The following is a 288,358-nucleotide window of genomic DNA, read 5'->3' on the forward strand; positions in this document are numbered from 1 at the left end:
AAGAACTAAATCTTATTTATCTTTGTGTTCCCATGCCCCAGTTGAGGAATCATATAGCAGGGGTTCAGTAAATATGCACTAAATGGCTACCTTGTGCTAGAAGTCCTTACTTTCCAGAAGATGGAATCATATTTAATTAGATGAACTAAACTGAAGGACATAGATACCCTCAGAACAAATGTTAAGCATTAAATATAAATTTTTATTATTATTCACAGTTTATATTGGGAGAAACATTCACAAGAAACCATAAGTGGTCCCATGTTCTAAGACCTTTTGTGGCCTTATGGGGAGAGCCTCCTACCTTCTGCCATATCTCTGTTTTCCTACCTGAGGTTCTCCAGAATGTTTAGAACTGCTTAGTTCTCAAGGATTACATCTGTTCTCTTCTTAGCTACCAGATACCAGGCCTATGTCTTTGGCTTTAGAGTAAGATCATAATGGAATGACTATGAATAAAATCTGATCAGCAATCTCATCAGAAAGTACTTGCTTGCATCGTATCTACTTTGGATGATAAAACACCTAAGAATATACTTTTCATACAAACAGAAACCGTGAAAGAATTCTCCTACATTTTACTGATTCCTCCTTCTCCAAAATATAGTTTCAGAGCAGGTTAACTTTTCTTAATTTAATCAAGACAGTGAAAATAAATTGAAAAGAGGCTTTTTAAAGTAGGATAGAAAAGGGAACAGTTATTCAAATAATGCTATATACAACACTAAAGACATAAAGCCTTCAACTGAGGGAATTTGAAAATATATACACACATATGAATAGAAATATTATAACATACATTTGAAATGTATAAGAAAACATGAAATTTTGTAAGTAAGACATTATGGCTTGCATTTGTAGTTTATGGAATCTTAAATAATTGGCAGTGCCTTGGGATTCATCTACTACAGTTTTTTTATGTTGTTGTTGTTGCGTTTCTCAGAAAACTGGGTCTTCTAATCAAACCAGAAATTGTGAGAAAAAGAAAGAAGAGGAGAAAGGACCTAATAAAACATGTGTTGACCCTAAACTTGACAACAGCTTAAGCCTGGTGAACTCTTACTTGCTGTTCTTGATGCTGGGCTTCCTCCTAAGATAAAATATAAACATCTTTCAGGGCCTGGAAGACCTGGAAAGATCTATTCCATATCTATTACTACAACATAATCCATCTCCATTCTCCTCCCTTCCTGCAGTACATACATCCAACCCCTTCCTGCCGCAGACATTCCCCTTGTTTATTCTGCCTAGATCATTCTTCCCTCAGAGCTGCACAACGCTGACTCATTGTCATCATTACATTTCAGCCTATGTGCCATCACCTCAGAAAGAGACCATCCCTTAGGTAAAAGGTGTCCCTTGGTTTCTGTCTGTATTATTCCCAGTTCTTACCCTTGCTCTAGGTTGTGTCTTTTGGACAAGAAGAATCTAGACCTCCCTCTAAGATCAACAGCTGTTAGTGTGGGAACCAGGGCTAGAATTTTGGTTAACTGAAATTACTTCACCTGTTTTGGATTCTGTAGAGGTTACTGAGGAAATTTTTTAAAAGGAAGGCACATAGAATGGTTTAAGAAGAAAGCGTGCATTTGGAATCAACATTTATGTGGAGTCATAAGAAGAGAAAAAATATGAAAACTTGAGGAAAAATATCTTTTTCTTAAAGGGCCTCAAAACATTTTCATTTTCTATGCAATGTCTTTTGACCAAAACAAGCCGGTAGATGAAAACAGTGCAGTTTCTGATTCCCAATCACAATATGACCTCCTATAGATGAACAACCCAGGCAATCCAAGAGCAGTTTAAAAATAGCTTGGTATGGTCAGATTTGTGATAAATGCTAGATGGGATACAAACACTTCTTTATTCAAAAAATGCTTACTATGGGCCGAACATGTGCTGTGTCTTGATGATATTGAATATTAATCACAGCCCTCCTGAAGCTTTTAGTTCAGAACAGTTATAAGAAAAAATCTCATCCCAGAAGTCAGTTCGTAGGCAAAACAAGGCAAATATATGTAATGTTACCAGAAAAATCTGAATTGAATCTAAAGATTGTACTACATGAGCCAGAATAATTGAGCATTTTAACACAGAAAAGTATTTCAAAGAGCTCAAAGATGAAGCCAAGGTTTGATACCTGGCTACCAGGTGAATGATAGTGCCCCTGACAGAAAAGAACATACAGGGAAAATCCAAGCTAATATCTAAAAAAAGATACGGAGGTCTTTTCTAAGCATCTTGAATTTGGGTGATGGCTGACAGCTGAGTGGAAATGGACCATGAAATGGTCATCCAAGCAGCCCTGGATCTGGGGAGCTTTGGGGTTGGAGTTAGAACTTTTAAAATGCATTAATGTTAGGTAAGCAACATAGGATGGTATCTGGAACTTAACAGGAGTCCATAATTGCTGTCAGAATTATTAGCATAGAATTCGGTTTTAAACATTGACTAAATTGAATGGGCGAGGTGGGGGAGGCATGGCGCCAGTTAAATAGCCAGGAGAGGCTGGACTGGGGACAGAAAAGTGTGCTTGACTGCACAAGAAATCAGAGATAATGGTACGGACAAGCCTAAGCCCATGTAACTGGTATCCGAAGAATTACTGCTAAGGTTAAGTAAGAATAAGTGCGTAAGAGAAAGAGGACACTTTCCATTGGTAGAGTGAGAAAAATGAAAGGAAGGTAGTTGGAAATGATCTCTTCCCCCTCCTAACCCCTATGACAGAACACCCAGTCATCAGATTAAAGCGAGCACCAGAGCAGGGGAAAACAAAGCGTGCTCAACTCCAGGGGCTGCACCGCGCTCTAAAGAAAAGACCAGATCCTCTTCCTTCCTTCTTTCCTTCCTTCCACACCTTGCAAGGGTCCTCTGTCCCGCACTGCGAGTAAATCATACACTTTGGAAGTTTAGCATTAGAGAGCCCAGCAGGGGAGAAAATTGTCTGCAAGTTAAAAAAAAAAAAAAAAAAAAAGTAGAACTAGGGCAGTCCGAGGAGATTGAAAGGGCAAAACTATCAAGCAAGAAAACTGTAAGTTCTGATTAGTTTTATGACTTTGCCTTCATGCCTCAGGAGCTCAACTGATCACGGCTTTCACGACAGGCTAAGGTGGGTGTTGGAGGGGCAGCTTGAAAATACCCTCAAAACTCTCCTCCAGCTCCGTGCTTTCAGATGCAAATGCCTCACGGAGAGATGGATGGGCTGCAGCCCCTCCTACTTTCACCCCTCTTCTTTATTTTCCTGCGAAGGAATCCATCTGTACAGATCCGCCAGGCGGGAGGTGGAGGAGGGTGCGCGAGGGTGCGCGCGTGTGTGTGTGCGCGCGTGGCGGCCGAGCGGCTCCGTCTTCGCGTTCTTTTCCAGTAGCCCCCACCGGGTCTCTGGGAGGCGCCGAAGTCTCAGTGGCTCCCTGGGCCGGCCTCCGACAGCGCTGACAGCAGGCGCCCGCCGCCCACCATCGTCGCCCTCTTCCCCTCCCTCTTCGGCCCCGGCTCCGGCGCGCTCTCTCCTCCTCTCCTGCGCGCCCTCTCGCCCTCTCTCTGGCCGCGCGCTCCCGCTGGCTCCGGACCCTGCGTCTCAGCTGCCCGGGCGAGCCGGAGGGGCCCCTCGCAGTGAGCAGACGCAGCGGGCCCCCGGCGCCCGAGGCCGGGGCAGGGTCCCCGCGCACCGCGGAGTGGGCTGTGATTGGAGGAGGAGCCCGTGCCGGGCGGGCCCGAGCGGGTGTCGAGCCGGTTCCTCCAGTCTGCCCCGCGCGCGGAGCTGCGCGCACTGGGTCCCCAAGAGCCCGCGGGCGTCCGGCAGCCGAGCGCACGTTCTTTCGGATGCACACGCCCGGGTCCCTGGCGTCTGACGCCGTGGGGAGGGCAGCGAGGCCCCAGGTGAGTGTGTCTGCCTGCGCGGGGCTGGGGAGGCGCCGCTGGGCAGATGTGCGCCCTTGCTGTGCGCCTTTGGAAGCAGGACTAATCAGTGAGCGGAGAGCGGGCGGGGATGTCCGTGTGGAGTTTCCCTTGGCGTCCCCAAGTTACTGCGTGTTGCAGTGAGATGTGGCTCTGCAAGGCAGGACAGGCTTGTGGACGGAGGCGGGGGCGTTTGGCCCGGAAAGCCGGTGTTGACAGACACCAGGTGCGACACGAGGAGTAGTAGTTGAGGGTAAGAGCAAATCCCGGCACTCTCCAGGTGCAGCGGCAAACATGGGCAGGCTGGAGCACTCTCCTCAAAGAGGACCACAAGCAGGCTCCTCCCTCAACCTCGGACTGATGGGGGCACAACTCCGCGCCGGCTGTGCCGCCGGGTTCTGCAGAGGTCTGAGGCTGGAAGGGGGTATGCGCCGCTTTGGGCAGGAGTCCTTTGAACCATTCGCTCTGGACACCTTTTACCTTTCGTGAAGGTGGAGCTCACTTCAGGGTGCTTTGCTTTTTTCCCCTGTAATTAGTATTCTGCTGATCTGGTTCATCTGCATCCTGCGTCCCCTCCGCCTGGCAGTACCTTAAGTGTGCGCTGGGAAAAGGGCGCCCTGCTTCTCTGAATGCATGGTGGACTTCTTCATGGGTGCACATGGTACACTGCTACTTGCCGGTATTCAACCTTCCAGTGTGGATTAATGAGAAAAGACCCGTTATTCTGTACCGCTTCACGTTTTAGATCGTTAACCCTACGGATTTCTTAAATGTCATAGTTCAGGTGAGTAAAGATTGGCAATGAGTTCACCCAGCACTGGGCAAATGGCAAACTATTGAGAAACCATCAAGGATTGGGTGTATCAAGGCTTTGGAGATCTGCAAATTGAACGAGGAATGTACTTATAACATCTTTTGCTTTGCAATAAATATCTTGTCTCTATTAGATCGTTTATTAAGTGAGACCTTTACGTAAGACTTGTCCTCATAATTTCTGTAGCTACTAGACAGGTGTTCAGATCATTTTTCATAGAGAAGTAGATAAACATAACTTTATACAAAAAATAAGAGAAAAATGTAAGTGACTTGTTAATATATGGCCCTTGCCAAGTGACAAGTATGTATTTTTAAAAGCAGATAACACCTCACACAAAAAATGTGTATTTTAAGAGTTTAAGAGCAGTAGCAGTCTTTTTTTCTAAAGGAAAGTTTGCATAGACACAATATCTAAATAGTTTTAAGAGAGTCTTTATAAAGGCAAATTGTTATGGGAGAAAAGAGCTAAGAAAAAAAATTAATTACATTTGAAGCGTTCAGTAACTCACCAAGAATTACTTCTTTCCTAAAGAACTAGTTAGACTTTGGTTTACCTAGGATATTTTCTTGTTCTATATGTCAAGGGGAAATGCATGAAGAATCCTTTTCTTTATTTTTAAGGCTATTTTGAACAGTATGAATTAAAATGCAAAAGAATTGAGACAGGTAGGAAGACTGGCAACTTTGTGGAAGTCTTGCTTCTGTGTTAGTGTTTAATATGGAGTGGGATAGCAGAGCAATTAGGTAACATCCAACGTCAATAGTCTTATCTGGGAAAGCTAGCCGAGTCTGTCTGAGGAAAGAAAAATAAAGAAAACAATAATCAGTAGCACAGACCATCACCCTGCTAAAAGCTATTAAGGTTTGCAGCTTTAATAAAAGGGCATTGTGCACTTACAACGTGAGATATTATTGTAATTAAGGGCTGCAAGAGGTCATTAGAATTGTGTTAATCACTTTACAGACTCACAAGTCTTCTTAAGTCTACTTTTATTGATTTAATAGCACAGAGCTTTTTCCTTTCTTATAAAAGGATAATTGTAAAGCATCTATATTACTGCAATTTACCCTTGAATTGACTCTAGTGTTTAGTGTCCAATGAAGAAGAGAGGGTGGAGAGCACGCGGAGTTGGCCACTGTTCAGCCTTCCTTGGCCTAAAAATCAAATGACTGTCTCTCCTGGGCACTAGTGTCTTTACTGGTTTCCCTGTTATTCAGCATTTTGCTTTTTTGATGGCAAAGCTGATATAAACTCCTCAGAGTGTATACTGATATAAGGAAGTGAATATATTTTTGTGTTGAGCAAATACTTTTTTGTCAGATCTTTCAGAAATAATTTATAAAATACTAAACTCACAAATTGTTCTGTGCTGTGGATATTTATTGCTGAATGGTTACAATCTTCCTGGATTTCATAAGGTTTTACATTTATTGCATTAATAGCTTGTATCACATCACAGTTCTCTCTCTCTTACACACACACAAATGTCTTTTACTTGATTGGAAGTCTTCAAAGCCTTAGCTTAAATTGGAAGTTTCAGGAACTTCTAAAATAACTAACATGCATTAGTTGATTGCAAAGGGTTTGAGATGGAAGCTTTTTCTTCCTTGGATGAAGGAATCAGATGCTACTTGGTGGGGTGATAAAGGGGAGCTGAGGACAAGGAAAGAAGACATGTGATCAGAGTCTTGTGTGTGACCATCTCCCCAGCGTCTGACAAGCAGAGCAGATCTAGCTGTAACCAGCAATACACGAGTGCCTCCTCTGGGGATTTGCTGGTTCTGCAGAAAGATACCCCTGCAAGCACTTCCCCCTTGTTTTTCTGCAAGTCTCACAGATAAAATTACCAGTTCAAATGAATATGCAGACATCTGTCCATATCTTCATTTCAGATTATAGTATAGATTTTCATTCTGGTAGAATCTCTTTTCTGCTATTTTGCAAAGTGTTTATTGAAACCTGCTGACTTTTATTGAAGTCACATAAATCACACGTGGCCCAAGGTAAATACAAGGGCAAATTAAAAATTATAGTTGATACAGCTAAGATTTCTTGTAAGAATAAATTATAAAAAACTCTCTGAATATAATTTTACCATTTTATTACATAAATAACTCAGAAAGATTGTGCCTTGTTACTTTGTTTACTTTTTAATTTACGAATGTTTCTTCTAGTTAATTATAAACTCTTGTTTCCCCTTTTAAAAAATTCATTTCACCCATGGCAGAAGTTGTGCTTAGTTGAAATTGAGTCTGTAATCCACTTTGAGAAGTTTTCTTTCTGTGTTTGATAACCAGATGCACACTACAGGCTGTGTGATTCATTTCCAGGGCCCCTGCCTGCATATTTAGGCCAGTTAACAGTAGGAGGTTGTGGTCTGTGGTTGTAATGTTATCTGGCCCAGGGAGCTAATGGATTTGATCGCAGTTTCTTTACGTGAGAAGTCACATATCACAGAGAGTCCCTAGCCTCACTAATTAAAATGTAAAAAATTATACCTTTTAAGTACAAAAGAGAGAGCTCTTTCATCAGAATTAAAATTATCGAATGTGATGTTAAACTTTAAATGGTATACAGATGAAACAAATTAATGTTAGTATATTACTATACTAGAAACTGAAGATAGCAACATTAAGTTTAGGATGATTATAATGCGAATATCAGCAGCAAGCAGTCATCTCAAAATATAGGACTTATGTCACCAACCAAAAGGGTACAATAGGAATGATACTTATTTTGCCAAACAAAATGGCCCCATATATAGAGTTTATATCCTAATATACTGTCCTGAGTTGGTACCCTATTTCTACAATGTTCACTGGGCTGTTGTTTAAATTTCAGTGGAAATAGTTAGCTACCTTGTGTCATAGTGTAGTAGGAAATTATTTTTGGATTCCAGAGTTGTTTAGAAGGGAAAAAGCAATTTTAAATTTGGATAGAGCTCACTCTTCATTTTTTTGTAAGATAGAAACATACAACCCTAGACAATAGGTTCCTTCACCCTTTCTTCTTAGTCTGCATTTTCTGCCCTTCTGAATGATAATGATGGTTACCATTACCTACTTAGAAAATTAAAACTTATGGTCGTATAAAAATTTAAGTACAGCCAAATCTACTTTGTTTCACTTTTAGGAAAGATGATAAGTTCCAAAGATCACACATTGCAAAAGCACTTATTACCAGAATGAGCAATTTTTAACAAATACTTTAAAATACTCATTACATACAGTTATGCAATGGATATTGGATCAGTACCTAGCTGTGTGACCTTGGGCATTTCACTGGGAATCTGTAGATTTCCATTTTGTTCAAAGTAAAGCAAGGGCTACCTTGGTTTTTCTAACATCTATTGCAGCTCAAACATGTCATCAATCTGTGGTTCCACCACTTTGGGAATCTTCAAACTTAAGGAGCAGCAGAATTTGAAGATTTTAAAATGTTTTTCCTCTAACATGAACCCTAATGAAAACCAAACTATTACATTTTTCAGTATTGAAATGGCATCCTCTTTATTTATCTCTTAGACATTGTCCTGAATAGTGTGGCTGGTAATGTTGTGGTTCGAAATGAAGTGTGGCTTCAGCTCTGAAAACATTCTGTCCAGGACTGTTTTCTCTCTAGTGTTGTATTATGGCATCTGCTCAGTCATGAATAGGAGGGGATTAGAATATATTTTCCCCCTTTGGCATTCCCAAAAATGTATTAAGGGATTCTACAATAAAAATAGGCAAAAGCAACAATGAATAAGTACTATCCTTTACACAAAGCAGACTACTCTAACTCTGTGGACTGGGATAAATCACAGGGAGGACCTCAGTGGTAACAGGTGACAGTGGCAGCTGTACTGGGGACACAAGAGCAAATGAAAGTCTTCAGAGAAGACAGTGGATGAATCAGCAGGCAGTCTCTTCATGGAATTTAAATAAAACCATTAAATATCCAAGGAATTCCTAAAAAGAAACAGACTTCTCCTAGACTATACAAAACAAACAAAAAAACAAAAACAAAAACAAAAAACAAAACAAAACAAAAACTAGTAAATAGAAGGTTCATCTTAAAACAATGGTAATATGTTTCATAGTTCCCTTGCTGTGGAATGGTGTCATTTCCACTTTTAAACATGTACATCTTTCACCCTACTTAAAGATTCATTAAAAACATGCTGCTGCCTAAATGTAGTTCAACCTTAAAGCAATCTTGGAAATGACAGTTTCCCCCCAATAGCTCAACAATATTTTTTCTATTTTGGTGCTATTATTCCAACTGTGATGTCTTGTACTATTATGTTTCATAGGTCAGCCAACAAAATGTCTCAGGGAATATCAGTTAGATTCTGGAGGTGTTTGTCAGACAACCATTATGGATTTTTCTGATTCTCTATTAAGTACACTGACAGTCCTCAAATGTCATTCCTACACTTGTTTTTCTAGAAAATGCAAATAATTGAATTTAGTCTTGGACTATCATTCTCCATCTAGTCATAAACTATACCAGTTTTTAAAAGAGAGGCATAACTTCTTTAAATCAGCATTACCAATTGATAATAAGCTGTGTGTTAGTGTGTTATATATTAAGTCTATTTCAAAACAGTTTCAGAAGACCTGCATCTGAGGCAGACTCCAGACAGCAGAGAGCATGAGCAGCTGCTCCTTGCCTAGAATTTAGAGAAAGTTTGGTGGAATGTGGTCTTTAATTGTGATAAGCCATTGCTTATTTATATTGGACTGCAACAAACACATTCCAGTTCAACATTAAGTGCCACAAAACCAAAAATAGTCCTATATTTCCTTTTAGTATAGCTGATAGTTATATATCATAGCACATATTATTTCTAGAAAGCATACAGCACTGTGTACTTTTTAAAAAAGCAGTCTAGAACATATGAATTAATTGGCAGTTAGCCATGTTTTAAAAACTACTCTTGTGGTGATATGTTAGTGTGCAGTGGCTGAATATGATGTATACTTGTTATGTTTTTAGCATGTTGACTTTGAATGGAACAGGTTTTGGAAGACTCGCAATTTTGCTGATTAGTAATTGATATGCTAATGCATAACAGTTTTTTTTTTTTTTGCATGAAAGGACCTTTAGTCATTGTTTGTAAGTTTGAAAACACCATTTGATTAAGAGCACGATAGTCACTTGATCTGTTAAAAGTGGTTTCCTAGAGATGTCAAGTGGAGGAGAAATTCCAAGAAAACGTTATAGTAATGAATTTGTTTTGGTAAAATAACATTAGCTGTTAAAGTTAAGTGGATAATAAACAGTCTACTTGAAACTAATACACTGCCACTTAGTTTAACAAAAATAATTGGAACAAAATGGTAGCATGATCAAGTGATTTCATATCAAATGACGTTGATTTAGTAAATACTGCTTAAGGGATTTTTACCTCTTGTTTTTTCTTTTTGCTTCAGTCCGTTCAAAATATATTTTTCAGTGTTTTATTTTATATTCTGATGATTAAGATCTGTTATGCTTATCACAGTACTACTTGTGATTTTCATGTATTTCAGTTTGTAAAACATGGAAAAATATTATAAATTGTTTTTCAAAATACAAGTTTTAGCCTTAAAATATCAAACAAAAACATTTTAAATCTTCCTCAATTTTTTTTCCGTTTCAGATTAATCATTTATCCAGTAACCATCACTACTACTCCCTGAGACATCTGTGATTTACCTCTGTGCCCTTCTCTCCTCAGATATAACCTGTTCTTGTTTTTCTCTTCAGAAATGTTCCAGTGTCCAAAAGTTTGTAAAGATCTGTAGACATTCCTTCAACTGTATATCCATATATATATATATTTTTTTTTTCTGCACTTTTTAAAGAACTAGTAATAGTGAAGAGGTCAGCTCTCCAAACCACATGCATGGATGCAGAGTACTCATTTTTTTCTGACATGAATCTTGTTTTTAACTCCTGTATATGAAACTCAGATAGGAAAGGAGGTGGAAGATAGAAGATAAACAACATAGACTTCTAAAGAGGGATGCAGTGTTTTTGCTTTAGGCACAGATTTGTGAGGCAATATTTAATCCATTGTGAAAAGTCAACAATTTGTTACTGACTCTGTACTCAAGTTCATTTAAATGTAATAAAAGTTATTGTGGTATCTTTCTACATGTTGATATTTGTAAGAAGATAAAAAGCCTTATAAAGAGGTTATACAGTGTGTGAGAAAAATCTCAAGTTTAAGTTTGGATTACTTCTGGTTGACAACCACAAAGAACTACAGGCTTTTTAAAATAATGCTTCAGAGCCCTTATTTCTTTCATGATACCCAGCTCAGGACAGAATGAAACCAGTTGAACTGCTATACTCGCCTTTCTCTTGAAAATGAGATTTGATTGAAAAAGAAGGCAAACATTTGTGAAAGACTGATAAGGAAAGGTGGCACCTGACCTGAGGCCATGCGACTCTTCCCCTGCTATAGAGGGCATATGTTCCTGGGAGAGTTGGTTACTGCCAAAAATACTGGGGAACACGTGAAACATCCTCACTTCAGATCACAATGGTTCACACACTGTTTTCTGATTTTCCAAGTGCATTCCACAAAGAGTATGACAGAGACACTTATCTCAAAAAAGAAAATTTCGTCCTCTGATAATATACACAATGCCAGTTAAATATCCTTGTGCACTCTGATAGAACTTGGATCAAGGTAAAGACAATTTAGCTCAAGAGGTTGGCAAATACTTCAAATACTGCAGAGAAATATAATGGAATTTTCTTGAAAGTGATTGTGACTTATAAACATGGTTGACTTACCAAGGAATTTGTATCTTGACTTGTTATACGGTTAACTTTTCATATCAAAAAATGAGGTTGATCATAATGAAAATGAGCATTATGTAAATGGTTTCCGAATGTCAATTATGTGCCTACTTCAGTCGTAGATACTACAGATACGATAGGGTAGATCTCCTTCTTCATCAAGGTTTATGTTTATACTAGCTGCTTTTAAAAACCCTTGATTAAAATGAGTTGCTCAATTATCAAGTATCTTCCCTTCACAGACATTATTTCAATGACTTTAATGTAACCCATGCCATGTTCTGTAACTCCCTTCTTTGATATGTTCTAGCTAATTTGATAAATCTCCAGTCTTGTTGAATGGAAGAGAAATAATCTTCAAGAGCAAGAAGAGTACATTAAACAGCTCTTCTTAAAGTGAATGTTGCATTTTATAAGCAAGTCAAATGTTTATTTTACATTCCTATAACTTCCTTAAATTTCTCTGCCCATTATCTTTTTTTTTTTTTTCTTTTTTCTTTTGGAGACAGAATCTCGCTGTCACCCAGGCTAGAGTGCAGTGGTGCCGTCTCGGCTCCCTGAAACCTCCACCTCCCGAGTTTAAGCGATTCTCCTGCCTCAGCCCCCCAAGTAGCTGGGATTATAGGTGTGTGGCACCATGCCCGGCTAATTTTTTTTTTTTTTTAATTTTTAGTAGAGACAGGGTTTCACCATGTTAGCCAGGATGGTCTCGATCTCCTGACCTTGTGATTTTCCTGACTTGGCCTCCCGAAGTGCTGGGATTACAGGCATGAGCCACCACACCCGGCCCCCATTATCTTTTATTATTAACAATGTGTATTTTATCACAGCTTTAAAAGAGCTAACAAAATCAATTTTATATAATTGTCAAAAAGTAGAAAAGTAAGACCTGAAAAAAGAAATAGACTTTATAAGATAATTGAGTTCAGCTCCTTCATTTTGCAACTGTGGAAAATAAAATCCCGGAGCAATCCAAGGTCGTACAAAGTGGTGGAGCTTGTAGGACAATGAGTCCTGTGCTCTTATCCCTAGTCCAGACTGTGTGCTTCGTTCCTCATCAGTAAACACCTAGTGAACTAAAATAAATTTCTCCAGCTCTGATATTTGTGTTTGATTTCTAAAAAATTACAGAAGGCATGCCTTTAAGAAATAAAGAATTATACATATATATATAGTACTTTGGCGCCTTTGTATTCATCTTGATTTTTTGATTTATGACCATATGGTTCTCTGGAACCAACTACAACTATCAAAATGCTTTCACTTGGTGTAAGAGTTGTCTAAAACATTTGAATATAGATAACATTCCAATGAAAACTAACATCAACCCATAAACTAATTTTAACATAGCCAGTTTCAAACTAAAAAATATGATAATAATCCCAAGAACTTTTTAAAAATACATTTTTGATTGCCAGGCACTATTTTTATCATCTCATGATTTGCTCATTTAATCCTATGAAGTAGATGCCATTATTATCATCTTTGTTTTATAGATGAGAGACTTAAGGTTTTATCTCTGGAACGTCTTAGAATTTAACTTATTCAAGATTACGTAGTTAAGACATGACTGACCCAGAATTTGAATATTTATCCGATGCAGACACCAACAGTCTTTACTGGTAACTAACTCCTCAAGTATTGAATTCCAAAAGCTCATTTGCTATTTAGGTTTTTAGAAGTTGGATGTATTGTCACTCTCTGAAACAATGTTACCACATCCCCTCAATCCATAAAGTAGCCTAAATGGTATAATTTTGCTCTATTGCATCTAAAAACTATATTATCAGGAGCCAAAGTGTTTATGTCATTGTCTTTAAGAGAGAATTCATTCTCTTGAGAAGGGAGAGTGGTGAAACTGGAACTGTTCTATGGCCACAGACCTCACATGCTTGTCTCAGCCACCTGACCAGATCTCTAAACCATCCCTCCCCATCCCCAGGAGACTGGTTTACCACTATATGAAGGAAGAAGCTACATGACTTTGCCCCTTCCCATACTGTCAGCCATTCCTACTGAAGACCACTCTTCACGATTCTCATCTCATCACTGGACTAATCCCTACACTAGTGCACCATGTCCAGATCAAGTTTAAGCACGTCCCTGCCTTTTTAAACTGTAGGAAGCACGCCTTTCAGGTGGGTTAGTCAGACCTACCTACAATAAACTTCCAACTTAATTAAGGGGCCTACATTGGAACATCAAGGCATGATCCCAAGTTACTTGTTCTTTATAAGTCAAAAGCTAGAACAACTGGCCCTCTAGGGTGGTTTCTAAATGGAATAAATTTATTTTTGATCCTTGGATAGGGTATCTGGATTTGGGTAGATTGTGTTCTCTGCACAGGGTGCAGTTAAGAGTTACCATTCTGGTGGCTCTCAGGTACAGTAATTAGATGAACATTGGCTTTTCCTTAAATGCCCTCTGGAATATCAAAACTTTATAGATATATATTTTTAAATGTATGCATTCATTTTAACAGTTCATTGCCCAAAGTCATTGGAACCTGTTTTTTCTAGTCATGTGAACGATTTAAAAATTTGATAAATTTGTATGTATGTATATATTTGTTTCACATTTCTTTTACTACATATAGTATTTTCTTAAGAAATTTGACTATCAAAAATATTTTTTTATTGTATAACAGACACTCTTCTTACAGAAGGGACAGGTAGAAAGACTGAAAAGCTTATGAGGATAGTGCATTTTCTGCCTTAATAGGAGACATCTTTTGGCTTTATGTTCTCAACACTATATTTTTCTCCTCTTCCTCAAAAAAAAAAAAAAAACAGAAATAGGCAAATGATACTTCTTTGCCTTAATTGTTCTATTGTTGATTTATTTATAGGAAGTAAAATGAATTCATAAACCAAAGTGCAACATGGTGATTTAAGTGAGGACTTTGTCATAAATTCTCATTTCTTTGTGTTTTAGGGGTATGTTCGAAAGTTTGTTTTGTAACTGATTTTATATCTCTTGCATAATCAGAATTCTGTAACTGAAATAAATAGACATTAGAATAAAAGGGCTTTTCCATGCTTCTGCTAAAGCACCTCCTGGATGCATGCCAGCAATGAATGGGCCTCACAAATACAGCTGTTTTCTCACTCTTCTGTTGATCAACATAATTCAATTCTATAAATGTTTATGTAGGGAGGCCCTACTATGCACAACTCATGCTGCAAGATGCTCAATAAATAATTGTAAAATAGCAAATAACCGCAATGCAATAGCATAACCTAACATGCTACACAGCATACATGACAATAAGTTCAAAGAGTGGAAAATGGAAACTACTGAGCTTTTCAGCTGACCACAATCAAATCAGAACACATCAAAACAGCTGGTGTTCTGTGACTCAGAATCAATCAACCAGTTTTGCATCACCTCATACTTCTTTATTTCTCTTTACAGTTTCACAGAAGAGATTTAAACCAGCATGTGTCCTTCCCATTTGGTTAAATTTCTGCTTTGAGTTGCTTTGCTTTCACATTCTAATACCAACGAATGAAAATCACTGTAATATAAAAGAAAAAAAATAAAGGCTAACATTAAAATGATTTTTAAAATGATGCCGCTACATTTGTGTAAAATAAACCATATGCTCAAATAAAATGCCCTAGAAGAAAAGTGATATTTTAAAGTAGTGTTATGAAATGAAGATAGTTCTGCATCAGCTGTATTTATGTAATTCACAAATATATCAATGTATATTATAATTTTCTAAGTATATAATTAATATTTTAATTACACAAATTATGATATTTGTATAATCTTGGAAATTTGTATAGTCTTAAGAAAATCAATAGTAGATTAGTCAATGAATGCTAAATATTATTATGTGTTTTGGTTCCTGACACCAGCTCTTCTCTTTGTTCTGATAGGTACTTACTACACCATTCTTTGGCGAAGGCTATTCAGCAGTGGTGACCTCTTCCAATCCAACACTCTACAGATTATTATCTCTGGACTCCCAGCTGACACCCTGCCGGAGGCAAGAGCTACTAAGCCAACTGGAACTGTGCCTTTTCTCTTGTCAAGGTTTTTTTCTTACACAGGAAAAAGAAAGAAAAAAAAAAGATGAAGTTGGGCAAAGTGGAGTTCTGCCATTTTCTGCAGCTAATAGCTCTTTTCCTGTGTTTTTCTGGGATGAGTCAAGCAGAACTCTCAAGGTCCAGATCAAAGCCCTATTTCCAATCAGGGAGGTCCCGGACCAAGCGCAGCTGGGTGTGGAATCAGTTCTTTGTGCTGGAGGAATACATGGGTTCAGACCCCCTCTATGTAGGAAAGGTAGGGTATTGTGACCTTTCAAAGTTGTAAATGATTATTGTCCATGTCTATGGTTTGATGAAAAACTGCTATATATATATAAAATTTATTTTTTGCTATGGGGATGGTAAACACAAGACATCATTTCTATGAAAGAGTTTATGAAGGTTTTTGGCGATAGCCACTGCGAAGTTGCAATCAAGGTATAATATTCATTACAGTGAAACTGTATATTAGGGAATGATGCTTCATTCCTAGAAACAGATGAGGATTCTACAGAGGCCTAGTTTACTCTGGTTGTAACACATTGATAAACTGTCGTTACCAAAGTGGAACAAGACTATTCATAAAAAATGAAGAGTAGTGGGTTCTTACAGCCAGTTGGTTTCAGTTGCTGCTTTTGGGGTATTATTAAAATGATGTCCAGACTAACATTAATACTTAGGTGTCCTTCCCTGATACTTGCAGTGGAAAAACTGCAAAATGAAACTATTGACCCTAATGTTTCTAAATTATGAACAATTTAAACCCACTTTTCTTAGCAGTCTTGTTTTGATAGGGGGGTGTGTGTGTGTGTGTGTGTGTGTGTGTGTGTGTGTGTTAGGTTGCTTTAAACATTTTCCTTTGGATTAAAAATGATCATGGACAGAAGTCAGTTAGAAATGATATTAGACAAGTGATGGGCAGTTCATGGTGCATTTATTGGGTGACCAAGTGTTAGCTGGATGGACATTTTGTTTTTCACAGTTTCTTCTGTCTTAATATTTGAGAAGGAGATTTTCACTGGAGAGCTTCCTGAACCAAAAGGTGCTTCTAGAAAGCATAGCCTTCTCTCTGCCATTTGGCATATCATGTTCTCGGTTCCTAGTCTACTTCCGGTTCAATTTTTTTAATATTTGTAAAGGCCTACTGAATTTCTCAATTTGGTACTGAGTCCTGGTGAAGGTTTTCTAAATAGGGTATATTAGCACAAAATCTGTGCCTCTGTATTTTTACACTTCACTCTGTCAGTTTTATATTTGTCTTCCTGGTAAAATGAAGCATAGCTACCTACTGAATTTATCTATAAATCAGTTTTTCAACTTTAAAAGATAGAGGAATAATCCTGGTGATTTACTGCATGGGTCGTTTTTTCGTTTGATCACACCTTAAGTAAGGGCCAAAATTATGTTTATTGATGAGCATCTACATCAATCAAGGTAATTTGTATTATATTTATTATTTTATTTATGTCTCTATATTTTATAAATACTGACTTTTACTACCTTGTAAACAAAAGGACATTAATAAGTTAAAGGTTTCTAGGGATGTGAATTAGGATTTTTCTTTTTTTGGTCCAGTTACAGCATTTTCCTACCTAAGCTTATGTAAATACAGAGGTGTTTTGTGTACTAATATATTTTTATAGCCATTCTACCAGTAACACCGTCATATTTACTGTACATATATATGCTAAATATCTGTCTCACTCTCTTTTTACTTGTTTTCTTATAAAGAAATTGAGAGGAGTAACCGTAATGATTAGGATTTGATTAGGAAACTAGCTCTTAATTTCATTCATTTTTAATGGACATTTAACAAAGTCATCCAATTTTCTTAAATGGACAGAGCTATAATATTCAAGTAATGTATAAAAGGAAGTAATAGTTATTAAGCAAAATCATATTTTGTGACAATGTAAAATTTTCTAAAAGCAGCAAAACTGTTTCCAAAGTAAATGCCATTTAATTTGGTATTAAATAAAGTTGCTTGGGTGAAGTTGACATTTTAAAAATCTATATAGTTTTAAAATTTAAATGGCCTTCTTTTGAATTTCACAAATTTCCCATAATAATTCAGAATGCTTATTCCATAAAACTCCTATAAGTCAATTTAAAATTATGAAGAGGTGTGTCCCTATGTTACTTAAATTCCATATGCAAACAAAGTTGTTGGGCAAAGGTGTTATTTTTCTAAGAGAAATTGTGTAGTTTCTTGATTAGGTAACAAGAAATATTATGTACCTCTCTTCCAACTAATCAAAGAAGGTCACTTATATTTACATGACAGAAGTTAGTTCGTGTTTATCTTTTGCATGCTGTACATTGGGAGTTCAATATCGCCTTTCATAGTAAATTGTCCAGGATGGAAATGGATTTAATTTTTTAAAAAATTGACTAAAATACAGAAAAAGGGCTGTAACATAATTTGAGATGGAAGGAGAATTTGTACACAAGAGAGACAAATGCAAGGCCTTACAGGAACAATTTTCATATATCCTTGGAAAAAAATGGCAGAGAACTTGATTACTATAGATTTTATATTTGAGATGATGAAATGATTCTTTTTATTAATAATTTGGTGGTCTGAATAAGCAGAGATATAACAATAACTTTGACTTAAGTACGTTTTTTATTACTTGGGTAAATAGACACATTTTCCTTTCCTTTTTTCTTTTTTTTTTTTAGTTTTGGGAGGTGATGTCTGTGCCCAGAAATGTTTGTAGGACAGAAAGAAATAAAAATTATAGAAGAAGATGTGAAGAAATGGCTGGGCAGATAATCATAGAAAGAAAAAAAGAACCTAATTAATCAGTGCTTTTCACAGATGTGTATTCAACCTAGGCCACTTAGATGGTCACATTCTTAGTCATCCTAACACAATCTAGCTATTTGGGTAATTTGGAAAATATAAGTGATGACTTTGATACATTTTGTACCTTAACTTGATCACATAATGGATAACTACCGTATGTGTCAAATTGACATCATTTTTATTTTCTTGCTCTACCACTTTCTACTAGTTGTATAACTTGGGGGCAAATTGCCTAATATCATTAAGTTTTAGTTTTCTAATCTATAAAATAGAAAAATGGTATCTACAATTCAATTCTGTTACTCAATAAATCCGATTAGTCTTTATGACCTACATTCAATTACTCTGGACATTATTATATTTTATATTTCATTACATATTAATTATAAATTAACTTAGTTATGGATCATCTATTTTGTTACATGTGAAATGTTATCTGTGTGATTCCTCAGATGAAAGCCGGTATTATTTTATGTTCTAATAGTGTTTATATTTATTCCAGTTAATTATAGGAATGTCTATTTTGGGGGAGCTTAATAATGCAGCTTTTAGAAATTATTTATATACAATTAAACTATGGCAGAGATATAATTAGTGGGTAAAAAATTCACAGAAATTATATCTGTGAGTCTTTTAAGACTTTCAAATTTCGAGTCCATGTTAATGGCAGGTGACCAGCAAGATCAATTAAATGACTCTTCAGTCAATAAAATTTGATCATTAAGACATTGAAGATAATGAGGCTACAATATGGCTTTCAAGCATATTATTTTAGGTAGTTTACTGAGTTGCTTTTTACATATGATAACCAAAGACCAAAGTAGAACATTCTGTTGAAGGGGACCAGGAGTGCTTCTAGAACCCTTACTCAGGAACCACCCGGGCTCAGACTTCTGGGCTATGCTAGACTCCGATGGTGCAACCTTTATCATTAGCTTCCCATCATTTTCTTGTGAAATAAGTTGATAAATGTATAGACTTAAGGAAGGAGTCCTTGGATGTTACTCTGAGTTCTGTTTTAAAAAATAATAGTGCCCCTTTCCTTACATGTATGTTTTAATTACCATCATGCCTGTTTTCTTGTTTTTATATGGGGAGAAGGAAGGGGGGAGGATCCTTTCTTTTCTCCTTTTCACTTTATATCACCCCTCCCGTGGCTATTCACAGTACATAGGAGGTCCCAGTTTCCACCCATTTCATTGGATCGCACTGCATTTCTTCAGCCCAGTCTGTTAATCACCTTGGCATTACTCACTTAACGTCCTGTAACTGTCTGACGTAAAAAAAAAAAAAAAAAAAAAAAAAAAAAAAAAAAAAGTCTACAAAACCACTCAGCCTCTGTTCCAGGTATTAAGTATTTTTCATCTTTCCTAACCGTAATGGGATGCCAGCCGATCGCTGTGCCCCAGGCCATTACTTTCACTGAAATGTGTGCTTCGTGCCTCTTCCACAGTTGCTTCCCTAGCTGTTAACATCACTCTTTCTTTCTTTTTTTTTTTTTTGGCTACTCCTCTTTCTTCCTTACTCATTCAGGGAAAGTTTATACCTATTACCCCAGTAGAAATCAAATACACAGAAATGCAGTTTGCAGGATTGGCTTTGCTTTAAATTTAAGCTTACTTGGAAGCATTGGTGAGCATTTTCAATGCATTTAATTATACCTCAGCAGTATCTCTCACCAAGAAATTATCTACCTCCTGATATCTAAAGATACATTCAGTGTTCCAAAAAAGGAAGTTTCATATTGAAAATAGGTTGTGTTTATTTTTAAAAACTTGAGTTACAAATTAGATTCCTTAACTGGAAAATTTTATGTTAGATACAGAAAAGGTCAATAATGAATGCCAAGTATGAGCGACAAGAAAGAGCATAGTCATCATAGCAAAATCTACAGTTTATAGATTTTATTGAGAAAAGACAAACAGGAAAAGTGTCCTCTGAAAATGTAGATTGCCTAATGCCAGGTCAACTCTTAGAAGAAAACAAAGACAGTTTATTTTTTCTAGGAATGAGTAGAAACCCCATTTTCATAATAACTTTACAACTAGAGTCAATTTGTAAAGGCATTTGTTCTCTGTCAGTTTGCTGATAGATGTGTGGAATTCCTGGTGATTTCAAAAGGAATTTGGACACGGATCAGCTCTATCAGATGCAAATAAGTTCAGATTTTTAGAAATACTTCTTGGCAGTTATATTCAGCTCTTATAATACTGCAATAAGCAAATACATTGTTATTTTGTTTTTTTCTTACCATTTTGTAAATAACATGTTAGATTGTGCCACTAAAATGCAGAAACCCACCATTTATTCGGCTTAATATGGCTAATTAACTTAAAAAGTCACCTCAGTTCAGAAATGAAGGTTATAATTACCAAAGGCTTTAGCTATACAGCTAAAAGTTGGACAGAGTGGAAGACTCTCAGTTATATGCCTGATTATAGCCAAACTAGGTACTCTAGATTGGGCTCCACATTTCCTGATTGTCTGTGTATGTTGATCAAAATCATTTAAAAATTCTGCCTTTTTAACAATGTTTGTGTTTATGTGCAATCTACTTGCGTCCTATTTTGTGATGAAAACAGCAAACATTTTCAACTGCAGTCTATATGCGTTGTTGTTTTTTTTTTTTATTTTTTGGTTCTTGTTTTGAGATGGAGTCTTGCTTTCTTACCCAGACTGGCACGTAGTGACGCAATCTCAGCTCACTGCAGCCTCCGCCTCCCGGTTCAAGCAATTCTCCTGCCTCAGCCTCCCCAGTATCTGGGACTACAGGCATGTACCACCATACTTGGATGGTTTTTGTATTTTTAGTAGAGACGAGGGTTTCACCATGTAGGCCAGGCTGGTTTCGAACTCCTGACTTCACGTGATCTGCCCGCCTCGGCCTCCCAAAGTGTATATTAGCTGTGTTTTAACATTGTATTTATATTGAGGTTTTAGGTGCAAAGGACAAGATATAAACTGAAACGATGATTGAGTTTTTTTCTCTACAAAGTGCGCTGTAATTGTTTGGACAAGCTTTATGTGCATTGCTCATAGATACAGAGTCACAGGATCTGCAGCCCTCCGTGACTCACCAGGATAAACGACAGAATTAGATAAGCAGCAGGACAGTCACTGAGACTTTGCTGGATTGAGCATATGTAGGCAAGGACTATATTGGGAGAAATTGGGTCCTCATCGTTTTGTATGATTTATATTGATTATATGCCTTAGGCTGATTACCTGAAAGAAACACTAGTTTGTACAAACATGGTTAACATTGTATCCAAGAAAATCTCTTTTGTATGCTGCTAAACCTACCCTCTGTGTTTACTTTCTTCTTTTCTCTCTCCTTTTTTTTTTCAAATATTTATCGCATACTTATACTGTGATTGATAATGTGCTAGATAGAAGCATTAAAAAATAAACTCTTTCATAAAATTCACAGTCTGGTTGATAAGCCAAGCAGGTAATCCCATGGCAGTGGAAAGCAGTAAATTCCAAAACTAACCAACAGCTGTGGAGGTGGTTCCCACAGAGGAAGAACTCACAGATCCAAGAACAAACGCTTGCATGAGGACACCTGGTGCACCTCTGTGATTTTGTATCTTTTTAATACAATCTTCAAATCAAAGCAAAAGCAAATTATCTTCTTAGAAAACAGGGCAGAGTTTTCTAAAACTATACTGAGAGAAGCTTTATATAGTAGAAAGATCAGTAAGCAGAAACTCCAGGTTAAAGTAGCAATTTTCTTGTTATTTTAAACACAGCCCTGAAACAATAAATTTTGATTTTCTCATCTGTAAAATGTGATCAAATTGGTAAAGTTTTAAACTTTTTTATTTTGAACTAATTTCAAACTTATAAATAAGTTGCAAAGTGCTATTCTCTAATCCAGCTTTTGCAAATAGTAATATCTTACGTGACTACAGCAATTATTTAAGCTAGGAAATTAACATTGGTACAATACTATTTACTGATTAACAGCATATATTCAAAATTTGCCAGTTGTTCTAATAAAATATTAAATACTTGTTTCTGGCAGGAACCAGTTCAATATCACACCTTTCATCTGTCCTGTTTCCTTATATTTTCCAGTCTGGGATAGTTCCTTAGTCTTTCGTTGTCATTCTTGACCCATAATTGGGTAGAACATTTTATAATATGGGCCTGTCTCATGTTTCTTCTTAATGCATATGTTTCAGGGAATGTATTTTTGGCAAGTATAAGACAGAAGTGATGCTTTTCCCTTCTCACTGTATCACGTCAGAAGATAGAGGATGTTGACGTGACTCATTCATAATGATGTTGAATTTGATCCCTTGGTTAAGGTGGTGTCTGCCAGGTTCCTTCACGGAATGAACATTATCTGAAAGCTCTAAAATCTTGAAAGAGATATAAAATAACCTAAACTCTCATTACAGATGGGAATAAATACTACTGCTGGTTTGAGGGAGGTGCAAGGGTTGATTCAGTACAATCTGTTGTCCATGTTTAGAATCAGGAGTGTGAGCCAGATTTAAATCTATAAGACAGTTAGGTAATGTTCATAATTTTATGCAGCAATTGACTGTTTCTCAAAAATACATCAATTTAAGATGTCAAAGGGCAATTGATTTTGCTTATTATTTTTTTTCTGAACCATGCAATAGTATTCTTTATAGTCCAAAATTGCAAGAAAGTTTCACTAATATAGAGGTTAAAATAAGAGCTTTCTCCCCACATTGCCTACAAAATCTAAATAATTGTTTTGCATTGTGAGGTTGGGCCCCAAATACTTAGCCATCATAATTACAAATGAAACATTGTTTTGGAATAATAAACACTTAGAATCCTATAAGTTAAAGAACTAACACAAGACATTACAATCTGATGTATTACATGTTAATGTATTTACAGGGTTGAAATCTAAACAACTCATGGAATTACATTCAATGTTGAAATAAATTAGTAATGGCAGTTTCTTCTAATTATTCTTGTTTAAAACTTATATTCCTGTTGCCTAGTCAGTACTTATTAAATCTTTGGAAAGCCTTGTGAATTAGAAAGGTGATGTTCTTATGTTAGAGTTCAAGTAATATATATGTTTGGTAATAAAATAAGTAGAATAATGGAACAGCATTAGAATTATAATTGAGAAGAGCTAGAAGGCATATCAGAAGTCTACATTGAATAATTATCATTTTTTCAAATCTTAAAATTTTAGAAGAGTTAGAACTAAAATGAATACTACTTTGTCATAATACCAACCAATCATATTTTGAAGATAGATATAATTTCAGTATGTATTTGTCTGTTCTGGTTTCCATAACAAAATATCAGATTAGATAACTTAAACAATAGAAATTTCTTTCTCATCGTTCTGGCTGAGAAGTCCACAAAGTGCCAGCAAAGTCAGTTTCTGGTGAGTGCTCTTGGCTTGAGGACAGCACAGCCTTCTCCATGTCCTCACATGGCAGAAGAGAAAAATTTCTTACTCTTTTAATGAGGCTATCAGTATTATGGGATTCAGGTCCCAACCATATAATATCATTTAACCTTAGTTTACTTGCAAAAGACATACCTACAAATCAGTCACATTGGGAGTTAGGGTTTCAGTTTATGAATTCTGAAAGGGGGAGGGTCACGACTCAGTTCATAGCAAATACCTAAATTCATTATAATTCATAAGAAATGAACGAATAACAAGTAATTGTTGACAATAATAATGTAATCTATAGTTTAGTTTTAACAAGTAGAAGTTTACATAGCAATTTCAAAAATGTATTAGAGCCGTAAACAGTGGCTCACGCATGTAATCCCAGCATTTTGAGAGGCTGAGATGTGTGGATCTCTTGAAATCAGGAGTTTGAGACCAGCCTGGCCAACATGGTGAAACCCCATCTCTACTAAAAAAATAAAAATAAAATAAAAATAAAAAACAAACAAACAAAAAATTAGCCGGACGTCATTGCATGTGCCTGTTGTAATCCCAGCTACTTGAGAGGCTGAGGAAGAAGAATCACTTGAGCCCGAGAGATGGAGGCTGCAGTGAGCCAAGATCATGCCACTGCACTCCAGCCTGGTCTAGAAAGTGAGACTCTGCCTCAAAAGAAAAAAAAAAACAGTATTAGAAAAATAGTTTAACTGAAGGTTTAGAAATTTTACCCACGTTTGCTTCAATCAGCTGTAGTTCTCAGGCCAAGAGCCTGAGAATTACCTTCTGTCCTTTTGCCATGCAAACGAAAAAAAAGAGAGAGCCAAATGACATTGGGGGAAAACAAACCAGTATGGGGAGGCCATCTCCATTTCTAGTTAGGCTAGAATCTTTGTCTTTTTTAAGATAAATGCGGAAGAGTAATTTCTCAAGATGGGGCTGTGTTATAGGAATGGTAATTAAAGCACCAGAACCAAAATGATTAACATCATTCTAGCAAGTTGTGTGTGTAAACAGTGCAGAATTATCTGATAAGAATGCTTCCCTTAGAATGTTTGCTTATCTCCTTCGTTAAAATGCTGACATGTTTTAAGGTATTTAACTGAAAACACACAATCAAAATTTGGACAACACATACATAATGTTCAACAGATGTGAGTTTGAAAGATTTGTGATGATCACCAGTGAAATTAGTCAAACCATGCTTAAATTAGATTTTTCTGATTTGTGAGTCATTTAAGGGTCCATATTGGAGTGGAATGTGTATGGAGAAGAAAAGATTACACATTCCGCACTTGATTCTTTGAAATGAAGAAGAAATAAGATAAAAATCGGCATTTTCTTTCCCATAAAATATCTGAGAAACTCAGTTCTGTATTTCTCATCTACTCTATCCCTGACGCAGTTTACATAAATTTCTCAACTGAATCGTAAGAGCTGAATTTAGGTGGTTAACTGATATGTTTTGCTTAATCTGGAGAAGCAGATACTGGGGAGTTCTAGTCATTGCGATTTGATTTAATTATACCTAAGAACATGTAGCCATCAACAGTTAAAAATGATTACCAAAGAAATAGATGAAAATTATCACATTTGTAAAGCTAAAGTCATACATAAGGCTTATAATGAAACATAGAGTCTGTAATATGGTATAAAATAAAAGGAACTGCACTATAGGACATAGACACAACCTTAGAACAGTGATTTTTACAAGTTTAATATCTAATGAGGTACAGTTTAAAGCTTGCTATTAAAATTAAAAACACAAGCTTTATTACAAAGGCTAAGTTATCTTCTAGACTGATGATGGAAAATACATACGAGTGAGTGTGGATTCAGGGTTAGGGTCAGAGGAGGAAGCGCATTCTGTTTACGATCCAATTAAGATTTCACAGTGGATATTTGTGACCAAAACAATATTCGAATGATTAACATCTTATAATATATGTATATTTTTCTCAGTGCTGCTCTCTTCACACTGTCTATGGCTTCCAATTTATGTTTAATTTCTCTGTTAACTCTGGGTACATCGATAAAGTCCAGTTTTTCAGTTTTTTACTTCACTTTTAACTTTGTGCTCAACCAGAGCTAAGGCATGTGTGTAAGGAGTAGAAAGTTTAAGGAGGAAGAAGTTTAAGCTACCTCAGAGGTTCAACAGTCATACAACAGCTCTTTTTATTATTTTTCCAAGCATCATCTTGGAATTCACCAAAAAGTATAAATTGTATAATTTTGGTCCTAAAAGACACATAAATCACAGGTAATGATTTTATCAAATTATATAAATGCCTTAAACTTGAATATAAATATTATATGAATATCACATATTTTCACTAAAAAGAAAGAATATATTGTTCTTATTATTGTATTTTAATATTAGAGTGTCTTGGGCTTTGAAACTCATTTACTTTAGGTTCCTGAATACAGAAATTCTTTGTACAAATCCCTGATGAGTGATCAGGTAGCCTGAGGTCCATCTCTTAGTGGAAGCAGGAATTGTCTTGAAAATACACATTTCAGAGTCACATGATTTGGGTTTGCATACTGGCTCCCTAACTTACAGATGATGCGACTTCAAGCAAACAGCCTATTTCCTCATTTTTTTCATTTATAAAATAGGAACAACAATACTAACCTCACAAGGCTGTTGTACACATAAAAAGAAATACAAATGCACATGAAAGCCTGAAATATGGTATGAAAATGTATTTTTAAAAGTTAGTGAGCTTAATGAGGAAAGGGATTGTGTCCAATCCAAGCGTAATATCTGTATGTTCTCAGTGGATGGTTACTGCATGTATGGGACGCTTATGAAACCATGAGCATTGCTGTGAGAGGATTTTGAGTTTTAGGATGACACTTATTTCTAGGAGGTGAAATTACATTTGGCTATTCAAATATTTGAAGGCAGCATTTTTACACCCCCACACTAATTTTAAATGAACACTTAAAAAAAATGAAATAATTATTGCTCCCAAGCATTTTGTATGACATGACTTCTCAAACTGTCCTTATACTTAGCTGGGCTTGCTTTTCAGCATCCTAAAATATGAAGGTCAGCATTGAACCTCAATAATCTGTGATAATTCATAAGTCAATTCAAAAAATAAAAATCAAGATTTTTATTTCTGTTGATATTGGCATAAATTCTATCCCTCTATTAATACAAGCCATGATCTTATTATTATTATTATTACTGTTATTAATATTATGATCATCTCTTGAGGAAAACAATCTAAGAAAAAATAGGATTTGAGACTCAATATATATGATTAGAAATAACTAGTGAATACCTTGAAGGAAGCTATAATAAAATTAAACATTTTTATGCCAAAATGTCTCTCTTCAAAAATTATTTTTCTTAAAAAATGTTAAATGAGAAACCCAATATCTCTTCTTTCATAGCAAATTCCATTATTTGCTTTTGCTTACCCTTCCCTTCAGATCTTCCACATTCTTATTTGGTTTTACAAATTAAAACGACCTTTTTCAAATGCTCTCTCCTCCAAGCACAATGATAGCCTATTGCAGTGGTAATACATTGCACAGCTGTGGGGGCCTGACACTTCATTTTCCATATGGTACTGAATCTGTTGTACCTGAGTCAGCACGATTTCCTCGGGGCCGTCATTGGGAGTGTCTACAGCTACTCTCATATCTCAGATAATGTTGAGAGCCCTGGGTTCCAGGATAGTCTAGTCCAGTGGAAAGATGTGGGGCCTGGGAGAAAGAGAGGTCTGGATTTGAATGATGGTTATACCCCCCTGATGATGCAGGATCATGAATATCACCATCTCTCTAATTCCCTTGATGGTCCTGGCTTTATTTTAAAATCTTCCATAAAGCAAGCTGAAGGAAATAAATAATAGCAAAAGAGGCGGGGAAGGGAGAAAAGAGCTAGGTTGTTTGTGGGTATCTGGAATGTTCAATGTATGATCCATCCTTCTCTCTCAAAGCGAAGATAGTAAGAAGATTTCAGTTTGTTTCCTGATAAGTAAAGTATTGAAGATCCAGACAGGAAATGAGTGTTGAACCCAGAAAGTAAGGATTTTAGAAAAGTAAGATGGAAAGATGGAAGCTTTTTGTTTTGTTTTCTCATAGAGAATTAGAAGTTATACAGCAATTCCTATGTTGTATGATTGTCTTTGGCTATGTTACCTAACACAGATGGCATAGATAATAATGAATTATGATTATGCCAGTGCATAGAGAGGAAGTTTAGCCTAGTAGTTTTCACTGTGGTGCTGGGTGTGGAAGATATGACTGTGAGTCTCAGCATTGCTATTAACTTTGAAATGGCTCAGCTTTTCTCCGCTTAATTTCTGTAAAATGGGTTTAACAATAGGTCTCATGTAATACAATTGTTATCAAGACTAAATAAGTTAATATATGTAAAGAACTTCTTGTTTTATATACAGCAAACATTCATTAAGTATTAGTTGTTAATAATAGTGGTACATATTTTTATTTTGCATTCAATTGCTACTTTCTATAACTGGCCTAATTCAGGTGTTTTATTTTCAAGCATATTTTTAAAACAACCTAAAGGATAAGGCAGGGATGTCCAATCTTTTGTCTTCCTTGGACCACGTTGAAAGAAGAAGAATTGTCTTGGACCAAACATAAAATACAGTAACACTAATGATAGCTGATGAACTAAAGAAAAAAAATACACAGTGTTTTAAGAAAGTTTATTCATTTGTGCTGGGCTGCATTCAGAGCCATCCTGGGCTGCATGTAGCCTGTGGGCCTTGAGTTGGACAAGTATGGTCTAAGGAAAAAACAAGGAAGAACTCAAGCAAGAGTTATCACATTGGCCACTTGGTGACAACAGCCAAGTCCTTTAAATTACCTTTCCTTGTTCTCTCGTCTATCAAAAAGGGACTGTTATGCCAGGTATCCCTCCTCCTCAAAGTTGGAGTCAGCTTTGAATCAGATAACTCCTGCTAAAATGCTTTGAAATATAGAAAGTATTAAATGTTAAATAAGAGTTATTTCTGATGGAAAGAGCAGATGTTAGTTATATTTATAAATTATTAGAGTAAGAACAGAACTGGCAACACATACATCCCTTTTGGTAACTGTTTTTGAGTAATACTTGGGAAATATCTTTTGGCAATTATTGAAGAGTGATACATGTTATTTTATACTTTATTTTATTTTTGTTTAGAGATGGAATCTTGCCATTACCTGGGACCACAGGTGCACCCCACTGTGCCCAGCAAATAATATTTTATATATACCAGAAACACTTCCAGGATTTGGCTGCTGTTTTAATAGTTTACATATTCAGAATCAAATCAGAATTAAAATTACATGGGACAGCTTTTCAAATCACACATTTGAAGAAAGTACAGAACACACACACACACACACACACACACACACACACACACACAGAGAGAGAGAGAGGGAAGAGAGAGAAAGAGAGAGGGAGAGAGGATTGTTCTATTCTCAAATACTTTTCAAATCCTGAAAGCTAATGAAATCCTTGAGAGTTTCCCAGGAGGCAAGAGATTCTAGTGTCATTAGGATTCTACTGAAGAAAAGTGATGCTTAATGGAACTAGATAAATGAGATTGCTTGTTAATCTCTCAGTTAATTTTCTCTCACTCTCTCTCCTTCTTTCTCTCTCTTTTTCTTGACCATGCCTTAGGTCAGAACTTCATTGAATCATCGAATTCATTGAAGTTTGGCTCCAACCTATCATATCGCCGAGGTTTACCAATCCTATACTTCATAAAGTTCTAAATTCAGAATGTGAGGTTGACAAATTCATTTCAGTTCCACAAGTGGTAGCATTTAAATATCAGCAGCTTAAGTATTCAAAATTAATAGATTGCATTTTTAGAATGGTGAAATTCTGACAGTTTGCAGGGAAAAGGTGCTGAATATCTTGATATAATTTACATACTTCTATAAACAGGCATTTTTATACCTTTGGAAAGATAAATGAGTAGAAACCAAGTATTTTACAATTCTAATAGTTTTACTGACATGTAGAGGGAGGGGCATAGACTGTCCAAAAGGGGAACTATTGCCAGGCTTTTAGGAGCTGCCGTTGCTAACAAATCAGTTTGGGTAGGCAGGTGTTCTAGAAAAACCAGAAGAAAAATGAAGATCAGAGATGATTTTTCTCTTCTTTTCACAAATTAAATAAAATGAAAGACCTGATGCTGAAAGTAATTATCCACAGGGGCTTCCTGCAGTGTAATTCTGCAATATAAAGCTGAAGGAAATGTGAAGACGAGTATTTCTTCATAAACAAAAATAATTATGTTGGTTGACTATATCCAGATGAAAAGTACATGAGTTTTAGGGCAAACTCTCTACATTTGAGTATGCAAATACTCAAAGTTTCTTGATAAAATGCATGTTAAACGTACCAAAAGCTCCAGAGTCTCCAAAAGGAGATTTATTATATGATCTCCGCAGTGGGACTAGCCTACAGGTGAAAAGTAAAACTCTCCAAACGCGAAGCAAATTTATCCACTCAAATGGATATATTTATGTTTTATCCATCCAAGCAGAAGCATCTGGTTAAGTGGAAAGCATACTTGTATTTGCATGACAAATTCATCACTGCATAGGGTAACATGCTTCCTCCTTACTCCCTGCCATTTATGAAATGAAAAGTCTAGTAGGAATGCATGCTCTCCTCCCACCCACCACCAGAGTATAATTACTACTCACCAAATTATAACTATTATGTAATTTTTAAATTTTAAAGAGTATATAAGAATATGGCCATTACAAGTGCCACCTTTGTTGGTTTGTTGCAGTGTCTCCTTAGAAAAGCTAAATTCTAGATTCACATTTGTCAGAGCTTGATTGTATCTCTTTGAGAAGTGTTATCAGCCATTTAGCAATTTTGGTCTGTATTTTTCAGGGGCTAAATGAGTTTTCCTTTATATTTTATGCTGATCTACAAGAAAATGCTAAGGATACCTGTGTCTATCATTACTATTTTTATTTAGAACTAGTGCCAGCCGGGCGTGGTGGCTCACGCCTATAATCCCAGCACTTTGGAAAGCCGAGGCGGGTGGATCATGAGGTTCAGGAGTTTGAGACCAGCCTGGCCAATATGGTGAAACCCCCTCTCTACTAAAAATACAAAAATTAGCTGGGCGTGGTGACACGCACCTGTAATCCCAGCTACTCAGGAGGCTGAGGCAGGAGAATCCCTTGAACCCAGGAGGGAGAGGTTGCAGTGAGCCGAGATCATGCTACTGCACTCCAGCATGGGTGACAGCATGAGACTCTGTCTCAAAAAAAAAAAAAAAAAAAAAAAAAAAAAACCTAGTGCCATGCTGACTCAAAAGCATGTAACCCTGAATTCCTACAGAATTGTAGAACATGATGGGCTAAATTACAAAACCAAACCAGGAAAAACTGCACAGAGGAAACTGGTTTCTTTTTATTCCCAGGATATCCACCATCCTTCAATTCTCCTCTTCTGCAATCAGCACTTAAAGGACTCTGAGAGTGAGCACCTTTTAAAATTTTTTGCCCCAGGCGTCTCACTCTTTTTTTTTTTTTTTTTTTTACATAAAAATGGTTTAATAAGTTTTGGAAAATTCAAATGAATATTAGATATACAAAGGGTAATTTTATCATATTAAGAAAAATGGATAATGAAAGTTTGCATATAGAGTTTATTTTCTTTTTTTTTGTTTGTTTTTCAATGAGACGTCAACAGTTTATTTCATAATAAATAAATACACTTTGATTGAACTAAAGATTCAGGGTCTTTAAAAGCTGTCAGGCATAATTGAATGGTTTTCTGAAATTTTACAGTAATGTTCATAGCAGCACGTCCCCACAAAACACACTCATTTAATGTTTCTGGTTCAACTAATGGTTTTTATTTCACATTTGGCATCTTTTTCTTCTACAAACTAATAGATTCTCCAGAAACTATTCACCTGAGATTTCTTTTTCTACCATGCCTGTCCTTTGCAGGATTGTTTGAATTTTCAAGAGAATTTGAAACACTTAGTCTCTAGACAGTTTCTTTCAATGTAGCCCTTTGCTCTTCAGACATATGTGACAGGAGTCAAATCACTGTTTGTTTGTTTGTTTTTTTTAATGGAAAAAATGAGTTTATTTTTTAGTAAATTTTGTAGATGCAAAGGACATATCTGGTGGCAACTGGAATCACAGAATGAGCATTCAGAAGCCACAACAGAAAATGTAGATTTAGAAATCTTTCATACAGAATTGGAAGCTGGAGCCATAAGAATAGAAAACATTCTTTTTTTTTTTTTTTTTTCAGTCATTATTTGTACAGCTGTGTGAATTTTTTTTTTTTTATTATACTCTAAGTTTTAGGGTACATGTGCACATTGTGCAGGTTAGTTACATATGTATACATGTGCCATGCTGGTGCGCTGCACCCACTAATGTGTCATCTAGCATTAGGTATATCTCCCAATGCTATCCCTCCCCCCTCCCCCGACCCCACCACAGTCCCCAGAGTGTGATATTCCCCTTCCTGTGTCCATGTGATCTCATTGTTCAATTCCCACCTATGAGTGAGAATATGCGGTGTTTGGTTTTTTGTTCTTGCGATAGTTTACTGAGAATGATGGTTTCCAATTTCATCCATGTCCCTACAAAGGATATGAACTCATCATTTTTTATGGCTGCATAGTATTCCATGGTGTATATGTGCCACATTTTCTTAATCCAGTCTATCATTGTTGGACATTTGGGTTGGTTCCAAGTCTTTGCTATTGTGAATAGTGCCGCAATAAACATACGTGTGCATGTGTCTTTATAGCAGCATGATTTATAGTCATTTGGGTATATACCCAGTAATGGGTTGGCTGGGTCAAATGGTATTTCTAGTTCTAGATCCCTGAGGAATCGCCACACTGACTTCCACAATGGTTGAACTAGTTTACAGTCCCACCAACAGTGTAAAAGTGTTCCTATTTCTCCACATCCTCTCCAGCACCTGTTGTTTCCTGACTTTTTAATGATTGCCATTCTAACTGGTGTGAGATTATATCTCATAGTGGTTTTGATTTGCATCTCTCTGATGGCCAGTGATGATGAGCATTTCTTCATGTGTTTTTTGGCTGCATAAATGTCTTCTTTTGAGAAGTGTCTGTTCATGTCCTTCGCCCACTTTTTGATGGGGTTGTTTGTTTTTTTCTTGTAAATTTGTTTGAGTTCATTGTAGATTCTGGATATTAGCCCTTTGTCAGATGAGTAGGTTGCTAAAATTTTCTCCCATTCTGTAGGTTGCCTGTTCACTCTGATGGTAGTTTCTTTTGCTGTGCAGAAGCTCTTTAGTTTAATTAGATCCCATTTGTCAATTTTGGCTTTTGTTGCCATTGCTTTTGGTGTTTTGGACATGAAGTCCTTGCCCACGCCTATGTCCTGAATGGTAATGCCTAGGTTTTCTTCTGGGGTTTTTATGGTTTTAGGTCTAATGTTTAAATCTTTAATCCATCTTGAATTGATTTTTGTATAAGGTGTAAGGAAGGGATCCAGTTTCAGCTTTCTACATATGGCTAGCCAGTTTTCCCAGCACCATTTATTAAATAGGGAATCCTTTCCCCATTGCTTGTTTTTCTCAGGTTTGTCAAAGATCAGATAGTTGTAGATATGCGGCATTATTTCTCAGGGCTCTGTTCTGTTCCATTGATCTATATCTCTGTTTTGGTACCAGTACCATGCTGTTTTGGTTACTGTAGCCTTGTAGTGTAGTTTGAAGTCAGGTAGTGTGATGCCTCCAGCTTTGTTCTTTTGGCTTAGGATTGACTTGGCAATGCGGGCTCTTTTTTGGTTCCATATGACACTCTCAGGGAAAAACAAGGGTAGGGTTGGCAGTTGCCCACTGCAGAGATAGAATTCCTCCTTCAGTTTTGCACCCTTAACTGCCTTGTTTGCCTCTCTCTATTCCTGTTTTTTTTTTTTTTTTTTTCGGAGAAAATAGGAGGATTTTTCTGTCCAAATCTCTGATGCTCATTTATTTGCACTAGCTATGGTCCCATCTTCACTTGAGTCGCATATGTTCTTCATCAATACTCTTCGGAAGTCAATGCAGCTATAAAACACAAATAAGAATCTTCCCAAGATGGTGTTGGAATAGGAAGAATTGCATCTCTTTCAGTGTTTTAGGAGAAACATCTGGCAGAACTTAAATTCGATTCTGTCTCATAGCTACATCATTGCCAGTTTATCAGAGAACTGACACTGAATCCTCAGATTCGAGAGTGGTGCTTACTGCCCTTTTACATAGATTAGCCTCATTTTACTTTTCTTTGTATATATTTCAAATATATTTAATTTTATGTCAACCACATTTGGCAGGCAGTAAAACATGATTGGGAAAAGCAGCATTAATTTAAATAAGGAATCAGGTTAACATTCAAATTTTATGTTTTAAATAGCATGAAATAATCTGACCATACATATAAATTACATACAAATATATGCAAGCATACATAACCTAACTATTTTTACACAGAATATTTTGTATACTTGAATGTGGCTTTTTTGGTACAAGTTTGGAATTATTTCACATTTTAGACATTTTAAAAGGCTACATTGTTGGAGAGAAGGAAATACAAAACATAATACATGTAATTCAAATCCTTTTTCTTACCTTTTCCACTTTTTTCATTCTATTCCTTTTTTAAAATCATTCTGTCACATCTTAATAGCTGTCTGACTGATACTTAAGAGGAGAACTACAAATAGAGCAAACAACCTTTCTAGCTACCCTATTGGTTGATTTCTTTCTTTCTTTCTTTCCTTCCTTCCTTCCTTCCTTCCTTCCTTCCTTCCTTCCTTCCTTCCTTCCTTCTTTCTTTCTTTCTTTCTTTCTTTCTTTCTTTCTTTCTTTCTTTCTCTCTCTCTCTCTGTCTCTCTCTCTCTTTCTCTCTATCTTTCTCTCTTTCTCTCTTTCTCTCTCTCTCTCTCTCTCTCTTTCTCTCTTTCTCTCTTTCTCTCTCTCTCTCTCTCTCTCTCTTTCTCTCTTTCTCTCTTTCTCTCTTTCTCTCTCTCTTTCTCCCTTCCTTCCTTCCTTCCTTCCTTCCTTCCTTCCTTTCTTTCTTTCTTTCTTTCCTTCCTTCCTTCCTTCCTTCCTTCCTTCTTTCTTTCTTTCTTTCTTTCTTTCTTTCTTTCTTTCTTTCTTTCTTTCTTTCTTCCTTTCTTTCTTTCTTTCTTTCTTGACAGAGTCTCACTCCGTTGCCCAGGCTGTAGCAGTGGCACCGTCTAGGCTCACTGCAACCTCCACCTCCCAGGTTCAAGCAATTCTGCCACTTCAGCCTCCTGAATAGCTGGGATTACAGGCATGCGCCACCACACCTGACAAATTTTTGTATTTTTAGTAGAGACGGGGTTTTGCCAAGCTGGTCTTGAACTCCTAACTTCAAGTGATCCACCTGCCTCGGCCTCCCAAAGTGCTGGGATTACAGGCATGAGGCACCTCACTCAGCCGGATTTCTATTTGTAGATAGAAGTGGAATGTGGGGTTTACAAGTATATTAAAATAGAGCAAAATTTTCTTTTGGATGGGTGATAATTCATGTACAGTTGACTCTCATCTATGATAGTTATTTCTATGCAGACACCATGAACACTGAATTGGTGCATAGGGAACCATTGCTCTTAGGGGAAATACAAGATTAGATTCTTGTGAGACTATGGTCCCAACGTTTTCATGAACTGATCAACTCTTAACTGTGCCTTATGTGTGTTTCTGTGTAATTTAATACATTATTTAATATATACTATTGATTCATTAACATTAAACTCACAGACAACACACTATAACTAATGCCTGGAAAAGCTCATTTAACATACATGTTTCTTCCCTAAGGCACATCACAGCCTTTTTGTGCCTAGGAACACTGGACAGCATTTCAGTGCTATATCTGGGCGTCATTTTAAACAGCAAAACCACAAACAGAAAGTACAAAATAGGAAAAATGTGTCACAAAACAGACTGCAAAAAGGATAACTGTTTACAACATGGAAGCAGAATGAGGATAGATAGGGGTGTTGCTTTCTTCAACCTTAGTTGGGAATGTGTGAATCAGAACACTCAGATGTTATGCTGCTCTGTGTATGTTCAAGAATGACCACAGATAAATACATTTTATTGAGTAGATGAATTGCCAAACACAAATTCCTACAATAATAAATATCAACTCTATCTATTCAGGAAAGAGTAAGCATTTGGACCACAGTGCATGAAAACTTCAACATTCTGTTATTAGATAATGAATCCAACCAAATGAACAATCCAGAGAAAAGAAAATTGACAATAATAAAAGGTAAATTAACAGAAAGATAATTATAAGCAAGAATAGTAATAGTTGACCATTCTGAAAAGCTTATAACATCACTCATCATCCAGCATCCTTTCTGAAAACAAAGGATTTTTAAATCACTTTATGCACATATGCAACATAGGAGGTTGGCAAAATAATGCACTATTTCTTAACAGCCATGTCTCTTGTAGAACTTCAAGTTAATCTACAAATGACCATTGTGTCTTAACTTTAGATTATGAATACCACATTAGTCAGGTATTTGCACTAACCCTTAATAGTATATACAGTTTCTATGGAAAATTCAGTGGTCCAAAAATTTCCGTAGAATTTGAGAGGACGTTGGTGGGCTGAAGATAGCTCCTTGAGGGTCACTGATGTAGGCTGCAATGGGGGTTCACAAGTGCCTGACACCGTATTTTATTAGTCTAACCTTTTTCATGAAAATCCTGACTACAGCTATTTAAGGAGTAGTCTTAATAGCTGAAAATGAAGATAGAGAAAGACACCAAGAATATGACACAGTTTACATTCTAGTGAGGGACACAACAAAATCAAATTTAAAAAAGAGTGTAATAGATGCTGATAAATACTGTAGATAAAGCACATAAGAAAATAGAAATAAAGGCTGTCAATGGAGAAGTCATGATTTTTATTTTATTTATTTATTTATTTATTTGAGACAGAGTCAGGCTCTGTGCAGGCTGGAGTGCAATGGTGTGATCTCGGCTCACAACAACTTCCACCTTCCTGGCTCTAGGGATGCTCCCTCCTCAGCTGCTTGAGTAGCTGGGAACACAGGCATTACCACCCACAGCTATTTTTTTTTTTTTTTTTTTGTAGAGATTGGGTTTTGCCAAGTTGCCCAGTTTGCTCTCAAATCTCTAGGCTCAATCACCCATCTCAGCTTCCCAAAGTGCTGAGATTACAGGCATGAGCCACTGTGCTTAGCTGAAAAGTTGTAATTTTTAAAAGGGTGGTCAGCTTCACCTGAAGTGATATTTTTACAAAGCCCAGAGAGAAATGCAGGAATGAACAAAGTGGACACCTGGGGAAAGTGAATTTCAGGCATTGGAAACAGCAAGAGCACAGACTCTGAAGCAGGAGTGGCCTACTATGCTTGAGGAAGTAGAAAAGGCCAGCGTGGCTAGTTTGGAGTAAGTAGCGTATAAGAAAGGAGAATCAGCTTCTCACAAAGTTGGTGAATTATCTGACCCACCATATAATTCCAGTGGGTGAAGTGCTCTTTGCCATATTGGTGTTGGACTGCAGTTAAAATATACCATTAGGAGAAAAAGTCCTAGAACATCCCTCTTTATGTCTACTGTAGAAATACTGGCCTTAATCTTGTTAATTTCATTCCACAGTATTCTTTTTATGAATTCCTTGAGAAAAGTCATTAAGTGGTCCTTATATCAGGAATCATTCCACTTCATCTCCGTGTTGAATCCTTAAATCGCTAAGCTTTTGATTTTTGCCACAATTCTCGGAACTTGATTTGTGACCTAACAAATATGTCGAGAAGTTCTGCGTAGCATGTTTTCATTCCCTCCTATTACGAATTCTTTTCTGTGTCTCCACATTTTTTACCCTTGTTCATTTATGTGTTACATTATACTTGGAGTCCTTGTAAGCCATTAAAACTCCCTTCCAGAGGAAGATGTTTATAATAGGCAGATGAATAAATAAATAATAATCAGGAAATTGAACTTTTGTTCTTTTATGGTATCTGTGGCAACTGCAGTTCAATTAATGACTTTTGGATTGATTTTTAGTTAACTAGAAGTTTGGTTAACTTATTGCGACAATCCACTTGCAAAGCCGTACATTTAAATTACAATTTGGCTGAATCCAGTATGTTGTATCTGACAAGTTTTATGAAACTGATTATTAGAGAACCATGACTTGTCTAAAACAAGCATATTTGTCATATAATATATGTCATATATATATATATTATTAGGCGATTCTCAAATAATGGGAACAAATATGACATATAGTGTTCTGTAGAGATAGCATGAAAATGGTATCATTTTATTAGAATATGATGACAGTGTTGTAGATAAGGTTATGTACAACATTAAATACAATTTAGTAAAAATATGTCTGGTTAAAGTTGTAGCATGGAATTAATTGAGTCATTTTTGAGGCAAATACTGGTCATTTAAGAATCACATTCTTTAGCGTAGAGCTTTTATTAGTAGAAGGTACATTAACAATAAATTCTTAGCCTGCATTCTAAGACAGCTCTGCCCAATGCAGTAGATATTACTTATATAGGAGAAAACCTCTAAAATCTTTGAAAAAAAAGAAAAAAAAACTAAGTGACAAAACAATGAAAAAATATCTAATGGAGTTTAGGGAAACTTAATATATAATATTTTCCTAATGACATTAGTTTTGAGTTCATTGTATACATTATGGAGGGAGTATTAATTTTATTCTGATTTTGATATTGCCAAATAAAAAGCATGAAAATTATGATTGCAAAATTCTTTCCTTTAGAAGAGTTCCTTTCTCCTTAAGAAAGTAACACAAAAATTAAAACAAAATTAAACTTTTCAACATAAGAAATATAATTTGTAAAAGTACATATAGCAGTAGAATATGTTAACCAGCATATTATACTAGGATACTGGATATTCAGTTTAAAACACATTATAAATACATGTGGTGTTGATTGCACCTGCGTGTTTCCCGTACATTAGCATGCAGCTTTTGGTTCCCTAGGCCCCAAGATATTACCCGGAATAAATAAATGGTAGTGATTGATCTGAGCTAGAGCTGCCCATTAATATGGTTGTAACATGAATGGATAACAATGAAATTTTTACCGTATTATTTAACATATTTTCAAGCTTCTGTCTGTAGACTGAATGTACCTGATTATATCAGGGAGATCAATGAGAAAGTACTTTTTTTTTCAAGCTAAGTTTGATTTCATTGACAAATGACATTAGAAGCATACCTAACATTTAAAGTAATAACCAAGGGTAGATATGAGTTTTGTGGGGTCTCAGGCTGACATAAAATATATGGATTTTAAAGCTTCAAATAACATAAAAATTTATTTTGGACATTTTACAAAATTATCATTACATTCCTAAGCCCACAACCGCCCCCCCAGTTCTTGGACTTTAGAATGACCTATGCAAGTGTGAGGCTCTAAATCTTAGCCTGCATTAGCTTCAGAGTAAATCTACCTCTGCATAGCAAACCATAAATCAGTACTGATAATGTTTAATTGAATATATTAATATAATGTCTGTGATGGGATTCAGCCCTTGTTTAAAATGATGTTGTAAAAGGATAGCTTTAAGAGGTATGATAACGCTGATAACTCTCTGAGTCAGAGATAATTTCCTTGGCTGCTTCTTTTTCTCTCTCTCTCTTTCTCTTTTTTTCTTTGAGATAAGATCTTGCTTTGTTGCCCAGGCCGGAGTGCAGTGGTGCAGTCATAGCTCACTGAAGCCCCAAATTCCTGGTCTCAAACAATCATCCCACCTCAGCCTCTTGAGTAGCTGAGACTACAGGTGTATGTCACTATGCACAGCTAATTAATCAAAATTTATGTTTTTAGAGACAGAGTCTTGGTATGTTGCCCAGGCTGGTCTCGAACTCCTGGCATCAAATGATCCTCTGGCCTCAGCCCCCCAATAGCTGGGATTATAGGTGCAAATCACTAAGCCCACTCTATTTCCTAAGTTTCATGCCCATCAATGAAAACTTTTTTTTTTCCCTGACACAAGACTGTCACATATTTATATGTTTTCACCAAAACAGATTCAAGATCATTATCATTAGCAGCATTTGTTGACACATGCAGCCAAAAAGTCAGGCATGAAACAGAAAGTTTTTATGGAAAATTATTTATTTTAACATTTCAATAGATTTCATATATATGTAGAAAGAGCTTTTCTGACAAAACATTTCATCGTTTTAAATGTATCAAATTATGCAACATACATTCCTTCTACATATAAGAAGGATTATTAGAACTTGATTGAGGGGTGGTTATACACTGTTCCAAATTATTGCTTCTGTTGCTGCCATAGTTGGTGCTGCTCCTGCTAGTGGAAATGATTTTGACATCAGTTCAATTTAATTTAACAAGGATTTATTGAGCGTTTGCCACTTATTCTACAAGATTCAACAGGCGTTTACCTACTAGCAGGAGGATGGAGAGTAGTTACCAAATACAAGTAACATATTTTAAGGAATTCTTCATCTAAATTTCAGGACATTTGGTCTAAGTAATGAGGGTCCAGACAGAAAAAGGACAAATTTAGAGCTGCTTTGATTTTAAATTCTACACAAGGAAAGACTGGATGGGCTTTCCAGATATATAAAGGCAGGAACTGCAAAGTCATAAGGCAGAGCTGTGATTACTCATTTAGTGGTCTGCTCTTCTCTCGGGTGAGAGAGGAGCTGCTCTCAGTTTTGCATTCTCAGCACCTAGCAGATGATCTGATGTGTGTGTTTTTAAAATACATTTCACAGGTGAACATAGCTACAATACTACAATTTTTAAGTAGTCTGAGCCTAACAGGACTATTCAGTCAGTAGATATATGAGTAATATATTTCCTGAAAAAGTTGGTGAAATTTAAGAGAAAGCGAGTAACCAGTTAGTGTGAAGAGTGGAGAAGAGTAAATCCCATTTACTTTTTAACAGATTAAATGATACTAAAATCAAGTGTTGAAATCATGTCTTAAAATATTAGGCAAAGAGAAAAAACATATATTAACTCTAAGGATCTTTTTTTCCCCACTATTTTTACTGAATTCCACCCTTCATTTGAACACACATTGAAAATAAGCTTGTATAATCAGGAATTGATTCAAGTTTATCAGGTGAACAACTTATTAAACTGTTCAGCTCTGGACACAGGACTGGTTGCTTGCAAAGCATGGGCTAAAATGAATATCCTGACTGGATGTACCAAGGACACACCACTAAAATTCATAGCAAATTTTACATTACTGTCTAAAATCATCAATTAAGTTTACAGACAGAAGTCTTGCACACAGGGAAAAATATGTGGTCATCATCACTGAAATAGTTGGCTTCTGAGTGCTTTAATCTACTCATCCTAAGTAACATATAAAAAATATGAAATTCTAAAAGAAAGAAAGAGAGAGGGAATGAGAGAGAAAGAAAAAGAAAGACCCTACATATCACATGGTGTGTAAAGTTCATGTTGGTAGCTGCAAGTCATGCTGTGTAGCGCGAGCAGGTATGTTTATAGATAATCACTTCAGATGCAGAGATCACAGGGGCCATCTGCCGGCTTGCTCAACTAATGCATTTGCTTGAGCCTCTAGCCACCTGCAGCCTTCTGAAAACACCACCTCGTGGACCAGATAGAGCTTTTTGCTGATGCCACTTGCCAGACACTTGTGCAGTTCAAAGAACAGAATAGTGAATGCTATTTTTATATATTTTTAATGGAAAAAAGGAAAGAGTTATACCTGCTTTCGCTTAGATGAAAAAGTTTCCAGTGAGTAAAAGTTTTCAATAAGAATCTATTCTGTACATTTCTGCCCTACCCAAGTTTAGATTTGACCTATAGCTAACACAGTTTGCCTAGTTGAAAATCAAACTTATGGGTTAAGGAAGTGTAAAAAACAAGAAGAAATACGTAGTCTATAATGGTCCTATACAAAGTTATATTATCATGAATATTTTTAAGGATATTTATTAATTTACTCTTTAAACAAATATTTATAGTTTATGTAGTTTGTACACCCATGTGGCCATACTGGGGATTTTAAATATGCAAAGAAATATTCTTGTCCTTCCTGCAGATTGTAATATGAGGAAACATACATATAATATCAGTGTTGTTTGCTGGTGAATTTTATTAATGTGCAGTGGGAGATTAAGGAAAGAGTATCAAAATCAGCCTGGGACATCAGGCAGGTCTTTAAAGAGGAGGTAATATTTCAGCTGAGCCTTGAAGGATGAGAAAGTGACTCCTAAATAAATGGGACTAGAGAAAAAGATAGTGTTGTTCAAAAGAAGCAGCTTATGCAAAGGCGTGGAGACTTGAGAAAATACAATCTGTTTAGGCGTCTGTAATTGATTCACATGGCCAAAGTATAGGACAAATAAAAACCAAGACAACCAGCAACAGCCAGCCACATCATGAAAGTTTAATACATGTGCTATTTTTTTGTTTGTTTTTTTTTGTTTGTTTTTTGATAAGTTTGAGGATGGTTCTGAGCCAATTTGCATTTTAGAAACATCAATTCTGTTACAGTCAAAGTCTGTAACATTTGGGATGGTGGGTAAGACAGGAGACAGAAAACCAAGTCGGTGAGAGTTTATTCCAGGCAGGATATGGTGAGGACTGAAAAATGGTCATGGATGAATTTAAAAGGATCAGATAAATAACAATTATTTGGAAAGTAGAATAGTTGTGAGATGTTTAACAGTTAAGTATGGAGTTGAGGATCTTAGGAGGCATCTAGGCAGAGGGAAAGGAGGTGGGGAGGTGTCTTACTCATTGTTGCATTTACAGCACCAGCAAGGGGACCTCTCACATAGTAGGTACTATTCAATGAATGACAAATCCACTGTTTCTGGCTCTAGGTACAATATATAAGATTAAGTTGCAGTTTGGCCATGTTAAATTTGAAGTTGCCTGAGGGAGGCTGGGCGCGGTGGCTCACACCTGTAATCCCAGCACTTTGGGAGGCCAAGGCAGACGGATCACGAGGTCAGAAGATCGAGAACATCCTGGCTAACATGGTAAAACCCTGCCTCTACTAAAAATACAAAAAAATTAGCCGGGCATGGTAGTGGGCGCCTGTAGTCCCAGGTGCTGAGGCAGGAGAATGGCGTGAACCCAGGAGGCAGAGTTTGCAGTGAGCCAAGATCGCGCCACTGCACTCCAGCCTGGGTGACAGAGTAAGACTCTCTCTCAAAAAAAAAAAAAAAAAAAAAAAGAAGTTGCCTGAGGGATATCTATGTGGAGGTGTGCATGCATGAAATAGTCAAATTCCTAAGTATAGAGGTATATGGGAAAAATAATTGAACCTAGTTGATGGTGAAGCATGCATTATTTAATGTCTCTCGATAAAGAAGAGTAGACTGTAAGCTTGATTGTTAACAGGGCCCCTTGAGAGTGAAGTGTAAGAATAAGTACTCTACAATACACTGATTTTTATATTCTCTTTCTCCTCCTCATTCTCTTTTTCTGTTCACCCAAGTAGTCAGGAATACTATTTTAAAAAATGCTACATTAAGTAGTCTTAGTAGTCTTTATAGGAAAATCATTGTTATAGACTTTGTATAAAAGGTAACTGATTGCCTGCAATCTCAGCACTTTGGGAGGCCAAGGCGGGAGGATCACTTGAGGTCAGGAGTCCAAGACCAGCCTGGCTAACATTGTGAAATCCTGTCTTTAATAAAAATACAAAAATTAGCCTGATGTGGTGTTGCACGCCTGTAATCCCAGCAGCTCAGGAGGCTGAGGCAAGAGAATCACCTGAACCACGGAAGCAGAGGTTGCAGTAAGCCGAGATTGCATCACTGCACTCCAGCTTAGGCAACAGAGTGAAACTCTGTCTCAAAACAAAACAAAATAAAACAAACAAACAAAAGGTAATTGATTAGTTTAAAATGGACCCACTAAAGTATGAAATTCCTATGAACAGTTGCTGTGTTTGTAAGGGTACATTATTTAGACACCTTGAACAGAAAAACAATCTCGTTACTTACAAAAAGGGCTTTCAAAAATGTAAAAAGTGTTTAACTTAAAGATTTCGTGAATATTTTTACTTATGAGGCAACTTTCCTTTACATTTATAAAATATTTGAAGAATGATTTAATCTGAATATTAGAAATGACACCTTTGTCTTTTAGTCTTTGGTTAGCATCTTCATTTGAAACATGAAACATCAGAGAGTACATGTATGTGTGTTTACATATGTGTGCATGTTTGTGTATGTTACAATGTTACACATTTAATCGGTCAGCTCTTTGTGTATATTTTTACATACAAATTAGTAGCACAGTTTGATCTGAAACCCTGTTCTTTCTATGTGATGTTCTTAATCCAGTAGCGCTAACATAATTCCCTTTATTTAATATTATGTGGTTTGTAAGCTATATTGTTTTACATTATTTCACTGGAGTCTTAAAAAAATGAGGTAGAGGAAGCATCGTTATCACTAGTTCATTTGTACATATGGGAAAGTTAAGCCGAGAGAAAGTTTAATAAGCAGTAGAGTCAAACCTCCTTGATCACAGACCATGCTCTCCATTCCACTCTGGGCCATTCTCTATTTAATCCCATGTCAGATGCTGTGAATTCTCAGTGCATGAACTAGTCCAATAATGTTACAGTGTAGCAAGCTTATGTCAAGACTTATTTTCTGTTCTTTAAAGATACAGAGAATGGCTGATAGAATTCTTAGGAGTCTTGTCACATGACGTAATGTATGTAATCCTGCGATGCTCACTCTGGGATTCTGTTCAGTAAACACTGTCCCTAGTTTCATAATTTCTTTAGAATATGGCAGAATTATTGGGGAAACAAATACAACTTGTCTGGTTTAAATTCCTTCTGCTCTAATGGTTGTGTGTATTCTCCAATCATCCTTATCTTTCATCTGTTTCTCTGTGGCCTTTATTTTCAATGGCTATCTCTGGCTTTTAATTAAGTGGCCTTTGACTAAATAAACTTTCTCTGCTTAGTACGCTAATGTGTTTATACTGTACGCAGACATTAAAGTTTGAAAACTACATTAACTATTTATCACATAGGGGCATGTTAGATCTTTTTCTTAAGTGCCCCTGAGGCTGATATTCTCTGCATTTAAAAATGGCTCTTAAAAGTTCTAGCTATACTCCATGGAGCCCCAGAATGTCTGCTGCAGCCAGTCTTTTTTTTTTTTTTTTTTTTTTTTTTAAGACTGACAAAATAGGGAAGACATCTTAGAGAATTTGGGAAAGAGAAGAAGAAAAGGACAAAGGAGGGTTTTCTGATTTCTGTACTCGGGAAGAGTGAATTGATAAGGCCCCTAGGGCTCAAAAGGAGGTCAATGTCTGTTGAATACAAGTGTAAAGAATCAAACAAGTAAACCTTGAAAAGGTTCCCGTGTCATTTCCCTCAGAGAAGCTTGCAGGTGAGGCAGCAGGCAATATTCCACCCTAGGGCTGCGTGTTAGCCATTTTACCTTACAGTGTTTTCACCTTATAATTTAAGAAAGGACAATGCAGATAGAAGAATCTATGTATCTTCCTTCTAAGGTAATATGTGTGTGGATAATACTGTGTTCTGGAATAGTAGGTTTTCAGCTTTTTTGCTTTTTCTTTACATGGCCACAGAGTTGCATTCTAATGTTGTAGCACTGTGCCCTCTAGAGAAGCAAACAAGAAAAAAAAAATCAAAACACTCTTCACTCTATCCGTTGTTACCCAGTCTCCAGAAGCCCTCTTATCCATGCAGGCTGATTCTGTTAGGCCTGCAAGAAAACTCAGCTCTTTGCCAATTTCCACAAAATACCCAATTACATCAAGCATTTTGTAACATTTTAAAAATCATTATTAAAGATAAGGGAGGCAGCGGGCAGTGCAGTACAGCATCCCTCTTAACAAATCCTCATCTGGTATTCTGCCCTTGGCTGTCCCACCTCTGAGACCCTGCCTTGGAGGGTTTAATGTATTTTCCTTGATGCTGTACTCCGTGGAGCATCAGCTACTGGTTTATCTCACTCTTCTTTAGTTGTACTGGGAGATTTAGTAATTATCTCTTACAACTTGAGCATTTGTGTGCAGTGGGTGAGTTTCTCACTCTCCACCCCATGAAGTTTATGAAACATTTTTTTTCTAAATAAATCTAAAAAACATTCTGAGGCCAGGCGCAGAGGCTCACACCTGTAATCTCAGCACTTTGGGAGGCTGAGGTGGCCAGACCACTTGAGCTCAAACGTTTGAGACCAGCCTGGGGCGAAACCCTGTCTCTACAAAAAATATAAAAATTGGCTGGTTGCGGTGTCACGTGTGTGTCATTTCAGCTTCTCCACAGGCTGTGGTGGGAGGATTGCTTGAGTCTGAGAGGTGGAGTCTTGTAGTGCCACTGTACTCCAGCCAGGGTAACAGCGACACCCAGTCTCAAAAAAAAAAAAAAAGAGAGGGAGAGAGAGAAAGTCCAGCAAATTCCAGCAAATACATTTATTTCTATTTTATTACAAAACAGAAATATTTCTCTCTGCATTAAAAGCCTGTAAAACAATATTATCACAGCTAAGTCTGTAGATCGGATCTCAAAAATTAGGTAAAGATTTATTGTTAATGGTGGTGATTATAAGTTGCCTAGAACATCTCATCACACTGTACTAATCACCAAAGTATCCTATCATTCAGTGTGATTGCAAAGGAGACTTGATTTTGTAAAGAAAATAAGAGTAAGATAATCTTAGAAGCTGTGAAGAAAACACATGCAGTAGCAGTAATAAACAAAATGCTGGCATTGACTGAAGCTGTTGTCATCATGTTTCTTTGAACAACACATAATATTCATGACTTCATGTGCTCGTAAGGAGCACATGAAAAGTGTAAGACTTTGATTTGGCTTTTCTTGATTTTTATTTTAGATGAGTGCAGAATATGAATAATTTTGCTATAGAATTTGATGCATTTGATTGTAGGAAAGCTGTGGGTGTTATATTGTTGCTTTGCAAAGCCTGGTGCATTCCCAGGGCAGAAGGGGGAATATAGAAGAATAGAGAATTAGAAGTAGGAAGTAGGAGACAAGAATCAGAAATAGCACATACTATCAATTATAAGATGCATCTTTTTCCACATTTTACCTTGCAAAATCAGGATACTTGTTATGATAAATAACATGTTAAAGTGATAATACACAGTTTTTTTTTCTTTTGTGGTAGTATATAAGATTATGGTGTACATTACAGTCAATGAGACCATACCATTGAACATATTGAATACTAAACTGATCTTTAATGTGGAAAGTTGTAGGGAACTATCGATGATTTTGTTCCAGAGAAGAATAGCGATGTGTTTTAATAAGATTCACATGACAATGATGTAATACTATGGATTAGAGATGTTGAGTAGGTGACCTTTTAAACATCTATAAGTCTTTTCTACTATACAAAGTATAAATTGCTGTGCTGTTAATCTATGTGAGAAATAAAACCATCCTTATTCAGAGCAGTAATGGGTGGAGTGGAGACAAAGAGAAAGGAGGTCATTGAGCTGTGGAGATGGAACATTGTGAATTGACAACCAGTTGGGGGTCGGGAGCAAGGGACAAGGAGGGGTTAGAAAAAAAAAAAAACCTGAAAATTTAGTTGTTTTAAGTTCACGTTTTTGCCTTAATAATGGTTGGATTTTTCGTGTGGGGAAATGAAAGAATCCAAGCTCTTCTAAGTCATCTCTTCCGAGAGGAGATGGGTGGGAGTGGAAATGGGCACACTCAGGGCGGTGTGGGGGGTGAGAATACAGGCTTCGTTGTTGGGGAGACCTGCAGTCAAGTCTGTGAAATTATTGTGTAAACTTGGGCAAAAGCCTGAATCCTCTTAATCATAGTTTTCTCATGTATAAAATTAGGACGGTAATGCCTACCACAAAACTTTGTCAGAAGAATTAAAGGTCCCTTTACCACAGTGTCTGACACGTAATTATGCTCAATAAATATTAGCTGTTAATTATTTGAATAAAAGAGCTATACAACAATTTGTGAAGTGGAGTGAATAAAATTCAGGGTTGCAAATATGAAGTAAAGTAGTATAAGGAACAGAGAAATAGTAGTGATGGGATTTTGAATTAGAATGGATCGAGTGTGCCAGGAAATTTTCCATCATGATTTCATCATTGCTAAAATGTTCCCATTTCACATAGTACTGAAGTTCAGAGTCAGCTCATAACAATGATTACTAATTTTTTTTATATTTGACACATGTCCATTCCGTTGTAGGATATGTTTTTAAAATTATAAGCAATGTAAAAGAAAGATGATTCAGTTGGCACTTTTTTTCCCCAACAGCAAAGGATGTTTTAGTTAATGGAAGCAACATTGATAATAGGGGAGGAAACACCCATCCAAAATTATGCCCTCTAGGAATGTTTCTCTATAATAATATCCCTCAGAAGCAGGTTTCTACCAGGAAATCATTATCATCCCAGTACTGCTGCAAGGAGTTTTGGGTAGTTCAAATTGAAATAGAATAATACATCTAAACTATGTATCTATAATGTGACAGGATGAAGTACAGAGAAAATGTATAACGTTGTAAATCTCAGAGAAATGAAGAGCAAATGAACACTCTTAGTGTGTATATTTGTGATACTAATTGGATTTGTGCATGATATTAGATAAATTATAATTAAGTACCATTCATAATATGTCCTTTCAAATAAATGCACTTGTCCTGAAGATTGCATGTTCAGGTAACATATTATATTGACACACTTGAAATGGTTTGGCTTTGTGTCCTCACCCAGATCTCATCTTGAATTGTAATCTCATGATCTCCTCATATCGTGGGAGGGATCCAGTGGGAGGTAATTGAATCATGGAGGCAGTTCCCCCATGCTGTTCTCATGATAGTGAGTTCTCACAAGATCTGAGTTTTATAAGGGACACTCCCTTTTGCTTAGCCCTCATTCTCTCTCCTGCCCCCCTGTGAAGAGGTACCTTCCACCATGATCGTAAGTTCCCTGAAGCCTACCCAGCCATGCAGAACTGTGAGTCAATTAAACCTTTTTTAAAATAAATAAATAAATAAATTACCCAGTCTCGGGTATTTCTTCATGGCAGTGTGAGAATGGACTAATATAATATCCTTTAAAGATATTTTGTGTATGTTATTGACATAGATTTTTAAATCAAAATTTAGTTTCTTCTGTTGAATTATCTTAATCAAATTGCAAGCTAGTATACACAAGAAAACACAGATCGTCACTCCCAAGCATCTGGAAATAAATAACCCAATGTCCTTTTTTCCACAAGCCATTACTAAATAGACATTTTGAAATTATAGAATAAATTTTTTTTGGATACAATAGTCTGAAAATGTTCTAAAAACACTCCTGACTTTCCCAAGGTGGCATAAGTACAAAATTCCTATGTGTCAAGTTATAAATTATTTTAAAATAAGGCAACATTACACACCCAGAACTCAGTCTCCCATGCCTTGTGCAGTTCCTGGGATGTACAATATACATTAGGTAGCTACTACATATTTATTGACTGTGTTAATTATTGTAGTTTACCCACATTTATTTAGACGAGATGTACAGAGTTTCGGGAATAGAAGAGATCTTTAAGACCCCTTGGTTCAACCTGTTTTGTAGATGAACAAAGTAAAGATCAGACAAAGTACCGATGGCCCCAGGTTGTCCAACATCAGAGCGACACAAGGGCACGAGACCCCGAATCCCATGGCTGTCATGCATGTTGGATAACACAGGCTTGAAGCAGTTTTAATATCATGCTGACTCGCTTGAGCAATTCTAATTATGTTGCTGAAGAGGTTGTTTGATTCATCTTGAATCCCAGTTCTATGGACTAATAAATAATCGAATATACTTCTATATTTGATACTCATTTGGGCAGAAGGAGTGAAGAGTCAAACTGTGAAATAAATGTAGCCGTTAAGAAAATAGGAAACCTATTACAGTTTAAAAATCTAAACAGAAATTAAACAGCTGAAAAGCTAAACAGAATTTTGCAGAAAGTAGTCTTCCTCAAGCAGTGGTGTTACTGATTCTTCCTTGCCTGTTCCTCAGTTCCGTGATGTGGTCCACTCTCTCCAGGTGGTGTTAGTGGTGGCCTCCTGTTAACACCAGAGCAACCAATATGCAAAAACAAAAACAACAACAGCAACAACAACAAAATCATGGCCAGTCTCTCCTAGGAAAACCAATATGCCTTTCCAGAGTCCATGGGATAATGTTAATGGCTATTTGAGAATGTCGTATTCTCCCATCAGCCTAATTATTGACTTTATTGTGGTCTTTGCCTGTTTCTTCCACCTCACTCTCTTTTTTCCCTTTTTCTTCCTATTGATTTCTGCCAATTTTATTACATTTCTTTATGAAAATGTTTATCCTTAGGGATTTAACAACTGCAGTCAAGATGGTTGGTGTGCAGGAAAGCAGGGGATGGAAGTTTCTCTGGTTGCAGAGATGAGTCCCCAAGAGGGCTTAGAAGAGACTTTGTTTTCCTCATCTATTTCTAAATAATATTTTGCTTAGAGAAGAAAACCTCTCTTAGGCGTCCTTAGGTCACCTGGGGCAGAGTATAGTCTTATTATTCTTTATATCTGCTCTATTTTAGAAGAGACAATTACATATCCCATGGAGGGTCTTGTTATGTGAACCAGGTTTGTTTTTCATTTAGAAGCATTAGTGTTCTGAAATTGAAATTATGCCAGAGACTTTTTGAGGTAAGCTTTTAAAAATTTGTAACTTCTCAGCAAATTATTTCAAACGTTCTGCAGACATGCTTATTTTCCCTCTTTTATAGCTAGTTAATAAACCTATTTCTCCTCTGTCTTTCAAAATGATAGTACAATGGAAGAACATTTACCTCAAACTTCCTCTGTATTTCTCTCTTCTTTTTAGGCCAGTGGCTCTTACCTTGGGTATGTAGTAGTTTGACCCAGGAAGATTTTACAAATAAAATAGCCTGGGAGTATGGATGGATATTCTGACTGAATTATTCAGTAGTGTAGTCTGAACATCACAGCACTTGAGCGAACATAAGATACTCAACCCTTGGCATAGAGAACTAAGGAGGAGGGCATGCAAACTGGGTCGCTGGCTTCCCTGAGCTAAGGCAATTTTGCTTCTTTCTCTTCTCAAATAAAGAACACCAGAATGAATTCTTCATGCTCTTGGGATTGGTCCATTCACAGTGTGAAGTTTCCATAAATCAAAGCATTTGAGAGCATGGAAAAATAAGAGTATGTCAGATATCTACTGAAAGAAACGAGTGACACACTGCCTGGGGCTACAACTTTTATGAATTTTGCCATTTGACAGCCTTTGCTTCAGTGGCTTCTTCTTCTGATCAGCAAGTACACATCTCTCAACAAATGACATAAATGTTCCCCTCTGTCACCTGTGCCTCTGAAGGAGAGAGCATGGTATGCATGAGTACCAAGGAGCCAAGCTCTGTGATTCATTAGTTACTGAGTTGGAAATGTGTGTGCATGCTGCAGGTCAGGTTGCATAAGAAACAGACCTGGACCAGGGATTTACCCATAGGGAATTTATTGGTGTGCATTCTTGGAATAAACACTTGTGAGGGAGAAAAGAAGGAAGTAGGATTGGGCAGTAAAAGTTGTTGAGCAAAGCAGCCTAGGACTTGGCTGACCTTGTGGGGAGGTCAGGAGTAGGGAAGGGTCTTCATAGTTGTCTTGAGCTAAAGGGAAAAGGAGGAGCTTTAAAGGCTCACAGCAGCCAATCACTGGATGTGGCCTGTTCTTAAGAAAGATGTGTTATCTTTGGTCAAGGTGGCTCTCTTCAACTGAGGATGATTTTTGGAAAGGCCTTAGCTGAGATGTGTTGGCCACCAGCACACGAATGTTTCATTTGGTGAGGCACGCAGGGGATCTGGGAGGCTTTCGTGACGTGCCCTAGAGTCAGCCCCTTGCACACTCATTTCCACTTGCTTCATGTGGTAAGTTCAGGAAACAGTTCCTGCATACATATGTTAGGCCCTCTTTCCTGCTGGAATTCACAAGAAGATTAGGAATCTCCAGGTTGCAAGTGGTACTCATCACATCCTTCTCATCTACAACTCCTCCTTGGACAGGCTCTTTGACTTGTCCATTTGCCATTAAGATGGACAAGAGAACATCAAGAGACACTCTAGTGCCCAGATACTAACAGAAGCCCCCATTAGGTAAGAGAAGCCCACCTGCTCCTGATGATCAAGATAGGTTACACCTACGAGGATTGTGACACTTGTCCTAGTCTGCTGGTCCCTTGGTGCCAGGAGTCCCAAGAGAATGGGGCAGACATACCTTGTGAACCTGGTAGGATCACCCTGCTGTAGGAAAGAGAAGCATACATCAACCCCCAGTGAGTCAACAGGAGTGAGGTAAGAAGGACAATCCTGGCCGGGTGCGGTGGCTCAAGCCTGTAATCCCAGCACTTTGGGAGGCCGAGGTGGGCGGATCACGAGGTCAGGAGATCGAGACCATCCTGGCTAAAGAGGTGAAACCCCGTCTCTACTAAAAACACAAAAATTAGCCGGGCATGGTGGCGGGTGCCTGTAGTCCCAGCTACTCGGGAGGCTGAGGCAGGAGAATGACGTGAACCCAGGAGGCGGAGCTTGCAGTGAGCTGAGATCTCGCCACTGCAGTGCAGCCTGGGTGACAGAGCGAGACTCTGTGTCAAAAAAAAAAAAAGTACAATCCCACTCTGATCCTTTGGTTCTTGGTCTTCAGTGTTCTACTTACCCCCAGAAGCTGTGTGACATACCCACAGTGAATACTCCCCAAATTAGCTTCTCATTCTTTTGGGTTTCCCTGAAACATGAACTATGGCAAAAAGGAAATTGTTTGCCCTCTCTCTCTCATGAATGATTGAAATAGTTTTCGTGTGATTTAGAATTTAAGTATAGCCACTATAAAAAATATATCAACACATGCTATTTTATGGGTACATAAATATACACTGCATACTTCTTCTTCTGTACTATTTTTAGTTACAGAAAGGACAGTTCCCTTTTGAGTAAAATATATAAAACAAATCAAAACAGATTAAATTTTATGTAACAACTCTAGAAGACATTTTCTTTTTACTTTTTATTTTTTTGAGACGAAGTCTTATTCTGTCGCCCAGGCTGGAGTGAAGTGGTGTGATCTTGGCTCACTGCAACCTCCATCTCCCAGGTTCAAGTGATTCTCCTGCCTCAGCCTCCCGAGTAGCTGGGACTACAGGTGCGTGCCACCTTGCCTGGCTTATTTTTTGTATTTTTAATAGAGACAGGGTTTCACCATGTTAGCCAGGATGGTCTCGATCTCCTGACCTTGTGATCCTCCCGCCTTAGCCTCCCAGAGTGCTGGGATTACAGCCGTCAGCCACAGTGGCCAGCCAACTCTAGAAGGCATTTTAAATTCAATATACTTAAAAGTAATTAACTATTTCCAGCACCAATATTATTGATAAAAACCGGTTTGTGTGCTGGTGGTGTTTCTGACCTGGAGTGCTGGTTGAAAATAGATTTCTGGTCCCAAATCAAAGATTCTAGTTCTGTAGACCTCAGGCAGAGCTCAAAAATTTGCATTTTAACCAACATCCCACTTGATGTTAGAAACTAGAAACCTACATACTAAATTTCACAAAATAATAAAGTGATTAGCAAAATAGTAGGAGAAGATGAATAAACTATTCTATACTCTTTAAAATTTTTTAAATTATTTAAATAGATGTTTATAGAATATAGGTTATAATATATTTATGTGATAAGACCTCTTTTTATAGATCTCATGCCAAAATTAATTATTCTGTATTATACCTTGGTGGATTCTGTGTGTTACTCAGTCAGAGTATCCCTAGAAAGGAATTGATTTCATCTTTTAGTCAAGTCTATTCCTGGAAATCAAGTTCCTCCCCTTCATTGTGAAACTAACTCTTAGGAGCATCCTTTTTGTCCCAACTTAAATATCATTTCTTTAAAAAGCACTTCCCTGAACCCCGGGCTCAGCTTGGTTTTCCTGCCATATGATTTCTTGGTGTTCTTGCTTTTGTGTGGTCACCAAAATTACAATTATTTGTTCAACTTTCTACACTGATAGCATACCCCACTGTAAGCTCATGAAGGCGGGGGTTACTTGATTCAAGACTTTAGGCTCCCTCTTGTTACCCCTTCTGGTTTTCATCCACAAGTCCCAATAAGCCAGACATATAGTAGATAGTCCATAGTTATTTTTAATAGGTGATTAGTATATGTTGAGTGTTTAGATGAAGAAACAAACAGGCTAGATTCAATTTATCAGGACAATCTAGTTTAGGCATCGGGATATGCAAATTGTATCCATCTAGTCCACATAATAGCTACTGTGCACTAGATGATACTAGTTTTAACGTGGTACTTCAAATAACAGCTAAAGGGACACTTTTAATCTGTAATTTTTACAAAGATGCTAGAAAGGATGAACTAGACAAATACTAAACACCCAAGAGAGAATCATTGAGACCAACTTTTCTAAATAAATATTACCGAATAGCAATGTATATGCACACTTTTGATGGATTTAGAGTTAACAGTCAGAGCCTCCTTACCAAGATCTAGTTAGTAAGTTTAAGAGTTGAATGGCTAAGTCACCATCTGTCCTCTTCTTGGCTAGCTCCTTTTCAGTTTGCCCTCCTTGTTCTGTGTTATCGCTGACGTTCTGTGTTTGTCCATATCTTTGTCTAGGCATTGGCTTCCATTAGGCCACATTGAACAAATATTATTCTTATATCAGAATTGAAAAGATACTTTAGAAAATTCTCTCTTTAGATGATACAAGTGTTGACATTTTCTCCCCTTAACCAAATGCAGACTCTAAAATTTTATTTCCATTGCTTTAGCTGTTATTGTTGGTATTTTCTAATGGACAAAGCAGTGTAGTGCAGACAACTCCAAGAAATAGTTTGCAAACACCTTATGCTATTGGTGTCTGCGACACGTACATGCATACCTTCTCCAAAATGCCAGGTACAAAACATTTGTGCAAGTCTTAAGGATGAGCTCTCAGATTGCTCTCTGCCTTCATTGTGGTGAGTTTCTTCCAGTCATCTCTAATGTTATGACAGGGAAGAAGTGTTAGATGGACTTTTGCCTAGAAGCATTCAAAAGAGTTTTCATGTAGGGTTTTTATTCATGGGCCCAGTGCTTCTCAATGGACCTGTGATGAAAGGCTAAGGGGTTTTTTGTTGTTGGTTGTGTTTTTGTGCACACATTTGTTTTTTAAGAACACACTATACTATTGTCACTGGATGCTAGTTTTGTAAAATGCAATAAAAATAAATTTCTTAGATGAAAAAATCAGTTCCCATTATTTTCATTATTGTATTTGGGTTCAACAGACATGAAATTATTTGGTGAGCTGACTATAACAGTTTCTAAGCCATTCCTCTCAAATTCTGTTTTTATCTTAATTCAGAAAAACCAATACCTCACTTTGAGTGGTGATACTTTTGCCTTGGTTATAGACGTTTTCTGCTCAACCAGCCCCATTTTAAAAAGTAAAATTAAAAGTTCTTCTTTTGATAAAGAGCTTAGCCTCTCCAGGGGTTGCTTTTAAGTGCTTCTGGCCTATTTCATGGAGTTTACAACTAAGAGAGCAAGGTACTCTCCTATCCGGCGAGCCCTCAAGTAGAGAACATGAAGCATTCACAATTACACTAAGCGAGGATGAAGCCTCAGCTTCAATTTTGATCATTAAGAATTCGACTGTAGGCAGATTTCTTAAGTTGTGTGAGAGTTGTGGATCTGGTCTGGAGACAGCAATCAGAGATAGGATGAGTGGGGTTTTCTTTAGGGAAGTGAATGTAGCTGTGTGGAATAAAGAATGCTTCTTTGAGTTGCTGTCTTTTGGTCCCTGATGAAAAATCTGTGTCGGTGAACATGAAGCTCTAAGTAACCATGTCATAGGCACAGATCCTTGGAACCTTTTGGTTCCAAGGCAGGACTGTTTTCCCTAAGGAATGCAGATAATTATATTACACCACTATATGGAAATGTATTAATATGGATGGAAATTTTGATTTTACAAAATTACTTCCAAATGCATCTTTTTATTTTATCCTCACGTCAACATTCAAAGCCAATTGTACATTTACAGATATGGATCTATAACAGATGAATAAACTGGGACCCAAGCACCATCAAGACAGCACAACATGGAGCAGAATGGAGATTCAGTAGCCATACCTGGGGCTTCTTTGCATTGACCTTCCAATTGGGCCACTCTGCCTCTAAGAAAATGGACCGTGACCCCCTAGAATGGCTGTTTCTCACAAGTGAATTACTGTGAACTTTTTCTGAGAATAAAAACAATATGAGTAGTATTTTTTCTTTTCATTTGTTACTTAATAAAAGAAATGATATTTAGGGCAATATTACCATTACCTATGCACTTCCTGAATTATGTCTCTTTCCTTTATTCTTGTTTGTAAAACAATTAATATCTTCTTAAACCACACGTCTTCATTAGAGATGCTTTATAAGTGAATTGTGTTCCATTACCTTGAACCACAGTAATAATTATAAATTAGGAATACTTCAACCAGAAAGAAATGACTCATACATTTGTTTTCATCTGTAACATTTATTCAACAGCTTGATAATTGCAATATATACAGTGGTATGTGGAAAATATTTATTAAAAGACATAATAGAAAACTTGTTTATAATATGTATATTCAGGCATTTTTACTTCTGCCAATCATTGTTTAAATCTACCTTCTATACTTAAAATTTTAACCTTGTAAAATTTTAATAAAATTACCCTGTATGGGTTCTAATAATCTGGAATACACTTTTATTCTTTAAAAGTGAGGAATCTAGAATAAGTAAATCAGTGGTTAAAAAAAAAAAAAGAACACACACACTTTTTACTTTGCCATCATTACTTCATTTGTTGACACAAATGCAATAGCAGTATAAGTTTTATTTATATTACAGTGTATTTTTTCTTATTCCAACGTTCATTTTAAGGAAAACTTTAATACAAAGCTGCAATTATTGTCATCCTTATTGTCAATAAGTCAGTGAGCATCACAGAGGTTTTAGTTTCTAGTTTCGTTTATTAGTGTTAAAGCTTTCACAATACATATTATCTCTTTCATAAAATTTCACCTTATGTTTATAGATGGTCTTTTTGTGGCATGAAAATTTAGTATTTTTTTCAAAGGCAAAGACATCAAAAAGTGCAACTCTAACATTATAACAATTTACCTTTATGAATCCCATTCCACTGTATCATCTCAAGTAGTGGTCACAATTATGCAAGTTCAAGTGTGAATATATTTATCTCCATTTTACAGGGCTAAGCTTTAGGTAGTAAAGATAAGATCATCAGTAAGATCAAATAACAAGCAGAGTTTAAGAAGTACTAGAGGAAAGAAAAGTTGGTTAATATATTGAATTGATTGTTTTTACCTTTATCTCTTAAATTGAGGATATTTGCCATTATCAGACTTTTATTTAAGCAGATGGATTGAAAGTGGTAGACCAGGTAGTTCATATCATGCTTAGTCTGGTTATATAGATGTAAAAAGATCACCAGAATAGCAGTGCATTGCTCTTTTAGTTTTGGGCTCTACAATCTTTAATTTAAAAATAAGGAGGGTAAAAATTTAATGAAGGTAATGGAGATTCTGGCACCCAAGGACATGCAAGCACGTTTCAACCCTCCCTTAACACACGTGTGTGTGTGTGTGTGTGTGTGTGTATTTATGAGAGAGAGAAAAAGGGAGAGAGAACTACTGTATAAAAGCTGAGGAAACAGGAGTAAGAAAGATGCCTGTTTCTACCAGGGCTCTGTCTCCTGGGGAACATAAACATGTAAGTGTGAAAGTACAAAATCACACACTAAATGTTACCATGAGCAACAAAGCAAGGCATCTGAACTCCATCTAAGTGGTTCAGAGGATTATGGAGAACAAACCAGAGATACAGGATGTTTTTTGTTTTGTTTTATTTTTTTTTCTTTAAAAAGCTATTAAAACTTAAATGGACAGAAATTGAAATAAAACAAATACTGCTGTTTTTCAAAGTGGATTATAAATTTACCAAATTTAATACAACAGACTTTATTAAGAATGTAGAACATAGTGATAAAAAGAACTTAGTTCTAAAGGAGTTTATAAATTAAAGTTGGATATAAAAATAACTAGATTTTCAATATAAAGCAGAATTAAATGAATTCTGTCATAGAAATTGAAACAAGAAACTACAGAAAATAAACAAGACAGTTGTAAGACTTCAGGAAAAGGGAATTTGCATCGAGCTGAATTGGATGTCTGTGAGTGGGTGTGTTGGGAAGCATGGAAATGCTTGCTATGCTCAGGCAGTGAGAACTAGTCCAGCATGCTTGGACCATAGACTACACTGTGAGATGTGGGAAAACGAGGCCTGGGAGATAGTATGGAGTCAGATTGGGACTCATGCCTAGAATTTTCGGTTAAATCCATAGACTGTGGGAAGCAATTAAATATATTTGGTGAGCATGCTGAAAAGGCCAAAGAAGGAGGATCAAGAGTCAGCCAAGTAAATGTTCCATTCACTTTGAAATAACTTCAAAAGAGTTGAATTCTCAGCAAAGATGTACTTTCCATAGGCTCTAAAATGAGCATGAACATAGCAATAGATGCTTCCTGGAATAAACAGCCACAATTGGCTGGACCATCGGGAAGCTCCGGGCCATGCCCAGGGGCCGATCCATCATGAAAGTCCTTCAGGCTAACATTGTTGTGCAAATATGAGATATTATGATATCTCAGTGTTATCTTTCAGCACTTATTGATAAAGATACTCTTGTAGACAAAAACGTTTAATGAGGGGTGTGATATAATTTAATATATGTTTTAGAGGAAATAATTTGATTATGACAGGCTAGGCAATGTGAGTTATTAAAATTAAAAAAAAAATGAGGTGTTTTGCAATAGCCCAAGTGAAAGGTTTGAAGATTCTAAACTAGGATTATGATTCAGAATGAATGAAAAAGGGCTCAGATACAATAGACTCATGGTGGAGGGTGCTCTATCAAGCAGGGCCTGATGGAACATTAATAGATTATTCAGAAATATATTTTAGGATACATGTAAAATGTGATTTGCATTCATGGTCTATGTAGTTTATGAGAGTCTGATTGATATTTCTTACATATTAATACATGATGCTGACATAATGACACAGGATTTACATAATTGCACCTCCTCCTCAGCTTATTTTTTGCCTTATCATGAGCTAGATTCAGCTAAGGATTCTATGCCTCTCACTTTTTGTGCTCATTTGAAAAAAAAAAAATCTTTAAATAGTTACTTCAAAGTCAAAACAAATACTTTGAAAAGGATTTAGGAACCCAGGCAGTAAAGGTAAGTTTTGTCTGCTTATTAATAGAGATTTTTTTTTTGTTATTGTTTAGGCTAATCTCAGGTTCACATTTGCAAGGGTATCTGTGAGTACAATAGACCTAGGTGATTCCTATTCTGCCCCCAAATAGAGCACAAATACTTGTCTTTGGTTGCGTTTATTTTGTTTATGTACTTATTTACCATTTTATAGGATCATAGTTTGTTTTTTTCTTGGTCAAAGGTTTTCACAGTAGAGAGTAACATTTTTCTGTTCAGGTTGTAATAGTTATTCTCAAAGGTGTCCATGCATGTGTGTGTGTGTGTGTGTCCGTGAGTGTGCACGTGCCTGCAGAGACACTTGTCAACTTAAGAACGTGATTTGCTATTTCTACACTTGGCAACATTTCTCTTCTTTGCTGAGCACTCTTTTTCATCAAGGAGAGAGGAGTTTTTTACTAAGAGTGTGGATTTCACTCCACCTGTTAGGATTAGTATAATGCACAAAGTCTCACAGATTAAATGTCTGAATGCCTCAGATAATTATGTACCTGTTTTAACAATTCAAAGTTGGTCAATTTTAACCACAGATGCTTACAGTAACTTTGCAAAGACACTGAGTTTAGACTCCAAGCAATTTTCTGCTTGTGAATTTTGGCAGTGGTTAGAAGCCTAGTGATGGTACCAGCTGGGAGAAAATTGTCAGCGATGGGAAGAATAGTAAAGTTTAGGACTTCTGAAACAGGATGTGTGCGTGGGGGTGGGGTGGGGCACGGCTGGGGCATGGGTAGGTAATAGAAGAGAAAGAATTTGATTGTTGAATGATTGGAGAAGCAAGCAGTATGAAACTTTTAAGTTCTGATGCTGTCAGTAATGGAGAACAACTGACAACCCCGTAATGTTTAATAAAACGCAGCATCAGAGCTCAGGTTGAAGTTCACAGTCAGGGCTTACTGTGTGATTTTTCTTGAAAATAAATTTATTTTGTCTCTCATACTTGGAATACCACAGGGACATTGTAGCACCATGCCAGGAAAACAGTGATCAGTTGGTGGGAATTAGGTAAATGAATCATAAGAGCTTGTTCTGTAAATGAAAGTCGTTAATGTGATTTCAGTGTAAAAAAGCTTTGATTAAAGACATGACCCATGTATATAATTGATATTTCTTGTGGTCTTCTGGATGTTCTTCTAACATTGCACACCACTGTCAGCAGTAACGTGTAGGTAAGTTGCTACCAGGTGCCGCCCCATAGGAGCACAGATGAGGGTGAGGGAGCATTAGGAGAGCAGCACTGAGCGTTAAGCGGCCCGGGGACTGGAAGCTTAAAAACAACTTATTTTCATCCATCATCTGCATTTGTCTTGGGAGTCAAGTCTTTTGCTATGTGCTGCTGAGTGTAGTGGAGTTTACTGTTATGTAATGGCAAGAAGGAACCCTTCTCATAAGTCATAAAATGCACACATGGAAACCACTGGAAGCACTGAGCTTCTTGAAGATTTGGGGGGGTGATCAGGTGGGGTTGGTTGCATAGTCCCTTCTTTCCTCAAGTTCCCCTTTGCATCAGCTCTTGAAGACCCTAGCACACAGGGCAACAATTCCTATCCTGGAGCCTGGATCTCGTTATAGGGAGTGGGGATGTGGGCTTTAGACCAGCCTGCCAGCTTTTATAATCCTGGATCTGCCAGAGAGTTGGCCAGGCCACTTCAGGCAAAGTTCTTAGCCTTTCTTTACCTCAGTTTCCTCGTCTGTTAGTAGGATTAAGGGCAGATGTGAATATTGAATGAATTACTATGTAAATAATGTTCTACCCATGTAACAAACCTTCACATGTACCTCCAAACCTAAATAAAAGTTTCTGCTTTGTTTTGTTTTTAAAAAAAGAATGTTAAGCATAGTGACTGACATCTAGGAAGTTCTTAATAATTAAAACTATAATAATTCTCATATTTCACCCTTTGTATTATAAATTAGAGGGAGATACATATATAATAGTAACCCTAAAAATGACTTAAGACAGTTAAATAATTCACAATAGTTGAAGAACACACCTTTTCCCTACACTGAATAAACATATGGCTTAGGATCCACTAGATAATTCACACTGAAAAAAGTTAAATTATAACTTGTGCCAGAAATTTACTTTTTGTGTTATTTAGTCCTACAGAAACCAAAAGGTAAATCAGGTATTCAAGTACTTGGAAGCAGAGGATAAACATGGCCGTTACAGTGCAGGGAAAGAATCACTTACAGAAATTCAAGGTACAAAAGGCAATGTCCTCAACAGCTACAGGGAAGGATGAAAATGTACTGTGTCCATACTTTCCTTGGTGTTTTTTTTTCATATGTTATATATCTTTAGCACCTTGTCTTTTAAAAAATGCAAACATAGTTCTTAAGGGCAGTGAAAAGCTTTATTATTTGGTAAATTGAGTTTTTACATTCATATTAACCAAAGTGCAGAATGATGGCAGTTATAGGGGGTGAAAGATTGTTGAAATGACGGATTGAGTAGCGCGTTTGTCAGGTTATGAAGTTCAGGGAAATGTGTAATTACGTGTGAGTTTCCTGAGGTTCCTCTGTTCAACATTATGTTCTGACATACAGCAGGGACAGTTCCAGATGTGAAATGCAAATCGGGAGGTGCTGCCCTGCTGCTGATGCTGTGCTTGATCATGCAAATCTAATGCAGTTCTGGGTATTTCAACAAAGCTTTTAGTTGAAGTCCCATGCATGTATTGATTTAAAATTCCTACTTGAGAGAGCAGTGTCATTTTTTTCAGCTCCAATTTTTAAAATACGGAACAGGACTTGGAGACAGATTTAGAGACTGGACATCCAGCCACACTCGTTAATCACAGAGTGTGAGTGGGGACAGGGCAGGGAGGAGGGAGAGAAGGGCACCCTTAAATAATATGGGGGTTTCTAAGCATATTAAATGGTATATTGGAACCAGATTTACAAATGTTCTATAGAAAGTTTCTTTGCTTAGAATAGATCAAATCAACCCATTATACATGTTTACTGAATGCCTGCTCTGTTCAAAGAAGATGGCTAAAACTGGCAAGGACAGATCAAATACAAAATAACACTACAACCAGTTCCCAACTTTGGGACTGATATAAAATACCTTTGGAAATGAGGCTGTTTACAGGAAGAAATGAAATTGTCTTGCTCACATGTACAAGCTGACACATTCTAATAGCCTTTCTGCTGTGCACAATAAGCGTTCAGCTTATCTTTCCAAGAACAATAAAATTTCATGTACTCCTGCCTGACATAAGAATTATTTTTACATATCTCCATATCACTGACTCTCTTGTAAGTTAATCTCATCTCACATGAATTTTTCACCAGCTTCACTCTGATGTTGATAAAGGAGATGGTTCCATCAAATACATCTTGTCAGGCGAAGGGGCAAGTTCCATTTTCATTATTGATGAGAACACTGGGGATATTCATGCCACCAAGAGACTGGATCGTGAGGAGCAGGCCTACTACACGCTCCGAGCTCAAGCGCTGGATAGGCTCACCAACAAACCCGTGGAGCCCGAGTCGGAGTTTGTCATCAAAATTCAGGATATCAACGACAATGAACCCAAATTTTTGGATGGCCCATACACGGCAGGAGTTCCCGAAATGTCTCCCGTGGGTAAGTAAAGAACACTCTGCTTTTGTAGCTTGTGGCCGATTTGGGGAGATTTGTATTTAAAATTAAATCATCATTAAGTACTGAAAAAAAAAAAAACCTTACTAGTATGTGTGTATTGATTGTCAGTTAGGGTGAGGGGAACATTTGAGACATGTTGGCAGCCAGTATCCATTAACTTAACTTATTAATTTATTTGTATGGAATATTAGGAAATTGTTTTTATACAGCTATTTCAGTGTTTTCAGGAAATTACTTCAATCTTACATTTTTTCAACTTGATATTTATTTATATTTTTAAATGATTACAGTGATGCCTCAGAAGTTAACAAACAGAATTCTTCCAGACACAGGCCAGTGATGATCTTTTACTTTTCTTTCCATGATATTAAGATATTGATTCATTGTTCTAAACATCTCTCTATGGCCAATGTATCAAGAAGGCCATCAATGGCTATCCAGGCTAATATTTGGATTAATATTTGGATTGGCTGTTCTGTTTAATTGTAATGAGTATGCTTGAACCTACAAATGGCCATACACATGCCACCACTAATTATTTTAAAATTTTAAGATCAGGGATACATGTGCAGGATGTGCAGGTTAGATAGGTAAATGTGTGCCATGGTGGTTTGCTGCATAGATTATCCCATCACCTAGTATTAAGCCCAGCATCACTAAGCTACTCTTCCTGATGCTCTTCCTCCTACCCCCAACCCTCCAACAGGCCCCAGTGTGTGTTGTTCCCTGACATGTGTCCATGCCACCGCTAATTTTAAAAAATTTCTCCAAAAACTTAAATGCATGGAAATTTGTAGTGAATTTATAGCAACGGTAAGGAGTTACCCATTTGGAGATATATATTTAAAACATGAAGGCTTTTTTATTCAAGGCCTTTTGTCATCGCGCCATTACTAGAAAGATACCCAGTAAAGCATTTCTAGTGTTTATATCGAATAATCAAAATTCTCTTTTAAATTTCATTTATTCAAGTACTTTTGGAATAGTTTACAGCAAGTATGTAATTTAAGCATAGGAAATCTTATAAAAAATACAAAGTTATTAGACTGGATGAGAGATGGGTTGATTATTATATATTTATTTCCTGCTGTTTTTAATATTGAGAGTTTATTTAAAATAATAATGGAACTTGTATTTTAACACATGGGTATTTTAACCCATGTGATTTATTAAAAAAAAAAAAAAGGTCATTTCATTCATCCAATCATGCAATCAACATACCTACGACACTGAGGAGTGGGGTTGCAAAGATGTGTATCATGTGTGCTCTTAAGGGGATCACAGTTTAGTGAACCTAAATTTCTGTTCCTATTAGAAGAGAGAGGGGAAATTATTTGGGTTACCACCATGGCTCTAGCTGCTAGAGAAATACCAAATGACAAGGAGACAGAAGAATCAATGCTTGTGGCCAGGAAGAATTTGAACCACAGTGGCATGATCTTACTATAATTAGCACATATGTAAGCATTGCTAGCATTTCTGTGACCAAACAGGTGTATTCACACTTCCTCACTACCGTCCACACCTTCCAAGTGCTTCCTGCTGCTCTTGCTTACCAACAAGAGCAGCAGCAACAGTAACTGTTACAAGATTTTAGAAAAAAGAAAGGGCACATTTTCCTCCCCAGATTAGTAACGTTTAGTAAAACAGGAATTTTCGAGATATGTTTGAGCAATTCAATTCAACTTCGTACTCCCAGATCTCATGGACATTTTGGTTGTTCTTCATTGGCTTGCTAAGGTTTTCCTTTCCTGCATAGAATATAGATATGTGAACTTTTTGTTTTAGAAGCTAATAGTGCACTGTTGTTTTGATTTTGATGGTACTCTGACATGAAACAGCATGAATATTATGCACACTTGAATAATGTATAAGTTAAATAAATTATATTATTTAAGTGTGCACAATAGTCATGCTGTTTCATATCACAGTACCTTTTCTTTTCTTTTCTTTTTTTTTTTTTTTTTTTGCGAGATGGAGTCTCACTCTGTTGACAGGCTAGAGTGCAGTGGTGTAATCTTGGCCTACTGCAACCTCCACCTCCCGAGTTCAAGCAATTCTCCTGCCTCAGCCTCCCGAGTAGCTGGGACTACAGGTGCGCACCACCACTCCCAGCTAATTTTTGTATTTTTACTAGAAATGGGGTTTCACCATGTTGGCCAGGATGGTCTCAATCTCTTGACCTTGTGATCTGCCCGACTCAGCCTCCCAAAGTGATGGGATTACAGGTGTGTACCTGGCCCATATCACAGTGCTTCAATAATTTATATTTAAGTTATATACTTGGCTGATTCAAATGGGTTTGGAATTTTCTTAGAGAATTATTTTCTGATGTCTTCAGGGTGTACTTGACACCAATTCAGACCACTAACTTAATATAAAAACTGGAACATAGAACATGGAATACCTAAACTACATAACATACGTTGTATGGGCTTACAGTTTATCAAACACTATAGTTAATCAAAGTGCTTAAGTCTAACCAAGTAAAATAGCCATCAAATAGTATGATATAGACCATGCAAGCTTTCAGTGTTTAATATTCAAGGATCATTTTTTATTGGATGTTAGCTAATCATAAAATTTTAAACACACTAGTAAGCCTTTAGGATACTTTATTTATTGCCAGAAGAACATAGACAGGTGTGGAAAGCTTAAATTTATTTGTGAATATGTGTGTGTATCTGGTGTGTGTGTCTATATGTGTTAAATGAGATAATGAACTTTTCAGAAAAAAATGTGTTATTGTACACAGCCAAACTTACTGAAGTTTAGTTTTTATTATTTGGTTTAAAATTGTTTGCTTTCTTTTAAAATGAAGTTGGAAAATAATGCTTAGGCATATTACCAAAATAAATATTGTAAAGATGATACATATAGAGGAAAGAGAGAACATCAATGTAATTTATTACAACTTTTTGAATATTCAAAATTTAATTCTTAAAAAGATTTAAAATATGCATTATTTACCATCTTGTCCCCACCAGACATCCACAGGGCACAATCATCTAAGTCCATAAAATAAAAAACTTCAGGCTGGGTGTGGTGGCTCACGCCTGGAATCCCAGCACTTTGGGAGGCCAAGGTGGGCAGATCATCTGAGGTCAGGAGTTCGAGACCAGCCTGACCAACATGGAGAAACCCTGTCTCTATTAAAAATACAAAATTAGCTGGGCATGGTGGCGCATGCCTGTAATCCCAGCTACTCAGGAGGCTGAGGCAGGAGAATCACTTGAACCTGCAAGGTGGAGGTTACGGTGAGCCAAGATTGTGCCATTGCACTCCAGCCTGGGCAAGAAGAGCAAAACTCCATCTGAAAATATAAAATAAAATAAAATAAAAACTTCAGGATTTAAAGAATAGTGCTGTACACTTAACTTTCATAATTTCCACGTAATTTTAAAGAAAATGGAATTGGCAATGAAATATATATAGAAAATAAAGTGGATTTATAGCAAAATGGGCATTAATGACTTGCTTAAGTCATTTTGAAAGAGATATTTACATAGAAATCAATCTAAAAATATGTTAGCTTTAAAATGTTGTATTCAGGAAATTATTTGTAACAAACTAGGACCTTAAATAACACATAAAGAAAGGGGCTTGTTCCATATTTAAAAGATAGCATATTTACTAAATAATAGTATATAACTAAATATATAAACTAAGTAAACATGAGTCTCTCTAATATTTTAAAGATTACATTCCAAATGGAAAAAAAGGAAAACAGATCAGAAGAAATGCTTTCCATATTGAATGTGTGAATATATAGTAAATGAAGAAAGAATATAACATTTCATCATATAACAAAGAAAAAACTATTGATGCAATTTTTAAAGTTTCCATGGCTTTCCTCTTTTACGAGGGGTTTGGTTTAAATTTTCATTTCCTGTTTTGTTTTTAGATCAATTGGCAGAGAAAATTAAAAACAAAATCCCAAGGAGATAGGGTAGCCACCTAATATACAGTTAGGTGCATCAAATATTCTTTGTCAATTAATGACATTTTGATTTCTATCTGGATCTTCTTAACTATGACAGTTGTATACCTGCAATTACTTGAGTGTCCAAGATGCTGTTGTCTTGCTGCTTTCTAGACAGTGATTGAGTCTTATAGAAGCTGCTCTTGATGAAAATATATTACCTGAGCCCAATGGATGAGACACCTAAAGTTTCAGTCCCATCCAATTCAGAGTATATCCCAGCCTAATGTGCATCATCGATGGTATTTTTTTTTTTGCCAGAATATTTTCTTATCCCTTAAACATTTCAAGAGTTTTATTAATATTTATGATCTCTTTGGGGCTGGTTTACTTAAAAAAATACTGTATCCATTTTTTTATGTGTCTTGAAAAAGATAAATGAAAATTTTCAAATAAGCTTAATGTGGAATCAGTAACATTTTGTACGTTTTTTGTTTTGTGGTATTTGGAAGTTTTTAATTCAGTGGTTTTGGGATTGGCATCTAGGGACCTCAGTGGTACAAGTGACAGCGACGGATGCTGATGATCCTACATATGGCAACAGTGCCAGAGTGGTCTACAGTATTCTGCAAGGACAGCCGTACTTCTCAGTGGAGCCAAAGACAGGTAAAAATTGAAATGTGACATTCTTGTAAAGTCATCATTTGTTTGCTGCTTAGAATTAATATTATTTCTAAATATAGTTGACACTAATAACATACCATTTTATTATGCTTCTCTCAATATGTCTACTTTGGTAAGCATGATATTATTGAGGATTTATCACCTTTTAAAAATATTTTATTTTATTCATCAGTATCTTAACAAAGTTAAAAATAATGCTATATATTCAAAAGTATTTCAGCTTCTATCTCCTGAATGCTTAAGAAAATTTCGATTCTTTACCTCAGAGCTTTACCTGTGTTTTGTTTTGTGTTTTCATTCACATGGGAAATTATACATGGTAATATTTATATCTCAAGTAGAAACCTCTCTGCCATGTAATATAATAGGTAGTACTTTCAGTTTATTCTTCCAGATGTTATTTTTCTCAGGGAAATTAGTTGAAACATAACAATTAGGGTGATGATCTGCCAAATCAAAAACTAAACTAAATATATATATTTTTTTAATTTGGGGGAACAATTTTTACTGAGTTGAAAAGTGGTATGGATAGAATATGTAGTTGGTTTGTTCTGTTTTGCTTTTATGTAAGCTGAAACTGTTTACATTAAGACTATAACATGGGACATTGTTATCTTGGTTATTAATTGATATTTTAATGTATTCAGTTTTTCTGGTCCTGTGTGTGTAGGGAAGGGCAGGTGGGTGCGAATATTAGCGGGTGTGTGTCACTGATTTTTTAAATCACTGTGAAAATCCACGTTTTCTCTTTTTAAAAATAATTTTGCCTTTATCATGGAGTTAGAATTATTCAAATATATACATTTATGATTATGAATAGTCATCAGTACCTGTAATCCTAAATGAATATTTTAATGCCATTGATCCTGTTTTCCATGTTTACCAAAAGGGCAATATTAATTTATTCTCAAATCACTGTGGGGATAAATGTTTTGAACACCTTTTGAGAATGACCGTTGTAATGTGCATGAACAGAGAAGTAAATTCAACCTTAGCTCATTCATTACAGCTTTCATAGAGATGGAATGCATATTTTACACCAGTGTAGTGATAGGGCTTGGAAACCACATGGAAATCTACAAAGGAAGAAGCAGTCATGATTAAGCAAGTATTAAAGGAGAAGTAAATGAAAGTATTTGATTTATGATATGAATCCTGTGAATGTGGAAAGCGTGCTTCTGTTTGACTGAATGATAGATCTGAGAAACCTAAATTCAAACACCCACCTCTTCCCTTCTATGCCTACTCTTGGCAACCTAAAAAGACATTGACAAGTTTCTGACAATATGCTCACAATCATACACTCCTGCCTTATATAACTTGTCCAAAAATAGCATGTATTAAGTCCAAGGATAAAATATTTTGCTGCTACTAATGATTGGCTTATGATTTTGGCTTTGCTGCAAAATAACAGGATTTCCCTATAACCCTATGGAGATAAAGCCATACCGGTTGATCAACTAGACAATGGTATATGTCTTAGGATTAGATTATTAATACTTCAAACCTGATTTTAATTTCAGAGTTGAAAGGATTGTGTGTTACAAGAGAAGAGGAAAGTTTAGTTTAGTTTTTTTTTTAATGCTGTAATTATGGTAATCGCTGGAACTTCTTTTTACATGGTCATGAATGCAGAGACATTCTGAGCATCTTTGTCCTCTCTGCTAATTTATAATATGTAGAGTACATTTCTTGTGAGAAAAAATAAATTGCATGTTTTTCTGACTGAAATGGAAAGTTTTCAGACCTAAAGGGCATGGGGAATTATAAATCAAGGTTCAGTTAGTCTTGTTAGTCTTCCTTTCCTGATGTCTGTCTGATTCATTTATATGTGAGAAATAACATTATTTCTCCTTTAAATCTAAGGGTTTTTTGGGAAGAAAGTAAAATTTTGACAGGAAAAATATTGAAATTATGCTAAATAAAAATTGCATAACCATAGGCACAGGCCATCACTGTTAGGTGCATTTTTATAAATTTCTTCTCAATTTCTAAGAAAATAACATGACTAAAATCTCAGAGCACAAATTTCATCTATAGCACTGTTTACAGGCTGAATGACCAGAGGGTAACTATATTTTCTGCGTCAATTTCTCCTTCCCCCAACCTAGAATGTGAGTAGTTGCAAAACCCAGTGTTGACAGTTGACTTTAACAAGCAAGGTAGCATGACACTGGAAACAAGGTAAAGCAACATTCCCTTGAAACTTCTCACCACCTAATTTCATAATGTCCCAAATTTACTAGGAGATTATGGACATTACATTTATTCCATTAAACATACTTAGGAGTATTCTAAGGTGTATCTGTTTATTTTGTAACCTGCAAGCAAACAGATACCTTTTTTGGATCTGTGTGATATATGGGAGGACTGGCTACCTAATTCGTAGCTTAAACTGAACATGCAGGTCCTTTGTTCTTAAATGATTAAGTTTAAATACATCATCAGCAAATCTTTAAACTGAGTACAGGGTCGGAATGACGGCATAGGTCATCTAGCCATGAAGCAAGCTCTGGAAAATGGATTGAGTGTTAAACATCATTTGTCATTTAGGAGTTCTTTTTTAGACATAAGAAGTATAACTACGTGGTGGCTGCATTATATGTTGTATGCATACCTATTACATCATAATTTTATATAAGAGGTATCGTCATAACAAGTGACCCCTTCCAACTACACCCTTCCTACACGCCCGGTTCTCATTCTATGCAAGAGTGCTGTCTCTTTTGAAAGCTTGCTGAGAACATCCCCTACAGGTTGCAAAAAGAATCCCCTCCTCAATGACTCTTCATTTGCTGCCAGCACTGGAATTCTTTGATGTTCCAGAAGCTTCCAACTTTACTACTTCACTGTTGTTGGTTCTTCTCTGTCTTTTTATAGCTCTCTCATATCTACACTAGAGATAGATAAGCCAAATAATACAGAGCTTAGGCACAAAATTTAGAAAGAAATAGAAACTCATTAGCAGATTTTTATCTTAAGTGTAAAACAAAATGAGCATCCAAAAACTTTTGTGATTTTGTTTTATAAATAGGTTCCCCCTCCCAAGAGTTTTCTCAGCTAATCAGTAACATAGTTTCTGTATAGCCAGGGCTGTGTATTTCTTTCATATTTGATTTACTGATAAATGTCTGTAATAAAAGTGCCATACTTGATTTTATTGCCTATTATATGAAATTCATTTATAATTTGCATTGCAGTATTTAAACTATTATCATCAAAGGATATTTTTAAAAATAGAAAGCAAGCCTGAAACATTTGTGCTCATTTCAGTTTCTAAGTTCCTTTGAAATTTAACTTTCAAGCATCATGAGTATTTTTTTAAATTTGAAACTTCTTTGTTCAGGATCTATTTCCTCATGCATCAGTGTCTACATTTGCAGGAAAGAGTGTTGCTTGACCCAATCTGTATTCATCTCTAAAATTCTACAAATATGTAACTCAAGACTTCACAATGTCTTGTGTTACAAATTGTACTCATAATAGAGTATTTTTAAAATATAATGCGGTATATTTATTTTCACAATGCAATTCAAGTCTCAAAGATACACACACCTAAGAATGTCTATACATCCCATTCTCCATTTCATTTCTAATTTACTTTTAGTTAACTTTGGATGCTATAAGGTTTTGAGTTTTTTCTTTTTTAATTTCAATGGTTATCAATATGTTACAGAATGAATTGGGTTTATTACAATTGGTGAATTGCTCCAACAGGAGCTCTTCAAGGGAAAGAAGATGGCAGTTAGGACTCAGAATAAGTTTACAAAAGTGATCATTGTTATCCAGTCAGAATGTGCATGGGGGAGTACTTCTCACCTATAACATAACAGGTGATCATATTGCATTAAAATATTCAATCGTGTCTTTAATAGCAAAACATCATATTGGAATTTTCTTCCTGAATATGTACTATATTTCTAAACATCATGTAACGTAACACTCATTGATATAATGTAAAACAGAATAAGCTAATATTGGTCACAAGTATCACTGAGATATTTTAAGTACTAAGAATACATATTGACAGAAACTGATTACATAAATACCTATTCAGTTCATTACCAGTTATATCTATTATTCTCATTCACTAGGGAATAATCACACAGAAATAATTATCTTTAAAGGAGTTACCAAGAGAGCTAACATGATATCCAATTAGTTCTTTAAAACAAAAGCAAAGCCAACAGCCAAACTACATGTATTTTAAATGATTTTTTTGCTGGTGCATCATTCTCCTGTCCATGTTTCAACAGTGCTCTCTTCATTGGCTGCTCCATTTTGGTGATGGCCATACCAAATGGCTTTAGTTCATTCATGGTCCTTATGAGGTAGGAGAGACCAGCAGGACTGATTTTCCGGTCACAACCTTGTTGACCAAAATAGGATCTGGTCCAGACAGGATAAAGTGAAAAAACTGGTAGGAACCAGCAGATGTCGACATAAGAGATCGCTAGCTGCCCTCATTGCTCATTGGCATAAGACACTCCCACCAGTGCCATGACAGTTTATAAATACTATGGCAACAACTTGGAAGTTACCACCTGTCTCCGTTGCAATGACCTGGAAGTTACTGCCCTCTTTCCTAGAAATTTCAAAATAATCTACCCCTCAATCTGCATTGACCCACTCCTCGATTTGCATGTAATTGAAATTGGGTTTACGTAAGTATAAATAAATTTGCCAAGAGACCATAGATTGCAGAGTTCGGGCACGCTGCCTGTGAGTTCGCACTGCTCCACAAAGAGCGGTACCATTTAATAAAAGTTGCTGTCCAAAACCACTGGATTACCTTTGAATTCTTTCTTGGGCAAAGCCAAGAACCTCCTGGACTAAGTCCCAATTTGTGGGCTTGCCTGTTTAGTATCACTTACCTCTTGATATATATTATTAAGTCCATAGAAGCTGTAAGGAAACCAGTATCTTTAATGTCTCATTGTATGGTTTTAGAATTCTTAGAATAGCTACAGACAAAAAAGGCTGTAATGGAGAGAGTGAGGATCGTGAAGGGCTTTGGGAGTTGGAAGTGCAGATGACCCAGATCCTGGTTACTGTGAGAAGGTACTTCCTCAGTTAACAGGATCCCTGAGAAAGCTGGTTTTGCAATATTGAGATTCCCCTTGGAATGGTAGTGCAGTCAAAGTGATATCCAAAAAAGTTTATTTAGTTTTAGTGAGAACAATCCTAAAGGGTTGAGCCCTCACAGCGTGAATCTCCCCAGCCCCTGGTTATTAATCCTTGGGTTCATGTGGTTGTCTAGGCTCCTGAGGGTAATTCGAAGCCTGAATATGCAGAACCCGTGTTCCTTTGCTTCCCTAAAGTGCGAAAGATTTCAGAAATGGCTATCGTCTGTTACATGAGGTACATATACCAAATTTTTAAGAAGATTCAATAGTAGCAGAATATGCTTTAAAAAAATCATCTGAGGCTGATAGGACATTAGATCATCAGATTTTTTTCCTATACTTAAAAACAGCTTTTGAACAATAGCAATATAAGTTTATATTTTACATGCACAATGCTTTTTATGAACATGGATTATAAATAAATGAAAAGTTCTGAGTTATGGTATCAGATGATATAGCTATAGAAAAATTATTCACAAAGCCTAAAATATGAGCCAGTGTCTTTTTCAAAGAGCCCATAGATAGATTTTTTTTTTGCTAAGCCTAAGTGACTTAAACAATTACTGATTATTATTAAGCATGAAAGTCTCACGGAGTTATAGGTATCCAATTGGTCAAGACTAGACTTTACTAGTTCAGTCATATGATATTAACAATTTTCTCTGTGTGTGTGTATTTATATACACAATTATATAATACATGACAAAACACAAATGAAATCCAATGTATGAGAATGCTTTTCCAAATTTAGACAGTTTTTACTTAAAAGTGAGCAAATGCCATACAAGTAGAAATCTATTATTAGTGGGTGTTCTTCTTTCAAGTCAACTTTTCCCAATTATATTATTCTTGTCAAAAATACGTTCAATAGTTGAGGAATTTGGAGATTACCTTTCCTACCTGCATTGATTTGCAAACTTTGTGATGATTTCTGCCTTGGAAAGGTGTTATTTATAGGCTCACTTATAAAAAGACAATTAGAAGTGTGAAAAATAAGTGAGAAACTTTGACTACCAGACTTCTATCTTAACGATGCTATATGTCCTTTCAAAAATCCACAAAGCAAACCCATGAGAGGATGAGGCTGCAGTGTTTCCTTTACTGATTAGTTGAGGGGTTATAGACTTCTCTCCATCACAATAAATGTGCACAGATGATAACACACATACTGATATTAGAAGGAAAAATGAGAGATGAGTCAAATTTAAAAAAATATATAAAAAATAATTGGGACTTCTTTTCTACAAATAACTCATTTTGTTCACATTTTTTCATATAAATGAAATATGTGTTGGTCATGTTCAAAATAAGCAATGCTCAATTTTTAAAAATGGGGTTACAGAAATAAAGATAATTAACAGCAAAAAATAACAAACAAACAAACAAAAAAAAAAACAAGAAAAGAAAAAGGTGGAGATATGTCCCAGAACTCTCACACAAAGATTGTTTATGTTTGGTGACAGTATTAGGGAAGTCAATATTTGCTTTGTTGTAAATTTAAGTTAATAGAAGTATTGAAAAGCAAACATGAAAAATCCATAAAATCATTATGGCTCTGAGAAGAGTATCTATATATTAGATACTTACCACCTGGACCTAATTTGTATATATTTTTTTCATTTTTATTATAATATTTCAAAGATCAATTATAAAATATGTAGACACACATAAGGATTCATTGAAGGTGTTACTTAAAGTGAGCCTGGATTGCCGTGACAATAGCATCCAACTACACTTAGTGTATTAGAATAAATGAGTAATGTCAAAAAATAAATAAGCAACGTGGACTTTTCAAGTAAGTGTAATTTGAATGCCTAAAATATAGATCTGTTGCAGATGTATGTGTGTGTTTGTGTTTGAGAGCTAGTGTGCTCAGATTTAAACAAAAATATTGTTGCTACAGATAGTAGGAATATTATTTAACTTGAAAACTGATAGTAAGTGGTTATGCATTTTTATAAGTTGTTGAGATGGAAGAAAAAGACAAGTTCATTGCTGCGTACTTGTACAGGTGACTGTCCATTATTCTAGGTAAAAGGCCATTTTATTTATTTATAAATTGTTATTTCCTTAACCACTTTTCCATGAAACCTAAAGATAATCCTCTTTATTCAGTATTGAGAAAACCACGTTAATAATGTTTTCTCTGTTTTGTAACATTGTGTAAAACTATCCTATTTCTTTGGTCTTTAATACACAGTAAAATTATTTAAAGTAAACAAAACAACAAAAGGCAACAACTCAAGAGGGACTTACTACTTGTATCAGTATTCTTTGTTAGTATAAATGCAGTGATTCATGATGAGTTTTACTGGGATTTGAAATTTTACAGGAGTCATCAAGACTGCCCTTCCAAACATGGATAGAGAGGCTAAAGACCAGTATTTGCTTGTCATTCAGGCAAAGGATATGGTTGGTCAAAATGGAGGACTGTCAGGAACTACATCAGTCACTGTGACCCTAACTGATGTCAACGATAATCCACCTCGCTTTCCTCGAAGTAAGTTGTTTTCTTAAGTGACACAAGTGCAATAACTTTCCCTGAAAGTCTATAAAATACATCTTTAAAATGACTTTTTTTCAAATACTTCTAAAGCAAATAATTGTCTTACTTCATTCTCTCAAATTTGCATTTTATTAGAGACATAATTTTGATTCAGGAATATGGATTATAAGGGTATTGAGAAGAAATAGAAGCCATCATATATTTGCATTACTTCTATCTTAAATATAGTAAGATTTTTCTTTCATTCACATTTTGAATACTAGACAATTATTAATTGTGTTTATGTATTAGTCTTTTTTCTAAGAATTACTCTTTTTATATTTTGTAAATTATAAAGTTGTTGCCAATTAATAATATTCAAATACATTTTATTCATTCTATGCACTAAAATATTGATTTATTTTTGAAAATTAAAAAAGAGTAATAAATGTTTTCATTTTATCATTTCACACTTTTTAAAGCCAGTTTATACACACTGAACATTCCTTTAGCAGTTCCCCCACGTCTTTCTTGTGCAAACATTCAGTGTTTTAAAAACCAATCTAAAGAACTAGAAAACCAAATGCCCTCAGTTCCACTTATTTGACCAAAGGGGCTTTTAACTTAACCAAGAAAAAAGAAAAAAAAAATTCTCTAGGTAGAGGTGTGCTGTTTGTAAAAAACGTTTCATCTCACTCTCTTTTTAGTTCCCTTTTTTTCCCTAAGTGTATGTGTTATTTCTTTAGAACACTCAAGAAAATAAAGAGATTGTACAGACCATAATGTCTGTACAATGTCTCTAAAATGCTTTTCCAGTAGAAATGGGGAACTAAACTCCCTACCAACAGAATTTAGAAGTGAATCATATCAAAAAACGAACCTTTCTGAGCAAATACAAGTGTCACTGTTTTTTCCTTCAATGACTGCTGCTTTAAAATTTTCCTCTTTATCTTACATATTTTTAATATTTATATTATTATACAAGAAATGGTATCTCCTGGTAATATAAAAAAGTGACCCCAGGTTTAGCATTATTTTCTTTCAATAAGCCTATTCTTAATTGTGATCTTGATGGCTTATCATGGAGAAGGAGGGACTTTTAGAATTAAAAAATGTAATAATGCAATTATCTTGGGCTTATAATGAAATGAACTGCTTTCCTTTTGTTTAAGCCTAGATTGATAAAATTATGTAGAATTTTAGTAGGATACAGGTTTTCTAGGCCATTATAGATCCCTTCAAACTTATTAAAGTGAAAAAAGCCAGGGATATACCATTGTTATTCATTTTTGCTGGGATTTTTCTCTACCGTTGAATCACTAGTTTAACCCTGACATTTTGGAATTTTATGAAGGACACTTTGAGATATGTGAAAGGGGTCACTCAAAAGTAATAGCATATGTTATAATCATTTAAAAAACAAACAGTAACTATTCACAAAGTCTAGAAAATTGCGAACAAGTCTCAGTCTAATACATCTTTCCATAATACAGACACATTTTCCTTTCTATATTCTTCTCAGAGAGAATCCTTTCTTATCCCTTCACAAGACAGGACAAATGCACCACAATTTAACAACCAAAGGAAACAGAAGTAGATGCAGGAGGCAGGAAAAAGTAAATAATTAGAGAAAAAATAATGAAGGAATATAGCATGCTGCGGTGTTTCGTCATTTCTGAGTGATGTAGTTCATGTATTTCTTCATCTGCCCCCAAACTTTTTCTTTAGTTTGAGGGATGGTGAAGAGGAGTTATTACAAAAGTTAAACCAAAAATTTTAGAAGTTATTTTTTTCTCTTTCACTTTTTTTTTTTTCAGTTCAACTAATATTGTCTAGGCTCCCAGACCATTGTGGCCCAAATCAGTTCTACATACAACCCACACAAATCATTCTTATCCTTTCTTATCCAGTTTTCTTACCCAGTTTTCTGAAACTCTCTCGGTAAAAATGCTAAGTAAATTCCAACATTAAGTTATGAAAATGATTTAGGCTTGTATTTGTCCATTTCAAGGCCAATCTATTCTATTTTTATTTCTTAGTATTTTACACATTATTGTAATTATGATATTGAATTACATTTACTAATTGTATATCAATTATAATTACTTTAAATTTATTTTTATTTTTCAGTGTAGGATATTTCTCACTGCCAGAAATACAGGAATTAGAGATTCTTCTCTTGCTTTTCCTCATCATCTATTTCTGCTATCACAGTGATTATTAACTAATCATTCCCATCATACCTCTTAAGGCTCTATGAAACTCATCTTTTGTTTTCCATTACCTTAGCATATATTTTATTAAAAAATAAAAAGAAGTTGTGCTACAATGATGCCAAAATAACCCAATATTTAAATTTTTATTGGTTAGTTTGGTGTAACGTGTTCATTTCTTGCTTTGAATTTCACAGGGTCTTATCAATATAACGTCCCAGAGTCATTACCTGTAGCCTCAGTTGTGGCCAGAATTAAAGCTGCTGATGCAGATATTGGAGCTAATGCTGAAATGGAGTACAAGATTGTGGATGGTGATGGTTTGGGCATTTTTAAGATTTCTGTTGACAAAGAAACCCAGGAAGGAATCATTACTATACAGAAGGTAATGTTTTCTTTATTTATCTTTTATCACAGATTACTGAGAAGTCCTTTCTGTTTGATGGGAGAATGTACTAGACAAACCGAATGGCCATATGGGACCATTACTATTTTAATTTTAGTAAGATAAGCTATACATTTAATTTTTGGTGTCAGACTCTTAGGGAACCTTGAGTTACATTTGTAATAACACCCATCAATTCTATTCTTTAAGAAACTCGCAGCCATTATCTATAGCACTATAAAAATAAAGCAAACTGGCAATGTGCTGTTTTAAAGACCTATTTGGAGAGATGAATATGTTTCTGCCTTGACTATTCCACTAATGAAACCCTAAATTCAACCAAAAGCCTGTGTATGCAAACAACAGATGCTATTATTTTCTCCATAAATGAAAATAATATGATTTCAAGTGGAAACCAAAATGTTGAAAACTTGCTACATTACCAATTATTGCCATTTAAAATTTATAGTAATTGGAAGACTTGCATATTTCGTACAAGAAAAGCATGAAAAGTTGTAAAACCTATCATACTTTCTACAGAGCGAGTGTGAAAGAGACAGAAAGTCAGTACAGCCCAAACTAAAGATTATTTTCCATAATATATTTAAATTAGCTCTCAACACAGTTATGGGAGAAAATGGACTCTTTACTCTCTTTTCAATTTAGAGATATGACTTTTTACAGATATTTAATCAAAAATAATAACTCAAAAGCTATTATTTCAAAACATAGTCTTAGTTTATCAACTATTTGAAACATTAAAAATATATCAATATCTTGACCCCTAAGATACGAAATTTTTTGTCAGTATGAAAATCCAGTGTATAACTTTGTAATTAATACTTTTCAATAATTAGCACATATCAATAAAAAAAGTGATATTTTATTTGTTATAGGAAAACATATGTTTGATTTCAGGCCAATGAGAAAAACATTTCTGCAATTATTTCCAGTGGACAGCTGCTGTTTTAGCTAAGCTGGTGACAATCTGTGTATAAAAGTTTTAATAACTAGAGTAGGCCAACTGTTGGTAAAATGTTTTGTTTTGTTGCCTAAATTAAAAGGAATTCAGTAAGGTACAATGCTGCTCAAAGATTTCAAAGAGTCATCTGAAATCAATCTGTTCACATTCAAGAATTTTTAATGCAAATTGAAAGTTTTTATTGAACAAATACCTATATTTTATATATTATAATGAAGGCAGCATGAATCTTTGAAAATTCTAAATTTAATATAAAATATTTGATTTAGTAAGGGAAAAGTAAAACTTGTTTTCTAATTTTATAATATCATTTCTGGAAATTTTAGAAAATTGCTAGAAAAAGAGACAAAAAAACCTAGATTAAAAATTATGTCATCTAAAAGCATAAAACTCATTAAAAAATTGCAAGGAGAAATTTGATTCTAACTTATAACAATAGAAAAACATCACAAATAATCATTATTATTCTTATAGGTATCAATATCTGTCAGGCTTTTCTTTTTGAGTAACTTAAAGGCTTTATTTTATTTTCTCAACAATCTCATGAAGCTATTATTAGGACCCTGAAAATATAGAAACATTATAAAATATTGAACAATGGAAGAAATGGTAAATAATTTATATTATCATATTAAGGAATTTTCATCCATCATTGTAGTAATGTGGAGATGTTGTTTTTGCAAATGAATATGGAAAATTTTTATTCAAAAATTATTAAAAGGCAGTATCCAAACTTTTACAAAGTCTTTCACATTTTATGAAAATTGTATTTATACAGAATAACAGATTATAAGAAAAATGTTAAAAATGTTAATAGTATCATTTCTAAATCTTACCTTCACTGCTTTTTCAATAATATGTAACATTCAGTAGTTATTGTTATAATTGAAATGTTGTTAAATATATAAAAGAGTTATTCAAAGGCCAAATGGAAATAAATATCATTAAAAAAATCTCATTAAAAACACTGTATAATCTACTTTGACTATTATTAGAGATCAAAATTATTTTACAAATACAGAAATAAGTCACAGAGATGGTTTTCAGTGGGTTCAAATTTCGTGTATTGTTGAAGTTCTTAAGTTTGTGTATTGTTGAAGGTATTAAAAAACGTAATATTCTATTTAATAAATTATGATTAAAAATGATTCCAAATTTTTAAACATTTAGATTAATAGAATTTTTGGTTTTGATACAGAGATTCCTTACTTCTGCCCAGAAATCTGAATGATGCTTTGAATCTAATAAAAATCAATCATTAGTTATTATTAAATATTTATTCATCAATCATTATATGAGAAGTTAGCTAAATATTTTAACAATTTTTTCACTGAATATGAGGTCAAAACTCCATTATTTTTAGTTGAGATTGTTAGCAACTAAAATTAAATTTTATTTTCTTAAATGACTTCTAATACATAAATACTTGTCTAATTCTTTGTTTTGTTATATAACATCAAAGATTATTTAGGAAAAATTAAGCACACACAATGTACAGGAGAATCTTAAGAATCAATGGTGGTGAAAAATTTCATAATATTACTTCTGTGTCATAAGTAGCCAAGGTAAATTTTAATATGTAACGAAAGAATTCTTGTTCATCCTGAATTACTATGGAGAACCAAACAGACTATCTAGCTATCAAAGGTCAAAAAAATAACATTTAGGTTAAATCCAGGGATTTTAAATACACCAGTAGACAGTTCAGATGTTGAATGCTAACATGATTTTCCATATCATTTTGAGCCTAAACACACTGTTTATATGAACAATAATTTAGACTAAGAAGTTAGTCATAGTTTATTACTCTTAAAGGGGATTGCGCAAACTTGCTTTCAGTTTTCTAATGTGCAAAGTAGATCTGATTTTTAAATTTTATCTTAATGTGGAGAATATATATACCATATTGAGGCAAAACCATTAGATTCTAAAAGTAAAATGATGTATAGCAACAGATGGCATGAACCTAAGCAGTATGGTCTGCAATTTTTATGTTCATTAATTCATCATGATAGGATGCATGGGTGTTAAGACGAGATATCTGAAATTTTGCTGTTTGAAATAGATAAAGATGTTTAAAAAATACCTATGGTGCTTTTATACAGTGCAGATAATATCAACATGGAAATAAATGAAAACAAAATCTCAGTTTTCCTCATGCTAAAAATCTTTAGGCTTAGCAAACATTACTTTTTTCTTTCTTCCTACCCTCCTCCTTCTCCACGTAGTTCTGAGTAGATACTAGATAGTGGGAAAATTAACTAGTATACAGGAGCTTAATTTTTATTTCCAAAGCTCCCTCCACCTCCAAACTAATTTTTAAAAATTTTACAAATTTTTATTATCTGTTAATATGTTCCAGTGTCCAAACAATCCTACTTTCTCATCCGTATTGGAATAAACAAACATAAACAAATAATTTATGTAAGAGTTGACTAAAAATAGTGGAAATGATACATTTGCGTTTTACTGCAGTTTAAGCTTACTAATTACGAAGGTTTTCTTTTCACTTGCAAAAATTGCTTATAGTGTTACACAGTTGATCCTTAAAAACCATGAGTTTTAACTGAGTGAGTCCACTTATATATGGATTTTTTTCTATAAATATATTACTCTTTTTGGAAATTTGTGACAATCTGAAAATACTCACAGATGACTTATGTAGCCTAGAGATCTTGAACATTTTGAGAAAAAATTGGTATGTATTAAATGCCTAAAATATATGAAGATATTAGACTGTTTATGTGTTAATAGAATAATTGTGTTATCAGTAAGGCTTCTGGTCAACAGTAGGATATTAGTAGTTAAGTTTTGAGCGATCCAAAGTTATACACAGATTTTTGGCTGTGTCGGTGGTGGTTCTCCTAACCCCTATGTTTTTCAGGGGTCAATTGTATATTCATCTCATTTTTAGATGAAAATTTACCATTAATTCATAATTTTCTTATTCTCAGCAATTATTTTATTAATTCATTGAAATATGTAATTCACAGTTTATGTGTAGCTTCTCTGCCTCTTACCCTGTACTTGGTTCCAGAATAATCCAGGGTTTGTCCTGTTATCCTCAAACATTGTTCATATTCTAACTCTTTCTATGAACTTCAAAGAACTATTGGATGCCTAGAATTGAGATCTCTTAAATTTGCTTTCAGTTTTCTAATGTGCAAAATAGATCTGATTTTTAAGTTTTATCTTAATGTGGAGAATATATTTACCATTCTGAGACAGAACCATTAGATTCTAAAAGTGAAATAATGTATAGCAACAGAAGGCATAAACCTAAGCAGTATGGTCTGTCATTTTTGTTTTGTTTTGTTTTGTTTTGAGATGGGGTCTCGCTTTGTCGCCCAGGCTGGAGTGCAGTGGTGTCATCTGGGCTCACTGCAAGCTCCGCCTCCCGGGTTCACGCCATTCTCCTGCCTCATCCTCCTGAGCAGCTGGGACCACAGGCGCCCGCCACTACTCCTGGCTAATTTTTGTATTTTTAGTAGAGACGGGGTTTCACCGTGTTAGCCAGGATGGTCTCGATCTCCTGAACTTGTGATCCGCCCGCCTGGTCTGTAAAATTTTTATGATCATTAACTCATCAGGATAGGATACATGTGTATTAAGATGAGATATCTGAAACGTTGCTGTTTGAAATAGGTAAAATTAAAAAAAAAAAAAAAACTTGTGGTGCTTCAGACTCATATTTGCCAGATATGTATTTCACTGTTCCTCAGTTTCACTCAACAATCTAGAGCAGTCACTAAACTACTTGTAATTCCTGGAGAGCAACGTAAAGTTTTTTCCAGTTCTTCAAACCTCCCCCTGCCTGTTGACTCCCCTGCACTCTGCTTTCGTGCCCCCTTACCATACTCATCTTTTGAGTCTAAAAAATCCCTCCTATTTTTCCTTTAAACAATAAACAGAAGAAGCACAGCGCCTGTACCAGCAAGATGCATTTTTTTTCAAGGAAGGGAGTGTGTGTGTGTGTGTGTGTGTGTGTGTGTGTGTGTGTGTGTATTCAATCATGGGAACTGGTCTAATCATGGAATGTAGATGTCCCAGTTCCATAAATATTCTGATTTTTTTCATAGACTTAGCTGTGGCCACAAGGATTGAATAAATATCCAAGGCTCTGTAGAAGTGTCCAGGAGAGCTCAGGCCCCATCTGTCAGCCAACTGGTCAGTCCTACCAGGGCTTTCAAAGATTTGAACATGCCCTGGGGAAGAAGTTGAATAGTGGATTCATAACAATGTTTTTCTCAGGTAGACAAGAGAAAGTGGCACAGAGGTAATCACCTGTGCAGAGACTTCACTTATGAGATAACCTGCTAAATACAGAAAGAACCGGGGCAATTTCTTTGGAGGATAATGAGGAAGGGAATGTGGGCAACAGATGAGGTAATGTAAATGAGAGGGCTCTTAATGCTCCTTCACAAAACTGCTGTTGGTAAATAGGAATATATATGTACAGTGCTTTGCAAATAGAGTGGATTACACATAATACATATTGTAAGGCATTTTAGGTGCAGCTCAATAAAATATGAGTAGAAAATTAAAATATTTGCTTATTTCTCTTGAACACTTATTCATGGAAGTGCCTGTGATAACTTTAATTCATTTCAAGTCTTTCACTTCTTTTCAAAGGACTGTATTACAATGAATATCAATATTTATTCAAATTGTTATTACTTTCCTGGTTATAAATACATTTCCTTCCTCCCTTCCTTCCTTTCTTCCTCCCTTCCTTCCTTCTTTCCTTCCTCTCTCTCTCCTTCCTTCCCTCTCTCCTTCCCTCCCCCCTTCCCTTTCCTTCCCTTCCCTTCGCTTCCCCTTCCCTTCCTTCTTTCCTGTCTTTCTCTCTCTCTCTTCCTTTCCTTTCCTTTCTTTTCCTTCTCTTTCTTTCTTTTTCTTCTTTCTCTCTCTCTCTTTCTTTCTTTCTTTCTTCCTCTTTCTTTTCTCTCTCTCTTTTCTTATTCTTTCTTAGCCTTGAGGTCATTTTAAGTTTTTTTCCTTGCCTCTTCCTGTCATGATAGCTCTTGGCTGTTTATTTTCCCTTTGACATTATCCTAAGCTTAGTGATCGTTGCTTCACCTCTAAGTTATTTTTATGTCCCCCACACCTAGCTCATAGCCTGCGTCTAGCTTCTTCATTTTTAAATACATCTTTTTAAAAAATTGCTGTTTAAAACTCAAAACTATATATTTTTATTATTCCAGCTAGTCTTAAAAGAATCTACCTTACACTCAGGGAATAAGACAGAATAATACCAGCAATTCAAAGGAAGCAGTGAAATAATTATGATAGAATGATGATATTATATACTTAGAAATTATAAAATAATTTATTACAATTTTGTCAAATTAATGAGAACTTTCATTAATGAGAGCTACAAAACAAGTTAAAAATCAATACTTTCCCTATATGTACTTCATGAGAACATTGGTGTGAGTTTCTGGGCTTAATCTAACCATGGAAGAGCAACCTGTGAGTACCTATGTAAGGAATATCCATCACTCTCATTCACATCCCTGAAACCTTCCATCTTAAAAGAACGCGATCTGCTGGCCCAACAAAGGCAGGCTTTACCGCCAAATCCAAGTGTCTTTCCATCATGAGGTCAAAAGTATCTCTATACTCAATTTCAGAAGAAAATATTTGCTTACCATTTTGTAACTAGAGTTTATTTGGAGTTGTTTTCCCAGAATCAAGGAAGTCTTGTTCTTAAGATTTCCTCAGTCTGAACTAACAGTTTACTGTTTGTGGCCCTAACAAAACAGGATTTTGATTTTCAGTTCTACTTACCAAGATTTCAATAAACATGGAGCCTACATTATACCCTAGATAAAACTTTTCCAGGGAGCTTTCACAGCAACAGGAATCTGCAGAACAATAAATGAGTCCCCTAATTTCCATATTCTTTCCCTACCAGAAAGTAGTGGCATTGTCTGTGAAATTTAGAATGGATTTTTGAATCCGAGTTGGAAGACTAAAAGCCAGAAATTCTGAAGAAAAAAAAAAAAGATAAATTTGGCCTCCTTTTATTACCCCAGAGTATTTTAAAAATTATACCGAGATAAACAATGGAATGCTATGGACAGTCCACCAAAACGAACAGTTTTTTGGTTGGTCTCCCAGTCCCTTCTCCGCATAAGAAAACATTTACAACCAGACATTGCTCAGATGTTGACAAGATTTTTGTTAAAGTCATAAATGTATTTGTTCTGGTGGTTCTGAATGTCTACATATTACTTCACATTTGGACAATAAAGCTTTAATGTCCATCTGGATAGAGTCATTTCTATTGTAATGAGATTATTTTCTACCTGCGGACTGTGCTTGATAATCATCTGAATTTATTTTCTCTCTATACTATAATAAAACTTTGGTCCATATCCTTTTCATAAATAATGTACTATTATATTATATGTATAATAAGATGTATTCCAGTTTGTGAAAATTATCATTGTATTTTGCTACATTTGAATGTATTATACTTGGCATAGAATTCTTTTAGAATCAGGAAGAGAAAAGCAGAAAAAAATCCTTTTTAAAATATATATTTGAAAAAAGAATAAATAGAGAAAATGAAAAAATGCTGTTGGTTATTCTATTACTGTTCCAATATCTTATACAGAAAATGTTTATTAATATGACAAAATATGCAGAATCCACAAGGCTAAAGATTGCTGTAAATAATGGCATAGAGTTTTTATGATTTAATCACTCTTATACTTTAAGAATAAACCTGATTATATAGTTTAAATATAAAAATGATGATGAAATTTTCATCTTAAACAGTTAAAGCAATGCAAATGCTATTCCTTGACCATTTATGAATGTTTCTATGATAACCTTTATAACCAGTTAAATAGGATTTCAAAATTTACAAAGAGTAAACATAAAGATTATCACATTTGAGTGAATATAGTTTTTGTTTCACCTAGAATTCTTTCTTTTTACATTTGCTATCATAACTTAAAATTAGGCACTTTAGTCTTTTTTAATTTTTTTCTTTAATATATGGAAGTCTTTCCTCTAATGTACCTCAGTTTTCAATATAAGTCTTCAGTTGTGATTAAATATGGAATTTTTTTCTATAAAATGCATTACTATGGAGTTACTATAGAGTAAAAAAAATGAGCATTTTCAAAATTAATTCCCTATGAAAGATAACTATGCATCCGGTATCTGACATGTGATTTATTTGGTGGTCCACTTTGTCACACTATGAAGACATTTAGGCTTTTAAAGGCTAATTTTGCTGTGCTAGATTCAAAATATGCTCATATCCATACCCTATGAAAGGCTGAATGAAGTCAAAATAATACAGCATTATGTGGAGGTGTTAATAATGCTGTCTACCTGCCATTCACTGCCCTAAGTTAGATAGCACAGTGGCCTTCCAGCCTTCAACTCAAGCTGCACAGATGTGGACTACCTGGGGTTTACTGTCTTGTACTGAAATGTGTCTTTTGCCTATTACTTGTAATATTGAGGTCTAATTTCTACAATCAAATATGTATTTCATTTAGTATTTCATAAATGTTGCTGATATGTGGTGAGAGAGAATCAAACCAAGGTTAATGCCAATTTATTTTTCTTCCTCTCATTAATTGTTTTCTTTCAAACATTTTATTCAATTAATCCTGCTGCTCAGGATGCATATTTCTTAAAATTGAGCAATGACATTGCTCTCATTTGACTGTAAAAAGGCATAAATTTTGGATTATTTTAGTTTTAAGGGCCGAGATAATTTGGTGAGCTTCTGAACTTCAGATTATATTTTCCACTTAATTCAATCATTGTTACTATGTATATAAGTATATACTAGCATACTTTAATCATTATGTGTATGTGTTTGTGTATATAGGCTTATTATCTGCTTATTAAGGTATAAATTTACCTGTGCTTGAGTAGTCAAGAGTAGAGATGAACATAGAGTTTTATAAAAAGATAAGAAATTAACATTCTTTGAAGAAAATGATACTAATTTACATGTCGACATGTTTGACCTGATCAAAAGGCACTGACTTTGTTCACTTAGGATTATTTCAGCTTTTGTTGATTTTGTTCACTTAAGAGTATTTCAGCTTCTGTTTGATTTTTTAAAATTTTGATAGTGATTATAGCAGTATTCTCAGAATATGTGTATATCAAAGATGTTTTCCAGTGAGTCCATTATGGAATTTATTTTGCTGAGTACAAGTCACAGATCATGTAAAATTGTCCTTCCTTTCCCCCCTGCCCTCCCACGGCGTGTTGATTCCTAGGTCAATTTCGGTGGGTAGGATTCCAAGAAAGAGATATTTAAGAAATAGATAGGAGAGAATTTAATAATTGTATAAGGAAGGTTAAAAGGAGAATTTAAAGACATAGCCAGTATTTCTAGTTTGTGTAACTAGCTGAATACTTGCATTGTTCTTTGAGAATGGAATGGAGATGTGTAGGATGGCTTGGAACAAGTGATGTTTGGTGCACTGTAATAGCAAGGTAAATATGTCTAAGAAGTCATGAATATAGGTCTGTAGTTCAAGGAAAAGCTCTATAGTACATTCTTATGTCTAGGAGTTATATGCACATGCATGGCAATCAAAGAGACCATTGATAACATCCATGGAGGGCACAAATGAAATGATGAAAAGAAGGCTTTAGACATTTCTTGGTGAAACTGAACAATTTAAGTTAGCATGGCAAAGAAAGACTCAGAGAAGGCAAACTGTTTTATTCTTCCAGAATTAAGATATTTTAAGACGGGTTAAAAATAACTTATCAAAAAGACTAACAAACAAAGTTTTATATTTAGATGAATAGAAGAAATTGCATATGTTATCAATAGAAGAGAGAATTGATGGATCCTGACATCTATGATACGTAGTAATGATGGGACATAACAGATAAGGCAAAGATTAGAATAGTCAAGGAACTGGAGCTCTTGCTGAGTTCAAAGAAATTCCCATGTCGAGATCTGACTTCTTCCCGACTGTTTAATTTGGCCATTTCAAGTTTATTTTGGTTCATTTTATCTGGATATGCTGCCATCACCTGACAAAAACTGGTCACCAACTCTCATTCTCTTTCTATCTGTGGTTGTATCAACTACCTTATTTCTTAATAAATCATCCCCAAACCTGGTGCTTTAATTTCCTTAGCTCATGATTTTGTGGGTCAGTAATTTGGCCTGGGCTCAGTAGGATATTTTTATGCTGATCTTAAGTGGGCTCACACATGCATCAGCTATTGGTCAGCATGGTGGCTCTGCCTCTATGGAGGTGGCTGGCTGTCTGCCTGGAAAACAAGGGGCCTGGACCTCTGCCTCCCATCATCCCATGGGCTACCTGGGCTGGTTCCAAGAATGGTAAGAACAGAGGTTGTATGGTCTTTTGAGGCTGTTTGACAGAATTGACATGTCATCATTTCTGCCACATTGTATTGACCCAAGCAAGACACAGGACAACCTAGATTCAGGTAGTGAAGGGAAAAAAGCATCCCTGAGAAGAAAGAAGCAATAAAGTATTGTGGACACAGGGAAAGTGGGAAAAATATGTTGAGTTCCAGCGCTGCTCCAGAGAGACTAACTAACCTTCAGGTTATACTTCATGAAATGGCCAAGGAAATACTGAATCTCAGTTCTGCCCACTTCCCTCATCATCCTTTCTCCTCTATTAGCCTATCTCATAAAATCATTTTATTGATCAAGGTCAGTTAAGATTTGCCACTGTTTGATGAAGCGTTCCAGGAAAACATATGCTAAGTTGTCTTCAGGTCATAATGTGGATTCTGCTTCCCAGACAATGTATGAAACCCTCTAGAAGTTATTGGGTACAGCTATAGTGCATGCTGGAAAATGTTGACCTCAGCGTAGTAAGGGAATTGGCCTGAGCTGTAAGGTAAACCAGGTTTTAGATGCTGGGCAGAAATGCAGTCCTTTCCAAGGCTTGTTTTCTACTTTATGCTTATAAAATCAAAACAGACTACCTAAGTTCAGAGTAGGAGGCTGTGGTAGACACAATAATGCCTCCTCCTCAAAAAGATATTCACAGAATATGTGAACGTTTTACCTTATGTGGTAAAGTGAATTTTGGAAACGTGATTAAGTTACGGAGCTTAATGGGAACATTATCCTGGATCACATAATTGGGTGCAGTATAATCACAAGGCTCCTTAAAGAGGAAAGAAGGATGAGTCAGTGTTATAAAAAAGAGATACAGTAACGGAACCCAAGCTTGGAGTGATGCACTTTGAAGATGGAGGAGGAGGCTATGAGCCAAGAATACATGCAGCTTTTGGACACTGGAACAATTCTTCCCCGAAGCCTCCAGAAAGAATGAAGCTCTGCCAACACCTTGATTTTAGACTTCTGACCTCCAAAACTATAAAGCAACAAATTTCTTTTTTAAGCCACTAAGATTTTGGTAATTTGTTACTGTAGCAGTATGAAATTAATTAATGCAGAAGTCAAAATGGAACATTTCTATGGGGGCGAAAGCTGATCCAGACAGGAGAACAGAAGAGAGAAAGGAAGACACTCGTTAACTAAGTATGAATAAGAATCTGGATAGGCAGAGCCTATTTTAAACTGTGCTAAGTTTAAAATAATACGTGATGGCTGTGGTTACTTTGATGATAATATTCCTCAATATTAACTTGTGTTACTAGATGATGAAAATAATATCTCCTGATATGTATATCATTATTGTATTCCTGATCATATCTTTGTATAATTTATGGTTTTAGACTGCAATCATTTCTGCAATTATTCATTGTATTTTGTTTCAACCTACCTTTGGAGCACTGGCACTTTCTATCTACTGGTAATAATCCATTTGCAAGCTGCAAATGTTTGTTCATGTTCTGTCCTAATATCTGTGTTCAAGTATAATTAAAATAATAATAATAATAATGACTGTCATAAAAGTATAAAATGGACCTGGAGACAACCAGTAATCTCTTTTGCTTATTCTAAATTTGCTTACACTTATTTTACTGTTTTTCAGGTAATTTGTTTAGCCTTAGATATTTTTTCTTTGTAAATCAGTAAATCTCTATTTTATTCAAAAATAATCATATCTATTGCAGATTTGTAAGATTAATAAAGTTAGGATCTTTTTATAAGAATCTCAAGTCTAGTACAGTTAGAAAGATAAGAAAGTATCAGTCTGGCTGCAGAGAATACACAGAGCTGGCAAGACCTCCAGAGCTCTTCTCCCCCCATAACCCATAGACCTCTATGAATGCATCAACAGTGTGCACCTAGGTAGAACATAGTATTTATTGTTTATATATTATCTTTCTCTCACCTTCTTCTGTAGAAAATATAATTTCTTGCTAAAATTCATGAGTCACAAAAATTTCAAAATAGAGCCCTCATCTACCTACTAAGATCACTTGCTGCTGTGAAAGCAAAAATTGCACAGGACAGTTTAACAGGTAAGGAAGATTTTATTCAAGGCTGTTGCAATAGGAGAGAGAAACGAGACTCAGTCCAAACTCACCTTGGCTAAAGCAAAGGGCTGCAGAGTTTTTATGAGCTAGGATGGAGGGTGGGGATCATAGGCCAGTTGTGTTTGATGATTGGCTTTAACCAATAGGAAAGTAAATGTTCTTGTATCATCATGACAGGGGATAGTTTTACAACCTGGAAAAAGGCTCCTGCTGAAGTTAGGCTCTTATCCTTCTACAGAAACTGGGAGGTATTGGTTCTGTCTTCCTTGATGGTAAAATTTCATAGAGATGGCTTTGGGGCCCTTGAGGAAGACATTCCTTGGTAATAAAAGTGTCAAGAGGATTTTTAAAAGATTTACATATTAAAAGGGCAGAAAAAAGATTTACAATGACGAATTTTCTAAAGAGAGGTCAGGGGCCTAAAATTAGAAAGAAACCTGTTTAAATTTACTCAAGCTAAAAGAAACATAAGGCCTTCTTGGTCATAACCCAGGGAAATAAGAAAATAGAAACGACAGAATGCAGTTGTTCATAATAAAGGGGATGTATTTTGCTTTGGAAAGTTCTTGGGGAGTCATTATATTTAAATGTACAGAATTATTCCTGCTTTTAAACCTCATCCAAGGTTGTAGATCAGGTTTAAGGTTCTGGGTAGTATGTTTATTTAGAGATTTAGAGTAATTTTTTTTTTTTTTTTTTGAGACGATGTCTTGCTCTGTCGCCCGGGCTGGAGTGCAGTGGTACAATCTCGGCTCACTGCAACCTCTGCCTGCTGCGTTCAAGCAATTCTCCTGCCTCAGCCTCTCCAGTAGCTGGGATTACAGGCACGTGCCACCATGGCAGGCTAACTTTTGTATTTTTAGTAGAGATGGGATTTCACCATGTTGACCAGGCTGGTCTTGAACTCCTGACATGATCTGCCTGCTTTGGCCTCCCAAAGTGCTGGAATTACAGGCATAAGCCACCATGCCCGACCTAACATAAAATTATTGTAAGGGAAAAGTTATAAATGAGGGTTATTTTCCCATAGGTATGGTCTCACTCAAGCCCATTTACTTAGGAAAAAAGATTTACATTTATTTGTTCAAGAAGTAGGGAAAAGCTACAGATATTGAAAGCTACAAAATATACTTTCATTTGAAAAACAGCTAGAATCTCCAGAGAAAGAAATACTCTTAATGAAGACAGTCATAGAACTTTTGAACAAAATCAAAATTAAACGTAAGACATTAAGTATATAGACATGCACATATACACATACACTATCCAGCCCTGATAGTGTCATGCTACCATTAAAGAGAACAGAATGGAGAAATTTAGAAGAATTTAACTTGGATCAATTCCTGAAACATTAACAACATTGTTGGCTAAAGGTGCGAGATATATAAGGAGGTCATTGAACTTAACGAGTATGTATTTGGCTATAAACCAGAAGCAAAGCTATATTAATGAAGAAAAATGAAGTGCAATGATTTTATTAAATGAATTCAGTAATTAACTTGTTTTAATATTGAAAAGGCTACAAATGGCAAGGGAAATTTTGAGACTCCACTATTCGTTATAGTCATATTTTTTAATCCAACAATAGAATTTGCCAAAGACAACAACCTAGGTGCCAGAGCAGAACAAAGATGAGAAACACGTACTCTTTACTTTCCATTTGCTTATAATCTAGCAGGAAATAATGCTTCTAATAACAGCATAATAGTAATACAGCAAGTATTTATACAGTGATTATTTTGTGTCAGTCACTGTTCTAGGTGCTATTTATTTCTCAATAATTTACAAAAACCTCATGAGGTTGATGAGGTCAGCAAGGGCTTATACGTGATAACATCATACAGTTGATGGATATATATGACCATGAGTTCATGTAGTATCTGTGCTCTTTAAACATGGGCTTTTTGGACTTTTACTAGAACTCTTTGCTATTTAGTTTTCACATGTATTAATAATATTGTCTTAGTCCGTTTGGGCTACTATAACAGAAATATATGCTGGATGTTTAAACAGCCAATATTTATTTCTCACAGCTGTGGAGGCTGAGAAGTCCAAAGTCAAGATTTGGCATCTGACGAGGGCCCTCTTTCTGGTTCATACACAGCCATATCCTGTGTCCTCTCATGGCAGAAGGGGTGAGGGAGCTCTCTGAGGTCTCATTTATAAGGGCCCACTAATACCACTCATGAGGGATCCACACTCAAAAGCTAATTAAATCCCACAGGTCCCACCTCCTAATGGCATCACCTTGGGGGTTAGGATTTGAACATATGAATTTTTGTGGTGGTTGGGGGGCGGACACAAATATAAAATGCAAAAGAAACACTAATCTTACATTTTTTAAAATGCATGTTAAAGATATGTGTGTACAACTCTTTGTAGTTAGCTCTTAATGTAAAAAAGTTTTATTACATGGGTAAGGCGTTTATGGAAATGCTTATTAAGAAGGTGATAGTCTCTAGAAGATTTCTCTGAGAGGAATGATAAAGTTGTGTGAGAAAGAAATGCAATTTTTGAATCATCTGAGAAAGAAGGAGCAGCAGGTGATATATACTAGAAGAGAAAAAGTGTGCTGGATGCTGATCACTGAAGGCCATGAATGTTAGCCTTACCATATTGGGCTCCTTAGATCAGAGATTGGCAAACAACTGCCTGCCTGTTTTAGCCTGGCCCTTGAGGTAAAGATGGTTTTACATTTTTAAATGATTGGAAAAACTCAAAACAAGAAAAATGTGTTATGATACATGAAAACCATACAGAATTTAAAATCTGGGTTACCTATCAAAAATTATTATTTGCAAACAATCATATTTATTCATTTTCATGTGGCAGAGAATGTACTCCCTGCCAAGTCTAATAGTCACTAATATTTATACTTCACAAAAATGTTTGCAGACCCTTGCTTTACACAGAATTCTTTTTATTTAATCCTAATTTAATTATCCTTGATGACAATAAATTTAAAGACTATTTTTGTACTTTGGAAACTAATACACCAAAAAAGCTGCTTCTCTCTTTTAGTGTCTCTAACACAGATGTCACTTGATGTATGAAAAAGTATCTGCTAGTCTGTATGTCCCCTATTTGATTCCAGACTTGAAGTGGTGAAGCCACAGAGTCATTCTGGGAACCCTAGAGATGCTAAAAGAGAAGCAGCGCTTTTTTTTTTAACCCTGGTTAAATTTCCAATTATGTAAGTATGCACTTATATGTATGATATGTTTGGCTGTGTCCCCACCCAAATCTCATCTTGAATTGTAGCTCCCATGATTTCCATGTGTTGTGGGAAGGAACCAGTGGGAGATAATTGAATCATGGAGGTGGTTTCCCCCCATACTGCTCTTGTGGTAGTGAATATGTCTCATGAGATCTGATGGTTTTATAAGGGGGAGTTTCACTGCACAAGCTCTTCTCTTGTCTGCCACCACGTGAGATGTGCCTTTCACCTTCTGTCATGGTTGTGAGACCTCCCCAGCCACGTGGAACTGTGAGTCCATTAAACCTCTTTCTTTTGTAAATTGCCCAATCTTGGGTATGTCTTTATCAGCAGTGAGAAAACGAACTAGTACAATGTACTTCCAAACATCGAGATAATTTATTTAGAAATTACTTTTATTTTTTTCTATTTCCTTATTTGGTGTCTTTTCTTAATTGTTATTTTTCAAGTATAATCTTAGTAATTAATTCTAATAGTTATGGACTATATTACATATCTAGAAATCAACAATGAGAAGTCATATAAAAAGTAAATTTTACTGTAAAAATTTAATTTTTTTATTCAAATGCTTAACAGTCTTATCACATCTTTGAAAACTAGATCCTGGCATATTTTGATATACTCTGAAAATAATTTTGTGAAGCAATTCCTTTTGTCTGTAATCTTGATTCATAGACTTTCATATGAATTCTTTTATTGCTTTATTTTCATAATAGCTTTTAGGCAACCAATCATCATGCATAATAGTGTGTTTTTTCATGACTTTTTAGCATCCAGATGTCTATACCTCATGTTGCTCCTTTTAGATACATTTAAAAAAACAAGTTGCTGTAAAAAATTGCATTCATTTCTGCAGTACATTTTAAATTATTCTTTCATAAGGGAGACAAACTTTTACTTGAATACAGAAATACTTGGTATGCCTTTTGCTAATGTGAAAACCTGAATAAATAACTTAAAGGTTGTGGTTTTGCATTGATTTGAAAGGAGCTGACAAATCGGATTTCTAAGTATATTCTTTTACATATAGACACATCATATTTGAAAATAAGATTTCTCTTATAGTTAGTAATTTTTATAAAGAATATAAGAACAAACTGAGGTTATTATCTAAACTGCGAGTATGTTTTGGTTTCTCAGTAGATGCTTTTAGGTAAATGAGAATGCTTCAAGTGTCCCCAACATAAAGGTTGGAATTTATAGATAGGCCCAAGAAAATTTTATGAGTAGGTCAGGTTTCTTAAGAGAGGATTTGCTTCAGAATCACTTGACGAGCCTTCTAAAAATATATCTGCCTGTACCTCGTCCTGCACCTGCTGAATCAGAATCCATTGGAAGGGGCCACACATATTTTAGAAGGGTCTCTGGTGGGTTCTCATTCTCACCTTTTTTTGACCACCGTTGGACAAGACCGACTCTTAGATAATAAACAAACAAAAAATGTTAGCCTCATAAAAATATTACTGAGTTTGTTAATACAATGTTGTCATGGCAGTATTTTCTATGTGTCCCAACATTTTTATGTAAAACCTGAGATAAAAATTAAAACTTTTTTGTTCTGCAGCAATTCTAGAAAGTGTTTCTGTGCTCAAGAAAAACAATATACTTGACTGTTATTTCTTCCCTTATCTCTCATTTTAACCAGCAGGATTCTTTGGGTCAGATGTATAGTTCAATTTTCAGCCTCTTGTACACTGAATATCTGTGTTCTAATTTTTTTGTTGTTGTGTTGATTCAAGAAAAGGAGGCTCAAGAATTTATTGAGACTCCCCTATGTATAAAAAGCATTTTAGGTACTGGGAATAATAGTGATGAACAAAATGATCAGGGCTTCAAATCTAGTGGCTAAGAGAGATATTAAATAAGCATTTTAGTAAGTCCTGTCTGGTCTAGATATTGTAAGCCTATTTTGTATATTGATTTATATATATATATGTGTATATTTTCCTTTTGCTTACTCGGAGATAAGCTGTGGGATCTCTTTAATATTTGTGTGCAAACATATATATACACATATGTAATGTGTATACATATATTTATATATATAATGTGTATATGTGTGTATATATGTGTTATATTTTATGTAGCAAAGTGAATATGCACTGTACACAGTATGGGATATATTATATACAGTATAGTATGTGTATATACATCCTATTGTATACTTATATAACTATTGTTTTATTTATTTTGGTTATTACCTCCTTTGTGGGATAAGTCGGAATAAATGCGTGCCTGCATACATATACACACGTATGCCCAAACATACAGTGAATGAATCTGAATTACAATTCTTAGTATTACATATTAGCTCACATTTCATAATGCCTTATTCTTATATACTGACAACTAAGTCAAGTATGTATTATATTTTTCAGTATTCCTGTAAAGTTTTTTTTTTCACTGTTTTTAATTCTTTTTGTTTTACATCATTAAATGTAAAAAGAATTTGGGGACAGTTTTGCAAGTGGTAAGACTGAAATTGAAAGTCATAAAAAGCTGTTACTTTCTGTATCCATTGAAGAAAAAGAAGCATGTTATTGTCACAAACAACGTCTACATGTTGTGTATATGATTTTTATTTTTCAAAGATGGTGCTCTGCTACTGCAACTAGTTTAATTGTCCTTACAACCTTTTTCAGCTCTCATGCGGTTTGAGTTGGTCACTAATTTTTGGGAAAATTGTAGCATGTAAATCCTCTTGGAAAATTAGATACAATGTAAAGATTCTGAGATATAACTGTTAACCTCCTAAAATAGAGATCTAGTATATTTTGATGGAGGAATAGCGAAGGCAGACATGATGGGTGCTTCATGGAGAAGAACTGGCCATGTTTGCAGATTGAACAACCTCAGGATGGCACACTTGCCCCTGAAGCCACACTTTGAGTGCCCTGAAAGCTCAGAATCCTAATTAAGTCCCCCAAATCACTGACCTTTTAAATGAGAAATTCAATAGAAAGTAATGCTTTTCTTAATTTTTAAAGTGCACCCTGGGTAGTACAGTTAAGTTACATGGTTGAAGAATATTACATTGACAGTCCCTGTTGGAAAAAAAATAAATTTGACCAGTTTTTCTTTCAAATCGTATTCCAAAGACTGGCATCTGTCTGTCTGTGCAGCGTATAGCAGCAGAGTGGATGAAGTTGATTCAAAAGCACTAACCATTGTTTGTGAGCCAGGAAAGCAACAAGAAATCTGATTGGCATTGTTATTTATTATTTTTGGATGCTGATGGTGCATTTACATGACAGAGTCCTTCCTAAGCTTATTGACATTCATAAATGAAAAGGCTCTGCTTTGCTGACTGTTTAACCGGTAATTTAATTTTCCTAACGACTTTCTTTACAGGAGCTGGATTTTGAAGCCAAAACAAGTTACACGCTACGGATAGAAGCTGCAAATAAAGATGCCGACCCTCGCTTTCTGAGCTTGGGTCCGTTCAGTGACACGACAACTGTGAAGATAATTGTGGAAGATGTAGATGAGCCCCCTGTGTTCTCTTCACCCTTGTACCCTATGGAGGTGTCGGAAGCTACCCAGGTTGGGAATATCATTGGCACTGTAGCAGCTCATGACCCAGATTCTTCCAATAGCCCTGTGAGGTAAAAACTCATTGTTGTCCTTTTCTATGGTTTTACAAACAATGCATTCTTGTTCACAACTCTTATTTTACGCTCTGATGTTCCTTTGTTCATAACAAATAAAAACCAGATATATATATATATCGAGTTATAACAGCAGAGGTAAAACAGCATTAGAAACATACATTTTACTAACTCAAAAATATCATCTGATTATCAAGGCCATTATCGTTGAGCCATATTTTTAGGCCTCCATTACTATCCACAAGCCATAGCTGATGTTTCTATTCAACCAATTATCCTGAATCTCTTTTAAAGCAAAACATGTTCAAAAATGAAGCAATGCATGTTTAAGTTGTAGGATACATGCATATGTTAGAAAAATAATTGTATCAACAATTCAAATTAGGGACTAATTTCTAAACAAATCATTTTATTGATATTGGTCTACTTGAACAGTATATATTTGTTCAGTTTAATATTTCCACTTAATTTTTTTAAAAAAACTAGCTACATATAAAGACTATTAAAAATATCTTTTCAGTAGTCTTGTATCTAGGCTAGATATTGTTATAGCCAAGTAATATCTTTAAGACTGACACAATGGTGATATGTAAGCATTTCAAAATATGTCAACATTACATTTTGCACTTTTTAGCAAATTTATAGTATGAGATCTACATGTTTTTGTGTGTATGCATGTGTTTATGTGTTTGTGTGAGACTTATTTTTTTGAGGTAACATTATAAATAGAATATACTTGAAATAAAATGTCTGTTGTATTATATGTCTTATTTGGGTTTGTAAGTAAAATACTTCACTTTTCAACATAAAGGTTTGATTTTGATTACAAAGACTATAACGTAAAAATAAATAAAACAACAATGATTGTTTTATCTTCAGATATGTTCAATTAGAAACTATCCACAGACTTTTAGATTTAAATAATATTTAACAATGGTAAGTGCTTTTGAACTAACTTTTGAGATAAGTCTGGACGTTGGCTCTAAATTGTCATGAAAATTACTTAATATTTATTGATTTTAAAAAGCCGATAATGTTGTTTCTTTCTAAAGTAATAAAGTGATTATGTACATTTATACACATACACACATATTTTAAAGTAGTATATATACATACATATATGTATATGTGTATATATATGTATATATATACATACACACATATATATAGAACTAGTAAAGGATTGGTATAGAAAAATAGTTATTTAAAAAGTGAAATCATATGTATTATGTGCTTATCTAGGCAGCAAATTCAGAATGTATTGATGATTATACTGTTTTTAATGTGGTGATAATAGACCATTTCCGAGAGTATAATCTGTGCACAAGAATATTTATGAATCACAAATATAGCAGATAGAATAAGCCTTCCCCTCTTCTCTGTAATTGCCCTGCCTTCATGGTCAAGAAAACTTTCTGACTGCAGTTCAGCCCCACATACCAAGTTATATTAATTGGGGCAAACATGAGTTTGAGTTTTGTTATAGCATTCCATCTCTTAGTGAAACCTTAAATCTCTTGCCCTCATGAACAATCAACCACAGTACAATTACTGGCATAGATTAGCTACTTAGGACAATTTGGTTTCTGCTTGAATCATTTAATTTAATGGAAAGAAAGAGAGACATGCTTTCATAAAGTTGGAGATATGGAGAGTGACCGAAAGACATTACTATATATCATAATTTACTACTAAAATGAATGATGGAGCCAGGTGGGGTGACAAATGCCTGTAGTTCTAGCAACTTGGGAGGCTGAAACAGGAGGATCACTTGAGACCAGGAGTTCTAGACTGCAGTGAGCTACAATTGCACTTGTAAATAACCACTGCACTCCAGCCTGGACAACATAGTGAGACCCCTGTCTCTAAAATAAATAAGTGAATAAGTAAAATGAAAGGATTTAAGAATATTTTCATTGATTGCATTGATATTTTTATCCTGTTTAAATTATTCTATTACCCACTCCCTTGTTGTCATTCTGTTGAAGCCTTTCATAGAAAATATTTCACTTTTTATAATATTTTCATTGGAAAAAAGTCAATATTATTATATAATAATTTTAGGAAGAAGAAGGAATAGTTGGCCCAAATGGGAGGTGACTTGAGAAAGAGCAAGTAGTGACTAGAGAGAGATGAAGTGAGCTCCACTTCTGTTCTCTGAAGCACAGAGGTCAAAGGCAGAACTTCTGATTTTGGAAGTAAAAATCTCTGTGGTCTTTATCAGTGAAAGAGTACCCACCCAGCACCATATTTTTTACCCCACTTTCATTTCCTTAAAAGTAATGACGGTGACCTGAAGGTTCAGGTTTCTATTAGCTTACATCGTTATCTCACAAATAGAGAAATAGATAGACTTTGTCCCCAGTGAATTAAAATTTTATTTTGTATATATGAATATTTCTTTTGCATTTGTAGAATTAATTTCTTGAGTCATGTTTAATACTTACATACTTGAAAGTTTTTACACGATTTTCATAAGGTCAGCACAATTATTTATACCTTTTTATTCTGCATTTGTCTCTCACATACTTCTCTTCCTCTATCCATTTATATAATATCCCTTAAGAGGCCAGTCTCCTTATTTTATAATTTGTTGCATATGCATTACTCTCACGCATTCTCTGGAAGACTGGTTCCCTTCCCAGCACTGCTGTTTGTGGAATGGCCTCGGAGATGTCACCTTGTCTTCTGTGTTTTTGTATTAGCCAGCAAAAAGGAAAAGTAGCTGATGCTTTATCCCAAGCTTCTCTGATGATTGAATAAGAGCGAGAAAGTAAATGAAGCTTTTAAACTGTGAATCATGACTTGAATATTACCATGTATTATCATTATATATTGCTATTATTATAGGTTATTGTGTTTCCATGCCATTTTAATTCTGAGATTAATGAAGTCAGTAAAAGAGACATAGCATTTTATATGCAACCATATTGACAATCTATATTGCAGGTTGTCTTGTACTCACGCGTATTCCAATAGATATAACATATTGTATGGCTTTTTGATGAATATAAGCATGTATTTGCATTAGGCACTCCAGTAACTATCAAAATGTAAATCCTGTCTCATATGTTTAACATAATAAAACATATGTTAATGGATGAATAAATAGCAGTCTTCTGAGGTACTAGGAAAAGTGAATCTCCACATTGAGATGGGACATGAGGAGTCTTAACAATTGTGACCTTTGTGCTTTACACCTTTAGCAATATTGTAGTTCTTTGAGGAATGGAAAAGCATTATTTGTTTTGTTGTAATTGTTTAAAATTAGACCAGTAGGGTTTGACTTGTAAAACAGTGTGGCCAATGGGATGATTAGTTTTGAATTTATTGACATTCTCTGTTGTATAATACTGAAATCTAGCATATGTCATTTATGTTTGTAGTATTTTCTGATATATGAGGCAATAAATTAGAATTCTAGAAAAATATACATTTAGTTGCCCCCAGCAAGGCGAAATTGATATTGTCTTCCTACATGATCCCTGCCTTGCACAGCATTTTAAAATTTCTACCTACTTTACTGAAGTACCACCCAAAGGCTATGCATAACTCTTCTCTATGAATCTGCTTTTTCCTTAGAGAAAGACTGGGGCACCTATATGACTATTGGAACCTGGTCATTCTTGACGTTTACAAGTGTAGTCATCATAGATGGAAAGATTAAAAAAACCCAAACCCCAGTAACTGGCCAGAACATAACACGATTGTGAATGTTAGGTCTTTTTTATACTTTACCCAACATCCAGATAGCTTATCTAGACCACCATTTCATGTACACTGTACTGTCCTTTTGTGGCAGGGAGTGGTATGTGGAAATAAAACCATACGTAAACTAAAATTGCAGTCAAAGCCAAGGGTAGAAGTTAGTTGACACTTGAGATTACTTAGAGGGAAAAAAAACGATTTTTTTTTTTAAAGAAAAATGGGTAATTGAGGGCAAGCACGTTTCCGGCTTGTTATTTGATAAGTAGCTGTTTATCATATCATGTAAATTTTGGCCCTAAGTACTCAATATCGGGCTTTATCTATTGAACTTGGAAGGACAGATTGTGGTCTGCTGATTCTGGTCACGTTTCTGAGTGATAGAAACTTCACTTCTGTGTTTCTCATCCAAGATGGTAAAAGATGTAAGAACAGCCTAGAGTCTAGAGGATTTGACTCATTTCTCATGTCAGCATTGGCAGACTGATCAATGACTGAACAGGCATTCATTAAAAACCTGTGTTATGCAAGCACTGGGGAAAATGCTAATGAGAAAACAAAGATAAATAAAACATTTCCTCTGACCTCAAGGAACTTACAATCTGGATGAAGTAATAAGAGCTCATAAAAGTTAAACAATATGGGGAAAAATATGCCAGCACTGTAATATGGCAAATTGTAAGATAAATAATCAGCACTCCAAGTTCACTGGCTGTGAGATTTCATTTGAAGGAGTGGTAGTGTAAGTAGGGCTTCAAGAGATGGCAAGATTTGGGCAAGCCAAGAAAAATCATGCAAAGTACATTTATGTTTTATTTGGTTATATCCTAAAAGCCTAGTACTAAATTATGAAATCAGCAAGTTCATTTCTGTAGGCATCACAGCAAGCCCAAAGTTCCTATACTAAAAATGGCCAATGAAATAGAACATGATATTATTACAAATAAGATCAGATATGAAGACAGGAAAACAAAAAGTAATACGCATCATTTTAAGCATTTCTAATAATCTAAATATAGAAATATGTTTATATTTATGTTAAAGGATACTTGGATAATATTTACCCGTGGGCTTTTTCAGCATTCCTAGTATTGTATATCCTCACATAAAAAGTGATAATATTATGTTGGAAATTACTTTATGTGATGGATTAGTGTGAACATATTTGGGGTGTTTGAATAATTCAGTGTGTATTTTTTAAGTAGCTTGTACTCATTCATATATGTGCACATATGAAATCTAAATTATTTGTGAATATCTATTTTATTCTAAGAAAATTAGCAAACCAACCAGTAACATAACATACAGAAAAATAATACTAGCAATAAAACTGATTAACTTAAAAAGTAGCAGATATTATATCTCTGAGAAGACTATAAGCTGTACTCTATTTCAAAATGCTGCTCATTTTAGCATAACTACCACTAAAAATGAAAAAAAGAAAGTATATGTTCATGTATGGTGAAAACATAGCGTGTTTTCATTAGAGTAGTGTACTTACTATCCAGAGATAATTTTTGTAGGTTAAATTTTGCAGGAAATGCCTAATTTATTTTAGCCTTTCCTTTTTCTTTTCTTTTCTTTTCTTTTCTTTTCTTTTCTTTTCTTTTCTTTTCTTTTCTTTTCTTTTCTTTTCTTTTCTTTTCTTTTCTTTCTTTTCTTTCCTTTTCTTTTCTTTTGCCTGGCTGGAGTGCAGTGGTGTGATCTCGGTTCACTGCAATTTCTGCCTCCCAAGTTCAAGCAATTCTTCTGCCCCTGCCTCCCGAGTAGCTGGCATTACAGGCATCCGCCACCACACCTGGCTAATTTTTGTATTGTTAGTAGAGACAGGGTCTCACCATGTTGGCCAGGCTTGCCTCGAACTCCTGACCTCAGGTGATCCATCTGCCTCAGCCTCCCAAAGTGCTGGGATTACAGGTATGAGCCACCACCCCCGGCCCATTTTTTCATGTTTTATTCTATTGCTCTAGAATTACAAAGCTCTGCTGTCAGCAAAGACTTTCTTAGTTACCTTTTTGGAAGACTCCAGGTAAAATAAATTCACTGAAAATTACATTTGTTCTGATTTGTTTCTTACAGTATTTTTCATATCTAAAATACTTATTGAGGGCCCAGCACGGTGGCTCACGTCTGTAATCCCAGCATTTTGGGAGGCCGAGATGGGTGGATCATTTTAGGCCAGGAATTCGAGACCAGCCTGGCCCATGTGGTGAAGCCCTGTCTTTACCAAAAGTACAAAAATTAGCCAGGTGTGGTGGTGCATGCCTGTAATCCCAGCTACTCGGGAGGCTGAGGCTGAAGAATCTCTTGAACCCAGGAGGTGGAGGGTGCAGTGAGCTGAGATCACGCCACTGCACTCCAGCCTCAGTGACAGAGTGAGACCCTGCCACACTATATATAATATATATATATATAAAATTAAATACTTATTGAAAAGTCACATTAATAAAGGAATACAAAAATTCAATGTTCTTGGTGTAAATCATAGAGAATTATTCATGGGGTTAAAAAGTTAGGGAATATTACTTTTTATCATGTACTATCCTCTTAACATTCTTTAATTATAATCAACAGTAATTGGCCACAGTTCATTTTTTAAAAAAGAAGTTTATTGAAATAATTGGGTATAGCTCAAAGAAAGAAAGGAAAAAACTGAATGGCCAATCTTCAGAAAAGAGAGGAGTAGGGTTCCTCTGTAAATACATGTAGCGAGGGTAGCAGGCTCTTCAGAACGTGGCAACTGTGATGAATCAGCTGCAACTCTTCTTGCAGCTGTCTGTTTAAGATTCACATTCCCTGCAGAGGTTTTATTATTATTATTATTATTATTATTATTATTATTATTCATATCTTGATATATGTGGCCGTCTCTTCTCCAAAACATTCTGGACATCTTGAGTGCCATCAAGATTGCATATGAGATTTGAAAAAGTATAAAACCCTAAAGGAAAATTGTGTTGACATAATCAGAAGAGGGGTGAGGATACAGGCAAGGTGTCTGCTATCATTAAGCTCAGAAATCAATAGTTCATTTTTATTCTTTTTTTTTTTTTTTTGAGACAGGTCCTCAGTCTATCGCCCAGGCTGGAGTGCAATGGCACAATCATGGCTCACTGCAACTTCCGCCTTCTGGGCTCAGGTGATCCTCCCATTTCAGCCTCCCCAGCAACTAGGACTACAGGCAGATACCACCACGCCCAGCTAATTGTTTGTAGAGATGGGGCTTTGCCATGTTGCCTAGGCTGGTCTCTAAGTCCTGAACTCAAGCAATCCACCCACCTTGGCCTCCCAAAATGCTGGGATTACAGGCATGAGCCACAGTGCCCGGCCTCAATAATTTATTTTGAAGTTTACTTATCATTAAATTCCTAAGAGACAAGCACTATTATTCCTATATTAGAAGTAAATATGTCCCCAGCCACACAGTTAGCAAATATGGTTCCAGGAATTTAGTGAGGTCTATATCAAACCTGTACGATCCTTACAGCAATACACACACACACACACAAATGCACATATCGACAAACTTTATAGTAGATTAAAATTTCTATTCAAATTATTCATCTATTTCAATTGATGAAATTTTCCCATGTTTTTGTATTACATTATCTTTTGCCACTTTGGGAGTACTGATGATATATTTGTGTTAATCTAGCTCACTCACCTGCACTTTCTGTTTGTGAACACTGATATGTAAATTAATAGCTGGTGATAAGAATGCTACCTGTGAATATAAAGAAGAACATTTTAATTGATCTCTTTAGCTCATCAAATAGCTGCAGTGATAATCACCGGTATTCATTAAGGAATTCATTTTGTAACAGATGTTCAGAACACTGAAGACACACAGATGTATGAGATATGGTCTTTTGCAGAAACCCTCTTGTTATGTAGCTGTAGAAGAGATCTTACATGAAAACTCATTTTAAAAAATTCAGTGTTAGATCTGAAAATGAGAATTCATCCTGTAAAACTTTCTCATTGAACAAATGAAGAAACAGAAAAGCACAGATGAAAAGCCCCAATTAGAACAGTAGGTTAGTGACAGGGTAATGGCCAGAAATACTGTCCTTTAATCCTCAGTCTATGGTCCCTGGTGGTGTAGCACAAGGAGCATTTGGTAAGATCCACGGATCACACACCATGCAGGTTTTCTTAAAAAAGCATGACTTCTGATGTAATTGGAAAGGCATGCTGCTTTAATGCTGCTAGTTTGTCTTCAAGGAATAGCAGGACTAAAATAATTGGAAAGGAGGAAAAACAGGAATACAGAATGACCAACATGAGAAAAGGCACAGAATTGGAGATGTGTGTGGTATATTTGTTCACCACTTAATACATCAGTTTGACTGGTTATGAGTTTAGATAGGAAAGCAGAGGGGTGAAAAAAAACAAATAGAAGCTGAATTATAGAGATGTAGGTGGCTGAAACTACAATTTGTATGCAACATAGTATGCTGGAAAACTGGCTCAAATAGTCATGATTCTAAATCTTGGATCCAACCCCCAACTGTGAAATTTTAGAGTCCAGTATCGAAATAACCTCAATAATAATATATGCTTGCGTTAGTTAGAAATTGTGCTTGGCTAGTAGCAGCAAAGCTTAACACTAATGACATACTAATGAGAAGTCTGGAGCTATGCTTTCAAGGACTGACACCTTGGCAGCATAATGCCATCAAGAGCCTTCACTTCATTTTTTAAGCACTTGTCACCGCTTATTTACAATGTGGCTTCTGGATCTCTTCCATTGTGTTTGTGCCCCAGGTGAGAGAAAGGGGGAGGGCAGAAATCAAATACCAGGTAAATTAACAGCTATCACTCATGCTTTAAGGAGTTTTTCAATTAGACTATAGGCTAAAAATGTATTTTGTACCTCATTTTTCAAAACTTAGATATAAAGACATCACATCTACAAGGGAGGCTAGCAAATATAGTTTTTCAGAGGGACATATGGCTGCGTCTAATAAAAGCATGGTTCTCTTAACAAGAAGTAAGAGAAATATAATTATTAGGCATGCAAATGGAAGTTTCTGCCACATATGATCTTACATATTTGTTTGAGAATTAAGGAAAAAAGGTAAACTATATTTTAAATATTATATCCTGCAAAGAGAAAAGTTCAGAAGGTAGGGTAATTTGGGGAAAAGGTTGATGAATTTGCTCATAGATATATTGAGATTGAATTAATGATGGTAAAGCCATCTATAAAGCAGTGTTCAAAAATTTCAGGAACTAGTTTTAGGCTGGATATTGAGATACAGAGCTGTCAGCATAATAAGTGGATGGGGCAGAAGCTTAACTGCTGTTGCTGCAAAAATATGGAAGTGATCTCTCTAATTGTCCGCTCCAATATACACTAAAGGAAGCCAAGTATTTTAGGCTGTAATTTGCAGAAGCTAGAGAGATTGTTGTAAGTTCACACACCGCTAATGGCATCAGAAGTTGCACTGTAGTTAGTGGTGGTTCATGACTAGGAAATCACCCATCCTCACACTTCTAGTTCAGCCTCCAATTAACTCAGGCAACTGCATTTCTCAGTCCCTAGGCCAGTCAATCCACAACATCAAATAGTGTTTCCTTTCAGACTTCTTTTAGGGCCTTTCTTCTCTTGGCTCAATCAGCCATCCTACATTACTAAGGCAGAGATACATTACACTTCTCATTCTAAAAAGTATCTGTATTTTCTTTATTTTTCTCACCTAAGGATTTTTTTTTTCTCAAGTGACTTTATACATTAGCTAATGCTTTATACAACAACTGAAGTTTTTTTGCATGTCCAGAGGGGCTGGTAGAAAATAGGAAACCCCTTTAATTCTAGGTGACCCCAAGTCCTTGCCATTAAGAAATGTAAAAACCACCAGGACTGTTCTGGATGTTCAGTCTAATCCTTGTCTTTGACAAAGTGTCCCATCTCATCTCAAGTCAATACCTTTCTGCAAACATGCCCTGACCTCCTTCATAACAACTTCTTAGTTTCTTCCTCAATATTTATTATTTTCGTTGCAATAAAAAAAGTTTATGTAATGTATTTCCTGAAATAGTATGTCACTTGCAGGTGCTCAAGAGTAATTGCCAAATGCATAAATGAATAAATGGAAGACATAAGGAAATGATAACATCATAAATTACCATATATATATATATATATATATATATATATATATATATATATATATATATGCTATTTAGTGAGATCTAAGTGGGGATTATAGTTATTAACAAATACACACAATTTAGAAGGGGTCTGGGCGTGGTGTGTGGTTCAAGCCTGTAATCCTAACACTTTGAGAGGCTGAGGCAGGAGAATTGCTTGAGCCCAGGAGTTTGGGACCAGCCCTGGCAGCAATAGTGAGACCGTATCTCTACAAAAAATACAAAAATTAGCTTGGCACAGTGGCCCATGTGTGTAGACCTTGCTCCTTGGGAGGCTGAGATGGGAGGATCACTTGAGCCTGAGAGGTTGAGGCTGTAGTGAGCCATGCTTGCACCACTGTACTCCAGCCTGGGCTACAGAGTAGACTTTGTTTAAATAAATAAATATATCTACAAGGGGAAGCTGCAGAGTGTATAATTTAGAAATGGTAAATATTTGAATGATAGAAACTTTTGTTGCCCATGTTTTTTCAAAACAGATAGAGTCCTAGGTTATAACTAGATCCCTAAATTATTTGTAGTTTTCTATGAGGCAAATACTGGTTGGAGACCAGTTTAGCATATTAAATAAATTCTCAACTTTAATTTTTTTTATTCTAACGCTAGGATCTTTGAGACTATTGATAATAGAAGCAAGTGTTTTAGTCATTGACTTTAGCCCTGTGGGGAATTACATGAATTCATTTAGACTGATGTCTGTCAAGTTCAAGGCCTTTTAGCTTTTAAGAATCTAGACATTTGTCTTTTCATGAATATTCAAACATTATCTCAGTTATTAACTTAGAGATTTGACAAAGAGAGCAATTCAGGTTTTAATATTGGCTTAATTGATGCATGAATGTATGGGTTATAATCTCATTAAGTTATAATCCTCTTATCAAACATTAATATCAGTTTTCCTATTGCCATTAGATATGACTTACATAGAAGTGTATTTTATATATGTATATTGGTTCATACATATACGTATGTATGTAGTATATGTGTACACATATATATATATACACACACATATATATACACACACACACACACATAGATACACACATAACCCTGTTCTAAGTAAGCATATTCCACCCTGTATCTCACGGTAAATGCAGCTATGAAACCTGGATAGAGTGGAGCCATCAGGCCTCTAAAAAGTAAATATTAGCAGGTAGTTTAGTGAAGATGAGTATACAGAGTATCTCCAAACCTGTGATGAGTTTACCATTATTTTCTCTCTACTGTCCCCTGTCCTGGAGTAATAATTAGAAAAACATTAGTAGAATAAATCCAAAGCAAGGTGAAGAAATAAAACAATAAAGATAAGAACATAAATCAATGCATTTCAAAACAAATTTTACAGAAATCAATAGAATTAAAAGCTTGTTTTTTTGAACAGACCTAAATATTGATAAACGTCTACCAACATTGACAAAGGAAAAAAAAAAGCAGAAAAAATGATAAATATTAAGAACAAAAGAGGAGATGTTACACACCCCGCAAACATAAAATGCAGAATAAGAAAACACTATAAACAAATCTACTGACATAAGTTTTATAATTTCAATGAAATTAGGCAATTTAGAATAAACGGATCAATTTTTCAAAAAGTGTAAACTCTCAAAACTCACTCAATATGAAATAGATAACCTAAATAATCCCATAACTATTAAATTATAATTTTAGTTAAAAACTTTCTGAAAATGGAAATATCCAAGCCCAGATAGCTTCACTGACAAATTTTTACCAAACGCTTAAAGAAGAATTACCAAGTGTACACAGTATTGTTCAGGAAATATGAGAAGAGGGAATGCATCCCAACTTTTTTACAAGTACAGCCTTATTCTTACTACCAAAACCAGGTAGACACAGCAAGTAAAGAAAACTTTGATCAAGACTTTCATGCAAATATTTTCCACAGAACATTTAGATAACTCAATCAAGCAATATAGAAAAGAATAATTCACCATGATAAAGTAGGGTTTATCCCAGAAGCATAAGATTGGTTTAATATTCAAAAGTTCATCAATATAATGCATCATATTAAGAAATTAAAGAAGAAAAAACACACTGTCAGATCAATTGAAAAAAAAAATGGGGGAAGCTGGCTCTCCCGCCGTAAGGACACTCAGGCAGTGTTGTGGAGAGGAGTCCATTTGGCAGCACCAACTCACCATCCATGCCATGCACATGCCATCAATGTGAATAAGACACTTCGAAACTGGATCTTCCAATCCCAGTCAAATCATCAAATGACTGTAGACCCAGCCAACATTTGACTACAACCTCCTGTGAGATTAAGAGCTAAAACTGCCCTACAAACACACTTTCAAATTCCTGACACAAACAAAATAAGATATATTATTATTATGGTTTGATGTCACTAAATTTGATGTATTGCAATGTAATATCCATATACACAGGAGTAATAATAATGAGGGCTCATAGTACATAAATTGGTAAGAGATGTGAGGAAATAAAGGCAAATTGATTTTAAGAAAATGTTGCTAGCATCAATAAACTGTAGGTCCCTATTAGGATGAAGAATTGCTGGAGTGGGAGGTGGTGGATAGAGAGTAAGATGCTTGAAGTAGAGTTTCCCACAGTAATGCATATATTAGAGCTGACAAGTCAAGGGTATGTTCATAAGAATCCATGACGCCTGGAGTAAAGGAGCAAATCAAGAATCAAGAAGATGAAGAACATGAAAGGCCTTTATGTTTAATGGGTCATGAGGGTAGCTGAAGCAGTTGCTGATCATCATGCCTAAAGTGGGTGTGTGTTTTTTTCCTGTTTGTTCTTTCGTTCATTTGTTCGTTTAATTGTTTGTTTTTGAATGAGAGCCATCTCACCCAACCAGAAAGACTGCGAGGGGAACCTGAAGATGATCATCATGAGGGGAGGGTAAATTTTGTGTATAAAACAAATAATAGCATGGACTAAAAATACAAGTGGAGTAGTAATTTTTCACTGCTGAAAAAATGTTTGGATTACAGATATTTCAAGAAAAGGCTTTTACATGCAAAAATAGCCATGCAATCTCAGGGGTTCCACTTTGAAACATGTCTTTAGAATCCTGGTCAAGACCACTGAGTAAGATTTAAAAAAAAAAAAAAGAAAGAGGGTTAATAACAGGTTGGTGCCGTCAGAACAAAAGATATTACTAAGTATATGCAAATGGGCAAGATGTTTACATGTTTCATTTTAGAAGGGTCCATAATCGTGACCAGGGTTACCAAATATATTGTAAATGGTTTACAGGAGTCATAATAATAATAATGAATTTAGCCAGTGATGGTGGCTCACGCCTATAATCCCAGCATATTAGGAGTCTGAGATGGAAGGGTCACTTGAGCCCAGGAATTCAAGACCAGCCTGAGGAATATAGCAAGACCCTGCATCTATAATAATAATAATAATAATAATAATAATAATAATAATAATAATAAAATAGCCAAATATGGTGGTGCATGCCTCTAGTCCTAGCTACTCAGGAGGCTGAGGTGTGAGAATCCCTTAAGCCCAGGAGTTTGAGGTTACAGTGATCCACTCCACCCCAGCCTGGGTGACAGCAAGACCCTGTATCAAAAATAAATAAATAATAATAGTAATAATAATGAACTTGAAGTTCTAATGACATATTCAAAGCCATTGTGAAGATTACTGTGGTGTTCATTTAGTACTGTCTGACAGAAAAGCAAACATATTAGTGAGACACAGGTTATAAACCATCTAATATGTGGGGAGAGTTTTAAACCAGGCATGCATTTATGTGATTAATATGACAGATCAGAGAGTCAGTAGGATTTAGTAATGAGCTACACAAATAATGAAATAGTTTCAGCAAATTATAATCAAACGTACATGTTGAAGGCTTTTCTTTTCTTCAATGTTCAATTAGGTACTCAATTGACAGAAACACAGACTTGGAGAGATACTTCAATATTGATGCCAACAGTGGGGTCATCACAACTGCCAAGTCTTTGGATCGAGAGACAAATGCTATTCACAATATCACAGTCCTTGCAATGGAGAGCCGTAAGTTGTGAGGCTTAAAACTAAATTAAGATGGAGGACAGTGAGTGGAGAATCGATTGTCATGAGGTTGTAAATTCAAGTTAATTAAAGTAGTTCCTTCTTTGAATTGTACAAAAACTTGAGAATACCAAATTTCTAAGCTGTGAAATATACTTATCTTCACTGTCTTTCTATGATAATATTTACAAAATTTATGAAAACCAAGGACTAAAAAACAATGGGCCTATATTACCTTCACAGGATTTCTTTTTTTCTGATCATAATTCATATATTGTGTTTATGCTGTTATGGAGTTAGTGAAATAACTTACAGTAATTAGTAAATTGATCTATAACAAAGACATCTGGATTTGAATATTCTGATACTGAACTAAGTTTAGTCCCTCATAAAAGATAAAATAATAAATAAAATAAAATAAAAACTATTGAAAAATGAATGCATATTTGCATGCATATATGTATATGATATATTGTGTATTTTAATGTGTATGCATTTATAATACATGTGTTGATAATACAAATGTATAGTCATGCAAATATGAGCTCTAACATCAAAGAACATTGAAATTCATGGTTTACCATTTATTCTTCTTTCAACAATTTTCTCATCAGGGACTAAAAAACTACAAGTACACATGTAGACCATAAATATACATTTATATATATGCATGTATATCCAAATACACACACATATAATCATGTATATGTATATATTTGGATATACATAAGTATGTATACATACACATATACGTATATACATATATGTATGTGTGTATATATATACACACACATACAAATACATACATATGAATGTGTGTGTGTATTTGGATCATATTTTCGTATTTTCTATAGCTCCTTTTAAGTAATACAGCATTATGATTCTAGATTTCATTCTCAGCTTCGTCATTTTATTATTAGAATTGTGCTTTAGATGGGCAAAGAGTAAATGATAAGACACTGTCTTATTTATTAGAGAATCCATCTCAAGTAGGAAGAGGCTATGTGGCCATCACTATACTTGACATCAATGATAACGCCCCTGAATTTGCCATGGACTATGAGACCACCGTCTGTGAAAATGCCCAGCCGGGGCAGGTAAGAGTCTTCAGAACACTTTGCTTCTAATTTGTGGTTTCTTAAAAAATATCCAGCAGCAGTTGCCTTTGAAATTCTTCCAGCTTTAAGATAAAATATAATCAGCTTGTTTCAGCAAAACTAACACTTTGATGTGTAGCATGAACTAATATTAAAGGAACCTTCAAATTCCAGTTTAATTGGGGTGATGAAAATTCCTCAGGAAGGAAAGGTAAACATTGTAAAAGCTCTGTTAAATGGCTAAGAACTTAGACTCCTTTCGGAGAAAGACAGCATAGTACGCTGATTGGGCTGTTTCCTACCTTACCCAACCGGGTTTAAGTGTCTTACAATTCTAAGAATTAAGTGCAGTTCAATCTCAGTTTGGTTTGTTCATCTATTGTTCAGTGTCTTGTGATGTTTCCTGGGATGTCTAATCAATTGGAACAGCTTATTTCTGAAGTTCACAAAAGTGAATTCAAACATGAACTAAGAAAATGACATGATTTGTTTTTCAGAGCCCTTTTTTAGATTGGGTTCATAATAATACATCGGATCCTTTCTCCCTAGCTCATTCAGGGAGATGGTATTTATTATAAAGTGTAAAATTGCTTTGTCCTGCCACAGAAAACTAAGCATAGCACACCAATGTGCTTTCATCTTTTACTTTCTCTTTTCCTAGGTTATCCAGAAAATCAGTGCTGTGGATAAAGATGAGCCATCCAATGGACACCAGTTTTACTTCAGCTTAACAACGGATGCAACAAATAACCACAACTTTTCATTGAAAGATAACAAAGGTAATGTATTAATATTGTTACCGATAGAGGCAGCAGGTACAGATACTCTAAGCAAGTATTTTTCTCCCCAGGAATGCTGATTATGGATTTTTTTTAAAGCAAGGACAATAATTAAAGGGCAATGAGCACCTCAAGTAATTTTTATCTATGGATTTACTATCATGAAGGAAAAGCTGCTATTTAAATTTTCTTAGGCCTAAAGCCAAATAGGAGGGAAAGTTAGATTTTTCTCATTCTTTTCTTATAAGCACTCGTTTTCTTATTTGTATACCAAGTTCATTATCCAAATAATCTAATAAGTTGATGGTCAACTAAATACCCTAATAAGTACTATGCTCATAGATGCAACTTGAGACATAAGAAAAAGAACTGGACATTACACATTTTAATCTAAATCAACTTTGACTTAATGTTTTCGATAATACCCCTTACTCTTTTATTTTTACATAAATGCAAATGTAATTCATGCAAATAATAATAAAATAATGACATATTTATGATGCTAAGAAATATAATGTTAAAAATAACAAAACTCCCTCTCGTGTCAAATTGTATTTCTCTGCTTCAAAGGTAAACACTCTTAGCAGTTTCCTAAATATCATTATAGTAAAAAAAACTTACAAATACCTACAAGTAGATTTTAGTTTTGCTTAATAATATATATTGACAGTTATAAGAACTTAAAGCACGAGAACCTGCTATCATTGTCTAATTTTGAATCATATGTTCGAATGAGTTTTTATTCAAGATATTTATTTTAGTGGAAGGAGAGCATTTGAAACTGATGTAGAGGGTGAATAGTACCCCCCAACAGCATGGAAAATATCTATTTTTAAAAATTTATGTTGTTTATGTAAATCTGGTTTTAGGAAAAAAGTACAGAATTGGATTTGCTAGTCATTACTGGCTTGTTTAAAACAGACTTACTACCAAAAGGTGGATAAGAAGTTTTGCATGAAGCCATCACCTTATTTAGTGCAACCTAGGCCTCAAAAAATTTCAATCTCAAAAAAATTCAATCTGAAAATGATAATTTTTCCTGATCTTATTTCCTACTCAATGAGAATACTATTGTGTCCCTTTAGTAATATAGAAGGTAGAGCATTCTCTACCTGGGTAACTCCAGACTCACTGACTTAATCATAGTTAAGAAGGATAATTCTCAGCATTTAGGTTCATCTGGTACAAGTGCAGAGAAGGGAATTTATGAACTTCACAAGGAGAATGTGAGTATATCCCCCATGTGTCACCATCCAATACCACCATGATTGCTGTACAGCACGTGCACTAAAATGTCAGCATTTATAGGACATCCACATTGCCACACAATTGAAAAATTGTCTACCTTAAGCCCAGAGCTCCCTTGACTGTACCTTGAAGGAAAACATATGAATACAGAGAGAGTCAGTTCTTAAGAAGTCTTCCATATGATCACTTTTCTGAATATAGAGTCATATTCTCACTTTTTGGGCATTTCAGCTTGTGTTCCTCAATTCACCGTGTGTGTGTGTGTTTGTGTGTGTGTGTGTGTGTGTGATTTTGGTATCAGTCATGTTAGATTACAAATCAACAACTTTCTAAAACTTTTTGTATCAAGTCATAAATGCCTCTGACATCGGAGTTGGTAGGAGGCAGAGGCATAGGCCTGCGTGCTATTGTGAAATGTACAGGAACTTACTCAAAACAGTATCCTTCAACAACTCCAGCTTAATTTTTTAGTGAGTACCTTCTCAAATTCATACATTCTAAAATAAAAGATTTTTTTACATAAAAATCTACCAGATGGAATCTGAAAATCAAACTGTTTTATTACTGTCTCTTCTATAATTGCATGTAATACATTTTCTGCAGTCTAATATGAGCTTGCTGTTTTGTGCTGTTTGAGACAGATTTCATCTCGCTGTTTCACTAGAGTACCGTTAATTTTTTCATGCTATCATTGAATAAATCTTTTTGACAGTTTGGAAGAGAGAAAAATAGATAAAAGCACACTGCATGAAACTCTGATCCTGATTTTTCTTCTTTTCCTTTATATTTTTATTAACAGCTATTAATTTAAAAAATCTCATAAATACTCTTATTATTTAATTAAGACAAGTTAGTTGGAAAACTGCTAACACACACAAAACATATTTTTGATATATAAATCACACGTTATATAGACTTATTGATCACTTGTTTAAAGTTCATAATTACTATAATTGCTTAGATGAATTCAAATATTAAATATAAGGTAAACATAAATAGCCTGTTTTATCACTGACAAAATGTTTATACACATAGAGTAGCTATAAATACCTATATATAATTTTCAAAATTTTACGATAAAATTCTTCTGAATATCCCTGTATATTCAATTTAAATAAAGCTAAAGTAGCTGATTTTACCCTTTTTAAATATTGGTCTTGCAACTTGTCTAAGAAAGGATAGACTGAAAATTTTATCTGTGCTATATGATGATACTGCAAAATATTTAACCTGTTAATATGTACCATCCTTTCTATAAGTTTATGGTGTCAAATTTAAGATAAGTAAAAGATGTAGTTTTTATAAAGTTGCAATTAATGTAATAAGTGATGCATAAACATTTTCATATTTTGTTTTACTTTATAACTATTTCTTTTGTTATACTGCATAGAATAACATAAATGTCTTATAATGTATTAAACTGGAAATGTCCCTCTGTCCTAGAGAATTGAAAGAAAATTGTTGAAATAAATCTGCAACTCCAGAGATTTCCCTAATTAAGGCATCAAAGTAAATAGAGTGACTTAAATAAAGTTTGGGAAGACTGATTCCATCAGAAATCTGGTGTTATACATTTGCTTTCGTTATCCTAGACAACACAGCCTCAATACTGACCAGGAGAAACGGCTTCCGGAGACAGGAACAATCAGTTTACTATCTGCCAATTTTCATTGTGGACAGTGGATCTCCCTCACTTAGCAGCACCAACACCCTCACCATCCGCGTGTGTGACTGTGATGCTGACGGCGTAGCCCAGACCTGCAATGCAGAGGCCTATGTCCTACCTGCTGGCCTCAGTACAGGAGCCCTGATAGCCATACTCGCCTGTGTCTTGACATTATTGGGTAGGTACTGTTTCCAGGGCTTGCTCTGAAAGAGCTGTCACAATAACCACATGTCACGACTTGCCTATTATCTTCTCCATTTGGTGAACATATGCAGATATTCTACTGGATGGTGTTTGTTTTGTTTTGTTTTTCTTTGAGACGGGGTCTCACTCTGTTGCCCAGGCTGGAGTGCAGTAGAATGATCTGGGCTCACTGCAGCCTCTGCCTCCCAGGTTCAAGCAATTCTCCCACCTCAGCCTCCCGAGTAGCTGGGATTACAGGGGTGCACCACCACACCCAGCTAACTTTTGTATCTTTAGTAGAGACTGAGTTTCACCATGTTGGGCAGGCTGGTCTTGAACTCCTGACCTCAGGTGATCCACCCACCTTGGCCTCCCAAAGTGCTGGGATTACAGGAGTGAGCCACAGCTCCTGGCCTGGATGGTGTTTTGCTCACTAAGTAATACAATTGTTGGCCACACTTTCCAGTGGTATATTTGAAGTATAACTCAGACAAAAAGTTGTATCAATTTCATTTTCAAAGCAACAGTGAAGATAAATGGCTTATGCTTTAAATTAATGCTTTTTAGGATTAAAAATAATCTATCTTATCCCAGTTCTTTGCTTTAGAGCACTCTACAGAGGAGATACACTAGACTGGAGAATACATTTTCTATATTGTTTTGACAATATGCTTATTTTAGAAATTATGGCTTTATATTCTACTTTTTAAAGAAATTATTTGATTGCTTTCTTAAATTATTTGCAAATTTGAAATGATTACAATTTCAGCAATGCAAATCTTATATTTTTAAAGTATTAAATACTAACACATTTAATTGTACATTTCCATGATTAGTTTATTACTCGGTTAAATTAAATTTATAACTCATATTTGCAGTAACTCAGATTTTGCAGCATCCTTTTAAAAATTGGGAGATGTCCAATGTGGACACTGGGTAATGGGTTTATTCCAAAGAAACATTTTTCTTCACATTGTAACTTGTAACACGAACACAACAAGAACAGAGTAAACATTCAATATACCGTTCCATATGGTGAATGTTCAATAAATTTTAAGTGTTACTGATGGAAAATTATAAGCTAAGACCTAGTTACTAATACATTATAAATGCTGTCGTGAAAATGGAGGTTATTGTCTTAAGTAACTTAAGCTAAACAAGTAAATCTAAAAGAAAATAAACTATATTTTGCATAGAACTTTACACAGATGCAGAAACTTTCAGAATTTCATTAGAAATGGGAAGTAATTACCTGCTAAATCTAATTAGAATATAAGGGATTAAAGTTTGAAAAAGGTAGAACCACTGCAAACAAATTTTTATTGGTCTAGAAGCTTCTAAAACAAACTTGTCCAACCTGTGGCCTGCAAGCCGCAAGCAGCTGAAGATGGCTTTGAATGTGGCCCGACACAAATTCTTAAATGTTCTTAAAACATTATGAAATGTTTTGCGGTTTTTTGTTTGTTTGTTTTTTGTTTTGTTTTGTTTTTTTTTTTTGCTCACCAGATATTGTTAGTCTATTTTATGTGTGGCCTAAGACAAGTATTCTTCTTCCAATGTGGTGCAGGGAGGCCAAAAAATTTAGATTTTGGAATCTAAAACTTAATAAAAAAGATGTAAATTGCATATTTATTTTATAGTAGCAGAATAACCTACATTAGAAGATTTAAAAATTACATTTGTGGGCCAGGAGCAGTGGCTCACGCCTGTAATCCCAGCACTTTGGGAGGCTGAGGCGGGCGGATCATGAGGTCAGGAGATCAAGACCATCCTGGCTAACACGGTGAAACCCTGTCTCTACTAAAAATACAAAAAAAAATTAGCCAGGAGTGGTGGCGGGCGCCTGTAGTCCCAGCTACTTGGGAGGCTGAGGCAGGAGAATGGCGTGAACCCAGGAGGCGGAGCTGGCAGTGAGCCGAGATCATGCCACTGCACTCCAGCCTGGATGACAGAGCGAGACTCCATCTAAAAAAAAAAAAAAAAAAAAAAAAATCCATTCATGTTTAGAATGTCTTTAGCTTGAAGGCACAGAATGAGAAGGAATAATGAGAGGATAAGTAGATGATGTGTGGAAGACTTTTTAAGTTTGGTCAGTGTATCATAAACAACTTAGATTATGCCGTAAAGGAATAAGATTGTATTCCCCAAATTTTAATTATCCTCAATAATGAATTGTTTTTTGATTATTTTAAGGCTGTCTGATGAAGCTTGCTTCACTTTAGTAAACACTTTCAACTTTGACTTTGGGATTTTTTGCGATTTAGGTTGCTTGATGATTCTAATTAAGAATTATCAGCTAATTATTACTGAAAGTAACTGAAATAGAGTTTTATTATATTTCATTCTTAGATATACTGTATATGAGTATACATATACAGTATGTGCATGTATGCTTGTGTGTGTGTCTGTGCATAAAAGTTTGGGGGATTTGTCAAAATTTAAGTATGGCTACTCTTTCTGCTAAATTTGAACATATTGCTTAAGTAGACACCAAATTTGGAATATCTCTTCCACTTCTAAGGATCAATTTTTTTGTGCCCTATATTTTATTCATTTTTTTAAGAGTTACCGCAAGTCTTCAAAACCGTAAGTAAAACAAAGTCTGTTGTACTGAAATACAATTTGGAACAAGGGGCTTCTGCTTGCAGCTTCCATTTCTATAGTGACCACACAATAATCAGTATCATCAAATGCTACCATTTTAGCTCAGAAATGTGGTCTCTTTGTGTCTTATTTCCCAAGTTTTTAAAAGCAGATAATCAGGAATTTTTATACTGTTTTAGTTTTGTCGCCACTATTATAGACTCTGGATTTTCACACAGTAAGTGCTGAAGCCAATGAGATTAAGTATTCACAGGGGGTGCATGTGGGGCCCACAGCCTGGCATGAAAATTGATTTCTAGTACACAAATAATTCATTCTTTATGACACCTCAGAAAGTGGTGTGAATCTCGTTTCTAGGCATTAGGTATCAGGATTTGTAACTCAAACCTTTTAAGACTTCTGAACAAATATTACTGGCAAAAAGCAAGGTGAGGAGGTGGAGATGGGGAATAAGAACTTGAAAATCAAGTTCAATTAAGAATGAAACTATAGGCCGGGCGCGGTGGCTCACGCCTGTAATCCCAGCACTTTGGGAGGCCGAGGCGGGCGGATCACGAGGTCAGGAGATCGAGACCATCCCGGCTAAAACGGTGAAACCCCGTCTCTACTAAAAATACAAAAAATTAGCCGGGCGTAGTGGCGGGCGCCTGTAGTCCCAGCTACTTGGGAGGCTGAGGCAGGAGAATGGCGTGAACCCGGGAGGCGGAGCTTGCAGTGAGCCGAGATCCCGCCACTGCACTCCAGCCTGGGCGACAGAGCAAGACTCCGTCTCAAAAAAAAAAAAAAAACAAAAAAAAAAAAAAACAAAAAAAAAAAAAAAAAGAATGAAACTATAGAAGTACCTGGACTTTAGACTCTTAAAAAAAAAAAAAGGTACTTGACTACATGTTAAGTTTGTGTTCCAGTGATGTGACTAATTAAAGCTACATGTAACATGACGGATGGGGATGCACTGACATTACCAGAAGTTTAATGCTGGAAGGCATCCCACGTATCAATGCTAACCCAAACCTTACAGAGGGAAAACTTGAGGTGTAGGGTAAGTTCGAGGGTTTGTAGGAGTACATATAACAAGTTAGAGGATATGACGGGGTAAGATTCTAGGTCTCCTTATTCTCAATCACTGATTTTTATTTAAACTGCACAAGAAGTACATCGTGAAAATATAAATATGTTTACGCCTATATATTGCTGAAATAATTCATGTTATCCGAAGTTGTATTTGTCAGTCTTTATCTCTATCTGTATTCTCCTAACTTTATGGATGAACTGCTTTCTGATTTCTCATTCTTGCTCTCTCTCTAATTTATTTACACCTGAATTCTTTAAATGAAAAAAAAATCCAAAAATTAGAACATGGGTTTCCTTTATTTACAGTGAGTACAGTTTGAATGAGATAAGCTATTGCTATACTCACATTTCATCATAAAATAATCAATTAGATACCTCAATTATTTTTCATGCAGAAAAATTTCATCAACATATGGCAAGATACTCTGGTATTCTAAATTTTTTTTTTTTTTTTTTTAGACAGGGTCTTGCTCTTTCACCCAGGCTGGAGTGCAGTGGTGCAATCTCGACTCACTGCAAGCTCCACCTCCTGGGTTCACGCCATTCTCCTGCCTCAGCCTCCCGAGTAGCTGGGACTACAGGTGCCTGCCACCACGCCCGGCTAATTGTTTGTATTTTTATTAGAGATGGGGTTTCACTGTGTTAGCCAGGATGGTCTCGATCTCCTGACCTCGTGATCCACCCGCCTTGGCCTCTCAAAGTGCTGGGATTACAGGCGTGAGCCACCGTGCCCGGCCTGTATTCTAAATTTTGAATAGAAATTACAACCCATAACTAACATCAATACCAATTTAATTATGCATTTTTATCATAGTTAAATTCACACTTACAGACATACACAATTATTCTTCCACCAGGCTAAAAACACTTTAAAGAAAAAAAATTCTATGAATGACTAAGACATTCGATTATTTATTCAGTAGATTTTTTTAATAAAGGAGAAGAATTTCAACTGTTTTGTTTAAAAATATGGTTTCAATATTAAATATTGTACTCCTATTCTTAAAATATTACAGCTAAATTCTTTCTGTTCCTCGGCATACACAAAAATAAAACCTGTTTCTTGCACAATAAGGCTGCCACTGAATTTACTATATTAAGTTTTGGGTGTTTCTGTACTTGGACTTCCAGGGCCCAGTAATTGAAGTCTTCTAGCGTTCCTTCCAGCTCTTTGCTCTTCTGACACAATTGGGATTAGTTAGACCAGCCCAGCTTCATAAACTCAGATTTAATAAGGTGTTTGTAGAAACTTGCTGTTTACTGCATGGGATTCGGTCTCCTCCAGTATGTCTATGATGGTCAGCTTGACAGTTAGCTGTCATGCATCTTTTCACTTTTCTTCCCTGATCTCCCAAGTACTAAACTATATTTGGCCACCAGTAACTGTGGCTATTCATGATTTTTTTCCAACAGAAAAATGCTTTCTTGTTTTTGCAAATGATAGTGAACATCACTGAAGATTGTGGAGAAAAAAAGTGGCAGCACTATGTAAAAAAATGGATCCCCATCATAATCTATAATGATAGAACATAATTGGCATAGCAGCCCTAGAGATAATAATGTGCAGACTACTGTTGGCTAATTTATAGTAGCAGATGTGTTCCTCTTTCAAACAAGCATGAGCATAATAAAAAATGAATTGCATTTCATAAGCTCGTACTATGTGCTAGACATCAGCCTAAGTGCTTTACAAGCTTTATCTAATTTAATGCTCATAAGAGATTTCCTAGGCAAGTATTACTATGCCCACATTTTATATAAGAAAACTACAACTTAGAGGAAATACACAAAAAGTTACAGAATGAACAAGTGTCAGAGTCCGGACCCAAACACAGGGAAGCCTGCCTCCTAAATGTTCTTTATAAGGTATTTTTCCATATATGTTTCCCCACGTGAAAGACCTCTCTGTTTCTAGGAAATGCTTACAGGTTTGTGGATATTACAGCCTGGGCACTGCCAAATTAGGTGCAGGAGTATCTTTGCTGTGTTTCACATAGTGGTTTTATTATTTATTCGGTTAACTCTGAGTGTCTATTTTATAGTATCTTCCAATTCCTTCCAGTCTTTAGAAAACATGTTTAGAAGAGTGTGTGTTAAATTTGAGGTTATATTTCAGTACAACCAAAATCTAATACACAAATTGTCTTTGTGCATAAACCATTCATTGTACTTAGGAAACTTTTCTTCTATATTAACTGAGACTAAGGTGAAATCATTCTCCCTCACATTTAAAGGAAATGAATTTTGTGATACTTGTTTTGGGAAAAGAAAAGATCCATTTTAGTTAAACTTTTCCCTTTCTTGAGACTTGGAAAGAATTAGCCCCTTTAAGCATATATGATCTATTACAGGAGGTCTACCAATGTATGTTCCTTGTTCTATTGGAGAGTTGAAACTAGAAATCTCCAGAGAAACATCAATCCTGAGCAATTTTCCTACATTCTTGCCTCTTTTCCTGATTGAATACCCACTTATATGTTTTTCTGAGTGGAATCAGCCAGGCTTCCGTCTTCTCGCTTGCATCCTCCATGGTCAATTAGTCCGCACATACTGTTAACTTTAGTTTTTGGGCCTTGAATCAATTTGTTTCTGTCTCTTATTGTTGCACCTGATTTTTGTCCAGGGTCTTTTTTTTTTTCCTCCTGAATTGTGGCAACTCTACCATTCTCTATCAGAACCAATCCGTCAGTATTTCAGAGTAAGCTTTTAAAAACTAAATGGGATTTTGAAACACCGCAGCTTAAAATCGTATTTTCATGAAATCCCATTGTCTACAGACTAAAATCACAGACTCTCCAGTACCAGACAGCTCTCATCCAGTTTGACTTTATTTTTCTCTACTTACTTGGTGTACTTTAGTCAAATTGCATCTGTTGCTTTTTCTAAGACTCATTCTGCTTTGTCTTTCTGCCTGGAATGCCTCTTCCCATAATCTACAAGTGGGTCAATTTTTTTTTTTTTTTTTTTTTTTTTGTATTGAAGACGCACTTCTTTGGCTTCTGAGTCCAGGCTGGATGCTGTTCCTAAGGACCCCATAATACCTTGCATCTAGCAGTCTTTGAGCATCTGACATGGTCGACTTGTCTGTTTAATTGGTTTATCTCCTTGTCCATCTCTTCCAGTAGACTGCTTTTAGAGGCAAGGACTGAACATTATTTTGTCATTATTTATATCAGCTAATCAGATGCTGATCTGACACATAACAGAACATTCTATACATGCATGCTGAATGAAGCGTGAATGATTTGAATGTACTGAATTGTGGAAAAGAATAATTGATTTGACTTATTTTTATTACCCATAGGATTATCTCCATTAGACCCTATTTTTTCTATTTCCCAAGACGCTATATTTTTAGGACATTTTTCTGAGATTTGGTCTATCTCCTTAACTCTACAGAAAAATTGATGTGTCACAGATTAAAAGAATTTAAATGATGTTTGCAGGTTAGTAGCCATGGAACTATATAAGGGCTTAAGAAAAAACAGTAGAATATATGACTAAAGGTAGATGGAGAAAATATTGCAGAAGAGATGTCAGAGATATTTTATTTATCAGTTTAAAATTCAGTTAAATGTTATAGTTGATATCTCAGTCACTCACTTGGATCATACCAATTATGAATCTTTAGTTATCCTTTGCAAAAATAAAAGTAGTAGAGTTGGTCCATAAGTGCAAGATAAAATTTTAGCCTTGTGTTACTGGGGATCTGCATGAGCCTCAGATTCCATAGCACGTAAATCCACTCATCCTTCAGATCTTTACTTAAATGCCACTTCTGATGACATCCTTTTCTGATCACAACCAGACAGTGGTGGTACTCCTGCATTTTTCCTATCACTTTCCTTTTTAAGACATAAATTATTTTACGTCTCTGCTTGAAACATTTCAGATGCACTTACATGGAATCTAAATGTTTCTCATGGTCCACAAAGCAAGGCATGTTTGGCCACCTGCTTACCTCTCTAAGGTATCAGGCTGTCTGATCCTTCTCTCAACCAGTAGGAGGACCCACAATGCGTTTCTTCCCATTATTTTCAAGTGTGCTACCCTGCTCCTGAAACAGTCTTCCTGCATTTCTTCACCTGTCAAGTTTAGATTATCTTTAATGCCTCAGCTTCAGTGTTATCTCCTCAGGAGGAGTGTCCTAAGCACCATTATTCTCCATCATAGTATTTGTTTCTTTTGTAGTACTTATTTGTAACTATATGTGTTTGTTTTCTTTGCTCAAATATAAAACCTTTTGAATGTAGTGATCTTCGTCTCTCTGTCTTCTTAACCAGTATATTATTGGGGCCTGTCAAAGGCACATATAGAGACAATATTTTTAATCCATAAATATTATTTATTGCACTCTACTGAAAATTTTGCAACCTTTTCCACATATTTTAATCCCTTCAAGAATAGGTCCAGTATCCTCCATAATTCATTATTCTACCGTCAGTTAGATAGAATAGAGTAGATATCAGATAAATTAACTACATTACAGGAGGTCATCAAAATCACAAGTGAGAGCATGGTAAAGTTTACATTTTATCTGTGTATGAATCACATGACTCAAATTTTAGCAACACCCAAAAAGTTCGGAACTGAATCATATGAATTTATTGTAGAAATTCCACAATGTATGACCTATTATTGAATAAAGACAGTTATCGCCTACTGTGGGTAGCACTACTTAAGCCCTTTACAAATAGACACTCACTTAATCTTCATAAAGTTACTATGAAGTGGTTTATAAGAGGTAAAGACTATTATTTTCATATTGGAGAGCAGGTAACTGAGGCAAGGAGAAGTAAAGGATCTCACCTACCTCCATACATCCAGGAAATGGAATAACAGGTATGCAACGCAGATGAGGTCCTTAAATAGGCAGGAGCCATGGGCTGAGGGACGGGACTTGAGGCATATTCTTGGTTACAGTGAGTAGGAAGAATTGTTTGAGTGGAGCATGCGGTGATGGAGAGTTGAAGCAAAGAGGAAATGAAGAAGGTGGAGTCACAGATGACTTGGAGTTTCTGGTTTGGGTATTTTCCTACTTGAGAAAAGAGCACACAATAGGAAACAAATCAGAGGAACGTTAATGAGATTAAACTTAGAAATTTTGAATGGTGTATGAGTGAGAGCCATTGGACAGAAAGTTGTTATCAGTAAAGGAAGTGGTCATAACAAATCATAACAATGATAATTACCATTTTGAACATTTATTATATTCTGATGAGTATATATATTTGCATTATCAAAAATAGGAGTAGTCATTTTAAAATATGGTCTGGTTATCCAAAGAGATAGATGAGAGATTTAGATGTCAGAGACATCAGCTCTTGCCATACAAGAGGCAGTTGAACCTGGGGTTTCACTGGGCTCGCCTAGGAAGAATGTGGGGTGAAAAGCCAAGAAACCGAGTATGGAACTTGAGGAAGATTTACTGTAAGTACTTCTTAGAAAAGAGTGGCTACAAAAAAACATGGTTTGAAAGAAGAAAATAAAATTGTTTATTTTCTTTTAAACTCGCTGCAAGCAGCTGCATTGTTTACTATTGAGTAAGTTCAAGATAGCGGACCCACACAATTTCCCATGAAGTTCTGTGTCAGATAGGACACACATGCCATGTAAAAAAAAGGGCCACAAAGTGCTCATTGGATTTGGCAAAATGTGAGTCATTGGTAGCCTTGGTCCCTGGGAAATAGCAGGGAAAACTCAGATTGCTCTGGTTTGAGAGCAGTCAGGATATAAGAAAGTGGAAATGTGGAGTAGGCTATTCTTACATAAAATAAAAGTTAATAATATTGAGGGTATATGAAGATAAATTGTTGGCTGGAAAATTTCAGGAAAGTGTTTCCACTTAATGTCCTCCCTTTTTGAGCTCTGATGGAATAGTGTGCCTGGAGATAGTGGAGAGAGTTTCAAGATGACCCTGAAAAGAGTGGGGATAGCATGTTTCTTCATCATGGTTATTTCTGATCCATCTGAAGCCAACAAAATTCAAGCTCAGTTCAATATTAAAAGGAAATTAAGCTGGGAGCAATGACTCATGACTGTAATCCCAGCAGTTTGGGAGGATGAGGCCAGAGGATCACTTGAAGCCAGAGTTTGAGACCAGCCTGATCAACAAATGAGACCTCTTTCTCTACAAAAAATAAAACAATTAGCTAGGCATGGTGGCATGCACCCAAAGTCCCAGCTACTCGGGAAGCTGAGGCAGGAGGATTGCTTGAGCCTAGGAGTTTGAGGCTGCAGTGAGCCATGATCACTCCGGCCTGGGTGACAGAGTGAGAAAAATAAAATAAAAAAAGATTAAAATTAATTTTAAAAAATTAAAATGTCTATAAAAATTTAAAAAAATTTAAAAAACAGAATTAAACAATTTTTGAAATTAAAAAAGAAAAAAATTACTAAAACTTAATTAGTGCCCAGTAGAAAAAGAAGACAGATTTTTTAATAAACTTCATGTAAATCAACAGGATCAATAAATGGTGAAGAATTAAAAAATAGGAAGTTTTTGGAAGGCTAAGTTATACTTGCATATCAATGTGGATGATTGTTTAAAATAAATTATTGAAATTGCATCCAGATTGTGCTGGCAGATTTTTTATTTTGATTAGATTATTTTTCAACTATACCTTGTAGGTACACTAATCATTAAACTGATTATAGCTGTCCTATTGTTCAACATGTCATTTGACAATAAATCTGAGAATACCTCTAAGACCATATGCAATTAGAGTATTCTGGTGTTTGAGTCTTTTGTTTAGATCAGTTGTCCAAAATAAAGTTATTGTGAACCATCAGTGTGAAATGCATATGTAATTTGAAATTTTCACGTAGCTTTATTAGAAAAAGTAAAAAGAAACTGTTGAAATAAATGCTAATAATATATTTCAAACACACTATACAAAACTATTATCATTTTAATATGTGATCCATGAAGATTATTGAGACAATATTTTACTTTTTTAAAAAGAGAAACTTAAGTCTTGAACATCATATGTTTATTTTACACTTAGAGCATATCTCAATGAAGAATAGCCATATTCCAAGTGCTCAATAGCCACATGCAGCTAGTGGCAACTATGGTAGACAACGAAAATTTAAACGACTATTTTATGGCTAATTAGAAATGATGATTGTTCATAAGAGACCATATAGATGATGGTGTTTTTGGTAAAGACTTACTTATCCCTCAAGTCACATTTCAAATGTCATCTCTTATGTTGGACTTTCTCTGAGAATCCTGGGCAGAAATAATCCCTTTCCCATACATATTTTCCTAGCATATTTTATATTGCTTTATATTTAATTCATTCTATAATATTTAACTCTTTATTTTTTATTCAAATTGTTGGGCTTGTTGATGGCAAGTCCAGCAAGTCTACATATTTCTAGTCACATTTCCTTGCCTATAACTTATTAATCCATTTATCAAATATTTATTGAGCACATACTTACTATCATGTATTATTCTTTGTGCTTAGGGTAAATCTGTAGAAAGCAAAGTCACTGCCCTTCATATGGCTTACAGTTTTAGCAATCAGTACTCATTAAAAATATTATTGAATTAAATGGAATTTAGGCTTTAAACCTGTGGTAGTAGCCACTAAACAATGGATTAAACTTAAGAAAGTGATATTTAACAGATACAAACATAAATTTATCCAATTTGGTTTTAAAAAACTTTCTTTACAGAGTTTTAGGCTAGGAAAAAACCTAGTGGGATGTAATTTACATTACTGAGTGATTTTAAAAGGATACCAGATTCAACATTTTAAATATGTTAAAAAAAATTAGTGGAGTTACTTTCTCTTTAATATAAGTAGCCTTAGAAAGCCAAATACCTCATGTTCTCATTTATAGGTGGGAGCTAAACAATGCGTACACATGGATATAGCATGGTGGAATAATAGACGTTGGAAACTACAAAAGGTGGGAGAGTTGACGGGGAGTAAGGGTTGAAAAACTACCTGTTGAGTACAGTGTTCACTGTTTGGGTAATGTACACCAAAAGTCCAGACTTCACCACTGCAAGATAAACGCATGTAAAAAAATCTGCACTTCTACTCCCTAAATACATAAAAATTTAAAAAATTCAAATATGCATATTTTATATGTATATACTTATATATGCATATATAAATGTATATATATTTATAATTTCATACATGTATATATAGATATGTGGCCTTATTTAGCAATGGTACCATTTTGTGATGATCAGATGACATCGGCAGAATTCTGCTATTTCTGGGTGCCAAAACTGAATATTGAGCATTCTGACATTTGCAAGCACAGAACATCCAGAGTAGGGGACTCAGGATGACAACGAGGTTTTGAACTCCAGACCAGCTGAACACTACACATGCATGTGGAGCAAGCTTGTTCAACCTGAGGCCCGCGGGCCACATGTGGCCCAGGATGGCTTTGAATTTGGACTAACACAAATTTGTACACTTTCTTAATATATTATGAAATATTTTTGCAATTTTTTTAGGTCATCAGCTATCATTAGTGTTAGTGTATTTTATGTGTGGCCCAAGACAATTCTTCCAGTGTGGGCAGGGGAAGCCAAAAGATTGGACACCCCTGCTGTAGAGCAAATATAGGTGACTTCTGAAGTGTCTGCCATCTTTAAGAGGATATGACAGTTCATAATAGAATACATTCATTGGAAAGAAGGGATACTTATTGTAGAGACCAGTAATTTCATGGTTATCATCAAGTGGGGAGATTGGTTAGGACCACAGGACTTGATGATACTCCAATAGAAATCATGTTCCAGTTACTTGATGATAGTCCAGTAGAAATCATTTTCCAGTTTACTGTGCAGATGGACATCTGCCAAAGATCACAGTAAAGCTGAGAATAAAGGTGCCCACTAATTTGTAGTATGGTGTGTGTTTTACACATCAATATTTTTCTCCATATTCCCTTCCTTTTATTTATCTTGGTTTTGGGAGAATGATTCTATCCAATTGCTGGACAACTTAAACTAATTTAAAACTGACAAAAAGGCCGGGCGTGGTGGCTCACACCTGTAATGCTAACGCTTTGGAAGACCAAGGCAGGAGGATCACTTGAGCTTAAGGAGCTCAAGACCAGCCTGGGCAAACTGGCAAAACTCCATTGAGCTCAAGGAGTTCGAGACCAGCCTGGGCAATATGGTGAAACCCTGTCTGTACAAAAAATAGCCATGTGTGGTGGTGCATGGCTGTAGTCTCAGCTACTTGGGAGTGCTGAGGCAGGAATATTGCTTGAGCTCAAGAGGTCGAGGATACAGTGAGCTGAGATCCTACCGCTGCACTTCAGCCTGGGTGACAAAGTGAGACTCTGTCTCCAAAAAATAAAAATAAAACTGACAACACATCAGTTCAAAAGAGTGTAAAGAATTACATGAAATTTGTAAAATAGTTCGCAGTAGGGTGTTGTAGTTTTATATAATTTTATTCTTGTAATTCTCTTTTCTGCATATTTCTCTGCGCCTGTGCATGTCTGTATATTCTTACAGTGAATTGCACTAAGATTCATACTGTATTTATCTGTGAATATACAGTCAACAGTGTTGGAACTGCTTATTTGTAGGAACCCTCTCTTGATATGCTTTTGCCAATATCCAGCACTATTTCCTACCTGCTAGAATGCTCAGAAAATGTTGAATTGAATGTTGTAAGACTGAATTCCAAAATCAGAAATTTAGGCCTGCATCATACTTTTACTGCTGTAATAGCACTCTAACTTCTTTTGTGACATCTTCTCCCCTATCTTCCTCTCCTTGGTCCAGTAAGAATGATTTTTATTTATTTTTTTGAAACAATCTGATTATATCATGCAGGCCTTAAAATATGTTTGTTCTTGGACCTGTAGGGCCTGACTCGTGCCTACAGCTCCAACCTTACCTCACCTCTTTCTTTGCCCTCCAGCCACGTTGGCCTCAAATATTTGCTCACTGTCGTCACTGTACCAAGTATGTTCTTCCATATCACATCTTCCTGTCCCTACCCTCAGCCTCCAGTTATCATCAGTTAAGTCTTTCTCATCTGTATCTATTTCCCCTAGTACACTTCTTTATAAGATCATGTGTCCCTCTTTTGGAGTAATTATTACAATTCTACTTTTACATTTATTTATTTTAATGTTTGGATCAATATCTGTTGGTCCCACGGAATCGTAAGGTCCATGAGTAAATGTTATATGTCTGCTTCTATGTGCAACATTACACTACAATACCTAATGCATATAATAAATTGTTAACATATTTTTGTTAAACAGATATGTAAATTCCTGAACAACCAGAACAATCTAAGTGTCACACATGGCTAAATTTCAGCTAGACCTAAATCTTTTCTTCTATTTCCACTCAGAAGTAGAGGTCATATGACACAAAAGAGAAATGATAAAACCTCTTAAAATATATAATCTTCTGCTTACTTAGGCAGAGTATTCTTCTTAATACAGTGATTAGCACCAGAGTCTATGAAGAACAGTTAATTCTTGTTCTATGTAAACATTAAATTCTATTTTTTATATGCGCTTACATGGTTAGAAATTAATATTTTCTGAGATCATTCAAATGTTAAAATTATCTAACCTTCCAAAATACCATGTTTTTCTTTGCCTTGGACAAGATTGGGAAATAAAGCAAACTGCATAACACATTAATATCCTTGATGTGTATTGTACCTTAGGGCTGGTATACCCACAGGCACTGTAGAGTTTTACTTTGATTGAAGACCTGAGAATCAGAAGTCAAGTTTATCAGTAGCATGAAATACATTTACAATAGAATATAAGAAATAATTGATATATACTATATATAGCAATATATTTATGACAAAATTTATTATAATTAAAGAATTTATAATTTTGAAATGTTTTGTCTACTTAGACATTGATTTAAATTAAGAGACCGCCTAATTATTATATAACTCTTACCCTCTTTATACCCTTACTGACTCTCATACTCATTCATTTCTTACACCCTTTTGTTCTCAACTGGACATTTCTCCTCCTTAATTATGCTGTTCAACATGTGTAACAGGTGTCTTATTTCTACCTGCCTCCATCTGTGCATCCCATCACTATTTTCTCTCAACGTCCCTCTTCATTCCATGCTTTACTTAATTTGATTTCTCACTAAGAAGTCCTACTGGGTTCTACTTTCTTTCTACTACAATTGCTTTCATTTTGGGGAAACTATGTGAAAAATTTCAGAAACTAAAGTTGTATATGAATATAAAATAATTGTTTATTCATCCATGTATTTTAAAAATTGTTGTCTTTCTTGAGCAAGCAAATTGCCTTTTGAGCTTTCATACTTGTCAACTTTAGCCTTTGTTTTTTAATCACCTTGTTTGAAAGTACTAAGCATACAGTGTTATAAACAGTGCGGGGGCTTTGAAGACAGACTGAGATGGAGTATGCCTCACCCCTCACTATTGCATTTAATTATATTTAGACAGGTTATTTTATGTGTCTAAGACAACCATCAAATGGGAAAACACCTACCCCAGAGAATTGTTGTGAGTGTTAAATAATATGTCCTGTGTGCAGACCTTCATTTCTCACTATACCACCTTTCCTATTTCCCATTTAATCTTTGGTACATATGCCTAGCCATATATGGTACACTTTCTACTTTGCTTGTTACCTTAAAAACAAACTGCTCTGTTGCATACTGATAAGTAACTGGGATTCTGCTAACTCTACTTACGTTATTTCCAATGTTCTTTATCTCTTCAGTCCACACTGTGAAGATTGATGTTGACTATTATTATCATATATTGCTAATTTCAATTAGTTTGAAAGTTACTTGTTCCAACATCACACAGCTAATATGTAGGAAGGTTGGACAAGGCCTTTCTGACACCAAAGCTGCAGCTGCTGTTGTAGCATTCTGTCATGTACCTTGAGAACTACAAGGCATTAGAATGGTGAAAGTGCTAATTCTCAGTAGACAAGAAAGGACAATCCACTTAACAGGGAAGGAAGGTGAATACCAGACTACTTATGGGAACAGAAAGATATACAAGCAGTAACTTTTGAACTTAGGTTGGTGCAAAAGTAATTGTGATTTTTGCTATTACCTTAATTGCAAAAACCACAGTTACTTTTGCATCAACCTAGTACATATATGCCCTTTTGGTGAAGCTGGTTGAAAACATTCAAATGAAGTAAACAGGAGCAAAAAGAAAGAGAGCAGGGATATCTGTGCCAATGCAGCATGAGAAGGTGGCCAGAAAAGCTCAGAAATGTATCAGTTTCTGAACTGTAGGCCATCCATAAAGTGTAAAGCTTATGAGAAGAGCAGTGCAGTAGGGTCCAGTGGGAAAGAAAAGGAAAAAGTGCCACAAAAAAACAATTGTTTTCACAACTATTTCCACAGATCACCAATACAGTTTTTCATCAGTCACATTCCTGTTGATGATAACACAGATAGCCAACAGACATTTAAGAAAGCATGTATTTTTATTGAAGATGAATTCATTTTATTTAAAACTAAATAAGTGCTCAGCTTTTTGGTTTTTGAAAGTACACTGAGGTGGGGGATGGAGTATGCCTCACCCCTGGTTACTGCATTTAAGTACACTGCAGTTAAGGACGTTGATGTCCTTCATGGTTTTATATTTTTATTTTCAAAAGTGTTCCTAATGCCAAAGTAAAAAGTTTACAAGATACTTTAAAAATATTTCACGCCTGCTTTTAAAAATATGATGACAATAATGTACCCTAAACGATAATCCATATAATGTACGTTATGGGCTATTCAGACTTTCCAGAAAAAAATCGTAAGCTGATGCAATATAAATTGTTAAAAGGTATTTGTAGATGAATAAAGGTAATTCATTACTTTACATATTTTTAAATTCCAAAATTCAACAATACTCTTTTTATTTCATTGTAGTTTAGTTGAAGTTGCAATGAAATCAAATGTATTCCCAATTCAAGGAGCATGCAGTCACTCAGAGGCCAGAGCACTTTCCTTATTTGTGTATACTAGTGAAAAATGCACAGAATACATTGTTTAAGTCCCCCAAATAACCAGTGTAGTTGTTCTTATTTGCTTTACAGTGCAACCTCCTGCTTTAAGATGTGATTTTTAGTTTTGATATAGGAAGATAAATTCCTAACATTAAAGGGGTGATTCATTTCTTAAATTTATCTTTGAGAGTTGCTGAAAATCTCACAGCTTGTATTCTGTCTGTAGGTATAATGGATAAAGACCAAGTTCAGTATTTTATACATGAAAGTGGGACTCAATTTATTATAGAGAAGCTTTTAATCTTTGTAAATGGCCTGACATGCTGGATTTTATTTAACAGTTGACTTTCATAGAGAAGGAGTAGGCATTTCTTCAAAGAACCTGACCGAGTGCTATAAACCATTTCTTTGTGAAATTGCAGTTGTTAAATTAGACACAAAACATTTATGAATTTCAATTTGCCTTTCCAGCAATTAAGGAGTTCAAAAAAATCCCTTTGTGTTTCCTGGCTTTGAAATGATTATATTTATCATGAACTGGCCCTTCAATTTCTTCTATCAAATACATTGGAGGTTACGTTAAAGAGGAAGACATCAGTTCTGAACAGGTGTGGAAAAGGGTTCCTTGATGTATAAAAGTGTTCTAATTTAAAGCCACTTTAGCAATTTTAGCACATCTACCGCTGTGAATCCTTGTGGAAGTAGGTGGCCAATTCATTTCTCTTTAAAGGGAAGAAAACCTGTAACTCAGCGTCCTAGGCCTAATTTTACCATGACGTGGGGCAATGGGTGAGTTTACTGAAACTTTCTCTTCCTGTCTTATTGTTTCAGTGTTGATCCTCCTTATCGTCACTATGAGAAGACGGAAAAAAGAGCCCCTTATTTTTGACGAAGAAAGAGACATCAGAGAAAATATTGTGAGATACGATGACGAGGGCGGGGGAGAGGAGGACACGGAAGCGTTTGACATGGCTGCACTGAGAAACCTCAACGTCATCCGAGACACCAAGACCCGGAGGGATGTGACTCCAGAAATTCAATTCCTGAGTCGACCAGCTTTTAAAAGCATCCCAGATAATGTCATCTTTAGGGAATTTATTTGGGAAAGATTAAAAGAAGCCGATGTTGATCCTGGTGCTCCTCCTTATGACTCCCTGCAGACATATGCTTTTGAAGGAAATGGCTCAGTTGCTGAATCACTCAGCTCTTTAGATTCCATCAGCTCAAACTCTGATCAGAACTATGACTACCTAAGTGACTGGGGACCTCGCTTTAAACGACTCGCGGACATGTATGGGACTGGCCAAGAGAGTTTGTACTCATAGCCTTGGAACCTTAATTCGAAATGTACTGAAGAAAAAGTAACAGCAAAAAATAAAATAAAATGAAATAAAATAATAAACCACTACATACAGAAAACAAGAACTCCCCTTGCTGGAGACAGATGGTTGTAAATATTTCTCCATTTTTAATTGTTTAGATTTCTGCCTTGGTGAGGCATATCTTCATTAGACTTATCTAAAGGACTGCACTGACCACAGACTCTGAGCATTTGAAGGTTTTTTGATAAAAATAAATGCTCAGTGGTTTGTGAATAGATAGCAACTCTCATATACCTGCAAAGGCACCAAACCTCTATGAGAAAGTAGTGCCCTGTGTTGTCAGTGAGTCAAAGATGCCCTGTACATACCTTCATGGTACTGTCATTGAGAGGAATAGAACATGATGAGCTATTGAAAAACCCTGGAACTTGTTGCATATCAAAACTTGGGACAAATTTAATTTACAGAGATGCTTATAGCTTACTATATTATAGAATCCAACAGAATTATGTTGCTCTTGATTAACAGAAATATTTTATTTAGGAATATATAAATTCCCAGAAATTCCTTCCTAACTGAAAACCCTACCACAAAAGCCAGTAAAATTTAGTTTAAGGCAATATAAACCATTGTTTATCCAATAAATTATGAAGTGTTCCAAATAAGAAAAAGGTAAATAATTTGATAGTTTTGAGATGCTTGTGTAGGTATGATAAAAAAAAAAGTTGCTGTCTGTTCATTGATTTTTATTATCTCTTCTGATTTGTACAGGAGAATATCTTTTCTTTTTTATTTGACACATGGTGTTGTATTTATTTTGGAGCTCCAATCTCCACTAAATTCAGGTCCATCATACTGCCTCATAGTATTAAACTCATCAGAACATGCTGATTTTTCTCCAGCCCGAGCTACATGAAGGAAATGAAGCATGGAAATGGAGAACTAATAGTAAAGCAATTGAGCCCTGTTGCAGGTCACATCTCAAAGAGGAGCACAGCTACAAGGACATATAAATTGTTCTTCTGAGCCATTAGAATGTCAAAACATTGGAATAAAATATTTGTATTTTAGAAAGACTTCAGAGAGAATTGAGATTTTCTTTGATGCAAGAATTATTTTTCAAGATCATGAGTTCTACATGCTCCAAAGACGATTTCAAGAACACAACCTTTCTTGCTGCAAACCTATTGAGTAAAATATTGAGTTTTTAAAAGTCTTAATATAATGTTATAAAAATTAAAATCCATCTTTAAATTCTGATGCAAATATGTCCCTCAAGAATTAACCAAGCAATGTATGATTTCTGTGTGGTTTAGATGTGCCAAAGGAAGGAAGGCAATTGCAAGTCATCATGTGTTTAAGTTTGAGTTGAGCTTGTTAGAGTATGACTTTCATGACCAAAATGATGTTTCTACCTATTATTTTTCCTAGATTAATACTAGTTTAATGTGCATATACATTCAAGTAAGAATGGATTTATTTTTTCCTTCCTTTCTCCTTTTAAAAATAATTCATTGTTGGGTTCCTAATACATTTACAGATAGTAAACACTGTGTAGAGAATCATGTTCTAAAAGTGCTTTTTGAAAGGTAGACAGTGGAATTAGAATATTAATATGTTGATTACACAAAGAAGAACTATGTAGGATTCTGTAAACTTGCAGCCCAACTTTAGAAATGAAGTATGTAAAAGTGGCCTTCAACTTCATAAGTATAAATAATCCAATAAATTTCATTACCTGCAAACAGTTCTTTAATTTGAATAGAGTTTTGTAGACATTGTTTTATGACTATATAGATATGCTTCTTGCTGTATTAATATGCATATATATTTTAAAAAATTATAACAGTGAAAGATACTGTTCATAACTTTTAATCACACATGCAAGTTTTTCAAACTAAAAAATAACAAACAAACAAAAAAACACGCGTATTTACCCAGTTCAATAAAATCAGAGTGTGGTGCAGGAATTACAGAGTTGTTAAGTCAGCAAGGTGCTGAGAAAACAGTTTGTAATAATCCCCTTGTTGTCTGCAAGAAGATGAAATAGTTTAGTACATTTGGATGATGTCAAAACTGCTGATTGTTGCACATACCACTAAACGGAGGTGTGGATGTATTTTAGAAAAGGAACACACATCATTCACCCTGCTTTTTCTGCTTTTAAAATGTGTGTTTTTTCTCATTAATTTTTTCAAATGGTTACCAATGATAGATTGGAAAAAGAAAGGTTCATGTTTAAATAATAATTTAAAATTATTGCATATACCCAATTGCTATTTATGTGTGGATGATTATATGAATACAGTATTACATTTCATTCAGTGGTATTTTTTAATTAAAAAAATTAATTTAAAAAATTAATTTTTGAGATGGCTGGAAGAATGTTCCTAATATAGGTAGTATTTATATGAAGTATTCTAAGCTTAATTGTAATAGTAGTAAATTTTTTGCCGTTGCTTATTTTAGTTTTCTTTTTTCTTCTGAAATCTAATGCTATATATGATGACTGTCAATACTTGAGATATAGGCTTTGTTTTAAAAACAGTGATTGAAGAGCTGATTGATAAAATTAATATTAAGTCTAGTTGGAAAATTCTCCAAATATGATTTAAATAAATATATATTATCAAGTTGCTTAAATTCAGTATTATACTGAAACCAACTAGAATGAGCTCACAGGAACTAATTCTTCATATCTCTTCCCAACTCCAGGTACAGTGATATCATTTTGGTAGGTTGATGTCAGCCTTGGTGGGATTATTTAGACCACAACAGTAATCAGCAAACACTACCCTTTTCTCTGGAGAACAAGTTGTTAAACATTTACCAGCACTCTACTGCTTAAATTATTTTATAAAATGAAATGTCATAATTGTAAATATAGTATGAATTTATATGATTTAAAATAATGACATGAAAGGAATTTATGCTATATTTTACTACTAAATAACAATGTATGTGGTAGTGATTTCCTGAAGTGAAATCCTTGGAGCTACTTGTAGACAGGGAGAGGAGTCACTTCTTTATGGAAAACAATGGCTAAATTTCAAGTAGAGATAATAGTTCAGGAAGTCAATATATTTAATTATTTTCCACTTGTCCATACAGGAGCATCAATAGAAACTCAGGGTTTGCCAAATTATGCCCATTTTGAACAGTTTAATTTATTGAAAAATCAGATGCATTTTACTTCTTACTGTCTATGTCAAGGAAATACACCCAAGCCCTTAATCTGAATTGTCACCATTGCATTATTAAAAATCAACATAAAAATATAAAAATCAAATCTTAAGGAAATGGATTTCTGGAGATCAAGCCTAAATTATCAATCTCAATTCACAAATTAGTCTCTGAAAGAAATATTCCAAGATCAGCCAGCTAAGGAACAAAATCAGGAAAGAGACATCAATAAAAAATTAGGTAGTAATTTGCAGGCAATAAGTAGATTTTTGATTTTTCTACAAGCAATCACCAGATCTGGGATCTGGTAAATGTCTTTATTTGCCAGGAAGCTCTGCTGATGACTACAATTGAGGTTAGTTGTCTACAAGATACATGCAGGAGGTAGTAGTGGTTAAGTAATGGTAGCTGCCTTTTCACTCTGCCCTCTGAGGAAGTTTTAAATTATTTTATCTTCATGCACAATTACATTTACTACATTGGATGGTAGACATAGGCAATTATTTTCATGTCAACGGCATAGTTACACAATGTAGGAATGATATTTGTGAAGTGATCCACATGCCCAAGAAATGCAAATGCAAATAGTGTTGTTAGCATTTATATTGAAATATAAAATCTAAAGCAGCTTAAAATAAGCTAAGCTAAACAAACTGCAAGAAGCTAAATGATTTAAACATGTTAAAGTTTTAAAGCACTAGCTGTAAATATTAATCTTCAGATTTTCAATTTAACATGTATTCACTTACAAACTGTTCTAATAATAACACTAATTATTTTCCAAGTCACCATTTAAAGTTTTATTTACAGTTGACCTAATCCAATTGAAGTTGATGAAAGCTTCAACTTATTTTTTAACTCTTTCTGGTCCACGATGCCTGGAGGCAAGTGAAATATATATGACAAATAATAGATAAACCAATTTATTTTCTGTTAGTGTATGTTTATTTTTTAATTATTAATAATGTATATTGTGTGTATATATGACGGTGTATGAAAGTTGGCAATGAAAGCTAATACAATCATGTTAGTCGGCTGGATATAATAAAGAACAAGAAAGGAATAATAGCATTTGCATTTTAAATGTAATTGAAACTATTTCAGAAGAGTGGGATAAGCCCTTAAGAAAAATGGGAGATGTTTAAGGCTGTGATTTGGCCGACATTGTAACGTATAATTCTGTGGGAAATTTTTCAAGCAAATCAAGACAGGCAGTGTGCGTTGCATTCTGACACTTTTTCATTGTTATGCTAACTTCTACTGGCTTAGAATGTAACTGAAAAGGATGTGTGCCTGTGTTTTTTTTTTTTTTTTTTTTTTTGACGTGGAGTCTCGCTCTGTCGCCCAGGCTGGAGTGCAGTGGTGCGATCTCGGCTCACTGCAAGCTCCGCCTCCAGGGTTCACACCGTTCTCCTGCCTCAACCTCCGGAGTAGCTGGGACTACAGGCGCCCGCCACCGCGCCCCGCTAATTTTTTTGTATTTTTAGTACAGACGGGGTTTCACCGTGGTCTCGATCTCCTGACCTCGTGATTCGCCCGCCTCGGCCTCCCAAAGTGCTGGGATTACAGGCGTGAGCCACCGCGCCCGGCCCTGTGTGTGCGTTTTCATGTGTGTGATTGGGAACCTTGAGAGATGTATCTGAAGTAATGTAAAAATAAGAGTCTCATAATTCCTGGTTAATGCTGGCGTATTGTTGTCACCTGCCAAGTGACTGTTAGGCAATAAGACTAGAAAATATGGTACCGAATGAAAGGAGAAATATCTTATTTGCTGTAACAATCTAATTTATATTAAGGTAAGGATTTTGGTGGCTAAGGAAAGAACATTTAGCTGTTATTTGTGTAATTGTCACATATTATTGTGCAGATTTAATCTCATTGTTAACAGAATATAGAGTGTGAATTATTTGTTATTAAATGTTACTGGGCTTTGGTGTCAGTGTGGTATACCAGAAATTACCTCTGGTCTGTGGTTATAAAATCTAGGTCAGAAGCTCAGTTTCGCCACATTTTTGCTGTGCCCTAGATGCCATTTTCATTCTCTGAACTTTTATAGCTTCATGATTAAAATTGAGTTAATTACTATTGTGTTTCAGAGGCTTGTGAATGATTAAGTGAAAGACTGTGTAAACAGTAAAACACTATAAAAAGATAAAGCTTTATTATGGGAAATAATGGGAATTATATAAAAAGGTTGATAATTGTTATATGGTAAACAGAGAATTTCTGTTTGGAGATACATACATTAAGGAAAAATATATGCAACTTGGTATCCTAAATTGGAAAATAATATTCAAATAGATAATTGTCATAATTAATTGAAGCCACTCAAATACAGTTATTTATAAGATCTCAGAAGATTGCAGTTTAACTCAACATAATTCAACCATTCATATGAATTAATGATATCCATATGTGAATGGGATTATAAATAAAGAACAAATCTTTCTTACTTATAATGATAACTGAGTGGAAGATAAAGGACTGCCTTTAGATGATCCCAGCCTCATTGATGAACACAAAACACCAGAATAGAGAAAAAGACAATAATGAGTATAAGTTAAGTGGTCTTCCAGGCATCCAGAGTAGATAAAGAAAATGAAGTTCTAGAGAATACAATACTTTTTAAAGTCACAGTGACATATGTGTAATTAATAATTTATACACTTGAAAAAATTAGATGCAATGATATTGACTTAACATGAAAACCATCCTGAATGCAATGCACTCTTGATGACTCAAACTCACTTATATCTTACAACAGCTCATCTTAATCTCTTACGAATGAAGAAACTCTAGGAAACTAAAAAATAATATATAATGGATATTACTTTTTGTCAGTGATGCCAAGATGAATGTTAATAAGCTCTCTTCTCAACTTTAGCTCTTAGTTATCTGGTTATTTTATGCTCATGTGAACAGACACTAGAAACAAATATATTAATAACTATGTAACTAATGAGAATGTTGAAAGTACAGCATACTTTCATTCAAAAACAAACTTGCATTTTCATTTTATTAATGAATATAATGATGTTAATGGTTTATATAAGCAGGAAAAACTTATATGATTCACTACCCTACAGCTTCATGTTCTAATTTTGTGAGTATAAACCCTATGTTTTTGTATATCAAGATCTGGAATATGTTGTATACTGTATATGACCAATACTTTAAGAACAATCAAGTTTTTTTATTATTATTATTATACTTTAAGTTTTAGGGTACATGTGCACAATGTGCAGGTTAGTTACATATGTATACATGTGCCATGCTGGTGTGCGGCACCCATTAACTCGTCATTTAGCATTAGGTATATCTCCTAATTCTATCCCTCCCCCCTCCCCCTACCCCACAACAGTCCCTAGAGTGTGGTGTTCCCCTTCCTGTGTAACTATATAGCAATTTCATTTTACATGCAGTAATTTTAAATGCCCAAAAATAAAAGGAAAAGGAAAAATAAGTCACTACACAACTTATATATATTATGTATTTGTCTTTGAATTTTGTGTGCGTATGTGTGTGTGTATATATAGACAGCATGCGCACACATACATACACGTGTGCAGGAACACACACAATTTGAGGCGAAATGTTGAAGTAAAGTAAATGACTTTTAAATATTTTCTTTTTAGCTTTTAAGATGTCTATTAGATCCAACCTCTACAATTAAATTATATGAGCATACTGAGGGAGAATTGCACATTTGTAAAGTTTCTCTTTAGTAGAGATTTCAGAATTTTTTTTCTCAAATTTAGAGGAACGAACAATTCACATTAGTAAAACACACAGCATTACTTTCAATGAAACTATAATTTTTATGTTTATGAGATTCCATTATAATTACATTAAAAAGAAAACCACTTTTATAATATTTTTGCTTATGTAAGAGTCACTTCTATAGTAAAAGAGCCTTAAAAATGTTAATTCAATTGACTGCAGAATTGATCCTGAAAATCCAGTTCATTTAACCTTGGAAATGAGACATGAAGCATAAAACCTGGGGTCAGGATGTATGTCCAAACTGAATAGATTATTTTCGTTCAGCTCAAGTGCTATCTTTCAGGCAAATAGACTCCTACAATATTCAGTATTGGAGATGTTTAAAACAAATATAAGAAAGAGTACTGTTTCAGAACTAACCAGCGAAGAGATGTATACAAAGTGTACTCTGAATTGGAATAAGTGTAGGAAGACAAGCCGTGAGAATGTGAGACCTCAGTATATTGCTGTGTTTTATTGTGTGTTTTGCTGTATTTTTAAAAAATAAGAAAAAATTATCACAGAGTAAGATACATAGAAGAAAATAATTTCCGCAATTCTTGGTACCTCAAAAGACCTGACACACTACAATGAAGACTTCTGTTGTCATCATTCTCAGCTGTGATGGTGGCGCCATCCTGGTTTCCAGCTTATACCTCCTGACAACTCGGTACAGAAAATGAGTATCATTGTAATTAAAGTTTGATATTTTCTTCTAAGTGACTGATTTTTAATATAAAAGTATCACAATAAAGTTTTTCCACAGATATGTAATTTTAAGTTAGATAACATTCTAACATATACATGGTTTCAATTTTCTTATAAGTCTGTGAATCACTCAAGTTAGGCATTGTTAGGTTTTTTAAGGAAAAACTTTGATGCCCAGAATAACTGTAACTTATGCAAACACACACACACACACACACACTCACACACACACGAAGTAAATGGTAGAAATGAAAGAAGAAGAAGAAGAAAAAAACATTGGGACATTTTGCCCTTTATCTTTTTATTAAGACTGTCAATAAATGATGGTTTGGTTTAAGAGGATAAGAAGATAGCTGAAACTCTAATAATTGGACTTTCCAATCTTAATTATGCTTTAGTTCCCTTACCAGGATTAGGAAACTTCTTTGTGATTCTTTTTTAAAAATAATTTAATCAGGAAGTGACATTAAATTCTGTTTCAATGTAATGAGAAAATAGAAATATTTATATTGTCATTACGATGGCACTTCACCAGTATGTCCTAATCTATTCTCTATTACGTCTCTGAGGTGGGACATTGTTGTGAGAATGGACGAGAGCACAAAAACACGGCAGACCAGATTTTCTGAGGGTTACCCGCTATGCAGATTCATAAACTTGTTATTGAATAGTTGGCACACAAGGGTAGGAGAAAAATCCCAACAACCCTTCCACCTTTTCCAAAAAGAAAAAAAAGAAAGAAAAAGCTAAATCTTATGAAGCTAAACTGTCAACAAACAGTTCCACTGAAGTTGCCATAGGGACAGCTCCAACCCAGTGCTGGGCTCGTGGAAGGCAGCAAGGTACCTGCATCAAGCCAAGATCCATGAAAGTGCTAATGTCATTTGAGGCCAGTTTCACCCCTACCTCCCATAAATCATTTTAAACCAAATATGAATTAGTAGTCAAAAATGACCAAACACAGACGATAACCCACCATGAAGGAGATGGTTCATAGAAATCTCCAAGAACTTCAGATAATTCAGGTAATTATCAGAAACATGACAAGAAAAAGCTTTGTGTAAAATACAGAATACAACACAAGGAATAATGAAAAGATGATCTATGATGGTGTATACTTGCAAAATAACTAAAGAGTGTATTTAAGATTTAAATATATCTTTGAAGCTAGAAGTACTATGGAGATTGTATATACTATATTAGACACTGTGCAAGAAGGAACTTGTGAAGCTAAAAAATAGAATGCAATAAATTAGCTAGTCTGCCACATAGAGAAAAAAAGATAATCTGCAAGAACATAAGGGACAAGGATAAAATACGGAGTTTAACGTGCTTATAACCAGTGTGATCCTTGTTAATCAGAATTCTAGAATGTTCCATTGCCTTATGTGACACCTCCACTGCCCCCACTTTTTCTTTTTTTTTGACAAGGTCTCATTATGTTTCCCAGGCTGGCTTTTAACTCCTGGCCTCAAGTTATCCTCCTGCCTCTGCCTCCTTAAATACTGGAATTACAGGTGTGAGTCACCATGCCAGGTGTCTCCCATTTTTTAATGGTAGCTTAACTTCACCTGAAGCCTCCTATGCCACTATCTTTATAGGAAGCTTTACCGACTTTGTACGACTTGGTTTAATTTATTCAGCTTAATGGTCCATTTAACCAATATTGTTATAAATTTATGAAGCTTCAATTCTAGCAAAAATAAACTATGTGCACTCATCAAAATGTGTGGCACACCTATGAAAAGTGATCAGGATGCCCAAGCAATTTTAATTAAAATCAGATAATTAAATATGGCTCTGTGTTTTCATTTATCTTTTCTCTCTATGGTGTTTTGGATTACTTTCTCTGGGGTTATTGAAGATCAAAATAAAGCCCTATTTTTTTCCCTCTAATAAAAGGGGGATTTATTTAGGTTGTACAGAAAAGATACAATATAATCAGGGTTTAAGTAGCATAAATCAAGGTTTTGTGTTTTTTCTTCTCTTTTAAATACTCTCTTCCTACTTCTTTAGTCCATCAAAATCCTTTTAACAATATATTCAATAGCCAGAAAATCGAGTGAGTCGAGGACTGGGTCAATTCTTCAGCTCTCAACTGATATATCAGTGAGTAATTCTGATCTATACCACTTCTAGGTGGTCTTCGATATCTTCATTTAAAGTTTCATAAAGATAACTAAGCTGTGCTTTTGCCATTTCACAGTTAGGTAGTAAAGGGGATTCTCTTAGTTCTAGTTCAAGGCAAAGATTGTTATCTTTTGTTTTTTTTTGTTTTGTTTTAGCATCAATGGTGGGTCAGGGGTGAGCATGATGGTGTCACTACTTGTTTTCCTAAGATGTTAACAAGGCCAGGGTTGTATGACAGGCATAGATCCTTTGTACTTAAAACCATCCAGTTCCCTCCTCAAAAGGAATAATAAATGAATAAAATTTAGTCTCCTAGTTCATGGTGAGTTAAGTAGAATGTGTATATGACTATAAGCATGTGGAAGAGACCAAAGAAAAGTCTCACTTACATAAAAAACTTAAAAAGGTTCATATTCCACTTTCCTTAATCTAAAAATGTAATATCTAGCTTCCAAAATGAAAATGGTTGAATAATATGTACCAATTATTTAGAAAGGACATTTTTAAATTTTAAATATGCATTATGCATTATTATTTTTATTATGTATAATCATAATAGGAGAGGTTTAAATCACATAAATGCTCCTGAACTGAAATTTAAGAAACTTATTTATATGAGGTATATTTCACTGTTATTTCACATATATTTTCTGAGGACATGTATTATTACCAGCATTTAACCCACGAGGAAAGTAAAACTCCAAGCGTTTAGATGAATTGGCCAACATTCCACAAGCATTGAGTGATAGGGCAGGACCTGAACCAGGTTAATTCCATTCTGCCATAACACTGTTATGAACATTCATAATTTGAAGTTTCATATAATGATACTGTAATTTCACCTGTTAAATGTATGTATTAACATCACATAGGTAGGTAAGCATAAGTAATTAAAGTTTATTGTTTTTCCTCCAGGTGGTAAGAGGGGAAAGGTCCCTAAGAAGATGACCCTTTAAGCTCTATGTTTCGGTGAGAAAATGTGTGAATTGGGCTTATGGTCAAATTTACGTAGGCAAGTCTTTAAGTTTTAAATATCAGTACACCTTCATAGCACCACATTGGTGTATATACAAATCAAACAGGAATGCAAAAGAATTCCTGATAAACAATTTGGGCAACTGTAAAGATTAGAAGTGAAGGAGTGAAACGTAATGGATGAGGGCTAGAAGTAGAAGGCATGATGGAAATGAAAATCCTCAGTATTAACCACACTGAGAAACAAATGCACCTCCCAGAATCAGGCAAGAGACAGTTTTGTTATGATAATTACTATAATATGTTATGTTTGCAGTTGAAATCATCTTCAAGGCTATTAATATATAAACAATTAGAAAAAGGTGTCTGCATTCTTAAACCCATTCAAACTGTTAGTGAAAGGTTCAAACAATGTTGCTTGAAAGTACAGTAATTTAGAGCAGAATAGGGGTTGATAAAAATAAGACCAAAAAATTATAAAACAAGAAAGTAAGATATTTATAGAAAATTATTATTCAAATTAATTGTCATTCATGTCAAACTCCGTCCCCATCTTCAATTCAGCTTCTACAAATCTTACCCTTCATTCATTAATTTAGAAGTAAGCATCTGTGTGGGATGGGAACCGGCCATACAACAGTGAGTTAAAGAGATATTATTACTCTAGAGCTACTAGACAGTTTTCTCTGAATGTGGTTCCTGGATTACCTAAGTCATAGTAATTCTTGTTACATAACAGAATTCTTGTTAAGTGTGTTTCTGCAGACTTCATATTGCACATTGAATTAGGATTTTTTAGGAGTGAAAAGCTTAGCATTTCAGGCATCCTCTCTTCCTAATCACTAACAACCACCATAGAAATGTCCTGGCTAGGCTCAGTGGCTCACACCTGTAATCCCAGCACTTTGGGAGGCCAAGGGGGGTGGATCACGAGGTCAAGAGATCAAGACCATCCTGGCCAACAAGGTGAAACTCAGTCTCTACTAAAAAAAAAAAAATTAGCTGGTCATGGTGGCACGCACCTGTGGTACCAGCTACTCAGGAGGCTGAGGCAGGAGAATTGCTTAAACCCAGGAGGTGGAGGTTGCAGAGAGCCAAGATCACGCCACTGCACTCCAGCCTGAGTGACAGAGCGAGACTCTGTCTCAAAAAGAAAGAAAGAGAGAGAGGAAGGAAGGAAGCAAGGAAAGAAGGAAGGAAGGAAGGAAGGAAGGAAGGAAGGAAGGAAGGAAGGAAGGAAGGAAAGAAAGAAAGAAAGAAAGAAAGAAAGAAAGAAAGAAAGAAAGAAAGAAAGAAAGAAAGAAAGAAAGAAAAAAGAAAGAAAATAAATGTCCCGACAGGTGCCTCTGTCAGGTTCTCCACCATGGGAATCAGCAAATAAAATTCCTTATATGCTAATTCTAATGTTATACAGGGAACCAACTTGTCTCTATATTGAGTAAGGAAAGTTTTATAATCATAATTGATTTGAAGCACTTCAAATAGTCTTTTGCAATTTGACCATCAAAATAAGTACTAATAGTGAGTGATAGAGGAGCTAGAAAGAAATCATTTAGGCAGATAGTGAGGGTAAAGGGGTCCTCGGCAAGGCTTTCTTTTTAATAAAAATCAGCACTCAAATCATTTCCTTTCTAACAAGGAGCAGCCTGAAAAATCAAGCTGCGGACATAGATAAGCAAGCTGGAAGCGTCCATGGGTGAAGGCCGGCAGCTGTTCCACTAGGAAAAGGCTACCTGTGGGACAGGTATGTTCAACATGGAGGCTCCATCTTCCCTTTTCTTTGTCACCATGCATACAGTAAAAGAAGCAGGCAACATGGCACCAGCCAGGTAAAGAACCCAACTGCATAATCAAAGATTAGAGTAGGGGTGGCCAGATTTTTGCACGGTATGCAAATGGCACACACCTGGTCTAACCAATCTTTCATGCCCCATGTAAATCAAACACTGCCTCCTCAAGCTCATCTATAAAACCTCCTGCACTTCACCACTGAAGTGCCAACCCATTTTCTCCAGGACCCCTCTCTCTGCAGCAGAGAGAGCTTTTCTCTTTCTTTTGCCTATTAAATTTCCAATCTTAACCTCACTCTGGTGTGTCCACATCCTAGTTTGCCATGGCTGTGGGACAACGAACCTCGGGTATTACTCCAGACAATGATATCGCTTTAATAGCATGGATTATAATCTGAGTCCTAACCTGAGTCTATGCTGGCACAAATAAATAATTAAAGATTAATAAAAGTCCTTTCTTGTAGTAGGATGCCAACCAATAAATATTGAAGGGATGATGAAAGTAGAAATTCATCAAAGGTTATTAAAACTAGTGTATAACATGAGATAATAAACATGTTTACATAACACTCAACATTTGTTTCACAAGATATTTATTAATTACAGAGGAATAATAATAATAATAAAAATAATTTCTGGTGCAGAAATATGGGAAACACTGCCTGAACCAATGAATTAGCTGATCAATAAGATTAGAAAAAGTATTGTGAAATATCTCCTGATATGATGCACTGAGGACACAACATTGCTTTTGTGTTATTCCTGACAGATATGTATAACCTATTTCTATTTAGAAGGACACACTACAAACCATAAAAGAACATTATACAAAATAAGAAGCTTATAGTTTTCAAAAATGTCAAGATCAACAAATATAAAGAAAAGCTAGGGAAGGTTCCAGATTCTCAAAAAAATGTATAAATGCAATGCAAGTATTTTCACAGTTAGAAGGCATTTTTTTCCCTAAATGCTTTTCTGAAACTACAACCTGACAATCTAGCTCCTGCGAGATCACATAAAGAAATCTTTTTGTATTTAATAAATAACAAATGAAATATTTAATTACAGTAGAAATAGAATAGCAAATACAGCATTATCTTAGTTCCCCAGATAAATCAAAATAGATAAGATAAAATAAGATAGATTTGCACATGGCGATACTGATACATACAATGCAGACTTGGAAGTGCAATAGTTTCTATGGTGATTGCCAAAGAGCTGCTAATCAGTAATTCTTTTTTCCATATGACAGTATTTTTTTTTTGCAAAATTCTAAGAGATGATCTATAAAGTATATATATATATGTAATAAAACTAATTGGTTTATTTAAAAATTAGTTATTGTAATTATTAGTCATGGTCATATTTTATTATTGGAATATTAGATGATAATAACTAATTTTTAAATAAACCAATTAGTTTTTTTAAAAAAATAAAGGCCTATAAAGATTGTAACCGACATCACTTTTTAATACTATGTGAGTGACAGAGTATTTGATTGGTTTGATATAGATTCGCTTAATGGAAATCTATGTATTAATTTAAAATTAGAAATTTTCTTTAGAAAATATTAACTGAAATTATGGCAGCTATTGCAAATATCATGAAGTATTTTAAGTGATACATTCTTATTCATTGTACTTATTAAGAAAATGATAAATGCCTAATGGTTTGAGCCATTGCTGAGTATTATTTACTGTCAAAACTCTTCCAACTGACAGACTCAGAGTATAGTAGAGAAGCATTTTGCATATTAAAGTATTTTTAAGAAATTTAAATTATTATATGTAAGCAAAGGGTAAAAATGACAAAATACACTCTAACACAATAAAATAAAATGGAGGGGGACTTATTTTATCTGTTTTAAAGGCTGGCAAAAGATAAAATATAATTAGAACTTTATGTGTAATTGATAGTATTGCCTTTAAACATCTGCTGAATAACCTTGTCTCTTAATCCTATTTAAATTATCACTGTGGGCCCTGTGCAGTGGCTCATGCCTGTAATCCCAACACTTTGGGAGGTTGAGGTGGGTAGATCACCTGAGGTCAGTAGTTCGTGACCAGCCTGACCAACATGGTGAAAGCCCATCTCCACTAAAAATACAGAATTAGCCAGGAGTGGTGGCAGGCATCTGTAATCCCAGCTACTCTGGAGGTTGAGGCAGGAGAATCGCTTGAACCTGGGAGGCAGAGGTTGCAGTGAGTAGAGATCACGCCATTGCACTCCAGCCCAACAAGGGCGAAACTCCAACTCAAAAATAAATAAATAAATAATAAAATAAAATATCATTGTCTATAATGAACTCAGCCAGTTTACCTTTCCCTTTATTCCTTCTGCTTTTTGGATAAGGTTTCTTAAGATATTCAATCAGGATATCATCCTAATTCCCAGCAGCATCAAATTCAGAGACCTTGCTTTCTTGAAACTTTCCTATGTCACTTAAACACAAGCTCTGATAATATGCCTTTTCTAACATCCTCATACTAAGATGCCCAACAATTATGGACTATGTGTTCTCCTTTGTTGGGAATCACAATTAAACTCAGTATTGTTGAACTATATATGTCTATTACTAGTAGTCCTTGGCTGCTGGACGTTGACGTGGTTGGATTGCAGAGGACGACGTAGCTGCAAGATAATGCAGGGTCAAATGAGAGTTTTTTTAAAGATAAGACAATAGTTCAATATTTTTCTAGCTAATGCAGGGGAGAAAATTTCTGAAGTGGTATCTTTTAGAAGATGAGAGTTAATGGGTATAGTGAGCGCATAAAGATTGGTCCTAGGTAGAAAAAAGAAGAGTCCAGAAACAGAAAAATGAGAGATAATAAGGCATAATGATACTAGTATCAATAGGAACATGTTCAAGTGGGAACACGTGGAGTCTCTTCTTGGGTTACTTTTATTGTTCTTGCTGAACGGAAGAGCAAAATCATCAGTGGAACGTGAGGAAGTGGAAGAAATCTTAATGACGGATGAGACAAAAGTGTGAAGTAGATAACTAAGGGAAGAGAAAGGATCACAGAAACATCCTAGAACCTCTGGCAGCAGGAAGAGCTCAACACTTATTGAACTTATTGACCATGTCCAGAAATCAACTAAAATTGTCCCTACACTTCCATATCCCTACACAGTACATGTACTATTTAAGCAAAGGCGTGTATTGACCTTCTAATTTCTGATTTACTAAATTATCAACCTGCTTACATGCACAGACACATACACACACACACATAGACACACACACATACACACACCCATACACACACCCATACACACACACATACACACACATCTTAAGGTGAATTTTTCAGAAGTCATTAGGAAAGACCACCTGGCACCACCATGTCTAGCCACTAGATGTAGACCTACTGGTTCCTAGCTTACTTATTCTCTGAGTGACTCTATTCTCTAAGATTTGCCTCTCTATATTCAAATGTACCATCTATGTAGTGGGCATAACAATAGAATCTACTTCCTATGCATTCTAAAACAGTTAAATGTATTAACACTTATGAAGTAGTACTTAGAACAGTATTAGGCACTGCATTTGCCAAATAAACAGAAATCTTACCAAACTAGAATCTTATATCATTTTTTCCCTGGATTACTTTGAAAAAATAAAATCAAATGGATGAACTAATAGAAACAACCTATCACTGTGGCCTATTTGCCAACATGTCTAATTCTGGTAGTCATTTGGGAGTCTTTGTGGTCTCGATTATGGTTGGCATTACTGAGTGACTTCCATTGTGTAAGTATGAAGCCACTCACGAATGAAAGTGCTCCTCCCACCTGCCCAAGCATTCTTGCATCATTTTATTGTTATTTCTGGAAGAGTAGTGGTAGAAACTTGTTTGAAAAGTTAGAGAATGGGCAGGCATCATGGCTTAGGCATCTATCCCAGCATTTTGGGTGGCTGAGGGGGGAGGATTGCTTGAGGCAAGGAATCTGAGACCAGCCTGGGCAACAGGGGAGACCCATCTGTACAAAACATAAAAAATTACCTGGGTATGGTGGCATGTGCCTGTAGTCCCAGCTGCTCAGGGGGCTAAGACAGGAGGCTGCGGTGAGCCATGTCTGCACCACTGCACACCACACCGGGTGACAGAGTGAGACCCTGTCTCAAAAAAATAAAAAATAAAAAATAAACAAAACAAAAAAGAAATCAATAAAAAAAGTTGAAGAAATCTTCAGTTCCGCTTAATGATAATCAATTATTAATACATCACTAATTTGGCCATTTATATGAGTAAAAAAATACATTCTTACCTACTTAATTTTGTTATTTCTATCAGAGAGAAAAAGAGAGAGATCCAAAGACAATATTGTTGAATAACTCTCTATGCTCACTACTACCTCTAAAAGCCCCTTTAAGAAATGGAATATCATATTTTGAATGCATCCAATTAACTAACATGACTTTTAAGGAGTATTGTATACTATCAAAGGACATCCCCAATGTGAAAACCTGTTGCAACTCATCACTATTCTATTGCTCCAGTTTTCATATTATATTTTAAACTTTTGAAATATTTGTTTAATTCTCTTTATGCTTTACTTTTTTGTATGACTGGAGATTTGTAAGACATGTCCACAAATTCTAAGGAAATCTAAAAAGATGAAGTCTACTGAATGAAAATTCTTTCTCAGGTCTATAGAAATTCAAAGAATAAAACTTTAAAGAGAAATAAATTCTGTTTAGTTGACTCTAGCCTTCTAAGTATCTAAATCTTCTTGAAAGAAGTAAAATGTGATTAAATTTTGAGGGAGCGCAATAATCTGAAGTCATCGCGTTTACCTATTTTAGCAGCAAAGTATTAAGACAAGGAATGGTGCCTAAAAACTGCCACTGCCCAAGAGCTCCACAGGAAGAGCTGAAATCCACCCAGGAGAAATAAGTTTCTGTCGGAATATGACAGGACATTCAACTGCACTGATCGTTTTCTCTTTGGAGATGCATTCGATCGGAATTATTAAGAATGAAGTTCTTTTTACTTTATAAAAATGTTCTTCAAAGATTTTCTTTTTCTTCCCAAACAATTTTGCCTTGCTTTGCAGGCAGTACCCAGAAAAATAAAAGTTACCCTGTGTGATATTACATTGCATTTTACATTCAAGGACACAGTAAAGGTGTGTGCATTGTATAAAAATTAAAACATTCATTTTCTTCCAAGAACAAATAAAGGCTTGAACACTATTTGTCTGTTTCTGCTCTTTCATAGCTATTTTCCTATGAAGGCTAGAAATGATGGCAAAGGTATTCAGAGAACATTAAACTTTTAAGTACTTCTTCATTTTGTTGTATTATAGAGTAAATACAGCTTAATTAGATAACTGGTTTGAAATATGAGAATAAAAAGTATTTAATAACTACAAACCATTTGAGAGCATGTGAGTTGAGGATATTGTCTACAAGGAAAAGATCTTTAAACTATAGAAAATTGCCTTTTTGAAACACAATTAGATTAAAAATTGGAACTATAACCTGAACAAAGAAAGAAAAGGCAACTTAAGAAAGAAATTATTTCATGTGTCTAATATTGAGAACTAGTTTTATTTTTCCAGCCTGCAGATATTAAGTCAATGTATTATTATACTTATTATGAATATGAAAACTACTGGGATTTAGAAAGCTTGTTTTAAACACCACCAGAATTAGTAATGAAAGAAAGGAGGCCAGATGTCAAATATTTATTCTCTTATGTATGTATGTATATATTTTGCCATTCAACTCAAGTTGGATTCCAAGACTCAGTTCTGACTCTGGTAGTTTGTTTTCTATTTATAAGTTGCCAAAGACATAAAGAACACCTATATTAGTCCGTTTTCACACCTCTGTAAAGAAATACCTGAGACTGGGTAATTTGTACAAAAAAGAGGTCTAATTAACTCACAGTTCTGCATGGCTGGATAGGCCGCAGGAAACTTACAATCTTGGTGCAAGCTGAAGCAGAAGCAGGCGTCTTCTTCACAAGGTGGCAGGAGAGAGAGTGCTAGTAGGGGAAATGCCAGATGCTGATGAAGCCATCAGATCTGAAAACTCACTCACTATCACAAAAACAGCATGGAGGAAACCAACTCTATAATTCAATTGCCTCCCCACATGGTACCTCCCTTAACACCTGGGGATTATGGGGATTACAATTCAAGATGAGATTGGGGTGAGGACAAAAAGCACAAATAACTGTATCGCTATCCTTGGAAAATGTACTTCCCATTACTACATCTCAGTGATAAAATGTGGGTATTGATACTTGCAGAACTTTTTCGCCTATAATGTTACAAAACTAGGATAGCTGCAGGAAGTCTTTTGTAAAATGAAAGACTATTTTTTCTTTGCAGCTTGCTAGGGTATTTAAGTTATTTATAATTCAGGAAACAAATAAAGCAAACTCATACATCTTCCTACTGAACTAGGCATATTACTGTAATGGCCTTCATGTGAACAATATCTCTTAAAAGGTAACTAATGATATCTTACCTTTCTTACTTCTAGAAAAAAAAAGATTTAATCTAATGACAATCATTAAATTCATTTTACTTTATTAAGTATTTTTTAAAAATTTAGAGACAAACCTTTGCATCACACTGAAAAGAACTTACATGAATACTTCCTTTTCTAGGTGCTCCCCAGTTTAATACAAAAGAGATTCCTGTTTATTTTCTCAAGTTTGTTTTGAACCTGTGATTGACTCACTTTTTAGAATTTCTTTTCTGTGTAAAAGACATAATGTTTCAAATAGTATATTTATTCCTTTGGTATTGAGTGAACAACAGGATATAATTCAAGTGCTGATATAATTGAACTACCTGAATGTTAATAATTTATTTCTTTGAGTATTTCTGCAGGTATCGTTAGTCTTGGACATTCAATTTCAGGATGTTCTGTATCACTTTCAAACTTTATACTTAAAGCTAAAATAAAGTCAAATGATTTGATTTTTAAATTGTACATCATTTGCAAGCAGCGAAAAAGCATTTTTAATCATGTATGCATATCACCGCAGTGTCATGATTCCTGAGTGTGTGCCACGACCTCTAAACAGCTCAGAAATATGTTGTGTTGTGTTGACAATTGCCTATATTCATGTGAGAACTGTTAACCTAGATTTATTAAATGTAGTGCACTTTGGAAAATGTGAAATTGAACACAAGAGACTAAAATATAAGCTGCATTCCTCAAGAAATAAATCCAGTGCCTTTGAGCCTCTAAAATAAGCATAAAATACACAGAGGGATGAAAAGACACAATTTAGAGAGCAATAGTCCCTCAGCATCTTACAAGACTGCCCTTAGCAACTTGAAATATATGACTGTTCACATGCCCCATGATTCTTTTACTCTGTGTGGTGCTTTTTCACCTTTTCTATGGGATTCTCTCACTCCAGACCCAGTGAAGAGCTATGCTAATTTGAAATAAGTTTGGAATTCATGCCATAAAACTTGCTAAAGATGAATTGAGTTTGATGCACGATGCCAGTTGTATTCTGAAAGAATGCTTGCATTATTATAAACAAATCAGATAATTATGTAGAAAAAAATCCACATCAACCCAAAAAATAATAACAAGTGTTATAAAAAAAACAGTTCAGAAGTACCCAGACAGTACATTCTTTGAGAGTGGAAAACTGGGTTTGTGTATTTGGTCAATACTTGTATTGACAAAGTATTTTAAAATTCTGGTTGAAGTATTTTAAATTTGACCATGTAATGGCTTTAACTCTCTGATAATAACCATGTAATAACATTAATTATCTAGATATGTTAAAAAAGGCAAACACATCATATCAAATATACTGAGTATTTTATTTTTTTCCAAGATAATTCTAACAGACGAGAAATAATTACCTTCCTGTATCATAAAAATACAGAGAGATTACAGACTACACTATACTCTTTCCAAATACAAACACAAATATAAACCAATGAACACATAACCAAGGAACAAAGGAAAAGCAAAGTATTTAAAAATGTGAGCTTCTGATTCAGTGGTTTTGGAGGACTCTATTAACTCCTGTGAAGGAGCTGACACCATTATTTCCATTTAAAAAGGATATGCCTTTTGTGTGAATTGTAATTTGCTTTATCTGAATCCAACTAGTGAGTGGTATTCAGGAGATCTAGCCTAAAAACTTTAATTTAGAGTAAGAGAAGATGCAATAATGTGTTCGAATTAGACATTATAGACTTCCCTAAACCTTATGACCCATAAATCTGTACACTCATTACACATTTTATTGCCAGGTTTAAAAATCTGAAGTTAGTTTAACATGTTTGTTGTATTCAGCTATATAATAAACCTCTTGAGACAAGATAAAATCTCTTCTCATATCTTATTTCATTCAATAAATATGATGACTTGTTTCTGAGCAACACATAGCATATACTTGAAATATATTGTTTGGAACAAGAAACCTAGAAGAAAAAGAGGTGAGGCTATCAACATAATTTGAATAAGGAATCTCAGTGATCCATTAAAGATGCATTCGACCTTACATATTAAAGAAGTGTTTCTCAGATCTAAAATATACATCATGATGTCAAAGCAAACAAACAAACAACAAATATCTCTGGAGTAGTCTTAATAACCTGCTAGAGATATTTTATAATGTGTTATTTATTCTGAAATTTCTAATATATGCTATCATGTGTAGAAAATTAAATGAAGACTTCCATTTCCAGTGATGGTGGAGTAGCTTATATCAGAAAAATCTCCCTGTAGTTAACGATACACTCTATCGTTAAAATAGATGAAAAATAACCATTTGAAGACAGAGGTAGGCGAAACCAGAGGCTGTTCAGCTGTTGAATGAAAAGGAGCACATAAGTGAAGTGTGAAGTGATTAACTTTGAAATTTAGCAGTCTGATAGATTAAAGTTGAATATCATTAAACTAGCACAAATACTAAATATTAATGATAGAAAAAAAGTGACTAAAAAGCTCAAAGAGGAGAGAAGGAAAATACAAAAAAAAAAAAAAAATCCCAGCCAATTAAGCCAAAGTAATATGAGAAAGGAGTAACAGAGAAACAAAAAGGAGAAATGATAAATGAAAGACACATACCAAGATGGTTGACTTAAGCCAAAAGATATCAAAATTACACGAAATATAATTAGAAAAAATAATTCAATGAAAACAAGAGGTTTTCAGACTGAATGTCAATCAAGAAATAACTGTATGTTGTATATAAAAGATGCACGAAGTGTAGGTGTGCATATCAAAACAAGCATAGGTTGAAATGAATAAATATGGAAAAAAATACACCATACAAACTTTCTGCTTAAAAACTTGTGCAGTTATATTAATATCAATGAGTGCAGACTTCAAAGTAATAAATCTCACCCCAGATAAAATATTTCATAATGATGAACACATCAATTCATCAAGAAAACGTAACAAGTAAAAACGTGTATTGATTAGAATTTCAGAATTTATGAAATAAAACTGGAAGGCCTGCAGTTAAAAAAAGCTAAATCTGCATTAATAGATGGAGACTTTAAAAATGTTAATTTTAATTTCAGCAATGAAATTAAAATCACAATGAGATACCACCTTACTTCTTCAAGGATGGCTGTAATTTAAAAATTAAAAAAACAAAACAGTAGATGTTGGCATGGATGTGGTGAAAAGGGAACACTTTTGCACTGCCGGTGGGAATATAAACTAGTATAACCACTATGGAAAACAGTATGGAGATGACTTAAACAAGTAAAAGTAGATTGTTCCAGCAATCCAACTACTGGGTATCTACCAAAAGGAAAAGAAGTCATATGAAAAAGACACATGCACATTTATGTTTATATGAAAACAATTTTCAGGTGTGAAGATATGTAACCACCCTAAGTGCCCAGCAACCAACGAGTGCAGAAAGAATATGTGGGATACATACAACGTTGAATACTGCTCAACCATTAAAAGGAACAAAATAATGTCTTTTGCAGCGACTTGGTTGGAGCTGGAGGCCATTATTCCAAGTGAAGTAAGGTAGGAATGGAAAACTAAATATTGTATGTTCTCATCTGTAAGTGGGAGCTACGCTGTGAGGATGCAAGGGCATAACAATGATACAATCATTTTTGGGGAGTCGGAAGGCAAGGTTGAGAGAGGAGTGAGGGATAAAACACTACGTATTGGGTACAGTGTACACTGCTTTGACGGCAGGTTCACTAAAATCTCAGAAATCCCCAGTAAAGAACTTCTTAATGTAAGCAGAACCACCTGTATACCAAAACGTACTGAAATAAAAACAATTTTAAAAATCAGCAATAAATATAAAGAACAATATAAACCAAAACATCTTAAATGATACCTATAGAAAATTACACTGAACGAGTGAAAAATATAAATTATATTTTCCAAGTTCACATTTAATATCCACCAACACAGAGGATAGGCTTGGCATCAAATAAGGACCAATGTGTTTTAAAGAGTGAAATCTTATAGACTATGCTATCTGACCACAATAATATTAAGTTAGAAATAAAAACGAGAAGGTACTTTAAAAAGCCCCACAACATTGGAAATACTATTAAATAAATCATAAGATTTTAAAAAATCACAAGAGAATTTATAAAATCTTTTAAGATAAGCGACAAAAACCTAACATTTCAAAAGGTTTGGGGTGCAGTGAAAGCAGTGCCTAGAGAGAAATTGATTGCCTAAGTGTTCCTGTTAAATATAATTCTTTTTTCTCGCCCCTTACCCATGTCCTTTACAGGAAACCACTGATCTTTCGGTTACTATAGATTAGATACTAGGATTTTGTGTAAATTAAATTATACTGTGCATAATCTTTTAAAATCTGTTTTCTTTCAGTCAGGATAATCGTTTGAGATTTATTGATGTTGAAACAGTAGTTCACTCTTTTTTCTTCCCATTAGCATTTTATTAATAAATATACTAATATTTGTTCATCCATTTACCTCCTGAGGGACATTTGGATTGTTTTCTGTTTTGGTTATTACCAATAAAGCTTTTATGGCCATTTGTGCATAATGGTTTGTGTATACATAGGATTTCGTATTTTTGTATAAATGCCTGGATAATATAGTAGGCATTTACTAACTATATTAAGAAACTGGAAAACTTTTCCAAACTTGTACCATTTTCTGTTCCCACCAGCAATATATGAGAGTTCAGGTTTCTCTGTCAACACTTGGTATGATCAGTCCATTTAATTTTAACCTTGCTAGTAGATGTGTTGTTGTATCTCATTGTGATTTTAATTTTAATTTGCTTTTTCCTTAGGACCAATGACGTTGGGCATCTATGACATTGGACATGCACAGTTTGCACTAAAATAAGATTTTCATGTGTTTGCTTGTCATAAAGAAAATACAAATACGTTGATAAATTAGTCATCATTAGGTACATTATTCAAATCAGTCTGTCACGGTAGGTCTGTTCTATACTTCCTGTAACTTTCCTTCAAACTAGGAGAGCCAGATAAAACACAGGGCACTTAATTAAATCTGAATCTTATACACACACACACACGTATATAACATATATATCTATATATATATATACATATGAGTCATGTGTGTATATATCTGTATGTACACTCATACATATATAAACATAAACACATACATAACACATATACATATATATAATAATTTACATGTGTGCGTATGTGTAGAGAGAGAGAGCAAGACAGTGAGAGATAAATTGTAAGGAATTTGCTCTCATGTTTGTGGAGGCTAGCCAGTCCAAAATATATAGAGCAAGCTGGTAGGCCAAAGACCTGAAGGAAAAGAAAAAAAAGAAAAGAAAAAAGCAGGCCTTATTCTCCTAAATTTTTGGATCTTTTGCCTTTTTTATTCCTAAAAACTAATTTCTTCATGATGGACAAATTATGTAGGGCAGATTTACACTATTATGCTATCTAGAATGCTGAGCACAAGTGTTAATCAGCTAGAGAGAACAAAACGTAAACACTATCTGTGACCTCAGAGCCTCTGCAGAAAAACACACAGTTTGTGAAATTTGTAACAGCATCCAGCAAAAACAAGGAGTACAGATTGAGATCCAGCCTGTTCTTTCCTAGCCAAGCCATGTGCCCTGTCCCAGGGCTGCCTCAGCTTGGAGGATGGGCCACCTTTTACTTCACTTAGAGGCTTATCAAGCTCCACTGTGCTTAGGACTTCTGAGAGGACATCACCTTTTTCAATTAGTGCAAAATTCATATTAATTCATATTGATCTAGACAGGTGATCTCAGGTCTTTCCAAGTACTGAAACAACTTCAAACCTACCCAATTCAGATCTGTGTAATTATTGTTCATTGTTCCATAGGTAAGTAAACCAAGCCACCTGTCTTGAATGCTCATACTGATGCCTACAATGATCCATATTCCATCACTTTCTTTCTCTCTAATACTTTAGTTCTCATTCCAAGATTTAATATTATTATGCATTCTAAACTAATGATTTCCAAATTAGACAATAAGAACCATGAGACAGATGATTTCCTACAGAAATTTAAATTTAATTAATTTAAAAAGCTATCCTAACTCTCAAATAACATCCTTTCTAATTTTAGGCTTCAAAGTAATTTTTCCTTTATAAAGTCAATTTTATAACAGTTGTTGTTTTATAATTGTCCTTCCATGGAAGAGCACTGACAACACTATTCTGATCTATCTCCTTTGAGATTACTGATATATAAAAAGCAAAAGTCTGCATATCATTTTCTCAAAACACTTCTCAGAATCTCTCTGCTGCTGCAACATGGCTGAGATTTGGCCTCATTTAAAGGCCTCAATTTTCCTGCTGAAGCAGCTCAATTCCCTACATTATGGGGTAATTATGGGAATTAATTTAATGTATGCAATAGACTTACCTATGGAAGCAGGAAGAGATCCATAAACAGTAGCCATGGTTTTATTTGTGTTCTTGGGCAAGTAAAATAACATTTAAAAGTCAGTACTTTAAAGGACTTTCTTACCCGATTACAAGTTACGGAGAAGATGCATTTTAGATTTTACATGCAGTAGTGATTTTAAAATTAAAAATAGTGACCACGTGTAAACTTATTATGAAATGCTGTTGTCAAAGCAAAAAATTACACCAGACAGTTAAACAGGCAAGCAAAAATTTGTTCAAGGCTATTTGCAATGGAAGAGAGAGGCCAGAACTCAGTTTGCATTCAACTCCCTTGAAACAACGGGGTGGAAAGCTTCAGAATTTTTATGAGCTGGAGTGCGAAGATCTTAGGCCTTCTATGTTTGCTAATTGGCTTTACCTGAAGGAAAAGTAAACTTTCTCCTCCTATCTTCATGACAGGAAGTAGTTTTTACAACTTGGGGCAAAGTGCCCAGTGAAATTAAGACCCTACCTTCCCACAGAGGCTGGGAGGTAGGGCACTATCCTCCTTGATGATTACATTTCAAAGGAATGGCTCCCAGGTCCTTGAGAAAGACATCCCTGGGTTGTAAAACTATAAAGAGGTTTTAAAATGATTTACATCTCAAAGAGGCAGAGAAAGGATTAACAATGACAAGTTTTCCACAGTAAATGTTATAAGAAAAGGTAAATCAGAGGTCTAGACTACTCTCAGGAAGAAGCCTGTCTAAACTGCAGGCAAACTGAGGAGAACTTTAAGGCCTTTTGGGTCTCTAGCTATAATCAAATAAGGCCTTAAAACATAATTTCATAAGGAAAAAAAATGAATAGCTAAAGGATAAAAATCAAGGCCACTTAAAGGAGTAATAAAGGTTACATCTAAGAAAAAAAAGGATTAAAAATCAGCATCAATTTAGCAACAAAGAAAACTAGTCAAGCAGAGATAAGAAGTTTATCAAAATCTGCTGTTTCTGAGACTTCTTTGCTGTCGTGTGCTTTCAAGGAACAAATACTTCTATTTAATAATCCTGTACTATTATTAGAATCAATGTGTTAATATGTTTAAAATGTTTATAATACATGATTGGCACATTAGCAGCCATCAAAAAAGTGATTATTTACTTATTCTGAATTACTCTTTCTTTCTCCTCCTTATGTTTGTGCAAGCCATGCCTCGGGGTATGTGCTCTTAGCTTTCAAAAATAATGGATTGCAAATGGAAAGGATTTTCTAAACTAGCATGTGGACCAGCATTCAAAATCTTTGTACTTGCTTGAAGAATACTGTATCTTGACGCAAGAAAGATAAAAATGGCACAGAGTAACAGAAGAGTCCTTATTTTTTAGATTCTATGCTATAATTTGGGCCTTGATAGGATTTTCTTTTTTTCTTTCTTGATTTTTGAAACTGCCATTACCTCATTCTATGAAATAGAACGAGTGTTCCCAGCTTTGGTATTTTTATGATTCTTATTTTTATGATCATGGTTTATACATAATTGTACTAGGTTAAAAAAATCTCCTAGCACTGGAAAAATTTTAGTAGTTCAAAAACTGATATGTGTTATTGGCGAAAACAACCTCTCAGTAATATTAACATTTGCCATATCAAACAAACAATGGACCTAATGGTGGACTTTTGAAGCAGTGATATGGAGCCACTAATTTGTTATATATTTTTAAAAGAGTAGTTTAACTTCAAACAAGTTTTAGAAAATTATAAAATATAGGTTGAAATTTTGAGTATGTTTCATGTTTGGGGATCGCTAATTGCATCATTTGAAAGAATATTGCCAAAATGGACAACTTGTAGACTATGGGCAGAAAGAAAATATTGCTTTAAGATTTGAGTTGTGATTTGACTCTGGAAGTCTGGCAAATCAGATTGAAATTATTTTTAAATTGGTTGTAACTTCTAAAATAGCTAGATGGCATTTTATTGCTATGGTCAGCTGTCAATTAGAGGAGCTTCTTTTTGTTGCCGCTTTCATTTAAAGTGATTTACCTAAGTATGCTAAGGAAAAAAAAAAAGAGTTTCTTAATAAAATCCAGTATGGATTTATGTTTTTTTGTTTTGTTTTGTTTTGTTTTGAGACAGAGTCTCGCTCTGTGCTCCAGGCTGGAGTGCAGTGACACAAACTTGGCTCACTGCAACCTCTGCCTACCGGGTTCAAGAGATTCTTCTGCCTCAGCCTCACAAGTAGCTGGGATTACAGGTGTGCACCCCCACGCCCAGTTAATTTTTGTATTTTTAGTAGAGATGAGATTTCACCATGTTGGCCAGGCTGGTCTTGAACTCCTGACCTCAGGTGATCCGCCCTCCTCCTTGGCCTCCCAAAGTGCTGGGATTACAGGCATGAGCCACCGCACCTGGCCTTCTGTCTCCCTAAATTGTATAAAATCAAGCTGTAATCCAACCACCTTGGGGGCATGTTCTCAGGACCTCCTGAAGCTGTGTCATGGGTCATGGCCCTCACATCTGGCTCAGAATCTAGTTAAATATTTTACAGTTTGGATTTTTTCATCAACAAAACACTAAACTTTAAACTACATTCTTCTTTCCCTCTCTCCCATTAGTATTTATTTGATTGTGAAACAAAGTTTGTTGTTATTTCCCCCAATCAGTTGCAAAGTGGTGATTTGTCCTAGTATAATGGAAAAACCATTGTCATTAACTTTAATTTATCATTGTACTTAGCTCCCTTGGCTCTAAGCCAGGAATTTATTAAAGCTGGTGTCAGATTAACTCACTCCAGATTGGTTTTTACAAATACGCTTTCCTCTATAGCACCGCAGATCATAAGCCTGTGTGACCAAAAAAAAAAAAAAAAAAAAAAAAAAGCAGAAATCTTCCTTTCTCACTGGCACAGAAATGAGACTTACTTCTATAGGCTACGTTTGCCTCATCTATCAACTTTTTTGTTTTAATTCATTAGTTTTCAGATTTTTTCCCTTGAGCTTCTTTGAAGTTTATACAGTTCTATTTCCATTAGATATTATTGTAATCCAGTGTCTCCAAAACATAATCTGATGGGTTATGTTACTAGCTTTTTGTATCAAAAAAAGTCAAAACTCTAAGGGACACTGGCCTTTAAAACAAAAACAAAAACAAACAATAAGCAAAGTGTGCCCCAGGAAAAATAGAGGGGGATAAACTAATCATCTTATACAACTGCACCTTCAGTTGTAGGTTTCATAGGTGTTCCTAGGTGTTTAAATTTCCAGCAGGTTTCTGAGAAAAAGAAGATAGCCCAGAGCAGTTTGAGTTATGTGAGGCATGCAAAATTTATCAGGCCTAGAGTGGTAAGAGTATGGAACTTCAGTTGGAGGCTGCCATGGCACGGATGACTGGGGGCAATTGTTTAAAGCCACTTTTTTCCTGACTGGCTGCTTTATCCGTTATCTTCACATTCCTGGAATTTGTGATAATAAAGAACAATGTATACATAATTAATAGTTTACGGTTTTGTTTTCTTTTTGTGACAGAGTCTTGCTCTGTTGCCCAGGCTGGAGTGCATTGACACAATCACGGCTCACTGCAAACTCTGCCTCTCGGGTTCAAGCGATTCTTGATTCTCATGCCTCAGCCTCCCAAGCAGCTGAGACTACAGGTGCATGCCACCATGCCCAGCTAATTTTTGTATTTTTTTGTGGAGATGGGGTTTCACCATGTTGCCCAGGCTGGTCTTGAACTGATCTCAAATGATCCTCCCACCTCAGCCTCCCAAAGTGCTGGGTTTACGGGCATAAGCCACCATGCCTGGCCAGTTTAGGTTATTTTAATGTAAATTCTTGGTGAACAACTTTAGAACTGCCTCTTCTTTTTCTTTAAAAACCTACTTGTAACTGTTGCTAATTGGAGTGTGTATTCAGAGAGACTTAAGTCTATGCTATCCGCCTGCAATCCTCAAGCTTGGCCCAAATAAACTCTCTACTTATATTGATTTTGCCACAGTTTTTTTCCTTCTAGGTCTACATTTCATTATTTCGTTTCTATTTTATTCTTATTTCGGTGTCACAATCTTCAGTTAAATGAGGCAAAAGACTATTTGCCATGACAATTGAGCAAAATTCTTTATTGAAAAGGAGAATAAGTGTGAAAAATTGTATTAATGTGAAAAGTGAAAAATCTTTTTGGAATATAGGTTTACTATAGCTTGGAAATGTCGGTGGAATATGATCATCTTTTCTTTAAAATAATTTTTAAAACAACTAGAAGTTTTATCTTTTAGATAATAAGTTTTAATACTGAGTCAGCAAGTCACTGGGGCAAGTTTTCCAAAAACCTGTTGGTCTTTGGGCAGTTTTGTGACTTAGGGGGAAACACAGTTTGAAACAAAAATGCATGTTCATTTTAAAAATTGAAATAAAGGGTTTATTATAACTTTTTTATGCAAATTTCATTACATTTAAAACAGTATTACTTTGTGCTATATAGCCTACCTTGTTGAGTTTGTCTTGGCTGATACTAAATTAGCAGAGGGCAGTTTGTAAATGTAATTTTACATCCCTTTTTTGTCATTATCTTTATTAAATTTGCATCTTAATCATTACTATTGTGTTCTGTTAAATCTCCAAAATGCTGACGGAACTATTAGCCAAAAAACGGGTTATTGAAGTATAAAGGTAGTAATGTTATTAACATAATGATTACAACTAAAAATAACATTATTAATGCAAATAATTAGGGCCTAGTGCCAGTACAGAATGTGAACGTATATGTTCTTGAACAGGTGATTCTGTAGCTGTATTAATTCATGAAAAGTTGTTTTTTTTAAAAAATAAGCTTTGAAAAAAGAATAAGGAAGCTCCATGAATAGTAAAAATTGCATTATATTAGCTTTGCAATTCATAGAGCCCTAGCTTCCACAGAGGTACACAATATGAAACTTTATCAAAAGTCACATGAGCCATCAATGCTTTAACATGATTTATAGAATGCATTAATCTCTTGGATGAATCAATATCTTTTTTCTCCACAAGCATAATAACAAACACTTCTTACATATAATTAATTATTCAACATTAAAAGGTAGAAAAGTAGACTAAATTACAAAGGCACTATTCAAAGTGACATGTCTCTTAGCCAGAATGGAAACAAGAAACACTATTGCTGAGAAACATGTAAACCAGCAGAAATGGGCCATTGGCAAGATTATTTGTCAACAGGCACTATTAAATGACACCTCATATTGATGCTATACAACAAGGAAGAACAAAAGCAATCACATTTGTAAACCAGGATATATATTTTTAACACTTGGATGAAACTGCTCATATCCAGAACATGAATTCACACTTGACTTAACTGTAGTGTATACAAAGAGAAGAAATATTGATTCTGTGTTTACTATAGCCTTTGTGGACTGTCACATAAACTGGAAAGAAAGAGTGTTTAGGATGAATACCATCACCAGAAATTAAGAGCATTGTCATATTAAAAAGAAGATGAGTCCAATTATTGATCTGTTTTTTGAGAAAGAGATGTTAGAAGTTAACAATAAGCCTATAGATATGCATTCAAAGTTAAAGGAATTACTGAAAATGTATAGCTCAGAGTGCTATACAAGGAGATCTGGCATTAGAAAATATTCTACTTTTCTACTGTAAAGTCCACTGACTCAAAAATATATGTTGAAAAAATTAGTTGGGCAGCGATTAGAATGGGCCCTCTTTCTTTGCCACTTTTTGGTTATTTAATTCATTATTTCATAAAATATGCAGAAAATATTTACAATTTCAAGGTATGTTTCTTAAATTGCAGAGAAAACTTGGAGTTATCTTGACATTATTTGCAGTGCAATTAAAACAGTTTTTATATCCAGAATAATATTAAGTGATGAACAATGAACAAAACTGGAAGTGTTTTTGCTTCAGAGATCTGTGTGTTAGGAAATGCAAGCAGAGAGAGGCTGGTCTGTGGTCACTGCCCATAGATTCTACTTGGTCCCTGCTCATCTCAAAGGGCTGGACTCTCTCTTCTGTAATGAAGATATTAACTTTTTATTGTTGCAGTTTTGGACATTGAGAGTCTTACTTCTCTATCCTGTAACATAATTATTTTAAAGTCACAAACATCATAGTGTCTTAGAAGGATGATGTAACATTTTGAAAACAATGTACACTTTAGCCCTTATTTTTGGTAATTTTTGAAATATTTCCTACTTAATTCTACATATCATTTAGAAAAGTTGCATGTTATACTGCTTTAAGTTTCTTTTAATTGTGTTTGCTATACTCTTTAACGAACTATGTAACCTTGTTTGACTTTCATATAAAGTAAAATAAAGAGGGCTCTGAGTCCATTGTATGATACTACTAAAATAATGACATATTCTCTTACCTGAGCCTAAGATGACCAAGTATAATGGGTTACTTTCTTCTCAGCTTCTTCTTTAAAGTTGCTGTTCATTTAATGTATTTTTCATGGAAGTTGATTATTTTTCAACTCCGTGGGCTCTGTCTTATAATAACATATAATTGTGCCACTGCATTTGATCCTAAGTAGATTGACTTACACATTTTATTTATCCCAATTTAATTAAGCTTCGTGGGTTCAAGATAATTGTTATCCCCTAAATGTTCTAGCCCAGCTGTTATAAACTCGTAAAGAGCATCAATGCCTTTCAATTAATAATGCTAATAATGATATTAATTAGCCTTATGAGTTACGATCCTTGCAGCACATTTACAGTAATTTTAGTCCATAATCAAACCATCCGATTTTAGAGTTTTTTGCTATTTTCCCTCACTGTCCAATATATCATAAATTGTTCCTAAAAGGAATAAAAATTTTTTTTACAAACCTTTCAAAGTCTAGGGCTCTAGGGCACCCAAGCTGATCAGAGAAACCCAACTCATTGTGACTAACACCATTTAACAAATGGCACAATTTCAGCAGTTACACATTAAATTCAATATGTTGAAGCAACCAAAGCGACTAGATATTTGTGAGTGTTACAGTTGGACATTGCAATTTCTTAGACATCTCTCTTCTTAATGCTGCTTGGATTATATGATTCATCATACCATAAAATTAAAGTACAACTTTGACCTAATATTCTCTTATTAACTTTCCTGTTATTGCTAATTCTTTGTCCCATAAAATTCTTCAAATTATATAATATGATTTATTTTTGAAAACTTATTTTTACATTCTCATCATAAAGGAATTTTTTATGAATTCAAAAGAGTAGTTCTTTGATTATATATATAATATATAAAATATATATAATATATAATTATTATATATAAAATATATATAATATATAATAATATATTATATATAATATATATATTATATATATTATATATAATATATAATATATATAATATATTATATATAATAATTATATATAAAATATATAATATATAATATATATTATATATAATATATATAATATATAATATATAATATATAATATATATAATATATAATATATAATATATTATATATAATATATATAATATATAATATATTATATATAATATATAATATATAATATATTATATATAATATATATAATTATTATATATAATATATATATATATTATATAATATAATATATATATATATAATATAATGTATATTATATATAATACTTAATATATATAAAATATATAATATATAATAATATATTATATATAATAATATATTATATATAAAATATATAATATATAATAATATATTATATATAATAATATATTATATATAATGATATATTTTATATATATATATAGTGCTCTACAATACCAAAGATATTACCAGGATCTCACATTTTGAGCTGTGGTTGCAACACTTTGAATTCCTACAACTTCTCCTCTTCACCATGCTCTGGTTGACATTTTCCAATATAGAGGTCACGTCTACAAACTCTTACGTATGGAATTATTTGCTTATTTTTATTACAGTTTTATTAAGATATAATTGAACTATAATATATAGTACATGATTAAAGTGTATCATATATTTTCACATATGGTGATAACTCCTCACCATAATCAAGAAAATGAACCTATTCATCACCACCCAAACTTTCTCTGTGCCCCTTTATAATCTCATTCTCTTGCCCTTTTGTGTCTCCACCACCCACAGGCAACCAATGATCTGGTTCACTATAGAATAGTTTATTTTTCTAAAATTTTATATGAAAGGAATGCATGTTTTATCCAGCTTCTTTTGTTCAGCATACTTAATACCCATCCACATTTCATTGCTGTGTGTCCATAGCTTCTTCCTCTTATTAGTGAGCATTAACTCTTTGTTTTTTGTTTTCTTTTCTTTTTTCTCTATTTCTATTTATTTATTTATTTATTTGGCCTCTTTACTCTGAGGGCACTGTCTCAGAGTCCATTGTATAGATATTCTGTATCTCTGTGGGTGGACATTTCAATTGTTTGCAGTTTTTAGCTATTTCAGACAAAGCCACTCTAAACATTTGTGTAGAAATCTTTTAATGAAAATATGCATTCATCTCCTCTAAGTTTGGAATGGCTGTGCCCTATCGTGGGTATATGTTTATCTACCACACTAGTACGTAAGCATTTCAAGTGCTCCATATCCCCACCAACACTCTACAAGCACAGTCTTTTTAGTTTTAGGCATTTAAGTAGATATGTAGAGCTATCTAGTTGTGATGTTAACTTCTGCTTATCTAATAACTAATGATCTTGAGTCATTTTCATGTGCCTTTTTTCGGTCCACATAATTTTTTTTTGGTAATATATCTGAGGGCATTTGTAGGGCTCATGTAATTTGTTTCTGTCCCTCAGAAATCAGTGTCTTTCACTGTCTTGTGTCTAATGTTGTAAGAGTGATTTTATTTTTTTTCTGGCTTTGCAACTGCAGAGAATAAATCTAGTCTCTGTTATTCCATTTTGACCAGAAGTAGAAATTCCCATATATACAATTAAATGTTTAGCCCTCTTCCAATGAATCCATGTGGATTTTACCTACATAACAGTCATTTATACCTAAGCATTTCAGTACTTTATCTTTCTTCCTTACATATTTTAGTCTTGTCATTCAAAGTGTTCCAAGGGCCATACCCTTCTAAATGTGGTATTGTATTTGTACCATGCTGATTCATTTTCCCATACTTGAGGTAAATAAATAAATTTCTTGGAGGTTTCTACATTTATTCTGAAGAATTAGTTTGATAGTCTGTTACTAGAGACATAAAATTTACCCTCTAATATTGCTGGGCTTGTTATAATGTACATATTTTTTACTGTATTTGCATACATTCTTCAAGTGCCAGCTTCAGATCTGTACACAGAACTATCATTAGCATTTGTTTCAAGTCATTGATTATCTGCTCTTCTTATTATATGAAGTGGAACAGTTTGATGCTTTTCATAGTTGAATGTATTCCCATATGGCCCAAGCAAACAATTGGGAATTAATAATTACCCATGGCTAATCTGCTTATGGCCCACCCCAACTTAGGGAGACAATATTTGTCCAGTGAATCCATCTGCATTGAGGTTGCCAGATGGGCTTTAAAGTGTTTTCTTTATCACCATAAGTCACTGTAAATCATTGTTTTATACTGCCAGAACATATATAAAGGGTACTGGCTGGTTCTTGTGAAATTAATTCATAACTACAACTTCAAACCATTGAAACTATCATCAAAATAAAGGAAGAGAGTAAAATAGAGATAAAATGAAACCTATTAAATGTTTCCTAATTATAGTTTAGGGTTTTAAAATTTATTTCTCATGATACTCATTACCTATATATTAAGTATATCCTGGACCTTAAACATTATTTCTCTGTTTTGGGTCTGGCCCTCGGTTAATTAACCCATAATTTATCTTTATTTAGTCAAAGGTAATTTTCTTTCTTCAATTAATCTTTTTCTTGAATCATAGTTTAATCAGTTTTGTTCATTAAGTTGTAACCCTAGAGTTTGTAAACAAAACTCTAGTTCATGTTAAAAAAAAAACTTTGCAAATTAATATTTTCCCATAATTAACCATGTAGATTTTGTTCAAATCTACTACCAGCTATGTTTTAACAAAGATACGCTAAGAAAGTGTTATTTTATTAGGTTCCTTCAGGGTAGGCATGGTCAAATATATATAATGCAATGGCTTATTTATTGGCTGCATCTAATACGTTTTATATATTCTATCATTTTTATTTCCCAAAAGGAGTTTAATGATGTGGGTAACTCATACAATAGGTTACAGATGATCAAAATGTACTAGGTTATAAGGTTAACAAATATCAGAAAGGGCTGAAACACATGAATAACTCTTTTTTGTTTCATGTTTTTATCTTGTTTTGTTATTTTTTCCCATAATGGCTAAATGTTTAGGAGGATGTCACCTTGGGTTTTCAGTTTCATGCATTCTGATGTTTTAGTCTCATTGTTTAATTTAAACAAAGTAGGTCTAGCTTAGATTGGATAGTCCTCACATGACCTAAAGTGACATATATGCATGGTGAACTTAAATCTGACCAGTAACCCAAAGAAGTATTTAGATAATAAATTAATCTTATGAAATATTTTCACCTAATTATGAAGGCTATAAAATAACTACATTGTGAATGATTTATTAAAATCAAACCTTTTTTCTGGAATGAGTTTAAAATTGCCTTATTGTGATCAATCTAATCAATTTTGTCGTGAAGTATTATATAGAATACTCTGAATGCTCATACTGAGGTGGCTAAAGACCTTCAATACCCTTCTTTATAGTAGTGTCTCTCAAAGGATGATCACTGAGCAGAAGTATCAACACTACCTGAGAACTTGTTAGAGATGCAAATCTTGCTCCAGTCTCCTTTACCCCAAATATTTCTTTCAGATTTACTATAGCAGAAACTCTGTAAGTAGGGCCCAGCAAACTTTAATAAGCCCTCCGGGTGATTCTGAGCACACCAAAGTGTGAATTCACTGTTTCAATAATCTTACCTTTTTACCTAAAAACTCTGAGACTGCTATAAAATGAAGTACTCAGGGAAATGTCTATCATTTATTAACATTTTATTCAAATGCTAGTCTTACGAGTCTGTTCAACTGATGTCATATGCAAAACTGTAGCAAACCAACTTAGGACATAGTTGAAACAGTTCTTCATAAACATGAAACCGTATGATATCAAATTTAGGACAAATACCTAAGGACATTGCAAAATATTATGCTTTGTATCATTAATTTAAATTTTTTCCTGAAGTTGTTAATAATTTGAACTAGCCATTCAAAAGAACAAGCTAGTAACTATAATTTTTTCTTAAATTAGATCATTTTCTTAACCTGTTTATTAGCCAGTTTTGAATATCATAAATTTCTATCTAGATATAACTTTAATAGTAAAATTTATTGAATTTAAATTAATACATATTGTTATATTTGCCTTAAATGATGAGAATACATAAAATACTCTTTAGTGACAGTGACATACCTACATTATTCTACAAAAGTTGTATTTTATAATAATAGCATACATCAAAATTATTTTAACAAGCTATTGATCTCCATCTTTTCTTCATTTGTCAGGCACAGTTTATATTTATTCCTTTCATTGTTTGGAGAATAAGAATCTCAAAGAACCCGATTTGATATAGTGTAATAAAATGATAAAGTCAGTTCAGTTGATTCTAATGTTTAGCATCTTTCAATACACTGAGAAGTGATAGTTACAGAAATTGGGGCTCTGAACAGTCCATCAGAGTATCCCTCTTGATACTTGGCACGAGCGTGAATCTACAAAGACAACAATAATAGTTAAGTTATGTTTGAGGAACGTCAAGAATTAATACATATGAATTACTCATGGCAGCTGCCTAGTCATTTCCAAAGCAACACATAATATCCCAGTTTGTTTATTTCCTTACGTCCCTGAAACCCGTTTGTGTAGATATACAAGGCACACTAGCAAAATCACTCTGCTTTGCCACAAAGCAGCATTTTTAACAGCATATAACTTTCATTTTCCTTGTTTACCCCATTACTCCACCCACTTTGGAAAACATTAGTATCAAATCTCACATCTCAGGAACTTCGGTACATTATCTATTCTTTAGGGGACAGAATTCTTAGTATAGGACTCAGATTTAGACTCTGTTTTTGCATGTAATGAAGTGGCAGAGATGATGCAGTGAAAATAGAAGGACAAGGAGATGAAGCCATTTTGAATCAGATAAACTGGGAATCCTTGTTCTGACATTCACTTAATCTATTCTTTGGACTATTAAATTAACCATTCTCGGTTTCAGTTTCTTCACGTGTAAATTAACATAATAATACTTGAAATGGTTACTGTGAGATTTAATGTTTTTGTTGCTTTCTTTCCTTCCTATAACTCTCCATACCTCCTCTGGTGATTTTATGTGGTCGTCAATAAAAGCAGTTTGCATGCAAGGCAATGATCAGTAGTACATTTTCATTAGTCATAGCTTGCCTTGAGACAATGATTTTAATTTCTGATTCTCTTACTTTTCTGCTGCTCCAGTTCTGCAGTTTTAATAAGTTTTTGTTGTGTTCTTTAACACTATCCTCATGGAACAGGAGCTAACTTTTAGCATCCCTCCAGTATTAAATATTTAATGATGTTTGAATACTAACTTCTTAAGGATGTTTTAAATCATTCTGTAAATACACTGGCACAAATAATAAAGGTTTAGACCTCTGCTAGATACTGAGAAAAACAAGGAATTAAATCCACTACAAGCTAGGTGAAGTTGTACAGGAGATTTTATATGGTAAGGAAAGCAAAAAATGTATTTTCATTTATTTCTCTGGAATGAGAAAGTTTTTCGGCTAATTACTAGTTAATGATCATAAAGTGCATTGAAAATATGTAAGTGCTGTATATAGTCCTTATAATGATGGAACCTTTATGACTCTTTCAAATTATATGATCATTTAACAACATTTAAAAACCCTTTGTGCTAACTGCTTCTCTTAGTCATTTACTTTACAGGGCGACTGCTCCCATTCTAAAAGACAAATACTCATATTCTCTGAGCACTCATCCTATCGCTAGTCCATGCCCTCTGGTTTTCATATTTGACTTTAGCTAAAGTATTCTTTTAACTACTAAAGCATATATATTCCTTCAAGTGTGATATGTAAATAATGTCAGTGGAATGGATTCTATCTTTAGTGTCTTGCTTTCAACATTAGGAGTGTATAAATTCTGTTGAATGCTTAAGTCTCTAATATTGCAAACTTATGTTTTTATATTTCATCTTATAAACTCCTTATTTTAACCAACTGCCACATTTCCTACCTCCCCCCTCTCTGAAGATACAAGTTCAATTCTCTTGTGTACGGCTTGGCAGCACATTTTGTGTGCAGCTCTCCTAAAGACTGCCATAGCAACATAAAATGATAACTTATGCTTATATGAACTTTCATGAATTGGAAAAATAAATGCTTGGCATAACATCAAATCCTTGTCTATATTTGTTATTTTTCCCCTTTGCTATAACATGAAAATTATGGGCAGGTTGTCTCTTTCATCTTTTTTCATGTATGGAGATCTAAATTAGCTGCTACGATTCATGCTGACCTTCTAACATCACTTTGTAGTCAGAGTCCCTTGGCGCTCAATTCTGTGTCTGAACTGAGCTGCAATCAATTTATCACTGAGCAGAGGAAATAGAAATGGAGGAGAATGAAGAGTGTGTTAAAATACCTAATGCATGCGGGGCTCAAAACCTAGATGACAGGTTGATGGATGCAGCAAACCACCATGGCACATGTATACTTATGTAACAAACCTGCATGTCCTGCACATGTATCCCAGAACTTAAAGTAAAATTAAAAAAAGATGGATGCATATATATGGTTGACTGTTGTCTATGTAGATTTCTTTAGAAACTAAACTATAAATACATAGTGGGTAGTGGGTTGAACTTAACAGTGATTTATAACTAGTAGTAATTAATGTCTGGTTATCAGAGATCATTAATGGCATGGGATAAAAATATCTGTTAACATTATTTATGTTCTATGATCTCAGAATTATCATTGCTATACTTAATGTATTCATTATTACCATACCAATTTATCAAGAGCTACAAATTAATCACATTTAAGCTTATTTTTAAAGAGATTCAACATTAAAATTTGTTTTTTATAATTTAATTTCTGTAATTTCATACATTCTTATAATTTAGTACTTAAAATGAATGCTTTCAGCTACTCTGAAAAAATCAAATGACAAAATGAATATGGATTTTCATAAGCAAGGAGAATATAGCTAGACAGACATGTACTGAGAAAATATTAGATTATCATGCAGCATATTTCAAGTATTTGACCTCAATTACGGTGAACTTTTGCTTGGGCTGGAAAGCTTCATGCCTCCTGAGCCATGGTCGCCATAGATCAGAAGCACACCTGAAGTACTAAGACCAGAGCTCTTGGGGAAGAAGGCATCCTTCAGGTCTATATTACTTTTTGAATACACAGATATCTAAACGGATATCTTTTAGAGGTAAATAAGGCAGACAAATGCTACAAATTTTCTATTCTTGGGGAGTTTTGAGGTGTATAAGAAAGTTGGAGAAAGCAAAGGATTCAGAATGGCTTGAATATGGTTTTACCTCTTTCCACACTTTAACTAGCCAGACCAAATGTTCTTCCAGCCTTGTCACAAACCCTGGATTCAGCACTAGGTTCTTCTTCTCCAACCCAGAGAAGATGAAGGAAACAAAACATAACAAATATAAAAGACAAGTACATATGGATAAAAATAGTTTCTGAGACATATGTCTTCTAAGAAGTGAAAGATTTCAGAGAAGGCTCTAGAAAATGCAGGATGATGATGATGGTAGTAGTGACAAACATGATAATTATCATTAAAATAGTGAATTTTATTGAAGGTATATTATGTACCAGACACCATGCCAAATGCTTTACGTCAATAATCTCATTTAATCCTTATGGCCATTCCATGATTTATGCATTTATCTCAGAAAGATGAGAAAATACAGTTACATACAACATAGCATTTTGGTAAGATGTGAATAAGAAATGGATCTAAGTGCATATTAATGGAGGTGACAGGTATGTGTTCTGCTAGCCAAGACATCATTTAGACTGACAAAAGTATGACAACTTTAAGGACTGAAGTAAAGGCTGAATTAAATAAAGATGGACATGTGGGATTTTACTGGAGACGGGGAGAAGTAAGAGGGTAACACAAGCAGAGAGAACAGGTTGAAAGACACAAGAACATTTAAAAATAGATGGTATGTTTTGAAAATAGCAAGAAGGTTAAGGAAAGTAAAAGAAACGAAGCTCAGCTATTGGGCAGATGGGAAAGGTCTTTGTAGGCGTTCAAAGACCTTCTGAATCCAACCTCTGACACTTCTTTGCAATCCGAAATCTGACCTCTGACATTTTCTTTGCTTCAACTGTACTAGAGTAGTGACCCAGTGTCCAGGGGAAGCCACAATCTCCATGCATTCTACATCCTTCAACATAGCATTTCCTTTACTTGAAACCTGCTTCATGTGTCTTCTGCCCCTCATTTGGCCGCATTCTGCTTCCATGTTGCCTTCTTAGGGGAAAATGTCATTCACATAGTGCAGTTCGTCCTAATCCCCAGACTCTATTTTTATTAATGGCTTATTCCTACATTTTTATTTTTATTTACTTACTGTTATTATTTAAATTTCAACTTTTAATTTGGATGCAGGGAGTACATGTACTGGTTTGTTAATGAGAATATTGTGTGATGCTGGAGTTTGGGGTACGGATCCCATCATCCAGGTGGTGAGCATAGTACCTGATAAGTACTTTTTAAACCTGTGATCCCTTCCCTCCCTCCTCCTTCTGGTAGTTCACACTGTCTGCTCTTCCCATGTTTATGTCTATGTGTGCTCAATGTTTAGCTCTCACTTATAAATGAGAACATGCACTAACCCCTAGACTTTAGCAGACACCCAGAACACTCTGATAGTAACTTATTCTTCCTCTTTCCAATCAGCATCCACTTGTAATTACCTGTTCAGTGGCGGTGATACCTGACAGCAAGATTCATGATGGCAGAGACAGTATTTAATTCTGACAGATAGCTTTGACACATAGTAGAAGCTCAGTAGATATTTTGGGAATAAAGAAAGAAAGAAATTCCATGTTAAGGAGTTTGTCATTTAAACTACATAAAAGCTTTGGAGGTTTTAATCAGAAGAGTGGAAGATGTTATTTGGGAATATAACTTTATAAGAACCTAATTTACAACAAAGTGGCCTCCAAATCAAAAGAAAAGAATAAATAACCGAACATTTGGAGAAAACCGATTTGTCAAAAGGAGAAAAATAAAACTTAATTCTTACTTCTAACTCTACAGGGACTAAAAACCTGATTGTAACAAGTTTTACTCTATTGGTAATAGCACTGTGGAAGATATTCACTGTGCTCTATATTGTGAAAGACTTGCTAAATAAGATTAAAAAAAAACAAATGCACAAATCTTAAGGTTAAAAATCAATAAATTTGATTATATCAAAAATTAAAGTCTTCTGTTTAAAAGGATAGTAAAAACAAGGTTAAAAGATCACTGGCCTTTTGGAAGGTGATGTGTACATGTCAAAGTAAAGGATCTAAGCCAGTTTCGCTTAGTGTTTTATATCACAGGCATTGTAGTTACACACGTAAGGATTGAAACACAGCTCTGCTGCTTGCTGTCTGTATTTGGAAAGAATGATCACTTCATATTGCCACAACTTAGTTTTTACATCTGTAACACAGCTTTGGTAATGATCAGTTAAACTGTAAGATTTTCATGAGTTGTAGTTCTACAAGTCACTTGCTATTCAAATTCAGGAAACAAATTATTATTTTTTCTTTTTTTGGGACACTGTCTCACTCTACCACCCAGGGTGGGTGCAGTGGCACAATCATGGCTCACCACAGCCTCCACCTTCTGAGCCTAAGCAATCCTCCCACTTCAGCCTCCCGAGTAGCTGAGACAACAGGCACGCACCACCATGCTCAGCTAATTTTTTGATTTTTCATAGAGACAGGGTCTCACTTTGTTACTCAAGCTGGTCTTGAACTTCTGGGCTCAAGTGATCCTCTCGCCTTTGCCATCCCAAAGTACTGGGATTACAGGCATGAGCCACTGCTCCTGGACTTGGGAAACCAATAATTTTTTTTTAGATTAAAATTGCTAGATATCTTAAACTCTCACTACTTGCTACCTGAAATTCAGGAACTCAATAAAGACAATAAAGCGATATTCTTTACAATCCATCAAAGCTATCTGAACTCATTATTTGAAATTTGAAATGGAATAGATACAGACAATGATGGTAAAATGTACGTACAAATACACATGGTTGCTGTACTTAAGAATATTGGGAAAATCAGTAGTGGCTTGATATTAGGCTTTATTCAACTAATCAGTAACAGGCCTCATCTTTCTGGAATGAAATAAACTTAATATATGTTTTGGGAAAAGAAATTAATCTAGACCAGCATAATGAGATTTTAAGAGAAAGGAACATATTGTACCACTTTTCGCCAGCACACAAATATCTGCTTATATGGTTTCTCTTACATTTATTTTCATTTTGGTATGATATTTTATTCATAGAATGGTATCCAGATTATTTAACAAATAGAAATCATTTGAGATCTAAACAATACTTTCAAAAATGTCAAATTATTACTTTTATATGTTAAAGTGCTATTTGCTGTCATATTAAAAAGTTACTAAACTTCATGAAATATAGGCTACATTCCAAATATATTTTGCAAGAATACTGTGTATTTTTCAGGATACACATATGAACAATGGTTTTCAGAATAGTTCGTTTTTGTTTTTTCTCTTAGCAGTTTTTAGGAAACCATTTATGAATGATTTAATTCAAACATCTTTTGCTAAGTAAAATTTCCATATATTTTGGAACAATAATTCAAAGAATATGGTATACGAAATGGAGCCTATAAATAAGCATGCCCTAAAATTTGTCATCTTTCCATATTTGAGTGTTAAAATTAGTTGATAAGTAGAGACACTTGCATAGTAGGTGATATGTTTTGATTCTGTCCCCATCCAAATCTCATGTTGAGTTGTAGCTCCCATAATCCCCACATGTTGTGGGAGGGAGCCGGTAGGAGGAAATTGAATAATGGGGGTGGGTTTTTTCCCATGCAGTTCTCATGGTAGTGAATAAGTCTCAAGAGATCTGATTTTATAAAGGGCAATTCCCCTGCACATGCTCTCTTACCTGTCTTTGTTCCTCCTTTACCTTCTGCCGTGATTGTGAGGCCTCCCCAGCCATGTGGAACTGTGAGTCCATTAAAACTCTTTTTCTTTATAAATTACTCAGTCTCAGGTATGTTTTTATTAGCAGTGTGAGAACGGACTAATACAGCAGGTTTTCTAAAGGTGCTGGGCTCTGTGTGTGTGTGTATACACATGCACGTGTGTGTAGGCTATTCTTGAAGCCTCATAAATATTTTGTACATTATGCTATATTGTTAGGAAACTGTCATCATGATGCTTTACGGAGCTTATTTACAGAGTTTATTCTATATCTGGGGTAGCAAAGTCCGTTTCTCTAGAACAGATTTGTAATAATGATAATAATAATATGTGTTAATGTATTCACTGGGTATAACACTTTACATATGTTATATAATTTAATCTTCATGACAAAACTGTTAAGAAAGTAGTATTATCCCCTCTTAACGGATGAGTTAATTGTTTGCAGAGGCTATTAAGTTGATGTCGTTGAAAAGAGTTGGACTATTGACCCAAGTCTGTCTGACAATGAAATTTGATGATGACGGATGCACTTTAACCACAGAACAATATTTCTCCAAGTATGAACCAGGCTACAGATTGTAGTGTACTGGAGCTGGCTCCAACCTGCTCAGGAGATCTGATTATGTGCATATGTTTCTAGCAACCTGTTCAGTGACATTATGTGGAGACCTTGAAATGGGCCCTGGTGAGAGTATTCATATCATGGTAATAGGAAATGCAGCAAATCAGGGTTTTCATGTATCAGGGGAGCCACTTAGTCTGCATACCACTCACTGGCAGAGAATATCCTGCTAGTAGGCTACGAAGTGTCCAAAAAGGTAAATTTTAAAAAATTATTTTGAATATCTCCACAAAATTGTATTTTTACCGACAACATAGGTTTTTTCCTAGATCTAAAACAAATTATTTTAAAAATGTTATTTCACTAGGTGTTCATAATTTTAAAGTGATGCCCTATCAGATCAGTTTACTAATAATTCTAAGTCAGTATTCTGTGAATTCTAGTTGCCATACAGTAATTAGCAAGTCTGTAAAGCACTTTCTCTCTCTGTGTATGTGTATGTGTGTGTTTGGAATTCCTGAAATTTTAAATATTTGCTATCAGTCCATGGTAAGCGTGATCTTGAAATCCTCATTAAAATATTTCTATTTTTGCTTCTTAAATTATGTCATTATTGATTAAATGTAATCATTAAAATGTTTGTTTCTTTGTGGTCTTTGGCTTATTATTTAATGTGTAACAACTCATATATACATCAACAGTGCTTTAGACTTATACTTTTAGATACAATTTTATTTTATATATAACTATTATACTTTATTTTTTTTCACTTACTGGGGCACAATTGACAAAAGTTATACATATTTAAAGTGTAAAACTTGATGTCTTGATATATATATATATTATATATATACATTGTGAAATGATCAAATGGGATGATATTTATCAAAGAATACAAAGTTTCACTTTTGCAAAATGAATCCTTTATTGAGATAAATTAATACAATATTGATTACCAATATATGTTTAGCTTCTTGAATTTAATGACAGAAAGCAACTACTAAGGATTGAATAATTCTTGGAGGGGTTTGCTCGTTGGTTTTGTCAAAATACTGATAAATAAAGCAGAGCAAATGCCCAAAGTTTTCTCTGAAAGGCAATGGCTCCAATGGATTTGGTGAATTTTTACTTGAAAATTGTAATACATTCTAAATGACCAGGTAATTAGAGCTATTCTGAAAAGATCTTAAAAACTACAAAACTGGTTGCATCTTACCAATCTATTCTAATTATTTTTAAAATTCAATGCAAAAAAAGTCAATAATAAATTATCTGACACACATCTAGTATCTGTGTAGTAGACAGCATGGTCCCCCAAAGACATCAGTTTCCTAATCCCTGGAATCTCTGAATATGTCACCTTCCATTACAAAAGGAACTTCATATAGGTAGCTAAGGTTACTGACCTTAAATGGAGGGATTCAACTAGATTATCTGTGTCTTCACAGAAATCCTTAAAAGCAGAGAACCTTCTCTGGCTGGAGTTAGAGAAATGCAACAGAAGGCAAAATCAGAAAGATTGGAAACATAAAAGGGTCTCACCTCTCACTGATGGAGGGGGCCTCATGGAAAGCCTGAGAAGGTATGGGGAACAAGTCTCCAGGAGCAAAGGCAGGCCTCTGGCTGAGAGCTACTAGGAGTGGTGAACTTCGGTTCTACAATCCCACTGAGCTAAACCCAACCACCAACCTGAATGCACTTGGAAGCAGATTCTTCCTCTGAGCTTCCACTAAGGAACTCAGGCCTTGACACCTTGATTTCAGTCAGGTTGGTGAGACTGTAAGCTGAGGATGCACTCAAGCTAGCAGAGTTCTTCTAACCTACAGAAGCTGTGAGGTAGTAAATATGTGCTGGCTTAAACCTTAAACTTAAACCCATGTGAGAAGTTCTTATAACAGTGAAAGGAAATGAATAACCTTGCTTTAGGAAGCAGGCATTGCCATTTACCAGGGTTTAGGAAAGCACTTGGCTAGTAGCATGGATCAGATGCTGCGACTAGGAAGGTGGTTAGGAGTTGCAGCAGAAAACAGAAGATTATAGTGCACTTATTTTCATCACTCAACTGGATGCATTGCCTCTGAATTTTTTGGTGACATTACAACTACAAAGCTAAAAATAAAATCAACTCAAAACTTGCAGTATTATGTGAAAGAGTGCCCTATGTTTTTGATTCATCTATCATAATACTATGCCACCTGTCTCATCCCGAACCTTGGCTGTGAAGTGTAACTTTGATATTCACAATTTTCTGCTGCTATGAAATGTGATAGTAGAAATGTTGCAAAATTATTTTTTTTTTAATACTACCAGTTTCCAACAATATGTGTTCCAACTCAGATCTCACTACTGAATTGCTCCCTTAGCGGAACTTCTCTGGAGAGATTGTTTTTTATTTGAATAAATACTTGAAGAAAGCTTTATGGAATTAGATTTAAATGTTTCTTGTCAGATATCTGTAAAAGACTGTTATTCATTTGAACATTTTAGTACTTTGAAAAAATGTGTTATATCCGAAACACATATGGAAGTATCGATAGTTTGCTAAATTCTGTGAAAAACACTCCTTCACTCCCTTTTTTTTGCCTTAATTTCCTCTAGATTTTCCATATCTCTTCACATATATCATTCACTGATTTTCTTCCCCAGCCATGTTTTAGTAAAGTGTACTCTTTTAAATGAAACAGTCACCTGTCCTTGTCGTTAAATGGTATCCTGTCCTAAGAATTTAAAGACCTCTGAGTAGCACACCAGAAAGGTTAACGGCAAATGAAATGGTGCATTTCAATGTTACTGTGGACTTCATTAAAATTTAGTATTCATTATTGGTCTTTTCTAAGATCACGAGTTCTATTGAATCATTTGATTTTGTCCTTGTAGTATCGTTAATAAGTCAGAAAACTTTATTTCAAACACTTCTTTTAAGCATCTTTCAGCATCATGCTAATTACCCAACACCTCCCAAGTGTCAAAGAAGAAAACTTTTACAAGAGGCAGAGTTGATTCATCAGAATGAATCTTGTCTGTTTTCAATACAGTTTCATGAGTGGATGCAATCTCCATTTATGTTCAAAAATCCTATACTCTAACCACTTTTCTTATTAAAATGACTTAATTTGCTTATTTGACATAGTAAGTATTTTCATCACGTTTTTAAAATAATACATGTTCATTACAAAAAATTTGAAATATAGAAAATTAAAAATTGAAAATAAAATCTGTGCATTATTATCTCTGTACCAGAGACAACTTCTGTTATCATTTTGATATATTTGTCTCTGGTAGTTATACATAACTAAGATTTTACTGTGTAGACAGGTTTTCAGTCTCTTTTCTTTTTAATATTTATTTCTTTATATTTAGAGACAGCGCCTCATTATGTTGCCCAGGCTGGCCTCAAACTCCTCAAGTAATCTTCCCAAGTAGCTGGGACTACAGGTGTAAGCCACCATGCTTGGCTCTTAATCTCTTTTCTTTTGCTTAACAATATATTATGCATATTTTCTCTTTTCCTTAATAAGTCTCTCAAAGTAGAATTTTTGGCTGGGCATGGTGGCTCATGCCTATAATCCTAGCACTTTGGGAGGCTAAGGTGGGAAAATCGCTTGAAGCCGGGAGTTCAAGACCAGCCTGAGCAACATAGTGAGACTCCATCACTACAAAAATTTTAAAAAGAGCTAGGCATGGTGACATGTGCCTATATTCTTAACTACTCTAGAGGTGGAGTCAGCAGGATTGCTGCAGCCTAGGGAGTTCAAAATTGCAGTGAGCTAGGATTGCACCACCGTGCTACAGCCTGGCCCATAGACCTATAACCAATCTTAAAATAAATAAATAATAATAAATAAAATTGTAAACACTACCATATAGATGTAGCACAATTCATTTAACCATTTTTTCTATTATTCAATTCATCATTATCAAAGATATGCTACTATAACTAAAATTAAAACACAAAGTTTTTACATGTAAATTTTCCTACAGTCCTTGATAGAATCCTAGATGTAAAATTATTAGGCCAAAGTTTGTGATCCTTATGAAAGTTCTTGTTGCATACAACCAATTGCTTCTCAAACTCTAGGAGATAGTGTCACATGATTACTTCTCCATAATTAATTTTATTTATTAAAAAAATAATTTATTATTTTTAATTTTTTTTGAGACAGGGTCTTGCTCTGTCCCACCAGGCTGGAGTGCAGTGGCATGATCACTGCTTACTGCAACTTTGACCTCCTGGGCTCAAGTGATTCTCCCATCTCAGCCACCGGAATAGCTGGGATTCCAAGGGTACACCACCACATCTAGCTAATTAAAAAAAAAAATTGTAGAGATGAAGTCTCTCTATGTTATGCAAGCTGGTCTCAAATTCTTGAGATCAAGAGATCCTCCTGCTTCACCCTCCCAAAGTGCTAGGATTACAGGCATGAGCCACTGCACCTGGTCTCCTCTCCATAGTTTAATATTATTCACTTCTGCCAATTTGATAGGTGATACATAGTATTCCATTATTTTAATGTGTTGCTTTGATTTCTAGTAAGACCACGTTTCAATTTATGATTCATTATCTTTAAAACAGTTGATGATAATATTGCTTACATTTATCTGACAGATATATTAAAATGATTAAATTGATCTTCACTGTAATAGGTCTTCATGACCCCCTTGGCTTCTCCAGCACTGTAATTTTTGCACTAGATGTGTCATCCTCTGCTTATTGTCTCTGTTTGTCATGAAACTATACTGATATACAGTTTAAAGCATGGACCATGGCAGTTTTTGCTCATCCAGGTTAACTCTGTTCATAGGTTTTCTTTAAGATAAATAAATAAATAGTTTACAAATGCTCATGGTTCTTACAATAACCTACAGATAAATGTTAGTTACTATTTGATAAAGAATAGCCAGAATATAGAGAAAGAGTAGACTGAATCCTTTGCATTTAAATTTTTGCAAGAGCGTAACACCAATTAAATATATTTAAGACTTTTCAATAGTCTTGGACAGGGTCCATGCAAACAAGAAGGCTCTGGATTTTAAGCTTTATTTGTTTCATGATAAATCCACTCTGCACTCACTATCATACAGTGAGTGCAAAGCAACTCACTATTGCAAAGCAAAGTCCCTGGCACGTTTGAGAATCGTGAAAACCACAGGAAAACCTAATTGGTTAGCATATTCAGAGACATTTCCTCTAAAGAGGTGACATTTAGGTTGAGAACCGAAGAATGAAGGAAAAAGACAAAGGAAGCTTATTCCCATAAGTAGAAATAACGCTAGCAAAAGGCACCACTCAGAAATGAAATTCGTAACTTATGGTAAGAGTGAAAAAACATTTAAAATGGATGAGGTAAAGCAATAGTGAAGCCATGCATGTTGTTATAGGACAAGTAAAGACCATGAATTTTGTCCAAGTAAGCCATCGAGTAGTGTTATGTAAGGCAGTGACAATATGATATGCATTTTATAAAGACAACTCGGGGACCAGGCAAGATGGCCGAATAGGAGCAGCTCCAGTCTGCAGTTCCCAGCAAGACCAATGCAGAAGGCAGGTGATTTCTGCACTTCCAACTGAGGTACCCGGTTCATCTCACTGGGACTACTTAGACAGAGGGTGCAGCCCATGGAAGGTGAGCCAAAGCAGGGTGAGGCATAGCCTCAACTGGGAAGCACAAGGGGTCAGAGAATTCCCTCCCCTAACCAAGGGAAGCCATGAGGGACTGTGCCATGAAGGACAGTGCTATCTGGCCCAGATACTATGCTTTTCCCAGACAATACATTTTTCCCACAGTCTTCGCAACCTGCGAACTGGTTTGCAACCTGCGAACTGGTTTGCAACCTGCAAACCAGGAGATTCCCTTGGGTGCCTACACCACCAGGGCCCTGGGTTTCAAGCACAAAACGGGGTGGCCATTTGGGCAGACACCGAGCTAGCTGCAGGAGTTTTGTTTTGTTTTTTTTCATACCCCAGTGGCAGACCTGAAATGCCAGTGAGACAGAACCATTCACTCCCTGGAAAGGCAACTGAAGCCAGGGAGCAGAGTGGTCTTGCTTAGTGGATCCCACCCCCACTGAGTCCAACAAGATAAGATCTACTGGCTTGAAATTCTCACTGCCAGCACAGCAGTCTGAAGTCGACCTGGGATGGTTGAGCTTGGTTAGGGGAGGAGCATCCACCATTACTGAGGCTTGAGTAGGCGGTTTTCCCCTCAGGGTGTAAACAAAGACACTGGGAAGTTGGAACTGGGTGCAGAACCCACTGCAGTGCAGCAAAGCCGCTGTAGCCAGACTGCCTCTCTAGACTCCTCCTTTCTGGGCAGGGCACCTCTGAAAGAAAGGCAGCAGCCCCAGTCAGGGGCTTATAGATAAAACTCCCATCTCCCTGGGACAGAGTTCATCGGGGAAGGGGCAGCTGTGGGTGCAGCTTCAGCAGACTTAAACATTCCTGGCTGTAAGCTCTGAAGACAGCAGTGGATCTCTCAGCACAGTGCTCGAGCTCTGCTAAGGGTCAGACTGCCTCCTGAAGTGGGTCCCTACTTCCCTGCCTCCTGACTGGGAGACACCTCCCAGCAGGGTTCGACAGACACTTCATACTGGAGAGCTCTGGCTGGCATCTGGCAGGTGCCCCTCTGGGACGAACCTTCCAGAGGAAGGGGCAGGCAGCAATCTTTACTGTTCTGCAGCCTCTGCTAGTGATACGCAGGCAAACAGGGTCTGGAGTGGACCTCCAGCAAACTCCAGCAGACTTGCAGAAAAGGGGTCTACTAGAAGGAAAACTAACAAACAGAAAGCAGTAACATCAACATCAACAAAAAGGATGCCCATGCAAAAACTCCATCCAAAGGTCACCAACATCAAACACCAAAGGTAGATAAATCCAGAAAGATGAGATAAAACCAACTCAAAAAGGCCGAAAATTCCAAAAACCAGAATGCCTCTTCTTCTCCAAAGGATCACAACTCCTTGCCAGCAAGGGAACAAAACTGGACAGAGAATGAGTTTGATGAATTGATAGAAGTAGGCTTCAGAAGGTAGGTAATAACAAACTCCTCTGAGCTAAAGGAGCATGTTCTAACCCAATGCAAAAAAGCTAAGAACCTTGATAAAAGGTTACAGGAACTGCTAACTAGAATAATCGGTTTAGAGAAGAACATAAATGATCTGATGAAGCTGAAAAATGCAGCAAGGGAACTTCGTGAAGCACACACAAGTATCAATAGCTGAATTGATCAAGTGGAAGAAAGTATATCAGAGATTGAAGACCAACTTGATGAAATAAAGTGTGAAGATAAGATTAGAGAAAAAAAATGAAAAGGAAAGAACAAAGCCTCCAAGAAATATGGGACTATCTGAAAAGACCAAACCTACATTTGATTGGTGTACCTGAAAGTGACGGGGAGAAGAACCAAGTTGGAAAACACACTTCAGGATATTATCCAGGAGAACTTTCCCAACCTAGCAAGACAGACCAGATATAATTTGATATTATCCAGAATATTCAAATTCAGGAAATACAGAGAACACCACAAAGATACTCCTCAAAAAGAGCATCTCCAAGCCACATAATCGTCAAATTCACCAAGGTTGAAATGAAGGAAAAAATGTTAAGGGTAGCCAAACAGAAAGGTCGGGTTACTGGCAAACGGAAGCTCATCAGACTAACAGCGGATCTCTCTGCAGAAACCCTACAAGCCAGAAGAGATTGGGGACAAATATTCAGCATTCTTAAAGAAAAGAGTTTTCAATCCAGAATTTTCGATCTCTCCATCTGACAAAGGGCTAATATCCAGAATCTACAAGGAACTTAAACAAATTTACAAGAAAAAAACAAACACCCCCATCAAAAAGTGTGCAAAGAACATGAACAGACACTTCTTAAAAGAAGACATTTATGTGGCCAACAAACATATGAAAAAAAGCTCATAATCCCTGATCATTAGAGAAATGCAAATCAAAACCACAATGAGATAACAACTCATGCCAGTTAGAATGGTGATCATTAACAAGTCAGGAAACAACAGATGCTGGAGAAGATGTGGAGAAATAGGAACACTTTCACACTGTTGATGGGAGTGTAAATTAGTTCAACCATTGGGAAAGACAGTGTGGTGATTCCTTAAGGATCTAGAACCATAAATACCATTTGACCCAGCAATCCCATTACTGGGTATATACACAAAGGATTTTAAATCATTCTACTATAAAGACACATGCACAAGTATGTTTATTGCGGCACTATTCACAATAGCAAAAACTTGCAACCAACCCAAATGCCCATCAGTGCTAGACTGGATAAAGAAAGTGTGGCACATATACACCATGGAATACTATGCAGCCATAAAAAGGATGAGTTCATGTCCTTTGCAGGGACATGGATGAAACTGGAAACTATCATTCTCAGCAAACTAACACAGGAACAGAAAACCAAACACTGCATGTTCTCACTCATAAATCAGAGTTGAACAATAACATATGGACACAGAGAGGGGAACATCACACTGGGGCCTATTGGGAGTGGAGGGCAAGAGGAGGGATAGCATTAGGAGAAATACCTAATGTAGATGATAGGTTGATGGGTGCAGCAAACCACGATGGCACATGTATACCTATATAAGAAACCTGCCTGTTCTGCACATGTATCCCAGAACTTAAAGTATAATAAAAAAGTAAGTAAAAATAAATAAAGACAACTCTGGCTGTTTCATTTAAAATAACACAGGTGTGGGAGCCGAGGCAGATGGATCACTTGAGGTGAGGAGCTCGAGACTGGCCCGGCCAACACGGTGAAACCCCATCTCTACTAAAAATACAAAAAATTAGCAGGGCGTGGTGGCACGCGCCTGTAATCCTAGCTACTCAGGAGTCTGAGGAAGGAGAATCGCTTGAACCTGGGAGGTGTAGGTTGCAATGGTCTGAGATCATGCCACTGCACTCCAGCCTGGGCAACAGAGCGATATTCTGTTTCAAAAACAAAAAACAAACAACAACAACAACAATAATACACAGGTAAGAAAGCAAGGGCTGCAGCTATTGCAATAGTACACTTGGAAATAATGACATTCAGGGGAAAGGTTGTGGAGGTTTATAGGAACATTTATTTATTTAACACTAATTTTTCAGTATATACCTATAACTGCATGATCCCTCTATATCAAGGGATGGGATATAATTGAGGGCATTATATTTATTCTCTAACCCCACAAACATATTTTAGTAGGAAAGAAAATATTTTAAGCAAGTAAAACCATTGCATAAAATAGTTAAAATGTGTGATTCATTTTATTATGGCAATAATAAAGTGTACTGAGGAAGACTGGTCAAGAAGCAACTATGGAGTCAGGGAAATATTTTATTAAGGGAATAATAAAGTGTACTGATGAAGACTGGTCAAGAAGCAGCTACGGAGTCAGGAGAACATTCCAGGCAGAAGAAGCAGCATGTGCAGAGACCCTGTGCCAAATGAGCTTGGCACATTCTAGAACTCCTGGAGAGATGATAGTAAGGCAGAGTGAGACTAGATCTTAGTGAGTGAGATTAAAGGGCAGGTACTGAGGTGAAAGGCAGGTGGGTACCAAATCACGTGGGTCTTTTAAGCCATGGTAAGGGGTTTGCTCTAAACACAATTGAAACCATTCCTAGGAATTCCTAAGAGGGGTCACTCCTTAGAGATGTGTGGATCGAATTTAAGGGTCTTTTATGATTCAAATGTTTGTTCCCTCTGAACCTCGGGTTGTGACTTAATCCCTCATGTGACAGCAATAACAGGGGAGGTTTTGAAGAGGTCAATAGATCATTAAGAAAGATTAATGTCTTTCTCGTGAGACTTGATGAGTTCTCATGGGACTGGGCTAGTTACTGTGAGGGCAAGTTGTTACCAAGTGAGGCTGCCTCTCCTGTGTACTATTTTTGCACCTGTCTGGTTCTCCTCCTACTTCTCTAGCATGTTATGCCACAGGACAAGGCCCTCACCAGAAGCCAACCAGGTATGGCCCATTGATCTTGGACTTTCCAGCCTCCAGGAATGTGAGCCAAGATAAACATTGTTTCTCATAAATTACCCAGTCTCAGGTAATCTGTTATAGCTACAAAACAAAACAAAAAAAAAGGACTAAGCGTTCTTAACTTGAATGAGTCTACATTGCATCTTTTTTTTTCCCACTCATAATAAAATTTACCAAATAACTATCATATTTGAATAGCCTGTGACTTTGTCATCAAAAGAAATCAGAGATATTTTCATGGCACTTTATAGTTGTTGCAGACATCTCAACATTTATGTTATCAGCACTATGTAAGTAGAATAGTTTTAACATTCCATCAAATTTTATTGTTTAATGCATTAAAGGAATTTCTTATATTATTATCTCACAAATTAGTTTAAAAAATAGTTTGATAAATGTACTTCAGCAATTTTATTTGTAATACTATGTATGTCATTTTATGTAGTTAAAACCATTAGTCTGAGAAGGGGCTCATAGGCTTCCCCAGACTGTAAAGCAGGCCTACAGCATGAAACAATCAATCAAAACCTATTAAGAGCCTCTTGTTTTAAGAGCATTGTTTTAAGCAAGGGAGTGACACTTAAATCAGATTTAAGGCTTATAAACCAATTTTGTTTCTATGTGGAGTATAGATTGCATCTATTTGGAAGGAAATGGTGATATCAGTTGGGAAACTAACAAACCGGCTGGTTTTAGGATAAGGTTAGTGAAAATACAAAGAGTTGGACAGAATTGAGATGCTGGAATTGGTTGGGGAGAAGTGAGAAAAAGATAGGACTTAAGTTGACTCAAGGTTTAACATTTATTAAATAAATGAATACTCACAATGCTTGCTTTGAAAGGGAAGTTCAAGGAGAGAAAATTCCAAGACTTGTGAAAAATTCCAAGAGCACCTTCACTCTGAGATGCTGTTTGAGATTTTATCAGTCATCTAAGTGAAGATATCAAGGAGAAATTAATTATAAGAGGAGGCAAAATTGATAATACAACTAAATGTAAGAGTTAAACGTATATAAGTAATTTTGGAGAAAACAAATGAGTACTGCACAGATTTCTTAGCTATAGCTCCAAAATGACAAGCAAAGAAGAAAAAAATAAGACCAACAAATTTAAAAACTTTTGTTTTTCAAAGGCACCATTAATAAAGTGAAATGATAAGCCGTACACTGGGAAAAAAAAGTATTTGCAACTTATAGACCTGAAAAGAGAGATTTTTAAAACTCTTACAACACAGTAATAAGAAAATAATATTTTAATAATGAACAAAAGTTAACCCTAGTACTTTGAGAGGCTAAGGTGGGAGGATCACTTGAGACCAGGGCCTTAAAATCAGCCTAGGCAACAGACAGATTGAAACCCCATCTGGAAAAAAAAAAAAAAAAAGAAAAGAAAAAATAACATTAAAAATGAGCAAAAGAGTTTAATAGACATTCATCAAAGAATTTACACAAATGGCCCATAAGCATACTCAAAATCATTAGTTTCTAAAAAATGGAAATTAAAGCCATAATGAGGTATTCCTTCACACCCACAAGAATGACTAAAAAGAAAAAAAGAAAGGCAAGAACATGGGTTGAAAAGTATGTGGAGAAATTAAAATCCTCAAACATTGCTGGTGAGAATGTAGAATGGTGAAGTCACTTTGTAAAATAGTTGGGCAGCTTCTTTAAATGTTAAACATAGAGTTACCACATGATCCAACATCTCCACCCCCAGGCATATACCTGCGAGAAATGAGAACATATGTACATGCTTCTTGGCAAATACTCATAGCAACACTACCCATCATGGCCAAAAGAGGGAGAAAATATCCAATAGTTGGTAAATGGATAAACAAAATGTAGTGTATGCATACAATATAATATTATTGACAGTAAAAAGAAAGAAGTACTCTTAAGTGTTATAATTTGGATTAACCTAGAAAACATTATGGTGTGTAAAAGAAGCCACTTACAAAATACCATATATTGTCTGATTCCACTTATATAAAATGCCCCCAAAAAGTAAATCAATTGAGAAATAAAGTAAAATTGCTGCCTTGGCTGCACAAAGGAATGGGGAGAGACTGCAAATGGTCATATTTTTTTATGGGGGTGATGTAAAGGTTCTAAAATCAAATGGTGGTAATAGCTTCACAACTCTGGAAACATACTAAAAGTCATTGAAATGTACATTTAAATGTAGTGAATTCCATGGTATTCAAATGATGCCACAGTCAATCTGTAAAAAGAAAAACAATTACATGAGTAGAAATCCAGCTCTGGGCTGAATATCTCAAAGTGAAAATGTCAGCATGTAATGATCTATCAGTCAGAATCCAGTCAGGAAAGTGGAAACATTATTTGAACTTTCAAACACAGGAAAACTAATAGGTTTCATAGGTAACAGGGGAGCTTGAATAAATGGTTTCCTCCTGGTGGTACTGATGTAAATGAGGTTGATTCTGGGAATGACCACAGTTTTCTGAAGAAGAGGGCAAACTGAACTGCTAGTTTGATGTGACCAGGACAACAAAACTACCTCTTATCTTCTAATTTTCCTTTTAGGCAGACCAACAAATAGGCAGATCAAGGAGCTGTCTGACAAAGGAGCCTAAGACCTACTGTTTGCAGAGTTCCAGGCCTGTATGACAGAGCAAAATATAGAAGAGTAGGAGCTGAGACACAATAGGTGAGTAACCTACTTACGTAGTTATTTAAAAGGGAAAGTGCTCAAAATACTAAACATTTCAAGGTCAGGTAAAAAAGTAGGCCTAGAAAAGTAAACTCTAAGCATGAAAACTTATGGTTTCATTGAAGTCAGAAAGGAACTGATAGATGTCTCCAATGAAGCCGAGAGGACAAGCTGGAAGAGGGGAAGAGAAGAATACATGGATTTGGCCACATGCAGAGTAGAGGTAACTTTACTAAGGCCAACTTCAGTGGAATGCTAGGACGTTGACAAATACTAGGTGGGATGAAAGAACAAATTGGAGCGAACATTGTGACTCTCACTCCCTCTGAGAGTCAATTTGACTGTGCCACAGGGTGCCCAGACATTTGCTTAAACATCATTCTGGGTGTGTCTGAGAGTGTGTTTCTGGATAACATTAACATTGAGTCTGGAGACTGATTAAAGCAAATTACCCTTTCCAGAGTGGGTGGGCCTCATCCAATCCTTGAAGGCCTGAATAGGACAAGAAAGAACAAGAGGCGAGATAACAAAGAATTGTCACTCTGTGCCAGGCTGTCTTCCATCTGGGACATCTGCCTTCTCTTGCCTTCCGACTCAACTTGGACTGGAATCTACACCATTGGTTGTCCTGTTTCTGAAGCCTTCGGGGTTGGACTGGAACTATGCCATCTGCTGCCTTGCTGGGTGTTCAGTCTGCCCGTTGCAAATCCTGAGATTTCTCAGCCTCCATAGTCATGTGAGCCAATTCCTTATTATCTGCCTATCTATCATCTATCATCTATCTCTAAGCTATTCGTTCTGTTTTCCTAAAGAATCTTGACTAGAACACTCTCTGATTTCTATAACTGAGTAAGCTTGAGTATCAAGAGATATCGTTACAAGGTAGGAATTCATCAGGACTTATTTTCTGAGCATAGGTTGACCCTGGCTGCAACCCTGCTAATTAAAGCAAGTTCTTGTTGAAACAGGTAGCAGTGAAAAAGCCAGCTGAAACCAGCAGATGGCGATGAAAGCAAGTTCTAGTTGCCCTCACTCATTAGCATAAAGACACTCCCACTGGTGCCATGACAGTTTATAAATGCCATGGCAATGGGCCTTGGCAATGACCAGAAAGTTACCTTATATGGTCCTGGAAATACCTCTAAAGTTCTGGAAACATTTTTCCAGAAAGTTCTGCATGGCCCACTGAATATAGTTGGCAGCTGTATTTATACCCACCTTTAATTATATTAATTATATATTTTATATTTATATATAATATATACTTATTTATAATATATAATATATAATATATGATATATTATACTTATATATTATATATTATATAACTATATATTAATTATATGCTAATTAATGTAATATAATGTGGGTATAAATTATAATTGATATAATTAATATATTTAAATATATTTAAATAATTTAAATAATATAATTAAATGTGGGTATAAATACAACTGCCAACTATATTCAGTGGGCCATGCAGAACTACTTCAACGATTCTCTTTCTTCTTTTCTCTTTCCTCTTAATTATATGCTAATTAATATAATTAAATGTGGGTATAAATACAGTGAACCACAACCCATATACTGCTGCTCTGGGCACAGCCGCCATGGGGTAGACCTACTCCATGAGGGGCAATACCTCTGCTGCTACTGTACATTGCTGCTACAGTGAAATTGCTGCCACCGCCAGCCTGCCCTTGGATTATTTCCTAGGTGAAGACAAAAACCCTCCCAGATTAAGCCTCAGTTTAGGGGTTCACCTGCCCTCCATCAGTTAGACTTTGTAGAGGTAAGAGAATCGTTGAAGTAGTTAAAAGTATATACGAGGTGGAAGGAGTTTTTATTTAGTATTAACATAATAATAATGGCTGATGTTTACTGTCAATTTTCTAAGCTCCAGACACTGTACTAAGTATTTTTCCGTGCACTGACACATTTGAATCTCACTACAATCCTATGACTTAGATACTGCTATCATTATTTTACTGCTGAGGAAACTGAGGCATAAAGTGATTGTCACTTGCCTAGCCCTTGAGGCTAGAAGAGGCACTTTCTCTGTGGAAACTGAGTGGAGAAGATGGGGGCCCTGAGGCAGTTAAAAATCAGGAGAAAAATCTTACGTTCATTTACAAAATTGCCATTTCTTTGAGAAAGACGCTATTTTAATTTTTAACCCCAATGTTCTCATTGTTTCTCATATGAACCTTCTACTCAAGCCTGAAATATTCCAATATCTGTAGCTCTGTTTACAGTATGACTTGTTTCATCTTCTTGTCATTTTCTAGGGTTTAACCTCAATCTCATCTTCACAAACCTTGAACCACCAGGCTCAGGGAGACTCCTCTGTTCTCTGAAGCTTTTCTATCCACAGGGCCACAATGTTGCACCATTTTACCACTGATTTGATCGGTTTTCTTTTGTTACCCTTTTGCCATTTTGTTTTGTTTTGTTTTTTAAAGAAGATACTAGAAAATTATTTCTCTGAATACTTGGCAAACAATATTTTTCCTTTGATTGATTAGAAATCATGACAAATCTATTCTAAAAAGCATATAGTTTAACTGGACATTTTTAAGTGGCCTGCATCTGCTGAATTTGTTTTGTAGTTACAGTGACCATATTACAGAATAAAATTGGCACATATAGCTAAAAAATAACAGTATAGTTGGAAGGATAATGGGACGTATTCAGAGCAGCATAGTTTCTATAGTTAATACCTGCACCTACAACTTACATAGCACAAAACTTTATTTCCAGAATGTGAATATAAAAATTGTACAGTGATAATGATCTCTCTATATACCATTAAACTTCAAATTTCATGTCTAATATGTTACTTAATATTTCTTTTTTCTGCTTATTGATTTATTACACCTAAATATTTTAATTTAATTTATTTATCCTATGTCTCTTTCTAAAACATATTTGAGCTCACTTATTACAAAATGCTAGTTTTTTTAAAACGGGACAAGAAAAACAAGCTACCTAAAAGTAATACTTATTTATTTTCATAAGCCAAGTTAAAAATCTGTTTCTGAATTTCCATGGTACTAACCAGTAAGAAAAACATGACAATGTATATGCTCCCTGCTCTAGGATAAAGGAAAGCATATCATAATTAATAGGTATGAAAATAAAGAATGTTGAGGGATGTAATATACATGATCTTCAGCAGTTTCATAGCATACATAGAAACACTGAACATGCAATGTGAAACTTCTAAAAAGGAAAGTAACTGATTTTGAGAAAGTTTTGAGTCAGTTAACATTTTATAAAATATTTATATTAAGAAATATTTTTCCTCATTATTAAATTTGGGAAAGGAAGAAAATGAAATGGACTTTTAAGTTTTCATGGTTTTCTTTAATGTGAAAATACAGCCCTTTCAAAAAGCACAATTTTCACTTTGTTTAGACCAATGTAATTTACTCTAAGTATTTGCTTGGGAGGTGTATATTGATTTTGTGACTGATCTTATTCCTTCTTCATTAAATGCGCTCAAGTCAGGAAAAGGGGTGATGACGATGATGAAGAAGAAAATACAGTGAAGAGAGGTGTAATTTACAATGCTTCCCTCTTTCCTCACTAAAAAAAATATAATATTATGTCTCAATTTAGAGTACAATTCTCATAGATTTCTTCTTTAACACTGAGGTTTCTAGACTACTGTAGATAATGCTGAAGATTTCTTTGGGAGAAAAAAAATTAGGATTAAATTTTTCTGCTGAAATACCAGCTCCTGTCTGGTCCTCTCTTCTTCTCTCGGGAAAGTAGCTGGCACTAGTTGCTACATCAAAAGTACAAGTTGTACCTAGCTCTTTCAGTCACTCAGGACAGAAATACTGAGTAGCATATTAATCACCCAGGTGATTAAATGTCATGATGCTTTCACCCACCAATAGATTGTTCTTGAAAAAGGAAAAGAGTGCTGTTTGATGATGATCATGGCTGATGACGCAATGCAGCATTTACGGCATTGGTTCTGAGCCTTGGAAAAGCCTAGCGTAACAACTTCTTAGATTGTTGGTGTGTGTTCCATAGTTTCCTTATTAACAGAACTCCATTTGCAACACTTGCCTCCTCCACCATCACCAGTGCTATGAAACATATTCTTTACTACACAGTGCTAATATGAAGATAACTTGAGAGTGGAAATCCCAACTAATCCAAGCATGTACTTACTTGAACTGTTTCCCAAGATACATGAGGGGCAGTGTAGTTGGGTAGCCCAGTAGGAGTCTCTGCCACCTGGGTGGATGCCTGGGTTGAAATCTCACCACCACTCTCTAGTTACTCCTGCCCCAGAGCAAGGCATTAGTGACTTAATTCCTTCATCATTGAAGCAGAGGTAAAAATAGAAACCTATCTAATAGGGATTTTGCATGTCTTAAATAGGTTAACAAATTGTGCCTGAGAAAGTGTAAGCTTTTCATTAATGACTATAGCATTTGTACTATGCATAGTGGACATAAACATAGAAAGCTGTTCCTGAATTCTGGGAATATGTATCAATTCAAAGGAAAGGAATGTATTTCCTGATAGGACCTGGGCCGTATCAGGTTCTAGGGATGTCGTAATGCTTTAGTTTACCAAGGTTCTTTCTTACTTAGATTTGATAAATTTCCTGACACTGTAGTCTGCCCTTTTACAAGTGATAACACATTTCCTAATTTCCTGTGGTTTCTTAAAGATATCAAAGAATAATAGAGTTTCCTTGTGGTGTGAGATTTTGCTCCTAATAGATGGCATTTATAGGACAAGGGTAGAGAAAAATATAACCAGATAGTTGTTGTGAGACATATAGGGTTAAGCTTCATTGAATTCACAAAATCAAGCATCTTTCTGTGATAGATTAGTTTGTTTGCTTTTGTAATTTTCAGTTATTAGTGTAAAAAGTATGTCATTAGGGGAAAGAATGATTTATGATGATAATAAGCAGAGTAATTAATATGCATACATAGCATAAAGTAAATATTTGAGGTCTTACTATCTCAATCAAGCTTAAGGAAACAAAACCTCATAGTCATTTAACCAGTCTCATCTATACCTCTGATTAGTGCCAAATGATACATTGCAACAAAAATATTTAAGTATTAAATTTAGAATTTGGAAAAATATTGAGTCTAAATTGCTAAATATTTAAGAGAGTGTTTTTCCTCTTTTCAAATCTGTCTTATTTCTTATTTTGAGGCATATGAAAAATGAAAGAAGGTTGCTAACTTTACTGAATTCTTTCAAAGGTTTTTACAAGAGGAAATGCAAAAGCCTTTGTGAATTGAAATGTTTAGCTCAGCAATTTAAAATCTTTTGTCTGGGCTTGTAGGTGTAGGTTACAGTGCTGGCTTTGAAAGGGTAGAAATAAAGTTTTCTTTTATTCAGCAGCTATTTTACTTTTTGACACCAGATTTAAATGAATTTAAAACTGCCCCACGAGAGATTAAGATTAGTTATAGGGAAGAATATTCTTGAGAATTTAGGATGATTGAACAGGAGATATCCTCTTCCTTATTTTAACATTGTTGAATGTTCCATTTCCCTTCGTTGTCACACACTATTTTCTTCAAGCCTTCAGATGGGATCCTCTGTGTGGTGAATTTTGTGGTGGGCCACCAAAAGACCCCTGCAGGAATGGAGAATTGATTTCCCCATCTGCTGGGCATGCTGCAGGAAGATGACCTTTGCTCACATTGACTTTGGGTTGCTTCAGCTAAAGAAAATTGCCTAAAAGAAAATTGCCTAACTCAGAATAAAGGTTTTCCAGGGTCAGGCCATATCCAATAACTGGTCACCCAGAAGGTGAGACCCGCTCACCACCATTCTGAAGAACTCTTAAGAGCTGTCCAGCTTGGAGCCCTCCGTAGGTGAGCTGAATCTTTCTTTGTGACTGCATTACAGTTTGCCTTCCCCCTCAGTCCAATCCTGCTTTCATCCTCTCCCCTGCACATGAAGGTTTGAACTCCAAGCCCACCCCCACATAAACATCTTGAATGCTCAAAATCTCCACTCAGAATCAGCTGAACAAGAAACTCAGCCTACTCTACTCAGCCCACGTGCTGCAGCACAGACATAACCCTTTAGAGCTATTGGCTTTTGACTTTTTAAGTAAACTTTTTAATAAAGAAATACTTATACAAGTGAACAAATTGTAATGATGCAGCTCAATGACTTCTCATGAAGCTCACACTCAATTATAACAATACTCGGAAGAGGAAACGGAACATTAATGGATCCCCAGGAACGCTTTCTGGGGCCTCCTCCTCTCTAAAGAAGTGGCTATTATGACTTCTACATAATAAATCATTCTGTTTTTGAACTTGATATAAGTAGAATCTTACAATTTGTGCGCTATTTATTATGTGGCTTCTTTCACTCTGCATTAGGCTCATGAGATCCATCTATGTTGTTATACATAGTTTAGTTCTTTCAAGGCAATACAATATTCAATTACGTGAATATGTCATACATTATTCATCAGCTTCTGGACATTTTTTCCCCTCAATTTTGGCTACTATGGATAGTGCTGCAAATAATATAATTGTAAATGTCTTTTGGTGAACATATGTATGCATTTCTTTTGAATATCCTTGTATCCTAAGAGAATTGCTAGATCATAAGACATGCATATTTTCAGCTCTGTGGATGGCACCAGTTTTCCAAAGCGGTTAAGCCAATTTATGTTTTTACTAGTAGTATTTGAGAGACCTGGTGGTTTTTACTTGCTTGCAAACAGTTGAAATGTTTTACTTTTGTTTTTTTTAAGCCTTTCCAGTGGATGTGTGGTACTATTGCATTATAATTTTAATGTGCATTGTACCAACAGCCATGAAGCTGAACATATTTTAATACACTAATTGGATTTTAGATATCTTATTTCCTGAAAAATCTATGCAGAATTTTTATTTATTATTTTAAAATTATGTGACTGTCCTTTTCTGATTAATTTTTAAGAGACATATATTCTCCACTTAAGTCATTGTTGAATGTGTCTAAAATATCTTTTCCCACTTTGTGGCTTACATTTGTATCAGTGGTAACTGTCGATGAGTAGAGTTTTTAACTTTAATGTAATCCAATTTTGTTTTTCCTACTATGGTTGGTATTTTTTGTGTTCTACTTAAGAAAATTTTGCCATGAGATATGAAGAACATAAAGATTTTCTCCTATATTTCCTTCTAAAGCCTTTATTATTATTTGTCTTTAATATATAAATCAACACTCTATGTAGAATTATTTATCTTGCATAAAATTGAGTCAGTATTCATTTGTCACTGATGTTATACATTATGTGCCTGTATAGGAGTGGGTTTGTTTCCAGACTTTGTGTTCTATTTTAATGGTCTCTTTACATAGTCTTGTCCCATAGCCACAGTGTTGTAGTTACCACAGCTTTACAATAAGCCTTGATATATTGCAGACTACACCATCATCTAGTTTTGTTTTTCTTCAAGATCTCTCAAATGTTTTTGAATCTTTGTATTTTCATTTTTTAAAATTCAGCTTTTCAGATTCCACAAAAAAATTGATGGAATTTTGATTAGGATGGATTGAATCCTTAGATTAACTTAGGAAGAACTAACCTCTTTATAATATTGAATTTTCCAATCCACAAATGAATGAGTTTTTTCTTGTATTTAGATTTTAAGAATTTATTTAAATACAATTGCAGTATTTTCAGATTTAGTCTTTGGTATATAAGGCCTTTTGATGCCATTCCAAATGACATCACTTTTAAAATTTGATTTCCTGCTCCTTTGTTTCTGGTAAACATGTGTCTTTTGTTGTTGTTTGAGATAGGGTCTCACTCTGTCACCCAGGCTGAAGTGCAGTGGCGTGATTACAGCTCACTGCGCCCTCAACCTTCTGAGCTCAAGCAATCTTCCAACTCCAGCCTTCAGAGTAGCTGGGACCACAGATGCGAGACACCATGCCCAGATAATTTTTAAATTTTTTGTAGCTATGGGATCTCCCTATGTTGTCTGGTCTGGCCTCCAATTCTTAGACTCAAGCTATCTTCCTATCTTGGCTTCCAAAAGTGAAGGGATTACAGGCATGCACTGCCACGCCTGGCCTATTTTTATTATTTTTTTTATCTTTATTTTCTATTGTATCCAACTTCTTGAGAGACTCCCTTATTAATTCTAATTTTTTACATTGTCTTTTTTTTTACACCAGATTTATTGAGGTGTAGTTCACAATTAAAATTTATATATATTGGGCTGAGCACAGTGGCTCATGCCTGTAATCCCAGTACTTTGGGAGGCCACGGTGGAAGGATCGCTTGAGCCACGGTGGAAGGATCGCTTGAGCCCAGGAGTTCGAGACCAGCCCTGACAACATAGGGAGAGACCCCATCTCTATAAAAAAAGAAAATGAAAAATAAATGAAAAAAGTTATATATATCTACAGTGTACAATGTGACATTTGCATACACATTGAAATGATTACTGTAATCAAGTGAATTAACACATCCATCAGCTAACAGTTTTTTTTATGGTAAGATCACTTCATACTGACATTGTTTTAATTCACACATATCATTTTAGATTTGAAAAAAATACTAGTTTATACTTTTATCTTTGAGGGAGGGACACTTTGGGTCAACGTAATGTATTGCTCTGGCTTCCATTGGTGAATATATAAGTACTGCTGGTGTTTAACATGCTTATATTGTGAATACTCATAAAGTCCACGGTGGATTCTGATCAGGAAAACAAACGTGTAGAGAAATGATAGTCTGACACCTGAATTATTCCTCAGTCAGGTTCCCCATCCCCTTAGGGTGGTCCAAAAGCAACAATAGAGCATTCCAGGAAGAAAGAAGGAAATCACTGCCTTAAGTAGTTAAAGTTTACCGAATTTGTAAGAGATGCAACATTTCAAATAAATAGCTCAGTAAAAGTGAAAAATGCTAATGTAACTGGGTGCTTACAGGCCATGATTAGCAACTGAATTTAGTTGTTATTCTTATTGTCCCACCTCTTCTGGACATTGTGACTGCAACTGAGTTCACTGCATAAAATAGTGGCATTTGGTATCCTGTCTTTGGCATTGACACTGCCTTCTTTGCTCTCACACTGCCACCTAAGAACCAAGAAAAATTGACAATTATTTGGCAAAGCCTCCAATACAAGTTTGTACTACTCTCTCAGAAAGGTCTTACTGGTTGGCAAGAGAGAAGTCTCTGTCTCAGTAGCCCGGACTGTGATGTAATCATATCACCACCAGCCAAGGTGACCTAAAAACCTGACATATTCAGAGTTCAGAATTCAGAAGCATGCTTGCTATGCAAAGTTTTCTGAGAAAATGTGAGCGGATTTGCAACATTGTAGCTCTCTAGTCAAGGAAAAAATGCTGTCACTTTGCTTTCCCTGTCTGTAGAACCTCCTGGATATGTGTATTGATATCTTTCGTAAGTTTAAAAATATTTGGCCATTAAATGCTGCAGTATTCTTTCTGTTCATAACTTTTCTCTTTGATTCTAAATACATGTCAGATCTTTTTACTGACTCCTACATGCCTTTGAGGTTTTTCACTATTTTTATTTATTTTCTTGCCTCAGTTCAGGTATTTTTTTATGGACCTGTCTTCTATTATGTTTATTCTGATGTTAACACTACCCACTGGTTTCTTAATTTTATTTATTAAATTTTCCTATTTCTTAAATTTATGTTGTTATAAAATGTAGAACATAATTGACGTTTTAAATCAGTTACTAGAATCACTTTTCTGATAACAATCTTATTGTTTTCATCTACTGATTTAATATAAAATCTATTTGATTAAGCATAACAATCTTATAATATTTAAATGTCCTTTACTGGATGTTATTTTGAAGTTCACTGCAATATTTGAATTACCTATGATTTTTCTGGTGTGTGGTTTCTCTCTTGTTTCTCAGTTATTATTGAAACAGGAAATAGTCCCCTTTTCTTAGTCTTCTTTATTGTTGTGACTACTAAGAGAATTAAGTGCCAGACCAACAGGTGAAATACTGTAGAATTTGCACATGATGTTATCTTCCTTTAGAGAGTTTTCCTTTTTTTGTTTGACTTCTTTCTTAAAAACTTTTTAAATTAATAAATCAATTAATATATATTTTTAAAATCCTTCCTATTTTTCTCAATTGTTTGACTTCTTTTGCCAGAGAGATACAGTGTTGTCTGATCACTTTAATGCAATCAGATGGAGGTCAGTGATTTTGGTAAGGCTTGGTTCTATTTCCTCCTGGCCACAGACATCCTCTTGCAAGACATTCAACTCAGAGCTTGTGAGTTCATCAGGAACCTGATCTTAGAATTTTTGTTCTAATATTTGTCTCATCATCTCAGGAGACTGCTTTGAATTGTACTTTTCATAGATATGTTGCTTAGTATTTCCGTCTTCTGCCATGCTTGGTTTCAGAATTCAGCAAATACTTTGCAACGAAAAATGATTCTACCTCTGAGACAAGTCAAATTTCAATTCTTTGTCTCTCCAAACTTTCAAGATCACACAAAGCAGCACTGGTTCCACTGCCCCTTGGTCACAGCAGTCTGTTTTTGCAAAACTCAAGTGGCGAATCTCTTGCCCTGTGCCAAGATACATCATTTTCCCTAGGGAAAAAGTCACTTCATCTCACATCTCTGGGTTGCTTTCCTCTTCAGAAAACCACTATCTTGATTTTCTCTCTTTCACAAGCTTCAATTTTAATAGTCTTTTTTTTTTTCTTAATGTTCTTGTTAGAGTGTTGGTCTGCCACCATTCAGTGCACCATACGTAGTTATGAGTCCTGCTTTGCCAAATATTGATCAGTGTGTGTGTGTGTGTGTGTGTGTGTGTGTGTGTTACACTAGGGCTGGATACTGGCATAGTAATTTCTAATACATTTCATTTTGATCTCGGTGCGTCGTTCAGTGTGGGATGGAGCAGGTGCAGCTTGTTGTTTGCCAGAGCTCCAAAATTGAAGTAAAACATGAAGCCCTTTATAAAACAAAAAGAAAAATTACATCTGCTTATTCCAATGATCGTATGAGAATGTTGGCCCAGGAACATTTAAAAGTGTGGGGTCAGGGCATTAGACAGTTTTGCTCAAAGACACAGCTCTGAAGGTAAGTAAATTGCAGAGTATCAAATGCTGCATTTTATAGTCCCTTTGAGAGGTTGTTATCCTGTAGTCATGATTGCATTGTAGTTGTTGCTGACTCGCTAGTTTTGAGTCTTTTAATTTATACAATGCTGGACAAATTCTTATATCTAAAAAGCTGTGTGCTGAAACAAAAATGGGTTGCCTCTATTTTGTTTTTATGAAATTATATCAACATTGTAGAAATGTGGAGTTGAAAGATATAATGCAGGTCATGAGCTGTATACCCTTTTGCGATGAAACTCAGGCAGATAATATGAATTTACCAAATATCATATGCCATTTAGTGGTAATCAGTGCTACAACCAAGTTTTCTGATTCCTGGTCCAATATCTTCGCTTTATTTAATCAAGATTCCCTCCAAATAGTATTGCTATATGCATCCTCACTATTGTTAATCTACATGTGCCTATTTTTTCCCTTTTGGTTTAAATAGTAACCCTGATAGTTTAATAGTATTCAGTATTCAGTCTGCCTCCTTCATGTTGCTTCCTGTTCACTCACTCTTTTTTAAAAAAAATGTTGTTTAAAAGTGGCTTAAAAAGCTGAGAACTTAATGATTAAGATAGGTGATGGGAATTGCTATAAAATACTATTTCAAGAAGAAAATTTTATCTTTTCATAGGCTTTATGGGTAAATGTGGAGGGAAAAATGCGGTACCAAAAAACTGAAACTGTAGATCTGTTTATAATCCCTGCTCTAAGAGGTAGCAGCCAGTTATGCATAGGTGGTACTTAAATAGATCCTCCTTAGTCTATTCCTTCTCCAAGCCTTGAATCATAGGCACACACATTTACAATATATCTGTTGAGATTCTCATCAGTTACAATGTATTAAAGGTGCCACTATTTCATGAGAAAATAAAATAAAGCTAAGTATAAGATTTCCATGAAAGTAATATAACACTGCATTTGACAAAATTCCTTTTTGTGAGCTTACAAATTGCCACAATATCATACTCCAAATCTGCATGACAAAACTGTCTTATGGATTAAGGCAAACTACTTTTGTTATATAAATGATATCTTACTACCTTGTGCTGCATTTTATTGTGTCACGTTATTTACAATAAGACTCATGAAGAAAGAAAACTGAAATCAGAAAAACAAAATGACAAAACCTGAATCATCAGCCAGATGAATGAAGTTAGGGTGGGCTATTAGAATGAAGTTAGGGTGGGCTTAAAAAAAATCAAGCTGAAAAAAGTGTCATTTTAGTGAATCTTGAACTCTGCTGTGGTTCTATGCTTTTCCACAGTAAACCACTCACTCTAAAGTTAATGACTTCTGAAATACTGATGAATAAATATGGGAATGAGAAACATTTTTTTCAAATTTTATGTATAGATAGGTAGATAGAGATTGTACAAAATGCATTAAAGACACTTACAAATATCAAGTCATCTCTTTCTTTGGTGTTACAATAGGATATATTTTATTACATTACCTTCATAAGAAACAGATGGAGTGCCATAATGTAAAAGCTGGGATTACAATGATAAATATTTTTTTCTGTTGATATTCTTTGGTTTTTTTTTCATAATTCTACAAATACATTAATCATCTATCACTTTAGGTAAATAACATTCTTGTAGCCCTGTTAAATCTTCATGATTTCTATTTTCCATTGCAATCTGTTTTGGATTATTTTTGTTAATGTTTGCTTATGCTTAATTGCTGAACCACATATGTATAAGGCTAAGAGTAATAATATCCAAACTATCTCTCTAAAAAACACAACATATTGTGCTCAAATGATATATATCATAGATTTTCCTATTATGAGAACAGGATTTTTAACTTCATAATATCATAAAAGTTATGTAAAATATACTTTTTTCAATATTTTTCACCAGATTACTTCTTATATCATATGGTGGTTTTTATTATCAATAAATAAATTAATAATATCTGATGGACTTTATTGTTACATAAATGTTATGCTTACGCTAGATTCTGGTAGGCTGAATCCGTCATGCAAAGTAGAGTGAGTCATAACTACACAAATGCTTGCACGCACACACACACACACACACAACCCCTAGTATAATGCAAAAAGTATGTTCTCTGGATTCAGACAAAGTCTTAATAACCATTTTAACAATTTCCATAACCACTTTAACAGTTTCCACAACCATTTTAACACTTTCCTTTACCATAGACTCCAATGATTGCTGTTTTCCCTTCTACTTGGTATTATGCTTCTAATTGCCACTGAGGTCTGGATAATCTAGTAGCGGGGCTATGTAAATATAAAGGGATTATATATTTTTTACAGAATACCAAGCACATTAATAACTTCACCTAAAGTCTCATAATAGAATACATTGATATTAACTTAAGCATAAGATAATTAATTATCTGTAAATCTGGTCTGAGTTAGAGATGCAGCTAACATTCCTGAGTCACTATTTCCAACCAGCACAATACTAAGGTCATTGCGTTGATAATTACAGCAACTCTTTCTGTAACAGGTAAGTGTTATTACTTCTACTTTAAAGATAGAAACTGAAGAATGTTAAGAAATTTACCAAATTCACACTTTCAAAAAAGTGGTTGAAACACTTACTAACACTTTGAATCCAAAGCACATGTTCTTCCCATAACACTATGCTGATCAATATTTGAACAATGATCCAAATCTTCACAGGAAGATAATTCTAGGCTACAGCACTTTACATTCTTTAAACTGTTCACATGCTGTAGATAGATACTCTTGCTTTTTGTAAGAGAGAGAGAAAAAAGCTCATATTTACTGAACACCAACATGTTTGATAGGTAATTACCTATGATGTCTAAACTACCTATAATGTCTAAATTATCTATGATATACCTATAATATGCATAGAAAGAGGTGTTATACTAAAAGTAAATGTTGAATTTATGAATACTCATGCTTCATATAATTGGCAGTAATGATTTTATTTGCATGTCTTCACTTAACACTTATTTATTTAATTCTTGACCTGGACCTAGTGAAGAGGGTTAAAAAGAGTAAGAAAATATCCTTAAGGAATCACCATACTGTCTTCCACAATGGTTGAACTAATTTACATTCTTGCCAACAGTGTAAAAGTGTTCCTATTTCTTCATAGCCTTGCCAGCATCTATTGTTTCTTGACTTTTTAATAATCGCCATTCTGACTGACGTGAGATGGTGTGGTTTTGATTTACATTTCTCTACTGATCAGTGATTTTGAGCTTTTTTTTCCATACGTTTTTTGGCCACGTAAATGTCTTCCATCTAGAACCAGAAATACCATTTGACCCTCAAATCCCATTACTGAGTATATACCCAAAGGAATATAAATTATTCTACTATAAAGATGCATGCACATGTATGTTTATTGCAGCACTATTTACAATAGTAAAGTCATGGAACCAACACAAATGCCCATCAAGGATAGACCACACAAAGAAAATGTGTTACATATACACCATGGAATATTATGCAGACATAAAAAGGAATGAGATAATGGCCTTTGCAGGGACATGGATGAAGCTGGAAGCCATCATCTTCAGCAAACTAAAGCAGGACCAGAAAATCAAACACTGCATGTTCTTACTCATAAGTGGGAGTTGAACAATGAGAACACCTGGACGCAGGGAAGGGAACATCACACACCAGGGCCTGTTGGGGGATGAGAGGTGAGGGAAGGGAACTTAGAGGTTGGGTCAATAGGTGCAGCAAACCACCATGGCACACGTGTACCAACGTAACAAACCTGTATGTTCTGCACATGTATCCCGGAACTTAAAGTAAAAAAAAAAAAAAAAAAAAAGTAAGAAAATATGCTTGATCCTAAGCAGCTATAGTTTGGTAGGGAAATATATTTATAAACAAATAATCACTACAAAATGGTCCCTTTTCTCTTTCTTATGATTTAAATTTTTTTCTTCTCATATGCTCTTCATAATTAAGAAAAATTGATGAAATTTTAAGAGAATAAATTATTTTCAACTCTCATACAACCTGAGCAGTCTATCTACATAAGAGTCATGGAGAAAATGACCTTTTTAATCATGTATATTATTTGATGTATTGCTTTTCTCAAAAAAGTCTGCTGTCAATTGAATCCTTGCAATGTTGTCCAGATTTTTTATTTTTTATTTTTATTTTTTATTTTATTTATTTATTTATTTGTTTGTTTATTTATTTTTAACTTAGGAGGTACTCTGAAAACAAATTCTAGTATCGTTTGGTTGGTTTTTTAATAAAAGAAAAATCTATCAATTTGGGTATGGCCCCTTTTGCCAACGCCATGCTTCACGTAGGGAGCCTGACATGCAGAAAACTCTCCAAGCTATTGATTGGATAAAGAGCCAGAGCTGACTGAATTCCATTCTTCTTGAGCCTCTCATTCTGTGTTTCTCGAATTTTTACCAAAGCATCTTGACACACAAATATCTGACTCAAGGAAAAGGAAAAACAACTGCTTTTTCTCCAGCTGCTTTTATATAAATTGGCTCTTAAACTTTCTAAGTTTATTATGGATATGAAATATCGATCAAACAAAGCAGCAACATTGAATGATGTCACATGGTCGTTTGTGTCTGTCACCCATGTATGTCTCTAGTTCCTGAGTTGAGAGTTGGTATTTGACTTTTTTTTTTTTTTTTTTTTTTGAGACGGAGTCTCTCTCTGTCAATAAGCTGGAGTGCAGTGGCGCGATCTCGGCTCAGGGCAGCCTCTGCCTCCTGGGTTCAAGCGATACTCCTGCCTCAGCCCCCCGAGTAGCTGGGACAACAGGTGCCCGCCACCACGTCCTCCTAATTTTTGTATTTTTGGTAGTGACGGGGTTTTGCCACGTTGGCCAGGATTGTCTTAATCTCCTGACCTCATGATCTGCCCGCCTTGGCCTTCCAAAGTGCTGGGATTACAGGCCTGAGCCACCGCGCCTGGACCGTATTTTACTTCTAGGTTCGTTGGTTGTGGATAGATTTATCTGAGCCTTTGTTGGCATCTACCAGAAAGCAGATGGTTGCAAGATTTATCCTAACAAGTGCCCACCTCCTTGGCTGTACCACCCAGGATGTTATGATGGTTGAGGTAAGCTTTATACAGCATAAAAGAAGAGGAAAAGATTTTTAAACAAGAGATTTTGAGGTTACCAAAACTCGATTTAGATTAAGAAGCAATAAGTTGTCAACGTTCCAGAGAAAAGCTAATTTAAGTATTTTCCAGAAGGTAGAAAAAGGAATAAAGTAAAAAATTAAAGACAGTTTTTATGTCTTCTTTGGAGACTAACCTACATTTTCTAACAACTCTAGCAAATGCAATCTTTAAAGACGCTCTTTAGACAATCTCCTGAAAACCTACCTATAACAACCTGGATGAATTTCTATAGAAAATGAAAACAGAATGTGATCAAATATTAAATTTATTGTCAATTGTATTGGAACGATGAGCAAAATAGCAATTAATTGATTGCATGATGGTGTAGAGCAGCGGTCCCCAAACTTTTTTGCACCAGGAACCGGTTTCGTAGAAGACAGTTTTTCCATGGACGGGCTGGTGCTGGGGGATAGTTTTGAGATCAAACAGTTCCATCTCAAATCAATTATCAGGTATTAGATTATCACAAGGAGCAAACAACTAGATCCCTCACATGAGCAGTTCACAATAGGGTTCACACGCCTATAACAATCTATTGCCACCGCTGATCTGACAGGAGGTGGAGCTCAGGCGGTAATGCAAGTGATGGGGAGCGACTGTAAATACAGATAAAACTTCACTTACTAGATGCTCACCTCCCGCCGTGTGGCCCAGTTCCTAACAGGCCACAGATCAGTACTGGTCCTCAGCCTGGGGCTGGGGACCCCTGATGTAGAGCATTTCTCCATATTTTTTTCTTTACAAGAGCTTAACTTAAAACAAACAAACAAAAATCCTCAAACACTTGGCACAGAAAAATTTCTTTCTTCTTCTAGGATACTTTCTGCTCATTTCATCTGCTTGGTTTGGTTGATTGATATTTCTCATCATGGAATAAAGCTGATATCATAAAGGAACAAATAATTATGAAGTTTACATGAAATCAACAAATATTTATTTAGCATTAACTACATATGGAGAACTAGATATAGAAAGCATCAATTGGCCGGGTGTGGTGGCTCACACCTGTAATCTCGGCACCTTGTGAGGCTGAGGAGGGTGGATCACCTGAGGTCAGGAGTTCGAGACCAGGATGGCCAACATGGTGAAACCCTGTCTGTACTAAAAAATACAAAAATTAGCCAGGCGTGGTGGTGGGTGCCTGTAATCCCAGTTACTCGGGAGGCTGAGGCAGGAGAATTGCTTGGCGAGGGGTTGCAGTGAGCCAAGACGGCACCACTGTACTCCAGCCTGGGCGACAGAGCAAGATTCTGTCTCAAAAAAAAAAAAAAAAAAAAAAAAAAGAAAGAAAAGAAAAGAAAAAGGAAAGTGTCAATCTTTTAGTTCTCTGAGAACTTGAGGAAACTGCATATTCCTACGTTTTTATGCTCTTTTTACTGAGGCAAGAAAAATGAAAATCAGGAGGCTATTTTTAAATTAAATAATTTGGCACCTTGTCCCAGCAGTCATGATTAAAGGTGGCTCCCCAGACATTTAGATGTTACATGATAAGTAATTTAGTGTAAAACTTAATTAATTCTTTATTTTAGCCTGGGCGTTAATATTTTCCCAGGAAATAATTCCACATGGTCATTCCAAATCGGGAATATTTCCTTCTCCAACAACATAAACAAAACTTTTAGCACCAGTTTACTACTTTATAATACAGATTCTCTGAATTAATCTATACATTTGAGTTTTAGGTGAATTTTAATTTCACCCTTTAAGCTTTTGTTTCCACTAAAAAAATGTTTATATTAGATCAATCTGTAGCTCAGGGAAGGCGGCTTATGGCAGTAGCACCAGAAGTACCACGCACTAAGGGGAAGTGATTTACCATACCCATGAATGCATTTCCTAGCATACTGTGTGCGGGTTGACTTTTATTGGGTAATTATGTTGAATCTTCTCCTAAACCTTTTGTTCCCTGGGCAGCACCATCTTTTGCATAAAACATCATCAGTATGCCTTTCTCATACATCATCCCTGTGACAGCTTCAATGGTGTACTGAAGCAACAGCTCATCAGAGCAGCAGTGCACTGTGATGATTTATTATAGTAACATATCGTCAGAGGGAGGCAGCAGAATAATATATGGCCAGAAGCATTCAGGAGTGTTATGCAGGAGCATATTTAGTTGTGCAAGAGGATTCAAGGAAACCTGAAAACCTCACATTAGCAGATCCGTGTCCCTAATATGTGGAGATGTTTGTGGGTGAAGGCTTTTCATTCACTCTACAGGTAACTGGACACCTGACTGCAGTTTTTTGCCCAAATACTGTGAGTAAGTTTTTTATAGAACCTCTACAAATTCAGTTCAAATTTTGTTTGTATAAGAAAATTTGCAGTTATCAAAAATGGCATTAAATGGCAGACACTGTTTTCTATTAGAGACATTCTGGATATTGTCCTATCCTATTTTCTAGAAGGATATGTAGTTTTCTAAAAAATTACTCACTCTAGGCAACCACTTTTTTGTGTTAAATAGGTTTATTCGAAAACCTAGTTAATAAGTGGAGAAAGTTTCACTCTGCAAATTAATGCAAGGCAAAAACAGCCTACATACGAAAATTGAATATTTGTAAAATTCACATGTTAGGGAAAGGATTCACCATTTTAACCTGGTTGACAATGAGAGCAACAATGTGGTATAATTTGCAGGGAAAAGGGTTGATGGAATTCTTAGTTCTTCAAGGGTGTCTGACAAAAACTGAGATATTGAACAAGTCTTTAAGCTTCCATAAAATCCATTTTTTTATTTTTATGGGAGAATTGATTTTTGAAATTATAAAAATAATTTTAAGATCTTTATTGGGAATGTTAATTTCATTCTGTAGATGATTAAATTTGCTTCATGTTTCTAGTCATTTTTTCTGCAGGATGTCTGCTAGCCTCAGTCACACCTGACATAATTAGTGGAACATTAAGATTGGTTCAGTTTTGGAAGCACGACATCACCTCTTTTTGTGACTTCTGCTTTGGGAAGGACGGAGAGTGTTTTTGCCCTGATTCTGGTGTGTATGTATATCCTGTTTCTTGAAGGTGCTGCTCAGTTAGAAATATCTCCTGGCAAACCTCCAAACACAGCATTTGTCAAGATCTTACCAATCCTCAGTCCCAATTGGATGAAAAATATTTCCTAAGTGAATTATTTCTTCTCCATTCAACGGGAAGCTGTTATCACCAACTTTATTGGAGAGTAAAGAAGAGGCTTTAAAGAGACGAAATCATACATTTTTCTGCCAGCTTGTATTTTTGATATCCTCAATATGTAGTACCCTACTTTATGAGTTTGGATACAACATTTCCCCAATTCCTTCCCACCCAGGCTGTGATCCTATCAAATCTTTGGAGGGCAACTTCAATAGCACATATCCTTATGAAATATATCATTGCAATGTATCTCTTTACTAGAATGTCTTCCCCCATGAGGCCTTGAGCTTTGTGAGGATATGAATTATGTTTTATCCATCTTTGTATTTTCAAGGGTAACACACAACAAGTGCCAAATCAATATAAGTTGAAATAATTTTTTTGTTACCTATGGTGGCTTAAATATATAAATTACTATTCACCTGAATGAGTTTCTATTTATACAGATTTTATATTTCCTTTGATTTCATATATTTTATTGACAATACATTAAGTGGGTTTAGTTTAAAAACATTTATTTAAAACCATTTGTCAGGGCTGCTGTTATCACTCAGATAAGAGAAGTGTACAGTTAGTTAAGGATAGACCAGCAATACATATTGTGTTGCCAGAATAACAGCCTCCTCCTCCTCCTCCTCCTTCTTCTTCTCTTTCTTCTTTTCTTTTTTTAAGTCATGGTCTCATTTTGTCACCCAGGCTGGAGTGCAGTGGTGCGATCATGGCTCACTGCAAATTCAAGCCATCCTCCTACCTCAGCCTCTCAAGTAGCCAGGACTACTGATGCATGCCACCGTGCCCAGCTACTTTTTAAATTATGTTTTGTAGAAACAGGGTTTCACTATGTTGTCCAGCTGGTGTCGAACTCCTAACCTCAAATGATCCTCCCTCCTTGGCCTCCCAAAGTGCTGAGATTACAGATGTGAGCCACCATACTTGGCAGAAATTTCTGAGAGAGTAAGAAAGATGTTATGCTTTGCACTTTGAGGATTTGGGGATTTGAGATTCTTGAGAGATAGTTTTCCTTGAGTCTCTTATGTTTCTGCTCTCCTTGTAGCATCTTTTGTTCTGGGTTGCCTTTCTAAGGATATAGGCATACCAAACATAAATAGATACAACGACTCCCTCTGGGGCAGAGGGCAGATTTGTTTGTTGTCTAAGGAAATAAAGGCACTGATTCCTTCTGGGACAAAGATTGGGCAGGTTCACCTGCAGTCTCCTTAAAAGACTGGAGTTTCCTAAGGTCATGGTTTTTAAGCTGTGACAAATATCCACTGTGTGTACAGCTTCTACCTAGGTCACTTCACATTACCTGATGAGATCTGGGAGGAGCGGAGGAACTGAAGCAACATGAAGCTCATGCTGCCTACTGTGCCTGTGTGATGAAGTCCTTCGTCTCTGGCTCGGGAGTCTCATGTGTTCTGCCAGCATCCACGAAACTCTGACAGGAAGGCTTGTTAGCTTCTAAGTAATGTAAAAATTTAAACTCTTCACAGTTCCATCAGACCTGTGTGTGGGGGCAGACACGCCCAATTAGATATGATCAAGAGGAAGGTACTGAAGGTCTGGTGCTCAGGGGACCAGTCGATCTAAAGACACAATTTTGTTAATTGTCATTATATAGGTGAATAAAATCGTAGGATTAGAGAATTTCAACCAAGAAGAGCATGCATTTTAATGGACAGTGAGTCAAGAATGGAAGTGAAGTCCTTTTCTTCTTTAGGTTATTGGTTAGAACTGGATTGTCAAAGTCCTGTGGCCTTAGCTGTGGGTGGGAAAGAGATGTGGGATCTGAAAATTAGAAACCATTTCTTTGGGGCTAAAATCAAAGCAATCGATTTTAAATTAATCATACTATTCATTTTAAAGCATTTTTATATAAAAATTTTGACAGGACTTTGGTAGAAGAAAAAATATGACAAGGACTTTGGTAGAAGATAGAAAATAAGAACCATCCAAAATGAAAACAACATTGATATATGCAATTAGCAAGATGTATCTGAGAAGCATGATGTGAAGTGATAGAAAACAGACACAAAAGACCACTTACTGTATCATCTTACTTATATGAAATCCTGCAACAGGAAAAATTATAGTGATAGAAAGTTGATCAGTGTTATGAAGACCATGGAAAAGGGAGGATGCTGCCTGCAAAAAGGTGTAGTCAAATTCTTTTGGGTAATGGGAATGTTCTTGATTGTGGTGGTTACACTACATATATTTGTTCAAATTAATCAAATTGTGCACCTAAAATGTGGGAATTCAATTTTATGTAAATTATACCTCAATGAAACTAATTTAAAAATTAAAATAAGTAACATTTTAGGGCTATATACACTTTATTCTTTTTAATGTCATGAAAATATCAAATTATGATTTTAATAGACTATGCTATGTAACACAACTTTCATATCGTGTTATTAAAATATTTTTCTTGTTGATCTTCTATTACCCATTGTTGATGCTTTTCTTTCATACAACTATTGAATTTATGGTCTTGGCATTATTTAAAGGAACTCATCTCATTTCCTTTGTGTCTCTGCTTTGAACTGACACTACTCCAGGGTTTGTACTGCTTGCTAATATGTCCTCTGAGTTATAAGTCTTTCCATGGCCTTGGAATATGTCACCTTAACAAACTGCTCAATTTTTACATGCTCATTGAGCTCTGAGATCTTAAGATGACAGGACCTTGATTATGTCTCAAAAGAGAAATAAAGTGGCCACTAGCCCTAAATACCAAAGGAATCTCCATGTCAATATTTGAGTCAGGCTATTTTAGAAATACACACCTAGTTGAAAGAGACTTACATCGTTTATTTTATGATCAGAAAATTTGAGTTCTAGTGCTGGCTATAAAATTAACATTTTCCTTGGCTATGACATTTAACAACTCTGCTTTTGTTTATCCTTAGACTGAATATAATTGTATCTATCACCTCAAACTGTGATCAAGAAGTAAGGAAACATATTTGGGAGAGCAATAATTTTTGAACAAATTTTTTTATTCAAAAATTTCTTATCTGGTTCCTATTAGAGTTATACCAGTTACTGTGATATGACAGTGGCTGGTTACACAATGTTAAGTAAAACAAATCCAATCTAAGTTCTCACATTGCTTCTGGTCTGGTGGAATGTAGCCATCATTCTGATGAATGCTCAAATACAGGATGAAATAAGTGCTCTAATAGAACGAACAATATTTCAGTGACAGCAAATAATAAAGTGATCTGACCTCTACTGAGGGTGAGTGGAGAGGTTGACCAATGAATGAGGTTTATCTGGGGAAATGATACTTGAATTGAAACAGGAAGGATGTGTAGGATCAATTAGGATAGGGGAAATGTAGGGAAAGAGCATGTCAGACTGAGGGTAACAGCAGAGGCAGGGTCCTGTGGCAGGGATGATAAATGAACCAGTTCAGCCAGAACACTGTGAGTCAAGGGTAGCATGACATCAAATGAAGAGAGATGGAAGGTGGGTACCAGCCAGGTCATGCAGTGTATCTTTCTAAAGGCCCTAGAGGTGAATCTATCTCCTTGCTTTTTCCTCTTGAGGCCCTCTTCCTCGATCTTCAAACCAGCAACATTTTCTCTGACTGATCATTGCTCTGACACCCCTCTTCTGCTGCCCTTTATTGCTTTTAAATACTCTTCCCCACATTTGAGCCTCACCTGGATAATTCAGGATAATCTCCCCAACTCAAGGTCTGTACTAATCACAACTGCAAAGTCCCTTTTGCCCTGTCATGTAACACAGTCACAGATTTGGGTGATTAAGATATGGCATCTTTTGGAGAGAGGTCATTATTCCGCCTATTAAATCAAATCTCCAGAATCTTTCTGTCATGGCTTTCATTAAGATATGGCTTTCATCAGTTTAATCCTCTCACTAATTGAATCACCATATAGTTGGTGAGAGTTATTATAGTCAAGTTCGATGCTAAAAAATAGACATGTAAATAACAAAATAAAAGAATAGATTATAGTTGGTTCTTGAACAATGCTGGGGTAAAGGAGGACAAATCCCTGCACAGCCAAAAATGTGTGTATAACTTTTGACTCTCCAAGAACTTGATTGCTAATAGCCCACTGTTGATCATAAGCCTTACCAAAAATAAAAAGTTGATTAACACATATTTTATGTTATATGTAGTATATACTCTATTTTTATAATAAAGTAAGCTAGACAAAAAAGATGTTATTTAGAAAATTATAAGAAAAAGAAAACATATTTACTATGTATTAAGTGGAAGTGGATCATTCTCATTCTCATCGTCTTCATGTTGAGTAGGCTGAGGAGGAGAAGGAAGAGAAGGCGTTGGTCTTGCTGCCTCAGGGGTGGTAGAGGTGGAAGAAAATCTACATGTAAATGGACCCACACAATTCAAGCCCATGTTACTTAAGGGTCAACTGTATATTACTCTAATAAAGTAAAGTCTAGGAGTCTAGCAGAAAGCATAGATTAGCAAACCTGCAATGATAGTGCAATGACAATATGTGGACATATAAATCAGACGCGGATGGAGGTGTGAGAGCATTCAGGAGAGATTTTTCCCATGGTGATCCATGCATTTTTGCCAAAGAGCATGTAAAAGTTAATTTGCTAAAGAAGGAAAAGTGCTCTTAAAATATATGCCATACTTTAAACAATTTAGTTCCCAAAGGTTTATAGTAACTATTAGAGTTTTATCTTAATAAGACCCATTATTATGCACATGACAATTGCTTTTTGGCATGGAAAATAACTTGGCATTTTTCAAATCAATACAAAATGTATGGTAATGGAAATTTAATTTTCTACCTATATCCTGACCAGTTTTTAAAGTCACTTGTTTTGGTAGAAAGTTATTGTTCTTTAAGTAAACTCTGTTCTATTTTAAGACAGATACTCCTGCACTAATCAAAAAACAATGACTAGAAATAATCACTTTCATAAACAAAGAATATATTCTCAAAAAACCCCCAGGAGGCTCTCCTCATTGCCTCTTCTCTCTTTCCTTCTTCACCTCCACCACCGCTCCCCAAAATGCACAATAAGCATAAAGACTGGGCTATGTGCTCCACTTACAAGCTCCCAATGATTTGGCCTTTCTGTTGCACTTAACTCTCCCCACATTGGAAGTTCTAATTCCCAACTAAGCTGCAAATTTTTTAAGGAGAGCTGTATATTTTCTTCACTTTTATGATCCCGCAATCTAGAAGACTTCGTTGCAAAGTCTCACAAAATATTTTCAAATTCAACTTTTGCAGAATGTATACATATTGGTAAGAAGATAATTAGCAACAGCATGAGGCAGTTTCTGTATTTATCTGTTTTGCTAGATGAGAAAGCTGAGGCTTACAAGGATCATTCAACTTCTTCAGGTTCTTCTTGCCTAATCCCAATGTGACCTGTCTAGAGAGACTTTCACTGAACTCTTATGTAATTTCTACCAGGCTTGGTTACATGAACTGAAGGAGAGGGAATGATGGCCCCTTCCAAAATCACGATACTTGAGGAAGCATCCAGCCTCCAAAATATAAATTCATCAACAAAGCATGCTTGCTGGAAAGCTCAATGGAGATGGATCAATTGCGCACTCAGACATTTAAAGGTGAAAGATCAATCAAAACTGCCTTTGAACAACTAACCTGCTTTTACCTCCTGTAACAATGTTAGGGAATTAGCACATTAGTCCACTTTGTTTTTGTCTTATTTATGCTTACAAGTAACTTAACAAATCCAACATTTAATATCTTCATAAATAATATGTTTTAGTTTGAGTTAATTTTATACACAAAAAACTCTTCTATGTATCATTAATATTGAATTTTAAAATGATGCAACTTAGAAGTCAGAAAAGACATAAATTATTTTCAATTTCGTGAAAGAGTCAAGAAAACAAACAAATAAACAGCAACCCAAACAAACCAGCCTCTGGTGAGTGTGTGACTGTGGGAATGAGCGCCCAAGTAGAATGTCTGCCATGTTTTGCTGCGTTGCGCTGGGAAGGAAAGAAGTGCAGGATTTGGAGTCAGGAAAAACTGCCTTGGTTTTTTCCAGCCCCATTCTCTGACTGTCTCATAGATTTAGTAAATATCAGGAAACCAGGCTTTAAAACCCTGTGTTCTGGAAGAGAAAAATCCTGTAAAACATTGTCTCTTTAAGCAGCAGAGTTAGGTAGATTGCCCAGGGTGACTCAAAATTCTCATCAATAACTTTCTAGTTATTTCAGGAATTTAGACCCCCAAGGAGGTCATGACTCCCTGCAACCTAGAGAGAGTTGTATTACTAATATAAAGAATATAATTGGCCTGAGGATTATATGGTTTGTGATTAAAAGAGGATAATTTTCTTGAGCCTTTAATTTGATCATGAAATTTTAGCCATAGGCACATAACTGGTGATAAGGCAAAAGGCAGGCCAGTGGTCCTACCCTGTTAAAAGTGACAGTTGCCTGGTCCCCACACTCATTAAAATGGATTCAGTAGGTAGAGAGAGGAGCTAAGTTTTACGTATATATTTAACACTAGATTGAATGGGAGATCGCATCCCAATGTTTGAATTCCATGGCTTTATACATTTTAAACGTCAACTGTGAAAACCGAGGGACTAATAATCTGGTTTATAAATTAACCACTGAGTAATTAAAACGTTTAGACTTTTCAGAAACCTTGTTGTATGAGTTTATTTCCCTCCCCGCCCTTTAAATTCCAAAAACGCACTCAGACTCTCTTAGCGTTCATTAGAATCTCAATTAGAAACGTAGCTATTTATTACAAGTTATGACAAAAGATTATGGCAGATGGGGAGTGGGTAGTAAAATTCTGTCATTTTAACATTCATATTTCCCTTAGGCTTTTTTGAATTTTCTCTTTTATTCAAGAGTTCCCTTAGAGATGTTACTTCAAAACTCCAGTCTCTTCAATCCCCTCTACAATATTTTCAGATAATTTTAAACAGTGTCTCTAGTTAGGAAACAGAGGAACCACGTATTCATTCTGGCATTAATTTCTGAGTTTTACCTCATCCCTTCTATGTTGTGATTTTCTTTTCTTTTGTTAATTTCATGAATGACAGTTAAAAAGAAAACATTAAAATTCTCAAAAGGTGCCCAAGAATTATGAAAGCATTTAAAACGGACTTTTAGACCTGGTTGATGCTTCATGCCCATGGCAATCTTGGCTAATGAGACCATTTACACTCATGAAATAAAAAAAATGGTCTGCAGAAAGCCATGAGATACATCTTTATACATTTAAATACATTAGCTGTATTATCTGGACGTTATTGAATTGCAAGGCCAGGCGCCTCAATTATTTGAGAAGCATATTTAAAATAGCCAAGCCCTAGTTAAAAAGAACAGTTTGAATTTTTAAAAGTTTATATTGCCAGGATACCATTTATTATGTTAATGATTATTCTTATTTAAAAATGGAACTGTAATAGTTCTTGTTGAAGTGGACCATTAAAGCTTATTTCCACAATTTTCAGTCAATGTAATGCTATACTAGAGTCTCATAGTCTTTAAAACATTATCTGACCCCAGTGAGTTTAGCCAGCTGAATTAGCTATTTCAGGATATTAAGGTACCACTAGGATAATTAAAGCAGGAAGTTACTTAATAATACCCCGGAGCATTCTTCAGCATCGAGGGGCAACTTGGAGAAAAGGTAGATTTAGTTATTCCACAATGTATATATACACTTCAAAATATCATGATGCACATGACATATATACAATTTTATCTGTCAATCTTAAAATGTTGCATAACTTGTCCAAGGTCACACAATTAGTGAGCATAGGTCTTGAGTCCAAGCACTCTGCATACAGATTTTATGACCCCACAGCTAAAACACTTGTATGTTGTGTTTCCCAGGGCTACTTCTACTTCAGAGAAGACAAGTTTTTAGCCAAAATAATAACTTAAGGGTTTATTAATAATTTTTTATTTCAAATATATATATATATGGAAAATGCAACTCATCATTTTATAAGTGATTTGTCTTTTTAATTTCCTATGCATTGTGGAAATATGAGCAAAAATAAGGCCATTCTAAGTAGAAGTCAAGGTACAAATAACTTCGGTTTTCCAATTATATCCTCTTCCCACTGCACCGTGGCCAATGATCCTTGTAAAATATATGGCCTCTGATCCTCATAAAATATGTAGATGTGCCAGTATGCTTTTATTTTTAAATTTTAATAGACTTTATTTTTAAAGCAGATTTAGGTTCACAGAAATATTGAGCAGAAAGTAGAGAGAGCTCTTATATGCTTCCTGCCTCACATATGCACAACCTCCACCACCGTCAATATTCCCCACCAGGATGGTACATTTGGTACAATCTATGAACCTATATTGACACACAAGTATCACCGAAATAGTAGTTTATGTTAGCTTTCACTCTTGATGTTCTATGGGTTTGAACAAATACATAATGACTAGTACCCAATATTATAGTATCATACAGAGTAGTTTCCCTGTTTTAACAATTCCTCTTAATTACATTTAAATTTAGAAAAATTATTCTGGTTTCAGTGCAGAAAATGGATTGGCACATGGAAGGTTAATGCTCTGTGTGTGGGGAGCTTAATGTAGGGGTCTCTTCTTTTGCCATTGTCACAATAATAATAATAGTAATAATGAACCAACTATTTACTAAATTCTTAAAGCAAGCTTATATGCTGGGAACTTTTAAAATACTTTATTACTGAAGAAAATGAAACGGAAAAGTTAAGCAACAGGGGAAGTATAACACAATTCCTAAGTGAAGCAACTGAACGTTGAACCCAGTTCTTTTCAGAGTCCCAGCTTTTGCTCACAAATGCAATATTCTCTTTACCACCATTACACTTTGCAACTAATTCTGATCTTCTGACCCTGAAGCAAGAGGCTTCTCATAGTAGCCTAACTAGGATATTGTTATTCTGGTATAGAAAATATCCAGACATTATACTGGTTGGGTACAGCTACTTTAAACTTTTCACCTATCCCTGGAGCAAGTTGGGTTAGGGATTTTCTATATTTTTCTACTTTTTAGTATCAGTTGGGACTATGAAGCCTAATAATTCAGTCCCTCTGGTAACCACCAGTTATTCTATTTTATCAAAGTCAATGGCAGATTATTAGTCCACATTTTACTTGTTCCTTCTGCAATATTTGAGAGTTGATCTCTCCCTTCTTGAAACACTTTCTTCACTTCATGTTCAGAACATCACATTCTACTTTCTTACTTCATTTTCCACCCTTTCTCACACTCCTTAATTCAATCCTCCATCTCTTCTCCAAAGTTAAGGTCTGAGGGGCCTCTAGACTTAGTCCTCAAAGCACCTCTCTATGTACACCAAGGGTTTACTTGAGATCTTCTAGTCCCCTTGATCAACTCACTGAATAGTGCAAAGATACATCTCCATCCCTGAATTCTTCCTAAACTCTAGAATCTTATATTCGACTTTCTACTCAACATCTTCACATGGAAAACCAATTGGCATCTCAAACTTAATATGCACACACTGATTACTTGACTATTTCTCAGACCAAGTCTGTTTATCCTTCAGTAATTTTAGAAGATACATTTTTAAGCCATATGATGAAACTTTTCTTCATCCTTTCTTGGTCACATCACATATACAATCCAGCAGCAAATAAAATTAAATCTGAGATCAAAAGCAACGTTGAATCTGACTGCTTCTTTCTCCCTTAATCTCCAGTGTCTAGTCTAGTACTACGTATAGGAATGGTGCAATACTAATACACCCATTTTGACTGACGTACCATAATATCCCCTAACAAGTACCTTCACTGCAAGTCATGATCACACAGCTTTCAGAGTGAGTCTCTTAAAATATACATCAAATTATGTAGCTTCTATGTCTCTATCCTCCAATGGTTAATTACACCATGTAAAACAAAATCTGAAGTCCTTTTCATGGACTCAGTGTCACACATGATCTGACTCCCTGTTACCTCTCTGATCTCATTTCTTACTACTCTTTTTCTGGTTTATTCCATTCCTATCACAGTGGCCTCTATTCTTCCAAGCATACTTTTACCTCAGGGCTTTATTACTTGTTCCCCTGCCTAAAACACCTTTTCTCTTGATGTTCTCGACGTTCCCTCCCTCATTTGCTTCATTCATTCCTTTGCTTCAATATTATCTCCTCAGAGATACCTCTTCTGATCAAGGTCTTTAAGAGAGCACTCAGTCTAAAATCTCACATAGAATTTTTTTATTCATGACTTATTCATTGTATTGTAGTCTATATTTTAATATGTATTTATGTTTTTGTCTAGTACCTGTCTCTCTGGCTAGAATGTTAAGTTCTACGTGGATAAGGACTTGGCCTGTTTTTCTCACTCCTATAACCAGAATCTGGGGCAGTGCCTGCCACATCCTAGGAGCTGGTTTCTTCCTCCTTCATGCCACTACCTCTCTGCACATAAGGACCAGATGTTTGGACCTTGGAGTTTTGTAGTCCTAGACTGAGTCTCTAGCTTTCATCTTATTGCCTGCCCCCATGGGCAAATTTGATATATCTCACTTTTCTCAACTCTAGATTTGGCATAAGAGTGCCCACCACCTCAAGCTGCTGAGATGAGAACTAAATGTAGAGCCCTTCTTAAAGTAATGAGCATAAAGCCTGATATATAGTAAGGGCTCTATAAGCGTTATTTATTATTTTTACTGATTCCTTAAGAGATCTTAAATTGAGTAAACTCAGTTAGTCTATTCTTTGGTAAAACTTTTAGTTAAACTTTTAAAACAATCTATTTTAGGTGCAATTTGAGATTGTATTGTAATAACAAACCCATATGTACTAACTATATATTAAAACAATCCCATCAGCCTGCTACAGTCTTGTGTTGCACTACAGTTTCTATTTTATTTTCTGTATGTTACACCCTTAGTGTTTAAGTTATACTCTAATTTACTTATGTGTAGGTAATTCCTTTCTAGCAGAGAAAAATGTGGTCACTTATAGGTAATACCTTGTCCTAAATTCTCATATGTTGAATGTTGTTGAGAGTGAGTCTCTTTGTTAAGATAAAGCATTCTTTTGCAGTTTATGAAAAAGTTGAATTTTTCCATTTCCATTTGAATTACTCTAATTCATATACATATCAATAGCTAAAATGTTTTTTAAAAAACATAGACTATAAAATTATTTATATAGAGCAGATTGCTAATAGAATGCTTATCTTTACATTTTATTTTAGAGCTATAGCCAATTATATTTAGTTTTCAGCTTAATGGAGTAAATCTCAAACAGAATTAGAGGTCTAAATGAGTCATCCAAATGTGCTGTGCTTCATAATATAACCCTTTAGCTGACAGAGGTTTCACTCATTGAATCATGTAAATGGATTTTCTATTTACTCACGTAATATCTCAGAAAATTATTGCTTGAAAGGTCAATAATATCAACATGGGACTTTTTAATTAGAAATAGTGGGTAACTGAGTCATGCTTCTAGGAATTTAATATCTCTTACATTCATGTATCTTGGCTTTTTATTGGTCAACTAATGGTGATAATTATTTTCAGCTCATCCTCATACAGAATTATCATTACACAATAACACCTATTCCTGTGTTTTAACCAGGTAGTTTTGGGAGTAAAGCCAGAAGAAAGGTGTTTGGTTCAAGCCCCTTACCATGTAGTTCTGTCAAGAGTCAGAACAGTCTCGCTTCTGCCACTAGGAGGCTTCGGAGTGGCATTTATATAATGAGATTCCGTTTTTCTCTTTGAAAAGAAAGGGTTTGGACTAAATTATTTCTAATATATTTTCTGTTTTTTTTTTTTTTTGACATTCTATGATGTTTCGATGTCTATTCACTGAATATACGGAAAGCCTCTGGCACAACGGGTATAACCAAGATTCTATGTGACAAGTTAATTCAGTGGTGGAATATCTATATAAATTTGGGATTTTATTGTATATTAAAACTGTTAGAAAAAAAACTCTCAGCCATATTCCAGAAAATTTGTAACGTAATATATTCAAGTCAAACAGCCAGACTGCTCTCATTACATAAAGACTGGGAATTGTCACATAGTTCCATGTATGTGTAAAGGCTGTCACCTGTTAAAAATGCAGCTATTGAATTGCATTGATTGTGTTCATTCTTCTTTAATAGAGTGCAAAGAGTTATTTTTTTGGTAAATAATAGTTTTCTTTTCAGATAAATAACCAGTTTCATCAAGAAGGTAAATACCAAGCCTAGAACTTTCAGAGGTGTTCTTGGAAGCAAAATTCTATATGATTGCTTAATAGAGAATTAATAAGTAAATATGAGACGTTATATATAAAAATGCATCTACCTTTTGGTGTTAAGAGAGAGTATGTTTATTAATATTTATAAATAACATTATTCTTTCGGTTGCTGATATATTGAGATGCTGGGAAATGCATTAGTAACTTGAATAGTTTTCTAAATAAGTGTTGAAGTGGTTCTCAGTGAACTTTGAGTTTCACTTACACAAAAAACCTTCACATTTTAAATTCGTAAGTATCCATTTAAATATGTTTAGAATAGAAGTTGGTCCCTGTAAATAAATATTACAGATTTTGTCTTGATTTTCAAGTTCAGTGAAGTCTATCTTGATAGTAGTCCTAATTTACGATTAAGCATAAATTAAATAAGTATTAATCAGTTTACATGCAAACACACTCAAATATTCAGATGGATTGGCCTTCGGTGTTTATATTTAAACAACCATCTCTTTAGCAATCCCTGATGATAGTTCTGTTACCGCAGAGAACAATAAAACTGTACAGATGGCTTAGCTTTATACATTGGCTTTAAATAAGCAATGCGTCTTTCTTGTCTTTAAAAAGAAGCAACTAGAATTCATTGATTGCTCATTATGTGCCTAGGGGTGAGACTCAATTTTCACATTGATAACCGTGGAAATAACAACTTTTATGCTTGAGGAAGAAGTCGGGTAGGTTCATCTTATATTCTATAACTGAATTCCCACTTCTGATCAGGTAAACTTTGGTTAAAATGTAAAAGGACTCAAAAGACTTTCACTTTTTTTTTGGAACAGAATCAAAATAAATGAACAGTTTGAGAAATGGAAAGGTTTGGAGTTTGTTGATCTAGCTACTAGATTGTAGATTAAGTGATGCTTAACATCTCTTTGAACCTTCATTTTGAGTGTTTTAATATTGAAATTGCACATGAACACAGCATCACACTGGAAACCTATTTTTCCTGCAAACTTAGGTAAATATTCTTCTGCAGATGAAGTTATTGGGTGTTGTAGAAGTATGTACATGCTGGAAATTCAGATTTACTCCATGACCTTATACAAACAAGAGATAAGATGCTAACCATACGTTGCTAAGGGAGGAGATGTATCATGTATTCTCTGTTTATACAGGAGACTAGACGATCTGGTTACCAGAGTATCTGGTGATCCATGCTATGCTATGACAAAATATTCAATTAAAGTTGCAGTGACATGGATGGCAGTATAAGAAATTCTTGATAAGATTACAAGCCAAAAAGTGAATGGTAATATAAAGAACACTACAAATCAAGACTTTGAAGTGTTGAAAACATCAGGACAAAATTGAAAATATTAGAATGGCTTTGTAAGACAGAGGCTGAACAAAACTATTCAGTTGAATGTAGTAACTCAGGGAAAATATTATAACATAAGTAGAATGTTGTTAACAATTAAATTACCCAGTTGGATAAAATAACTCAAACAAAGTTCAGAATAATAGTTTGGAGTAGCCTGAATTAAGGGAAAGGGGTGGGCTAGAGACAGAAAGGAAGTAAAGTCAATAAAGTAAAAAAAAAAAAAAGAGCATATTTTATAAATATGATTGAAGAAAACAATTTAGGGTATTATTGGATATTGTTACCAGCACATGTAATAATCAAATAAATTTAAATAATAAATAATTTAAATAATAAATAATAAATTTGAATAATCAAAATTAAAATGCAATGTAGATTTTGAGAAAGTTATATTGCCAAAGAAACCACAAGCCTAGACTTTTTTAAAAAGCCTCTGAAACTTTTATTTTACACATCTTTTAGGAATCATCCTTCTGTTGGGCCAAGAAAGATGTATATAGCTTGCCCAAAACGACATACTTCGAAGTGTTCGCCTTATATGTACAAAATCATGAGAGATGAGAAGTAATTTGCAGAAGACAGGAGTAGATGCTGTAGAAAAGAAAAAGACACAGGTAATAATAGGGCAAAATTACTACCAGAGGAACCCTATACTTTTTCAGTGTATTATCTGCAGGATTACAATGGTGTCGTGCGAAAATGACCACTGTTGTGTTCAGTTTATTTTTTTTATTTTATTTTTATTTTTCTGAAGCCTGAACTGAACATTATTTATACATCTTGGATTTTGAGCTGAATTCAGTGACTGGGAATCACATTGTACTGTCTCCCCTCAATAAGTTAATTGTATTTGCTTTGTGCGATGCCAGCAAAAGTGTGATTTTGTCTGGTAGAGAGAAGGCTAGGCTTCACCAAATAATGGTCTTCTCCACATTTTTCAGACTCTCTTGTAATTATGTATGGACCATATACTGGGGTTCCAGCCAATGTGAGGTAAGAGAAAGTGAAGTAAGGTACTTTGGGTCATAGTTCTCTAAATCATCTTGCGGAATCCTTCTGCCCTTTCTTCTCTCCACAATCCTGGTGCCATGCATACGAGATGGAGGAGATTCATCCAATCTCACTGAATAGAGATTTGAGCAAGAAGTAAACTTTTACTGCTTTACACTAAGACTGTGTGATTTTGCCATCAATCACAAGCTAACCTTTATTTAGACTTCCACTGTTGCTCTAGAGATTAGTTTCATACTCTCAATTTTTTGAATATCATCTGCTTTGGGGGTCTCTATGTAAAACTTTGTTCTTTGCATTTGGCTTTCTGGAGTTTTACAAGTTGTAAGTTTATTTTTATTATCCTTTCTTGAAAATATTTTGGGTTCTTGCATGTGAGGATTGGTGTCTTTAATTTGCAAAAATTTAAGACTTGAATATTGTTTCTGCTTCACTTTCGCTATTCTTTTCATGAGAATCAATTAAACATGTCAGTTTTTTTATACCATCTCTTCTCTCCCCATCTTTTGTCTCTCTGCCTATCATTTTCTATAGTTTCTTCTGACTTGTCTTCAAATTTATTAACCATCTCTTTAGCTGTTTTTAAACTGCTACTAAACTCATCTATTGGGACCTCTTAATTTTGTTACTGTATTTTTTTATTCTAGAATTTTAATTTTTCTACAAATCAGCTAAACTCATTTTAGAGTTTCTGGTTAACCGATGAAGTTTTTAAGCCTGGTTTTATCTCATGACTTTTTTTATTTTTTATTTTTTAGTTTGTGGTCATTTGTGATGCATCTCACTGTTTCCCTTTATCTTTGTATATCAGAAATGTTATTTAAGAAAAACACATACAAATAACATGAGTCTTAGGATAATATTCTCTTCCTCCAGAAAGAAATTTTGTTTACTTTTCCTACAGGTGCTGATGGTCTGGGGTCCTTGCTGAATTTCAAGGTTAGAGAATTTCTTGGCCATAAAATGTCATAAAGGCAGGCTATAGCTCTTGAGGCAGATGTTCTGGCCTCTCCTGACTACCAGGGCAAGGATTGTTTAGGAGTTTGGCTCCACACATGGCCTAGAAGAACTACTTAGTTCCCTAATCTTAAGGGTTATTGATGGTTACTTGATTTTTATGTTCTGATACAAAAAGTGTTGTGACTTGATCACTTGGAAAAATTCGAGGTCATAAAACTAAGCAAAGGATGTGGCTAGGATTAGGAAAGATAAATACATTTTTCCTCTCTCTTATTTCTTATAATTAGTTAATTGGGAAAAATTGGAATCTACTACTACCATAGCCATATCATAAATAAATCTGCATCTTAATTAAATTTTGTATTTTTGTGTATGAAAAACTACCATTTTTAACATGAACATGTCATTTTCAAGTATGCTTTTCTGTCAAATTTAAAGAACAATTTATATAACTGTATCTCTTTTATTCATATACTTGTTCATGTGCTAGATTGCGCTGAACTCATATGTGCAATGAAATACAGTGTATTGATAGAACAGATGATGTAGGATCATACTTTACAATGTGGTGACAAAATATGTCTAACTCTCTTTTGATGATCCATATTATATTCTTAAATTCAGCTCCATTTCTTTTGTCTGATGTCTATTTGTACATTTTCACAACACTGATTTTCTTTTAGTCTTTCAGTTTCCTCTGTCTTACAAATTACTTGCATAAAAAAAGAATCAATTTTAATCTAAAACCAAAACAACAAATATTTTGAGTTCCAATATTGTATCTTTTTTTTTTTTTTTTTTTAAACTGGAGTCTTGCTGTGTTGCCCAGTCCGGAATGCAGTGGAGCGATCTCGGCTTACTGCAATCTCCACCTCTCGGGTTCAAATGATTCTTGTGCCTCAGCATCCCGAGTAGCTGGGATTACAGGCATGCACCACCATGCCTGGCTAATTTATGTACTTTTAGTATAGACGGGGTTTCACCATGTTGGCTAGGTTGGACTCGAACTCCTGCCCTCAAGTGATCCACCCATCTTGGCCTGCCAAAGTCCTGCGATTATAGGCGTGAGCCACCACACTCAGCTCCAGTGTTATATCTAATTATGAAAAAAACCCAAACAATTGCCATTTTTAAGTCATTTCCAGTGTTAGAAACCAAGTTGTCAGGGTGGTTGCAGTCATGGGAGCAGGTAGTTAAACTTTTGTTGTTGTTTTGTTTTTTTGACATGGGGTCTCACTCTGTACCAGACTGGAGTGCAGTGGCATGATCTCGGCTCACTGCAACCTCTACCTCTCAGGCTCAAGCGATTCTCCCACCTCAGTCCCTGAATAGCTGGGACCACAGGTGTGCGCCACCACGCCCGGCTAATTTTTTGTATTTTCGGTAAAGATAGAGTTTCATTCACTATGTTGCCCAGGCTGGTCTTGAGCTACTGAGCTCAAGCAATCCACCCGCTTTAGCCACCCAAAGTACTGGGATTACAGGCTGGGCCACCACGCCCGGCCTAGGTAAAAGTATTACACAATTTTTAACAACATTTAAAATATCCCAGCAAAGCCTGATTCCAGCTGATTTTAAGTCTAAAAGTCGTAATTCGGTTACAAATTTTTTATTATCTGAAAAGGTCACCGTCATCTAGCAGAGAAACAATTGAAATTACAATAAAATGTGAGATGTTTGGAGAAGGCAAACTATTTTCTATAGTAAGAAATACAGTCTATTGATGGTGTTTACTGCCAACTGCTTAAGCCTCTCCTTTCCAGAATTTATTTAGAACAGATTTTTAGCTCTACTCTGGGATCTTTCTTACTTGCCAAAGAGAAATCTGAAATATTGAAAATAATTGTCATTTTGAAAGGTGAAAATGTTAAATCTGAATGTAGAGGACATTGCAGCTGTTAAAAATGTTGGTATAGCATCTGGCAAAGACAGCAACAGAGGTTTGCATTTTAATTCAAATGCATGGAAAGAAAATCAAAAAAGGAATGTCTGTTCATAAGTCTTGTGAAAGCATAGAAACTGTGTTCTGCCTGACAGAGAGAATAATTTTAAAAGCCCCTAGAAGTGCTAACTAAATGTAATGTCGAACTGTCAACAACTGCTTTCAAAAAATAAATTACCTCTAAGACCATGTGTATTTTTTCACATCTTCTAGTCCCCCATTACCAATTAGTTAATACTCGCTTTGACAGAGGATGATGATTCTCAATAATCTAAGACTTCAGATGTAGTGTGAATAACTTTAATAATGCTCTTACAGGAGAAAATCTCTCATAAAGCCTCACTATATCAAATCCTAATTTAGAGAAATGTGGCAAGCTGCAAAGTGCTCTCAAGTTAATGTGTAAATGTTTATTGGATTCTCATTTCTTGTCAGGTTCATGTTTCACTTATGTATCTATCCTCTCTCAGGGACACATTTCCTGAAGGAATTTATATTGTTTTTATTGATCACCGTAGAAAATTAAAGTTATATTCAGCAAGAATAAAATATATCATTCTTGAATTGCTAAACACTTTGGGCTTTGATACCCATGAGAAACAGTTATCAGAAAATGAGGTCACATTTTTGTGTATCCGAAAGAAGTATTTATATGAAGATGTTGGGGAGGTGGGCAAGGGAATAATAAAAATTACATATTAGTCAAGTAAACAAGCTAAAGAACTTTCAGACTAAATAGGAAGACAACTATGTCTCAGGCAGCAAGCAAGAAAAATTTAACGTATAAAAGTGCCAAGATGATTCTAAGGTATTGCACTATAATCAGAATAAGATAGCTGTGTCAGAGTCAAATCTTAGCAAAACTCCAAGTTTATTATGTTTTCTCTTTGGAATACTCCTCCTCTACTTTCAGTGACACCTCTTTTATGCCAGCCTCTGACCCCAGCCCCAGGTCACTGAGAACACGGCACAACACCCGTATCTGCCTCTGTATTTTTTCCCTTTCCTTCATCTTCCTTCAGTCAAATATTATTAGTCCTGTAGTTCACTAATTCTACCATCTGTCATAGCAATGATGGTTTTTGATATAAAATGAAACTCTATTTATTTTATGATACATACCTGGCACCATGCCTGGAAAAACATGCATTTAAAAAATTCTTTCAATAATTTTCTCCCTACTCAGGAACAGCTGGTAAAATAATTTTATTAAACGTAAGTCAAATTATGTCATTTCTCTGCTCAAAACCCTCCAGTGGATTTCTATCTTACCCAGATTTGATCCTATAGTTCTGGCAATATTAAAATAATCAGCTGGGCATAGTGGTGCATGCCTGTGGTCCCGGCTACTCAGGGGGCCGAGGCTGGAGGATCACTTGAGCCCAGGAGATTAAATCCAGCTTGGGCAACATAGCAAGACCCCTCATCTCTCCATCTCTCTCTCTCTCTCTCTCTCTCTCTATATATATATATATATATAATATATATATACATTATATATATAATGTGTATATCTCTCTCTATATATATATTATATATATATACATTATATATATAATGTGTATATATATACATTATATATATGTGTATATATATACATTATATATATAATGTGTATATATATACATTATATATTATATATAATGTATATTTACACAAGACCCTACATAAGCACTTGTAAGATGAATTTTATCTTTCTACTTTGCTTTTGAAATGGGAAAGTTTCCCTGACTCCTTTGTGGGACTTGTAAAGGGGGTGGTTCATTTACTCAACTTGCAGCTCTCAACCCCTCGCAGGGTGGGGAGCATGCAGGTGAGCGGGTTCAGGGGCTGAGATGAATGCTCTGGGCACTGGCAGAAGCATAACTCCATGCAATCCTGCGGCAGCGTCTAGGGGGGTGCCCGTGACCCTCCAGAGCCCGAGAGGACATGTGCTAACAGTGCACTATTTTAGCTTCGCTGTCCATGGATGGCTTATGTGTTTAACAGCTCAGTGTGACAGCCCTCTGTATCCTGAGCCCTTGCTCAGAATCCAGGAAGAATCAGGTCACACGAATGAATTGAAGATGGTAAATGTGGGGGATTTTATTGCCAATGAAAGTGGTTTTCAGCACGACGGAGAGCTGAAAAGGAAATGGAATGGGAAGGTGGCAGGAGTTTGGCTGCCCCAACCAGACTCTCTCCGAGGTCCCACCATCAAGCTGTCCGTCTGAAGTCAAGCTGCTTCTCTCCAACGTCAAGCTGCTGCTTCTTTTCTGTCTTTCTTTGTCATTGCTCTGCCAGTGGGGCCTGGGGATTTTATTGATACAGGATGGTGGGCAGGGTGTGCCAGGCTGGTTTTGGAAAAGGCAACATTGGAGCAGGAAAACAGGGATGCAAAGTTTTCACTTTGGGCTGTGGGTCTAGGCTTGAGGGTGGGGCCCTCACTGGGGACCACACTCTTCTACCCAGCATTTCCCTGTCTTCTGTCTATATTACTTTTATTCTCTGACTGTACATCCTTTAGGCTCAAATCCAGCAACACTGGCTTCCCAGTTATTGGTCCTTAAAACTCTGGGACACCTCTAACTCAGAGCTTTCACATTTGCTCTTCCTTTTTCCTGGAATATTCTTCCTCAACTATTATGCATGGTTGAGGCCCTTACCTTCTTCAGGCATTTACTCTAACACTATCTTTTTAAAGAGCTCTTTTCTGGTCATGTTATCTAAAATTACTTTCCTCAGGTTTCCAATCTCTACTTTTTTCCCTCTTAGATCTTACTAGTATCCAGCATACTACGTTTTATGTATTTTTCTCATTTTTCTCTATCTTTACATGAGAATGTAGGTTGCATGAGGGCAGGGATTTTTCTTTCTGTTGTATACTCTTTCACCCTAAGTGCTTAAACAGTGCCTAGTGCATAGCATACAACTAATAAACTTGCCTACTGTAGGCAAGCGAATATAGCCCGTAAAACAGGCATAAAAGACTGGACTTTTACAAATGTTAAAGAAAGGAGGAACAGAGAATTTATCCAGATCCAGGAATGGCTTTCTAGTTTTTATGGCAAACCAGTGTAAGAGTTCTGTAATCACTGCGACTGTTTTAACACTGACTGCCTTGGAGGGAATTTTTTGTCAAGAGCATTTCATGTAACAGTTGGAGTTTCAGATGCCTTGCCAAATTTAAAAAAAAAATCATTTTCATTATTTCCCTCAAATCTCACAAATAGGGTGTGCTTTCCACTTCCAATAAAACTGGGGCTCAAATTTGTTTATGTCATTGAGATATTAAGAATTCATCTAAAGATCCAAACTGTAAGAGCTGAAGTCTTCACTCATGTCCTTAAAATAAGAAAAAGGCAGAAAAAAACTAACATTCAATGATTTTTCTTTGATATATCTAAAAACTGAGGTCATAGGACAATAACCACCCCCTACCCAAATCTGGAGAGACAGGCAAATCCAGAGAACCACAGCCAAGTTGAACTTACCTGGAGCAGAATCCAATGAGCCATAAAGTGCTGGGAACACTTAAATGGTAATTTTGACAAATTGCTGGAGGCTGAGTATAGAATAGTATGAGAATGAGAAATTTCTAGGATTCACTGTCTTAAGTCTCAAGGGGACCCCCACATTTTTTAAGGTTTTATTTCAAGGACACCCACTAGCTTCTCATGGTGAAGAGCCAAAAAGAGTAACCATTGTGAAATAGTCCCTCCACCTTCTCCATGACAAAGGCATGCTCTCCAAGATAAAATATTTTGCATGAAATACTTATTACATGTAGGAGAGGGCATTTCCTCTGAGTAACACCTTCACATTTGTGATTGTCACATCCCCAAAACTCCGACCAATTTAACGACTGAGGTTCAGTCATAATTTTATAGGATGCTTCACCAATCCTGCACCTTACAAAGAGGACTCCACAAACAGGTCTTACACAAACAGGACTCCAGTATAACAGTGGATGATAGCTGAAAAAGTTGTAAATTGTACATAAGAAGTTTAGTAAAAGCCAAAGGCAATAAGGGAGGCAAAAACAACAAACGAAGAAATTGAGACGTCTGACACCCACAGCTACAACAAATGTTAAACATAGCCACACTCAACAAGATTAACATAAAACTTCACCCTGAAGCCAAATTTATCTCAGTTACTATCATCTGATGCATCTTGTCTGCCTTTTAACATAAAAGGTATGCTATAATACAAAAGCTAACAGTTTTAAGAGAAAAAGCAAGCATCAAATCCAAACTCAGAAACAGCACAGATTTTGGAATTATCATACATGGAATTTAAAATAACTATAATTAATATATTAAGAACTCTAATAGAAAAAGTAGAAAACATGTAAGAACAGATAAGTAATATAAGCACAGAAAAGCAAACTCTAAGATATAATCTAAAGGAAATGCTAGAAATCAAACACACTGTAACAAAAAATAAAAAATGCCTTTGATTGGTTTATCAGAAAATGCTCCAGAACCAACTAAAGAATCAGTGAGCTTTAAGAAATGTTTATAGAAACTTCCAAAACAGAAATGCAAAGAGAAAAAAAAAAGAATGAAAATAATAAAAAGGAACAGAATATCTAAGAACTGTGAGATAATTTCAAAAGTCTAACATACATACAGTTGTAATACTGAAATGAGAAGAAAGAGAGGATGGAGCAGATGAAAGTCATTATGGTTGAAAGTATTCCAAAATTAATGACAGGCACCAAAGCATAGATCCAGGAAGTTTAGAGAGCATGAGGCAGAATAAATACAAAAAAGTCTCTACCTAGAAATACCAGATTCAAACTGTGTAAAACCTAAAAGAAATACTGAAAGAATCTGGGAGGTGGGAGAGGTGAAGTGGGACACCTTATCTATACTGAAACAATGATCAGAATTACAAGAGATTTCTGGTTAGGAATTATTCAAGCAAGAGGACAGCAAAGTATTGAAAGTATTGAAAGAAAAGAAAATCAACCTGGAATCCTATATTGAGCAAAAATCATCTCTGGAAAGTTAAAGAGAAATGAAACTCTCAAAAAACAAAAACTGAGTGAATTTATCACCAGCAGACCTGATCTACAAGAAGTGTTAAAAGAAGATATTTATTTGTCAATTATAAGTCAATAAAGCTGAAAAATAAATTTGAGACAGAAGAAAAATGCTATATAGATTAGAAACTTGGATCTCCATGAAGAAAGTAAAAGTAATGTTAACAGAAAATAAAGTTTAACAATGTATTTCTTTTTGTTTTTTTTCTGTTTGTTTTTTTATTTTTCCTCAAACTCCTGGGCTCAAGTGATCCTCCCACATTAGCCTCCTGTATTAGTCAGGATTCTATTAGAGGGACAGAACTAAATAATATATATATATATATATATATATATATATATATGTTTCTCTCTTTCACATTTTTCTTCCTAATTTATATTTGCTGGCAGCTGATTAGATAGTGCCCAACAGATTAGTGGTGGAAGGGTGGATCTGTCTTTCCCAGCCCAAGGACTCAAATGTTAATCTCTGCTGGCAACACCCTCACAGACACTCCCAAGATTAATACTTTGTATCCTTCAATCCAATCAGGTTGACACTCAGTATTAACCATCACACCTCCCTAGTAGCTTGGACTACAGGTGCACACCACCACAATCAGCTAATTTTTTTTTATTTTTTTTTTGTTAAGACGGGGTCTTGCTATGTTGCCTAGTTTGGTCTCAAACTCCTAGCTTCTACTAATTCTTTTCCCTTAACCTCCCAAAGCACTGTGATTACTGGTGTGAGCCACTGTACCTTGCCTTTCTTTTATTTTTAATTAATAATTGTTTTGGTAAAAATTAATAACAAAATCCCTGATTTTTTCGCTTCATAATTTTCCATCCACTGACCCCACCCTACCCCTTGCCTGTAAGTCTCCACCCCACACGTTCTTATAATCTTAACCAGTGTCATGAATGACATCTTTAACAGCCATCCATCTCCAGCTGGGAACCAAGCTCTCACCAGGAACGTGAATTGGCCGACACCTGGATCTGGAACTTCCCAGCTCCAAAGCTGTGAGAAATAAAAGTCTGTTGTTTAAACTTCCCAGTCTGTGGTATTTTCTTATGGTAGCCTGAACAGAATAAGACAGGGCACTAGCTATTTTAAAAATCACCAGGTGGTTCTAATATGTAGCCAGGATGGAGAAAGGCTGCTTTATTTTTTCTCATCGTGAAAATAATACAAAAGTCAAACAAAACAAGAAGTTATTCCTTGCTCCTTGCATCCTTATACTTTTTTTTTCCTTTTTTTTTCAGGCGGAGTCTCGCTCTATCCCCAGGCTGGAGTGCAGTGGCGCGATCTCGGCTCACTGCAAGCTCCGCCTCCCGGGTTCACTCTATTCTCCCGCCTCAGCCTCCCGAGTAGCTGGGACTACAGGCACCCGCCACCACGCCCGGCTAATTTTTTGTATTTTTAGTAGAGATGGGGTTTCTCCGTGTTAGCCAGGATGGTCTCGATCTCCTGACCTCGTGATCCGCCCGCCTCGGCCTCCCAAAGTGCTGGGATTACAGGCGTGAGCCACCGCGCCCGGCATCCTTACACATTTTTAATTGCCTTTCTCTTTCTGCCTTTCCTTTCCTCAAATATTTCTTGCTGTGTCTCCATTTTCTCACTTTCTACTCATCCCTTGATGAACTCCAACCTGACTTCTGTCACTTTTACTTTCACAAAAGTCTTAAATGTCCTCCACGACGCCACAGCAGAAATACTCCAGTTCTTCTATGTAACACTTCCCCCGTTTTCACACTCTTGGGCTAACCCTTTTCCGTTCCCTTGCTCATCTCTTCTGTTCTATTTTTTTCACTTCCATTTTTCTTTCTTTTATTTTCACTTATTATTTTGCTTTTTCATTTTCATAATTTCATAAAATCATAAAATACATTAAATGAAAATAATTCTCTTGGGACATACATAGTCTCACTGATCAGGAAAAAAAGTTAAGATTTTGTCATAAATACTTCCTGTTTTATTTTTAAATAAATATTAGAATTAAAGCTGAAGTTTACTTTGGTATCTAAAGGAAGACACTTTCCATTTTCTCATTCCCTAGAGACATTGTCTATCATAAATTTTACGTCAAATATTCAGCCTTACATTTCAAGTTCACATAAATAAGTGAACTTATTCAGGTGTGTGCGTGTATACACTTTGTGGTATTATTTGCCTACTTTAAAAGATTTTCAACGTATGAATAACAAGGCCTGACGCAGACCTTTCCCCTTTGCCTGAACTCATTCTGCCTCCAGCCCACTTTTATTCTTTTGTCCAATAATTGTTAGCTAAGTTTAGAAATGTTTGTCCCCTTAAACTAGCAAAACACAGGGAAAATGTTTCCTGTCCAGCCTACTGATGGAGACTTCTCCTACTTACAAAACAATTCCAAGTGTAAATCATCCAGTCTGTAACTTATCCTCTGTTTCTATAATTATCTAATATGGGACTGCTCAGCTGAGACACTCTGATCTTAGGACAAAGAGTGCTCTCTCCATTGCAGTAGCCTGAATAAAATCAATCTCCTTACTTGTCTGGGTTTTGTGGTTCACAGTATCATATTGAACATGGATTTCTCTGTCTATTATCAGTAAAGACAATTAGTATCATAAACAAATTCATACCATTTAAGCCTCAATGAAGTTATCAGGTATGTATTAATTTTTAAAAAAATTATTAAAAATTATTTCTAAGAATATTTAAGCATGAGACTATAACTCATTTGTATTACTCACCATGCTATTGATGAGTAATTAGATTATACTCACTTGTTTTGCTGACAGTGCTGCAATGCTCACTTGCAATTGTCTCCATATGCCTGTGTGTTAGTGTCTCCTAGTTTATACTAATTATAATAATAAAAATAATAGTACCAGATTTTGAGTGCTTTGCATTTGGTTAGTCATTTTATTCCTATAACATTTGTATAATACATGCTAGTATTATTTGTTTTGAAATTAGGAAACTAAGATAAAAGGTTACAGAATTTTTCCAAAGAGAAACACAATATTTTCAGTTACCAGTGTATATGTATCTTCAACTACGCTGTATAGCATCAATTGCTTTCCAAGGTGGCTGTTCCATTGTATTTTCACTATCAGTGTTTGAGAATGCCCATTTCTCCAAATCTTCATTATATATTATTGTTAGACTTTGGAATTTTAACCAGAGTGATGGGAAATAAATGAGATTTTATTGTTTCCATTTGATTTACTCGGGTTAATGGGGAATTTTTTCCCCATTCACTTTGTGTGTATGTGAATTGTTTACACTGTTCTTTGCCAAGTTTCTTATTTAGTTGTTTGCATTTTCCTCATTGATTTCTAGGCATTCTTTAAATATTCATAGCCGTTAATGCTTTGTGCAATAAATAGATTGTACTTATAATTTTGTTTTTATTTCTTTGTTTACACAGAAGGTTTTTACATTTGGATGTACCCAAATGAAGCATCGTTTTACTTTTTAAATTTTATATTTATGTCTTTCTTAAGAAAGTCATCTTTTCATATGTTGGCTATAGTGAATAAGGACGAAATAAACATGGAAGTGCAGATATCTCTTTAACTTACCAATTTTAATTCCTTTGGATATATACCCAGAGGTGGCATTGCTGGGTCATATGGTAATTGTATTTTTAGTTTTTAAAGAGAGAGCTGCACTCCAATGTTTATTTTAGCTTTATTCACAATATCCAAGATATGGAAGCAACCTAAGTGTCCATCAATGGATGAACAGATAAAGAAAATATGGCATAAACGCCCAATGGAATACTATACAGCCTTAAAAAGAGAAAAATTATCTCATTTGTGACAATATGGATGGCAAAACACAACAGTAGAGTAAGATATTTTAAGAGAGTAAAAGAGATAAAATTTACGTAACTTTTATTACAGTATATAGTTATATTGTTCTATTTTATTATTAGTTGTTAATCTCTTCCTGTGTCTAATTTACAAATTAAAATTTATATTAGGTGTATATGTATGGGAAAAAATCACAGCACATATAAGGTTCAGGACTATCTGCAATTTCAGGCATTGCCTGGGGGACTTTAAACCTATTCCCCACAGATAAGGTGGACTACTGTACAGGCAATCTATTGGAAAAACTCCAAAAAAGATCTTTCTTGATTTCATAGATAGATTCTTTGTTTTCACTTAGGTTGATGAAAATTCACATATTTTACACCTACCTCTTAGGTGTAAAAGAAAGACAGGATGTTTGATAAGAAAGACAAGATGTGTGGCAAACTGAGGGTCAACATAGGACTTCGTATATAAGATAAACAGTGTGCTTTTGTTCTCACAATTTTCTATCAAATAGCCACCAGATGGAGTGTTTGGGATTGCAGCAAAAGCTACTTATATTAATTAAGCTTCTATTATAATTACAAGGAGAAAAAAAGAGCAGACTTGGGTGCTAACCCACATAGTTTTGCCAGATAGAGTTGGAAGCAAAGCACAACTGGATTATCATGTTGTAATTTTATTTCCCACATACATTTTTCATCAGATTGAATATGCTTTATTTCATTCTTAATTTGCTATAATTTTAATTAAAAAATAAATATCTGGATATCGAATTTTTGATCTATTGAAATGCACATTTTTCCTTTATTCTGTTAATATGGCAAATTATAGTAATTTATTTTAAAATGGTAATGTAAACTGCTATTGCTGGAATAAACCTAGAATGATGCTGATGTTCCAATTTATAAATTTATTTTTTCTATTTAAAAAAGCTTAGATCCATCTTTTCAGCTCCAAGTTTAATTTATTGTTACTCAGGTTTAGAATTTCCTTTTGATATTTTTCATAGCATAGAATCTAGTGTATTTCTTTATCATATCATCTGATTTCTGGCATATGTCAGCCATATACATTTTAAGATCTGTGCCTGATAATTCTGATATCTGAACCTACTATGGATATGTTATATGGTCTGTTTTTTGCTCTGTTTTTAGTCCTGCAGTCTTATTTCCTGGTAAGATGTGTAATACTTGAATGCTGGACATTAAATATGAAAAACTGTCTGACGTCGTTTTATTCCTAAGAGGGAAGTAAATAGAGTTAAAGTGCTCTAAAATTCTTGCATTTTCTGAAAAATGCTAATAGAACTACATTATATTACATATATAACATATATATTACACATATATCATATATGTAATATAATATATACGTAATATATACTATATATGTAATATATGTAATATAATATATGTAATATACATAATATGTGTAATATATTTTTATATACATATATACATATATACCTATGTATATTATATATGCATATACATATATAATATATATTACATATATATTACATAATAAATCAAGGAGGTATGTTGCACTCTGTAGTGCAACCACTAAAAGAATAACAAAAGATTTAAAACTAACAAGCTAAAATAGAGACACAAAATCGAACATTACAAATATTTAAATTATTCAGAGTTATTTCTCTCCTTAATATAAGTGATATGCTAAGAAGGAAGCAAGAACTTTTCACCTAGTCTTGATAAAATTTTATGAAGAATACAATATTCTAGTTGTCTATGTTTCTAATATTTTAAATTTCAGTTTGTGAAATAAACTTTAATTTTTTTAAATTTTCCCATGCATTCATAACCGACAACATGAGAATTTTTAATGTTTTGTCAAAATGGCTAAAGGTGTCTGAACAATCAATTGTATATTCTCCTTTGGTTTTTAAGATCATTTTGCACAGTTTCAGCTTGCACAGTTGTTTTTACAGTCCTGCTCTACCATGCAGAATGAGGTCCAACCTGTATGAGCAAAACTTCTGTCTGTAAATGGAAGTGTCAGGGTAAATGGAAGGGTTAGGTTCTACATGCATGTGTCTGTCATTCATGTTTCATGAGGTATGAGGCATGGGAGCTAAGCATGTCCATTGTGTGAGTTCAGTTCAGCAATAAAACATATGTATCCCTGTTATTAAAGATTTTTCCCAAAATAAGCTAGTGACTTTATGAAATTAGTCAGTGTTATTAACCATGTTTTCAAAATAACAAGGTGGTATTGATAACAAGGTGACAATTTAGAAATATTTTAAGCCTAGGTAGCAAATTCCTGTAGAGATTTCAAATTCTAAACTCCAATTTAAAAATTTGGTGACAATATAAAAGTGTATTAATATAAAAAACCACAAAACAATGGCTTATAGTCATACATATAAAATAAACATTTCTAAAAGATTAGACTGGGCTACACTGGGGGAGAACTTCAGTGCTATCCTGAAAAATGTGTGCTTACTTGTGAAAAGCATACCAAAACTATTTGTGATACTACTTCTTGAAATATTCATAGCTTATACTTTCTAGAGCTTACTTTGTGTCAGGCACTACTCTAAGGTCTCCCTATGTATTAACTAATTTTATTCTCACATTTACCAGGTATTATTTTTACTCCCATATTACAGATGAGGAATCTAAGGCACAGAGAGACGAAGTAATTTGCCCAAATACATAACAATAAGAAAACAGCAACATGGAAATTTAAACCAAGGTTTTCTGGTGTAGTGTATGTTTTCTCTCTTTGTACAATATCATAGCATTACACACCATAAACTATGCTATGACACCATTACTCTTCTCTAGGAGATGATCCCACATCATTTTCAGAAGATGTTTTATAATTGGAGATTGTATGGTAAGTACAAGAAATTATGATAGTTGAAAAAATCTAGGTTTTATATGAGTTTAAGGATTATAATTTTTAAATTAAAACAAAATCAATTGATCTGGTAAGACAGATTTATTGTAATAATACCACAAGAAGAAAAAGAAAATTCCTAGTTTTTTAGTTCTAGCTTTTGTTCAGTAATTATACTGAAATAAAAATGTTAGAGGTTTAAATATTTTTCAATATGTGAATGAACACAATTACAATTCTTTTACTATGTTTTTACTTGTCTTATTTTGATTTACGTATTTTCTCCATTTTCTACTACTCATTCTTATTTCCCCTTATTTATCATTATTATTATTATTATTATTATTATTATTATTATTATTGAGATGGAAACTTGCTCTGTTACCCAGGCTGGTGTGCAGTGGCATGATCTTGGCCCCCTACAACCTCCACTTCCTAAGTTCAAGCAACTCTCCTGCTTCAGTCTCCTGAGTAGGTGGGATTACAGATGCACACCACCATGCCCAGCTAATTTTTGTATCTTTAGTAGAGACAGGGTTTCTCCATGTTGGCCAGGCTGGTCTTGAACTCCTGACCTCAAGTGATCCACCCGCCTCCACCTCCAAAAGTGCTGGGATTACAGGCATGAGCCACCATGCCAGGCCAGTCCTTTTATTTTCTTCTAGTTTCTAGCTTGAATGCCCATGATTGAAAATAAAATTCAAAAATAATTAAGGGAATTATTATATTAATTTTATTAGAGTCTGAGTCTACTTTTTGTCTATAATTTATTTGTTTTGTAGTTTTATCATGGGGATCAATGAGTATTCCCATTTTTATTCAGGAACCATGAAATATTCACATTTATTTTCTATTTACAATACTTATCAATGGCTCCGTGTAGTATTTCTGCACAGGTGGTAGCAATGTAGTCTACGAACTCAACAGGTAGCAAAAAAGTTATTTAACAGTAATTGTGAAAACTAGCCTATGTTTTTAAATTGTGAGACTAATAGATATCTTTCCTATATATCTTTTTATATGGTGCCCAGTCTCTTCAGTTATATAACTATGGATAGTGTTCTAATGAGAGAATGTAACCTGCATAAATCAAAACAAGATGTTATTTAAGAATAAATATAACTTATTATAAAATAGAAGAAATTCAAATAATCCAGGTAAACATGATGGTGGTCATTCTAGCATGGAACTTCTAGAGAGGAGTGAGTTCAAAAAAGACTTCAGCCATTCTACATATATTTTAAATTTTAAAACCTTAAAACACAAAGTATAAATAACAGATGCTAAATATGTTTGCATTGATACGTATTTTTAATGTTATTCCTTGGAAGTCATTTCGCTCCCTCTTTTGTAGTTTACTCCCTACCCAGGACTCATTAAAAAAACTTCTTAAATTTTATAGTCAGCGGTGGACATCTCTAGCAAGAAAGTTATCAGACTAAGCAGTTGGCTTTTATATTTATATAATTTTGTATTCCATATATCTACTTGTCAAGGATCTGTAATAAAGATATTGACTAGCAATGGATTCATTTAATTGATAAATGACCTGCTGGCTCATCTTGAAGATTTTTACTTCCCAGCCTACACACACACACACACACACACACACACACACACACACACACACACACATTCATTCTGTTTCTCTGAAGAACTTCGACTAATAGATGGTTTCACTTAATATTTAACTTTTATATTTTATAATACTGAATGCACTGGGATATGGGCATAACTTGCTGTCACAGGATTTCTTCTGACACATTATTTTTAATGTAGCTCTATAGCCAGGATGGAGCCTCTAAAATGTATCTTTCCCAAGCTACAAAGTACCAATTTACAGAGAGTGTGTGATATATGGGAACAATCATAACCATTACTGAAATGCAGATTAACATCAAAGAATAGAAAGTTATCTACCTTCTATCATCTAGTTTAGCAAAATGAAATTCAATTGTGCTTATTACCTTTAGGTTCAAAATCATATTGGATTAATGACTGATTTAAGCATTGACAAATTAGACAGATATAGAAATGTATTTAAGCAAAGTGAACAGTATTCCCCCTTAAAATTCAAATACGTTTATTTTTTAAAAGATGCTGGCTTGCCATCTATTTTCATTTGTTGAGGAAATATTAATGCTTCCTAATCTAAACAAGCATCATAGACATTTAATATGAAGAAATGAGATACACCCACTGCCTTTCAAAATTAGAAAAGATGAGGCTCTAGACAAAGACCCTGCTGCCTAGTCACACATTCTCTGATGAATGGGCAGTGTCATTCCTGGATTCTAATGTTAATGAGCCATTTATAGTTGCTTACTTGAACTAAGACTCAAAACAGGTCAAATTCTTCTAGACTATTTAGAAAGTTACCAAATTATGCAGTTATATGTTTGTTTGTTTTCATTTTACAACATTTTGATTTTTCAAAATATATTGTGTGAAAATAATGTTGTATGTCATATTTATACATATTTAAACAGTAACTAGGAAGATAACGTTTCCACTTTCACTTTAAATACCCCCTATTTTATTAGAGAGGTAGGGAAGAGAGAAAACTAATCTAGTGTAGCAGCCCAATATTGACAAGTTCCAAAATCACACACACACACATGCTGTTCTTTCTCTTCTTTTCATTATCTTATCTATGTCACTCCTCTTTTTTCCTCTTATTATAACGTTATTAGTTTTGTCGTGGAACAAATAGCCTTTGTGTCTTTTTTCTTTTTGGCCCAGAATTAGGTAATTTCATTTTTTATGTGTGCTCAAGTATTCATCCCCCTCAAGCAATTACTTCACAAGTGCTATGTCAGCACAAAGTAATTACATACTTTTACAGATTACTTGATAATTATTTCTGACATCACTAAGTACTTTCAAATATAAATGTGCAATGTTGCTAGAATTCAGGATGACAAACCATTTAAATAGGTATCTGAAAGAGAATAAACCCACATTGGAAAGCATTTGTATTCTATTTTCTTAATTTGCACGTGAAAAGGGAATAAGTGCATGTGTAGCTAATAGGATTTATTGAACATAAAATGATTGTTCACAAAAAGTAAGTGGCCTTGATTTTTCCAAAGAGCAATATTAACTGTAGATACAACTTTTTGAAATCACAGAATGTTATCTCATTTTCATTGATTGATTAATTTGAAAAATATTTATTGGATGTTTATCATTTCCCAGAAATAGTGCTAAATTCTGATGATACATTGGGGAACAAAAGAAAACTTGGTTTCTGTTCTTTTTTATTTTTTTGTCAGCCCGTTGGCATAAAGATTGGTCAAATACTCACACAAATAGATTATTAAAGTTGCAACTTTGTTAAGAAATACAAATGAGTGATACATAGTGCCAAAATATTACATTGAAATTTAACCTAGTCTATGTTGAGGGAAAAGGCAGAATATTAACTACTTATTCAATACTTGAAGGATGAAGAAGATATAAATTTGCAAGTAAATTCCAGGCAAAGACTTCAATTTTGGAGAAAATGCAAGAAATATATATGGCAGGCTCACAGAAAGGAAGGCAGTGTCTGACACAAGATGTGAGAGACACGTTCCCATTGTGGACCATATCAAATATTACACTGGTGCAAAGAAGATTTGGGGGGCATATTTTTATGGTTTTAAGCATGCTAGAAATATGATCACCAGTTGGAGGTGCAATGGCTCATGCCTGTAATCTCAACACTCTGGGAGTCTGAGGTGAGTGGATCACTTGAGGTCAGGAGTTCAAGACCAGCCTGGCCAACAGAGTGAAACCCCATCTCTACTAAAAATACAAAAATTAGCTGGGCGTGATGTCATGCACCTGTAGTACCAGCTACTCAGGAAGCTGAGGCAGGAGAATTGCTTGAACCTAGGAGGTGGAAATCGCAGTGAGCCAAGATTGTGCTGCTGTACTTCAGCCTGGGCAACAGAGCAAAACTCCATCAAAAAAAAGAAAGGAAGGAAGGGAGGGAGGGAGGGAAAGAGAGAGAGAGAGAGGGAGGGAGGGAGGAAGGAAGAAAAGGAAGGAAGGAAGGAAGGAAGGAAGGAAGGAAGGAAGGAAGGAAGGATGGATCACCAGACTGGGAAATGTAGAGAGATCTTATCTCTACCAAAATGTTTTTAAAAATGAGCTGGACCTGTTGGCATTCATCTGCAGTTCCAACTACTCCAGAGGCTAAAGCAGGAATATCACATGAGCCCAGGAACTGAGGCTCCAGTGAGCTGTGATTGAACCACTGCACTACAGCCTGACAGAGTGAAACCTTTTCCCAAAAATAAAAAAGAAAATAAAAAGGAAATACGATCAGATGTGAAAGCACCTAGGTGGAAAACTAGGAAGCAATTTAAGAAGCTGTTAGAATATTTCAGATGAGAGATCAAAAGTTGGGATTTAGATTGTAGTGGTAGAGAAATAAAGAGGAGAGTGATTTTGAAAGATAGTTAAGGCAAGACTTGGCAAAACAGAGGATGAGGGGATAAAGGAAATCAAGAATATCTCTTACATTTCTGACTTGTACAACTGGAAATAAAGAACAACTGGAGATGACTGGGTTTTCATGGAGAATCTTAAATTCTATGTTTTTGAGCATTTTCAGTTTGAAAATAAATCTTCTCAAGTAGTTATGCCAAATAAGTATGTGAATGTATAAGCTGGATCTCAGATGGAAATTCTTGGGCAGATTTTGATGCTTAATATATGTTTAATGAATGAAGAAAGAAAAGCTTGTGTGAATTACTCAAGTTTAATTGTAGAGTCAAATTTCAACTGTTGGTCTCGTAACCCTATACTCTCTTTACTATGGCATGATGCCACATGTTGATATTTTATTTCAGAGATAGCTCTCAAACGGCTATCACTTAGACTCATTTTTATTTATCTCAATTTTGTGCTCTTGGGGGTAACACATGCTTTTGGTGACTCACCCAGGTCCCCTAGCTGCTGTGAGTATGGGTTACTAATAGCTCACAAAAACCCTCTACAAACCATTTCCCTTTACCAACCAAAGCTACCTCATCAGAGAGATCTCTTATATTTGGTACCCTAAAGCCAATGACTAACCCTTATAGGGGTACAAAGGCTAGCTAGCTTCTTTACCTCAATCTGTGAAAACTTTGCAGTGCAATTTATACTTTAGTTATCACACCATTTGGATCAGCTTAGGGGCAGGCAATGTCCTGAGATTACATTCTTGCTCAACCATTTCCAGTTCTCTCACTTCCTTTCAGCTTCTTGTTTCAATATTGTGTTAAAACCACCCTCAGACTGAGTGGCTTTAAAACAGTGACACTTACTTTTCTCGCACATTGAAATTTGGGCAGAGGTTGGTGGGCACAGCTTTTATCTGTTCTACTCATTAGAGATTTGTTTGGCTGAAATCATTTGAAGACCAATTCATACTGACACTACAAACTGGAACTGACATATTCCTTGGAGTCTATCACTTTCCATAATCCCTCCACACAATTCCTCCAGAATGGTAACTTCAGGGTAAACAGACTTCTTACTTGTTAACTATACACCCTGAGACATTATTCACAAAACAGTGTTTAAGCAGAAGCTCTATCCTTCTCACTGTGTAGCCTCAGAAATCACATAGCATCTCCACTGCTACATTCTCTTGTTTGGAGCAGTAACCGGCCCACCCAGGCTCAAGGGAAAGAAAAGCTGACTTCAACTCTTGAGAGGAGATGTGGGAAGGTTCAAAAAGAACATATGAGACTGGACATACCATTGTGGATATTTTTGAAAAGCACAACTTTCCACACTTCAGTAAATCACATTCATCTGTATCCCTATCTCATGCTTTCCTTCTAGATAATCCAGGGAAAGCCATTGACAAGAGTGAATTGGCCTCTTATGCTCCTAATCTTTTGATAGGAACAGTTTCTAATTAATATTATGTTTTTCAAATATACATACCCGAATAATCTAGCTATTAAAAAATGCTTTTAGTAATACTCTTTATGACATTTACTGTCATATGCTCCTGAAATTCTGTATACATAAATTTAGTGTTTGTATTAAGCATGTTGAGTCTAAATACAGTTCCAATAGAAATATGTCAATCAATAATCTATCCTTTTGCATCATTATGTGTTTCATACAGGATTTTCAAGAAATATTTGTGACTTTCTCTAACAATCTTCATAGTACATACATTTTTTTCAAATAAAGGATTTTGTCTAGTTCTTAAGATTTGAAAAAGAAAATTATGTTATGTAATACTGATGGAATTTTATAAAATTTAGTAGCTTTTTAAAAATATAGGATATAGCTTAGAATAGAAAGTTAAATGCTAAAAACCTTATTCTTCAAAGAGTAAACTGAAGATAAGACATCGGCTCAGATTGTCCCCTAGGGACCATGTTGTGCTTATCACTAATTTATACCTTTTTATTATTTCTGAGTCTGTTTAACATTCACCTGCTGACCATTTGCTGATTAATTCACCCGTTCCTCTAGGAACCATTCTATTCCAATATGAAGTAAAAGGAAATGGAAAATAAGAGTTTTTTAAAAGCCACTAGAGAGATTTAAATTTTGGGTCAAAGCATGAGAAGTTGAGCATTCATGAAATAAAATTAAGGAGAAAGAATAGGGTTGTGCTGGTTGAATAACAAAAGAGGTTAAAAAAAAGAAAGGAAAATACAGTGTACCATAGACTGGCCCCCTTTCTCTCAAAGCCAGCCATGGAACTTACTGAGAGTAGGACTGAGCCAGAATTAGAAAGCACTGTAGGCCTAGATTACCACATGTATCTGTCTAAGTACTGAGCTCTGTTGTTGGCTTAGATGTTTTGTCATTTAAATTTCAAAGTGGATAGTTTGTGCATTTTCTTCTTTCTTTGATAGTTCATATGTAGCTTTATTTATAAGAGGCAAAATTTGGCTGGGTGTGGTGGCTCACGCCTGTAATCCCAGCACTTTAGGAGGCTGAGGTGGGCGGATCACGAGGTCAGGAGTTCGAGACCAGCCTAACCAACATGTGAAACCCCATCTCTACTAAAAATACAAAAATTAGCTGGGCGTAGTGGCATGCACCTGTAATCTCAGCTACTCAGGAGGCTGAGGCAAGAGAAAAGCTTGAACCCGGTAGGCGGAGGTTGCAGTGAGCCAAGATCACGACACTGCACTCCATCCTGGCAAACAGAGCTAGACTCCATCTCAAGAAAACAAACAAACAAACAAAAAAGCCAAAATATCTTACAATAGGTCAATGTTGAACAGACTCAGCAATAAAAAGGAATAAACTAATGATAAGCACAACATGGATGTATCTCAATGGTATTGTGCTGAGTGAAAAAAAATCAGTCCCAAAAGATCATATACTGGATGATTCCATTTATGTAACTTTCTTGAAATGGCAAAGTTAAAGAGAGACAGAGACATGTTATATTTAACTGAATGTATTTGAAATATTAATCTATTAACATAAAATTTGTATTATAAATGTAATGAGTTGCTTTGCATTCTTTTTCATACTGAGTCTTCAAGGTCCATTGTGTATTTTATATGCATGGTACATTCAAATTTGGATTTACTACATTTTTATTATTTATTTTATTGCATGTATGTAAGGTATATAGAAGAATGTTTTGGTATACATATACATAGTGAAATAATTAGCCAAGCAAATTAGTCAGCAAATTCCTCACCTTCCATAGTTAACATTACTTTCTCTTTTGAGGAAATGGGACTCAAGGTCTACACTCAGCAAATTTTCATTATGCTGCACAATATTGTTAAGTTGCAGGCCTCATGCAGTACATTAGGTCTCTCAATTTACTCATCTATATAACTGCAAACTTACACATTTTGACCTACTTCTCATTTCCTTCTCCTCCCTGCTTCTGGTTATACCACTGCTCTATTTTATTCTCTGTTTCTGTGTATTCAGCTTATTTTTAGACTCCAAATATGAGAGAGATCATGCAGTATTTTTCTTTCTGTGTCTGGCCTATTTCACTTAGCATAATGTCTATCAGTTTCATCTATGCTGTCATAAATGGTAGTATTTTTTTTCTTTTGTAAAGCTGAATAATGTTTCAGTATATATATGTACCACAATTTCTTTGTTTCCTCATTCATCAATGAACATGTAGGTTAGTTCTGTACCTTGGCTATTGTGAATGATGTTAGAATGAGCATGGGACTGTAGAGATCTCTACAGAGTGCTGGTTTCATTTCCTTCGGGTATATATCCAGCAGAGGGGTTGCTGGGTCATATGGTAGTTCTATTTTTGATTGTTTGAGGAACTGCCATACAGTTTTTCATAATGACATAATTTACATTTCTATCCACAGCATATAAGGAGTCCCTTTCTCAACACTCTCGCTGACTACATATTATCTCTTGTCTTTTTGATAACAGCCATTCTAATAGATGTGATGTGATATTTCATGGTGGTTATGATTTGTATTTTTCTGATGATTGATAAAGTTGAGCATTTTTTAAACATACCTGTTGGTCATTTTTATGACATCTTTGGAAATATGTCTATTCAGATCTTTGCCCATTTTTGAATGTTTCTTTGCTTGTTTTTCCTTTTTGCTATTGAGTTGTGTGAGTTCCTTATATATTTTTGTATTTAGTCCCTTGATTAATGAGATATTTGGTTCAGAAATGTTTTCTATCAGTCCTTATGCTCCCTTTTTTGGATTGTTTTCTTTGTTGTGCAGAGATATTTAGTTTAACTTTATCCTACTTGCTTATTTTTGCTCTTGTTGCCTGAGCTTTTGGTGTGGTGCGTCATCCAAAAAAAATCATTGCCAACGCCAATGTCAGGGAGCTTTCCACCCATGTTTTCTTCTGAGAGTTTTATGGTTTCAGGTCTATATTTAGGTCTTTAATCCACATAATGTTGAATTTTGTGTATAGTGTAAGATAAGAGTCTCATTTAATTATTTTGTATGTGGATATCCAGCTTTCTCAACACCATTTAATAAAGAGACTATCCTTATCTTCTGAGCCATATTTTGCTTTCCTTTATTTCACTATTGTAAACCAAGTTATTTTCATACCAATGTACATGTAAGTAATCCTTCAACTTTACAATCTGGAGAAACACAAGTTGTTGATGTTAATTACTCCTCTGCCACCTGTGTTTTCAGTGAAAGGTTCTGCCAACTCACTTAGGTTTAATTCTTGCTACGTTTAGAACTTCTGAGATTTTTAAAAAATATGTGAATAACTTTGCGAACCATGATAAAATGTTTATCGATTCAAATGAAAATATTTCTCAGTGTTCACTACAGGTTGAACCTATTGTTGGATACTTCATAAAAATGAATGTAATTGATTTTTACACATGCATAGGAGATTAATATTTGTCCCTTTGATTTTATTTATTCATTCTCATGAATAAATGAGAAACTGAGACGCAGATAAATTAAATTGCACTTATGGGGTAAAAGATATGGTAGATTTTAAAAGCTGAGATTTTAATCCATGATTCTCTGACTCTAAAACAAAAACTTATTATATTGCTGTTGGCTCTGAATTAACCAAAATGCTTAAAGAATTCTTGAATAAATGATTGAAAAATTCTCAGCAACATCTTATAAAAATTAATTTCTTTTACCTTGGGTCTTTTAATATTTTGAATAGTTATTTTGGTTCTTGTTTATCATTGAAATATATGTATATATATATAATATTAGTATGTTTTAGATTCCTTAGTATTTATAAGCAAAATAATAACTTCAGATTAATTTGCAGGCAAAATTTAAAGTCTTTGATTTTACTGGGATTGATATTCAATTGATAAATTTTTATATTTTAATTTAAATTTGTTCTGTTCTATATTGTGAATTATTATTACTATTGTATCAAACATTAATTTATTTATTCCAGATAGGGTCTTGCTCTGTTTTCCAGGCTGGCGTGCAGTGCTGTGATCATGGCTCACTGCAGCCTCAACCTCTTGCACTCAAGCAATCCTCCCACCTCTGCCTCCTAAAGTGCTGGGATTATAGGTATGAGCTACTGCGTGTGGCAAAGCACTTAAATAAAGTATTATGAGCATAAAATTAACCCTTGTGAAATTTAATCTGTAATTTACACAAATAGTCATGCTCTAATTACCGTTTTGAAAATGAAAACACAATATGCAGCACTGGTTTGTTTTGTTGCTTATTAACCTAAAATTGTACACACGTTTTTAATCCAACATTTTATATAATTGAATTGTGTGAAAAGTTTCTGAATTAGTAAAATGCTTGGGTAATATTAACCAAAAGAACCATGTAATACCACTTGATAATCATTTGTCATATAAAGTTCTTTGTCAAATAACTAAGAGTTCGATACAGCACACCAGATAAAAAGTTGATATTGACATAAGCATCTAAATTGCAGGTCAACCTATTTCTTAGCAATTTTTGAAGAATGTCTTTGTTTTCTTTAAGAATATAGTCTTTAAACCATTTATGATGGCATTTATAAGGGTAACTGTAAAAATTTCCAAAACTTATTAATAGTTTTCCAATCGAATAGTGCCCAGTAATTGTGAAACAGGTTACTTGCTTCTGGTTCGTCAAAAACAGTCTCTTTTTCTAACAGTTTCATTAAAGCTTCTTTAAATTCCATATAATTCCACTAATTCATATTCAACGAGGACACTGTTTTTTGTCTGACCTAGAGTTTTGGATCATAGGGATGTGGACCAACCAGTCAGTCAACAGATATTTAGTTGGCCACTAGGAAAATAAATTATGGAAGAGTTTTAGTGACAATGTGTTAAAAAGAGAAATATCTGATTATCTAATTGGAGAATCAGAAGATAACACAAAAAATTAGGAGGAAAGCCAACATGTGCATAGATAATAGTTGAGATTTTCTCTGAAATAAAAAAAAAGTAAAGTCTAAGATTTGGGGAACAGAGTGAATAAATAGACAAATGATAACTGTACTCCATGTCTTCTTGGTTTTAATTACTCATCTGGGTCCTCTGCCCATGACAGGTGCTCTAATTCTGTCCCTGCTAAGGCTCCTTTAGGGATCTTCAGGGAGGAAAGTAGGCCCTGTACCCCATCTTCTCACCTAGGCTTGTCCTTTATACTTCAGATCTTTTAAGTTCCATTGTAACCACAACTCTCTGACACTTAAAAAAAAAACATTTTAGTTTATCCGATTTTGTTAATTGTTAGAGTGTTTTGTCATCAACTTCTACAATCTAATTGGAGGCAGAAGTCTTATTTGTCATGCAATAGTTATACCTTTTTGTATATATGAAATATGTCACAGAAAATTTTAATAGAGTCATGTAGATATTTGCTATGCTATGGTTTAATGTTTAGGTTAATAATTAGAGTCTTGAAAATAATGTGAAAAATTTTGGAATTTCACAGAAACAAAAATTTAATTTAAAAAATGTGTCTGAGTGATGAAGATTATTGGTTCCTGTATCTGAAGGAGGGTCTGCCTTCTCCTAGCCATTTTTTAATATACAGTATTTCTCTTAAATGATACAAACATTGTTTATTTGGAGGAATATATTTACCATTGTTACTGAGTGAAGTAAAAACTGTTATATATGCTGTATGGAGTTCAGAATTTTAAAAGATATTCGTTTAGTTCTGCATGCTTTCTGTGAAATTTCCATCAGATTCCATAGGTTTTCTTTCTTTAATTTTTTAAAGTACACTTTTGAACAGGCTCCTTTTTTTGTTAAAGATCAACACTTAATTTCTCAACATGGCCTTTAATGACTTCTGTGATTGAAATTCTTGCTCTCGAGATACAATTTTATCTCTTATATTTCTCACTCACTACATTGAGTAGTGCACTTTATTTTAGTTTTCCAAATACATCAAGGTCCTTTCTGATTCAAATTCTTACATAGATTGTCTCTGGTTCTTGAGAAGTTCCTGCCTTCCTCTGTGCCTAACTCTTAAGCAGCTTTCAGCATTCAGTGTAAATTTTACTTTCCTAACCTCTCATGTCAAGATCAAATTTTTTCTGTTACACCTTCATATAACACACTGTACTTATTTTGACTTGTTCTTTATAATAGATACCACCACTGTTATTATATAATTGTTACGCATTTTTGATTTATTATCTCCGTCCCCCATTAGATTGTGGCATGAGACTATGAAGGCTATCTGTACATTTACAATTATCCCAAGTCTTACACAGAACCTGGTACCTAGTATGTACCCAGTAGTTCTCTTATAGGATCTGATACTCAGCAAATATTGGTGTACAGAAAGCTTGAATGTATCAGCCTAATTTTTTTGTCTTGTATTTGAGCAGCCAAACTATCTTTGTCAATGTTTATTTTTAATTTTTTTCTTTCCATAGGCTGCTTAAGTATTATATTTTTAATAGAATATTTTTAGTTACCACATTTAACCAATTCAAAATAGAATTATCTTTAAGGATTTACTGCATAATATATGTCACCAGAGCTTGTTATAATATTTTCCTATAATTAACTCATATAAAGTAAATGTAAATTGAATCTTAAAATTTTTTTATCTTAACGTATATCTATAGGATAACTTAGGTTGTGGTACTTGGTATTGATTTTTTTAAATGCATGTCAATACCATTAATAATTCATCTGCTTGCCGCATGTCTGCATGAACTTTGTGGTCACTGACTGATGGGAGGGGTGGAGACAGACAATTTGGTTGAGATAATTGAAGTACATACCATACAATTTTTGTCCTGAGGATTATCTGATTTCCAAGTGAACTGGCAAATCTTCATTAAAATGAAATATAGATGCTAATTTTCATATTTTTAAGTGAGAGTGAAAACTGCTATTATGTTCCTCAAAAAATATGTATCAAGAACCTGACACATATTTTTATTTATTTATTTATTTATTTATTTATTTATTTATTTATTTATTTTTTGAGATGGAGTTTCACTCTTGTTGCCCAGGCTGGAGTGCAATGGTGCAATCTTGGCTCACCACAACCTCTGCCGCCCGGGTTCAAGCGATTCTCTTGCCTAAGCCTCCCGAGTAGCTGGGATTACAGGCCTGCGCCACCACGCCTGGCTAATTTTGTATTTTTAGTAGATTTAGTAGATACGGGGTTTTAGTAGTATTTTAGTAGATACGGGGTTTCTCCATGTTGGTCAGGCTGGTCTCAAACTTCCGACCTCAGGTGATCCTCCCACCTAACCCTCCCAAAGTGCTGGGATTAGAGGCATGAGCCAGCACGCCCAGACACATATTCATTTTTATACAGTAATTTATAATAATCATTCTATGACTAACTAGATACACCCACAGAAAAGTGAGTACTTATGTTCTTATGGCAACACCTTAAATATTATGCAACTTGGAAATGAAGTAAATGTGCCTCAGTTTGAAAATGATTATATAAAATTAGTATATCCATACAAGGTAATGCTAAACATTCGTTCAAAAAATAACATTTAAAATTTGGAAAATGAAGATTTTGAAAATGCTATCGGCATAAAGCTAAGTAAAAGCTGATGCAAAATGGTAGATGCAATAATATGTAATGTGTCAATTAGATACAGGCATTTTATACACATATACACATACAAAAACATAGCACAATACTAATACAAATATAAAATACTACATGCAATAGTAAAATGATTAGAAATAAATGTATGTTATACATAAGTGTATATACCACACTTACACATATAGAAACATACCTGGAAAGAAGACAGAAGACATAGTCAAATATTAGTTGTCATTTTCTCTGCATGGATGTTTAGGTAATGTTTCTACTCCATAATAGTCTGTATTTTCTAAAAAAAAATTATATAAATTAAATATTACTTTTATAAAGCTATGAGATATTATTTTTAAAGTTGTCTTACTGATAATTTCCAAATTCCACAATTAATTGGTGTATGATTATTTTATTTTTAGTTCCAGGTTTTGCTTTTTTTTTCAGTTTTCTTTTTTTTTAGCTACTCTTTGATTATGTACTTTCAACACATAGATATCTGTGTTTTTTCCATTTCACAGTTATATACTACACTGAAAAATTTAAATAATTATCCTTTTATTTCATTTTTTCTCTTCTTTCACAATGTATTCAGAAATAGATTTTAAAAGGAATAACATTATCTGTATTGTAATTCTCTAAGAGGAAAAAGTGATAAGCAATCCACACATGATTCTCACTTATGAGGTCTTCAAAGGCTGCTGTGCTTCACTATCTTTTAAGAGTTATAATTTTTTTTGAGTTTTTTATCCTGACAAGAAGATACATGAAGACTGAATTTTTACATTAATGCTGTATTTGTGAAATATAAATATCTTGATCTCCAAAGGTTTTGCAGACAACTACCATTATAAAAATCTCCTGTCATTAAGAACTTTTGTGAATGATAGAAAATATGTTGGTTAGCAAATAAAGATAATCAGCATGTAGAAATCACTGAGCAGCATTATATGTCGATAATTAAACTATTCAACTTGTGAGCATTCTGCATTTCATGTCAGGAAATAGCTTTCTCTGGAAAACTACAGAATGATAGGTTGGAATTCTGAATTTATTGAAGGTTGGAAAATAGGGAAAACTCTCTATTATTAAACGATAAGACATAAAATATGGCCATAGAATCAATTTGTCCTAATGTACAGACCAAACACTGGACAATTTTTTTTCTCAAAATGTTCTTTCTGAGCTTCTGAAATACTATTTTTTCTTTGTTTTTCCCCTATCTCTCTGGTAGTTTCTTGTTCACTCCTCTTTGGAAAAGAGCCTATGATTGAATAGGAAAAAGAGGGGAAAAGGAGTTATCTCCAGTCACCTCAGCATAAAAATTAACATGAATTTTTTATAATCTTTTTGAGCATAACCCTTGTCATACATTAAATTGATAACTAATATTAGACTAGACTCCAATATCAGGCTAGAGTCCAACAGTGCAATGGAATTAAACATCTAATAATAGGATATTCCCTTTTTCCACATATTCCTGGCTATTTGCATGTGATTATGATATGTAATACCTTGTATTCAATGTCTCTGTTTCTGTGATTGTCTCCGTGTAGATACTGCAACTCTTTGAAGCTGGGGTAAGTGACATATTCCTCATCTTATTTGCTTTGCTTAGCTATGTAACTGTACAATGAATGGTAGCTTTAAAATAACATTGTATTCTCATTTAGTGAATATCTTGAACTCTTGCCTTTAAAATTTAAGGAAAGACAACTGCCCCCCAAAAGAGACTAGGCATGAAGCCTTGCTTACCTGGCAGGGTCAGATGCTGCCAAATACATACCAAAAAATTATCTGACATTTTAAAATAGATTTTTAAAAGGATACGTGTTTACTAGTTAGAGAATAGAGAAACTCTAGGGATAGAAGACATTAGGGAAATGAGTACTCCTTCCGGCTTTCCTCCACATGTTATCACCAGATGCTCACAAAAGTCATTGAGAAGAATCCTGAGAAGATTTTTTTGTTTGTTTGTTTTTGTTTTTTGTTTTTTAATGGTACACAGCTATGCTAGAAGAACAGAAGCCACGGTAAGAAACGGAAACTCTGCTCCATGCCTCATCCCCTCCAACAGATTCTTCCACTGCACTGCGGCTCTCCTATGGAGCAAAAAATCTAACACTATTGGAGAACAGGCAGCAAACACTGTCACCCTTCAGAAACCAGTAAAAAATACCTTTAAATTGTGGAAGAGGAACAAACCATCTGCATATGGGGGAGGGCAAGAATACAAGCTGGGCAACAACAAACAGCCAGGACTCAGTGCAAGCACAGAGAAGACCTCACCCCAAAGATCCAGGATCACAGTGCCTACCTATGAATGGGCTTAATTACAACAACCTAGAACCTGTACCTCATCTCCAGTCTGGAATGTGTCAAGTAGCAAGTTATAGATAGGAAGGGTGAGGAGCATGAAGACAGACTGCTCTGAGGCCTGGGACAAAGTGAAGATGTAAAGCTGAGGGTAGAGTAGACATTGAGAAAAACTCCCTAGCAAAACAGTCCTTAAATTAAACACAATGTAACATTAAATGCAATATGAAGCCTCTTGATATAATTTGACTGTGTTCCCACCCATATCTCATCTTGATTTGTAGCTCCCATCATTCCCACGTGTTGTTGGAGGGAACTGGTGGGAGTTTATTGAATCGTGGGGGCAGTTTCCTGCATACTGTTCTCGTGGTAGTGAACAAGTCTCAGGACATCTGATGGTCTTTTAAGGGGTTACTGCTTTTGCTTGGTTCTCCTATTGTCTTGTTTGCCACCATGTAAGATGTACCTTTTGCCTTCTGCCATGATTGTGAGGCCTCCCCAGCTATGTGGAACTATGAGTTCATTAAAACTCTTTTTCTTTATGAATTACCCAGTCTCAGGTATGTCTTTATCAGCTAGCGTGAGAAAGGACTAACACACCTGTGTAGCACTAAGAGTAACCATAGTGAAATCAATTCTCAAACACAGAGAAAACTGTATCTATTGCAACTTAATAACTCACTCTAAAGTTCTGGTAGATGAAAAGGCATGCCAGTTTCCTGGCATAGAATCTATTAACTTCAATCTATACCGTTCTACCAAGATGTTCAGTTTTCATAAAAAAATTATGATACATAATTGAGAGAAAAACCCAGTAGCATATGGTTAAGAGAGAAGACAATCAAAAGAACCAGATTCAGATATGAGCTACTTCTTAGAAAAAAATCAGACAAGAAATTTAATATAACTATGGTTAATATGGTAGAGGATCTGGTAGAAAAGACGGATGGTATGCAAGGACTGATGAATAATTCTAGAAGAGAAATAAAAATTACAAAAAAGAATGAGATGGAAATTCTTGAAATAAAATAGAAAGATTTGTGTTTAACAACATATTCAATGGACTGGTGAAACATAACTAAATTTGACAATAGAGCAATAAAAAATGTTTTCAGTTTACTCAAGGTAAAATAGAAAGAATAAAAAGAATTGGAAAAAAAACAAGGAAAAAGCATTTAATATATTTAGGAAAATATCAAGTAGTCTAACAAAATTAAATCCTATGTGTGAGAGAATGGGAAAAATACTTGAAAATTGCAAAAAATTTTTCCAGAAGGCAGAACAAGATGATTCAATAGAAGCCTACACTATTCATCCCTCCTGCTGAAACACCAAATTTTAACAACTATCTGTACACAGAAAAGCATCATCACAAGAACCCCAAATCAGGTGAGCAATCATAGTACCTAGTTTTAGCTTTATATCACTGAAGAGGATAGGATATATGATATTGAATGGCCAATGTTACCTGTCCCCCAGCAAAAGAGAATCTATGCACTTTGTGGAGGGAGGGCTCAGCAATGGAAAGACTTTACTCAGTGCTGCCCTGTCATGACAGAGGGCAAGGCCATGCGGGGCTCAGCCAGCACCCAGTCATGGAGGGAGCATTTGGACAGACCTAGCCAGAAGGGAACTGTGTATCACAGCCACTGGAACTTCAGTTTCTCAGCAAGCCTCGCCACCGTAGGCCAAAGTGCTCTGGGATCCTAGGTAAACTTGAAAGGAAGTCTTGGACACAATGGCTACAATAGCTAGGGAAATTCTAGTGCTAGGCTTGGCTCAGATCCAGAATACATAGGGTGGCACATGAGGTAGGGGAACACTAGCTGGGGTGGCTAAGAGAGTGCTTGCACCATCTCTCTAACCACCCCAGGCAGTGCAGCTCACAGAAACAAAAATAGCCTAATTTTTCTGCTTGAGAAGAGGAGAGTGAAGAGTAAAGAGGACTTTGTCTTGCATCTTAGATACTAGCTCAGCCACAGTAGAATAGAGAACCAGGTAGAGTCATGAGGCCCTCATTCTAGGACCTACCTCCTGGATGACATTTCTAGACACACTCTGGGCCAAAAGGAAACCTGATGCCTTAAAGAGAAGAACTCAGTTCTGGCAGGATTCATCCACTGCTGACTAAAGAACCATTGGGTCCTGAATAACCAGGAGTGATACCAACGTAGTACACACCATGGACCTTGGGCTCTGAGATTTGCTGGCTTCAGGTGTGATGCAGCACATTCCCAGCTGCGGTAGCTATGGTGAAAGACTCCTGTTTGATAAAACCAGAGGGAAAAGTAAAGGGGATTATTGTCTTGCACCTTAGGTACCAGCTCAGCCACAGTGGGGTAGAGCAACAACCAGGCTCTTATGGTCCCCAAGTTGAGGTCTAGGCTCTTAAATAGCATTTCTTGACCTGCCCTGGGGAAGCCCACTGCCTTGAACAGTAAGTTGCAAGCCTGGCAGCATTCACCACAAGCTAACTGTACATCCCTTGGACTTTTAAGTAAACATTGGTGGTGGCCTTGCAGAACCCCCATGGGCTGGAAGTGGTGGTGGTCACAGGGAGAGACTCCTCTGCTTGTGAAAAGGGGAGAAAAGCGCAGAGAGACATTTGTATTGTGAATTAAGTGCCAGCTTAGCCACAATAGAACAGAATATCAGGTAAATTTCTAAGGTTTTGCACATCAATTGCTGGCTCTCAGACACCATCTCTGGACTTGCCTGGGGCCTGGAAGAACTTACCGCCCTGAAGAGAAGAACACAAACCTGGCTGTCTTTGTGACCCGCCGATTGTAAAGCACTAGGACCTTGAGTGAACATACGTGGTAGCCAGGTAGTAGTGTGTCCGGAATTGGGGGGTTCTTGGTCTCACTGACTTCAAGAATGAAGCTGTGGACCCTCGCGGTGAGTGTTACAGTTCTTAAAGATGTTGTGTCCAGAGTTTCTTCCTTCTGGTTGGTTCGTGGTCTCACTGGCTTCAGGAGTGAAGCTGCAGACCTTTGCAGTGAGTGTCACAGCTCTTAAAGGCGGTGCGTCTAGAGTTGTTCGTCCCTCCTGGTGGGTTTGTGGTCTCGCTAGCTTCAGGAGTGAAGCTGCAGACCTTCGCTGTGAGTGTTACAGCTCATAAAGGCAGTATGGATCCAAAGAGTGAGCAGCAGCAAGATTTACTGCAAAGAGGGAAAGAACAAATATTCCACAGCGTGGACGGGGACCCCAGCAGGTTGCCACTGCTGGCTCAGGCACCTGCTTTTATTCCCTTATCTGGCCCCATCCACATCCTGCTGATTGGTCCATTTTACAAAGAGCTGATTGGTCTGCTTTACAGAAAGCTGATTGGCCCATTTTGACAGGGTGCTGATTGGTGCATTTACAATCCCTTAGCTAGACATAAAGGTTCTCCAAGTCCCCACCAGTTTAGCTAGATAAAGAGTGCTGATTGGTGCATTTACAAACCTTGAGCTACACACAAGGTGCTGATTGGTGTGTTTACAAACCCTGAGCTAGACACAGAGTGCTGACTAGTGTATTTACAATCCCTTAGCTAGACATAAAGGTTCTTCAAGTACCCACCAGATTAGCTAGATACAGAGTGCTGATTGGTGCATTTACAAACCTTGAGCTAGACACAGAGTGCTGAATGGTGCATTTATAATCCCTTAGCTAGACATAAAGGTTCTCCAAGTCCCCACCAGATTAGCTAGATACAGAGTGCTGGTTGGTGCATTCACAAATGCCGAGCTAGACACAGAGTGCTGATTGGTGTATTTACAATCCTCTAGCTAGACATAAAAGTTCTCCAAGTCCCCACTAGACTCAGGAGCCCAGCTGGCTTTACCTAGTGGATCCCGCACCGCACCGGGGCTGCAGGTGGAGCTGCCCACCAGTCCCGTGCTGTGCACCCACTCAGCCCTTGGGCGGTGGATGGGACTGGGTGCTGTGAAGCAGGGGGCGGTGCTCTTAGGGGAGGCTCGGGCCCTGCAGGAGCCCACGGCAGGGGTAGGCATGGCGGGCTGCAGGTCCCCAGCCCTGCCACTCAGGGAGGCAGCTAAGACCTGGCAAGAATTCGAGTGCAGTGTCGGTGAGCCGGCACTGCTGGGGGAGTTGGCGCACCCTCCACAGCTGCTGGCCTGGGTGTTAAGCCCCTCACTGCCCACGGCTGGTGGTGCTGGCCCACCACCCTGGGTTTGGGGCCTGCCGAGCCCACGCCCACCCGGAACTCGCACTGGCCTGCAAGCCCCAGGAGCAGCCCTGGTTCCCGCCCCCGCCTCTCCCTCCACACCTCCCGGCAAGCTGAGGGAGCCAGCTCCGGCCTCAGCCAGCCCAGAGAGGGGCTCCCACAGTGCAGCGGCGGGCTGAAGGGCCTTTGAAGCACGGCCAGAGTGGGCACCGAGGCCAAGGAGGTGCTGAGAGTGAGCGAGGGCTGTGAGGGCTGCCACCATGCTGTCACCTCTCAGTAGTAGTTATAGCGGGTCTTGGATGAGAACCAATGCTGTACTGGCTTCAAGTCTGACCCAGCATAGATCCCGGTGGTGGTGTTGGCTATAGGGGTACTTGCATCATCAAACCTTCAGTTCCAGAAAGCTAAGGCCTCCAAGATGGAGTCTCTGTGTGTGTGTGTGCGCTTAGCTTTCTGAAACTGAAGGTTTGATAATGCAAAACTCTATTTTAGAGTCTCTCTCTCTCTTTTTTGTTTGGGAGAAAGTAAGGGAAAAGAACAAGAGTCTCTGCTTGGTAATCCAGGGAATTCTTCTAGATCTCATCCAAGACCACCAAGGTGGTACCTCTAAAAATCTACAAAACCAGAGTGTTATTGGGCTTGGGACTCAAGTTTATTTGATACCTGCAAAGCCTTCCCCTGTAGGATGGGCACAAGAAGCCCAGATTGCAAAGACTACAGTAAATACCTAACTCTTCAGTGCCCAAACACTGATGAACATCTATAAGCATCAAGACCATCCACAAAACATAACCTCACCAAATGAACAAAATAAGGCACCAGAAACCAATCCTGGAGAAACAGAAATATAGGACCTTTCAGATAGAGAATTCAAAGTAGCTGTTTTGAGAAAAATCAAAGAAATTTAAGATAGCACAGAGAATGAATTCAGAATTCTATCACATAAATGTACAAAAGAAATTGAAATAACTAAAAAGAATTAAGCACAAATTCTAGGGTTGAAAAATGAAATTGATATACTGAAGAATGCATCACAGTTTCTTAATTAATAGCAGAATTAATTAAGCAGAAGAAATAATTAGTGAGCTTGAAGACAGGGTATATGAAAATACACAGTGGAGAAAAAATAAAAAAGAATGAAGCATGCATCCAAGACGTAGAAAAGTCTCAAAAGGGCAAAGCTAAGAGTTATTGACCGTAAAGTGGAGGTAGAGAAAGAGATAGGAGTAGAAAGTTTATTAAAAGGGATAATATTGGAGAACTCTCAAACCTAAAGAAACACGTCAACATTTAAGTATAACATTTAAGTATAAGAAGGTTATACAGCATGAAGCACATTTAACCCAAAGAAGGCTACATTAAGGTGTCTAATAATCACACTATCAAAGGTCAAAGATATAGAAATAATTCTAAAAGCAGGAAGAGAAAAAGAAACAAATAACATACAACGAAGCTCCAGTACATCTAGCAGAATACATTCAATGGAAACATTACAGACCAGAAGAGAGTTGCATGTCATATTTAAAATGCTGAAGAAAATAAAAAAAAACCTTTTACCCTAGAATATTATATCCTGTTAAAATATCTTTAAAGAATGAAGGAGAAATAAAGATTATTCCAAACAAACAAAAGCTGAAGAATTTCATCAACACCAGACCTGCCCTACAAGAACCGCTAAAGGAAGTTCTTCAATCTGAAAGAAAAGGATGTTAATGAGCAGTAAAAAATTATCTGAGATACAAAACTCCCATGTAATCGCTTTATCATAATTCTTAAAATTGGGTAATGTCAATCCCTCAACTTTGTTCTTCTCCTTGAATATTGTCTTGGCTATTCTAGACTTTTGGCCTCACCATATACACTTTTGAGTTAGTTTGTTAATATCTACAAAATAACTTACTGGGATTTTTACTGGGATTGCATTGAATTTATAAATCCAGCAGAAAGAACTGAGATCTTGACAATATTAAATCGTCCTATTCATGAACATGGAATAACTCTTTAACTAGTTTGGTGTTGATTCTTTCATTAAAGTTTTGTAGTTTTTCTCTTACAAAGTTACAGAATCAAGACTGTGTGTTATTAGCAAAAAGAAAAGATAAATAGATAAATGGAAAAGAGCCTAGAAATAGGCCAACATAAATATAACCAACTGCTCTTTGATAAAAGAGCAAAAGCAATATAATTTTTAGAAGACAGTCTTTTCATCAAATGATTCTGGAACAATTAGACATCCTCATGCAAAAAACAAACAAACAAAGAAACCTAAACAGAGTCTTACACCCTTCATGAAAATTAATCCAAAATAGATCACAGACCTAAATGTAAAACACAAAACGATAAAATAGTTAAAAGACAGCATAAGAGAACACGTAGATAGTCTTTGGTTTGGCAATACCTTTTTACATGTGGCAACAAAGGCATGATCCATAAAAGAAAGAACTGATAAACTAGACTTCATGAAAATTAAATATATACATATATGCTGTTCAAAAGATACTGTCAGGAGAATGCAAAGACAAGTTAGAGATGGAGAAAATATTTGCAACAGATATATCTAATAAAAGATTTAGCTAAAATATATAAAGAACTCAAAATTTCACATAAGAAAATAAACAGCCTAGTTAAAAATTGGACCACAGACCCAAAGAGATAACTCACCAAGAAGTTCTACAGATGGCAAGTAGACATATGAAAGGTGTTTCACATCATTTGTTATCAGGGAAAATGCAAATTAAAACAGTAGATATTGGCTGGGCATGGTGGCTCATGCCTGTGAACCCAGCCCTTTGGGAGGCCGAGGCGGGTGGATCGCCTGAGGTCAGGAGTTTGAGACCAGCCTGGCCAACATGCTGAAACATCATCTCTACTAAAAATACAAAATTAGCTGGGCGTATTGGCGTACACCTGTAATCCCAGCTACTCTGGAGGCTTAGGCAGGAGAATCGCTTAGAACCCAGGAGGTGGAGGCTGCAGTGAGCTGAGATCGTGCCACTGCCCTCCAGCCTGGGCAACAGAGTGAGACTCGGCAAAAATAATAATAATAATAATAATAATAATAATAATAATAATAATAATAATAATAAAATTAAAAAAATAAAAATTAAAACAGCAGATACTGCTTCATACCTATTAGCATGGCCAAAATCTAGAACACTGACAGTACCAGACGTTGGTGAGAATATGGAGAAACAGAAATTCTCATGCATTGCTGGTTGAAATGCAAAGTAGTACAGCCATTTGGACAGTTTCTTACAAAACTAAATGTACTCTTACTGTACAATTCTGCAATCATGCTCCTTGGTATTTACCCAGGAGTTGAAAATTTATATTTACACAAAAACCTGTACTTGGATGTTTATAGCAGCTTTATTCACAATTGCCAAAACTAGGAAGCAAAATGTTGTTCAGTGGGTGAATGGATAAATAAACTGTGGTTTAATCAGACAATGGAATATTTTTTCAGGCCTAAAAAGAAATAAGCTATCAAGTGGGAAGAGTCATGGAGGAAACTTAAGTGCATATTATTAAGAAAGAAGCCAATCTGAAAAGACTACATCCTGTATAATTCCCACATATTACATTCAGGAAAATGTAAAATTATGGAGACATTAAGAAAAATCAGAGGTTTGTGAGGAGGGAGACATGAATATCCAGAGCCCAAAGGATCTTCAGGGTAATGAACCTACTTGGCATGACACTATAATAACTGATACATGTCATTATATATGTGTCCAACCCATAGAATCTACAATACTGTCTCAGCCAGTTCAAACTGCTGGGACAAAACTACCATAGACTGGGTGGCTTAAACAACAGAAATTTATTCCTTACAGTTCTGCAGTCTGGAAGACTGAGATCGTGGTGCCAGCATGGTTGGGTGCTTAGTGAGGGCTCTCTTCTTAGTTTGTAAATGGTTTCCTTGCTATGTCCTCATGTGGTGGTGAGAGAGATAGTAGAAGCTGACTCCCTTTTGTCTCTTTTAGTAAGGGCACTAATCCCATAATAAGGGCTCCACCCTTGTGATGTAATTATCTCTCAAAAGTTCCATCTCCAAATATCATTCTTATTGGTGTTAGAGTTTAAAGATGGAAATTCTTTGGGGATACCAGTACACAAACATGGAGTCTATAACACTAAGGGTGAATCCTAATGTACACTATGGTCTTTCAGTGATAATAATATGTCAGTGTAGATTCATCAATTGTAATAAATCATATTCAGTGATGATTATCCTAGGAATGCAAGTCTATTTTGATGTTTCAGAATCAGTCACTGTAATTCAATATATTAATAGAATAAAAATTATACAATCATATGAATTCATACAGAAAAGATACTGACAAAATCTAATATTTACTACTGATTAGAAATTCTCCACACTCAAGAAGAAAAAGGGGACATCCTTGATTAGATAAAAGGCACCTCAGATAAATTCTATGGATTAGATAAAATTCTGAAAATGGTGTCTTACTTAATGTTGAAGACTGAATGCTGTCTCCATTAAATTCAGAGCAAGGCAAGGATGCATCTCTCCCTATTCCTGTTCAACATTATATTGGAAATTATATCCAGTATAAAAATAAAGAAAAAGAAATAAAACATACAGTTTGTAAAGAAAGAAAGAAATTTGTCTTTATTCACAGATGACATTATTGTCTACTTAGAAAATACAAAGAATCTACCTAAATGCTCCAAAAATGACTTGGCTTTGACAAGTTCTCAAAACACTGATCCATATACAAAAATAATTGTGTTACCATTCACTAGAAATTAATAATTAGAATTTGAAGTTCAAAAAGCACTATCTACGAAGCATCCTTCTACAACATAAGTGCACAAATTATGCACCTAAAACTATAAGACAAAGATAAAAGAAATTAAAGGTTTAAAGAATTGGAGTGATATTTTATGTGCATAGATAGAAAACTCAATAATGTTTAGTTTTAAATTTCAATCCAAATCTTTTCTGGATTTATAATTTAAAAAAAATGAGGTGCACAAATTTAAATGGAAAGAAAAGGAAGTAGAATAGCTAAGATAAATTGCAAAAGAAGTTGGAGGACACACACCACCAATTTCAAGACTTACTATAAAGTTAGGGTTATCAAGTCAGTGTGATACTAATGAAAGAATAGATATATAGGTCGATGAAACAGAATAGAGATTCCAGGCACATATCAATAAATATTTAGACAGCTTCCATCCTAAATATATTGTTAATAAAATTAAAAGGCAAGTAAATGACTTGTAGAGGATATTTGCAATTTACATGTCTAACAAAAAACTTCATTCCAGAGTATATAAAATTTTTTTAATCAACAAGAAAACAAGCAATCCAATAAAAAATAGATGAAGGTTTTGAACAAATATTTTACCAAGGAAAATGTATTCAAACAAGCCGACAAAAATCTGCTTAATGCCGTAAGCCATTAAAGGAATATAAATTGATGCCAAAATGAGATATCACTATACCTATTAGAGAGCATTCTTTAAACTTTCCTCTAAATTTCCTTCCCTATTCATTTCTATACTTGTCACCATAGGTAGATTACCTGTGGGATATAAATAAACTATTTTTGTGTTTCTTCAAGTTGCAGCTTTCTGAATAAATTTTGCCAAAAACTTGGAATCTTAGGCTAGCATCAAAGCCTTGGGGAAGTTAATTTCCAGCTATATAGTCAGTGAAAAAACTTTATAAGAATTTCTAAGAGATTTCCCTAACTCTGGAAGTATGTGTTTTCATTTCAAGGGAAAATGAAGCTTGCAACTTTGGATATGTGTCTAGGTCATAAAAGCGAAAGACACTGACATAGATGCTTGTCTGGTCCTTGGTGACATGCATTTACATTCCAAAGGCTAGGGTGAGAACCCAAGTGCCTTTCTATTCAAGGAGCAAAGGTTTCTATTCCTCCTTTAAGGAGGGGAAGGAAAAGGCAACTCCGTCTCTTTGACGTGAATAAGCAGATAAATCTATTTCCTTATCTAAAATACAGACTATGATTTTCTGAGATATGACCTGGCTTTCATTGCATCACTCCAGGAGGAGTAGTAAAACAATAAATATATGGGAAATTAATAAAGATGAACAGTAAAAATGAAACAGTATCTCATCTCAGTCTGATTTCTGGGACATCAGTACTTGGCCCATTTCAAAAGAAATAGTCTATCTTGAAACAGGTTATGTACATGGGATAAAACTCATTACTACTAAATTAGGCTCTTTACCTATTCACTTTGGCCAATACATATTACAGTTTACAAATCCATATGACTTGTATTTGAAACAAAAAATCTTACCGAGAAGTATACTTTTTATTTTTAAATGTGCTTAATATTAATTTTTAAATTTATGTATGATAAAATTATTATTTGTTTTTATACATTTCCATGAAGTTTAACAATGCATGAAGTCTTGTGTCTACCATCATGATCCAGTTGCGGAGCACTTACCTCACCACAAAAACTTTACTTATATTGCCCCTTTATATAAGTCATCCTCACACCTGATCCCACAAACCAATGGAAACCTGCTCTCTATGCCTATACGTTTGCCTTTCCCAGAAAGCTACATAAATGGAGTGATACAGTATGTAGCATTTGAATCTGGTTTGAAAAAGCCTAGCAAAATCTGGTTGAGATAAAGTGATGTCTTTGTATAAACCAATAGTTCTGTTTTATATCTGAATGGTATTTTGTGGATGCACTACATGTTCTTTTTCTATTCAACAGGTGAAGGACATTTGGTCTCTTTCCAGTTTTGGGTGATTGTGTACAAAGGTGCTGTAGATATTTGTATACAGCTGTTTGTAAATATTTATTTTTCTTGGGTGAATAGCTAGCAACGTAATTGCAGTTATCACTTAGTAGGTATATATTTAAACATACAAAAAATTGCCAAATTATTTTCTAAAGAGAAAAATAAAATTAACTCAAATGGCAAGAGAACAACTGAAATCTTCAGAAGCATCCAAGGCCAAAAGATGATGAATAGAACTGAAATGAAGATACCCTAAGAGTTGTTCATAGAAGGTGTAGTATAGTTGCCATTCCCAAAGTTGAAGTGTCCACTGCTTGCTGATATGTGTCTTTAATTACACAATATACAATAAGTTTGTCTCGATTAAAAATAATTTTTAGTAGCAAACCATACAGGTTTTGTGTTTCTTTTTGCTTGAAGGAAGATTAAAGCTTAAAATGGTGACTATATATACATATATATAATGCCTCTCTCCCTTTTTCAGGTTTAATCTGGGGAAAATGTAATCAGCTGAATTGAATGTGCTTGTATGCTAATAGGTTAATCTCTGTAATGAACGGTCATTATGGTTCAACTGGAAAAGATAGAGAAACTCTTTTAATAAGGAAAAATTGAGGTCAAAGACCTCAATTTTTGCATTTAAACCTTTTTAACATTCTATTCAACATAATATTTTAACCTCCTGTTTTAAAGTTGGAAGATTGAAATTATAATTCTGACCCTATTGAGTTAGGGTAAAAGCTCATGATCTGGCTGAGTGCTGCCTTCTAACATGAGTAAATTGGCAGAAAAGGGTAACATTATTAAATGATTCAAATGAGGGTTATTTAAAATAATCTAATGAAAGATTGCCTTTTCAAAAGCAAATAATTCAGCCTATTATAATTTCTATAATTAGAGCAGAATATTACAAAGATTATATTGAATCAGCATTTTAGATTTGAATTTGACTTGTTAATTATGTACTTACTGTCTGTTGTCATAAATAAAAAGATTATTTACCACCTCATTTTGTTATATTCAAAACAAGTTGGCCATCAAAATTTTAGTTTATTGTGATATTATTAATCAAAAGAAGAGAAGACCACAAAATACATTACCAATGACTCATACAGTGTGAGCTAACATTTTACTTGTTCTCACTAGATGGTGTTATATTTCATAACACATATTTTTACTTTGAGACATATTTATCCTGATAGAAATGTGATATTCTAGCCAGCGTCTCGTCACTTACTTATGTATCTTAAGCCTGTTATAAACCTAGTCCCCTAGACTTCTGGGTGACATCTGTGAAATAATTGTAAGTGCCCTAGTTATTTTATTCCTGCACTTTTGCATACTCCTTGGTTGATTTCTAAGTAGACATCACATAATAGCCTTATTTAGGGCATATGGAATGAGGAGTAGCATCTTCAGTTAAATAGTAAAAATAAATAAAAGATAAGAAAGAGAAAGCACATAGTAAGAAGACAGGCACTTAGAGAGCCAAATAAAGAATAGGGAAAGAAAGTTATAGTAATGACTATAAAGGGAATGATGCTTCAACTTGGGCCATATTCTTTCTTTGTACTCCAGTAAAACACTCCAATGGGCATTTGTTTATCTTGGTACTCTCTTATGCTGTCCTTGAAATGCTTTAAATAAAGGGATTGGCTTATCTCCTCTGAACAATATATTTATGGTTGCTAGCAGGAGAAGGCATCCTATTTGATGGGGCCAATTATAACTATTCTTACCAAAGTTTTCCTGGGTGTAGAAAGACCAAAGATGGCCCTAACTCATTCCTACAATGGTAACATCTGCTTACATGCTTGGAAAAGTGAATACTGATGGAAATTTTTCTTTTAAAAAAGCTATTTGGGGTGTTTCAGATAGAAAAACACACGGTACATGTGATATTACAGCCTCTACCCAATGATAGAAATTGATCATCTTTTATGGCATTTTTTACAATCTGAATCTAGAGATAGCTTCTGAAACTATTGTAGTAGAAAAATCAGGGATTCCAATTGATCAGAGTTTGCACAAAAGTGTAGACTTACCAAAAAAAACTTCATGCCTCTTTTTCTAAAATTAGGATGGTATAAATCATATTTTGCTCCTTTGTTTGTTAATTCTAAAGTCTGAAAAATTAATTTTTTAATTAAAGAATTAAAAAACAATTTTTTAAAATTATATTTATCTCAATATTCTGACAATGAGAAAAGAATGTTATATTGTACAAAGATGAACTGAAAATTATAGTAAAGTCCAAAGTGTTTATGTTTCTATTAATTACAGGTGGTTTTATCATTTAATATTATTTGAAATCTACTTTGAATCATTATCATTGTTAACTAATGTATTAGTCTGTTCTCATGCTGATATAAAGAACTGCCCGAGACTGGGTAGTTTATGAAAAAAAAAGAGGTTTAATTGAGTCACAGTTCTGTATGACTGGGGAGGCCTCAAGACACTTACAATCATGGTGGAAGGTACCTCTTCACAGGGTGGCAGGAGAGAGAATGAGTGCCCAGTGAAGGGGAAATCCCCTTATAAAACCATGAGATCCCATGAGAACTCACTCACTCTCACAAGAACAGCATGGTGGAAACCACCCTCATGATTCAGCTATCTTCACCTAGTCCTGCCCTTGACACATGGGGATTATTAAAATTCAAGGTGAAATTTGGGTGGGACACAGAGCCAAACCATATCATTTCACCCTTGGCCACCCCCAAGTCCCATGTCCTCACATTTCAAAACAATCATGCACTTCCAACAATCCCCCACATTCTTAACTCATTCCAGCAATAATCCAAAAATCCAAGTCCAAGTTGTCATCTGAGACAAGGCAAATTTCTTCTGCCTATGAGCCTGTAAAATCAACAGCAAGTTAGTTACTTCCTAGATACGATGGGGGTATAGGTATTGGGTAATACGCCCATTTCAAATGGTAGAAATTGGCCGAAATAAAAGGGTTACAGGCCCCATGCAAGTCCAAAATGCAATGGGACAATCATTAAATCTTAAAGATCCAAATGATCTCCTTTGACTCCATGTCTCACATCCTAGTCACACTGTTGCAACAGGTGGGCCCCCATGGCCTTGGGCAGCTCTGCCCCTGTGGCTTTGCAGGTACAGCCCCACTGCTAGATGCTTTCATGGACTGGCATTGACTGTCTGTGGCTTTTCCAGGCACATAGTGCAAGCTGTCAGTGGATCTACCATTCTGGGATCTGGAAGACGGTGACCCTCTTCTCTCAGCTCCACTAGGCAGTACTGCAATGGGAACTCTGTGTGGGGGCTGCAACCCGGAGGTTCCTAAACCTCAATTTTTGACTTCTGTGCACCTGCAGGCTCAACACCACATGGAAGCTGCCAAGGCTTAGGGCTTGCACCCTCTAGAGCCACAGCTTGAGCTGTATCTTGGCCCCTTTTATCCATAGTTGGAGCATCTGGGACACAGGGCAACAAATTCCTAGCCTGCACACAGAAGGAGGGCCCTGGGCCCCAATCACAAAAGCATTTTTCCTCCTCGGCCTCTGGGCCTGTGATGGGAAGGGCTGCCGTGAAGATCTCCGACATAAACTGGAGACATTTTCCCCACTGTCTTGGTGATTAACATTTGGCTCCTGGTTACTTATGCAAATTTCTGCAGGAGACTTGAATTTCTCCCCAGAAAATGGGGTTTTATTTTCTATTGCATCATCAGGCTGCAAATTTTCCAAACTTTTGTGCTCTGCTACCTCTTGAATGCTTTGCTGCTTAGAAATTTCTTCTGCCAGATACCCTAAATTATCTCTCTCAAGTTCAAAGTTCCACACATCTCTAGGTCAGGGAAAGAATGCTGCCAGTTTCTTTGCTAAATCATAACAAGAGTCACCTTTGCTCTACTTCCCAACAAGTTCCTCATCTCCATCTGAGACCCTCTCAAACTGGACATTATTATTCATATCATTATCAGTATTTTGATCAAAGCCATTCAACAAGTCTCTAGGAAGTTTCAAACTTTCCCACATTTTCCTACCTTCTTCTGAGCCCTCCAAACTGTTCCAGTCTCTGCCTCTTACCCAGTTCCAAAGTCATTTCCACATTTTTGGGTCTCTTTTTACCCAGCACCCCACTCTCTCTGGTACTAATTTACTGTATTAGTCCATTCTCATGCTGCTATAAAGAACTGCCTGAAACTGGTTAGTTTATAAAGAAAAGAGGTTTAATTGGCTCACAGTTCCACATGGCAGGGGAGGCCTCAGGAAACTACAATCATGGCAGAAGGCACCCCTTCACAGGGTGGGCAGGAGAGAGAATGAGTGCAGAAGCCCCTTATAAAATCATCAGATCTCATGAGAGCGCACTATCACGAGAACAGCATGGTGGAAATTGCCCCATGGTTTAATTATCTCTACCTGGTTCTGCCCTTGACATGTGGGGATTGTTACAAAACAAGGTGAGATTTGGGTGGAGACACAGAGCCAAACCATATCAACTAACATGTTGGTAATATATTGCTGCATAAAAGTAATCTAAAAATTATTACTTCAACAATAATGTATTGTGAAGATTCTGAAGTTTAATTGGGCTCAGCAGTGCAATTCTTGCCTTGTATTTTTGATGTTGTTGCCATCTGATGGCAGCTAGAACTGGAGTCATGTGAAGGTTGAATCATGCTAGAAGTCCAGCATAGCTACTTCACTCACACACCTTATACCACAAGTGGATGCTTACAAAAGCCTAGAGTTTGCTAAACATCTCTTTTTCTTCCTCTGGCTTCTATTTGTGCCTAATATGATTGTCACAGGGTAGTCAGATTTCTTACATTATAGCTGGTGTTCTTCAGAGCAGGTGTATTAAGAAATACTGGTGGAAGCTACAAGGTGTCTGGTTTCCTAGCCTTGGAGGAAATTTAGTATCACCTTCTCTCATATTGGTCAAAATACTGAAAGAATGGGCATAAATGCAAGAGGGGCTATGCATGAACGTGGATACCAGGATGTGTGGTTCACCAGGGGTCCATCTGTAGAGATTCACATAATTGCTTAGATTATTGTGCTGGTGTTTAAAATGTTAAATTTTAACATTTACGTTAAAAAAGGAAGGGAAATTCTACTTAGAAAGTTAAAAAAGGAAGGTCTCACTTTAGAAAAGGCAGCAAAATACCTTGGTCACAAAAGTAGATTTTGTAAGGAATGTATTAATATCTGATTCTTTGTATAGAAAAATACACAGTAATTAATGAAACTAAGCAAGAACTTACATCCTGTGAGTTTCATGTATATATTATCATAAATTACATTTTGCCAATGCACACACAAGTTTAAATGGAAAAGTCTTCTTATTGAAACAAGTGATGTTTTATGCTTAATATTCATAGATCATAAACCATACCTTATGTTGCATACTTTATCCTAGATCAGTGCAGAGAATTTAGTAGATATTAAATATTTGCTCAATAAAATTCAAATAATGAATAAATACATGAACATGAATACTCATATATCAACCTTAATTTGTATCTACATTGTCTAATATGATTCTGAGATACCAATTAATTTAATTATGTACTATTTTATCAACTAATTCTTTAGTTTGTGAAATACAGTTGCATTTAGTAATGAAAGAAAAGGCAAATTCTTCAGAAGGTGTTTATACAGCAGCATTCTTTTTCTGAATCAGCAAATAATGCACAATATCAGTGAATGGATTATTCTCCCCAGAGAGTAGTCCTCATTATCCTGCTGCGTGTATAATTGGGATTGTATTGCATCACATTATTATTTAATGACTATTGAAAACTAATTGTAATCTCAAATCCATAGTGAATATAGAATGTATCTTTTATCATGGCATGTGTATAATCTAATGTATTCTTCTTTTCTGCTTGAGTATTCAGTATTGTGGAGTCACAAAAGTGAAAACCTGCAAGCACTCAAAATAATCATTTCAAATTATCAAGAACAACTAGCGTTTTTTCACAGCACAGTGGCCTATTTGATGACTCTACAAACCCAGAAGCACAGGAATAGGTCTGTAGAACTAGTGGCCAATTGGTAGGTCAAAGTCAAAATTTATTCAGTTTGTGTGAGCATGTGTGTATGTGTGTATGTGAGAGAGATACAGAGAGAGTCAGAGAGACAGAGAGAAGCACATATTGCTAAGTTTCACTGCATAAGTGTATATATATATATATATAATTATTTCTGTTATTAAATATATTTATTCAATAAAAATAAATATTGAGTTCTTAATATAGCTATATGAGCCTTTTAGTTTTCCTGAGTTTATACATGACTAGTAGTATTTTAATATCTTAAAGTTTAATAGAATCCATCAATTAAGCAGTAAAGCCCTGCAGATTTCTTTGAGTTAATGTTTTTTATCATGAAATACATATCTTTATATTTTTTCAAGTAACTTTTCCATTTTCTAAACATACTCTGTCAAATTTCAGTATTTTGACATTCATTGAGCATCATTTCATAGCCCAGCTCACAGATTATCTTCATGAAAGTTTTCTGTGTACTTTAATTAGTGTTTTCTTTAATTATTAAATGTAATATTTGTTAATGTCATTTTGATCAAATTGTTTAATATTGCTTTAACTTTCTAAAAAAGTACTTCTGTTTAGTTAAAAAATTTGTCCATTCTTTTAATTTTAGCATGCTCACAATTTTCTATTCAAATTAAATCTTTAAATATAAACGTGACATATAACTGGACCTTCTTTTTTAATCCAAATTAATAATTTGTGACATTTAATTGGATCTTTTAGTCAATTTACATTCAATGTAATTATTGATAATTTTGGTTTTATTTTCTGTGAATTTTTTTTACTTGTGCCTCCTCTATTTTTTTCCTACTTAGAATTAAATAAGTATTTATTTTTAATATTCCATATTTTATCAGTGGGTTAACGAGCTTTAATTTTCTAACGGTTTATCTGTATCCAATAATGTTCATTTTTAAATTTTAAAAGTTTCCTAGATTCCTGCTCTTGGTCAATATAGAGTAACAAAGACTGAATTTCTCAGCCTGCCTAACACGACCAAAGGAACTGGGTAAAATATTTGAAGTAATGATTTTCAGGATGCTGAACATCAAAAAACATGTGATATTGATCCCTTAAGATGGGAGGAAAAACCCAAAATGATGGAAGTTCTATTATTTTACAGCCTTGATAGAGTTTCCATGGTGCAGTGCAGAGACAGGGAACAAAAGCAAAGACCAGAAGACTGCTGACTTAAAGAGATGAAAGAAATTTAGAAAGACCAAGCAATGAGAGTTCACAGGACAGAGTACAGGTAGGAGGGAGCTGCACAAACTGGGCCTCCTAGACTTCTCCAGAAGGTCCTCCTGGACTATGCAGCAGAGTAATTATAAGTTTTTGTACGTATGAGCAAACAATCCAAGGCCAGAGAAACAACAACCCAAAAGAATTAGAGACAGTACCCAGCACTCACTTCATGCTGACAGTGTCTGTTCTCACCAGTATTCATAATTCATGACATATAGTGTAGAATGAACAGAAGAGTCTTACCCTAATAGTGTAATAATGGTTAGAATCCCAAGTTGAGCCCTGAGAATTACACTTCTTATGTTGAAGCCAGCATTAACTTCCTACCTTCTAAAAAACTATGGTGATAATCAAAATTGGGAATCAACAATCAAAACTTGAAATCAACCATTTATTAAAATATTTTTTGTCTCATTCTCACTTTTCATTTTGAAAATCCAGTTATATGTAATTTTTAAACTATTGTATTGTTCCACATGACCTTGAGTATCTGTTACTTTTTTGTCAATACATGTGATGGTTAATACTGTCAACTTGATTGGGTTGAAGGATGCAAAGTATTCATCCTGGGCATGTCTGTGAAGGTGTTGCCAAAGGAGATTAACATTTGAGTCAGTAGTCTGGGAAAAGCAGACTCACCCTTAATCTGGGTGGGCACCCAGCTAATCAGCTTCCAGAGCAGCTAGAATATAAAGCAGACAGGAAAACGTGAAAAGGCTAAACTGGCTTAGCCTCCCGGACTACATCTTCCTCCTGTGCTAGGTGCTTCCTGCCCTCAAACATCAGACTCCAAGTTCTTCAGCTTTGGGACTTGGACTGGCTTCCATATTCCTCAACTTGCAGAGAGCCTATTGTGAAACCTTGTGATCGTGTGAGTTAATACTACTTTATTTGTATGATAATTTATTGATATAATATACATAGAATATATCTAAAAGGATATCTATAGATATATCGATATAGATATATTGATATCCTATTAGTTGTATCCCTTTAGAGAACCCTGACTATATCTATACATATATGTTTATCTATATATAGATATCCCATATATCTATATCTATATATATCTTTGTATCTATATCTGTATATCCTATTACTTGTGTCCCTTTACAGAAAACTGATTAATATAATACATCTACTTTCTGTCCTTCAGGTTGAATTATTTCTATTGTTTTATCTTCAAATTCACTTACACTGTATTCTACTATCTTTTATCTGTTGTTGAAACACTTTTAGGGAAATTTTTACTTATGTTATTCTAGTTTTAGTTCTAAAATTTCTACTTGGTTATATTTTAGTTTTGATTTTAGTTTCTCCAGTTAGTTTATTTATCTCTTTACTCATAAGGACCATATTTTCCTGTAAGTCCTTGAAAATATTTATATTCCTTTTTAAACATCTTTTTATACTAAATTTAACATCTGTGCCAACTTGCGATTGGATAATATTGACTACCATTTTTCTTTTGGTTGTACTTTCCTATTTTTTAAATGGCTAGTGATTTTTGAACTCTATTTAAGATGTTTTGGATGATATATGGGCTCTAGGTTCCCTTATTTCTTCCAAAGAGTTTTAATTTTTGTTTTTGGTGGGTAGTTTGATTACTGGCTGTGAACCTAGACTTTGATGAGCCTTTGTTTGATGGTTTACAATGTTTGACTGTGGAAAGCTCAGAATTCTTTTAACTTTGTATTATTAAACTTCTAAAATCTTTATAAATTTGGGTTTTGGTTACCTATTTTATTAGGTCATTCTTGCATTGCTATAAAGAAATAGCTGAGACTGGGTGATTTGAAAGAAAAGAAGTTTAATTGACTCAGGGTTCTGTGGGCTGTATAAGAAGCATAGAAGCGTCTGCATTTGAAGAGGCTTTAGGAAGCTTTCAGTCATGGTGGATGGCAAAGGGGAAACAGGAATATAACATGGTGAAAGGAGGAACAAGGTTGGAGGGAGGTGCCACTCACTTTTAAAGAGCCAGATGTAATGAGGACTAACTATCATGAGAACAGCAGCAATGAGATGTTGTTCAACCATTCATGAGAAATCCACTCACATGATCCAATCATCTTTCATCAAGGCCCCACCTCCAACACTGGGGATTACAAGTAAACATGAGATTTAGGTGGGGACACTTACCCAAACTACATTACTTAATTTCTATGACTATTGACCAGACCTTCCTCTAGGGTTTGCTCCTTATTCTCAAGGTGTAGCTTTTCTTGCCAATCAGCTTTATGAGTTCGGTATTAATGACATATCTCCAGCCTGGCTGAGCTGGAACATCAATATCTCTGAGCACTGATATACCCCTAACATTACTGTTTTCCTTTTATCACCATAACAGATAATCTCTAATAAACTCTGCATATATACAGTCAAGTCTGGGTACAAAGACACATAGGGGAACTTGGACATAGACTGCTGGATCCCCACAATGTTCAACTGTTTCTTCTGCGGTGTCTTGACCCAATGATTCAAGCCACTTCAGTACCTTTATTCTCAGATCCTTAAATATATATATGTGTGTGTGTGTATATATCTGTTTTGGCTCCAGCTGTCCAGACTGCAGTCATAAAATTGTTCCCAGGAAAAAAATGGAAGTGATATAGCGCTTCCTCTCCTTTCATGAGATTTCTGTCTCTCAGAATTTCCTTAAAGCATTCTCCTCATATGTCAAAGTTTATACATAGTTCTTTGTGTTAGAAAGTTGAGACCAGTAGCAGTCACTACATTATAACTGGAAGTAGAAGTCCTAACTGGATATTTTCACTACATAGTTATGCGTTCCTGAGCAATATTTATTTTAAATTTTACACATTTTGAACTTTAAGGTAAAACTATATTGCATCTTTTATTTTATTTTACTCACCATTTTTATGACCTTCATCCAGATAGTATCTGGTAGAATTTTCATTGCCATGATCTCTTCAATTTATGAATATTCCACAAGTTATATATTTCTTCAATTGTGATGGACATTACTATTACAAAAATGGTTCCGTGAAAAGCTTTGTTTATATTTTTTGGTCTACTTCACTAATCCAGTTGTAGTATGATGTTGACTTGTACACAGAAGAAGGTGATAATGTTAGTGATTATGAGAAGTGGTCAGATTCTGAACATATAGTTTTCTGGAGGAAGAGCCAACAAGATTCTCATGTATTTGCTATTATTATATGGGGAGAAAAAGAAAAGAACAATCATAACTTCAAGGTCTTGCATGAAAAACAGAATGGATGTAGTTGTCATTTGCTGAGACCATAAGAAGAGATTTGGCATAAAACCTCACAGAGTATTTGCTATAATATAATTAAGGTGACTATTAAAACATTGAAGTGGAGAAGCTAAGTAGTTAGTTTTATATGTGATTTTAGATTTTAGAGAGAATGTCTAAATGAAAATTTTTAAGAAATATTTTTATATAAATAGAAGTTAAAGACATGATATTGGATGAAATCCACACAGCAATGAGAATGAGTAGGGAAAAGGAGGTTGAAGGATTGGTGCCTCATGTACCTTAACATTAAAAATTCAGAAATCTTAGAGAAAATCAGTAGCAAGGACTAAAAGGCAAAAGAAGAAGAAAAAACAATGTATGCTTTCTTGAGACCAAGTGAAAATAGCATTTTAAGGATGACAAAGTGACCGAATGAATCAACTACTGCTAAAGTATGATTACAGTATATATCTAATCAGAAGTCATTAAAGAATGTGTTAATCAGAAGTCATTTAAAAGCTTAAATTGTATTTCAATCTCTAATTGACATGCTTATCCGCATTAAGCATACCCAAGTCTACTTTTCTGCTTTATGATTCTCCCTCCTTAGTATATTGTTTCTTATAGTTACTAGCTTCATTCATCACCGTGCAAATAATTGACAATTCACTGCACACCTGCTTTTACACTAAAATTAGCCTTGCAAAACTGTTAAGTTACTGCTGTTGAATCCAAATTAATCTTAACAGGCCTCCTACTAAGTAGCATTTTCTACAGGTAATTTTTTTCTTAACCTATTTCCTTTTCTTGTTCTCTGTGTTATTTTGATTCTTTATGTGCTCACCTGGTTTTCCCCTTAACTCTCCTTTTGTCAAATAGAAGAGCTCATAAGCTCTATTTTCAAGGAGTTTCTTTCTTTTTTTTTTCACTGTCTTAACTGTAACATTTGACAGGGCTCTTTCTTATGTTATTCCTTTACTTCAATTAATATCTGATGATGACTGCAAACCTCAATCTTATGCCCAGATATGTTTTTTGAGCTTCATACGTTTACATCCAGAATAATACTAAAAAAGCAAGATGTACAAAACTGAATTTATATTTACCACCCCAAAACTCAACTTGAACATGTTCTTATATTTCTAGTTTCAATGATCTCTAAGTTTCCAACCCAATGTCCAACTGAGGAACTGAGAAGTTATTATCAATATTTTAAGTTACCTTTCTTTTCCTCTTTTCTTCCATCTCTTAGTTTTGTTAATTCTGTTTCTTCAATATCACATGAATTATTCTACTTCTCCTGATACTCATGATACCCTACCTCATACCATCATCATCTTCTATTGTGTTTATAATCTCCCAAGTGGTTTTCCTATCATAATTTCTCCAAATAAAACCAGTAAAACTATGTTTAACAAATAACATTTCAGATCATGTTGAGTCCCCAGGCCTTTAAAGAGTCTCCACAGCTCATAAAATGAAGTATTAACCCCTTAACTTAACCTGCCAAGCACTTTAAGTTATAGCTCTGACAATGCCTCCATGATGTAGTCATCATTTTGAAATATATTTTTCCTATCCTCCTATTTCTAGCTCCTTGTTATTTCATCACTATACATATTTTTATTTCCTTGAATGTATTTTGTATATCTCACTACCTAGCTTTTAGCATTTTCTTAATCCTATCTCCTCTAATACATTAATTTATTTATTCACTCATTCAATAAATATTTATGAATTTCCTTTAATGGCCAGGAAAGTATGTTTGGTACTGAATATGGTGAGCAAGATTTTGCTCTCATCTCGGATATGGAAAGATCTTGGAAATCATTATACCTCATACTTACAATAAGAAAGAAGCTGAGCAATTTGAAAATCAACAATTTCTTTTGTACCTGTCAGAAAAGTGAAGATATATTAATCAGGGTTCTTCAGAGAAACATAACCAATAGGACACAGATCTATATGTCTCTTTTATCTATCTATCTATCTATCTATCTATCTATCTATCTATCTATCTATCTATCCATCCATCCAAACAGGGAATTATTTTGTGTGATTATGCAGGCTGAGAAATCCCAAGATCTGCTCCCTGTAAACTAGAGATTCAAGAAACTGATAGTATAGTTCCAGTCCAAGTCTAAAGACCTTAGAATTAGGAAAACTGATACTATAAATACCAGTGTAAGTCTGAAAGCCTGAAAACCAATAGTGCCATTGAAAGGGCAGAAGACTGATGTCCCAGTTCAAGCAGGCAAAGTTAGAGAAGCCTCATTTTCTGCAACATTGTTCTATTCAGACCCTTGATGGATTGGACGATGTCCACCCACATTTGGGAGAATTAGCTGCTTTACTCACTCTTTGGATTCAAACACTAATATGCTTTAGAGACAACCTCACAGGTACATGCAGAAATAATATTTAATTAAGTATCTAAGCACTCAGTGACATAATACAGTTGACAGACACATCAATGTAACCATCATAAGTGCACACGTTGCCAACTTGGCACCCATATGCATCTCCCTAAAACATACTTAATCTTTAAATAAATACAATAACATAACTACAGTTCCAGTAAACATAATAAAATTGTCCCACATACAACTGAAAACGCACTAGTCCCTTTCCCAGAAGAAGTAAAGCCCTTATGTGACATTTACTCGTCTTGCTATCCTGTAACTGAAATACTGTAATGCTATAGTTTTGATGTTTGATCCTCAAAAATCATGTCGCAATTTGATCCTCAATGTTGGAGGTAGGGCCTGGTGGGAGATATATGGGTTGTGGGGATGGATTCCTCACGAGTGTCTTGTGCCATTCTCATGGGAATGAGTGAGTTGTCACTTTCAGTTCCTGCAATAACTGAGTGTTAAAAAGAGTCTGGCATGTCCTTTGCCCTCACTTTCTCTTTTGCCAGCTGATTTCTGAATGCTGGCTCCCCTTTGCCTTCCACCATGAGTAGAAACAGCCTGAAGCCCTTAGCAGAAGCAAATGCTGGTGCCATACTTCTTATGCAGCCTGCAGAACCATGAGCCAAATAAACTGTTTTTTTTTTCTTCAAAAATTGTCCAGCCTCAGGCATTCCTTCATAGCAACACTAATGGACTAAGATGCATGATGTAAAATTGACAAAAGTTATACACCATAATATGAAGTCTATACAGTTCATGTTACGTGATAAGGAAGCGAGAGAGAAAAGAAAAATATATTATATACACACATATACACCCACATACATATTCATAAAAAATGAGGAAATACTTATACAAATAACAGTCCTCATCTCTGTAATAGGTCATGTGCTCATAACTTACATTTAAGGCTTCTTCTTCCATTGTGTATTCCTTAATCTTCAGCAAGCACCTCAGCTGGTTATGGGTCTTTATCTGATGGCCTCAAAACCTTCATTCCTGAAGGGTCTGGGCCACTAGTAGTCCTACCTGAATTTGCTTCAGTGACCTGCTTAATAATACTAAGAGACACCCTAATTGATCTCTTGTTGTGTAGACACACTCTTCCTTACTACCACTGTAAAGCAGTGGTCCAATTTCCTTTTGATGATCAGGATCAATCACCCCAGCTAGCATAGTAATACCCTTCTTTGCCTGTGGATTCAAAGGCATGAGGGACCCAAAGTGAACATATGGCAGTCTTCATTTCCAGATCAATAAAATCATTGTTGTATCTTCTGGTAGAAACATTTTTCTCTCCGGAAATGACACCTCCAGGCCAGCAGATCATAAAGTATTGAGAACAGGGAACAAACATTTTGTTACTGGGTCATTAGGGGAGATAGTGAGTGGCACCACACCTATTTCCACATGTTGATTCCTGAACCCATGAGTCCTGGCTACAAAGAAAATAAAAGAACACTATATACTGCATGCTAATTCAGACCATATATTATCTTCTGTAGAACCTTGTCCTAGGCCTGAAAGGCATTGCCAATTTTAATAAGTAAGCATATGAAAACATATTCAACATCATATGTCATCAGGAAACTGGAAGCTGAAGCAATAATGAGGTGCCACTACAAGCCTATTAGAATGGCTCATTCAAAAAACACTGACAATGCCAAATGTTGGCAACCATATGGAGCAACAGGAACTCTCATTGATGGAAACGAAAAGTGGAACAGCCACTTTGGAGTCAAAGATAAACATAGTCTTATCAAAAATCAATCAATTGTGCTCCAAAGTAATTTACCAACAGATTTGGAAACTTGTGCCCATAGAAAAACCTTCAGGTGAATGTTAATAGTAGCTTTATTCATAATGGCTAAAAATGGGAAGAAACCGAAAAGATTCTTTAATAGGATATGTATTATATGTGTTCTATTATATGTGTTCTATTGTATCAAAAAGATCCTTTAATAGGATATGTATTATATGTGTTCTATTGTAAAAACTGATTTTTCTATAATACATACATACAATTAAATACTATATTATAGAAAAATAGTTTTTCCATAATACATACATACAATTAATTATTGTTCCAGGATAAACAGAAATAAGCTATAAAGCCACAAAAAGAATTGGAAGAACCTTAAATCTGTATTCCTACTTGAAAAAAGCCAATATGAAAAGGCTAATTTTTTATTCTAATTATATGACTTTTGAAAAGGCAAAACTATTGGAACAATAAAATAATCATTGGATACAGAGAATTTGAGAGAGAGAGCGAGAAAGAGAGAAAGAGGGGTGAATATGTGAAGCAGAGGGGTGTTTTAGGCAGTAAAGACTGTGAAGATCTACACATGACATTCTTGTGGAACCCATAGAACTGTACAGCTAAAGATTAAATTCTAATCTGTACAAATTTAAAAAATCACTTAGAAGGTTAGAGGATTCCAGGAAATTATGCAAATGGCAACAGAAAATTTACTATGAAACAACCTTATTGAAGGAGGTGGCAACAATGACATTGACCTAAGTAAATTTAGAACTGAGTCAGTCAGGAAGATGAAATGCAAAAGGAACCTCACCTAAGCACTGTACTCTAGGTGATAAAGATGTTTTCTACAAGTTATGGCTTAAACATTTTGAAACCACCACACATGCACATAACATTAAATAATTATGTGAATGGATGCAAGATCATGGAAAACAACTTTCTTACAGTTGGAGTGGGAATTGACAGATGGACAAAGGATGAAGTCAAGAATGATTCAGACACAGATTATTATATCTGTATTTATAGATGTGTGTATATACATGGGTTAGTATACACACATATATTTCTGTGCTCTGTCAACCCAACAAGCCTAAAAGAAATGGCACTGCAGTAGCAACAAGCACACCTAGGACCCTAGATATTGATTTCTAATGTCAGAGTAAGAAAATGCTAAACACACTGACGGTGGTATGTCAAAATGTTCAGAGTAACCAACTGGAATATTTTTTCAGCGTTTAAAGCTGGACAAACTTCAACAATAAAATAAATCAAGTATAACTGGATTATAACACAAAGTATAAGTTAAATATCCATAAGTTTATATGATATAAATAAATGTCTGAATAAATTCATTAATAAAGGAAAGAAACATCTCCCATGCAGAATTCCAAATAATTTCTCTAGTCTGTATTCAAGTAGGAAAAGCATAACTTCCGACTTCTTAGATGTGTGCTATGCATAGTGATTTCCTTCCAAAGAATACAGTAATGAAAAGGCGGTGGTAGGAGTCACTTTAGAGTAGAGAAACATAATAAACACTATCTCAGCCTGGTGATCAAAGCCAACATCAACAGTAATAAGTCATGTTGACAGTATGTACCCTTGATATGATGGAATGAAAATAGAACTTTACCTCTTTGGTTTTCCTCCTAAACACAGTGTTAATATGAGAAAAACATAAGACAAATCTCAATAGTGGGTGTTCTACATAATATCTCCTCAGTACTCTTCAAAACTGCATCACTAACAAAAACAAAAATCCCAGTAGCAACAAGCACACCTTGGACTGAGATCTTGGTTTCAAATACCATTCTCCACTAAAAGGATCCAGGGCTCCTTGGAAAAATTGCTGGTTCTATTACCGGGGCAAGAAATAGAAAAAATGAGCCTAGAATTTTTCTTTCCAGAAAAGTCTGAGCAACTTCTATGGCCAACAGGGGCCTACGGAGGCATGGTAACTAATGGCAGTTTGGATCCTAGATGGAATTCTAGAACAGAAAAAAAAAATAGCAGGTGAAAAGTGAAGAAATTAGAAACAACCATGGATCTCAGTTAATAATAATATATCAATTTTGTTTCATTAATGGTAATATACGTATTATATTTATGTAGGATGTTAATAATGGGAAAACTGTGTGGGGTATATGGAAACTCTCTACTATCTCTTCAATTTTCTGTAAATTTAAAACTGTTCTTAAAAAACAAAGTCTTCACATGCTTGCCAGCATCGATTATTTCATGTCTTTTTGACAAAAGCCATTTTACCTGGGGTGAGATGATAGCTCTCTGTAGTTTTGATTTGCATTTCTCTGATGATTAGTGATGTTGAACATTTTCTTATATACTCATTGGCTGTTTGTATGTCGTCTTTTGACAAATGTCTATTCAGATCTTTGGCCTGTGTTTTAGTTGGATTATTTGGGGAATCCTCAATTACTGTCGGTGGGGATGTAAATTAGTACAGACACTATGGAGAACAGTATGAAGACACCTCAAAAAAGTAAAAATTGAGCTATCATATAATCCAGCAATCCCGTTGCTGTGTATATATCCAAAAAAAAAGGACATTTGTATATTGAAAAGGTATCTTCACTCCCATATTTATTGCAACACTAATCACAATAGCCAAGATGGGTAAAGAAAATGTGGTACCTATACACAATGAAATATTATTCAGCCATTAAAAAAGAATGAAATCTTGTTATTTGCAACAACATAAATGGAGCTGGAGGATATTATGTTAGGTGAAATAAGTCAGACACAGAAAGACACATATTGCATGTTCATTTATTTGGAGCAAAAAAAAAAATTGTTGAAATCATGGAGATAGAGTGTAGAATGATAGCTACAAGAGGCTGGGAAAGGTAGTGGGGAGAAGGGGACAATAAGGGGAAGCTTACTGGGTACAAAAATATGGTTAGATAGAAGGAATAAAATCTAGTGTTCAGCAGCACGATGGGGAATGTCATTATCAATTTTTTTTTGTACATTTCAAAATAACTCAAAGAGTGGACTTGAAATATTCTTATCACAAAGAAATAGTAAGTGCTTCAGGTGATGAATATCCCAATTACCTTGACCATTATATATTTATTTTTGTATCAAAATACCACATGTACCGCATAATAAGGTACAACTACTATGTGTCCATAATACTTAGAAATAAAAAAAATTAACAAAATAAAAAAGTCTTTTTAAAAATTAAATGAGAAAAAATCGAATGGCTTCCTTTTTGCAGGCAGCCATTTAAAATAACTTTAAGCCCAGAGGTATGGAAAATCATCTTTCAAATACTTATTTCTATATAAAATATGAACAGAAGTAAGAATTATGATATTGTGGAAAGCAAAGTGTTCTGAAATCTAAAGAGTAGGTTCCTTTGGCTATATCTAAAAGAATGAGACAACAGAAGCACATGAAATGCCTGGCGTGACAGATGCAATGGAGACCGTGCAAGTCTTAAGACATTGTAGAGCATTTTCTAAAAACAATAGGAAGCTATCAGAAGGGTAAGACTTGCACTTGGAACTATTCAACAGAAGTTGTCGAGAAGGTCACACTTTCATTTTAAAAATAATACTCTCAGCCGGGCACGGTGGCTCAGGCCTGTAATCCCAGCACTTTGGGAGGCCGAGGTGGGTGGATCACGAGGTCAGGAGATCGAGACCACCCTGGCTAACACGGTGAAACTCCATCTCTACTAAAAATACAAAAATATTAGCCGGGCGTGGTGGCGGGCGCCTGTAGTCCCAGTAACTTGGGAGGCTGAGGCTGGAGAATGGCGTGAACTCAGGAGGCAGAGCTTGCCGTGAGCAGAGATTGCACCACTGCACTCCAGCCTGGGCGACAGAGCGAGACTCCGTCTCAAAAAAAAAAAAAAAAAAAAAAAAAAAAAAAAAAAAAAAAAATTATACTCTTGCTACATTTGTAGATAACATTGGAGGGAAGCCAGAATATATGAAGATTTATTAGTGATATTACATTAGGCCAGACAAAGATGACAGAAAATTTTTCCAGAATTGTGAAAATGTAAAAATGGAGGCGAAGAGATAACACACACACACAGGCACACATATTAAATATAAAATATTGGCATAATGGGGTAATTGAGACATATATAAGAAAACCAAGGTTCCCAGCTTATTTAGCTCATTAATGAAATTCAAATTTACTGACAAAGAAAGTATTAGAAAATTAGTGCATTGATTCTAACTCATTCTTTAGATCTCAATGTAAATTCTTCAATTACAATGGGACACTATCACTATGAGATAAAAGCATGTGGATTTTGCTCAGTGTTATCTTTCCCTTTTCTGGTATGATACTTGACATAAAGTAGGAGCCCAGAAAAAGTTCATGAATAATAAAAATATGTTTTATGTAAAAGATACATTTGGGCATAGTTTTTGAGTAAGTTTCCAATATATGTTGGCTTTTTAAACAAAGTATTTATTTATTTATTTTAGAGACTGTCTCAATCTGTCACTCAGGTTGGAGTGCAGTAGTATGATCATACCTTACTGCAGCCTTGGATTCCTGGGCACAAGCTTCTACAGTAGCTGGGACCACTATTCCCAGCTGTTTATAAATTTTTTGTAGAAATGAGGTCTTGCTAGGTTGCACAGGCTGGTCCTGAACACCTGGCCTCAGGCAATCCTCCTGACTCAGCTTCCCAAATTACCACAGGCATGAGCCACTGCCTGAGAGCCTATGTTGTCTTTTTAAGTTGATCTGTGATATTTCTCTTCAAATTCACCTTTTTGCCTTTCCTTCCAAACACACAGTTCTAAAAGTTTTTTTTTGTTTTTCTGTTTTTTTTTTTTTCTTTTTTTTCTTTTGGCTTTATATTGCCATTAGAATTGATGTTCATGGACTTTTGGCACACAATTTTTAAAAAGTAATTTAGATTCAATGCTGAATTATTAAGCATTTCATATTTACATTTGGAAAACTCCTTCCACGATCTTCACTTGTTTTTGTTATATATCATTGTTATTTGATTTTATTTCTGTTACTGCCACTCTCTTTATAACCTGTTAAAATTATTTGTGTTTTATTTTGAAACTGATGATGCAAACATATGAATGTTCATTACATAAGTAGACTACAAATTTTAATTTAACTCAGTACTGAAAATAAACACTCACAAAATATATATTTAAGTTGCCATATTACTCAATATTGATTTTTGAATCCTCAATACTAATTTGATTTCCTGTTATTTGCACAAAGTATTTTATTATGTATGAGAAATATTTTGTATCTGGATATTTGTTCTTAGACTCTAATAAATAGAGTAAAAGTCTGCTTTTGTAAACACACATCTACTTTCATAAAGATTCTTTTTTTTCGTGTAACTGCTTATAACTCTACTCCATTCTAGGTAATCTTAAAATGGGTGTACTATTTCATCAAAAGTCTTATAAACAAAATAGAATTGAATGTGATTTTAATGGAAATCATATATTATGTTAATAAGTTTTATTTTAATTTTATTTCACAAATTCCAAAGCTTTTGTGATCTCATTTCAATATAATTATGATTATGCTTATAAGGGATGAAATATTTTATAATTCAAGTTATTTTTGCATGGCATGTATGTATGTGCTTATCTAAAATTTGCATTCAAATTTAGGCAAATTTATGTTATAAATTTAGGAAAAACAAATGCTAATAAGATATGACCTATGCCTTTGTGACTGATGCTAATATAGTAGTTCTCAAAGTGTAGCGCACAGACAGCAAGAGCATCACTTATGAAATTGCTAGAGATGAAAATTTCATAATATCACCATAGACCTATTAAATCAGAAATTTTTATGGTGGAACCTAATGATATGTTTTATTACAAGCTCTCCAGGTCACTGTGATAGAGGATAAAGTTTGAGAAATACTATTCTAACAGAATAAATAAAAATAACAATTATAGAAAACTATATTACTAAAAGTAAGACAGTCATAATAGAATTGTGATTTAAAATACCAATTATATTTCTATTAGAAAGAATCAGAAAATACCTGTGTAAGGAGCACTATTTACACTGCAGAAGTAAAACTGGGAAATCTATCATGCACTTTAGGCAGAAAGAATGATACAGTTGGCTGGCTTACATTTATGTGCCAGTGGCCAGTTCCCACGTGTTACAGGCTATATGTGGGAGAATCATGAATCAGGCAGGTAAGGCAAATCGAAACATTACTGTGATGAGCTCTGAACATTAAAGTGAAGAATAAAGTCTAGATACTGAATAAAGTTGTGATCCATTTCCTCTTTGTGAGCATGGATTTATATAATCAAGGTAGTATTTTAGGAAGTGCTATCTGGTATTAGTGTATAAAATAAATAGGACTGAGGGAAGACATAAATAAATAAATAAATAAATAAATAGCTATTTTATTCAAATACATTTTATTTGGCAATGGCATGGATGAGGTGCTAGGAAAATGAGAAAATTGTCTGTCTTTTGCTTTAATGTCAATGGAATTACATCATCTGAAATAGGCGAGTCAAGATAGAAAAGATTTTTTGATAATACGGGATGTATTTATTCAATTGTAAGTTCAAAACGTGGTAACAGAGTTGGAAAAGCAGTTAGAATTGGGGTTTCATTAACAGCTAAACTTCTGTCCAAAGGGGTAAAACAGTCCTTTAATATAATAGATTAATTATGCTTGTTTTGAATGCTGTCATACAAATACCATCATATATCATACACATTCATGTGTCTGCCCTCTTCAAAATTATTATTTTTTGTTTCCATAGGTTATTGGGGAACAGATGGTGTTTGCTTACATGAGCAAGTTCTTTAGTGATGATTTGTGAGATTTTGGTGTACCTATCACCTAAGCAGTGTACACTGTGTTCAATTTGTTGTCTTTTATCCCTCACCCCCTTCCCATGCTCTCTCTCTGAGTTCCCAAGGTCCACTGTGCCATTCTTGTGCGTTTGCCTCCTCATAGTTTACTTCCCATTATGAGTGAGAACATATGATGTTTGGTTTTCCATTCCTGAGTTACTTCACTTAGAATAAAAGTCTCCAGTCTCCAGGTTGTTGAGAATGTGTCTGGACTCTTTATATTGACATTGTGTTTGTGGAATTCTTACATTTTTGCCAGTAATTCTAGATCGATCATTCTTGTTGGCTTTCTTTTTATTTCACTGCATAAATAAAACATAATCTGTTTATTCATTTTACCCTTCCTGGACACCTGAATTTTACTGTGTTTTAGAAATTGCCTATATTGTTGTGCTAAACATTCTTATAGCTTCCTTTGGTAAATATTTCTGCACTGTGAATATATTTTGAATGCATTTAAATATATATGAACCCCTGATCACAAGTTATGCATACCTTCTTCTTTAGAAGATACTGCCTACCAGTTTTCCACAAAGAATGTACAAATTTACACTCCCATTAGCAGTATATGAGAGTTTCGGTTGCTCTATCTCTTCACCAATATTTCATTTTATCTGTCCTTTCCATTCTTCAGTGGGGTTTCAATTGCATTTCCCCCAATGGCTAATAAAATTGAACATATCTTCATATGTGTTTTGGTTCTCTGGTTATCATAAAATGCCTGTTCAAGTATTTTGACCAATTTTATTGAGTTGCCTGTGTTTATCTTACTGATATATGAATTACTTTTATATTCTGAAATAAGCCTTTATCTATATAATGTGAATATATTTTTTATCTCTATCATTTGCATAATATTTTTACTTTGTTAATCTATCACAATTTAGCTATATTCCAAATCCTAGTCATTTAATTGCCAAAAGAGTTATAGTCAAATGAATCCAGGCAAGCAGGTAGTGTTTATTTTAATAAATATAGCGTTAAAATAAGAGGGATCTGAAATCTGGGAAAAATTTTTGAGCTTGAAGAAGAAGCAGGATACATCAAATAAATTAGCAAAGTAATCAGAATAAGCAAAGAAAATATTCTCAGATAA

The 288,358-nt window shown here is 35.2% G+C and overlaps 1 protein-coding gene across 4 annotated transcripts, besides 4 other annotated features; it reads left to right on the top strand.

Moving 5' to 3' along the window:
• The first annotated feature begins 2,977 nt into the window (after positions 1-2,977).
• Positions 2,978-143,063, top strand: CDH7 (cadherin 7). 4 transcript variants are annotated; one of them, NM_033646.4, is made up of 12 exons: positions 2,978-3,106; positions 15,373-15,778; positions 62,430-62,724; positions 67,211-67,330; positions 74,807-74,974; positions 77,370-77,557; positions 96,538-96,791; positions 110,542-110,678; positions 111,651-111,772; positions 112,434-112,551; positions 115,392-115,643; positions 133,127-143,063. In NM_033646.4, exons 2-12 carry the CDS (start codon positions 15,569-15,571, stop codon positions 133,618-133,620), a joined length of 2,358 nt encoding a protein of 785 aa, NP_387450.1. In that variant the 5' UTR covers positions 2,978-3,106; positions 15,373-15,568; the 3' UTR covers positions 133,621-143,063. The 4 variants fall into 4 exon arrangements, with proteins under 4 accessions (NP_387450.1, NP_001349367.1, NP_004352.2 ...); NM_001362438.2 differs by lacking the exon at positions 2,978-3,106 and adding an exon at positions 3,738-4,678; NM_004361.5 differs by lacking the exon at positions 2,978-3,106 and adding an exon at positions 3,738-3,876.
• Positions 3,679-4,180: an enhancer, noted in NCBI's record as "H3K4me1 hESC enhancer chr18:63418189-63418690 (GRCh37/hg19 assembly coordinates)". NCBI's record gives its function as "activates a minimal SCP1, AML or CMV promoter by ChIP-STARR-seq in naive H9 embryonic stem cells {active_cell/tissue: H9 hESC(naive)}" and the evidence as "EXISTENCE:reporter gene assay evidence [ECO:0000049][PMID:30033119]".
• Positions 132,758-133,957: an enhancer, noted in NCBI's record as "P300/CBP strongly-dependent group 1 enhancer chr18:63547268-63548467 (GRCh37/hg19 assembly coordinates)". NCBI's record gives its function as "activates an origin of replication core promoter dependent on BRD2, BRD4, P300/CBP, MED14 and CDK7 cofactors, with strong dependence on P300/CBP, by STARR-seq in HCT116 cells {active_cell/tissue: HCT116}" and the evidence as "EXISTENCE:reporter gene assay evidence [ECO:0000049][PMID:35650434]".
• Positions 159,187-159,750: an enhancer, noted in NCBI's record as "OCT4-NANOG hESC enhancer chr18:63573697-63574260 (GRCh37/hg19 assembly coordinates)". NCBI's record gives its function as "activates a minimal SCP1, AML or CMV promoter by ChIP-STARR-seq in naive and primed H9 embryonic stem cells {active_cell/tissue: H9 hESC(naive and primed)}" and the evidence as "EXISTENCE:reporter gene assay evidence [ECO:0000049][PMID:30033119]".
• Positions 159,751-160,312: an enhancer, noted in NCBI's record as "OCT4-NANOG hESC enhancer chr18:63574261-63574822 (GRCh37/hg19 assembly coordinates)". NCBI's record gives its function as "activates a minimal SCP1, AML or CMV promoter by ChIP-STARR-seq in naive and primed H9 embryonic stem cells {active_cell/tissue: H9 hESC(naive and primed)}" and the evidence as "EXISTENCE:reporter gene assay evidence [ECO:0000049][PMID:30033119]".

The sequence above is a fragment of the Homo sapiens genome, chromosome 18 (genome assembly GCF_000001405.40).
Source record: "Homo sapiens chromosome 18, GRCh38.p14 Primary Assembly".
In the NCBI taxonomy this organism is placed as follows: Eukaryota; Metazoa; Chordata; class Mammalia; order Primates; family Hominidae; genus Homo; species Homo sapiens.

What these genes read in the sequence shown, in the direction of transcription:
- CDH7 (NM_033646.4), top strand. Translation starts at nt 15,569, where the DNA reads ATGAAGTTGGGCAAAGTGGAGTTCTGCCATTTTCTGCAGCTAATAGCT. An exon ending in ACCCCCTCTATGTAGGAAAG is followed by an intron (nt 15,779 to 62,429) that starts GTAGGGTATTGT and finishes ATTTTTCACCAG; the next exon opens with CTTCACTCTGATGTTGATAA. An exon ending in TCTTCCAATAGCCCTGTGAG is followed by an intron (nt 96,792 to 110,541) that starts GTAAAAACTCAT and finishes ATGTTCAATTAG; the next exon opens with GTACTCAATTGACAGAAACA.